Here is a 277097-nt window from a genome sequence, read left to right as displayed (position 1 = left end):
TGGAGATATTCTGTCAAAACACTGAAAGCTGTGTCAAGAGGTGGCAAAGTCACTTTTTACATTGTACCTCTTCAGGAATCATTAGACACATCTCCTCTACCTCCCGACTGCTTCATTTTCAAGGATTCCAAAGCTCCCGACTCAGAGCACTTTTCAAAGATTCCAAAGAATCTTTGGGGTGATCGTGGCTCAAAGAGTTGGGTGTTCGTCTTGTAACCGGAAGGTTGCTGGTTTGAGCCCCGGCCCCGCAGTCTCGGTTGTTGTGTCCTTGGGCAAGACACTTCACCTACTGCCTACTGGTGATGGCCAGAGCGGCCGATGGCGCGATATGGCAGACCGGCCAATCCCATGTTCCCATCCTGATGAAAAAAGACAAGAATTCAAAATAACATGCAAGTTTGACCACGAATGTAAGGAGTGTCTAGGAGATCACTCCATTTGTTACCCAGTTGTGAGTGCATGCACTTGTACTGTGACTTTTCGTATCAGGGATGTTTTGTTTGTTATGTTGGCCTTTGCTCTCTCTGAAGCTGACTGTCAGTCTGAACCCAAACTTTACGACTTGCTGAAAGTCAACCTTTTAAAACTACTCGACCACAGAGTACCGGGCTGTGGTCGACTCCTTTGTCACGTGGTGTGAGCAGAATCATCTGCAGCTCAGCGTGGCAAAGACCAAGGAACTGATCGTGGACTTCAGGAAGACCAGGAAACACTTGACCCCTGTTTCAATCCAGGGGGTCAGTGTTGACATTGTGGAGGACTATAAATACCTTGGAGTACACATTGACAATAAATTGGACTGGGCTAAAAACACCACAGCACTTTACAGGAAGGGCCAGAGTCGTCTCTATTTTTTGAGGCGACTGAGGTCCTTCAGCATCTGCCAGAAAATGCTCAGGATTTTCTATGAGTCTGTTGTGGCCAGTGCGATCCTCTATGCTGTTGCATGCTGGGGGAGCAGGCTGAGGGTAGCAGATGCCAACAGACTTAATAAACTAATCCGTAAGGCCAGTAATGTTGTGGGGATGGAGCTGGACTCCCCCAAGGTGGTGTCGGAGAGGCGGATGCTGTCCAAGATAAAGAGAATGTTGGATAACACCTCCCACCCACTCCATGACATGCTGGTCAGTCACAGGAGCTCGTTCAGTGAGAGACTGAGATTACCGAAAAGCACCACTGAACGACACAGGAAATCATTCCTGCCTGTGGCCATCTCCCTGTACAACGCATCCACTTAACACACTGGTTACTGCTACAACTACACGTTTCTTTTCCAGCTATTTATTAATTTCTTTAAAAAAAGAAAAGAAAAAAAAGAGTGACTTATATATATATATATACACACACATATATAAATGTGTATACTCTGTAAACACATTTTAATTAATTTTGGATTTCAGGTATTTTATCCTTAAAATAATTATCAGAACTGCTACGACAATCTAGCCATGCAGTCGAATAATAATATCTTAAAAAATTATATATCTTAAAATAAACTTATTAAACATACGTTTCTGGAACGCAGTAGCTAGCAAGCTGACAGCCAATCAGAATTTTTGCATCCAAGTCTGTGATTGGTTGGTTTTGTGGCACAGTGTACAGAGTTGAGCGGGAGCAGATATGTTGAGAGCGGGAGCGACACACTGACAGCAGGTCTTCAGATGTCTGTCAGAACACGGAGTAGAGGTCTGAGCAAGAGCAAATGCCAACAACTGAGCGTGAGGGGCTGTTATTGTGTGTGTCTGTGTGTGTATGGATAATAGCAAACATTGAACTTGCACACAGCAATGAATTTTGTTCGCTCAAATTAAGCTTTTCTTCGCTCAAAATAATTTTCTCCTCGAAATGCGATGTTTGTACTTGCAAAAATTATTCATGTGCGTTCAGAATAGAGGCACAAAAATAATCAGACCAGTACTGAATTCCAGATCTGTTTACTGTGTATTTACAGTGGAAAAGTCTAAACTGTGTAAAGGGACTTTCTGGGAATACAGTCTACCACAGGTCATCATCTGGAGGTTGATGATAACTCTTTCTTCTTTTTTTCCTTTTCTTTTTTTATAAACAGTTTACATGTTTGGAACAGCATCAGAGTCAATCAGATGCTGTCCTTTGGTCCTACCACGGTAATTTTAGAATGTCTTTTTAGAGACTATGCACGTAACCACATACTGTGTGCACTGTATTACATGTAGCCTACATTTAACTGAGCTCAAGAAAGCGTGGACATTGAGTGGAGGGCTCCCACTAGTGTCCAAAAATAGTTTGTGAAAAAGTAGAAATTAACCAGCAGCCTCTAAGCTTATGTGGACATAAGCATACACCAGACATCTTTTACAGCACAAAGTTTACAATTTACTCAAAAATAAATGATCACGATAAAAATCTATAGCTGCTATTTCCGCTAAAGCAACACCTTTTCCCCCCTCGACTTTTGTAAGTTAACATCTCTCAAGTTATATTGCTAAACTAATGTTAATTTAGTACTGACTGACTAAAGCTTTCATCCAGTTAGTCTTATCTTTTCTCTTCTCTTAACCATTTGTTTCAAGCTTGCACTGTCACAGCACTTAACTTCTCTAAATTCCTCACTAATTGAAGCAGACAACCATGAAAGGAACCAAAATGAGTTTGTATGCATTGTATTTTGTCATTTTTTTATTTATGCTGTATTTAACTTAAATTTCAGCTGCTGTAATGAAGGCATTTCCCAGTTCTTTTGACGCTAAATCCTTTTTCTCAAATATTGTGGCCTATTCAAGCACAATATTCATGTAATTGGGTATTTTCACTGAGTTGCACTTTATAATTGGTGGGACTCTGTATTTTGGCAGTGCTTGACATGTTTAATTACTCTACAAAAAAGAAAATGATTTGAATAATAAATCTCTACTTCAGTGTTCATACATTTGAAACAATAATATTGTGAGATAACTCGCTGAGGGTAATCACATTCATTAGTGAGATCTTTTAGGTCTAGTGTTTGGTGTTTTCCCAACTGTAAAAAATTATTTTAACTCTCTGTACCAATTTTTTACTTTTTATTCATTCATTCATTAAACCTGGATATGATAAATCTGCACCAGCCCCAGGAAATCCATACACATGGGACTCAGTCAGCAGGTCTGCCAACTCTTTTCCCCTGGTGAAGGCTTTGTGTAGACCGAAGAGTGGTGTTGAGGCCCCCCCTCATGTGAGCTAAAGTAATGAGGTAGCAGGTTATTGAAGACTCTCCATTGGGTCACTTTGAACTCCTTTCAACTACCTCAATCCTCATGTGCATCATGGGTTTAATACTGTTGGACACAGATATCTCTATGGTCCTCCATCTGAACTATCTGAATATGTGGCTGAGGGCTTCCCATCTTGTACTCAGATTTGTCATGATTGGCAGACAGAGTCCAATTCCCTGGAAAATGAGGAACTCTGCAAGACATCTAACACTGTGAGCACACACTCGTCAATCAGAATCTGCTAAAGCAACCAAAAAATACATTTAATATACTAGTTTTAAAGAGTTCAAATATATTCTCTTTGTAGAAGCAGATCAGGCCCCAGATGAAATAATCCAAAAACAAGAAGAGCTTGTTTGCGATTGGAGCATCAAGAAGAAAGATTTACTGTGCGTTTTCCTGAATGTATTGAATAAAATGAGCATACATTATTTGGACTAAGGTAGAAAAATAATTTTATTGTCCTTCTCTCTGAAGTCACAAACATTTGCTCAGATCTATTTACTGCTCATAACTGCATAAAATGAAACTATTCCTATACTGCAAGCATTATTTTACAATGACATTTCCAAAAGATGTTCAAAGTCACTACATATGTTTATTGTATAAAGCAAACATGGATTTAATTAAGCTTAATTATTACAAAATAGTCATTTAGCTGATTTAAAATACAAGTTTACTCAATAATTATCATGAGCCTGTTATTATAAATGGGAATTAATAATCAAAAACGTGACTGGCTATAACAAAAAGGATACACTTGGATACTAGGATAAGTATATATGGATATATAGGGATATATAGGGATATATATATATATATATATATATATATATATATATATATATATATATATATATATATATATATATAGGAAGGTATATGGAGATTTAGATATCAATATATAGGGTTATTGAGATACAGATAGATATATATTATATAGAGAGCGCTATATATATTCAGAACCTAGAAAGAATTTCAAAGTTGTTTTAAAATGTTCTCCATATTCTTCTCCCATCACATGGTGGCAGTATAAGCATGGTTATTTGCCTTGCTGCTTTCTCCTGCAGCGCTTTAGCTCATCAGGGCCTATAATGCATCTTGTGGGAAAGTTTTCCTTTTAAATAAGGAGGTTGAATAATAAACTATTTTACATTAAGTATGGCGCTTCAGCAGCCATGACAAAATCAGCTTTTTGTCAGCTAAATCAAAGAAAAAACTGAAGGTCAGATGCGAGGGCTATCCATGTCTTCATCTCCAGCTCCCCCCCACCCCCCCAATAACATCAGATAACTTGAGCATTTTTTTTGAGCATCTATTTAATACTTCTATCACGTTTTTATTAGTCCTAAACTGTTGCTCTGGCTTCCAGTTTAGCACATCTTAGATTTTTTTAATGGCGATGTCTGCTGATAAATCGAAACCACGGATAAAAAAAACATCAGCTTGAAGAATTTAATCTCGGCACAGATGGACACATCAAAAAAATCTGGTCTTCTCCAATAACTTAGAAAACTGTTTTCGCTACCAAACTTTTATTTGTTTTATTAATTTTGAGGCTGTTTACAACTTATTTCTGGACTGTGATTTGTCATCTGTCTGTAGCTCATTTTATTTGATCACTTTTAATCACATTTTAGTGCATCTTAATTTATTATTCTTTGTATGCACTTTTAAATGCTCTATATGGAAAGTACTCAATGTTTCAAAACAGTCTTAGAGCAACAGGGAAGAATGCAATTAAAAACATCTTAACTCCCCAATTCATACGCAATTCCAAATAAATTGTGAAATTCAATTTGATATTAATGTTGACTTAAATTCAAACTTTTATATGCATATATAAAAAACAGAGCTTAAAATTAACAATAAATAAATATATAAATAAATGCTTTTAGCAAAAAAGCATTATTTTTATTAATTTACTAATGAAACACTCCAAAAGGAGAATCACCATTTCCACTTCACGTCAAAAATAAATAAATAATCCAAATGCCAAAACGATTTAATTGATGAGCGACTGACAATGAAATTGTCAATGCTAGACTCAATCAGACAATATAAATATTCTTCAAACAATATGTTTTTAAAAACGTTTTAACCCAATGCTAAGGTCACAGTTATATCAGAATTTAAACAGGCCCAAAGATGGTGTGGGTTGGATTCAGGTTGGAAATGGTTCCCATCTGCAGTTGTGCACTTTTTAATAATACAGCTTAGTTGTATAATTTACAACAAATTATTTTCAGGGCCACTGGCTATTGGTGACTGACCCCTTGGGGTTTGCAGATCCCACTTTGGGAACCAAACGCTATTAAGAGACTTCTCACCACCCAGCAGTCTCTGGGTCTAAACATCACATTTATAATTTCTAATGTTATTAGAGTAAAATCTGATCTATTTGCACTAGAGTGGGGATAATATTTATATATTTTCTTTATTAGATCATCTGCTCTATCATTTAAAAATATTAATAACAGCAGACTGTATTTCTGACTCCAAGCAGGCACCTTCATGATTATGCATGAGAGACAAAAAAAAAAAAAAAAAGAGAAGTGGTGACATGGACTAGAAGACTTTGGGATAATATTTTCCTCATTTGAATCACCTGCTATTCCTCAGCGGGTGTCATAAAACAGCCTGTATCCAGCACAAGCCTTTGATCCTGCAACAGCAGCCTGTGTTTCCTCCCTTCAGCAACAGGTTTTTGCCCCCTCCCTCCAACTCCTCATACAGTTCAGTCAAGTTGCTGAATCAACAGCATTGCTGCCAGGTTGTCATGGTGTCTGAATGTTGAGTATCATGTCACGCGCCCCATCACAGCCGGACGTCCCCTCTGCAGCCCATACCACGGTGACTGCATGAAGCTGGCCTAAACGGGGAAGCTGGGAGAAGTTGGTGGTGTTGTGTCACCTCATCTAGTTGTCGTGTAAATGAAAACTTCTGCATGCTGAAGCTTTTAAAACACTACACGAATATATTTTCAACTAATGAGTCTTTGATTCTTTGGAAGCCTAACAATACGTCACATTTCATGTATTGTTGTTGATGACAGCACTATTGGATTCATTCAGAGCAACCAGAAAAGCGGTCATCATTTCTTTTTATTCATTAACAAAAACAAACCAGATCCAAACTTTTACTCGAGTAAAATGATTAGAAAGGCAAACTTATATGTAAAGTGTTGGTGGCTTATTTTTATTGATGCCCTGGCATGTAACAGAGGTGGAGAGATGTGTATTACTGTGGGAAAAATATGGTTTGAAACTGAATTGAACAGATATAATTTACTGGCAAAGTAAATAAGAGTTTGCTTTATTTTGTGCTGGTTACAAGTAACTGTGAAGCAGACAGAAGGCATGCCAGTAAAGAGTTAGAGACAAATTTTAGGAGTTTTATATTAAATCTTTACAGAGCATTATATTCTGACGTGATTAATGTTGTTTTGTATGTAAACTCAACAAGCAACTAGAGTGTAAGACTGCAGCAAATTAAAAACAAAGCTATTTTATTTTATTGGTGAAGTAATAATAATGTCAGCAATGATGATTACCCTTTTTCATTTCAGTAGGTTAGTGCAGGCTTTAATGCAGGATTGGAATAGCTGATAAAGTGTTACAGTTTTAAAGTCCATATCATCATTTTATGATCAGAAATATGTTTTGGAATCGAGTGTGAGCGGGCTGTGGCATTTGCATTATAGGTGACCAGTGCTGAACCGGAGCTCTGACGTCTCCAAGGCTCCTGGCCCTCAGGGGCAAGAGTCTGAAAGGGAAAGCCAGAGAGGAGATTCCGAGGCCAGGCCAGCTAACACAGCAGCAGGGGCTCTCATCACTCTCTCCACACTTCTGCTGTCAGAGCTTTTGTTTCAGCAGCATTACTCACTCAAGAGGCCCTGCCTCCCAGGTAACTACCCTGCTGAACTGGTGCTGCTGCATGGAGAGACGGTGCACAGACTCAGCACCACCCTCACAGAATGTGGGCTGACTGAATGATAGCCAGAAAAAAAAAAGAGTAAGTTTAACTGCTCAACCAAACCACAAACTCATTACTCCACATCTGGAAGCAAAGTTAATCCAACATCTACATATATCAGACTTATGCCATGTGTGGATTAAACTCTGACCTGCAAATCAGCTCCACATCCACACAACAAAAGTAAAACATTCTTTATGTCCTCACTTTCCTGTAAAAACACAGAGTCAATTTGTGAAATATTAAAGCTGTACACAATGGCAGACGTGCAATTTAAACTTTCCGTGTACACGTACTTTGTGTTTGCATTCATCATTTGAATAATTCTGAGAAAGAATATTTTGCCTTGCATCATTTTGTCTCTCTTTAGGTAGAAAAGTTCCTCTCTGGTGAAAAGACGCAGTATAATAACAGGGTGCAGATTTGATTTCAGTTGTCAGCGGCGTCGCTGCTCTCATGCATCTGAATCCTCCACAGACCGAAGATGGATTTTAACAACGTTGTGTCTTCTGCTTTCCTTCACACATTTTCATTTACTTCCACCGACTATTCAAATTTACAGCTTACCCCCTGGTGTCATGGCATATAGGGAAAAAACAAACATCAATAAACGAAAAGGTAGCATGTTGAACATTTTTGCAGGCATCACGCTGTGTTTTTTAAATGTCCTTTTTTTCCCTTCTAAATGTTTTGGCATTTACTTAGTAATTATCTGTGTTTTAATTCTCATCTACCAAATTTGAAATACTCACAGTAAATATGATTGTTTACCACATTTTGCTCTTTGAAGACTCATCAATCATTTCCAAGCGATTTTCTCTTTCCTCAAAAACACAAACTTTTGTTCTTTTCTCAGAGGAAATACAGTTTTTCTTCACAGCTTTGAGTTAGACAGCTCAGAGTATAATAACACAATTCATTTTATTATTGTGTTGTTGACACATTCAGCGTTTCCTCCCCTTGTTTGACATGCGGGATTTATTTTTATTTAACCAAGAAGTGTCAGTAGATACATTATCTTTTTTCATGACAGTGACCTGGACAAAAAGCCTGCCAAGCTACACGTCACATAAAAGTTTTACAGTATTCACATAATTTTATAGTACAATAACCAATGACCTGAGAGTCATAAAGAGGAGAGTGAGACCATTTACAGCAGTAACATTCTTTATGAAAGACTTTTAAAATGTTTTCTAATGAAATTGGTCTTGGACGTTATTTTACACAGCTTTGCCAGGATTATAAAAGACACTAGTGTTTTTTAGGATGATCTAGGTCATCCTCAGATCATCATATCTGGTTGGATATTTCTTTTATAAACAGGTCATTTACAAAGAATGGGTTTAACCACTTTCTTTGTGACTGTCTAGGCTTTGGGTTGTGTTTTCTTTTAGCCAGATCTAAAATGGAAGATGTAACTTTCCAAATGAATTGTCATAAATTAATTTGACAATGGAGTTTATCTGTTAAAAGCTTTTCCATTTAACTGTTTCAGTTAGAGATTATTTTAACCCAAGCACTATCCCAACCTGCTTTCTCTGGCATGCTCCACAAAGCACTTTAAAAAAAATTAAATAATCAAAGTTGAATTTTACTTGATAAAAAAAAAAAAAATCAAAGTTTAGTTATATCAACAAACTATAAAAATTATATTCATCAACTATTTTGCATACACTCACTGGCTACTATATTAGCTACACCTTGCCATCGCACCCTCTTTGCCTCCAGAGCTGCTTTAATTCTTCTTAGCAGAGATTCAACGAGGTCCTGGAAACATTCCCCTGAGATTTCAGTCCATTTTGAGACCACACAGATGGTGCACATTTGCAGGCTGGACATCCATGATGAGGTTCTTCCATTCCACCACATCCCAAAGGTGCTATGTTGGCTTGACATCTGGTGACTGTTGAGGCCATTTTAGTACAGTCAATCTACTGTCATGTTTAAGTAACCAGTTTGAGATGATTTGATCTTTGTGACATGGTGCATCATCTGGCTGGAAGTGGGAGATGAATAAACTGTGGTCATAAAGGGATGGACAGTGTCATCAATAAACCTCAGAAAGACTGTGGCATTTATTTGATTGAGACCCAAAGACCCCAAATATCACCTTTATTTGTTTGGTTTTCAGAATGCTATCTGCTGCACTTTTTATCTGCTTCTTCTGTCACATCAAGACAAACGGATGAGTCTGTTTACTTCTACATTACAAAAAACCCTTAATTTTCAACCAGTCTCTTTGACAGCAGTAGGGTGTCTTCATATTGAGGACAGGCGTTTAAAGACTTTGTGATAAGATAAAACATGTTTTCAAACTGCTACAGGCTCTTTTCCCAGGCTGCTGCCACACCTGTGAAATTTCTTATAATAGATATCAGGCATGAATCTTTAGCCAGTCCTTGTGCCTAGAAAAAAAATTATTCTCTTAGGCTTCTTTCTTCTTTCTTTCCTTTTTTCTGGCAGAAAGAAATCAATTTAAGATTGGCTATTTCAAGTGTGGAATAAGCATGTATTCCAAGTCAAAGGGTTGGAATAAACTCAATGGCTACAGCTACTTTAGGTCTTTGACTGTAAAGCAATCACCTGTTTTTCTGTGTGTCTATATCTGTTCATACCTTCATTATATTTATGTTTGACTTAGAGAGAGAGAGAGACGTCTGCTAACTTGAGTGCAGCTCCACCACCTCTCCCTCTTTCTTGGTGCAGCTTTGTGCGCCATCAAAGGCCCTGAGCAAAGAGACATGAGCCTTAATTGTTGTGCTTTATCAGGGGGATAAAGGCGGGATGGGCAGCAATTTAGGCGGCCTTTATGAGACTACAAAGTGTGACAGACTGACGGAGAGATAATTGGCAGTGAGGGGAAAGGAGGATGGGATGAAAGAGGAGAATGATGGAGAGATGAGGAGGAAAGGGGACGCGGATGGAAGCATGTTTGATCAACAGAGAGGAACAGTGGACGGTGAAGTGAAACTCAGCCGTCGGTAAGAAAATATCCTGCTTGTTTTGCAGGAAGGAAAATTAGTTGCCCACCCATTCATGATATCATTCATAAGTCAGACTGAGCTGAAGAAATTGTGGAAGAAATGTTGTCATAAAGCTCAGTTTTAACTACCTGAATGCATCACTACTTCAGAGTTAGTGCACTGATTTATTTAGTAAGCTTGTGAATGATGTGAACCTTTTCCCTGCATTTAAATTTCTTAAATGGTTAATTACCACATAAAGTGTTTGCCATAAAGCTCAGATGTTAAATGTGTGCCCTCGACATTTTGAAGAATTTCTTGAATTTAAATATTTGCACAGTTAAGAGTCTGATATTTGCTGGAGCTTAAGGTGGTATTTTAAGGCTTACGATACACTAGCTGTGTTGCTTTCATGCACTCCACAGATTGTTAATGTGACAGGATAATGTTGTCCTCCTTCTATTGTATCTGAACTAATGTGTTTGTCTGATTTTACTGTGGCTATATGCAGAATGTAAAACAAAAGCTTAGCATCATTTCCAATCTGTTCTCTACTCCACCCACTAATTACATTATTTAGCTTTGACGCACGCTAAGAAGTGAGTGGGAAATGGTCAAAAATCTCTAGTTTGTTCTACTAAATAAGCATTAGCTCAGTCATTCCCACAAATCACGCGCACTCTAATCATTCCTGAGTTCACACACTGCCTGTGCAGCCCCGAGTCCCCGTCCCTCTCCTCTCCACCCCTGACATGAATATATGAGTGTTTTTATGTTCGCACTGAAAAGGCGTCACTAAGTTAAGTGGCCTTGTTGTATTCTGCTTGGGCCCTAACAGCTTCCAGAAGGGGGTGTGGATGAGAGGGGGTGGCAGAGGTGGTGGTGGTGGGGGTAGATGAAGGAGAAGCCTGCAGCACCATGCCTAATCAGCCTTTCTCGCCAGGGTCAAGACTTTCTGTCTGGGTCCGCGGTGCACCCTGCCACCGAGGACTCGCCCATTCAAGCGCACAATGTCCCTGTCAGTCCTGACAACACTTCCTGCCTCTGCTGGCTCCAGCCCTCGCAGGGATACACAATATTTCACAGCTCCCAACAATGGCCTGTCTGCCTGCACCCACCATATGGTTACTATGGGCCACAATATTGACACACATCACTAATTATTCAAAGAGCTGAGAGAGAGAGAGAACCCCTAAAAAGGAATCTACCAGTTTGTTTCCTGTGTATTATAATAATACAAGAACAAAACCACGTTACCGCGTTACATTACAGACACTTTAAATTAGTTGATTTTGAGTATGCTTTAAATTATCTATATATCACATGAACTAAATCAAACATTTCTCATATATTTAATTTAAAATTAGCATAGACACATAAAAAAATTACAAACGCCTACATAGATGTAAAAATCCTTTAAAATCACTTAACTTATACATTCTTAAATACACACTGTTAACTATTGGACTAAATAACATTAAAAATCTCTGCTCCAGAGGGTAATAAGTTGTTTTATAACCTGATATTTTTCATGTAAATAAAACAGCGTGTAACCGGCTGCTTTTGGGTAATAACAAAATGTTCTTAAAGTTTCGGATGTTTTGGTCTGAAGCAGTGAGATGGAGGGGATGTGATCCATATTGCCTGTGTTTTGTATGAACAGGAGGACATCTGTGCTTCAGTCTATAGGCATCTGTGACATCTCTGCCTAACACATGTCTGCTCCCTTTCCCGCAGAAGCCTCCTCATGGGGCGGGATCATCTAATGATGGAATCTGTGGACTCAGCCACGATGCAGAATTTCTTTGGTGCTATAGACTGTATATAAAAAATGGACACGGAGACATCACCCATCATTTTATGGAACTAATGTAGTCAGAGATGACCATGTTTGAAGAGAGCATGGAGTCTAAGTTATTAACAAATTAATAGAAAGCTTAGTTATACTGTGTATGCACAACAAAGAGACACAGGTCTATAATTTATTGGAGAAAGACACTTTTTTTTATGTAGTTTTGCCTTTATACGCCATCACAGTGGTGTAAATCAATCAAGATGCGATTGAGTGTGTGTTTATTGTGATGTGACTGCTGACAGAAGCAGTGCTACACAATACAAATAGATGAGGACACAAAGCATACTGCAAAAACCAGCCCAAAAGCTCGCAAGGCAAAAAAAATAAAATAAAAAGTAATTCTGCACTAGGCAAGTCAGTTGCGTAATTTCAACCAATAGAGCATTTTTCATTATATTATGTAGTTATTATAGTCTTAATACATACATAATATTAAAATATGGGCTATAACGGTTATATTGATGTATAGCAACTTGAAATGTTCCCAAAAATGGCTCTACAGCATGTAAAAATATAACGATAACTCTGTTGGACCTGGTTCTATGGTAGGTCTTAAAGGGCTAACAGACTAATGAAATACTTGAATTTCAGTCACAAAAAATGGGCTTTTAGTAGACCTACAACTGCAACCCTATTATAACCCTATTATTTCTTAGGTAGTTAAAAATGCTCCAGATGACACCAACACCACAAACACGATTAAGAGGTTCAATTCAGCAACTCAGATTGACAGAGGTGATGTGCCAGCTACAGCTGCATGTGTCGGCATCTGCCTGCATTTGATGTTTTTGGCATTTCTACATTTTCCAGTTTTGGTTGTTTAATTCAATTTGATCCAATCTCATTTATATAGCGTCAAATCACAGCAACTTAAGGCACTTTTTATTGTAAAGACCCTACAATAATACAGAGAAAACCGACAATCACATGACCCTTTACGAGTAAGCACTTGGCAACAGTGGGAATGAAAAACTCAGGCTCAGGGAGGCGCATGAGGAAGAAAGGACGAAATGCACAAAAGGTAGTTGGTTGGTATTTACCCTCACAGGAATGATATGGTCTGCTGCTTTGATATAAACCTTATTACGATTTCCCTGCATAAAATGTATGTTTTCTGTGCATCACATAGAGAAAAACAAACAGCGTTTCTTTTTCAGACAATCTCACACAGCTTCTCCATGTCTGTTTGTTTGTGTAAACTAGAGCAAAATGCAACCGCTTGCTGCAGCCTCACCCTGAAAAGTCAACTAATTACCTGTTGTTTGCTCTACTGTGAAATTGTTCGGTGATTGTTTAATTGAGCTTCAGTGGCTGTTCCAGTGTGTTATTATGGTCTACCCAGTGTTGAATATTATCTAAGAAACTGCATTGAAATACTTTTTTTTTCCCCCATTTCACCCTGGCAGGAGGGAAAGTTGTTTTCAAAAGTCTTAACCACATATTCTTGTCTCTAAATCATAGAATTAGTCTCAGATCCAGTAGATTTTTAAACATTGCTTTTTGGCATTTTTGGTATAATTAAACAGCAATTTTCAAAGAATCACAATTATTCTGATACTAGAGAAGTTTTATGGAAGAGACAAAAAAGTTTGAGGACATAGGCTGTAAATAAAAAAATACACATAGCCCTCCATCATTTCAAACCCTTATTTATCATGTTTTATTCTGAAAGGAACTCTTTACAAAATAAAAATTGTGCTGTGTTAATAAAGAAAGATTTGAAACATTGAGACTATAGTTTTTATAGATATAATGATATATTTATTTTACAAAATGACTTTTAAACAACTGGAGTCTAAAGGAGTCAACAAGAGTCTCCACCTGCTGGCCATCAGAAAGACTGCAGTTTTAAGCCATTTTTGCAGTGGCTTCGCTTTTCAGACTCCATCTTTTACATACAGTATCAAGAAAAAATAAAAAGCCCTACTGGTGCCAACATCTGCTATCACAGAAAACATTTTTTTTTGATAAATAGACTTGAGTCTATAATGTCTGACACTGCTATCAGCATGCTTCCTTTTACCACCCTCCCTCTTCCTGTAATCACTCTGTCCCCTGGCTGGCCCTCGTTTGAATTCCTGCCTGGTTGCCCCCCGAGTGGTGGGAATGTAGTCCTGTGCAGCAGGCCATGACAGGCCCATGTTGGGACAGGCCTCAGCGCTCCACTCCACAGAGCAGTTGATTGACAGCTCTCACTGAGGGAGGTGGGATTCCTCATCTGTCAGTCAAAATGCCGCCGGAGATAAAGATGCCATGCAAAGGATCTCAGGGACTAGACATGTTACGAGCCAGTTTTTCCTCCTCTGTCCTCCCAGGTCCTTAGCAGCTAGGTAAAGTTAGCTTGCTGGCTGAGGGTGAAGGTTGCCACAGGTCCAGATGTTGCTGAGGTTTACTATCCCTCTCCCGGCTCACTGTGATGTGCTGTGTCACATCTGCCTGGGCAGAGGTGTGCCATATTGCTTCCCATCTGCCACATGGCACACTCACGTTCACACAGGAACAGAGGCACACACATGCAGCGTGCCCAGAAACTGCCCATTTTAACCAGGGCCATAAATAGTGTAATTCATGGGTGTGAAACAGCGGGTTTTTAAGAGCGCTCAGAGGAACGGAGCAGAGCTGGAACCTTTGGCAGCTGACGGACAGATTTTCAGTTACTGGTAGCCACATGAAACTCTGTGAACTGTACGCTGAACACACTGAGGCAGAAAGGCATTGAAGACCTGCTGGTGCAAGAAAATAAGAGACAAACCATCTTAGTCTTCCTTTCCTTGTGAATTTCTCTGTCGTTGTGCGGCTCACCATCTGTCTCCTCTCACAGTGCGGGTCTGTCTGAGTCTCTCTGTTTGTCTCTCTTCTGTCCTCTTTTTTAATCAGGGGGACAATACTGACGTGAATGTCACCCCTGTCCCAATGTTACTTAGGGGAAATTGACTCCTTAGCCTCGGTGCTGTCAGCAGCCATATGCTGATGTTTTCATATTCCAGAGAAATGAGGAGAGGGAGTCGTAAAGACTGCTAAAGTCAGAATTACAACCCTGACTACCACTGGCGAGGAGACGGAGAGGCCCCTTCTGTCGCACCACGAGCACCGTTAAAGCTCTGATTCCTGTGTCCTAGAAAGTGCCATGGGCTTCTGAAGCACCACATTAATGGCAGCTTTTCAGTGAAATTTACACTTTTTAGTTTTACATCCATTGGCAGGCGATTCAGTCATATTCGCGGCTTGTGAGGCAGCATGTTTAGCTTCACTTTCTTATTAAACATTCACGGCCGGGTGGAGAATGAGATGTCGTTCAGCTCCTCTGCTGATTGTGGCTTTAGGAGACATCGCTGTCTTCCTCTGCATGGACCACTGAGCTATAGGCAGCATTTCCAGCTTATCTATATTTCATGCTTTTATCTGCTCTCAGCATTTAATTAGGCAGTTAGCAGCTCGTTAAATTCTATTGGGAGCAAACTTTTACTCTGTTGCAAAGTTGTGCTGAGGTTGAGCTTTTCCAGGCGATGGAGGCTTTTGATTACCTTGCAGCCACACTGTCGTAATAAGTTATGCTGTTATTTTTTTCAGGGACAATATTCTCTTCTGACATTTCTTTGTTCATATTGAGACATATGTAGGAATAAATTGTTCATAAAGAAAATGATTTATTACAAAAGCTTTGAGAGAAGTCAGTTTTTAGCCTCATTGGTGTGACTTTGCAATTTGATGTCATTGGACACAGCTTACAACAAGCAGTACATTATAGTTATTAAACTATTAGCACAACCTAGAACTATGCAGTATTTCTTATTCCTGGAAATACGTCTTTGTAATAGCTACATGTCCTACTTCAAATATTTGGCTCAAATAGAAATGCTCTATACATTCAGCTGAATGCCCCAGTCTTTGCCTTTGTGGTGTATGAAAAGAAGTATTCTAATTATACGATGGAATTAAATATTCTACCTGGGTGGCAGTTTTAAGGTCTTGCAGCAGCATTTCAATCAGGCTTAGGTGTCAACTTGCAACACCTTGATTATTTTTTCTTTCAGCCCTTCTGTTGTAAATTTGCTGTCATGCTTGGGATCATTACTGTGTTAAAAATGTAATCAAATTAGGGATGATGCAGAAATAACAGAGGGGACTGTTAGTAGTTCCAGTCCCCTCTCTTTATCGCCGCCTCCCATGCCATGCCTCTTGTTGTTATTTGTGCTGATATGTGGCATTGTGTATTGTGGCCATTCATCTCTACTTTGGTCTTGTCTGTCGAATGGATGTTGTTCAACAAGAGTTGAAGTTTGTTCAGATGCAACTTTGCAAACCTCAACTGTCCTGCCATGTTCTTTTCACCATGTTCTTTCTCCTGGCATCGTTTTCAAACAGACATATTTCTTCGCTGTTTTCATAAATTGTACTTTTGTGAACTTTAACATACTAACTGAGGAGTCTAAAATGTGGCTTTTTGGTTTTTTTCTATTTACTTGCCGAGTCTGACCTTAATATACATTTGTTCCAACTGCCAATATATATATAGCGGTTGTCACACTTGATCATGAGTAAAGTGCATTTGATTAGCCACGCCTGGTGTCATGGTCCCCTGACACACCCTTTCTGATTCTCCTTGTGACTCAACTAACTCATCTTGCCTCCTCTCAGAAGTGGGTGTGGCTGGCTCAGATTTCACAGGCACACTTGTTTCTCATCTACAGTTATGTGAAGTATATAATCCTGTAGCTTCACGTCACTCCTTGCCGTACTGTTAAGCCAAATAGTGCAGTAGAGGTACTTGGACATCCTGGTTACCTGATGCTTTGCTTTTTGCCTGCAAATGTAACTTTCCTGCATTAAAGGATCCATTGTTTTACATGATTAGCACTAAAGAAATTGTGCTCATATTAAAAATATATATAGTTTTACTGCTATTATTAAGTATTTTCCAGACGTTTTTTAGTTCTTAGTCCATAAAGAGATGTCCTTGAAGTATTGCACACCTGTGTAATACTTCAAGGACAGACACAAGCACACAAGCTGTTATAAGTACCGCCCTCACTTGTGTGTGCCACCAATTTATAATTAAAACTATCTTCAGCCTTCAGCTCTTGCCCTGAGAATAGGTTGTCAGTCTGGGTTCAGTGTCCTTTTTTTGCTTTGGTGTTATGGACTACTGTTAGCAGACAAGCTTCCAGACAAACCTGCCAACCTGCTACTCATAACAAAATGAGAAAGTGGCATGTGGATAAAAAAAAAAAAGACAGGTTTTGCTCGCCTCCCTCTAAAGCTTGACCTGCAACAACTTTTCAACAGGAAACCTGTTAGTGGACCTGAAGGTCCCCTGAGAGCCAATCAGGGCGGTTATGTAAGTGTAAGGTGTTTGAAAATGGCGGTGGCTGGTCACTCAGATATGGCTTGTTGCTGATAATCCGTGGCGTGGCGTGGTGCGGCGCGCGGCTGACAGATGCCTGCTCCAGCTGGTACAGGGGGGGTTTATCGCCCGGTTGGATCGTGGGTCCTCACACCCCTCCACTGTGCTGGCCAACGTGGCCGTGTTTAATGAGTCACGAATTGCCTGTTTGTCTTCTGCTCCCTGCTGTTTCTGCACTCCCCCTTCCAGAACAATCCCTGAAACACATGCTGCTGCGCTCCACAGAGCAGCCAGACAGGCAGGCTGAGCCAAACTGTTGTAAAGAACAAAGTTGTCATTTTTTATTTCTTCCCTTTTTGTCATTTTTTTTCTTCCTGGGTGTTCATCTAAGAGAGGGATGGGTCATTCTGTAATAAAGCTGCCTTTTTAGATGCTGTGCCTGACCTCGCCAATATGGCTACCCCAAGAAACCAGTGCCGATTTGAAGCCCCTGACAAACACATAAATGGCTCTATAATTGGGCCGCTTTGTTGTGCGAGGCGCAGACTCGTCTGAAAGTGCTGTTCAACACTTTGTGGTAAATGGAGTTACATTACGACAACACATGGCAGTTGCTAAAGGAGCAGAAACTGGCACGCTGATAAGACATAAGCAGGTGGTGTTGACACAGAAATGGTTTGTTTTAAGTCACTAGAAAACCACAATTTGAAAAAAAAAAAGTTTTCTGAGACAACTAAGCAGATCACAAATTAGTCTTCAGGCCAGCGACAGAGTTGTGTGACTCGGCGAGAGAGGACGGATCTGCCGTGAAGTCCAAGTAAACACACGGAGACGCTTGGATGGCCATCAAATGGACCAGAGCACACTCACATACACACACACACACACACACATGCATCCACACACTCACAGAAGGGGTGTTTGTAGCCTGTGTTAGGGGATGTTCTGCAAGCTGCCCAAAGCTTTGCCTTAATCTCACCTGTTTAATCTGCAAGGTTGGGCAACAGCTTCTGTAACAGGAACAGGTGGCAGAAACAACTGCTGCTGGACAAACTTAGAGAAAAAGTTGATTAAAGCCCAATCTGATTTTTCTTTTTTTCCCCCTGGGTAATAAATAGGAATTGATGTTAAAATGACAAATAACATTTCTTAATGTTTATTTTTTAATGGCTCTGTTGAATTAACCTTTGGAGAATGTCTACGACATAATTAAACTTACCTGTATTACTGAATATATGCAAAACATCCGTGTCTAAAATATTTCCTGCTTAGACATGCACCCACAGACGCATGCAGAGCTACTCGGAGTGTCTCATGGTCGGAAAAAGTGAGAACTATCCGCGGAATCTTGGCAGCGTCCGGATTCGGCCCAGTGCCGTGAAATCCTCATTCTGCGGGACTGCTCTTTGTAGCCAGCTCTGGGTTCTCAGAGTGGCATTCTTCTCATTGTACAGGTCACCGAGACAGAGGCGACTGGCCTGAAAAGATCGTCAGTGGGGGGAAACAATGGCTTAAGGCAGCCCATAAATGTCTCCAGTTCAGCTTCGGCCCATTGACTCTTCACCTCCCTGCCAGGCAGAGCCCTGTCAGACCAGCCCCTCTCTCTAACAGCTTAATTAGCAGAAAGAACAACAATGTCCAAGGCTGTTTCAACTGAAATGAAAACAAGAAAAGACCCAAAAGCTGCTCTCTCCACCTCTCGTTGTTCCCATACGGCCCATGATAACAGAACTGTGACTTTTCTGTTCAACGTAGTACAAATAAAACAGCATTCCTACCTTGTTCCATGAGGAGCATGACGACCAGCCGTGAGGGGGGAGTTTCAAAGAGGAGGTTTGGAAAAAAGGAGGCTTCTGATTTACACTCTTATGCTAATTTTACAACTTTTTCCTTTGTCACAGGATATTTTCAGTGTTATCTGTGAATATAAAGCTCTCGATAAGCTGTGGCACACTGAGATGTAACCTCCACATTCCACTGGGGTGAATCCTTTAGTGAAAGCTGTCCAGCTGAAGGCTTTACTCCGAACTCAATATGATTTTCATTTTTCATGATAATGGTAATGGTGATGATGATAATGCAGTTTGCATTGTGATGATAATTCGAGTTCCTGGCGTCACGGGGAGACTGTGCGAGGAGACACTGCACTGGTGTCCACCACGCTGGCTTTGAACCTTCGTTTGCCCTTCGATGTCTGACTGACTGATGGATTGTGTCTGTCTGACTGAAAGACATTTTGTCTTTTACTTTGTCCTTCTGCTTACATGCATCTGTCAATCAGATGGTTTGATTTTCTTTTTTTGTCTCTTATTTATTATTATTTTTCCTAAAATCACACCATCTTCATGACTCCTTTTCCATATCCTTGCATTTGCTTGTCCCGATACCGTCGCCCTGTCTCTCTTTGGTAAACATTGCCCTCTGGCACTTCTTCATACCTCTACATTTTTTTTATCTGCCTATCCCATTAATCTCCCTGTCTGTTTGTGCCCCATCTTTCCATATCTCCCCGCTGTCATTCTTTGTTTTGTTTCTTTTATCTGTGGTTCACATCAAACACTGGAACCAGATTGATTCTCATGTGAACAAGGCTGCAGTGGGGGGCCAGGGACCTCTTCCCCAGGCTTTGAAGATCCTTCCCATCCCGTTCACTGCTTTTCGGACCCCCCAACCCAACATACACTCACACACAAAAACACACGCCCTCTCTCCATGTCCCACTCCCACCCCTGTTCTCTGTGGATAAAGCACTTTTAGTTTTTTTTTATTACTGAGTTACACAGAAATTCAGAAGCTGACACAGCTGTGTGGAGAAAATTGGGGTTGTTGAATCAATTTGTGCAAGTCCCTCTGTACAATACTAATCCTTTTCTAGAAAAAGCAGTTATACCTGTACCTTCTTTGCAGGTAAATCAGCTGGACCCTGTTGTCTATTCAGTGGTGTCAAGCACAAAGACAGCAAAGACTCCAATCTGGCCCACTGTATGGCATTAGAAAATTTATAGGATATAAAGTTTGGACTTTCAACTGTATTTTTAATACCTTTTACAACGTTTCCTACTGATAAAGACCCCCTCATGGCTATTCATACTACACCAAAGTAATTAAGTAACTACATAAACAAGTTCCTGTTTATTTAGCTATCTATAAATAACTAGAAATTTCTATTGTTCTACAATAGGTAGAAAAACGCTCCGTTATCAAATGTTTTAAACTGAGATGAGCTTTCACAGTGATCTCAACTCTGTCAGTCTAACTGCACAAAACAGTGATGGCAGACACACTGTAGATGGGAAAATAACACCGGTTGACCCATTTTATTTCTGCATCATCCCTAATTTGATTACATTTTTAACAAAAAGACATGGATTGTAGTGTTATAGTTGTAGTATTAGAGGAGAAAAGGAGGAGAAGAGTCAGTAATCATCCTCTGATGATGATGATAATGGATAAAGGCATGCAAAACTGACCTATCAGTTGACCATACAAGTAGTACAATAACTCACTTGGGCTTTAAGAGCAATGTCTCATTTAATCACTCAATGCTTGTACTATATTAAGCATTTGAACTGTTTCTTTTATTTAATGGCTACATTTTTGTTTGCTTTTCCATTTTTCTGTCACTGAGTTCAAGTTTAGAGTTCATAGCTTTAAGTGCAAAGAGCCGAGCATAACCATTATGGTCATTGTGCTGATTTTACACCTCTCGTCTAGCCGAGTCTTTGATGAGCCGTCAATAAATCCACCGGAAACAAGTGAGGTTGCGACTCTTTTTCTTCAGTGGGATGGTCAACCATGAAGTTCAGCTCTCGGACAGCCCTGTGCCTCAGTGCGCCAGTATTGTCAATTTTCTGACTGCATGAAGACGTATAGCACACATAACTTATTTTTTTAACAACCAGGCCCTTTGAGAGAGTCCATGGCTGAACCATATTTAACCTTTCTGTGTCAGACCACCCGCCAGTGGCTGGGCCTCTGGCGGCCCATTCACCACCTCAGTGGCACCCACAAGCTAGCCGAATATGATATAGAGCTGGACCAGAGGAACCGCACAATTTATTCCCCACAAAACCCAAGCAGCTTTAGAGGATGTTGTTCCCTGCATCACAAAGACTCTGTAGGCCACAATGCCACAGCAGTGGCATAAATAACCTTCAGTTTGAGGTTGTGGGTTTTATGTAGAGAACCTTCACACTCTGCACTTCCCATGATGGCAAAAAATACTTTTCCCAGGTTATGTCACACGCAGGGGTCTGGCTGAGCGAGCAGAGGAAGGCAGAATCTGTATCTGGGATTTGGCCATCAAGTTGATATTTTAACATATTTTGATAATTACAAATCTGAATATGTCATGTTACTGAGGACAGAAAGCAACATTAAAGAATAATTATCATAAATATCAGTATTTATGTGACAAAGTGACCAGTGTTGTAAATGTAATGTATTTACCCATTTACTAACATAACGACATGTTTATAACTTTAAAAAGTATAAAGTGATGGTTTACTTTAAGTATTACTGCACTCTTTCATTCCTTGCACTGATTGTTGCATTACGTTTTCAGTTCTGCAACATTACCTGAGATCACCTTGTCATGTAATAACCACAGCTCACATATGACCACAAACCTCTATCTTCTGATGCATGCTCAGCACCCTCGTACTGAGAAAACTGTGCAGAGATAAATGGATCAACCTTTTGGGATAAACCTCTGTCCTAATACAAAGGACATAAACAAGGTCTTTGTCTTGGTGTTTAAATATCACGACAAAGTGGGAAGTAACCTTAAAAATGTTGTGGCAGTACCAATCTACTATAGATATGGTGAATGTTTTCCCTAGTAGCTGCTGTATGGTGACAAATCTACTTGTTTCTAATTTTGTTACACTAATCTTGATCATGATTTTGGTACTGGAGGGCTTTTGCTACTTGTTTTTGTTTTATTAAGGTGGATAGTGGTTTCTTGTCTGCATACAATTTGCACTTCCGCATCACATGCTCTTGCATTTCGTGAAGGAAATTCCAAAAATAACGTCGATATCCTCGCCTTTAAAGAGCAGTGTACCACTCTGTCATTTTTGTTCTATGTCCTGTACAAACTGAGGTCAGGTCATTGGTGCAAAGTGTGCATGAAAAGCCACATTTGATGAATTTTCCCCCTGAATTTGCAAATCTTTGTAAAATGTATGCAGTGCAGTAATTCTTTCATCAATAACTGTAATGTGACTGAAATTAGCAACAGTAATGCAGCGCATTACAAAACAGACACATGTAATGTTCCAATAGGAACTAGCATTAATTGTGATTTAGTAAATTATAGAAGTTATTCAATTCAGTTCAGTTCAATTTTATTTATAGTTTTTAATCACAAAATTTTATATTGTAAGAAAGCCCCAACAATCATATGACTCCCTATGAGCAAGCACTTTGGTGACAGTGGGGAGGAAAAACTCCCATTTAACAGGAAGAAACCTCCAGCAGAAACAGGCACTTATATTATTATAGTATAGGAATGTAATTGATTAAAAACTGAATAATGATAAGAAGTTCAGCAAGAGTTAGCTACCTGATCTAGATAACAATAGACTTTGGTACCTATTCCAGATTCTGTGCTGTGAAGGGAAACACTTCATTAAGTTTCCTGTCATGTTTTGTTCCAGCTTGACCGCCTTGTTTTTCGCTGTCTTGATTGTTTTCACCTGTGTCTCACTCCCTACCGTTTGTACAGTCCAGTCTTCCCCGTAACCTTAATCAGGATGTCTATTATGTTTCTCTCTTTTTCTTGAGTTTGGGTCCTCTCTTCATCACTAAAATGACAGTTATATTTCCTACTCCACCATCTCTTTGACTCACTGTATTGTTTTAATGTCAGACTGTTTTGGTAAAGCTGTTATCTACCAAAATCTAAATTCTAAAAAGGAAGCAAACATCCAAACTCCAGAATGAAGACTTACTGGGATTCATAACTGTAGTATTTGAGTTACAATCCTTTAGACCAGCTAGTCCCAAACGTTTTGACTGCCACAGCCCATTTTAAATTCTGAAACTCTTCTGCAGCTCACACAATGCTTTAATCACATCTGTGAACATGAGACTAGTCTAAGATGAAGCATTTCCTTCTTTGTGTTTTCAGTGATGTTTTTGACCTTTTGATGATTTGCTTGTTGGTTGACTTTCCATTACAGTTTTTTCTGATTGCTTAAGCACATTTTTTGTAACTATTGGCTAATTTTGCAAAACTCTTCACACAAATAAGAAAACCTGTCACCCAATCATCAAAACATTGTAGTTCTCTTGCAAAAGCAAACACAGCTAGATAAACTCTTCACACCTTCGTAAAAATGGTGTTTCCGTATCAAACAGTACACACAAGCCATCATCTACTAAGCACACAATGCGCCAACTGCACACTGATGGTATGAATATAAAACACATCTGGCTTTTGCTTTCTCTGTGCACAAGGTAGGCTATGTCAGTTTGAGCTCATACTTCTGTCATAGATCCATAAGCATAGAGGGATCCAAACTTCAAGTACTGCTGTTTATTCAAACACATCAAAACAAACACAAGTGTTCATTTCCAAGTATAGGATTATTTGCAATCGCCATAATGACTATATGGGTTACTTGGTCTGCAGTGAACATGCTTCCTCTGCCCCCAGCATCTGGTCATCTAGCAATTCTGTAAAGTAACAATTTCAGTATTTTTACATCAATGGTATTGGTGTGTTTCTCATTGGCATACGGCAGTGCTACAAATCTTTGTGCAAAGTGACTGTACTAACCGATTCTCATTTCAAGATGTCCTTATGGTGCTTGCTACAGTGTAGCGGCTCGAGTTAGGCTGGACCCGTTGGCCAGCTACCCTCAGGGTCATTCCACGGTTGATTACATGGTCCACTATTGTAGCTCTGATGTCATCAGCAATTCTATTTCTTACTCTTCCTACCCTTCCTCTCCCCCCTCCTCATCTTCCTCTCCCCCCTCCTCGTCTTCCTCTTGCTCCTCCTTGTCCTTGTCATCCTCTTCATCCTACTTCTTCACCTCCACGTCCTCTTCCTCGGCCTCCTCTACTTCTCACACTTTCTGCTCCCTCCATTGTACTCCGCACACACAGCTTACCTGTATTATAGTGCTTAGGCTGATTGCAAAGTGAACTAATTATCTAAAGAAGTTTTCACATGTGAAAGTGTGCCAGACAGTTGGCAAATTAGTGTTAATGATAGCCATACATGTGTATACTTTTGCTAGGAGTGTGTTGGAAATTTGGTAATTGAGTGTTGTGCAGTGAATTGTGCCTACAGTTTTGCAAAGTGTGTGTTACAAAATTGCAAACTGAGTGCAAAGCAGTTTTTGTGCTTTTAGTTTTGCAAACTCAGTGAGTGGTTTTGCTATAAGTCTGAATATTTTTAGAGATTGTGCTACAGGAATCACAGTTAGGGTTTAAGCATTCAGAAAAAACTGTAAACCCTAACTGTGATTCCTGTAGCACAATCTCTAAAAATATTCAGACTTATAGCAAAACCACTCACTGAGTTTGCAAAACTAAAAGCACAAAAACTGCTTTGCACTCAGTTTGCAATTTTGTAACACACACTTTGCAAAACTGTAGGCACAATTCACTGCACAACACTCAATTACCAAATTTCCAACACACTCCTAGCAAAAGTATACACATGTATGGCTATCATTAACACTAATTTGCCAACTGTCTGGCACACTTTCACATGTCAAAACTTTCTTAGATAATTAGTTCACTTTGCAATCTGCCTAAGCACTATAATACAGGTAAGCTGTGTGTGCGGAGTACAATGGAGGGAGCAGAAAGAGTGAGAAGTAGAGGAGGCCGAGGAAGAGGACGTGGAGGTGAAGAAGTAGGATGAAGAGGACGACAAGGACAAGGAGGAGCAAGAGGAAGACGAGGAGGGGGGAGAGGAAGATGAGGAGGGGGGATAGGAAGGGTAGGAAGAGTAAGAAATAGAATTGCTGATGACATCAGAGCTACAATAGTGGACCATGTCATCAACCGTGGAATGACCCTGAGGGTAGCTGGCCAACGGGTCCAGCCTAACTCGAGCCGCTACACTGTAGCAAGTATCATAAGGACTTGAAATGAGAATCGGTTAGTACAGTCACTTTGCACAAAGATTTGTAGCACTGCCATATGCCAATGAGAAACACACCAATACCATTGATGTAAAAATACTGAAATTGTTACTTTACAGAATTGCTAGATGACCAGATGCTGGGGGCAGAGGAAGCATGTTCACTGCAGACCAAGTAACCCATATAGTCATTATGGCGATTGCAAATAATCCTATACTTGGAAATAAACACTTGTGTTTGTTTTGATGTGTTTGAATAAACACCAGTACTTGAAGTTTGGATCCCTCTATGCTTATGGATCTATGACAGAAGTATGAGCTCAAACTGACATAGCCTACCTTGTGCACAGAGAAAGCAAAGGCCAGATGTGTTTTGTATTCATACCATCAGTGTGCAGTTGGCGCATTGTGTGCTTAGTAGATGATGGCTTGTGTGTACTGTTTGATACGGAAACACCATTTTTACGAAGGTGTGAGGAGTTAATCTAGCTGTGTTTGCTTTTGCAAGAGAACTACAATGTTTTGATGATTGGGTGACAGGTTTTCTTATTTGTGTGAAGAGTTTTGCAAAATTAGCCAATAGTTACAAAAAATGTGCTTAAGCAATCAGGAAAAACTGTAAGCATTCAGAAAAAACTGTAATACCTAAGACATAAGATGAGTTTAAGTTTAAAAATAAGTTTAAAAATAGGTCATAAAATGAAAATAATGTGCCGTCTTATAGATTCTTTTGTTTGTTTCATAAGTTCTTTTCAAGCTAAATAAAAAAAAGTTTAAAAAACGTTTTTATTGTAAATTAATTTTCACCGCTCACTTGCAGTACCTTCACAGCCCACCAAGGGGCCGCGTCCCCCAGTAGGTTAGGCCATTCATTACTGCACTGCCATTCATGTTGCTTAGTAATGCTTTGCTGAAAACAATAGTCTTTATTCTTTTCACTGGAGTAAAATATAACCAAATATATCTTACAAATGTTTGCACAGCAAAAGGAGGTTCTTGTCATTTTCAGGTTTAATTAATTAGTCTCCCTCTGACTATGTTCTTTCTCCGTCTCCTTACTCATTACTCTGCTGCCTAGTTGTGACCTTTGCCGATTGACACTCTTCAGTCCCAGATGACCAAAGGGCTGCTGGACAATCCCAGTGGGTTAATAATTACTCTGAGTGCACAGTGAAGAAGCCCTGACCCCAAGCACAGCACAGCAAGGCATGAGCAAGCCACGGCACCGCTGATAAATGAATGACATCTTTGAAAGGAGAGTGGCCAACATGCCTTCAGTCTTGCAATTTTTTTTTTGCACAACGGGGCAAAAACTTTAGGAAAGAGCGAGAATATAAATCTGTTGTCGCAGCTCTTAAAATGATTGTGCTACAAAGGACAAATGAGGCTTCAAAAGCATATTTTTCAAAGGGAATCAAATCAGATAAAGAAAATGTGAGAAATTCTTACACTTCCTCTTTACATTTCCATATATTGCCGAGATCAAATACAGCATCAGAGCCGCACTGAGATAAAGCACAACAGTGTGAAGAAAGAAAGTCCAGCAGAGAACATGACAGAGCAGCGAGGCAGAGGCCATGGCTTTTCTCAGATATGAACATTAATAATATGACAAGCCACAATAGGAGCACTGAGATCAGAGAGATCACCTCCATTGTCCCTCCATCTCCTACTGACATCGACTGCTCTGGTGAGGGAAGAATAAGAAGAATAGAGGAGCATAACCTGGCCACTCACCATGCCCTTCTTTTTAAAATACATAATGGCCTGTGGTCCTTTTAAGTGAGTGTGAAGAAAGGATGTACAGAGATGCTGAGGTAAAGACCGTGTTTCAGCTCAAAGTCAGCACTGACATATGGTGAGATTTCATGTTATTAAGTGATCCCATCAACTTAAGGTGGCAATGCCTTCATTTTATTTACATATTTGGTTCATAATGTCATGATAACATCAGGCAGTTTCCAAGGTTAAAAGCGACAATAATCCATAAAAACTAAAGCCAGATGTGAAAAAATGTTTGAGTTAATAAAATCTGGATCTTTGAAATAATTTAAAACTGACTGAAAAACCTTTGTGAACCTGTAAAACCAACTAAAAATAAACATCCAGTAGTTTTAGTGTTTGTCGGTTGGTAAAACCTCCCAAAACATATCTTTGATAGCTGTTTTTTAAGACCTAGATGTCTACAAGACTGAGTCAACTGATATCCAAAAGTTCTGTGTTTACCAAAATCTTGTAAATAATATAATACAATAGTAATAAATAATAATAATGACTAAAACAAATAGAAATGAAACAAAAACTAAACATTAATAGAAATAAACTGAAATGAGAAAACTCACTCGAAATAAAAAAAAAAAAACTGATGAAAACTAACCATGGCAGTTTCTGCAGATTTGATACACATCGTGGATGTGGATGTGGATGGCTACACATCCACGATGAGAATTTCTTGCTCCATCACATCCCAAAGGTGCTCTGTTGAATTGAGATCTGGTCATTTATGTACAGTGAACTCACTGCCAGGTTCAGGAAACCAGTTGAGATGATTTGGACTTTGTGACATGTTGTAGTTTTCACTGGAAGTAGCCATTAGAAGATGGGCATTAAGGGATGCACGTGGTCAGTAGCAATACTCAGGCAGACTGTGATGTTTAAACAATGGTCAATTTGTACTAAGTTGCCCAAAGGAATATCCTCCTCACACTGCAGCAGCCTGAACAGCTCATACTCTGTTTCTCAGCAAACACATGCCACATTCAAAGACATTTATATCACCTTTCTTCCCTGTTCTGGTCCTCAAATGCAAGTAACTGTCACATGATTGGCTGATGAGATATTTTTGTTAATGAGCAAATTAACAGGTGGCTTTAAATTGTATAATATAAACTGTAATATCGGTGATTATTTTGACATTATTTAATTTTTTTTTACATAATGCAAATATTTATCAAATGGTATATTTCTACAGTGCAGTGATAAATGTTTGCATAAAAGTCACAACTTTCCAAAATCCATCTATTTCCTGCTGTCATAATATGCAGAATTATAGATATCAGACAGTTTAAGCTGTCCTTTACTGATCCTCTCCTATTAGGACTAGCAGGCAGGCACAGTGTAACAGTCAGGAACAGACTTGAGCTGTAGTGCACTGCAGCAAGTGTTTCACAAAGCATTATGTCATCCTTATCATTAATGTGGGAGCAGCACACATGAAGACTTAATGAAAGAGTTTCGAAAAGTTTTTAAAAAGCCATTTTTTATTTAAAAAAATGTATATATATACATAAATGTTTTCTTTATATTTGTTTTGGTTTGGTTTTTTTGCAAAAGCTGCCACTAGACTGAAAACAAAACTGAAATATCCTCACTGAACTAATGCTCCCATTTAAAAAATAAAATAAAATAGAGGAATTTTCTATTTTATTGTCAAATATATTTATCTCAGTCTGCTTGAATTTTAGATTTTAAGAAAGAAAAAAAATGCAGGTAAAAACATAACAGAAAAACTTCATGTCATTTATTCAATTTAAGCGAATAAATACGAATAATCGTATTTGCATTGTGAAGTCCTCCACTGAAGGTGTAGTGAGGCCCTGAGGGCTGCAGGATACAGTGAAAGGTGGACCACTGTCATGGAGCAGTGAGTGACTGACCAGGGGAATCCATCCAGTCATTAATCATACGAGTGGACAGCCACAGACATGCTGTTCTAAGCTGGGCAGGTCTGGGCCACTGGACTCCAACATGTCCTTGACCTTATCTCTGCTTTCATCAACTTTATTTTATTATTATTTTTTAACTCATCTTAGTATTTAACGCACCTGAAAAGTATTTTCTTCCATTTTAGTGCATTGCTGTATATGCATATTTTAATTGGTTGACTAAGTGCTCATAGGATCGTGACGAGCAGAGGGAAGTGTCCTAACTTAGCTTTCTGCTCATTATTGGCACTTAAATAAGTGTGAGCCCTACAGCAGTGTTTGTTCAAGACTGGGTCATGACCTCAAGGTGGGCGATGGGAAGATTATGGATTATTTTGAGGGAGTTTGAAACTCAGTGTGCAGCACAACAACAAGTTGTTGAGATTCCCATGTCAGAGAATAAATAAAAGAATTGAATAAGCTACGAATCCTGCTTTGACCTGTGAGTTTGAAGCATAAAACCTGCTTTACTTTCTCTGTGTGTCCTCTGTTAAATCCTTATCTTCCAGAAATGTTTATTTAAAGCCTGATGGACCCTAAGGCCCCCCCACACTTGAAGCATTAAAGCTCAAGCCTTCTGTCTAAGCATAAAGCCACTTTGGCAAATAAAGAAGATGAATGTGTGCAAATCTGAAAGCAAACAGCCGAGATTGTCAGCACCACGGGAACACGATAGGGGCCGAGTGAATGATGGTGTCGCTTAGCCCGCTGACAGTTCACTTAGTGGGATCGAGAAGGCTGTTTTCTCCTCTCCTCTCCTCTCCTCTCCTCTCCTCTCCGCTCCTCTCCTCTCCTCTCCTCTCCTCTCCTCTCCTCTCCTCTCCAGGGATAGAGCCTTCGTCCGGAGCCATTTTTCAGCCAATTTATTTCTTGATGTGCTCTAACCTGGGGCATCTCCCGCTGGGGAGGCTTTATGTGGTGATTAATGACGGGTATTTAGCCCAGGTGCCTGAGGGACCTGAAACCCATCTGCACAACACTGACAGGTACAACACTGTGCTCCAGGACCAGACAGGACAGGCCTGCAGCAGACTAGAGAGTGGCAGACAGGTGTGATGAGTGCCACCGCACTACCACAAACCCCAGTTACATACAATTACTCTTGCCAAATGGTTACTGACTTTAAAAAACAAACAAAAAAACAAGAGCAATTCAAGCATCAAGGTATCTTTTGCATTTTTCTGCTCTTTTGTCTTTCAGGAATTTCCAAAGGATGCTTTCAGATCATCAAACGAAAGAGTAAGAGGACCCGCTGGTTGAGGCCAGATGATTTAGACATCCATTATACGCTTGAACGCCTTGTCTTCTTCACTCCATCATAGGCCATCCCTCAGCACAACAGGCCCAGATGCCAGAAGGACCCTAATGAGATTAGGCTGCGGACAGGTTGGTGGCCAGTAGCTGTCACAACCACTCTGTCTGTGTGTGGAGAGATGTGTGTGTGCATGTTTGTATGTGGGCAAACTTGTGCGAGCTAGCATTACTGCATGTATGCGGTTCACGAGTGTGTGCAAGCTGCCACTTTGATGGTGATTAATGAGCGAGGTAATCCATAGTCTCGTTCTGTCAGTGATAGACACATCAGCAGACCCCCAGAGCCCGACGAACAGACCGTACCACTCCATCAGTCAGGGCAAACAAACACAAACACACTCACGCATGCAGGAAACACAAATAAAGCAACAAAACTCTTGTCTACTTCGTGACAGACTCTTGGTTGTTTTCCAGATATATTATGCCCAGATAATTAATGATTTATCTCAGCCAGATAGTTTAACTTTTCTTCTAAGTCATTAATTGTCTTTAATCAGAGCGCATAGCTTAGTGTACAAACACCTCAACACTAAGGGTTTGAATTGTGATAATACAATGCTAACGATAGGCTTGTTCATAAAGCCACAGTCTGCATGCACAATGCTTGAAACCCTGTGGCCCCAGACTCCTTTGAAGCCCACTGAGATCAAAAAGCAATGCTCCATGGAGCACAGACTAGGTGAGGAATATGGGCAGAACAAGAGACGAATGGTTGGAAGCAAGGAGGGAGGCACGCAGGACAATGCCTGCAGGACAGGGCTGCTGACTTCCGAAGATAAAATCATATTTTGAGGGCAGGCATCCAAAACTCCCCGTCTGCCTCAGTCTCCCCTCCTGCCTTCCCTCCTTTCTTCTCTGAATATGGACAATGACTGTTTGCATTTACAGAACCATAAATCAGAGGTGCCCATTGCCACAGAGCAGCTGGCACGTTTGCCAATAATTATAATTATTAATCATGCTGATTTCACGGTCTTCAGTGGGACGGCAGGAGACTGCACGGGACAGGGTGCGGCTGGCGCCTCCGGGACCGCAAAGCAGGCTGGGAAGGGAAGGATGGCCTGCAGCGGAGTGGGGGAGGAGAGTGGTTCTAGGAAGGGGTAGACTATCAAGCGAGCAGGAACAAAAAGAAAAGTTGGGAAAACTGTATTTTGTCTTTTAACAGAGTGGGAAGTCAGGTGACCACACAGGGAGGCGGCTGAGATGGATGGATGAGACTTCAAAGCATTTGACTGTAATACAGAAGACTGCTGCTTATTTCAGGAGCCTTCTTTTCACGAGTGTAATCATTTCTGAACTACACGAACCAGCCACTTTAGCCACTTTCAGAACTGCAATAATTCTTTGTGGCATAGATTGGAAAAAGCTGTTGGAGAGAATCCTCAAAGATTTTTAGTCCATATTGTCATGGTAGCACTATGATTCCACTACGTCCCAAAGGTGCTCTTTTAGATTGAGATCTGGTGACTGTGGAGGTCATTTGAGTTCAACAAACTCAGTGTCATGTTGAAGAAGCCACTTTGATTTGAGCTTTGTCACATAGTATGACATGACAGCCATTAGAAGATGGGTACACTATTGTTGGATGGACATGGTCAACAAAATACATAGGCAGGATGTGTGTTTGAATTTCAAGTTTCAATTAAGATACTAAGGGATCACAAATTGTGCTAAGAAATTATCCACCATACCATTACACCACCACCCTAAATTCTTGCCACACTGAAAGATAGTTAAATCACATTTCTTCCTCAAAAAATGGGAGTTAGGGTATCTATTAAATGTGTACTTCTTACCTTTTAAAAAAGTAATACTACTTAATTACTCTCCCTGCAGAAAGTAATTAGTTCCACCGGCAGCCTTATACATAAACACACTGAGACAAATGCCCATCCTAATGAGAACAAACATGGGATCTTAGATAAAAGACACAAAGCTGAGAGCAGAGTTGAAAACCAGCACAAAGAACACTACATAAAACAAATGTGGCCACGGTGCCACAGTGATCCTATTGTAGAATACGGTATGCATAGAAGCTAAAATCTCACAAGGTTGACTGCAAAAATACGGAGAAAATATAGAACGATAACACCCAAACAGTTATACAAAGTACTACAGTTGTGTTGTTGCTACCTTCCCCTCTTTATTTCCCTGTGCAATGTTAGGCACATGTTAAAGTCAGCTACACACCCTGTGGGTAGTTTTACCAACATATGCAATCTACCTTAAAAGAGGGAATTCACTTTTAATAATACAGTTGTACTACTGAGTTATTTTTCTCAGTAGATAGCAAATTACTTTTTGTTGTAAAGTAACAACTAACTCTAAAAAGTATTTGTTTTAAATGTCTATACATTATACAATTATAATGTATATATTTATAAAATAAAATAAATAAAATATTATTTTTTTTATTGAAATTTAGCTTAAAATTCTACTGCTGTTTAGACCATTTTATTCTAGTCTTTACTGTCATTTATGTTTTTTTACACACATTTTTATTGCTGTTGTATTAAAAATCATTATCAAGTAATTATTAATATCAAGTAATATTTTCCAGCACCGCTCCTGATAAGAGTACCTAACCATGATGTAGATCTATAAACCCAACCAAAGGATTTTTTATCTTAAGGCAGCACCGTTCACATCATCTGATACATCATATTGAGAATGAATTTCTACTTCTAGTTTAAAGTCCAGTTGCAAAGTTTTTTTGTTGTTTAATTTGGAGGAGTTGTTGTTTTCCAAAATCACCGTGCCATCATTCATCCACCCCATCTTTCATTTCCATCCTGTTTAAAGCATCGTGCAGGAATGTGTAGCTTCAGGTGATCGTTCCAAACACTGAGCCTCTGGAGGACTTGTGTTTAACTACTCGCATTCATTCCAACAGCTGTTGCCAAGTTGCCTCCTCCTACTCAGGCCCTCTGCTAACCAGCTGCCTCGCAGAGCTCTGCAAAGCATGGTGAGGAAATGACAGCTTGTGTCATCTGCCTTTCACGTCTATAGTACTGTAAATAGGAGGATAACTGTATAATTAGATGGTTAACTGGTGGAATATGGTGTTTTCCTTGTTAAAACGTATGTGCCTTGGGAAGCTGCCCATGTGTGTTTCTAAAGTTGAATGCGTTTGTGTGCGAACATGTCCCTCTGTGGGAGTGTCTATTGATGCACCATGTGCATCATCAGTGTTCTTACACGTACAGCATATATCGCTTGCTTGACAGATGGTCACAGCATAGGTGTTGTCAACAGAGACCTGAAACCAGTGGTCCTGATTGCTGCTACAAACCCAGCAAATACCTCGAGACCTGCACTGTCAAACTCTGGTCTGAGGCCAACACATGTCTGTGCTGGCACAGACGCACACTGAACAGATGTGTTGTTCAAATCGGGAGACAAATAGCAGAGATAAGCTTCATTGTCTTCTGAAAGTGAGTTCGCTGAGTTCTGTGGCTCAACAGGTTAAACGGTGGGAGAAAAGAATATGATATGAAATATAAAATTTGAATCTTCCTTGTGCTTGCGTAAAGCGCTTTAAACTCATAGCAGGGGAATATTTTTACTTTTATATATAAGATGAATGTGGCTGATGCACATTTATTGTAAATCTGTCAATTTAACCTATTAATTAATTATTTTAACTTTAATCACACTCCTCCATCCATTCATCTCCTTAACTGGTTGTGCTACAGTCACAATGGAGGAAACAGTGGCTGGAGACGGTGGAACAACTGTAGAATGAACTTGTGATCCTTTTGCCTTTAAAATGGTTGCTTTGAGGATGGAGGCCACATCCGCTTCCCCACACAGTCCATTGCTGTCTCGTTCTTATTGCTGATAAAACAGCATCATAACAGCGTCAGTCTGCTATCAGTCTGTGATTGCATGGGGTCAGGTTGGAAAATAAAAGCAATCTCTTTGTGAAACCTCAGCGATTATCTGTGATAAATCTGTAAGATGTCATAGATTTAGAACAGAATTTAAGAAATTACTTCAAAAATGAAGTGTTTTAAGGACTCAAGCACAGTAGGAGTGTTTAATAAGAAACAATCCATTTACTATTTACAAAATAATATAGCAGCCTTGCTTTTATAAATATTACCAGTCAATAAAGTCATTTAGCAATAAACTTCGGTGCAGACTCTTGATTGCAATGCGCTGGCAAGCTGTGTGCATCTGTTTTTATGTATCAATATTTAAATGAATGGGATTTAAATAGTTACAAATTTGCACAGATCTGTGCAAATTAACTGAGGTGCATTTATACAACTTTCTGCAGACTTTTTGCATTTACTACAGTAAAATGTCTGCAGTGTATTTTTTCTGTGGTCGTAACAAAATTGTTGATTCAGGATTTCAAAGAACTCTGGAATCAAAGGGTTTAAAGTTATGATTCAAACAGAGCGTTGTAAGAAAATTTAGAGGAATAAATGATAAGGGACACATTCAATTTGATTAAGATATAAAAGCTTTGGAACACAAGCTACAAGGGTGTGACTTTGCAAGATAAATTGCCTCCACCTGGACAAAACTAATCTAGGGATCACTGTGATGGGAGAAAGAAACATAAAAGTTACAGTTCATCTGTTTGGTGAATAAAATATTTAATAGGTATCTGGTTTTATACCACAGTGTTTAATTCCTTCCTTTTCTCTGTGTCTCCACAGGAGGTGGGAAAATTGACAGCAGGTTTGATGGATGACCTCCAGTCAACACTCCCTCTCCATCTCCTCCTCTATCCATCCTTCCTTCTCCTCCTCTCTCCGTCCCTCTCCTCTGGCTCCCCTTATCCCTTACATGCATAACACAGCCTCCCCTGGGCAGGCTCGGACAGGGGGCTGGTCTGGGAGGCCAGACCCAGAAACAAAGCACTCTGTACCATTCAAATGCCCTCCCCCAGGGCCCCCGTCCTCCAGAGAAAGTGCTCTCTGCTGAGCCAGGACTGTTAATAAGCTGCTAATGAGGAAACAGACCTCTATTCTCTGCTAACATCAAGACAGATGGACACACACGACATGTTTGTTTTAAACTTCCTATTGATATGATGGATTAGAGGCGAAAAGGCTCTGATTGGTCCTGGTAGCTCCATTTGGAGCCAAATGACTGCCAGTAATTTATATGCTATAGCAAAGATTTTATTACAAATTAGTCGGCTATTACAAAATTGTCAGCTTGTTGTTAGTAACTGCTGTCACATTTTCTGTTTTTGCTTTTTTCTTTTATGGCACAAACAAGAACTCTGAGTCTTTCCGGAGAAGCTGATAAAATACTTTTATTAATATCTTTTTTCCTTTTTATCTGCCAATATTTATAAAAATAAAAATCCACCAGCATGTAAGAATATAGTAAAGGGGCAATGGGTAGAAAGTGATGTAGCAGAGGAAGCCACTTGGGCTTAGTTCATGTTTTAACACTGAGGTATAACAGTGCACTCAGTCACTACTTTGGTGTAGAAATTATCCAACAATCAGTTTGCATGATAATCAGGTGGATAAGCTGAGCAGCTGATGCTATTTTTCTAACTCACTGTGCATGAGTGGCAGGACAACATCATAAACACGAACTGCAGTAAGAACGGCCTTACTTTAAATGTTTAATTTATCAACACTTACCGCTCTAATCATGCAAACAATGTAAGAAATTGACAAAAACAGTGGATTCAGTGGAGGCCTTGATGTCTTAAACATATAACATAATGCACAGCAGGAGGTTTCTTATGCGATGTCACAAGTGCATTCCTGCCATATTCTACATGATGCACCCACAAGCATAACCATAGCCGTAAGCATGGAAGATGCCAGCTTGTCTGTTACTCTTAGCCCAGTGGCAGTAAAACTACAAAAAATGTGACACAAACTGGAAATAAAGAACAATCACCTTCAAAGCAAAAAAATTAAAACATTAATTTTATTGAGCAGAAGAAATGTTATGAGCATTTAGCCCCGTGAGATTAAGGAGTGTATATGATCCATCATACACCTGCAGCATCCAGGTACTGAAAAAAGAGATAAAAACCATCACAAACAAATGACGGTGAGACTGAATAAAATGGTGAAAAGTGATACTTCCATTGTGTCTTTAATTTATGAGTTGCATTAACCACACATTAGCCTTTTGTGAGAATATTGTGAATGGTGAATTTTACAAACTCCAGCCCACACATGTCGTTGCCATCACCAACTTTCTCTTCACCTCACCTCTAGCCACCTTCCTCCCAGCTTGTTAGAGGAAGTAATCTCTGCAGGCCAGATGTGATCCAAAGAGACAACTGATACTATTAGAGACAGCAACAGGACTGGGAAGTGTGCCTTTTCAAACTGTGCATTGTCTACTTAGGTCCGTCAGTGCAACAGGAGGACTGACAGGAGGTCCGCACTCAAGTGCCATGCTTGCATTGAAACCCCATCTTCTCCGTGTCTCGACAGGAGGCCCATGCAGTGCTTGACTGTGCCAGGCAGGCAGCATGGCTGTGTCTAACGGTTGGAGGCATAACAGACAGGTATTGATATGGATTTCTCTCCAGTAGGCCCCAGCAGAGAGCCTGGGGACTGTTAATAGGCCTCTAACGGGATGGCCAGCCCCTGGACAGCCCCCACTGACCCCCCAGTACTCATGGAAAAGAGAAGATAATAACAGATGGAGGGGAAAGGCACTCTTCCTGTTTGACAGACAGACAGAGGAAGATGGGGAGTTGGGGATGAGTGACAGCTCTTGGTGGGGCATCAGAAAGCGACAGGGCCAATGGGTGGAGGGTTTTATTGAGGGAAACTTTTCCTTTCAGCAGCACATCAAACCTTTCACTTTGTAAAATGTTCATTATCATCATCTGGGCATTAATGCATGTGTGAAAAAGTTGTGAAAATTTGGAAAGCAACTAAATTAAAAGTGTTAGACAAAGGAGTCTGTATCACTCAGCAGAGTTCTGACAATGAACCAGTAATGTTTGCCAGATTTGGTAGGGTTCTGGGTTTGTGGATTTGTGCAGCTTTAGCCAGAGAATTAACTAATTTAGCTGCATCTGAACTTTGGAAACATACAGGCAGGTTTCACTTTAAGTACCTGTACACACACAGGTGCACTTGGGCCTATTCTGATATGACATTGAGTACAGGGCCAAGTTATGCGGACTGCTTCAAGTGACATACGGAAAACTACATGAAAATGTAGTCTATGACTTACATAATGGTCAAGCTGCCTTGTGGGTGAAGTAGTTACAAAGATGAAGAATTGGTGGGATATAATATTTGACTCTGCTGCACTGGTGATTCTGAACACTGCAGTGCACACTCCAACTTTCTCTTTGGCTCTGCCTTGAGTGAATCTCCTCATTAAGCCTCCTCACTCAGCAAGTATAAATTGAGGCTTATGTATCGCATTGTCCCCAAAACTGTGATGGAGTGTTGTGTACTGCTGCCCGACTGCAACAGGGTTGTGGATCGCTTGGCGTTTCTCCCCGGTGGTAGTTAGCGTCATGGTTTCCAGCTGCTAGATTCTGGTGCAGCATCCAGTGGCCATTAGCGCAGCATCTGCTGCTGCTGACATTTTCAATATAGCAAATCAGAGCACTGCTGCTGTTATGACATTATGTGTTAGAGAGAAATATTTTTGCACAAAGCTACATTAGCTACTTTTTTTTAACAGACTGTGTCTGAATAACAACTGTTTTGTAGTGAATGCTTACACACAGTGCACAACTGAATCACTAATCTCAGACCCACCCCGAAGCTGTTTCTGGTTCCATCATTAAGAGGTTTGACCCTTTTCTCACTGTAGCTTATATTACAGAATTCTTACAGGTCCAAAGGAGAAGAGAAAAGAAAGTCTATTAATCTGGATTATGAGTGTCAAGTTCATTCTTCAAGCAAGGAAGGAAGACAAAAAAGTGAAAGAGAAACACATGAAACCCATCAGACAAAAAGAAACAAAACAGAATAAAGAAAATAAAAAGAGTTGAGAAACAGAAAGAATGAAATGTAGAATCAATGAAAGGAAGGAAGAGAAGATAAAACAAAGAAAAAAGAAACAGAAACAATAAAATAAATGCCATATAAACAAAATACTTAAATGCTCTTAATCATCATCATCATCATCATCATTATAATAATCATAACAATACCGGCTTAGTTTGAGGAGAGGTACACAACTAACCTTAAATGTATCTTCCAGCAATAACGTTAACATTTATCGCGGGTCGTCCTTTGATCTCACGTTCAGAGAGGAGGTTTGAAAATGTGTTTTAATCCCGCTCTGTTTGCTTTGATCGATTTACTTGCTGAGATGTGCAACATAAATCCAGTTATTCTTTAAAACATGCAGTAGTCAAGCATGAAATGACTCTCTGGTAGCAGAAGGGTTCCTCTCCCTCTCCCTCTGTTGCACACACACACACACACACACACACACACACACACACACTTACATTTTAAACAGTTGACCTGAAACCTCTGATTAAACTGAACCACAGAAGATTCAGCCACTACAGATGTTAAACAAGGTTTAATGACATGTATGAATTTCAAGATTTGCGTCTTGACCAAGCCACTAGCTACTGCATCACTCACACACACAGTCAACACACTCCCCCCCCCCGGCATATCGCTGTGTCCTGTCTGATTGGGTGAGGTCTCGGGGGAGTCATTAAGTACAAAGCGTTAACATCTGCCAGACATTACTGAGCCAGAGCAGTTGTGATTCGGCCATATGATGACTCTGGCCCATCAGAGTTTGTGTGTGTGCGTGTGTGTGTGTTTGGCTGTCCATTGCTGCTGTCACTTCTGGTTTCACACCCATGATAATGGCTGTTTATAATTAGAGCTGTGCCTTCCTCGTGTGTTTCCCTGTCCTCGCCGGGGCTGTGTTCACACCGACCAGCACTGCCAAGCAAAGCTGATGCAGATTGACTCCCTTCAGGGGAGATCATGTTGAGATCATTTTTGCTTCATTTGTGACCTCTTAAACTTCTTTTCTTTTATTAGCACTGATGCTTTCTCTGGATCACCTGTATCGTCATACCCCCACCGATCACTCTGTCCCTTCTGCTTCCTTTTTTACTTACCAATCATACTTTTAATTTAACTTATTTTTACATTTTTTTAGGTATTTTAAGACTTTATCCATTAGATTATCCAAAGATTTCCTAAGAATCTGAACTTTTTACACCATTTTAACTTATTTCTTAATTCTATTGTGCAAACGGAATATAATATTCTATACTTATACCTGACAGCTGTACATTTATGGTAAATGGTAAATGGCCTGTATTTGTATAGCGCTTTACTAGTCCCTAAGCCCTTTACACATTCAGTCATCCACCCATTCACACACACATTCACACACACTGGTGATGGCAGCTACATTGTAGCCACAGCCGCCCTGGGGCGCACTGACAGAGGTGACATTTTCCAACTTCTATCATTTTAGCTTTATGTTTGGCTCATATATATGGCTCATTCACATTATGAAATGACATTGAATTTCTTTCTCTGGGAGACTGATTACAAATAATTGCAGTAACTTCTGGACAACCGCTTTCAGACCTAAGACGAGTGCACATGGTACCTGATAGGAAGTAACTTGTCTCCAAACAACCACAGTTTGACTCGGATTGACTGCAATCACTCTTAGAGAAATTGGGGAAGGCTTGCAGATTACAGATTGCCAACACGTTGCAATCAGTTTCCGCTGATGTCTGTGACATATCTTTTTGTAATAGGGGGCTTGTATTCTGGTTAGATTCCTATATAAAGGCAAAGTTTCTGTACAGAATTTGTGGAGAAATTTCTGATTTTCCTTTTAAAACGGATGATGTTCTCGTTGGACAGAAATGAAAATTTCTCTTTAATGTGAATTTTTGTATCTATAGCAACAGATTTTGCACAAAAAAACTGCATGCAATCATCAGCTTGGCTCCATCCAATCAAAGACTGATAGCAGACTCAATCTTATTGATTTTTGTCACTGTACTGATGCACCAAAGCCACTTTGACTGGAAGTGGTTGCAGACCAGGTCCACATTGATTTCAAAGGCAACAAGACTGCACACAGAAACAAAAATTTTAGGTCGTGCTCACTCTAACCTCCAACAACTACCTCTGGTCATATCAGTTAGCTGTTAACTGTTTTAACTCTTTAATGTACACTTAATTGAATTGCATTTTCATTTTCCAAGAATCATGTTAAATTTCTCCTGGTGTACCTCCTGGTTGAGAATCCCTGACCTGTAAAGCCCAAAGACTTTCTTACCACACTGAGTAGTATTATTTTGCTATTGGATAATATGTGGAAGAGACTCAACTCTAAGTCCTCTGAACAACAAAGTCTAGACTGAGAGAAACCAGAGAGCTGTTGGTAAAATAAGGCTCAGAAAAGCTGTCTTGAAATGAAATTAATAGCATTAATAGCTTCTATTAAAGTGAAAGAGACAACAATATCAAGTGACATTGTCTTTATGAGAAGATTATAGATGCAGGTTACACACACGTAGCAAAGCATAAGCTGATCTCTCTGTCTCCTTCTCTGCCCTCTCATACAATAATCACCTTGTCCAGAATTTCAGAACGTGTTGACGCATTATTTACATGTTTGTTTGTTCTCCAACAAGCTGTCTGGGTGTTGATATTGATCAAAATCACCAACTGTGACAGAGTCTGCCTGGCAGAGCCATCAATGAGGTCTGAACGTGCCAGCTGAATCCAGGCCAGAGGGAGGAGGCTAATGTCTACTTTAACATCGCAGCCAGCTCACACAGAGGGTTAGATGGCAGGCTAACGCCTGGGTTAACAGCATTGCCAGATCACAAAGTCTTACACAGACCTGAGGAAATGTAATGAAAATGTTTGAAGTCTTCAGAGAAAGCTTTAAGGGGACTGGGTATCTTTGATCAGGACCTTCCTAGATGTACTTAACATCTGGTCAGATTGGAGACATGTAATATATATACTTCTGCTGCCAAATGATGCGCGATAGACAAGAAGGTTAGACCTCCTGTAAATGTGGGCACATGCCAAACCACGTACCTTAAGTTTGAGAGGTGTAATGTCTGTCTTAACAATGCTGCCAACAGAGATGTTAGATCAATTCCCAAAGGCCTCTTTGAATCTCTCATCTTCACGTTTAGCTGAAAAATAAAAATAAATGGTCACTTTATCACAAACGTGACATTATTGTATGTTGGCTATTTAATATTTGTGTAATTAAATTGTGAAACTTAAGAACAAAAATAAAAAATAATCAGTATTGTTATGCTTAAATTTGAAGAGCAACAAATGCTTTGTTTTGATTGAAATGATTGATATACGGGCAGGTTTTTGTACATGTTTAACTGTGACTGTAAAACTACTACGACTATAAATGCAATGGAGGTAAATACAACTGATAATTTCACTGAACATGATGTTGACATGCAGAAGCTACAGGAGCCAGTGAGGTTACCCAGTCAAAAGGTAAAAGTCACATGATAAACAGACGTGTACAAAAACAGTCTCTTGTGAAGCAAGAAATATCAATTCAACTATTAAAACATTTGATTTTTTATACATTTGATTGACAATGTATCTGATTATTTAATGGGTGTGAACATGTAGCCATGCAATGTTCTCTTTATGAGCCTGTTTTTATTAGAGATGGCACGATACCACTTTTTTATGTCCGATACCGATATCATAAATTTGGATATCTGCCGATACCGATATGAATCCGATATAATGTTTTTTAATCAACAAAACTGTTTTTTAAATATCTTGCTGCATTTTGTATAAGTTCATACTCAAGTTTAAAACAACAACTACACTAAAGCTATTCTGTTATACCTGTATGCAAAAAAAAATATTTCATAGTTCAGCAATACTGATCAATCTAATAAACTTAAACCTACACCATCCTCCCTATTCTGGTATTTTAAAGAGTACTTAGCATAAATATTAAGCAACCTAACTAATAGGGTTCCAACTCCCAGCAACAACAAAAATAAATAAATAAAAAATAGGGAACCACCCCTCACGCTCCACCTCATGATGCTTAATCGACGTAATCAACCTTAATTTGATGCAGTGTGAAAAAAATGCACAGAAATCAATTATTTTTCAAGAAATATTAAATAGATTCAACATCTTTCTTCAACAAAATTGCAGACTGCACAGATGGTACCTTCCCAAAGTAAAAAGTACTATAGCTTACTAGGGTATATATATTAGACTTAATAGTTACTATATACAGTAATTGACTTCTATTCATTTTACATCAAATTAAAACTTTGGGTGTCAGATAATTATTTATTAAAAGCTAGACATTTTAAATGAGAATAAGAAAGAAAAGTATGTCTTTGTGCCCCCTTTTCCCTGTTAATGCCCTATTGGCCCCCCTGGCTAAACTTTGCTAGATCCGCCCCTGCAGTTACCAGCGTCAGCTACGTAGAAAAAGATCCTGGAGTAGAAAGTAATATTAAATACATTCTAACAATAGCTGATCAAGCTTAAACGTGCTGCTGTTGTTCAGCCGCTGGTTTCCTCTTTCTGGTGCAAAGTGGGCCAAAAGCAAACTAGAGACACGGACTCGCGACAGAAAAGCTGATCAGCTGATCGTTAAGCAGTTTCATCATTGAAGTAGCAGCAAGAAGACGCAGTCGCTTGTTAAGCTTAAGGCAGGAATGCTTTACAAACATTCAGAGATGGACTTACACACTTGCTTTACTTCTGTCGGAGATGAAATGCTGGGTTGCTAGCGAAGCTCCACATGCTATCCAGACCAGCACGGTCCGCATGCCACAGCCGCTCTATCACGTGATGCATACTGCTCCAACGTGCTAACGTTCTGAGGTGAGTTACGGCGTGTTGCAAGTTTTGTGAGGTGCTTTCGTGATATTTAATGGATCGGATTACATTTTTTATTTTTCTCCGATATCCGATCCAGTCATTTAGGTCAGTATCGGACCGATACCGATACGTAATATCGTATCGGTCCATCTCTAGTTTTTATTAATATAAATAACACTTTTAAGCCTTTTACAACTGTGTAGGTTTAAATTTAATTTTAAACCTTATTTCCGGCTGAACTCAACATGTCTTGAGTGCCACAACCATCACGTCCCGACCCCTTTTTGCCAGCATCATAATCCTGTGATGAGCTGAGTGTGAAGACCAGTTAGCTTGGTATGACTTTATAGTGAGCGGTCAGGGGTTTGAGTCACCTTTGTGCTGTACCAGGGAGCCTAAGCCCCAATTTAAACAGGTCTTGAGACCAGTGAGACCCGGTAACCACAGGTTGCTAGGGAAAAACCTTTCGTAGCTGGTTGGCGAGTGGTTGCTGGACTGTGAATTCACTTATGAAGCCCCAGTCACATATAATTAGAAAGTAGTCAGTGACCCGGGGTTAACACCAGTCAATGGGGAAAAATGTGTATTCTCCAATAGCCTGGCTAATATATATGTAGTTGCTTGTTGTCACAAGATGAAACTGATAACAAAGTTTGCATAGAAGATGCCAACTTGTCTGCAAACATTCAACAACTACTCAATGTGTACTGAAACTATGAAAAGTTCAACAAAACTGGAAGTGGAGCCTGCTCCCCTTCAAAGGCACAACTTTTACTTTTCCTCTTGGTGGTTAATTATCATGTGTTTGCAGACAAGCTGGCAACCTTTCACCAACTGGTCAGTGGTTGCTGAAAGGTCTCTGGGTCTTCATGAGCAATCACCGTGCATTAGCAGATTCAGGCTTCCTCATGAGACAAATGAAAGGATGATAGTGTAGATTTATTTTTGTTTGGACAATGACCTCTGAAAAAAGGTTTTTATGGCTGGATGCATTCAGCCAATCAACTTAAATATCTATGTCTTGATCAGTCATGCCTCAAAACATTCATAAGCACCTCACCATGTATTATCAGTTAAGTTAGCACTAAATTCTCTCTACTGATATGTTGCAGGCTGTTTGAATATATGACGAATGACTGATTGCACAGTGGGCAAAGATGATGAGCTGTTCAGTACTGGTTGGGACGTCACATTCCCTTCAAAGCCTTAAAACCAAAAAACTTGATCCGCGCTCAAAGTCACTTCATTTTAAAACTTTCCTGTCCCCTGATTTCATGTTGTTGTCAGTGAAGGAACATTATCAAACACATTTCTGTTTTGTTTTGGACTGGACCGTGCAAAGAGGTAGTCTGATCTCTCTATTTGTGCTGTCTGTTCTTGGCTTCAGTCGTGGCTCGCTCTCCTCATGACCATGTTTCACTTTGTCGCCCGACTCCCCCCTGCTGAGAGGGGACTGTCACCCAGGACTGTGCCAGGCTTGGAGTTGGCACACACACACATAAGCACACACACAAAATCTTCTCTCCGTCTCCTATATTTTAGACAAAAAAGAAAAGAAAAAGAAAACCTTTCCTGCACAGTTTGCCTCGTGTCATCAAGCAGAGACACCCGTTCCTCTGGGCAGATTTGAAGCATGTGGTGGCCAGAGATTTAGATAGATATATCTCACCCATTAACATCTGCTCCCCTGGCCTGCTCAGCACTTCCTTCCAGAAGGCCACTGCATACACACTCATCAGCATGTACATACATACACACTCACATCCACGCACGCACACATACACTACGGTTCATCTGCGGTTGACAATCAAGGACAGTTGGTTTTGAACAGTGTCAGGACAGTTAGACTCTCACAGGGAGTCTCCAAACTACAGGCGACTGGCACACAGACAAACACTCAGAGAGCACATTTACGGCCAAACACTGAACGCCATCTGTCAGTCACTGTAGGAGGATATTACTGCTGACGCACACACACACACACAGACACGCACACACACAGACACGCACGCACAGGCACTTTCTGTCTGGCTGAATCTGTATTTATCACACAAAATTCACACCAAAACTGGCTTGTATGCGGACAAGTGAAAGTGTGTGTGTTTGTGTATGTGTAAACACAGCATGTCCATTTTGTCAGGAATGTTGTTTATGTGTTTCAGTTTATTTTCTAAGCCCGTAATTGATAACATTGACAGCCATCCTGCATGCATGGCCGTTCATTGGAGGAAGAACTCGGATATTTTCTTAAATGAAAGCGAGCGTTTGCTACGATGAAAGATGGCTTTGTTGCAGATATGTCAAGTTGACTGAGAACTACTTTTGTAATTGATGTAGAAGCATTTAAAACCTTTATTATTATTAACATTTTAGAGAATTTTTCATTGTGTATGTCCCAAAAGCTTGACTTACTAACTCAAACTTTTGAGAAGATAACCTTTAATTGAGAAAACAGACTGAATTTCTGACTTAAAGATGCAAAAAAAGGTTTTGTTTTGTTTTTCAGATTAATATTGAATACCTGAGATGTGGTTGAGTAAAGCTACGGATGCACCGTGGTAAACCTTTGCCATATTTTTGTTCGCTAAATGTTCAAAGATGAAGTGTGATGAAGAGGTTTTAACCTTTAGAATAGTTCAGCCATTTTTCTTAATGGCTATTTCTTTGTTTCATTGACACAAAAGGGGGCTACTGAAAACAAAAACGAGCAAAAATGGGAAATATTTCTGTATCCGCATCGGCCCAGAAATTCACCATCTGTGCACAGATCAAAACGCCTCAAAGTTTCACTACCCGGGTAAATGTGTGTTACTTTTCACACTATGACAAATTCATTTGGGAGTAATGAGCTATCCTATTGCGTTGTTTTTTTTTTAAGTACAGCTAAACACTTTATTTAATTCTCACATGATAAATAAATAGCACCTTATGAAATTAACTCAGTCTATCTCCCATTGTGTTCAAACGTCCCGTGATGACAGATGATATAACCAGCCCGAAACAATAACACACATGGTTATCATTCTGCAGCCCCATCCTCTCACTTTCCGCGACCCTGCTTGGACAAAGGGAAGTGTCAACACCACTTCTCTAACTGCACAATTAACATGCAAATGAGCTGAGTCGCTAATGGCAATGGCAAAGCGCTCTTATGATGGAAATATGCTTTCTGCTTTGGCAGTATGGGTTAAACATTAGTCTAAGGAATCAGCTGAGGACATTAGGGCAGAGGCCTCAGAAGCTTCCCTCAGGGCAGAAAGGGAGAAAGATGGAGGTAAACTCAGAGAGGGAACGGACTTTGCACCTGCTTCAATATGACTATGACACACACACACACTGAGCATAACCAGGCGGTTATAATCAGCCTCGTTCAGGCTGTCAGCTCGGTCAATAACTTATCCCCTCAACTGCTTTTGTTCTAGCAGCAGCTCGGCTGATGCGGCCACTGCCCCTTATTCAACTAAAATTTATTTTCAATTGCTGCCCTCAGGCAGCAGCTCACTGACCGACCAAGTAAACAAACCAGAAGACCACTTCACATTCATACACTTCCACACAGGCAGGACTCTTCACACTCAATGCAACAGCAGTCTGTGGCTGCCAAATGACATGTTTATACAAACTCTGGAGTTATAAAAGCCTTAAATGCCCCTACTGTTTGTGCATATCTGACACCCCCCCCTCTAAAACAACCCTTATATTTGCAGCTTTGTAAAACTATATCTGTGATGGAGCTGGCAAGCAGCTGTCGGGGTGTTTTAATTAAAACAACTTTGCGGATTTTCAGATTTGGAGGTTGGAGCTTTGTCACAGGGCCAGCAAGTGAGGCTGACAGTATTTGTTGCCTTGTTAGCATCCATGTTTAAGAATGGAGAAAAAAGGCCTCTCATTGTGTGTGTGTGTGTGTGTGTGTGTGTGTGTGTGTGTGTGTGTGTGTGTGTGTGTGTGTGTGTGTGTGTGTGTGTGTGTGTGGAGAGGGTGAACAAAGCAGTGTTTCTCTAAGTGATAAACCTCGAGTGGCTCGCAGTAACAGGTGTGTGCTCTGTAAAGGGCCAGTCATTTGTCAAGCCTCATGAAAAGAAGAGCTGATGGCCACGAGTCCATCCTATGATCGCTGACCAGCCTGCAAACAAAAACACAAATAGTTTCTGTAGAAATGATAGATTTGATCTCACAGCCTCTTTCACGTGCTATATAAATATATATGCATCTCATTTTTAGAGTTTATAGCTTTCTTTGTAAGTATTTTTGGTATTTTCCATATAATTTCTGCAATAAACACCTTTTTCACTTCTAATGCATTAATGCTGCTTTAAGGATGTTATGTTATTTGTATTTCACTATTCGCACACTCTCTAAGTTTGATGTTTGCTGCAGAACTGACCAAAATCAGCTGTCCAACAACCTTCTCTGGTTTAACTGCCTCTGGTATAACAAATAGGTGCTCAAATACATAAAATGTCCAAATTTGAAAGCTGTTTTTATTTTTCCAGTTGAGTTTTTCGGTCCTTAACATTATCAGTTCTTCTTTTTAGTTTTGCGTTTGTGTTGATGTTGTTATTGTTGTTGTGTTGCATTATTATCCTCTTCTCTCCTCCTGTTTTTGCCTTAATGAAAAAGACAAATCTGAATATCAGTGGGATTTATTTAAAACAAAACTAAAAGTCTCAGTCTAATGAGGATAATTTTTGTGAGCCCTGCCAGGAAGATAAGCCCCTCTGTTAGATAAACACAGAAAACCTGTAATTCACTCGCTGCTTGCAAGTTAGTTTTTCTGTTTACCTTTCCAGCCTTCAGAAGAATAAGAGGGAAATCTTCCATTTCAGTGTGCAGGCCAAAAGCAGGAAGATGCTTCTGTTGCCATATGATCGACATATCAGAGCAGGACGTACACTTCCAAATTTAAGCTGGTTTACATTCCTCTCTTTAACACGGATGTGTCTTGTGCACGCCATTTGCATGTGCATGATTGTTTTGTGCGTTATTTTGTGGCTTACTTACAAATGCTCTCCCTCTCTGGTAGCAGCAGAAGCAGCAGTTGTCTCTGCTTTGCTCGGCTCCTAATTAGCCAGAATTAAGAAGTATTTCTCAGCCCATTGAAGGGTCTATTTCCTTTGAAACCAGAGCATAATAAACCTTAAGTAATTACCCCAACTCATGACTATTAACTCGCAAACCGCCAGCTTCCCTTGACAACATCCTCCTCAGTGTTGTGTGGTTAAAAGGCCATTGCAGCTACCCAGCTATTTACATCCCATCTGGCAGCCTGCGAGGGACAGACAGGCTATACTCATTCCTAAAGACAAAAAGAAGAAGAAGCGTAAAATGAACTCTTTCACTCTTTCTCGACTTAGCCACCAAACTTGTGTTTTCTTCCCTCCAAATAAGTTACAAAAGGGCTTCGTCTCCTTTTCTCTTTCTGTCTTTCTTTACTTTTTTAATCCACACACTCATTTGCATACGGCGAGGCCGAGGAGGGGGTCTGAATGTATAATCTTCTACATTTAGAAGCCTGTAATCCCGACGCCTCTCTGTGATGTGATTTTCTCCTCTCGGTCCCCCATGAACAATTAACTTGTAATCTCCACAAACATACGTGCATTCTGTCGCTGCAGAGATGACACGGAGAAACACCCAAGGGACCCGGCGGACAAACTGCTCTGCGCTCCCCAAGGCGAATCACTTTCTAGCTGCTACAGGGACCAATTCAGCTGAGCTCCATTAGGCTGCAGCTCAGTGCCTTATTTCCCTCTCGTTTCTCCCTTTTCCTAACATTTCTAAATAAATGATGCATTCGTGTTATTGTTCAGACGTGTATGCCCCGAGAAGAAGGTGACATGACTTCAAAACTTTGGTTAATTTTAGAACAGTTCTAAAACATGAATTTCAACAACCAGCAAAATGTTTAATGTCCTGCTGCGTAATTTCAGCAGTTATTCTAGGATCATTCAAAGGAGAAAAATATCAGATGCTAATTTTCAGCTTTCCTTAGAAATCTTTACTATAAAATAGCAAATGTTCATTTATCTATAAATCTCTGCGTTTTGTTGATTTCAATGTAGTCTGTTTTAAATAAGCAGAAAAATCCGGGGTCTTAAAAAAAGAACAAATAATGATGAGAAGTGTAAAAGAAAAAACGCGCTGAGGTGTTTTTGTCTGAGGCCTTGAAATGTTTATAATCATTGCGCAATAATTATTATTTAAAACAAGATTTGTTTTTTTTAATGTGCAATGATTACATATATGTGGGCAAAATAAAATATTTAAAGAAGCACAGCTTCGTATTTATCTTAAGATTTTGTCTGAAACTACCAAAATTAATTAAAGAAATAAAAAGTAAAACTGACTTAAACTTCCGGGGGTTTAATTCTTATATGATAGAAAAAAAAATGTCGTTTCGATGATTTGGTGAGTATTTAAAAGAAACAGAGGAATAAATTGGGTATGATTCATAATTCCAGTTTTATTGAAATTTCATCCAGTGACGCTGGGCGATAATAAATATTTCATCAGTCATCAACAATGTACAAAAATAAAGACACGGGGTCTCTGGGCATAACAAATTCATTTCAGCAAAAACAATCATGCTGTGATAATTACACCATCATGCAAAAAAAAACAACAGAAGTTAAAATCAAAATAGAAATCAATAGAAATCAGGGCACAAATCGACACACAGTGAGCCACACGATTAAAATAAATCTTAAAAAATTTTAAAACAAATTTCCGTGGTGGCAGAATCGTTTTAGCCAAACACAAACATGTTGTTATTTATTTTTTACATAGAACTCAAGTTTAAAATCCTTGGTACAAGGCACAGAGCATTCTTCGTTTTCACAAAATGACGCTTGATATATTTAAAAAATGTTTTAAAAAAAGAAAAAGAAAGAAGCAAAATTAAAATGTTCATGCTGCCTCCTTCACCTTTCACAATGTCATGTGCAACGAAGACTCAGTTAAACACAGCAGGAGCGCGGTGTGTATTTTCTTTCCTTTTTTTTTTTTTTTTTACCATCAACTGGCAAAAATCAGTAGTCTTTATATATATAGTCTAAGTCCTTGTTACAAGGAGGAAAGAGGCTTTTCTGTTATACGCCAAACAAGAAAACAGACTAAACAACAACATGCACCAGTGAGGCCAAATTCCCCCTCATGCCCTGAATTATCTATTTACAAACATCATTACATCTCTCAGTCTCTGCTGCTCATCAGACACACGGGCATCATTTCATCCCGTCTTTCCCCTCCCCTGAGAGTCTCGTGAGGCCGGTAGAGGTGATGGGGATGTGTGGAGGAGGCGGAGGCACCTGGCAGATGGTGCAGGGACACGGCAGCCCAGCCCAGTGTTGGAAACCGGAGCCCAGCTGCAGGGCCGAGGGCGCAGTTGGAGCCCCCTTCATCAGGGAATGGGGTGCTCTGATGGACGTGAGCCCCGGCAGCGCGCTGGACAGAGTGGAGGACGTGGAAGAAGACAGCGCGCTCCCGAGAAGAGGGTGCACCTGGTGAGCGGCAGCGGCTGCTGCAGCGGCGGCAGCGGCGGGACCTCCGGAGTGTCCGCCGGGGCCGCAGTGGAAGGCTGAGTGCTGCCCTCCGTATATCTCCCCTACCAGCCGCTTCATCTCGTCCAGGGAGCTGGTGAGCATCAGGATGTAGTTCCTGGCCAGAAGCAGCGTGGCGATCTTGGACAACTTCCTCACTGAGGGCCCGTGCGCGTAGGGCATCACCTCGCGTAGGCCGTCCATGGCCAGGTTGAGGTCGTGCATGCGCTTCCTCTCCCGGCCGTTAATCTTGAGACGGAGCTGGTACATTTCCTCCTCGGTGACTTGCTTCTTCAGTTTATACTTGTTGCTGCTGCTGCTGCTGCTGCTGCTACTGCTGCTGCTTCCCACCGACGCGGACTTTGCTTCTCCTGAGCGCAGGTGCTCGCCCCCGCTCATCTTCTGGCGCTGCTGCTCGCCGCTCTGCGTGGAGGAGGACACGGAGGAGCCAATGTGGTGATGATGGTGATGGTGATGCGGGTGGTGGTCACGGAGAAACATGCCGTCCATGTCCGGGGATGAGGCTCTGCTGCTTGGGCTGGAGTCTGAATTCATTTTATGAGTTTGCTTCCGAGGTTGTTGGGTAGGAGGTCGCTGCTGGCTTCCTCCCTCTCTCTCTCTCTCACTCTCACTTTCACTCTCTCCCCACACTCTCCCCTCTCAGCTTTTACTCCCTGCCTCTCCCTTTCTCTCTTTTTCCCGAAGCCTTTAGTCACTCTGGTCACCTGATGTTGCCTGTATCCCTCCTGTCCCGTGCTTCTGTCCTTATCACATCGGTTCCCACTTTGCGTCAGTGTCTGTCGACTTTCACTCTGCGTGTGTCTCTGTAACTCTGCGGTGAGGGGGACACTGATTGTGGGTATTTATACGCGCGGACAGACAAAAGCGGCTTTCCTATTCATAACGCCTAGTTAGGAAGATGACGTGCCCGTTAGAAAGGGGGCGGTGTGCTTTGACTGTCCCAGTGACCGCGGTGCGCAACCATTCACTGCCATTGTCAGAAAACTGTCGGGGGCACCGCGCTTCTCTCCTCTCCCCTCCACTTCTCTCGTGGAAGGGAAAGTTGCTCTTCCTGGAGAAACCGGTCAGTTTTCTTCCTTAGTGATTTTTACTGCACAAAGCACACGCGGTTTATTATGAGATCTTCCCATACTTTACGCACACACGCACCGCGATCACATCCCAAGAAAGAAGAAATAAATTTTGAAAAGAGAGCCGTTTAAAATTGTTGTCAAACGCAACTGCAGAGATCATGCTGCATTTTTGTAAAAGAAGAAAACCTCATCAGCCTCACACACACTCACACACACGCTGTTCACTTTGTATCGGACGGTCAAAATTTAAGCCAAAGTCTCCGAGGTTCCGCCGGTGGCCGCCTGAGGGAATGACGAGGAATGGGAAGGGAAATTGCTTTTCCCATTCAGCGGTTAGTGCTGCCGCAGGGGTGCAGGGCCTCCGCTGGGACGGAGGTAACATGCCGGCTCCGACTCGCGGCACTCTGCTGGCCATATGGCAGCATGCGGATGTCAGAGTTTACAAGGCTGTGCCTCATGGTCCAACATCTAGCTTCCATGTGCTGAAAGCACATTATTATTATTATTATTATTATTATTATTATTATTATTATTATTATTATTATTATTATTATCTTAAAATAAATACTACTGGAGAAACTGGAAAAACATTCAAACATTGAAATCATTTCAGCAATCAATTAAATTTCATTATAAGCTACTTAAAATACAATATGAGCCAAATACAAGCCATGCACAGAAACCACGTCTAAAAAATTTTATACGACAAAATGGAAAGACATGCCAAACCACAGATGTGTCAAAAACAAAAGGGAAGAAAAACTACTAAATCTTAAAACCAGTCATAAAAATTCTGTATTGTCAACACGCAGTGAAAACAGTCAAAACGTTAGTTTTTATCCACTGAAGCAAAAAGCTGATCTTTCAATGTGCATTAAAATATTGGGCGAATGGTGTAAATTGAGTCAGTATTGTCTATATTGAGCAGCTGAGAGTGCTCTCTCCACTCTGAAGAGTCTACTCCAGATCTGTTTTGTCGAGGTGGAGTGGGGGAACGGGCCACCAACAATAACATGTGGAAGTAACTGAAGCACTCTTCCTCTGACCAACCACCTCAGCATCCCTATCGCTCCATCTGTCTATCCGTGCCTCCATCCATCCATCCGTCTGCACTCTCACCCACCCAGCACTTCAAACCCCCGATAATAAAGTCTGCCTCAAACTCTGCTCCGTGCTTCATCCTTCACCAATGAGATCCCCCTGGTAGAACAGTAAAAATGTGTATTCACAGCCTCATTGTTGGCCCAGCAAAAGAGCCCCTCTCATAAAGGTGCTGCCAATGCAAAGAAAAGCGCTGGTCGGCTTTGCTCTCTCTTGGTGGCATTTGATAGTGTAAAGCTTTGAATACCAATTGCTTGAACTGGACATATGTGAATCCCCTGTAAGCCTACTAATCCTGTCCCCAAGTGTTTCTTTGTGTGTGGGGCAGCCTCGCACACCCAAGAGAAAGTGTTCCTAATCCGGCCAATGTGGAGAAATGTGTGAATGAGAGGGGCAGAGCAGGTCTGTTAGCATGTGTGTGTGTGTCAGATATCAATCTGTGCAGGAACACATGCTTTGCAAAGGGTATTTTTTTGCTTATGTATTTTAGTGTTTGTGAGTGTGTGTGTCCATCTGAGGCCTCTGATTCAACACCACCAGGACACTGGCCTAAATGAAGGCAGTTATTCACTGTTCCCCACACTACTGTCGCAGCAGGTCGCCCATAATGTGCTCTTTTCACTGCGTAAGCTCCTCGTTTTCCTTTTATTCCTCTGTTCGTATCTTTTTTTTTTTTTATCTCTCCCCCTCTCTCCTCCTCTCACACTCTTTCTCACTCTCTGTACTCCTTCTCACAAGATTCTGGTTAGGGTTGCTTCTTCTCTTGAAACCCTCTCACATTTTTTTTGTTCCTCTCTTTGAGAAGTGGCTCTCTGCCCTCTCACATCAGCTCTCTGGGCAGCAAAAGGACACAATCACAGGGACCCAAATTGAGCCAGCACTATTGCTTTTTTATCTTAGATGTCACCGTTTGAATGTTGTACATATACCATTCTGTAATGCATGTGTATTAGGCATCACAGGTTCATGCAACGTTGGGTCATGAGAAAATTGAGTGTTGCACATGTGTGCATGTAGACAGAGATGCCTTTAAATGACTGAGATATATAAAAACATTTCTGATGTGTCACCAAAGAGCAGGAAGTAGGAGGTCTGCTTAGATTACTGACCCCAAAAACACAAGATAGTAACACAGTTAAGTCCATAATAGGTCATTTACAGTTTTTTTATAATGTTTGCATGATGGTTTGGTGGTTAGCACCATCACCTTAAAGAAAGAAGGTCCCAGGTTTGAACCCATCAGCTGGCTGAGGGGCTTTCTATGTGGACTTTGCAAGTGACCTGTTGCTATTTACCTGTTCATCTTGCATCCTGCCTGGTGCACCTGGGATAGGATCCAGTAGAAGACGACAGACAACTAAAAGTTCAGAAGATCTTGTTTATTATGATCTCTAAAGGCCCATAGAGTTTGAGTCAGATCCTCCATTTAAATGTAAAAACATCTGAAAAATAGCAACCAGTCTCCTCTTCATCTACCTCCTGGGAGGCTCCGGCTACTAGACCACCTCTACTAGTCTCAGGACAGTCCACAGTGACTGGAAGCTTCTCTCTGGTAGTTTGTGGTCAGCAGTGAGTGTCTGTGACACATGACTGGCTGAGTATCTCTTACCTTAAAGAACAATGACACACATACCTGAGACAATAAAGAAAGTAAAAGTCAGAGCCAAAGATAATAGCTGATGTCACTGGTATAAAAAAGAACTAAAAATTTTATGTGTTGAGTTCTCACATACTCTGAAATGCAGAACGGGAAAGATCGTCAGGAGTTAGACATGTTTTGTCTCCTCATTTTGCCTCTTTGTGTTCTTTCTGCTTTAGTTCACATGGAGTAATCGTCTGTATATCAAACCATGCTTTACTTCAGTAAAGACTGTAAACACTTACCTGGTCTGTGGAGGTGGGCATATGAGTCTTCACTCTGTGACCTTACACATTTAATTATGTGCTGCAGGACCTCATTAGAAATCTTGTTATGGCTTTAAGAGATTAGAGCTTCACCGGGACTCTCCTGAAAGCCAAAATATATCATCATAAATAAGATGAAGCTGTTAACATTATTTTTCAAAAATCACCAAAATGTAACATTTACTGCTGAACAATTTTGTTAAAACGAACTGCTTGAGGCTACAAGACACTAACAATTAAAATTGATTTAAAATTGCTTTAAAACCTTTTTCTTTGCTGGCATATTAACAAAAGTTGGGTTGTGTGTTTTATATTGTAGAATTTATTTTTACTTGTAGAGTTTGTCTTTTGTGCCATCTCTTCTGTATCTGATGCTAACTTTCACTTTAAAGGACTATCAAAGGAGTAAAATGTGAATGTATCTGGCATTGGTTCATGCCACATACTTTAACAAATTAACAAAAAAAACAGAAATATGACAGTAACTTTAAATAAATAAAAATTCAATTATATATTAGTTACTGATGGTTCAAATATAATTGCTCACACAAACCTAAAAATGTATTGCAGTTGTTGCTGAGAGTTATTCTGACTTTATTTAATATGGACCTCCATTAACATCTATATAAAAGTGAGAACAGAAACCTAGAGCCGTTCATTTGTAGCAGTCAAGTAACTGTATGCTCACTGTCTACTTCATAAGTTACACCTTGCTAGTACTGTGTTGGACTGCCATAATTCTTTGATACCATTTGAGCACAGTGAACTCATCATCGTGTTCAAGAAACCAGTTTGAGATGATCTGATCTTTATGACATAGCGAGTTTTCCTGCTGGAAGATGCTATCAGAAGATGGGTACACTGTGGTCATAAAGGGACGGACATGACCAACAACAGTACTCGGGTAAGCTGTGGCATTTAAACAATGTTCAGTTGGTGAGGCACAATGTGCGTGTAGATATTTTCTCTTTTTCTGACCAATCTCTGTAAACCCTAGAGATGGTTGTGTGGAAAACCACAGTAGATCAGGAGTGTCTGAAATAACAACCACACCACATTCAGTCACCTCAGCAGGTGGTCTTGACCATATGTACATGCCTAAATGCATTGGGCTCCTGCCATGTGGCTTATTAACTGTGGTGAATGATTTTCAATCTATATTTCTTCCTTCTTCAGGAGGACAAATGTGTTTTTATGCTAATATAATCTAAAAAAAAAAAAAAGAAACTTGTAAATTCTTGCAAATAGTTGAGCTGACAGTGGATAGTTTGTTTTTCTTACAGAAACGTTGCCTACACATCATTTTACTGAATACAATCCATGCATGAATAACTGTGGATGTATACTCCTTTCATTTTACCCATCAAAGACACCATCAAACCACAGTTTGAAGTTTCACTAAAAGAGATTTCGCTTAGTTTGAAGTGTTTGAGTGGCAGATGGAAGACAGCAACAGGAGTATTGATATCTCACAGTGATGCCAAGCAAAAACCGTAAAAAAAAGTAGTTCTGAGATTTATTTTTCTAAATGATAGGTCAACATTTGAAAAGTAAAAGATGTACCGCACCTCTCAGATATGTTATGGCAACTTTTAAAAGCTTGATTTTGCCTTCTCAGTTTTCTTTGGGTGAATTGTGGGTAAAAGAATATCAATAAGATTTCTTCATTCCTATTTTGTGAAAAGTAAACAAACCTTCAAATTATAACAAGCCTTTAATTAAGGAGATGATCAAACGATTAAAATCTCGTTAATTACAGACCTCACAACCATCTCTGCCAACATGAATATTGAGGTCCTAATTAATATTTGTCGGGCTGTTTTGTTCTTGGAAGACACTGGCGTTAATTAGGCAAAAACAAGTCAAATTAACATTTCAGTAATGAAGAAACATACCTTCATGTTCTTATTTCTCTCTGTCTGAACACACTCTGATACAAAATTGGCATCTCAAAGCTTTCTGAGGCATGTTTTTATCAAACAGAAGCAATGAAGTTTTCAGACACATATTTTTCATCCCAATGCACGACTGATCAATGTGTGCAATTCTTGTTTTCCTTATTGAAAACAATTTTGGAAAACAATTTAGTTTAGAATCTTTGCTACATATCAGTGCAAGAAATCTTTTACATCTTTAACAGTTCTTTGTCAAACATCAAGTAAACACCTGTGACCGTTAAATGACAGCATCCTTTTGGTGCATGCTTGGACTCCTTGATGCACTGCTGCGTCTAAGTCAGATGTGTTGTAACACAACTGAGAGATCAGTGTATATATTGTACTGTATACCTGAGCATTGGCCTAAGGACAACAGACTTGAGCCGTACATAGCAAAGCTATTAACACCAGCTACATCCTGCATCTTGTGTTAGTAGCGCTACAGCTAGCTTGCTAATCAGAACCAACAACCCCACAGTGTTGGTGTCTATGCCCACCCAAAAATGTCCTCTCTGCTGATATACTCTACAACAGTAAGTCAAATTAAATCATGCCATTTGGTAATGAAGCATCTGATCTGCACGAGGTCAGTAAAGCTAAAGCTAACAGACCTTCACAGACCTAAAGCTAACCCTTCAGTTACTAGTAGCTTAGTGCATTTGAAGTGATGGCACATGAATGTCAGATGTCTATTCATATTAATGTACAGAATTCACCTGCTTGCTGCTACTACTGCACATTCACCCAGTGTATATACTATATGTATATATATATATATATATATATATATATATATATATATATATATATATATATATATATGTATATGTATATATATATATATATATATATATATATATATATATATATATATATATATATATATATATATATATATGTATATATATATATATATATATATACATATATATATATATATGTATATATATATATATATATATATATATATATATATATTGCAGACATAGAGGACAGTTACAAGTACCTGGGGATCCCGCAGGCGAATGGGAACCATGAAGAGGCCGCTAGAAAAGCTGCAACCACCAAGTACCTGCAGAGGGTCAGGCAAGTCCTGAGGAGTCAGCTGAATGGTAAGAACAAGATCCGGGCCATCAACACGTACGCCCTGCCCGTGATCAGGTACCCTGCTGGGGTAATAGGCTGGCCAAAGGAGGAGATAGAAGCCACTGACATAAAGACAAGAAAGCTCCTTACCATGCATGGAGGGTTTCACCCCAAGTCCAGCACCCTGAGGCTGTACGCTAAGCGGAAGGAAGGGGGCCGGGGACTGGTGAGTGTCAGCACCACAGTCCAGGATGAGACAAGGAACATCCAAGAATACATTGGGAAGATGGCCCCAACTGACCGAGTGCTCAGTGAATACCTCAGGCAGCAGAAACCCAAGAAAGAGGAGGGAGACGAGGAACCATCATGGAAGGACAGAGCCCTGCACGGTATGTACCACCGGCAGATAGAGGAGGTGGCTGATATCCAGAAATCCTACCAGTGGCTGGACAAAGCTGGACTGAAAGACAGCACAGAGGCACTAATCATGGCAGCACAAGAACAAGCTCTGAGTACAAGATCCATAGAGGCTGGGGTCTATCACACCAGGCAAGACCCCAGGTGCAGGCTGTGTAAAGATGCCCCAGAGACAATCCAGCACATAACAGCAGGGTGCAAGATGCTAGCAGGCAAGGCATACATGGAACGCCATAACCAAGTGGCCGGCATAGTGTACAGGAACATCTGTGCCGAGTATAACCTGGAAGTCCCGAGGTCAAAATGGGAGATGCCCCCAAGGGTGGTGGAGAATGACCGAGCTAAGATCCTGTGGGACTTCCAGATACAGACGGACAAAATGGTGGTGGCTAACCAACCGGACATAGTGGTGGTAGACAAACAGAAGAAGATGGCCGTAGTGATCGATGTAGCGGTTCCGAATGACAGCAATATCAGGAAGAAGGAACACGAGAAGCTGGAGAAATACCAAGGGCTCAGAGAAGAGCTCGAGAGGATGTGGAGGGTGAAGGTAACGGTGGTCCCCGTGGTAATCGGAGCACTAGGTGCGGTGACTCCCAAGCTAGGCGAGTGGCTCCAGCAGATCCCGGGAACAACATCGGAGATCTCTGTCCAGAAGAGCGCAGTCCTGGGAACAGCTAAGATACTGCGCAGGACCCTCAAGCTCCCAGGCCTCTGGTAGAGGACCCGAGCTTGAAGGATAAACCGCCCGCAGGGGCGTGCTGGGTGTTTTTTATATATATATATAATGTTCTTCCTCTACACCCCCCCATTTTTGCACATGTCGAGGAGCGTGTCAGGCTACATTTCACTGTGTGTTATACTTGTATAACTATGCATGTGACAAATAAAGAACCTTGAACCTTGAACCTTGAATCTATATATATGAGCTTAGCCCAATGAAAAATTATGCTCCGGGACACGACTCAGTAGATTAGAGGTTGTGATTACTTCATGAACTGCTGTTAGATTGCATTAGATTGAGGTAACTAGCATGACTACCTGGTGGGTGCATGGCGATGACTAGTGATATGGATTAAAGAACTTGAATTTGTTGGATGGCCTGTACAGGTGGTAGGAATGGGTGACCATAAGATAGTTTAAGAAAATCTGTGAAAATGATTTTTATGACTATATTAAAAAAAAGTAATGTTTTTTCTTTTTGAGCTACTGTCACTGATGACACATGACCTAACTCAAAGTGTAAATCTATCACCACCAGATGAAAGCAGCAGCAACATTATTGTAAAATAGCAGTGATACAGCATAAGTACAAAAGTAACCAAGGTAGGTAGAGTTTCCTCTGGAAATTTTAGTAATACTTTATAATACAGCCCAAGAAACGAATGGAATTTTCACCTCTTTTACTTGATATTATGGTGTAATTATATTTACCAACATATACTTGGAGGTACACTAGGGGCTTATTTGTATTAGTGGATCATTCATGATGCACACCAATGTAACACATAATAAAAATGTAAAAAGGCAAGGTTAAGGCACTACATATACTGCCCATGTGCCTCACATGTTAGGCCTTGTCTCGTTTTCTCAGGGAAAGCAAATGCTTTATATCAGTATTATCATGGTTTGACAGCATTTTTTTTTTTTTTTCTTTTTTTTTCTAAATGACATCAGAAACAGCAGTATGCGACATTACGTGATGGCAGAGCTTCAGTTCATCCTTTGTCATTTTTTTTTTTTTTTTTTTTTTTTTTAATAAATAGGACAGGGGGAATGAATGAGAGAGAGAGGGGGAGAGAAAGAAAGAAAACCAAAGGGGAGAAGAGACGGTGAGAAGGGGGGGGGAAGAGAGACAAAAAAAAACAAAAAAACTCCTGGGTCACCTGTATGGAGAAAAAAAACAAACAAACAAACAAAAAAAACAAACAGAGGAGACAGCAAACAACAAAGAGCAACATAATAATAGAGAAAACAAAGCACCATCACAATAAACTAGCTAGTCAGTATTTACTAAGTAATAAACGATATTGTGCAGCACGCAAGATAGACAGCGCACAGTGTGCTTTGAGGCAGCAGCCAAGAAAGCTTTAGTCCGCGTCTGTGAATACCCATGTGTGCATACCTGTGTGGATCAGCATGCTTGCATTCCAAAGGTTTCTCCATGTAATGATCTGCTAGGGAGTGTGGGGGGGCCACAGCCCCGTCCTCCAGGGTGTGAAGCGGGTATGGAGGAGATCAAAACTCCAGACATCCAGAGGCCCCCAGAACACAAGAGACCATGGAAGACCAACAGAGGGGCAGCCGCGCCACTGTCCCAGTAAGAGCTGAGGAGAGTCCCAGATGAGGGCTCGCCCAGCAGCCGCGGAGCAGAAGTCAGGGGGAGTTGCAGTGACGCGCCCGTGAGCTCCGCCGGCCCCCAGCTGCGCCTGAGTGACCGAGCCCTAGGCCGAGAGGCCGGGGGCACCCCACCTCCTTGACAGCATTTTCATCACATTAAAATTATACCAGCATTGTCTTAGATAGTATAATATGTTTTGTCAATAAGCAGTACTGTCTTAAATATGAATTAATTGGATTTTCTACCATGCAACATAGTTTATAACCTCTGTTTTGTTGGATGTCTTTCAGGGTGTGTGAGTGCAAACCAGGAGTGAAAGTGACACTATGCACGCTGTTAGTTATACATTTTTGGAATTAATTAGCTTTTTTATTAGCTAATTACAATATTGGATCGTGTTGAGTGTTGATATTAATATTTTTGCTCTAAAACTAACTTAACTGCAATTTTAATTTATTTCTTTAACCTTTAAACTCATCCTCTTCAGTATCATCCTCCCTTTGGTCATCAGTCATCCTCCTCCTCATTAGACTCACACTCATACAAGCACACACAGACACACACACACAGTTACACACACACGGTTACACACACCACCAGCACTTAACCAGCCTCCAGCCCAGCCCACCAGCTTTTGCAACAAGATTCTCCTTTTAACTGTCCCTTTCAGCGTGGGACAATTAGACACCTCCCACCGCCTCCTTTCAGGCCGCAGCTCCAGCCTCGCCTCCTCTCCTCCCCATTCTGCTCCCTGTTTCACTTTGTGTCCGCTTCGCCCCCTCGCAATGGGTGCACATGACCAGAAAATGAAGCAGGGGTCTCTGCAAGCGGGGAATGAAAGCGAGTATGTTTGTGCGTGTTTGAGAGAAAGACAGAGAGAAGGAGGGAGATTAACATGTAAGATTTAAGCTGATGGGGTGAGGGTGGGTGAGCGGGGTTACATGTAGAGATCAGATCAGGTCTGATCTGTGCACATGTTTGCGTGCATGTGTGGTTCAGTGATGACTGCCCATCCATCTCAACCCTGGCTGTATAACGCTCACCATCCACACTGGGTTATAATGATTCACATTCACAAATACAGTCCCTTCTTTTAAACATATGTATGTTGGACGGCAGACACACTCATACACACTCGATTAGAGGAGTACTGCAGGCTGCAGTGTCTAAGGCCTGGATACTGTTAGAGAGATTATCACATCATTAACTCCTAATGAAAAACCAATTCAGACAGCTCCCCCCCGGCGCTCTGTGTTCGCTAGGTAGCAGGGGCAGTGAAACATAAGCCATCCATGCTTCTTATTCATTGAAGCTCTGGCTCAGCATGCTAATCACACAAACAGTCTAAAAAGAAAGAGAAGATAGAAAAAAGAAATATGAGCTTAACTAATGAGTGTTACTCCCATTAAAATCATTTAGGTACCAGGATAGTCGTAATACTAGAATTTCATATGGATGCTCAGGAAAATACGCAAAAAAAATGCCATATAAATATCAGTTTATTTACACATTATTACTGTTGTTGCTTTATTTATAGCCATAGGAATTAGCTGCTAAGCTATGGGGTAACGGTGTCTTTGGCTGATCCTGCTACAGATCGATCCTCATGTTTGATTTGGCAAAATTTAATTCCAGATGTGTTTCCTGATGCGACCATCCATTATCCAGGCTTGAGACCAACACCAGCAGTAGTAATACAGTTGCTTGGGATACTTTGAGGCTGGGTTTGAGGCTATCAGCAGGGGTTAAAGTGGAATATCACCGGTGGGAACCAAAAATTGGGTGAGCACAGTGGATTTTTCATGTGCAGGCTGTGATCAGCTGACTTGTGCTGCTACTCCCATGGTTAGCTGTTTGATCTTCCACCTGCCAAAGTGTCCTCGGGCAAGTCACTGAAGTCAAATTTGCTTCTGATTGCATCCTTGCACTACTAGCAGGTGGATTAATGGCAGCATGTCAATAACGTATCTGACTTATGATCCATCACAATTAATAGGTTAGTATAATGCATGAAATACAGAAAGAAAGTTACAAGTTTTCTTGGTTGGTTTGCTGTCTTGCACAAACTAGTGAGAAATAAAATCCACAGAGACGTCAAGGAAGCTTGTTAACAGTCACATCAAGGACAAATAAATCCTGTTTCAGTGAAATCTCACCAATACTCCACGAGGAGTAGCGAGTCCCCGTAAAACAACCTGTATTACCTTAAGCACAGTGTGGTTATAGACCCTTGAGGTAGTCATTGTGTGCAAGTTTCACAAACATTTGACCTATAGTAGCAGCTAAAATTGTTCCTTAAAAGGTCATATAGGCCCCTGCAGCTGTGCTATATTTATTTCTCGTCAACACTAACTAATATTTTGAAACGATAGGTGTCTCCACTTAAGACAATATCACGTCAAACGAGCTGATAAGGAGGAGAAAAAGTAAAAAACAAAGGCCGAGACTTTGTCGAGGGGTTTTCTTTGCAAAGTTTTTAAACAGTTGCAACATCTATCTGTGTGTATTTGTATGTCTTTAAACCTTGAAGGGATACCATTAAAACTGTGGCAAAAACCAGCATAATCGTACACTTGTGTCTTCAGCCCAGCAGCTACATCTGGCCATGTTTGGTTCCTCAACTCTTCAAGGTAAATGAACACAAATTTTGTGCATTACAGTAAGAGATATCTGCCTTCTTTTTGAAACCATCGCCCCCCGCTGGCCACTGAAAAGAATGGCATTTTAAGGCACTTTCACTTTGGTTTCATTGTTCAGACCAGAAAATCTATGTCCATCCTTTATATACAGCCTATGCTTGTGTCTCAGTTAATAAATCAGCAGCAGGCAGGCCAGCCTGTTTATCATCTCTTCTTGTCAAAGCTGAAACTGGAGTTTCTTCTCTGATTTGCTGATGAGATGAAATTTTCTTCATAGCTTAATAGGTAGAGTTTGAGAAAGAGGAAGTTTATGGCACCAAAATACCAGACGGTGAGGAAACAAAATCATCCGTCCTGTGACTCTTTGCCTCGTGACATCCTGTCCTGTGTACAGCAGTTTTATAGTAATGTGTCTCCCCATGCACTCTTTTTTTTTGAGCGTTTGAAGGCACGTGCGGCGTGTGTATGTGTGTTTTCCTTGCACACAGCAATAATAAAAAGCACATCAGCACAGGCCACATTTTTCAAGTTTGTTTGACGCATTTAAAATGCTAATAACTAGTTTATTATGTGCTACATCAAATGCAAATGTTCTGTTTTACTGCCACAAAGTTCGGTCGACGTTAGCATTTGCATATCTTATGTCTGTCTCCTTAGCATGCATGGAGGAACTGGATAGCGGGCAGACTCCCAATAAATAACATTAACAGGCACATTAGATAAACAAGCTCCAATGATGCCGCTATTAGGAGATGCAGAGGCATAGTCGGCTTAAATGTAGGTGTTTGACACAGCAGCATATGGTGTGCAAATTCCCCCAAATCAACCTAACGCCAACGTTATCTGGAAATGTCAGGGGGAGCAGACGGATTGAAAAAACATTGCTTTAACGGCAGACGCTTTACGATGTTGAGAAAATGCTGTGGAGGAATTTGCCTCTTTAAGACCAACTGGCGAATGGTGCTCCTCCGTGTGTGTGTGTGTGTGTGTGTGCAGGGGGGGATGTGTCGTGTCTTTGTGTGTGTGAAAGAGAGGGACAGCCATTAAGATCGTAGTTCAAACTTTAATTGTAAATGCGAAACTTTGTCTGGTTTAATGTTTGGTTCATTTCATGTCTTAATCACCTCCCGGCTCCATTCAGACACCAACCGAGATGTAAACATTCCATAAAGACGATCATATATTCTCTGACTGTCGAGCCTGTAATTCATTATAAATATGAGATGGAACACAATGACATTTTAACGCCGTTGGTTTTGCAACTTCTTTTTTTAAACAATTGCTTTGAGATGTGGCATGCTGACAGATGGGTGCCCCCCCCCCCCCCCCCCCAACCCCCGTCCCGTATTTTACACAATGAGAAGCCAGTTTAAACGAACATGCTTCAAAATGTCACCACTGCAACATATGCGACATATTTCTAACAAAAAACAACAACAAAGGCAACTTTGGAATTTTATGGCAATCTTCTTGGTCCAGAAGGTATATTGTAACATTTTGGGATGTCCGTAAATTTTCAAGTTACACACAAGATGGGGAAAGGGTGGGGCGGATAACCATAAACGGTGGGGAAAGAAAGGAAAACCACAACAAGACACTCTTCTTTTGTCTGCTCCCTTCAGTCACCAGAGTGGATCATCTGCCTCCAGATCCTCCTCAAAAGCATCCTCTTATGTCACACCGACCCTCTGCATGTCCTTGTTCACTACATCAGTTAATCTTCCTCTTTTCCTACTGCCTGGCAGCTCCATCTTCAACACTCTTTATATTTAGTATATCTATAACCCTCCTCTGCACATGTTCAAACCACCTCAGCCTTGCCTCTCTAACGTTGTCTCCAAAGCACTCATCCTGAGCTGTCCCTCTGATATACTCATTTCTAATCTTTTCCCTCTGGTCACTCCCAATAAAAATCTACGCATCTTCAGCTCTGCCACCTCCACCTCAGCCTCCTCAGTGCCACTGTCCCCAATTCATACCTCAGCAGGTTTCACTAGCATCTTGTAAAAGATGTCTTTCACTCCTCCTGCTGTTCTTCTGACACTTTTGTGCACTGTCCGTTTCTTTGGATGGTTGACCCTAGATATTTAAACTTCTTCTGCTTTGGTGTCGTTTCAGTTTATCATGGACCTCTAGACTCGATCACATAAGCCATAAAAAAAGTTAGTAAGCCTTTAGTCAATTTGCATCCACATGACTGGTTTAGAATATTTAAATAAAGAATATTTTAATTTCTATGTGCTTGACTTTCACCTTAAGCTTCTATCTGTTAATCAAAGTGAAACTTATCACACTGCAATTGTAATTACAAGATAATTTAGTTTAAATAAGCAGGGATTGGAACAAATATTATCTTGGCTCGGATTTTTAAACCTTGTTAAAATGTCAGCATAGATTTAACCTGTCTTGTAGTTTATGTAATTATAAATGCATTAACATAGGCTCTCTTTAACCCAACAGTCTCCTCTCTCTTCCCTTCAGACCTCCTTTCCTCTCTTCTAAAGGCCACTCGTGACGAGATGCCAGTGTTCACTTGTTCCTCCATTTGTACTCACTGTACACCCGGGCACTCTGGATGAGTGTCAGCTACATACCACAAACAAATGCTGAAGTGTAGATGCTAATTCTCGCTTTTTGAGACTCCCTCCTTCCTCCTTCCAGCATGCCCAATAATCTCTTCTCCTCTCTCTCTGTCTGCCTCCCTCTCTGCTCCTAATCCGCTCCACAGCCGTGAAAACTCTCCATGAGAGAGAGATGACCCGTTCTAATGGGTGGAGGCAACCACCCACACACACAGCCGCGGAGGGTCCAGCCAAAACACACACAAAACACACACATAACACACACACACACAGAGCCGAAGATTGCCGGGCTTATCAAGACGCAGCGAGCCAAGGAGACTCTGCACGATTTAAACCGTTAACAGATGATTTTCAAGTTTGAGGAAATCCTGCCCTGCTCTGTCAAAACAGACGGTTGAAGCTGGTCTGGAGATGAAGTTATTAGATCATTAACCGATTGGTCACTTCACAGAAAATCTATCACGATGGTTTGCTTGTGTGGTAAAGTAGCAAAGCAAAACTTTTGCTCGCTCCAGCTTCTAAAGTGATAGTTTATCTGATTTACATTCATGTAACGTCTCAATTTTAAACATCCAACTAAACAAAACTATTTGAATAAGTCGACTCTGGCTTAGTTTTCTGGCAGTTTATAATTAATATTATACTTTATTATAAAATATTGCCAGATTAATCAGTGAAATAAGTGAAATGTTGAACTTGTACTGTTTATACTTCTGTATTGATCTACTGCAGAAATAAAAATAAAGGTTGCGCTGCCCGTGAGCTCACCTGTTTGTTTGTCTTTAACCATAACTGCCCATTAGTTACTGATTTATTTCAGGTGAGATTGCAGGTGAATAAGGTAAAGAGATAGCTTGACATTTTATTCACAACTGTATTCCTTCAGTTGAAAATAATGCAGCGAGCTTCTGAAAGCTTGTACTAAAAAAAAGAAGCAAAAAACACTGCGGTGATTAGAGTATTTGAAACTGCTTGAACACTTTCTGATTATCAGAGTATGAAATCAGGCTTTGAAAGCTTTGTCTTGTAAAACAATTACATAGTGGATTTAAGTTAATTATTTCTTTATTTATCTATTTTTAAGTTTTTGGAAATTGGATGTAATTTGCACATGAGGTATAATCTTATTAAACATAGAATAATTTGAGTAATTAAATGAATACTGGCATGTGTATGAGGGATTTTTCTTTCCACAATCTCAAAATTGACAGGTAGATGAAGAAGCATTTATTTATTTGTTTGTTTTCTTTAATGTCTTGCTTTAAACCTTAAATAACAACTAAACCAAGCCATAGTGGATCATCACATCATAAGCTTTTAATTGTGATGAACTCATCAGCCTTTGCTTCTGTATTTTTTCTCCACAAACTCCTGAAAGAACAACAAAGTCTTGAAATGCTCCGCTATCTCTTGTGTACTGTTGGTTTCAGTGAAAGCTAAAAATGACACAAGGATCCTGGACCATAAACTGCAAACAATGACTCAACACAAAGCTTCAAAAAGCGAGCAGTTTTGCAGATTTTACCTGAGCAACCTTGTAAAGAAAGATAAAAATGGTGACTTTTGTGCACTTTTGGATTCAAAAATAGTGGTTCACAATTTAAGCAGCTGTGTGATAAAATGGTTTGACCTGAGATGGTATTTAAACATCTCCAATGAAAGAACATTCAAACTTATCATATCAGCTGAGATCGAACAAAGACTCCTCTCCAGAACGAGGGAAAACCTCGCCGTGGATCGCACCAGCTGTTTTGGTGAGCTGAGTGTGTGCAGGTGTTGAGCTCTCAGTGGGATCGTTCAGCCATTTTCCTTCATGCTTGTTTATTAGACCCCTTAAAGGACACACGCAGCTGCTTTTGAATGTTGTTAGCCAGTTGGGTACAGATTACATATGCTCTCCATCCCCGCTGAACATTTGCCAAAGCGAACTACGAGCTTTAAGATTATCATTTAGTCAATAGCATTAAATGCACAATAGTTTTCTCTGGGTCTTTTTCTCCAAGGTTTTCTTTACAGAGAAAAGGGTTTGCGATTTGGCTGGTTTTTACTGAGTGACACATTTGTTCGCCGTATCCTCGAGTGTGACACAAGGACAGTTTAATTACTGTATGATTATGTCACGAAAAAAAGAAAGAAAAAAAGGGTTTTAAACCTCTACAAACAATTTTAAATTGTGTTCCTATTTCATTAATCAAAATAATGTGCATTAGAAAAAGATCAGATGAGTGGTGAAGACAGAATTTGTTGGTAAAAATAGAATTTGTTTTAAAAGCGTCAGATTTGTTACATTTAGACTACAAACCACAGTTAGTAGTATACTACTATAAAGTTGCACTATTTGTATTTAAAGCCTTAAATGGTCTTACACCTGCATATGTGCTACATATGCTGCATCCATTCACTTCCTGAAGATCATTAGGGTCTGCTTCCCAGTCACTCTTGACTGTCCAGTGATCGAAGTTTATTGTGCCTCTGCTGTGGTTGAACTAAAACTCTCCCAAGCGACCTCAGAAATTCATCAGCTGTGGCGATATTTAAATCTGAGCTAAAGAAATGCTTTTTTTTCTCTTTAGCTTTTTTTTCCTCTTAAGCTTTTGGAAGCTGATATCTGGAACTGTGTTCAGAGGACAAGCTGCTCTTGTGTTATTTTACATAAATGCTGTGAATGTGTGCATTACGGATTTTTAGGAACTACTTTTAGTTTTTCATTGTTTAAATTTTTCGTAGTATAGCACTTTGATTTAAACACGCTTTATTAATAACATTTAATTATTGCTTTCTCTCTCCAAGCGTCAAATATTTGAACATAAGCTGTATGTCAGCAAGATTGTTTTTTCTTCTCATAATGAGGAATCGTTCATTTATGTATTTGGTCACAGATTAAGTGACATAACCGGTTGCAGGTCACAGATGCTGTTTTCCAGATTTTCCAGAATTATTTCAGATCTTCCTGTGACATCAAACTGATTAAACCTTTTATTGAGCTGATGTTCAGGAAAGATTGGTTTGGTTCAGTGCAGCAACAAAAATCTAAATCTTCCCCTAAGCTCAACAATTCATAAGTATAGCTTTTAATTTATAACCTACTCTCTACGTCTTCAGTGTTGTCATTGTCTGTTCGGTGTATTTTATATAATGTTAATCCATCATGCTCTCCAGTGTCAGCTGGAAAGGTTGCATGCAACTTAGCCATCTAACACAGCTCCAGCTGCACAAAGTGATAGAGAGCATGAGTGAGCTGTAGCACTAATGCATGTTAAGTCACTGATCTCACATATGAAGTTCTCTGCACCTTCTTCACTGTGTTCTGCTAACGTCAGTCACATACATTCACATACAAGTGATGAGGAAATGCAGGTAGTCCAGCCTGGTAGCAGTTCCAGTGTGACTATTAAGACCTGAGGCTAACATGAGTGTCATCATGCTGTTGTAACGAGGTTCATGTAATCAATCACAATCAACACATTCAAGTTATATTAATAAAGAGAAAAAATGCTTTCTGTCTCATTAACAACATATACAGGCTTTAAAGACAACACAGACATGTTTTTTTGCTCAAACAATATGGGGCCTGTCTACCCTGGCGCACACACACACACACACACACACACACACACACACACACACACACACACATACACAAACATAGCCCTGCTAGTTAGCAACAGCAACACTGGCCTTTTTCTAGAGCATTTTCTCCAGACCGGCTCCTCTGGCCATGCTTCAACAGATGGCCCAACAGATCCCTGGACGGGCCTGTAAGGTGGAGAGAAAGGGGCTGTGTGGGAGGAGGGGGGGTTGGCACCCTCTAAGGAAGGCTGAGGGGGGTGTAGTGTGGGTGAGGGAGGAAGGAGACATATGTCCACAGTCCTGGCCCCTGCTGACGGACTGTCTCTGCTGGCTGCTTAGCGATTGGCTTGTCTTTCTCACAAACACACCACACACATGCATTAGCATGTTTTTGCCACTTAGGTGGATGCTGCATTGACTTCCATATATCCCCTGATGACTGTTATAATTCTATAGACAAATGCTCAGTCTTAACCCTTAAAAAGGCAGCTTACTTATTTACTCCTTCTCCCCCCGCATTGGGAGGTGACTCCTTGTGATGTGACTGGGTGAACAAACTGTTGTCCTCACAATGCGAGCAGCATATGCACGCACACACACACACACACACACACACACATGCACACACGTGCACAGATACATAAACTTATTCCAATAAGTCTGGCAGATCGCTGCAGTACAGCTCGTCTTCCTCTCCATCTGCAGCTAAAAGACCCACGCGCCCCGACAATGAGGTGACCATGTCACTGCCTGAGCCGAAGCAGAGGGATGGAGAGAGAGAGAGAGAGAGAGAGAGAGAGAGAGAGAGAGGGAGAAAAGCAAGAAGTAGGGGGAGAGAGGGGAGGGAGGGGACGAGGGAGGGACACATTAACAAGCTATAATCTCAACTGCCTTATCCATAATGCATTGTGTGGGCCAATTTACATGGTGCTGGTCCCTCTGGGAGAAAGGAGATCATCCATCACATTACTTTATTAGCTCCCTCACTCTCTCTCACAGATGCGTGCGCGCACACACACACACACACACACACACACACACACACACACACACACACGCACATCATTATTTGTCTCTGCCTCTCCCTCTGTTTTGTGGGCCTGTTTTGTCATGGTTGTTGTTTCAAACTGCTGCTGCCTCTATAAAACAACTCCAAACTGAGCTGTGTTTTGCAGACTGTGACAAGCAGTGAGGGATTTTTTTTATTTTTTTAAATGTGACAGCCGCTGGTTTCAGCATGCATCAGAGGATTTAGGTACCTGACAGGAATCTGAGGCTGAGCCTTGTTTTTCTGAAGGTAAACTGAACACACACAAAGTAATTAAACACTGACTGATTTCCCTTAATTTAATATGAAGCTTTAGGGGATATTTGATGAAATTTAACATGAATAATGAATTACACCGTGGCCCTTTCAAACAGGTAGCCTTATATTGTTAGCAAACAGTATTTGAAAGAAGAAAAATAATATTTCTCTTCAATTTAAGTCTGTTCAAATCTACCCTCTAATTTTAAAGGATCAAATAATTTTCTTTATCATCAAAATATTTGTTTTTCTAAAGCAAATTTTATGCAAAAGCAGTGTTGCAACATTTAAAGAGCATTATAAATCAACCAGTACAGGAGTTATGAATCAAAATCAATAAATTTGTTCATGATCAGTGAGGAAGAAAACACGTTCATTTTATTTTTTGCGCATGTATTATATTTTTAAACACACATTTTATGTTTCTTATACTGTTTAAATATCAAGCACGATGGAATCCACGCATAAACATTTTCATGCTTCCTTTATTGATAAAGTTACTGTTTGGTTTTTACTGGTTTTTCATTAGGTTAATTCAACATTTCGATTTTTAAAATGATTTCGAGTTCATTCTAAAGGTATGTTAAAACACGCCGATTTATTTTGTTATCGTGGGCTGGTTTGGCAGGATGTGCGCACGGTGTGTTTGTGTTGGCTGATAGACTCAGAATCAAGGAAATTAATTGTTGCCACTTTAGCCACACACACACACACGGATTACAGATCCATCAGATCCCGCAGTCACCCTGTGAATAAAACGAGCTGTAATTGCAATCATATATGTGTGGCTTCAGCTCCGCGCACCATTAGTATCGCAAATAAGTAATAATTTGCTAATGACAACATTATGTTGAGTCAGTTTAGGGGCAATTAAAGTGAGTGATATTTACATATGCCTAATGAATCACCGAGCGTGGCAGTTCGGGCGGACTCTAATGAATATTCATCCAGGCATTTCTCCCCTGCGCGCAGCAGTTTATAAACTGAATTATGGCTGATTTGCCCTTTTAAAAAATGAACATGGGCGCATCTCCCACAAGGAGGCGGCGAACAATAACGTCTGATTATAAAAATGTTTTACTGCTAAACTGCCGGTGAGGAGACGGCGGCAGCGTGGTAAAAGACTCTCTTTGGAGGGGTGCTGAGGAGGGAGAGCCCACCTAAAATCAATCCAATTTAGTCTGGGCCCTCTCCACCTCTTTTTAGACTGACAGAAATATTCGCAGCGTGCACACGGGGCGTGCTCTGTCATCGCACTGGACATGTTCAGCAGCTGCTTTTACTAGAGGAGTCTGCCTTCAGGTTATCCCGAGCAGAGGTTAGACTCACACCAACCTTTAAAAGCGCGGGGTTGACTCGCTCCTCCACCCGACTGTGATTTCTCCGGTAATTGCCCCCGGTTGGTGGGTGAGTCGGCTGAGCGTTGACCTCTCAGGTGCGGGGCCAACAGGCGGTATCGGTTTGCATTCAGAGGGCGCTTAACAAGATGGGCTGCACGTTTATCATGCAAATAAGCAGCTCTCTAGCAGGTGTCAGCGCACACTCGCATGAGTGCGCACGCACACGTGCATGCGCGCGAGCAGAGGCTTTAACAGCACTGCAGTCATTATCGCATTACAAATGTAACCACAGACACACAAGGCTGACATATGCAGCTGTGCCTCATAATGACCAATGACCCAAAAACAATACTCAATGATTAAAAAATACATTAAAATCACACTGAGCACAACTGTAAACCAAAACATCATTTTATTGTAAACATTTTGCACATTATAAGCATGTGGCTGTATTTTTAGATGTAGCATACATATGTGCACTCATAGCCAAGAGGCTTTGGGAAGCATTTTCATTTTTTTCATATATGTTTAGATTTTCAAATACAGATCCCGAATGTTTAAGAGTCTAAATCTTTTATTATTATATAATTAAAGATAATACTGTCTGGCTTTATTAAGTGAAACATGCAGAATCGCTGCCTACAGATATAACACTCCCCACAAGCTTTATGTTGCTGCTGATAAATTATGACAACTTTTACATTTAGGTTAACTGCATCTGTAGATCGCTTCAGTCCTTCCTCAGTCCTTCAGTTTGTCGCCACCTCTTTGATTCAAATGTATCTGCTGCCACCTTGTGGTTTATTTGTGCCACTGTCGTTTTTGGGAGTAGCACAAATGACAGTTGCACACATTTTGTTTCATACGCTGCAACTTCAGTTGTCTGGATTATATTGTTTAGATGGGAAATGAATTCTTATATAGTCTTTGTCTGCTCCACTTCAGCACTAAGACCACTTTATACAACATGTTCCATTTGCTGCTTAACACCGAGAAGACCAAGGAGCTCATCGTGGACTACAGGAGGAATGCTGACCCACATCCACCCATCCACATTAAGGGGACGGCTGTGGAGCGTGTGAGCAGCTTCAAGTTCCTGGGAGTCCACATCTCCGAGGATCTCACCTGGACGACCAACTGCTCCAAGCTGGTCAAGAAGGCTCACCAGCGCCTCTTCTTCTTGAGGACTCTGAGGAAGAACCACCTGTCCTCAGACATCCTGGTGAACTTCTATCGCTGCACCATCGAGAGCATCCTGACCAACTGTATAACAGTCTGGTACGGGAACTGCTCTGCCTCGGACCGGAAGGCGTTGCAGAGGGTCGTGAAAACTGCCCAGCGCATCGCCGGAGCACCACTTCCTGCCATAAAAGACATCTACAGGAAGCGGTGTCTGAAAAGGGCTGGGAAAATCATCAAAGACCCCAGTCACCCATCACATGGACTCTTCACCCTCCTGCCCTCTGGGAGGCGCCACAGGAGCCTCCGGACTACGACCACCAGGTACCAGAACAGCTTCTTCCCCACAGCTGTCAGACTCCTGAACTCTGCCTCCTGACATCTGACCCACGTTAAACTCATGGACTGAACATACACACACACACACAATGGACAACTGTACCCTCAAACACAATAATAACATGGACTGAACCACCACTCACAACCACTAGCACTTTATATAGCCTCTGTAGAAACTATCTACACCCTCACTTATCTTAACTGCACTACTGTATAGCTCTGTGTAAATAATCATTCTGTACATTCGATAATTTTTAATCCTACAACTGTTTACAACTTGCATAGTTCCCATTTCTGTATAGCTGTATATCCCAGATTCTGTAAAGTTATTTATTTCATATTCTGTATAGTTTTTCATATTTATATCCTGTTCATATCCTGTACATAGCTTGTACTCACTACAGCCTGTACATACTTATAGTTATAGAATATTCACAACATACTTCATACCGTGTACATTATAACATACCATAATAGACCCATTTCTGTAATATACTCACATATCTATATTATTGCTAATATATATTGTAATATATCTATATCACTAAAGCACTTCTGGATGGATGCAAACTGCATTTCGTTGCCCTGTACCTGTGCATGTGCAATGACAATAAAGTTGAATTCTATTCTATTCTATTCTATTCATTTAGCCCAAAAAATCATACAAATACCTTCTACACTCAAACAAATGAAATTGGATGGTTGTTACATGTACAAGATCCAAACTTGTAATTTGAACTAAATAATTTCACGTTTCTATGGTGAACGTAATTGAATCATGTAGCATCTACATGAAATTCAGCAACTTAATTTGTTCTTGTTGAGATGACATGATACAATCTAGTAAGAGTGGTTCATTACCTGGACTCACGACATTCACAAGATCACATTAGATGTCAAACTTGCAGAAAGTTCTGCATCAACCCTTGTAATCATAGCTTTCCTAGCTTTGTTGAGCCTGGATTGACAGCTTGGTGGCGTGATGGTTAGTACTGTTGCCTCCCAGCAAGAAGAGCCTGGCTTCAAATCCACAATCTGGCTGGTTTGTGTGTAATTAGAGTTAGGTTTTGGTGATTCTAAATTACCCATGAATGTAAGTGCAAATGGTTCTTTGTCTCTATGAAATCATCAACCCCATAGCGGTTCATTAAGCAAGACTAGCAGTAATTGCCTTGATTAACAAAGTAGTTGTTCCAACAACAAGATTTCATTGTGTTTTCCTAAAGTTTTTAACTTGTGTAGAATGAATTAAAACAAATTTCACTCTACATACTTAAATCAGTCACTTCAAGTCAATGCAAGTATACTACGGTGATCCAACGTAATCTGATTACATTAAACCACCAAATGCCAAATGTGTTGGTTTGACATGATCAAAAATGGGTTATTGTACTTTGTTAAATCACATGGAAAAAGGTGCCATGATTAAATTGTGTTCATCCAAAGACAGATTTTTTTGAGCGTATCTAACAAGAACACAGTCACATGCCAGCGAATGCATCAGGAGCAACATAAGGTTCAATATTTGTCTCATTAGTAGATGTCCTGTTCTGTAATCCACAGCCACCCCAAACAATTTAGCTCATATATTTCTGCACTCGTAGCCAAAAAAGCTTTCATTTTTATATTCAGATTTTGTGCAATCTATGGAAAAGTTTCAAAGAGTTATTTTGAAATAAGTCAAATTTATCTATAAAATAAGGTATTTACAGTGTGGCCCATGCTTTTTCATAAAAACATCCTCGAAGACCAACTTCTTCCACTATACCAGGAGCTTTTTGGTGAGCTGAGAATCCATCTTCACTATATCATAGAAATTATACTGAACTCATGAAATCATAAAAACATAGAAAAATTAGGCTGTAACTGGAACAACAACAACAAAAAGTTGTTTTTAATACTTTCACAAAAAACTCTGCTGATCGCACAAAAAATAATAAAAAGTCAGCTCGAGAAAGCAGAACTGGGAGGGATTCGTAAAAACATGTTTTGCTTACAAATGAACTTCTTTATTTTTTTTTCTAGCAATGGCAGACACGTGAGACTGTGTGTAAGTGAAGTTATTATAAGTCAACATTACACCAAATCGTTTTGAAACAGCTGAATGTTTAGTTGCAATTAGGGACCCTCCACCTTTTCACAACATTCACTGTGCTTGACATTATGACATGCAGAAAATAAAACTGCTGCAGTATATGAAACGGTGTTGCAGCCTCACATTAGATTAAGGAAGTGGACCACAGCTTTCATTGCATTCTCCATTTTTTATCACATACAGTGCTGTGAAAAAGGATTCAGCCCCCTTCCCATTTTTATTTATTTTTGCAAATTTGTCACACGTATTTCAGATCATCAATCAAAATTTAATATTAGTCAAAGGCAACCAGGATAAATACAGCATGCAGTTTTTAATGTATTTATGAGAAAAAGGTTTTCCAAACTTACCTGGCATTATGTGAAAAAGTCATTTTTCTAAGCCTAATAATTAGTTGTGCCACTGGTTACTGCAGCAAGCACCACATTCAAGCATTAGTGATAACTGACAATGAGTCTTTCACATCTCTGTGGAGGAATTTTGGCCCACAGTATTTTTTTTACTTTAGCCACACTGGAGGCTTTACAAGCACAAATCGCCTGTTTAGAGGTTTGCTTGGTAGCTGCATAACCCAAGTGTGCTTGAACTTCAGGGCACGAACTGATGGCTGGACAGTTGTCCTTCAGGATTTTGTGTTAGAGATCAAAATTCATGGTTCAATCAATTACAGCAAGTCGTCTATGTCCTGATCCTGAAGCAGCAAAAAAGCCCCAGACCATCACACTAACACCACCATGTTTGACTCTTGCTTTGATCAGTCGATAGAATATTTTTCCAAGCTTTTGTTTCCTTTCTGGTCAGCAGTGATTTTTCTCCTTGGAACTATGGATGCCATTTCTGCCCAGTCTCTTTCTTACTGTTGAACCATGAACTCTGATTTTAACTGATTGAAGTGAAGCCAACACTTAGATTATGTTATGGGCTCTTTTGTGACCTCCTGTATGAGTCATCAATTAGTAGATTCGGATAGCAGTTTTCCCTCAATAAATAAAAATTGCCATTTTAAAACTGTATTTTCTATTTATTTGTTTGATGATCTGAACCCTGTGCTGAATATGTGAAAAGAGGAAAGAAATCGGGAAGGGGCAAATATTTTTTCACAGCACTGCATAGGAAACAAAAGAGTAAATATTGGTCGGCTGGCTAACACAGGAAGGAAACAGATTGTACTTTCTAACCGTTGCCTTCAGCATAAACATAGAAACAGCAAAACTCTGTGATTGGCCTATTTTAACACACAATTAAACAACTGTGCAAACTCTTGGGCCGCCTGATGTGATTAAAGTTAGTGAACCAAAACTTTTTCCCAGGACAAGAATGCAAAAACAAATGTAAACTCTTTCAAATGCATTCAGTTTCCAAGAAACGTGGACATTTTCACCACTAATTCAAATGACTGAAATCCTGCTTTTAAAAGAGATTAAACTATTTTTTTTATCAGTATACAAAAGTGACATATATGACAGATGTCTCTGGCAATTTCGGCAGGTGGAGTTCAGGGAAAGGCAGCGCACCACTGCTGTCTATGTGTGTCTTTACTGTGTATGCTTTAACCACTGCTCCCCCCTCCAGCACTGATTTGTGGATGATTCCCAGTCTGGCTTGTTCATAATACTCTGCTCCGAGCTCCCTGCCCAGGAAGATGTCTTGGACCTGTGCTGGAGACAGACTTAAATAATCTCTCCTTAAGTCCAGATTTGTGTCTATTTCTGTGTTGTACCTATTTGTGTCTAAGTCAGCATTGTTTTCTCTGTCTGGGTCTCCAGTCTTGGCTCTGTTCAAATCTGGATAGGGATAAAATGGCTTCTGTGGCAGGTTGACCACCGTCAGCCTCTCCAGGTGGTGCACGGCAAAATATCCCTCCGGATTAAAAGGAGGCATCCCACTGGATCCGCAATAGATCAGTGTGAGGTGCCTCACCTCTGAGTTGTTGAGCAGACGTGCTGCATTTGACGGTGACGTGAACCAAACGGTTAAGCGTCTCATCTGGAAAACAGGAGACAAGTGCGACTGCAGGCGGTGCAGTGTGGAGAGCTGGATGTCCTTGCATACGCAATCTGTAAGCGATGAGATGCTGCAGGGTTGTGGGTCCTGGCTGCAGGAGTAGTACAAAAAGCTGTTGCGGGTTACATAAGCCAGGTGCAAGTCTGATCGCTGCAGAGCCACCGAAACACACAGCAGCACACAGAGGAAAGGGGCAGGGGGGCTGAAAGCAGCCATCACTGCTGAAGAAGAGTCTCGAGCATCTTCATCAGTCCTGCATTTAAACACAACATTACATTATTATCAGCAAATCGCACTTATTGTTGCAGTCTTAGTAAATTCTGACCATGATTATCAAGGTGAACAATGAATGAACAATTAGAAAGAAAGGCTACTATTCTCTGAACAGACAGTCGGTCTGTTCAGTTTTTTTTTAATTAGTTTTTTATTGTTTTTTACAGTTCAATTCAATTCAATTTATGTAAATAGCCCTCTTCACAGGATAAAAACCACAAAAGAAAATCAAACATACAGCACAAATCTAATTAAAAGACAATCTAAATAAATGAGTCTTAAGCTGCTTTTTGAAAGAATAAATACAATCAAGGCAACGTAGTGATGGAGGGAGCCACCGCTCTAAAAGATCTATCACCTCCGGGCTTAAAACGTGTTCGTGGGACTACCAGCAGCCTTTGATTAGATGATCTCAGGCTGCGAGAAGGAGCGTGGGGTTCTAAAAGATCAGAAATGTAGGCAGGGGGATCACAATTCAAAGCTTTAAAAGTCAGTACCAAGATTTTAAAATGTATTCTAAAATGCACTGGAAGCCAGTGTAATGAACGTAACACTGGTGTAATGTGCTCTCTTTTTCGTGTCTTAGTTATTATATTTCTATGCACCATAATATAGAAGTTTAAGTATAAATGCTCAGTTTCCAGAGTGGATGATAACATTATGGGAATGATCATATAATAAAATAGTACAGCACTTAAGAAGAAACATCCATTTCAGTGGTAAAAGCTTTAGGGCTGACTGTAAGGCAGACAGGAGTGGGACCAAAATGCAGACTTGAGAAATCGAGAAATAAGCTAAAAGCAGCTTTGTTGCTAAACTCATGGGAACAAAACAACAAACAAAAAACTGAGAAGGCAGGAACGAGGAACTTACAAATTAGGCACTATGGAAGAAATACAAAATGCATGGGACACAACATGAGGAAGATTGCAACAAAGAACACAAGTTTAAATAGACAAGAGAAGAGGAAGGCAGAGGCGAGATGCCTGAAGAAAAAACACACAGCTGAACTAATTCTAGCCAATGAGACAAAGGGAAGCAAAACTGTACCAAGCACACACAAGACAATCAAAACTCAACCAGAAGGAACAGAAGGAACAGAAACACAGACAGGAAGGAAACCAAACACAGAGACAAGACAGACTTCACACAGGCAAGACTGGGCACAAAATGAAACATCACCTAATGAGGAATAAAGGACTACAACAGAACCCAAGTGCGTTTCATCTTGAGATTAGACGGATGGCCGGACATTTTCCAAGTCTTGAGGCAGCAAAACAGCCCCAAGTCATCACACTGCTTTGTTAATTTTAACAAAATGGGATGCACACCATCAAAAAGTTTGTGGATCCAAAAAACTTTTGCCTTGTCAGTCCGTAGAATATTTCACTCTTCGCACAGGGCCATGTAGGTTTAGATCTAATATCCCCCTAATTAAAAAAAAAAAAAAAAAACTTTAAAACTGCTTTTTATTTTACCTGTGTTATCTTTGTCTAATATTTAAATTTGTTTGATGATCTGAAACATTTAAATGTGACAAACATACAAGAAAAATTCAGGAAGGGGGCAAACACTTTTTCACACCACTGTAACTCACAACCCTGGGTCACAACATTGGGACCATGCCAGAAAACAAACAGATAAAGTTGTATTGACTGTGTGAGCTTGAAACAGGGAGACATCAGTCTGAACATATTTTATTAATGACTTTCAATGTTCTTATTTTTTTCTCTTTTTTGTTTGCAGTTTTAGTTCGTTTTTATAGTTTGATTTATTCAGTCACTGAAAATAACAAATAGCGAACTGAGTTTGTCATTACTAGAGTAATAGATCCTGAACAAGAATTTAAAATAAATAAATAAATAAATAAAGTAAAAACAGTACACACACGCACACACACACACACACAGGAAAGGTTTGAATTCAAAGCTTTCTAGCAGACACGGTTGACAGGCACGGATGTGATTGCACACAATGCCATTCCTAAATCGAATCAAGCACAAAGTCCTGATGCCAAACGCTAACCCTTTACAGTTTTTCCTGATTGCTTAAGCACATTTTTTGTAACTATTGGCTAATTTTGCAAAACTCTTCACACAAATAAGAAAACCTGTCACCCAATAATCAAAACATTGTAGTTCTCTTGCAAAAGCAAACACAGCTAGATTAACTCTTCACACCTTCGTAAAAATGGTGTTTCCGTATCAAACAGTACACACAAGCCATCATCTCCTAAGCACACAATGCGCCAACTGCACACTGATGGTATGAATACAAAACACATCTGGCCTTTGCTTTCTCTGTGCACAAGGTAGGCTATGTCAGTTTGAGCTCATACTTCTGTCATAGATCCATAAGCATAGAGGGATCCAAACTTCAAGTACATCAAAACAAACACAAGTGTTTATTTCCAAGTATAGGATTATTTGCAATCGCCATAATGACTATATGGGTTACTTGGTCTGCAGTGAACATGCTTCCTCTGCCCCCAGCATCTGGTCATCTAGCAATTCTGTAAAGTAACAATTTCAGTATTTTTACATCAATGGTATTGGTGTGTTTCTCATTGGCATACGGCAGTGCTACAAATCTTTGTGCGAAGTGACTGTACTAACCGATTCTCATTTCAAGATGTCCTTATGGTGCTTGCTACAGTGTAGCGGCTCGAGTTAGGCTGGACCCGTTGGCCAGCTACCCTCAGGGTCATTCCACGGTTGATTACATGGTCCACTATTGTAGCTCTGATGTCATCAGCAATTCTATTTCTTACTCTTCCTACCCTTCCTCTCCCCCCTCCTCATCTTCCTCTCCCCCCTCCTCGTCTTCCTCTTGCTCCTCCTTGTCCTTGTCGTCCTCTTCATCCTACTTCTTCACCTCCACGTCCTCTTCCTCGGCCTCCTCTACTTCTCACTCTTTCTGCTCCCTCCATTGTACTCCGCACACACAGCTTACCTGTATTATAGTGCTTAGGCTGATTGCAAAGTGAACTAATTATCTAAAAAAGTTTTCACATGTGAAAGTGTGCCAGACAGTTGGCAAATTAGTGTTAATGATAGCCATACATGTGTATACTTTTGCTAGGAGTGTGTTGGAAATTTGGTAATTGAGTGTTGTGCAGTGAATTGTGCCTACAGTTTTGCAAAGTGTGTGTTACAAAATTGCAAACTGAGTGCAAAGCAGTTTTTGTGCTTTTAGTTTTGCAAACTCAGTGAGTGGTTTTGCTATAAGTCTGAATAGTTTTAGAGATTGTGCTACAGGAATCACAGTTAGGGTTTAAGCATTCAGAAAAAACTGTAAGTAAAGGATATCAGTTGGCTGCCTGTTATCATGAAATCTTATATTAATAACGTGACAGCTGGGATACACTTCATTCTATCTAGCCCACATGAACTGGATAAGTGAAAGAAAATAGATGGATGGATACACTGATGAAAGAAGGGTAGTTATTAATTTTGCATGTTATTGTTGTAATAACTTTGTTTTTGTTTTTACTTGCCTTATTCGCCTGCGTCTTGTTTCATGCTGTGTAGTTTAGGTAAAAGACACCTCAGCCCTGTTGTTTACCTTAAATATTTCAATGCCATATAATGACCAAAATGATATGCCAAAAGCTGAACATCGGAGACATATTGATACAGAGATATAGATATGTAGTCATTATCAACTCGAGAAATATCTTGTAAATTTACACAAGAAACTCATAAAAAAACGTCATAAAAATGGTAACAGAAAACCTCAAAATAATCACAAAATCCAAAAATAAACAGAAGCATAGAAATCCGAGGACTATGACACACACGATGATATTGCACTGAAAGCTTTTGTTGTAAATATACAGTTGTGGTTACAAGTTTACAAACATGCTTGCCTGTTGGTACAATGTTCTTAGGTGGGCATAAGTGTCATAGTAATTTGGGGCTTTTAAAGCTTTATTAGAATAGTTTTTTTATCGAGGGAGGAGAAATCCAATGATATTTTTGATTTTCTCCAATCCACACAGGGTCAAAAGTATACATAAAGGCTCAAATATATGCATACATTCATTTAAGTCTCTTGATTCGTGTTGCTGATCTACAATGTATTGTAACAAGACAGCATCATGGCCTGTTCTCATTAGCGATTATAATTGACTACAGCTGGTGGTTTCTTGTTGTTAGCATAAAAAGGAGAAATTATTAGAGTAACTGTTGAATTGACCAGTTCCAACTTGTGTAAATCTACAATTACTGTATATTTCCAATTTGTGTGCCTTTTGTCACAATGATAACAGATGTTTGGAGGAGTAAAGGTGAGGCTTTCAAACCTAAGAACACTGTCCCAGCAGTCAAGCATGGTGGTGGTAGCATCATGCTCAGGGGCTATTTTGCTTCCAGCAGTACTGGTACATTGCACAAAGTGGATAGAACAAGAAGGAGGAGGGGGACTACTTCTAAATTCTTCAACTTCACCTCAAATCAGCAGCTAGATGGACATAATCGGGTCTTCCACTAGAAACACATCCAAATTAAATAAAGCAGGCTAATGTTAAGCTTCTAGGATTTCCTTCTCAGCCTTGAGCTCAACCCAATTGAAAATTAGTGGACTATGCTTTAAAGCTAGGCACATGCCAAGAAACCAACCAATTTAACTTAACTCCATCGCAATCTGCTGATTATGTAGAGTAGAGGGAAAGACCCAAGATGCAAATACTGTACACAGGTATGATTGAACAAAAATGAGTCATTTAATTAGGCTGTTGAAAATATCCATAAAATATCCATAAAGCAAAAAATAAAATCCAAAAGGTGAAAAGCAGGCTATTGCCAGAGGCACAATGAACACTGAGCATGGAAACAGGGAGGGCAATCGTGAAAGTGAATACAGCTGTGGAAAACAAGACACACCTGAACTAATCACAGAGGCCAAGAAAATGAGAGAAAAGTAAAATCTAATATAGTTGTGACTTAAACATAATCTATATTTTTTAAAAAGCTCTTTCAGTTCAGGTCCGCTTTCATAAATGACTAAATAAAATGGACTGAGGTCACTCTGTACGTTTAATGCATTAAATATTTACTTACCAACACATGAAGAGAGGCGATATGGACGATATCTACAGATGGTTTGAATTAGGACCCACACACGCACACACTCACACCCACTCATACACATGTGTGATGGGTGTGCTCTTTTTGAACCCCAGTTAAGGATATATTGCTTGGCACAGAAAGCCCACATTGAATTTCACATGGACAAACACACTTAGAAAATTACAGCTGTGCTTTGAGATTCCAGAGAAAACACTGTTTTGAAATCGTGGTTTCTATGACCGTCGGTAGATTTTCTGGTTTGGCAATACAATCAGTGCAGAAACATGACTTTCAGCCTCATTTTGAAGTCCGGATGAAGCTGACCGCTACATTCTTTCTTTGGGTTACATTAAACAAAAGACAATCTAACTTCAAATAGTCTTATAGTGTTGTTGTTGTTGTACTTACACTTATTCACCAATGGATGAGATTTACATAAAATCTCAGGGTTCATTGCCGTTTTGTATTTTTCTTTCTTTGTAACATAATATTTTTGGAGACTGCAGAATTGGATACATAAGAAAACTGTGTGACTTTACACACATACACTCAAAATGTGATAAAATGTGATTACAGCTGTGCAATGTGCACTTGGCGTACGTGCATTACTGTAGGTATCTGCAGACAGCCAACTGGGAAAGTTGCTGTTACCAACTGAAATACAGCCTCCACCTAATAAATACAACTTTGAATGTCTGTTTCTTGTCTTTCTGGTAAGCTAACCTTGAAAGCTGCTCCCTGTGGTTTTATATTTACCAGACAGAAATTAGGCTTCTTTTCTCTGCAAGAAAGCAAACATTTCCACCAAGTGCAATGGTTGTCATAAGAGCTGGGATATTGCATTAAATGTCTTAAAGGAACATAAAGCGAGAGAGAAATCCTATTTAATTTTGCATTTACAGAAGAAACTTGTTGGCTCTGTGCTTGCAAATTCTAGAAGTGGAGAGTAATGATTACCAGCTTTTAATAATTATTTATTTTGACATTCAAACAGACATTGGCCTTAAGGGTGAGTGTTTTCCTTTTGTTCAGACTAATTCTGCTTCAGGATTGGAGCAAAGTGGTGCCGACAGGTGGCCACGGCCAACACGGACTAAAGTCTGCCCACCCTACACAGGGTAAAGTGTGTCAAGATATACAGCGAGATTCTGGGCTGCTCCAGATGAAATATGACCAACAATGAAAGAATTAGACATGAGGTTCAAAGTTGGCCTTTCTAACAGTGTTGTTTTCAAAGATTACCTGGGAAAAAGTGTTAGAAATTTAAAATGACCATCTCACAATGTAACCAACCACTAAAAATGTCGAGGGGGGTAATCAACTTGATATGAAAAGTCCAAAGCAAACTCAAAAGGGAATGGAAAATAAATGCTTGGGTTTGAAATAAAAAGGTTTCCCCCAGCAGCTGTTATGACTGAGTCAAAGGGTATATAGCACGACAACAAACAGAGGAGGGATAGGATCCATGCTTGACAGAGCATGTATTAGCATGTTACAGTCTGCAGCCATCAAAACCAACAACATATAAAGAACAACTATTTACACAAATAAAAATCAAATGAACACAAAATCACCGACACCCATCCTATTCCCAAGGAAAACTAACAAAAACAAAATGTTGACCATTTCCTGTTCCAAAAGGAGAAGGAAAAACAAATACTTGTTCTGCTCATGTTTGTTAAAGCTGTGTCACGCAGAGTGGCTTATAAGGCTGCAAAAATCTCAATATATCATAAATCTATGAGTCCCAAATGCAGAAACGCTTAGGGAGGCAAAGGTGAACAGAAGACAAGTTGTTTATTGCCCGATGTAGAAAGTCCAGCAAAACACAAAGTCCAAAGGAGTCAGTGTAAAAAAACCAGAACAAATGAAAACCTAAAACTAGAGAAATAAACACAAAATACAAAATGAAATAAACAGGCAGGAAACCACACAGGAAACAGAAATAGATGATTTGACAGATGGGTAACAGAAGACTCGTGGAGTAAATCACAGGCGAGGAGATGAAGGAAGCAAAACTAAAAGCAAAATGCAAGGAGCACTGACTCTCAAAATAACACAGGAAGCGTTATAACTATAAGGGGAAGACACATAGACATGAATGAACTGCATACAAAGAACTAGACATAAGACGGTGAAACGCTAAGAGAAGAAGTGATCTGTATAACAACTGAGACAAAGGAGCAGAACTAAATACACTAGAGAATATAAATATAAAGATTAAACAAACCACGGATCACAAGGAATAAAATAAGCAGTCGAATGACCCAGAACCACAACACAGCCATCGTTACATTAGGATTTATAGCTAGTAACTGCCATTTTTCTACAGGAGCTTTTCATAATTGAAATTGTAAATATCTGATGAGTTGTAGCAACAGTTAAGAAAAGTTATAATCCTAGCAGTTTTTAAAAAAATCATTTGAGACAAAGTTACATAAAGAAAATTTGTTTCTGAGTCCACATGTTGTACTTCTCCACAGTAGTCACGTCTGAATGTGATGAATGATGAAAAGCTGGTCACTGAAACGTGGACGATGTCACCATCCTGGGTCTTTTGACCCCTTGTTTTGAGTTCATATATACATTGATGTTCATGGTTTATGTTTGAGTTTAAGTTTCTTAGGTTCTCTAAGTTCATTCCTTTATGCCTAGGTTGCCGTTACTATTCATGGTTTATTAGATTCCCCTTGTGTCTTCAGCCCCTGTGTTTAAGACTGTGACAGAAAATCTGGCTGACAGCAGTTTGCTGAGCTCATTTAGTGATAATACATTTAATCACACGTGCTTGGCATATCTTACTGAGGAATAGTCGGAGCTACCAAATAAATCATCAGAAGACACTACACAGTAGTTTACAAATTGAGCATTTAGTTAGACTTGGTATAGAAAAGTTTAAAGTGCTTGCCAAGTATGGCTTGTTTGGAATCATTGCCAGGAGAAAGCTTCTTTTCTCTTTGCAAAGTTGCATCTCATTAAATTGGAGGACTTAGGAAACAGTGTCCTTTTGACAAGATAGTGATGTTTGGTCATAATGCACAGCACTATGTTCAGTGAAAAACAAACAGAGCACATCAGCGCTATCACCATCAACTCTTTTGTATAGCAAAGTATTCCGGGGTCAAAGGTGAATCCATCTGTAGCAAAGCTAAAGCTTGGCTGAAACTGGGTGATGCAACAAGTCAGTGATCCCACGCACAGCAGAATGGCTTAAAAAGAAAAGGATCACGGTGTTGTACTTGGTGTTTCCCAAGACACAGAGGTTTGTGTAAACCTTTCTTTTCACGTGACTATATTTGGGATGGAACACTGTCTTCCTTTCTCTTCCCCATATTTGAAAAACATGAATCGCTGTCCAGCAAGAGTCTGTTAATGCAGTGATTCACTGATAAAATTCAAACATCAGGCTGTATTCTTTGGGTCGGAGTTTAATTTTAATTTCTGTCCTGTTTAACAGCCTAAGTTTAATCTCTGTGAAATCCGTGTTTGTTCAGCAGTCTCAGAAGAAAGACTTTCAGGGGTTCGCAGTAAAGTGTGAAGAGACACAAAACAGTGAATTAAAGGCACTCTCGATTGATAATCCAGCATCATGAGCATATTTGTTTCACCAAAAAGATTTGTGAGAATATTTCTGTTACATAACGCACACTACCAGGAATGCATAAGCTATGTAATGTAATATGAGAATGCACATAGGGCTCGGCTTTCTGATCCTTACATAGCGTTAACAACAGGACCCAAAAATACACATTTGACAGCTGTTAGTGTACACTAAATCCTCTTCAGCGTTAGTAAGCATAGAGAAAGTTTTTCATGGTTTTCTGCTGTGTAACTTACCCCAAAATGCTGCTGAGGACCAGATATGCGAATGCGTCAGAGTGAGGCTGGAATTGGGAGGGAAAGTCAAACATCCAGCTGACGTCAAGATGTGGGAAGTATCCCACTTAGGAAGCTGTAACTCACATCTGGAAGAGACTGAGTTCAGCCTTAAGTGCAATACAATAAAGTTCTGTCTGCTCTGAATATAAGTGACCCATGAAGAATCCTATTGTTTACTTTTTTATATATACTTTTTTGTCATCACTGCATTAAAGTTTCTGGATTTAAAACATATTTCGTTAATAAGCTATATAATGTGACGGCTCCATAAATGGCTTTTTATTTATTTTTGTCTGCCAGTAAATATAACACATAATGGCTGTGAGGAGGGTTTTCTTTGGCTTGACACATGGGGGAAAACGGGTGATTTCCCGTTAAAGACATGGAAGGGATCCAAAGTTTGCTGCTTTCAAGTGCTATCGGAAATCCCAGAATTGGACTTGATCTCGATGGAACAACCTAAAATTTAATGTCTTGAAGTTCAAGAGAGAAAAGCTACACTCAAGTTATTTTCAGTGAATTTCTTCATTTTTTTAAGTTATTTTATACTTCTGATTTTTGAAAAATGTCTTTAGAAGAAAAATGCTTTTTTTTTTTTTTGTCTGCCACTAAGAATTGCATCTTGACTGATGATGGTGATGATCTGTAAACAGACAGCATTTGGAAAAGCATACTGATTTGCTAGCTTTTTCTCTACTTAATTTAAGTTTGCAGCATCTTTACATTGTGCTTTTTCAAATTTGATGAGGGAGGCAAATACGACTTAAATAGCTACTGGCAACCACCACATCGAGCTGGAAAGGATGTGCATGAGGTCAGGACAAATAGAAATGGAAATGTGCTTACAAGTGAAGAGAGTCAGCTGAAAAAGTAAAAGGATTACTTAGCTTTGAATGATGAAAACAATGCCAAGAGAGGAAGCCACTGCATGAGGAAGTCAGAAGTGGCAGAGAAGTATGTGGGGGTGGTGTTGGACATGTATGTGGACATAAGGTGTGTGGTAGAAGTGACATATGGGTTTAATGTGGGGTTGATAAAAGCCTGCTATGGTGTATGGTTTGGAGATGGTGGCACTGAACTTCAATAAACTCTGTTTATTAGATATTTTCACTGGAAGAAACTGATTTGTTGTGAGAACTGTTAGCAGTTCACCGGTAATTACAGTTTTTTCTGAATGCTTAAACCCTAACTGTGATTCCTGTAGCACAATCTCTAAAACTATTCAGACTTATAGCAAAACCACTCACTGAGTTTGCAAAACTAAAAGCACAAAAACTGCTTTGCACTCAGTTTGCAATTTTGTAACACACACTTTGCAAAACTGTAGGCACAATTCACTGCACAACACTCAATTACCAAATTTCCAACACACTCCTAGCAAAAGTATACACATGTATGGCTATCATTAACACTAATTTGCCAACTGTCTGGCACACTTTCACATGTGAAAACTTTTTTAGATAATTAGTTCACTTTGCAATCAGCCTAAGCACTATAATACAGGTAAGCTGTGTGTGCGGAGTACAATGGAGGGAGCAGAAAGAGTGAGAAGTAGAGGAGGCCGAGGAAGAGGACGTGGAGGTGAAGAAGTAGGATGAAGAGGACGACAAGGACAAGGAGGAGCAAGAGGAAGACGAGGAGGAGGGAGAGGAAGATGAGGAGGGGGGAGAGGAAGGGTAGGAAGAGTAAGAAATAGAATTGCTGATGACATCAGAGCTACAATAGTGGACCATGTAATCAACCGTGGAATGACCCTGAGGGTAGCTGGCCAACGGGTCCAGCCTAACTCGAGCCGCTACACTGTAGCAAGCACCATAAGGACATCTTGAAATGAGAATAGGTTAGTACAGTCACTTTGCACAAAGATTTGTAGCACTGCCATATGCCAATGAGAAACACACCAATACCATTGATGTAAAAATACTGAAATTGTTACTTTACAGAATTGCTAGATGACCAGATGCTGGGGGCAGAGGAAGCATGTTCACTGCAGACCAAGTAACCCATATAGTCATTATGGCGATTGCAAATAATCCTATACTTGGAAATAAACACTTGTGTTTGTTTTGATGTACTTGAAGTTTGGATCCCTCTATGCTTATGGATCTATGACAGAAGTATGAGCTCAAACTGACATAGCCTACCTTGTGCACAGAGAAAGCAAAGGCCAGATGTGTTTTGTATTCATACCATCAGTGTGCAGTTGGCGCATTGTGTGCTTAGTAGATGATGGCTTGTGTGTACTGTTTGATACGGAAACACCATTTTTACGAAGGTGTGAAGAGTTAATCTAGCTGTGTTTGCTTTTGCAAGAGAACTACAATGTTTTGATTATTGGGTGACAGGTTTTCTTATTTGTGTGAAGAGTTTTGCAAAATTAGCCAATAGTTACAAAAAATGTGCTTAAGCAATCAGGAAAAACTGTAACGTATTTTCTGTACAGCACTTTGGTCCTGTGCTGGGTATTTTAAAGTACTCTATAAATAACATTGGATTGGATATATATATATATATATATATATATATATATATATATATACATACATACACTCGACAAATGTACTACATAATCATATATACTCGTATACACTGTATACCAACAATGTGTTTATATAATGGAATCACCATGTTAAGCATTTAACCTACATATTCAAACTATAAGAGCCATATATTTGAGTCAAGTATTATCCACATTTAAATGATAAGTCTGCACCACTAGTTGTATGAGTACCTGTTGATCCACACCGCTTGTTTTGAGATTTAATAATTAGGATTAATATGTAACTTTTGATCATGTTATGGGCTACTGTGACAAGTCAAGACATAGGGTTAGTCGAAATTGGCCCATCTAAAGATGCACCTTTCTGCATATGTGTGTACCCACAAGAAGCAGTAGTGTTATTAAAAACAATCATATCTGTAAGGTCAGGTCCAAACAATATCCAGAGGACAAGTGATGGTGGGAGAGGAAAAGACTATACACCGCACTGACAAGAAAGCAGACAATAATAGAGAGTGGTGGACAGAAGAAGAAGAAGGAGACTGATTGATTTCAAACATGTAAATAAAATGAAAGTACACTGTAAACAAGAAAAACGTTGCTTTTGACCTGTACCATTTTGGGCTTTAATGCAAAGCTTAGTTTATTCTACAATTTTACTCCAAATATGAATAACTTTAAAACTTTCCCTAGTTTTTAAACACTGTGTATCTTCAAAGAAACCTTTCTGACTACCTTTGGCAACAGATTGCCCCCCCCCCCCCAGAAGATGCAGGGGTTTTGATTAACTGTCATATGTATTTTCTCCAGACCTCCAGTTTAAATATAGTAACACCTCAGAAAAGTAAAGAATGAGAAGTGATTTCTGATTTATCACATGCTTTGCTTTAGACAAGACTGAGATGTATTTAGGCAGTTTGTTAGGAGTATATTTAACATGGGATTTCCTGCAAATGTTGTCAACTGTTATCACAATATTAGCTGAAGGTGTGAATTGGTGGTTTAGAAATCCCCTCACTCGCCAAGAAGACTGCATGCCACACATATACCAATTTTTTCACTAAGAGCTATTTGTGAGTTGCCTTGTTAGTGCAAAAATGACTATTTTATGTTTTTCAAATTATATTCAACAAATTGTATCTTTTTGTGGAAGGCTGCTAGTAACAAAGTCCCAAAAGATATGATTTTAAATGGCTTTTTGCTAAATCGTTTGCTATGCATAGTCACACTCAAGTTCATCCCTTGTCTTTTTTATGCTCGAGGGATTTATATACCGGTGTTTAGTGGCTTAACACAAAAACAAAATTCCTGTAAAATTGGCCATGTACAAGGACTAGACTGAAAATGCACGAAAAAGCAGTCCAAAACATCAGCTTTTACTGCATGCAATATTACTTAATAATTACATTCAATATATTTACGTTTACTTGTTTTCAGTGAAAAGGTGTGGCCTAGACGTCATAACAACCACTGTAATTTCCACCCACTGCTGGACTGAAAGAAAAACACAATTTGGGAGTTTAAAAAAAATCCTGAAAAAAAAACCCTTCTCGAGATGAAAATACATTTAAATAAGTTCCTTAAAACAACACATAAAAAAACAAAGCAACGTGAAATGAAAGTGGAAACAGATGAGCTACTTAGCCAGTCTTAGTCACGCGTTTTTGTGGGTTTCTCGCTACGCTAAGTTGCTTCCTCTCTCACAAGAAACGACAGTCCGTGAAGGGACCATGACACCGGAGCCGCAGACAAGCGCAGTAGTCCTGGTTTTCCTCCCACTTATTCCACAGTGAAGCTGTTGTTGGTTAAAGCGTTAGACGAGCTATATGTATGACTGTAGGCTGAACTGTGAGTGCTAAGTTGGAACACTGAAGAAGTTTTAATCGGGCTAATGGAGTCATTCCACGCCGTTTTTCTGTATTTTTCCTGGATGACGGTGGTAGCTTCCAGCGGTGAGTAGCTATGATAGTTGCTAACTACAGTATGTACTAAAATGGTTCGTGTGAGACTGTAAACACGTCGATATCGGAGCGTGTGAATCAAAATGATTTGTCAGGAGATATTTTCGCCGTTTGTTTTTTTCTCTCTCTGTCTGTGTTATCAGGGAAAACACGGTACATGGCTAACGGCTAACACTGTCAGGGAAAGATTACAGGAAAAAGGAGGTTCGTTCTTGTGGCTACAGAGTTTACCTTACACGTCTAACATTCAAGTGTCCAACAAGGTCCAACGTTGCCTCCACACCAGAGGGCCAGGAAAAGACCTGAGCTGGTTAAAAATATTTGGATTTTACATTTTACAAGTTATTTCATGTAGTCGTGTATTGACGGTGTTGTGAAGCTGTTGCTGGAAACAAAAAAGTGCATTTAAAGCACGATGAGCTGTTTATTTTTGCCTATATATCTTTGAATATCTCTCTTGCTTTTCCATATGTGGCCACCAGTCTTATTAGGTATACTTAAAACTAGCTGTTAGGCCTCATTGTGGGTATTAATATGAGTCTGGGTATAAACTGCACAAACTAAAACAGACACTGACATTGAATGGATTCCCTTCAGCTTTCTGGGGTTTTTCTTTATTTCCTCTTTGTAGTTTTAGGTGTTGCCCAGTCCTTTCATTGTGCAGTGTGTTTCACCACAGTTGTCCAAAATTCTTGGCAGGAAGCGATAATGAAGCCCATTATGTATTCTGCAGTATTTGTGACCATTCAGCTGTGTTGGAGTAGATGTGCATCTAAAAGCTGCAGGACAGTGGATCTCGAGGACTGGAGTTGGAGACTCTGGTTTTAAACGATCTCACCACATTAAATTTTAGGTTACGTCAAGATCTAACTTTGTTTGCTTCAAATCATAGAGGTGAGGTAATGGCAGATTGCAAAGGCACCAACCAAATGAGTATTGATCCTGTGCAGTCTGCAAAGACGATAAAACGCGCACAGACACAGACATTAATTGTAGACATCTACACCTCATTTATATGAGTGCGTGATGTTTGTTGTATGTGTGCTGCTATAAATACTCAAGGATTTAATCTTTTGTCAAAGAGTCAGCATGACCATGTCATGGTCTTTTGTTAAATGCCTTCCTGCCTGCTTTGGGTTAGGAATAAAACCCAGCTATGTTGCTGCTGAAAGAAAATAAGACCCATTAAACAATTAATTTAATTACATTTTACTTTAAAGGGCCTCGTATAAATTTGTCCCGCTCTTATCATTCATTAAAAATAATGTATTGTTGCAGCCCTGTTATCACTGAAATTGAGGACAGAATATAAACTGTTATTTTTGTGAGTATGGATCTGTTTTGTATAAATCAAGCTCAGATCTTTTGCTACCTGTGTGACAGTTCTAACAAAGGAAGCTAATTTCCCAGAAGTAGACACATCACAGAGAAATGTGACAGATGTAACCGCATTACCCTAATTGAGCATTGTGTCTTCCTTGGTTATACACTGTTTTTTTACACATGAAGTGAAAATCGTGACAGGAATTGAAATCTTTTCAGCCTTGGCTGCAGAGGAAGAAAAATCCTAACTTAACATCCATCTTTTGACTTCTGTGAAGTTAATGAAAGTAGAAATTATGTTTGCATAGACAATGCAGGGAAGGAAGCACCAATGATAATGAAGTAAGCTTCAATAGATGGCTCATCTATAATTTAAGGTTCAGTCATTATAAATAATTAATGTTGTTTTGGGCATCAAGTGGTCTCCAGCTAAATTTATTCAGAGGTCAGAGTCAAGGGTATAAAAATGTTTGCAAAACTTTAAGTGTCCCAAATGTCCAAAAATGTATTTAAATAGGACAAGTTTGGATACACCCAGACTCTTCAGCTGGGCAACAAAATGGGGACTTGGTGATGGCAAGCTACATTGTAACCACAGCCACCCTGGGTGCACTGACAGAGGCGAGGCTGCCGGACACTGGCGCCACCAGGCCCTCTAAAACCAGAAATATTTTTTTAATGCACAGAAAATGTATTTTTTTTTTCTCATCCAATACACCATTGATTAAAAAAAAAAAAGTTCCTCTTCAGTGTAAAAAGTAACTTTTCTGGTTGTGTAGCGGCAGGAAGTCATGAATGCCTTTGACGGCAATTCAGAAACATGGTTCTGATGAAAACAACTCATGACCTGAATCATATTTTAAGACTTGCAACACAATGCTTCCTGTTGCAAAAGGCAGCAATATGTATGCCCTTTTCTTCTTTTTCTTTTTCTTTTTTTTTGGACATTTCTTAAAAAAGGGGCCTGACAACAACCTCTGGCATACTTCTTCAGTCCTCTGTGACATCATCTGTGTAGACTGATGGATTATATCAAATGGCAGTCTTTGGCATTTAAAATAAATAGTGGAAGCTGTGAAGAGTGCTGAATTAGGGGTTGGTGATATATCGAATATACTCAGTGTATCGCGAGTTTTTCCATGTATCAAACGGCTTTATCGTAACCATCGAGTAGGGCTGGACGAAATGGCCTAAAATCCATATCATGGTATAATTTGAAGCATATGCGGTAACGATATATATCGTGATATATTCTTCTGTATAATGTATTTTACACACTATAAGGCACACTTAAAATCCTTACATTTTCTCAAAAATCAACAGTGTACCTTATGTATGAATTCTGGTTGTGCTTACTGACCTTGAACCGATTTTACACAGCACGCAGAAATCTGTCAAAAATGTTTTAGTGCGACTTTGGTAAGCTATGAAGCCGTACTGCTTGATGGATTGCCGGAGCATTACAGCTGCCGTAGTCAGGAGCCATGCAGAGTAATCTGGGTCCAAAACTCCGTCTGCTTCAGGTCCCAAAGTCAAATGAACACAGCAGCATCACTGAGAGTTAAAAACTGTCAAAATTCTTTCATCTTTAATAAAATGATCAGCGTTGCTGCTTTACCAGGTATAACAATTAAGTTTTAACATCCAGGCATCCATGAAAACAATTTATTAAATTCAATGGAGTTAGAAGTTAGCAGGAAGTTAGCTCGCTGGTTTCCAACTAAACATGATATAACATGTTCTGACTGAGAGATTTCTGAAAAAAGTAAAACATACAGCTCTGCTATCACTTCCAACATAAATGAAGACAGAAAACTAAACAGCAGAGATTTTTGTAGGGTTACTAAAGTTGGACGCAATTGCATGGCAGGATGCTATCGCGGTAGAGCGGTATAGTCAAAATCTCTACTGTTGGCCAAATTTCTATCTTTTCTACCATATACCATTTATACTGCCCAACCCTGCCATCGAGCATAAATTGCCATGGCAATATTAAGCTGTGTGCATGTAATGCACTGAGTTTTTTTTTTCTCCCACATGCTGTGAATGCATAATTCATGCCTCCCTCCCGACCAGACAATTTTCTACCTGGTACGCTGTGGTGAGCCCTACCAGATAGGGAAAAAGACTCGCTGTCGTTTGGATTTCACAAGGAAGATGTTGAAAAAGATGTGGTAATTTACAAAACATGCCATAAAACTATTGCTGCAGGGTAGCAGTACCACATATTTTTTCCATCAGCTGAGAAGTCATCCACTGCAACATTAAGACGCTTTAAACTTCACAAGTCAACGTCTCCAACACACCAAAGAAAATGTTAAATAAATCAGCTGCGATACCTGTGACTGTCCGTGGTCAGTCGTTTTCATACTCACTATCTAGACTTTTGTTTCTGTAATTTGAGGTCATCACATTTTTTATTTTACAATTTGTATATGTAGGGCTGCTCAATTAATCGAATTTTAATCACGATTACGATCTGGGCTTTCAACGATCATTAAAAATGACTGAGCCGATTATTAGCCCCTCCCTCGTTTATCCGCGACACCTTAAAGGCCAGTCCGTGAAAATATTGTCCGTGGCGCAAAAACAGGTTGAGACCGCTGATTAAGAGGACCCGAGGGAAGCTCGGAAAGCTAAGCAGAAGTTATTTAGAGAGGAGAGTGACTGCCGTTGGTTGAAAAGAGAGGTTTAAAAAAAAAAACAAAAACAAAAAAAAACTTCAGTGGTGTTGCACACTATTTTATATTATTTTTTAAAGTCATTATTCAATACATTGTTATCCCTTTAAAGCCGGTCAGAGCAGCACACTGTTTTGTGTAACTATTTTTAAATCCCTGTAGAACCTGAACCGTGTAAGCTAGCGCAATAATTTGTTTTGCATATGAAACTTACATCTTATGCCATCAGCTTGTCCTCGGTCACGGTTTCCTTCCACATAAATTGCATAAAAAGCGCTTGCAGGAACAAAAACATAATATTCCAGAAACACGCTTTGCCGATCCGATCAGCTGTTCGTAACACTTCGCACATTGAAACAGACTCACCGCTAACTATCACATGTACGCCATTTCCTGCCCGAAACCGGAAGTGATGTCATTTTCGCGGAAAATGTAGTTTTTTTTTTACTTGTAGGCCTTAAAAGCCTATACTGGTCATGTTTGACTTTTCTGAATAGTTTCTGGGATGCTTAGAACTCGAATTGCACTGCTGAAATAGTTTATTTTGATGCACATGCTGTTTTCTTTGCAAATTTGCATCATAGGATTGTTTTTGTTTTTCCTGCAGTATATAAAAATTGGTGTATCTCCAAAATAAAACTATGAAGACACTCAAAATACATTTCCTGTTGTTGTAAACTATTTTTTGCAACTTTTTTGTATTTAAAGTTTTGAGGGATAAACCTCTTAAATTTCTCCAAGTAGAAATATATGTTAAAAAACAAAAACAATTTTCAATTTTTTTGTAGTTTATTGCACTTTTTTGCAATTAATGTAGTTACTATGGACTTAATGCATACATATTATTAAAATATGGGCTATAACAGTTGTATAGCAACTTGAAATGCTCCCACAAATGGCACTACAACATGTAAAAAAATAATATAAGCTCTGGCGGACTTGGTTCTATGGTAGGTCTTAAAGGGTTAAATAAATATCGTCAAATAATCGAGATCTCAATTTCAGTGAAAATAATCGTGATTATCATTTTTGCCATAATCGAGCAGCCCTATGTATATGTCATAAGCACAAAAACGGACCTTTTTATTTTCAGTTGTTTGATTTTGTCTCGTGAATTCTAGCTCAATGTACTTTTTTATTGTTATGATCTTTTATTTGTTAAAGGTCGAGTGTTAACCACAGAAAGAGACACTGTGTGACAGTATTGTCATTTGGGGAAAACCTGTGAAGGCAGATATGATAAAAAAAAAATTGTAAAATAAAACATTTTAATTAATTCAAAAAAAATTTGTATTCAAAGTAGAAAAAACTAAACAAGGAATGGTTGATTTGATTGAGTATACCAGTGAAATGTTAAGCATTATAAGGAAGAAAATAACATTTGTTTTTGGAGGTTATTTAAAAATAGTGTGTCGTGATATAACCCCCAAAAAATCACAATATTAGATTTTCCTCATAACGCCCAGCCTTATGCTGAATTATTTGTGAACCCACCGTGGATGCTAAAACACCAAAAGATACTGTGTGCAGCGTCGCTATCCTGTCGTTTACTAATGGTTCTGTATTTTGCGGTTCACCCTTTGTACACCCTGAATGTTGTCAATTTCAGAAGGGTCTTGTGGGCGAGTGTGTGAACCTCAGGTATATATTGACATGCTGTTGGGGGTTTGATTTGGCACTGTGGCTTTCACACAGTGCAGATTTCTTTAGGGAGTAAAGACTGTTATTGGCAGTTTTCTGTGAAGGACAGCCTGCTTTTGACCTCTGGAGCCACATGGTCTGCCAACCACGGAGTTATTTGAAATGCTTGGTATTGTCCTGAAACTTGGTTTAAAGTGATAAGTCACTGTGACTGTGCCTGGGACTTTCCTAAAACAAACAAAGCAGACGCACACACAAACCACACCTTTACTTTAAGCTTCTATCATTTATTTTTCTTTTCTAACAGATCTAACAGGCTCTGGGCATAATAAGCAGTGAAAGAAAAACTCACTGTAGTCTGGTGACCGCTTACAGGAATTAGACTCAATGCTGGGAATTAAACTGCAGAACTTTTGTGTGAAATGCTAAAATTTGTAGAAAACAGGAAATGAATACAAAACTATTGAGCTGAGATCAAACATTTGGTGACTGTCAGGTTAGTTTCTGTTAACTTTTGATTTTATTTCCTGCAATTTTTAAAATATACTGCTTTTCTCTTTATCTTTTTTGTTAGAAAATTATTGACTGTTTTGATACAACAAGAAGAAACTTTTGTGCTCATGGATCTTTACTCAGGTGATCTAGCTTTGTTTGATCAAGACCCAACTTGTTTCAATAGCTTTAAGCTGCAGCTGCACAACCACCTGGAAGCTCTTCCTGCTGCCTCTATTGTAGTCCTGATGGCTGATCTTAGACCAGGCCAACTCATGCTCTGAATTATACAGGCTCTGTAGAGAGCCTCTGCAGCCTACTTCCTGTGGAGGACCCTGGTATTTGGAGCTTTGCCGAGTTAGACAAGATAAAGTCATATATAGCTTGGATTAGGAATTTTAATGCTCTCTTCACCTGATCTATCAAAGTGAGGCTTCATTCAACTGTATTCTCCCATCTCATTCAAGCTTCCTGCTGCCTGCCATCCTACTGGTTCTTTCCTTAGCCATTACTGCTCTCTCCTCTTCTCAGACAAGTAGCCACCTTTCCTGCCCTGGAACTTGTTGTATTGGGGGATTGGAAAGCTCTTTGAACAGCCTTTACCTCAGCCTTTTTTCTGGCATCTCCAGCTCCCTAAAGGGTCCTTCGAGTGCTTCTCCAATAAGGGGGACTTAAATGGAAGTTGCATAATGATGTACTGCTCAGGCTGCATGGCAACCCAAGCCATCTGCTGAGATATTCACTGATTTTCTTCTCCGTTACCTCCGCCAATATTATGGGCGCATCATAAACTCGCAGATGATCTGAGGCAGGCTCACCCAGTCTTTATTGAGGGTTCCTGTTTTAAATTGAAATAGAAATTTGCTTTCTAGTTTTTTTGAAGGTTGCATGTTTAAACTGAACATTTGTTTAATTGAAAGATTGTGTTTGGGGGGGGAATCTGAAACTGGGATGTTAAAATGTTTCAAATGTGAATCTTGGATGTCGTGTCACATGTTAGTGTTACTGTACTGTTAGTGAGACACCCCCTCTGTGACTGCAGATGATGAGTCACAGAGGTCGCAAGGTTTTATGTGTACGCATTAGGAAAGTACTTTCCTCTCTTCTTATGCACAATATGGGCCCCAAACAGAGAAAAAGCACATTAGTGCGAAGACAATAAACACTCAAAGGGAGTTGATTCTCATTTCCAGCATGAGGTTTACAAGCTAGCAGGAAACTTTAAATTTGCAGTAAGTGGGTAACAAAATTGGACGGATCTCAGCAAAACACCTAAAGGCATAATAATTATTAATTAGCTTGACTCTTAACTTTTTGATCTGTCTCAGTTGTCTCCCCTCCACTCTTCACCATGCTTTCTCACACACACAACTGAAGAGGAGGTTAAGGGCATTGGTGTCTCAAATGCAATGTCATCATCCATCAGCACAACCGTAATAACTGTCTCCTGTATTAATCATGAACTTTCAATCTGTTTGTCGGCCCACACTTAATCAGTCAAACGCAGAGTAGTCATTAGTCCATTCTTCTGTTTCTGTGTTTAATGACGGTCGGCAAACAACGTGCATGCGCAATCTTGTGCATGCGCAATCTTGTGCATGCATGTTGTCTGTCCTGGCGGGAAGGTGTGCATTGCCCTGTGCCAGTTAAAGCAAGGAAAACTATTTACTGTAAGACACAAAGTAGTCAGAGAAATTTTTTTTCATAGCTTAATGAGTATTTGCAGCAATACAACCTTGTGAAGTCCCAGCTTAGTGCTAGTAAAACAGTTTTATTTGGATTACTTGACTGAATATATTTGTGTTAGAAACCCACAAAGAGAAGTCACAACCCTTATGCCGAGTCTATACTGACCATCTGTTGTTATTTACTGATTAAAAAAAAAACAATAAAGTAAATAACCAAAGTGTTGATATGCAAAAAGTAAACATGTCATGCTGGCGGAGTGATGCAGGCATGTATGTTTGCGGTGGACCAGTTGACGTGATTTTTATTTAGCGTTAAACCTGAGCAGCAGTATAGAAGTTATTTGGTAGGTTTTGTGGTTCTGTTGCATATTTCATGATTACTCACAGTGGTATCATAATTAGTCAGATCCGATTACAGATCCTTTGTCTCTGACATTTAGCAATGGTTAAGTCATGAATTTCTTCTTCATACACCAAAAACTGATTCTCCGGAAAAGTTATTCAAGCTTGACCAACATATAGATCGGATATCAGATTTAGGTAACAATACATTTATCATTCACAGAGTATATTTTGTCCAAAAGCGTGCCAGTAGGAAAACTTTGTATTAGGAGAATGTCAAATGTTGTGAAATACTGTCATAGCAGTAATTTGCTAACAGACAGTAACTATATTGAATACCTAAATAACATTACTCTGATGCAACACTGTTCCTGAAAAAAGTCATTACTGCTTCCCACATCTGTGAGGTACGCAGCCAGCTGGATTTCATCATGACAAACTGAGTTGATTTTCACTAGAATCTGATCTATTCTTCTGAAATGGCATCCCACCCAAAACCAGGGAGTTTAGATAGACCTCATTTACTTGTATTACCGACTTCCACGCAAGACTCCTAGTGGCTGTACGTAGTTATTTTTGGCTTGGCTTGTTTCTCCTGCTTGTTGACCTACACTTAACCAGTCTAACACAGAATAGTTAGTAAGTTCTTCTATTTCTCTTGTTTAATAATGGTCACCAAACATTTTGTAGTTGTATTTTTGCTGTCTTCTGGAGATGATAATGTACTTGTATCTGATGGTGATTAAAACAAGGAAAGTACATTTTAAGACAAGAGTACTTGCATAAACTGTATTTGTTCTTGACTTCACCTTGGTGTAATGAAGCCTTACAGCAGTGCTGGCAGTGTTTGTTTGGGTTTTTTTGTTGACAAAATGAACATGGCTGATACTCTGCAGACAGGAAAGCCATGTGGGCTGTGTAATTTAGATAAATGGTTTAAAATGTGTTTTATATATGTGTATGTGTTGGGGGGGGGACTTTTAAAGAAAAAAAAAAAAGCAGTTTCAGAGTATGTCTATCACCCTGTCGATCTCTTTATCTGTTTTCGTTCTTTCCTCCTGTAAAATATTTTGATGTTGTTCAGTGCCTCTGGCTGAAAAAAAATCTGCGTTTGGATGTTATGCAAGGTGCTAAGTGAGCTTTGCTTTCATTGGAATGAACGTGCATTTGCAAAGTCAGAATGCTGTTGGGTACTAAAATTAAGATGAAGAAGTCTCTGTATCTGTAAACCTGCGTGATTTGAATGACTGTTCTCTGAATAAATTTGAAAGCACACTTCAGGTTTTCAGTCACTTTGTACTTTCCATACCACAAGTAACTTCATTTTCAGTTCAAATGCCATCTGCTTTCTCTTCCTGCCTCTGCTACATTTTTTGCTTTGTAAGCACAAGTGTGTGAGCGCTGCTGGCTACTGTTTGTTCTATATGTTATCTTCACTAACTCAATCTTGTAATTTCCCCCAGTATGGTTTGAAGTCATCCGGAAAGCCGCTGTAGGGTTTTGTTTTGTTTTTTTGTCTTTTGTCTTACAGTTTTTAAATCCAAATTTTAAATGAACAAATGGAAGGTGGGGACTACAGCAGGGCTTGCAAAGCAGTTTGCATAATCAGTGTTTTTTATTCTACTTTAATTTATGTCTTTGGTTTGGGTTTTTTGTTTTGTTTTGGTTGGTTGCAGTGGGATGTGGCCTTGTTGGTGAAAACTGTTAAGTTGCTGGTGTCTTATGGTATTTATCTATAGTGCTCAATACTAAAAGCCTTCTGCATTTTCAGTGTCAGATCTGTAAACGGTGTTGAAACTGTTAGAAACACTTTCATTTCATTTTCTTAGTATGTGCATGTGTCAGATTGTGGTGACAACCCTCAGCCGCCAATTTTACTGTTGCGGTTGTCACTTCTTTACAGTGTGTATGCTCCCACCAGTGATTTTTCTTTCACTCTCAACATCACAGCTAAACGTTTAAATTTGCCTTTGTGGGCGGGTATTACTTTGTGAATGTGATTGAATGTCTGTTCACAGAGGAAGGGAAACTGATATGTACGTGTTATATTTTTTTTTTTTTTTTTTTTGGGGGGGGGGTTCTCCTCCTCCTCCTCCTCCTCTTAAATGTACAATGTGACTCATAACTCTCGTGGCATGTTCAGTAACTCCCATGAGATTTAAAATCCAATTTCAGCTTCTGAATCTGAGTCACAAACACTGACCTTTTTTTTTTTTTTTTAAACTCTTGTTTGAATGAACACATCTAGCTTTATTTGTATTGTCAGGGAAATTAACAGACTTCAAAGCATCGTCATGCCATGTGCGTCTAATTGACAACATTTATGCCTCCAACCAGAAAATGCTTCATAATTTATAAATAAATCTAACTTAATTTATTAGTAGCTGGCATGGACGTTTGGAGGGAGGTGTGGTTAACCGTGCAGTGTGATGAAGCATGTCTGTTGTAGGTGTGGTAAAGTGTCAGGCCTGTATAAGCATGCTCTGGGTAAAGAATTTCTATTGAGATTTAATTAGTCATGCTTTTAAACGAGTTTTGTGCAATGCTGCAAATTTATGCTTTTTTTTGTTGTTTTTGTTTTCTTTTTTTGGTGCTGCAGATTATATCAGTGAAGTGTTTGTTCTGTTTTTTTGATGGTCTTGTTTATAAACATTGGTACGGTCCTGCACTTTGCTCGCAATCTTTTGAGCTTCTGACAGTCTTCACAGTTATGTGGGGTACTGTGCCAGAGTGACTCATCCTTTCTCATTTCCTAGTTTATATCTTCACATCCTCTTGTTCCATCTTAGTCCCTCCCTCTCACCCGAGAAGCAGATGGAGGCACAAGGCAGCAGGAACATAAGACGTCCTTACTTTGATTTGTCACTCTGACATAAATATTTTTTTATACACTTTTGTTTTGGCAGTTTTCTTAGCTAATTATTGATTTTATAGGTGTGTGTGTGTGTGTGTGTGTGTGTGTGTGTGTGTGTGTGTGTGTGTGTGTGTGTGTGTGTGTGTGTGTGTGTGTGTGTGTGTGTGTGTGTGTGTGTGTGTGTGTGTGTGTGTGTTCTCACATCTTAGCACATGACTAGCAGAAGGCACTGAAGATCTGACCATTGTTTTCTCACGGCCTTGTCTGTCTGTATGCTTCTGACAGTCTTTACAGTTAAGGGGGGTACTGTGTCAGAGTGACCTTCAGCTCTTTCTCATATCCCAGTTTACATCTTGGCATTCTCTTGTTATTTCTTAGCACTCCCCACACAAAATATAAACAGATTTCCTTAACATTTGTTATGTGTAGTTATTCAACACCTCTAACTAAGCTAATCTTAAAATGCGGTTTAAAAATAATCTTGTTTTACAGTCATGGCAAGTGTTGGATTGGTCATTTATGCTGTGCCCTACTCTCCGCTCCTCCTCCACATTGAAAGGTTCGAGTTGAGGGGGTTTGAGTATCTGACTAGGATGCCCCCTGGCAGCCTACTGAGTGAGATGTTCTGGGCACATCGGGAGGAGGCTCTGGGGCCTCCACTCTCCTTCGTCCTCCTGATTTATTTTAAGAATTGAATCATCTCTCAGGAAGGCAGATATAGGACAAGTGGAGCTAAACAGGCACAAATTAGAACAAAGGAAACCACACAGAAATTGTTCCATCAGCAGTATCAGGTGCACTAGTTTTCACACTATGCCCTCTAGTGGTTTGTGAGTGTAAGTGAATGGCAGTGTGACGGCTGAGAGAGAAACTGTTTAGTAACTAAATGTTCATGAAGTCTTTAATGTATAGGGAAACTAAAATCATCAATTGGGGTGTAAATGTTGAATCAATAGGCTAATGCTTCCCAAAACAACACATTTCTAACAGTGATTTGCTGATTTTGCCTTTTTTTTTTTCTCCACAGTGCTGCCACCAGTGAATGTAACCCTTCAGTGTCGGAATTTCCATAACGTGCTGAAGTGGAGCTACCCTGAAGACACAACTGGGCTCCAATTCAGATTGGACATTGGCGCATTTCTATAGTATGAATTTGTCTTTTGCTTACCAGCCAGTCTGTCTTGAGATGCTTTAATACAAACTAAAATAACAACTCTGAAAATTAAGTTTAATTACACATACTATGAAAATTATTGAAGTCGGATGGAGACAAATCATCAAAGTGCTTTTGCTGGTTTTGCTGGTTATTGGATACAGAGGGAGAAAAACATGTTTTGAGGATCTTAATTGTTCAAATATAAATAATTAATATTTCAAAGATTGGTGCGGTTGTGGTGCACTATTATGTCACAACAAGAATGTTAGGTTAGAAACCTTAAGTTGTGTGTATGCTCATTACAGCTGATAAGCACTCCTGATACCTTGCGTTGTGCTATGGCCTTTCTCTGTTGAAGAGTATATTAATTATGAGCCCTGGCAACATTTTACCTTCATACTATAAAAAATGTAAATTATAGGCCCTGGAAGTACATAGGAATCGTACAGCATTTTGAACGTCTTAATTTGAAATATATGTTTGAACCTAGATGAACACTCAAAGTACAGGAGTGATCTACATGAAATTTAATGTTAAAACAATCAAATCAGTTTTAAATCCACTTGAGTTGTCTTAATCTAAAACCTTTGTGTTTTTCCTATAGCAGATTTTCAGTTTCTGTGTTATGGGATACAGTGGCCCCTCATTTACTCCACAGGAGTTACGTTCTAAAAATAACCCACGATAGGTGAAATCCGCGAAGTAGCCAACTTTATTTTTTGAAATTATTATAGATGTTGTAAGACTTAAAGCCCCTCACTACACACTTTATACGCTTTTTTTTTTCTTTCTTTTTTTCCCACAGTGTATTGTATTCTGTGTCCTGATTGGCTGTAGACCAGGTTTGAACTTTGAGAGTGTTTTTTTTGAGCCTCTAAAAAAGGTAGACTACAGTTGTCCTCATAGGATTACATACTCTGGTTCTACTTCAGAGACTATCAGTGATAATACAAAAACTTTGTATAAGAAAAAAAATGGATAAAAATGTATTTAAAACAGTTACGGTTTTTGTGAAAGCCCATAATATAAAACTAAAATTGTGCACTTCAGTCTACTGAGGAGGTGTACAGAGGCAAATATCTGTCATTATTCACTTATCAACCTAAGCGTATATATACACTGTCAATCAGAAGTGTGTTTCAAGCTGCAATAAAGATAAATTCTTTTTATCTTTTAATTGCAGTCTACTGCATTTTTAATGTCACTCAAGAGTTATTTTCTTGTTAAGGTCTCTTCAAAGTTTTTAACTACATTTTCTCATTTGTTTCTTCAGTCCCCCTGACAGTCGCACGTGGATGACTCCAGCTCTTCAAGCCAATCTGTCGTCCCTCTCACACCCAAAAGACAGCTATTATGTCGCCGTAACTGCTGTGGTTAACGGTAGTGAGTCTGAACCTGCCCCGTCAGACGATGGAATCACTTTCAGCTATTTCCACGAAAATCTAGTTGGAACAAAGTGTGAGTGTGTGTGTGTGTGTGTCTGTCTGTCTGTCTGTCTGTCTGTATGTGTCTGTCTGTGTGTGTATAAGGATAATATATATTTATGTATTTATTTTTATTTGTCTTTATCTGTCACATATATATGTGTGTTTACATAAAGAATCTCTAAATAGAGAGAAATATAGATTTATATAAAAATAAATAAACAACTATGCATTGTTTTTGGCCATAGCTTAAAGAGTTCACACACTATCACAGAATTTCACACAGACATAATATCTCAAATTCAAAAGGTCATGTTAATTGTGATATAGTAAGGTTCATTTTTAAACACCATAGCTCAAGAAGGGATGGGTAACATTTGATCAAATGCTGAAATTCTGACCGTACTTGTAATCAAAAGTGACTTCTGATTAAAACTTGTTGGTTTCCAGGTTATTTGGATCTTCCACATGTTAACGTCACGGCCCAGCGAGATAACAAGGTCCATATCAGCTTTGAGAATCCCATTTTCTTTCATTGCCAAAAGATGAAAAAAAATAGAAAGAAATGTTTTAAAGACAATGACAGCCTGGATTCTTTCTTTAAAGTCAAGATCCTCAATCAGGTCAGTTCTGTCTTCCTTTTTTCTTTTTCCTTTCTCCTTTAAAGCAAACATATTAAGGAATTGTTACAAAGTTGAACAAACAGTAAAAAAAATTTCATATGTGGTCATCAGAAACAGGACATACTGATGCTGCATCACTAGTTAATGCCAAGAAAATGTTGCTAGCTATCCAGAAACTTTGGATTTCACCAATGTCAGAAGATCGTTTTGTCTTGTTAGCTGCTAGAAATATGTTAGCAACAGTTTTGAAATGCGCCTTTGGGGAGGTAGCATGAGCATAATTCATAGTGTGTATTTTAAACTAGAGTCAATTAAATCTCACTTATAACGAATGCGTTAAAAAGCAAAGTGCTTTTTGTTGCACACCAAATTTTTTTGCAGGAAGAACACTAAGCAAGCTCCTGCATTTTGGTTTGTTTTTTTGTTAAGGCCCTTTGAAAACATAATACTGGTCATGTCTTTACTATAACACAGCTAAACTCAGAAATATAGTGGCATAAAATAGACATTTTTATGTTTGATTTATTTCTTCTTCTTCCTGCTTGTAACAAAATATTTTTCTGCTGAAAAGCTCAATTTTGGATCTCAAATTCATAAATACGTCTTTGTTTCTTAGCCTGTTGGTATGACATCCCATTAGACATCCCATTGTTTTGTTTTTTTGTTTCTTTTAGTTTTTTTGGGTGGATTTGAAAAGGAGAGTAAATACATATTATACGATACTTTGCTATCCCATGCTCTCATAGTCAGCCATACACATAACATTTCCTGGCCTCGTGTAAAAATGTTTGTGTCGGTGTTATATTTTATTCAAAATTCTTGTGTGTGCAGACCTACTCATTTAACTGTGAAGAAAGAGTGTGTGAGAAGACACTGCCAGTGGATGCAGCACAAGAGGAACACTGTGTGAACATCACCGGACTAACATCACAAGGAATATTGGTTAAATCTACACAACTGTACTGTGATGAGCCATTCCACAAACCATTACAAAGCAGTTGAGTAAAATCTTTTCTTTCTTTCTTATTTCTTAAGGTTTTCTCGTCGCTTTTCTTAAGAGCAGTAAACAATTTATGATTTACTCAAACTGCCATTGTGGGGAGCACAGTTGACATTTCTTACGCCTACCTTTTCTTTTGTGTAAAATAAGAGATGGTAAGAAGAACTGAACACAGCCTCTAACAACATGGCTTCAATTCCAATCACGCTGTTTTTCATCTGACTGCACGTTGTTTGTAGTGTGAGTGCAACAACTATGGGCTCAAAATGTGGTCATAAATATTTTGTACTTGTAAAAAAGATTTGTGTGTGGACTTAGAAAAAAAACCCCTGCAAGTTACAAGTACGGATTTTTGACCCTATTTTTCTTCCCTTCATCTGATTGGTCAATGTCATGTCAATCACAAATGTAACAATCCAATCAGAGAACAGATGGGTTTGGCTGTCGAGGGGCGCTGTTTTTGAACTGCAGGTCTTTGAAGGGAATAAATGCCCTTTTACATGCCAACCCAGCGTTTTCCTTCATCACCACGAAGGAAAACAGTCTGTGGTCGTCCGAGTTTGGTGATTTTTATGTCACAGGTCTACGTGTTTAATACAGGGACTTCCACAGCCTTTTCAACAGCGCTGCGGACCGCGGGGTGGGGGCGGGCAGTGTTTTGGAAATGACAGTCTTCATTACAAAGCTTTCTTCGTTATGAATTAGCATACATGTTTTTATTGAACATTTGAAGAACCAGCAAAAAAAACAAACTCTTGTAGAGGACATAAAGATAAAAAAGACAAGGAGCAGGTGCATCTAGTACAGGTAGAGCTGCTGCAAAAACCCACAGAGCCCAGCAGCCAGCGTAACAAATTCTGGATCCTTTGCTTTTAGTTAGCATTAGCAGCGTATCCTGCATCCGATGTGAAAGGACTTTTATGCTGCGCACTGTGACTCACAGCAATGGTCCTGGGTCAGCCCTGACTTTGTGTTAAACTAATCCTAAAGTAATAATGTTATTTCTAACCACTGATATACCACAACTTTATCCTTTCAACAGCTACTGAAAGTTAGGGGACCTAGCTGCTATCGGATATTTATATAGCGATCCTCCAGCTTCAAACGGTATCACCCTTCAAGGACCTGCAGTTCAAAACAGCGCCCCTCCGACAGCCAAACCCATCTGTTCTCTGATTGGATTGTTACATTTGTGATTGACATGACATTGACCAATCAGATGAAGGGAAGAAAAATAGGGTCAAAAATCCGTACTTGTAACTTGCAGGGGGTTTTTTTCTAAGTCCACACACAAATCTTTTTTACGCACACACAAATCTTTTTTACGCACACACAAATCTTTTTTACGCACACACAAATCTTTTTTACGCACACACAAATCTTTTTTACACATACAAATCTTTTTTTACGCACACACAAATCTTTTTTACGCACACACAAATCTTTTTTACGCACACACAAATCTTTTTTACGCACACACAAATCTTTTTTACGCACACACAAATCTTTTTTACGCACACACAAATCTTTTTTACGCACACACAAATCTTTTTTACAAGTACAAAATATATCCCCCAGGCAGTGACTACCTTTGATTAATGACATTCTTTTCTGTTATTTAACTTAAAAAAAAGTTTCAGAGGAAGCGGGAGCTTGTTAGCATCATGGGCTCATCCTGTCAGAATGAGAATGAACAGTCATCAGTCACAAGTTTCTCGTTTTATTTGAATAATCAGATGTAATCAGCACCATGATGTCAGTTGAGCAATTCAGGCATTTGAGGCCTGAGTTGTCAGCCTGTTGGAATTCTGTGGATAAAGCTTGTTTCATAGTGCGACCAGGATTTATAAATTGGACTTTTATTCAGTATGTCAACAGGAAATAAGTGAAAAGTTGGTTTCCCATTGTCTTCTGTAGGACCAGAAGTCTTTTTACAACCACAGGTATCAACCACAGATTTAAGGCACTTTGGCGCTGGCTTTACTTTATAGATGCAAAAGCTACATCCATATTTTATACGTTTTATGGAGCTACCACAGGGGTGTGTGTGTGTGTGTGTGTATTTATGTACAGCTGTTTTACTGTTTAAAAAAAATAAATAAATAAAAATTCTCTGTCTTGTCCAGATTTTACCGCCGTCTACGTCGTGAGTGTTATACTGGCTGTGGCTACATTCGGGGTGATCCTGTTCATGGCATACCAAAAAATTACCAAGCCTGAACCACCTTCTTTCATCAAATCTTTGGTAATCTCAATCTACCAGTTCTAATTACATTACACAGGAGTTATTTAAAGTTTGTAGTTGTTAAAATAATGTATCCCCACTGAAGGTGGAGGGGGATTTAAATTTCAGCACATACTGAGTAGTTGTTCTTTGTGTCTAGGTCCCTAAACCCTCTATCTGGCCCACGAGTACACCCGAATCGGTGACTGTTGACCCTGTGGAGTGTTTAGAGAGGTGTGATGAAGTGGAGCCTTCCTCGCCCACACCTTTACTCCCACAGACAGAAGAGGAGGACAGGACCGGAATTACCGATTATGACTTACGCTTGCCCATCAGGGTGTCGGACAATGGAGATATGTCTAATGTCATAGAGGAGGGTCCTGGTTACATGGTAGGCAACACCGATTTAGGTGATGAGGATCCTGGTTCTGGTGATGAGGATCCTGGTTCTGGTTATGAGAGGCGTGATACAGTGGTGGTGGCGCTGGGTCCAGATGAATTGGCTAAGGGCTACCGAGGCCCAGTCACATCTGAGTAAATGTAAGGCTACATATAAGTTAGCACCAGATGTTGTTCACAGGATCTCACATTTTGAAAATGTGAAAAGACTTGGTGACACGTGTAAAAGCCTGATCAGTATGAGTGCCCATATCTGCGATTAGACTGAGGAGCTTCTTATGCTGGAAATCTACCTGTTTACCTGTAAGGGTTATTTGTCTTAGTCAGGGTTAATAGAAAAGCTGAATGCATTATGTTATGTTTCTGCACAGGCTAAATCCCATTTAAAAGAATTGTAAAGTAAAACTATTAATTTCATCTTTTTCCTCATGACGAGGCCTCAGTAGTGGAAGCACTTGAAATGTTACAGGGAACTTTGGGCTTAAAAGACGTAAAGAGGAAATTGAAATCCTGTTTACATTCCTGCCTTACATCATAGATCATCAGGGTGACAGAAACCATCCAATAATCAGACGCATCCAAAAATGAATGGTGGCTCCTATACAATAACACACACTGTAAATATTTCTGTAATACAGTCAATATATCTGTGGGCATCTCATATACAAGCATATTTGGCAGTTACTGAGCCAGGTAGTCAGAATACTGGATTTGCTCTGGAGACTCTTGATGATTACTTGCACTTTCTTTTTCTATCTGATTCATTTCTTTCCCTTTTATGCTTGTGTTATATTAGTTAGAAATCAGTTTGTATATTATGACATTTATACATTAAATGAGGCGTGTGCTTTAGCTTTTCTTCATGGAAGATGTGGTTGAAGGGAATATATGGGAAATGTATGATTTGTTGTTTTTTTTCTTTACAAACAACAAAAATTCAAATGTAAAATGCTTTTTGTTGCACAACAAAAAATGTAATGGTGCTTAACAAATTTCTTAGACCACCTGTCATTAAAAACTAGAAGTCACACATTTTTATAAATTTGTTACACTTATGTAAAACTAAAAATCATATTGTTATTTATTAGGCAAATAACAAACTGAACTCATGTTCTTATACCCAACTTTGGGCCAGCACACTGGGCATCTTTGAAAAGTTGGAACTTAATCAGGTATAACAATCAAATACTGAAACTAATTAATCTGTACAGTAATGCAAGTCAGTTACTGTAATTCGCCGTTTTACTCATCCACACACTGGTAGACTAACAGTTATAGAAAAAGTTTTTTAGTTACTACCAGAACAGCTGTGGAACCTTACATTAGCACTTACAACACTTTTCTGCTTTGGTTTTTCAATTTTCAGGAAGAATGTGCTTTTTCTTGTTTATTCTTTTTTTGCAACATTGTATTGTCCTTAAATTTCACATGACAAAGGTTGGGTCTAATTACCAGTTTAAAGGGACTGTATGATTGCAGTTTGTTTTTATGTGATGTTTTTGTTTATTGTTTGTTTATTTTAACTTGCCAAACAATTCAACCCTTGCACTAGATTATTTTTTTAATGTGCCTTTCTTAAACAGACAATGGAGAATAGTGAAAATGGCATGCTGTGAAGGTCCAGCTACAATCATACCTAGAACTCATTACAGTGACATGCTCTATACCCAATAATGCTGTGCTTTTTATCTGATTATCCCTTGTAATAACATACTTCATATATAAAAAGTAATACAATGTGGTTATGTCATTATATCCAATTTTACTAATGCCGTTTAATGCACTTGTCTGGTCTCCGTTGTGCAATTTCAATAAATTGTGGAACTGTGTGAATTTGCATCTGTCCTGTTCTTATAAAGGCAGTTAATCTATGTGACAGATTAACTGACGTTAATGTCAAACATCATGCAACAATTTTATGCTGTTACTGTACGTGGATATTACGCATTAAGGAAGGGAAGTTGACATTTGCAGTGTCATTATGTTGATTGTTTATTGTAGTGGGGCCTACAGTAGTAGTATAAATCACTTTATCAGTTTTTGTCACCATGTAAGGGAAGAAATGCTCATGCCTGTGGTATTTTGACATTTAAGCTGCCCAAACTGTTCCTCGGCATCCAGTAACACCAGTAACAGGCGGGGGACCTCCTTTGTGTTTGTGTGTCTGTTGTGTTTCCTTCCTCTTTGCTTTGTGTGGGTAAAATGGACACCTTCTTTTTATTCTGCCCGTAACAGATTTCATTATCTGTGTCTTCACAGGTTTATCAGATGAATTCCTGCAAAACCAAATCCAAGTTAAAAAACGTGTTTTATGTGCTGAAATCAATTTCAGTTGAAATTTAGTTTTAACAAAGTTGATATAGCCAAAATGTATTTTATGTCAATTACAGCCTGTTTGTATTCATCCTTCTTCTTAAAACAAAATGCCACTATTACCAATTATAACCAGATCTTTTAATCGTAACTTTTAACTCTCTTTACCATTTATCCATTTATTTAAATGCTACTGTTGCCTTTTTATTCTCTATTAATTTCACCCATTTAACCATTTGCCTGCTGCACTTTTCACACATTACTTTTAGGCCCTTGTTGCTACCTTATAGTGTCACCATTTAACCATTACTTTTAGAAGCAAGTACTCATAGCCTTTATTCTTAAGAGCTTTAAAAAGCTATTAGACTCCATTAGACTTGTTCAAATAAATGGAGCTTTTAACACCCTAAGGTTAATTAAGGAGTTCCACAGGGTTTTGTACCAGGCCCAGTTGTATTTACATTATACATATTTTAGGCAGTGTTGTACATCTTCACTGATATGCAATGATACCCAGCTGCAGATATCTATAAAGCCCAGTGACACACCAATTCGACTGCAAGAATGTGTTAAAGACAAAAAGGCCTGAATGACTAAAACTTATAAATTCAGATACTTTAAGAGGTTTGTTTTGTTTTGTTTTGTTTTTTTAATCACGATTTCAGAGTTGGTGTGTTCGATTTGCTTTTAACTTCAAAATTCAATGGATGTAATTTACATTTGTATATTTCTTGCTCTCAGCTACTTTAACCTTTCACCCACAGCATTTAAGCTTTTACTATTTGCTACTTATTAGGCTACTTTGCTGACATCTAATATTAGCTTTTGAAGCGCGTATGTTTGTCTGTTTTACCTGCTTTAATATTTTACCAAATGCGTTTCATCTTTTCTCCATTGATCTATTACTAGTATCCAGAATTTATCCTTTACTTTATTCAACTTCTTATTTTATTTTGTTATTTTTTTTTCCTTTAGATGCTATCTCATGTGTTGCATATACTTTGTTTATTGAAACACTATTTGATTCAATAGATATAAGCTTACACATTTTACTGCTATGTTTAAATTTTGCCATTTATTTACATACTTAGTTAATTTGTTGCCTATTTATTACTTCCAGGAACATATTGTCCATGACACTTTTACCACATTCAATATTAATAGCTAACAAATTAAATGAGCTTAACATTTACACATACCATGTAGCTGCTTGATATGTATTTGTTACTTTTTTCAAACTTTCATCTGCATATCCACAAATTGTAGCTTTCAACTTTAAATTTGTTGTTAAACAGTATGTTTGATTTTTTTTTCAATTACTTTTAACTATTTCAAATGTTAATTTCGACTTACGTTTTTCACAACTACTTTAATATGTAGTAGAGTGTAACCACTTATCAGTATACCAGTTAATTAGTATAAAAAACCGGGTTTTTTTTGTTTTGTTTTAAATTAAATTAATATTTTTCAAATCCTGAAAGGCTGCTGAAGGGTTTGCCCCTGTGCTAAATTATGAAGAAAAAGAAAAGATGAAGTCTAGCTGCAATAATGTCAAATAAAATAATAAAGTAATTTGCATAGGTTCATGTTCTGCATTACCTAATAACAGCTGCTATAAATACTCACTGGTGGCAATATACCTGATAATGAACACAGAGTGGAAATATGAAGTGTGATGAAAAGGGGCAGGTCATGCATAGGAAATCATTATGTAACAGATTTCCAGTAAACTCTTACACAAGGATTAGCATTGCTTATAACTGGGTAGACCAGAAATGGGGCAGTGTGGTAATCCTCCTGAACGACAGGGAACCAACAAAGGCCTTAGCAGGAGTAACCTACATCTGGGTTACTAAAGGTGTTTCCATGTTGACACTGAGATTAATGGGAAATGCACCTTTTCACACAATGCACTGCATTATACAGAACTGTGCAAAAGTAGTGAGTTAACCCAATTCTTCTAAAGAGCCAGAGTTTCTTGTATTTAAAAAAACAAACAAACAAAGAAAGTGATCTTGAGCAATAGATTACTTAAATTCTCCAGTCTTTCTAAATGACCATGTCTGTGTTTTTGCTTCAATATTGGCTGGTTTTTCATTTATTTTTAGATGAGGTGGGAATCACCAGACACCCACATTATTATTATTATTATTATTATTATTATTATTATTATTAGCACAATATTTCACTCACAATATGAAATTAATGTGACTTTTAACATTTTCCAATATGCTGACCAAGTTTCCTGTTATACAGTAATGTAACCAGAATGCAACCAACAGCCAGCCAGTTGAGTTCCCTCACGTTGTGCTCATTGACAAAGATGGCAACATGTTAGAAAACTGTCTGCATTTAGAAAATAGACCATATTTATTTGCAAACCTTCAACAATCTCCCTGAAAGTGATTTTAGTCAATCCAAGGCAGACAGCGACTTCTTTTGGAAAGTTCACCTCTTATCAGGTAACCCGTTGAATGGCTTTGGACAACTATTTAGTCGCCACGATCTGTCACAGAATGTGAAGAAATTCAACACAGTCACCACGCAGCCACTTATTCTAGATGCAATGAAGTTGCTGTCCTATTTTTGCTGGGGTGTCTAAGCCATTAGCTTCGAATAAGTTTCCTTAGCTAATGTTATCTCGGGAGGAGTAGTATTCCCAGAGTATTTTAATTTATTTAATAAAATATCAATATTTGGTGTCCTTGTATTGACACAATTTTGCCAAACAAAATATTGTAATTTTAAGTTGTGTTGATGTTTTTCACGCAATTTTTTTTATTTTCAAATTTTAGTCCAGTCCTTGAACCTGCCCACACTTAGCAAATAGCCAGTTTTAAATCAGAGCCTTCTACACTTTGTTATTGGCAGCCTATCACAAAGGCATACAATCTGATTTCTTTAGTAAATATACAAAGATGCCAAAGATAACAGTTTGGTAGGCATAAAGTGGTATTTTCTGCCAACAAAGTGATTTGTAAAGAGCTATAAGGTGAAAACTTCTGTCCCTAAAAAAATTGAGGAAACTGGATAAGTGCTGAAAAAGAAGTTGCACTGCTAAAAAATGGAATAATGAACACAGAAAGGTGCCATCAGATTGTGGTACCAACAATACATCGCAAGCATCAGATTGGCAACAGCTTAATTTTTAAGCATGACCGAAATCCCAAACACACTGCTAATGCAGTAAAAGCAGTTTAAAAGGAGTTTCAGTAAACCCATTTTCCTAGCAGAATACAAAGAATGAGGGGGGACTCAAGTATCCTCAGGTTTACTGCTATTGTAAGAGCTTTGTGTCTTTTGTGTTTTAAAATTGACTTCGGCAGGAATGACCCAGAAAAGTCATGATATTCAATACTTTAGCACACATTAGGGTGGCACACAAGTAACGTGATCTGACACTTTTTTGTTTTGGATCCTTTTGTACGATTTGTAAAAAACACAGGAAAAAAAAAACATCTTATTACATCAAATAAGTAACACTATATCCTATATCTGTGTCCAAATGCCATATAAGGAACGCCAGGGGAAGTTGATGGCATGTTAAAGGCAAGGGTGTTTCCAACAGCACCAGTCCAGTGTGGCTCGTTGTGAACATTTGCACGTTGGTCGTCCACAAACCACATAAACACCATGACATCTCTCCTGCTTGGAGCAGCGCTGCTGGGCAACTTGGGCATCTCTGTCACAGCACAAGGTAACTTCTTAGAATTTATTTCTCTGTATTTTTATTTCCATGTAAAACATGTGGTTTAGGGCTGTTCTTGATCTAAAGTTAGGCTGATTTACATCTGCCTCACCTCACTGCTCCCATAATAAAACCAAGAAGTATAACTTTACTGGTGCCACAGAAAACCAAACCAACCAATAGCAGAACTTACAGCATCTTCTGCTAGAAATCTACTTTTTCATTACCTTTTCCCTAGTCTAAAATTCATTAGTAAATCCTGAACAACTGAAACACACTTTTTGAGTGATTGTATTGTATCTTTATTTATTTCAGACATAATAAAACAAACAACCAAAAAACAAAAAAAACCAATATATACTCGTCTACATGTACTTTCGTTTACGGATACGAATATATGTGTAGATATACACACACACACACGTATTTGTACAGACAAGCAAAAAAGAAATATAATAAAATAAAACACATTCGTCTAACATGAAATAACAATTGTTTGGTCTGAAAAGGAGTAGGAAGAAGTATACACATACTTATTAACTCCTACCCCTGCTCCTACCCTATCAAAGTCTAGACTTGTTGAAATAAAGAATGAAGTGTAATGTTATTGTTGGGAGTGAAAACAAAGTTGGTCCGACGCTGCTGTGTTTGTTCAGAAAGAACAACAGACAAAGGTGTGAGAAAAAGATGATTTTTGCCATGAGAATTATTTGTATTGTTTTGTGTGTTCGGGTTTTTTTTGTTTGTTTGTTTGTTTTTTTACTAATAATTTAACTGCAGTGTGTTAAGTTTGGACAGGAGCTGCTGTTGATCTTTTAGAAATGTTAAAAGCATCTTCTTCTTTGCAAGTTGCCCTCTATAAAATCCATGCAGCGTAATGTGAAAAGCTTAGAAAACTCTTACTAAATTCTGGGGTTCAGTGCCTTTCAGAGTGTAAAATTAACAGATTTTATATGTTGTCATTTACCTTTACAGTATTTACTATACTATTATTCTGTGTATGTGATCATTATCTTTACTATGTTTCTGAATAATACACATTAGTATGGACATTGTCTTTGCATAAACCCAGACTGTTCTTCATTATGTTTTCACACTTCCAGTGATACTGCCTCGACCCAGCCAGGTGAGGTTTGACTCAGTGGACTATAAAAACATCCTGAACTGGACTCCACCCACCACGAACTCTTCTCTGCAGTACAACGTCCAGTGGAAGATGTGAGAGGACACACACACACACACACGCACACGCACACACACACACGTACATGCAGGAGCACAGTTTTAACTACAAAAAAGGAAGCAAGACTCTTTTACAAGTAACAGTCCTGCAAAATATCAAAATAAAAGCATTCATTCAGCAGCGAAACATTGCCTCTTCTGCATTATATCTGATCATTGTATCATTATTACTGATGTATCAGCAAATGAAGTGTTTTGCAGTTAAGGTGGAACTTACTGAGTTAGACTACATGGAGTAAAGTATTGACTCGTGCCACGAAGCTCCTGACATACAGTTTTTTTTGCTGAGTTTTGGAGTAGGGCTGGGTATCAATTTTGATTTCTATAACAGATTCAATTTCGATTCACAAGGTCTCGATTCGATTTGATTCAATTCAATTTTCACTGAGACAGTCAGAAACATAATTCTGATCATTTGTCAGTACATATCCATATTTTTTAATATCTAGGTATAAAAACAAAGCTGACACTTGTCAGACTTCATCGGAGGTGTAAGCATCACAGCAGACACCTTTGTAACGGAGGATAAACCAAAGAAAAACATGAAGGAGATTTTCGAGTCCTGGCTTTTTATAGCAGATAACCGCCTTAAAATAATCTGCAGCAGATCAAAAACAGAAAAAAATCACGAATCAATATATGAACATTACCTGATGCTGCTGAAGTGAAGCAGAGCAAAGTTATAGAGGTTTTTATTAGAGACACAACTAAGCCTTTGCAGTTTGGCATAATTTGTAAAAGTTTACATTTCTTCGGTATTGAACAGCAGAAATGAGGCTTTCTTGTCAGCGGTCATTTTTGAAAAAGACTAAACAAAACAGCGGCCGACAGCGCTGAACACAACAGTAGATTGGTGCGAATAAGCCAGCGAATAATGCAGAAAACTGAGATTTGAGATCGGAAACCGGTCTCGAAGTACACCGAGAGAGAGAGCTGTGGAGGAAGTGTGATTTTATGGTGGTGGAAGCAAAACTGCAAAAGTAAGAGGGAATTCATGACGACGTTTTTCAAACTTGAAATGTAGTTTTGATCTTCTTGCTGTTGGTTCAATGAGTCAGAGTATCTGTGTTAATATTATTGCAGCACCCTCAGTAGGATGCTGGGTAGGTTGCACAGGATGAAATAACCATCCTCTGTGTTTATGTCTTCTCCCTCAGTTATGGCGAGCCCGAGTGGATCGATGTGCCAGGCTGTCAAAAGATCCGGAAGCACCACTGTGACCTCAGCGACATGACCTCTGAGCCCAGAGAGTGGTACTACGCCAGAGTTGGTGCTGTGTCTGTGGCCACCAGCAGCAAATCAGCCTGGGCCCTCTCCCCCAGATTCAGCCCGCGTTGGGACAGTGAGTGTTTACACAACTTCTCGCATCATTGTCTGCATCCTCTTTCCGTTCGTTCTCACTTCCCCAAACTGATGCAGGAACGTATGGCAGCAAGCACAGCCTGAAGCCAGGTGCACAGACACTCATGAGCTGGTTCAGCTATTTAAATAGAGCATAACAAAGATCTAAGTTAAGTTAAAAAATGCTCTCTCCAAACTATATATAACTAATGTCAGATAAAAAAAAAGCTCCAAAGTTCAGGTTGCATTGTCTTGCAATGCAATCACAGTCACATGACTTCTTTAGACTTCCCTCTTTAAGTTAAAAACAACAGCAGCATACTCTCCGCTGCTTCCTCTCTTTTCCTCTGCGTTGCTTCACGCTCTCACAACTGTGTGTTCATCGCTCTGCGGATAAGCTCAAAGAAATTTGTTTCCCATGCAGCCAAAATCAGCCCCCCTGTGCTGAGACTGAATGTAACCGAACAACCAGCCATTGTGGTCCGAGTGAAGCCCCCCCGAGACCTGGTCCGGAAGCTGCACAGCAATTTGTACTACAAGATCTACTTAACACACCCCAGTGGAGAAGAAGTACGCACACACACTCACACCAAACACCCTGCTGCGCATCCATCTCCACACTGATTAGGCCGGGTTTATTTTAGACTCATTACATCCTGAATGTAATTCCATGGGAAAACTGTGTTTGATTTGTGCACTTGTGATAAATTAATCACACTTAATTGGGAATTTAAGTCAGAACAGCTGAACATGCTGAAATCTCTACATTTCCCCAATTTTAGCACACGTTTCAACATTTAAGAATGAAATAATAATCAATAATCACTGCATTTTCTCTATGATAAGCACCGGATTGCATCTTTTTTTCTCCAGGTTTCACTGTAAACATTAGTAAATTATTCATTGTCAATTCATTCCTCGCTGTTTGTGACACTCAAATACTCACTTTAGAGAAGGTGGCGTGCAGTTTTTTTTCCACAAACACAAACAGTTGCCGTCACAGCAGTATGCAAAAATTAATTTGTTTTTTTTCCCGGAGCTTAAAACAAATAAAATTGAAAGGTTACAGTGGAATCGGTGCACAGTTCCAAAATAGAGAAGGAAGAAGAGGAAGAGCAGCAAAAGATGATTGACAAAACAAGAACAACAACAAAAAGAAGAACAAAACAATTTGCATTTTTTCCGCCTGTAGTTCTTGAAATTTTCTGTCAAACTGCACCACCTGTTGCTTCCAGCCGCCCGTTACCGCTGAGGGCTGGTGGACACTCACTGTCTCTCTCTCCTTTAGGAGGTGTTTGACATGAAGTGCTGTTCTCACAAGCTGACTCTGAAGGACCTGAATCACAGAGAAGAATACTGCCTCCAAGCTCAGATCGTCCTCCCTCTGCAGGGCAAGCACAGCGCCCGCAGCTCTCTGAAATGCGTCACTACCCTCTGACAACACAGGTATGAAAACACATTCCCTCATATCACATCATTGCATCGTATCATGTCGTGCCGGCTGCAGGGTAGAGACGTGTCTAGCTCCTGTAGATCACCACTGATGCAAATTCCTGCCACAGCGCAAAGCCGCCATATCTGTGAGAAACTGTTGCAGGTGTGTGTTTTAGTTGCCTGCACACCGACCCGTTGGAGAGTATTGTTGATGACCAACAATACTGCTGCAACAAAAGATCACCCGGATGAGATGTCTAGTATCATTTGTCACATCACAATCGCCCGAGGCTTTGAGATAGAGGGGAGGGGAAAGAAACACCCTGGAGGAGTAATCCTATCATGAGTCTGTACATGATGACAGTAATTACCCCAGCTCACCCCGCCCTTTTCACCATATTTAGATCTTTTAGAGAGACAAAACAGAACTGCTCCGTTTGCTGATTTCCTTCTCTCTGCATTTCGTTGCCTTGTACTTGTGACATGTGCAATGACAATAAAGTTGAATTCTATTCTCTTTTCTGCAGACACAGCATCGGCCATCCCTTCAGCTTTAAATATCCATCGCTACCTCGACGGCCACAGCCACACACATCCGTGCAAGTAAAAGTGATGCACTTTATTGTACAAAGCATTAAAGGCCTCATATGAAGGCAAACTTTCACGTTCACCGGAAGAGGATTGCTTTTGTTTTTTTAAACTTAAAGAGTATTTTTTTAAATTTTTTCTATTCATGGCAAAATATTCTGAACTCACAGGCAGCTTTTCCTCTCCATAAATCATAAAAATATTATTGCAATCTGGTGTGCTCGTTCACACATGGTCAAGATATATTTTCAACTTATGTTTGTTTCCTCATACCTCTCGCACGCAGTCCAGCAGTGAGGATCAGCGAATGCTGCTTTAACGTCTTTAAGAGAGCTTTTTGTAAAGAAAAAAACTCTGCTAAAAGAAAACTGTATGAGAATGTACTGTGCTAAATGTATCACACTACAAATAAAATCCACTGTTGAAATTGACCTCTGTCCTGTAAGTTGGACCCTTTTTGTACAAACAGTAAAGCTGGTGGTGTTTTCGCAGTTTTCTCATCGTCTTCTCCTCTTTGTATTTTATTGCCTACAAAGGTATAGTGTTACGCCTATTTGTGCAGCCATGAATATATAGTTTTTTTAAATTAAAGCTCAGTAATATGCAAAAACAGCAACTTTGATTCTAGTGTGTTTTTTTCTGGTGTTACTCTGTTGTTGTAGTTTAGATTTATTCCAAGACGACAGTGAATACAAACTTAAAGGACAGAGTCACCATAGTGGTGCCTTCAGATTTCAAGAGTCAGACTTTTTAACTTTTGCTAGGAGTCTACATAATACTTTGAAATATAGGAAAAAAAACCCTACGATATTTTTTATACTTATGTGTCGTATAATAATATAATCTGTGCACTTAGCTTGCTTGTTAAGGAAGATTTAAAAGTAGCGACTGAACCCTCTGAGGTCATCAAGGGTGACTGACTTGCAGTTGAGCTTCAAACCATGTGTTTTTGATGGTTGTCTAAGAATGATTACTTTTTCTTTTACCCTGAATGGCAGGACTTTGGAAAATAATAATAATACAAATCCATGTTCTGATGGTGTAGGTCTGGGCTTTGGGTCTTCACCAACAGTAGCTTCACCTCACTGCGTCAGAAATTATTTTAGTCTTGTGTTGTTGCTACTTTCCCATTCATAGCTGTGAAAAAAAGACCATCTCATGAACTTTACTGTCTTGCCTTTGAATCTGGGCCCTGTCCTTTAACCATCCAGTCTTTGTGCCACGCTTTGGTGGGTTTGCTTCTGTAGGCAGGGGCAGCTTTCAGCTTTTTGAGGGTTTCACAGCATCTTCGGGAACTTTTGAACATGATGCTGAACTACTAGTTGAATTGAATCCCCATAAATCATCTTCAGATGACACAAAAAACTGAAATTATATTTTAAACTGTGTTTGGAAAAAAAAAAAAGACAAACCAATGACATTAGTCTCGACTTAGACTTTATTGAAAAGATTGATAAACTGGATACTCTTCATCAATCAGGCATGAAATGACAAATACTGTAATGATATCAAACAGCGCTCACTGAAACAGACGTACTCTAAGCTCAATGTGACACAGTCAGCGTGACACGTGTTCAGTGATTTAAAGGAAGCACTGCATTTAACAGGAAGTTCTCATTTGATTGGGAGGGCGGTGGGTCTTTCAGCTACAGTGCTTCACACTGAGGATCTTTGTGGCGTTTTCATGTGGAGTCGCCTTCTTTGTAGGAACTCCTCACTAGCAGCTAGTTCATTTAGTAGTTTTGGTCCTGAGGACCGAGAGGCCTTAGTGCTGATAGAGCTGAATTTTGGTCCTGTAGCCACACAGCCTGAATGTGCAGTGTCTGGATTCACGAATATTATTGCTGCAGTTTGTAAAATATATTGGCATGTGTGTCTGGGAATGTTTCAGGTCTGCAGTGTTATAGCAGCAGTGCATGCTGGTGTTTAAAGATGCCCTTAATTTATTTCACTTTTAACAGCCCTATGATCAGTAAGGCCCTTTACAGTGTTTAGAGCTGCTCTGAATTCAGTGGTCATAAAACACAGCAACACAGGAAATGATAAAATGCCACAGTGAGATACACATGAGCAATCAGTTATATTTACACCATTTGGAAATTCATATCTTTTAGTAAATGAATACTTGAGTGGGCCACTTTTATATTCAATTTACTTACTAAACAATTACAGGTGGCATTGGGTCCAGCATATATCCTTCATTATCAGCTCTGCATACTGTCAAGTTCACACAAGTCTGGAGGAAACATGTTGACAAATCAACATTCAAAGCCCTTTGTGAATACTGAGGAAAACTAGCATGATCATGAAAGGCAAACGGTGTCTTGACTCGGAATATTTTCTAAATGCAAAAACCTTTTGCTTAACATTGTATAAAAAGTGTACAAAGAGAAACAGATACAACCGACAACCTGACTCAACTAAACGTTAAAACCAGTTACATGTAACAGCGCTATCACAGAATCAAACCAACCAAACTGGGGCTGATTTCTATGACTGAGTGACCGAGCTTTTAAACGACAAAGCTGAAAGGCACACATTTATCAGGTTTACAGTACAAGTATTGCAGTTTTGTGCAGTTGATGCTCTAAACAGTAAGTAAACACTCTCCTGTGTGCACATTTATGGGCTTTGTAGAAATCCTAAACATCCAAGCAGTTTATTTGGGTTTTCCCTCACATGAACATTCACGGCTGATGCGTTCCTCCCGCTCTGCTGCAGTGTGCCAAATAAAGACAATTTTAACAAAGAAAAAACATCTATAAATACTCCATATTCCATATTATCAACACATGACCACAACTCCTAAACGAGAAGATTCCAGGTCTGCTTTGAAGGACTTCCAGTTTTCTACCCGCATTCAGGGAATTCTGGGTGGAAACACACATGCATCTCTACCCGGGTCCAGTATGTAATCTACCTCGAGACAGCGTGGCCTCATGGTAACACGTGACGTAGTCCAGAAATGTGATCTGTTCCTGTGTACTCACGGACAGCAATTAAATATGTGACAGTAACCCCGACTGCAAAACTCAAGTGTTTCAAAAGGAAGTGTAACAGAGCTTTAAAACATGGCTCAGCTGTTTTATTTGAACCTAAACCACAATCTGTGTTTAAACCTAAGATTTTGGTCTGAATCTTAACCATACAAACATGAATCGTGTCTCTTAAGTGAATGCCACCATCTTCCCCTTCCTAGGGTGGACTACACTACAATTTGTAATCATGAACCTCATCATAAACTCTCCTCAGACTGTGTGGCAGATGTTTTTGTGCATACAAACAAACAAACAAACAAAAAAGAAAACATTTTTCTTCATGAAAACAAATTAACAGACACATTTCTCGACTACTCCACGGACTCTTCGAAAACACCAATCTATTGCCCAAGAACAAACTGTACTGCAGCATTGCTGCCTCAGTCATGAAACAGCATTAATGCCATATAAAAGAAAACAAAACTGCCAGCATTAGGCCGATAAAGGATTAAAAGAAATATTTACAAACAAGGCATAGTATATTTTTGTTCAATGTTTTAAGGGTACATGCATGCATGATTTTTAAGTCAAAAAAAAATATTAAAAAATCTAAAAGCGTGATCACACTTTTTTGAAACTGACATGGAATGTGTGTCCTGTTGGTTTCTAAGGTAAGGTCAAGTCTCTTCATATTAAATTACCTATAAAAATATATATATAAATAAAAAGGTGAGGGTATTGTGTTGAGAAAGCTGCAGCAGCGGTCAACGTTTAGCTGCACCGATAGAACGAGAAAGGAAAAGGGTGGGGGGTGACAAGAGCGAGGAAAGGATGGGGAAACAAAGGCAGCAGTCAAGCACCGAGATGATCACAGGAAGAGCTGCTGATCCATCTCTGGAAAGTTCTGCCTTGGTTTCAGAACCCCGTGTGTGTGTACTAGAAAGAAACACACTGGAACACCTGTGACTCAGGAATTTTCTAAAAGCCTCAGACTCTGCTGCAGTCTAGAACATAGAATATGTGCTAGAACTGCGACAAAGCCGTTTCTATCGCTCTGTATAGAACTTCATCAAATAGAAACAAAGGCAGCCTGCTTCTAAACCCTCCAGGAGTTCTGTGTGTGTAAGTTCTGAACATTCTAGGCTGTGAGCAACAAGCTACAACCACCAGCAAGCAGCTCGCTTCTCGAGACTTCTAAGAGAGGAACTCTTTGTCCAGCTCAAAGACAGAGGGCCGTGCAGGAGAGCTTTGAATGCGGCAGAGCGGCACGGTGCAGTCTCGTTTCTGGCCCTCGGTGTCCATGTCCAGCAGGGAGCAGCCCATCCCTACCTCTGAGGACAGCATCACGTTTAGGTTCTGCGCCGTCTTTTCTCCGGAATAGTGACCCAGGGAGTAGCTTTTGTTGCGTCCTCGCAGCAGAGCCCAGGTGTGGGGTTTGGCCCTGAGTGACACTGGCCGCGGTCTTGTGAAGGCCTCTCCACCAGAGGGCTTCTCTGGCCCTCCATCCTTCTCTTGTTTCTCCTGCTTCTTTTGTGTGACTGGAGGAGGCAGAGCGGGCAGGCCATTGGCTGTGAACAAACGGAGATACATTTTTGGAGTGGGAATCCTTTTTAAACCTGTATATACAAGTTTTCTCACTTTTTGTTAGTTACTCACTGTTGTGGTTGGTGGTGTATTTCTTTCTGCGTAGACGTGCTGCTGGGTTGTGGTTGGTCTGCTCTGGCGGCTGGCTTTGGGTTTGCACCGCTGTCTGCGTTTTAGCTGCAGTCTTGTTACTCTGGCCTTCTGGAACTGCTGCTGGGCTGCATCTGGATGGCTCTGTGTGATGATTGACAGCCACATGCTCAGCCTTCACAGGGTTAGACTCCGACATCTCCGCTTCAGACTGTAAGAGACACTTGGTGGAGTTGTACTCCATGATGGCTGACATGGAAATAAGATTGACAGGTTGGGGGGAGTTGTGGTTTGACGTTCCCTCGTCTTTACGGGAGCGACCACTTGGTGGTGAGGTGCTGCGGCGGAAACGGGTTGCGCGTTGAAACAGGCCCTCTTTCTTTTTCTTCTCTTTCTCCTCTTTCGGGGGCTCGCAGTCTTCGCCAGCAGCTGAGTTTTTCAGGGCTTCCCTGATGTCATAACCGAGCACAACCGAAGCCAGCAGCGAACCGCAGCCATACAGCACAGCGTCGGTCTTGCGGCGACCCGATGTCCTTTTCAGGCTGTTGGTGGGTGTAAGCTGTGGGGTAGTTGAGGTGGATGAAGTGGATGTGGTGGTATATGGGTCGTCTGGAGTCTCTGGTTGGCCGCTCTGACCTGCTAATCCCACTCCAGCATCTCCTGTCCCGCAGTTTCCACCAGGGCAAATCTGAGTCTGCTGCTCGTCCCTCCACAGAGGTAGATCGATGTACACCTGGTTGGGGAACTTGAGCTGCTTTGGTTTGGAGCTGCTGTCAGAACATTCCTGGGAGAAAGTCTCATCTTTACTGTTCCCTGCTAAAAACACAGAAGTGGAAATATCAATAAATACCTGCTCCTTATAAATCCAAGCACCATTTAAACAAATTTAATGTCACCACAGTTTTAGCTCACCTTGTTCGGCAAACAGGGCAGCAAGAGGGACAGACTTCTGGGACTTCACCAGGCTGGTGGACCACGGGTTACTGCCATCTGACAGAGGACGCACTCTATAAAAAGAATTATTAGTGAGGTACACTGCAGAATTAGTTACATATATAAAGACTGAAGATGCTCTTTCATGCACCACGCTGACCACAAGGTCGAGCAAAATTAGTGCTGCATAGGCTGTTCCATATCATTACTATGTCATCTTTTGAGGCGACAGTGTCTTCGTGTGTGCTATTTGCATCGGCTTCCTGTCATTCTACTTTTCTATTTGTGACACATATGTGTGTCACACTGTGCCCATGCGATCCAACCATTATTGGACGGATGAGTTTCAGAGTGCAGCACAGTGCATGAAACTTTCCATCCTCTTACTATAATGATCGTAGCATATGATCATTTGTCTGTATATACTTCATCGCCTCTTTAACAGGTTGGCCAATCTGAGCGAAACTTTGCACAAACATTATCACACGTACAGAGATTACTAACATCTAAATATTTTTATAAAAGGATTGATTATAAATTACAATTGTTTAGATTTTTGTATATATTATGCTCACTTCACCATAGGGCTGCTCAATTAATCGAATTTTAATCACGATTACGATCTGGGCTTTCAACGATCATTAAAAATGACCGAGCCGATTATTAGCCCCTCCCTCATTTATCCGCGACACCTTAAAGGCCGGTCCGTGAAAATATTGTCGGGCATAAACCGGTCCGTGGCGCAAAAAAGGTTGGAGACCGCTGATTAAGAGGACCCGAGGGAAGCTCGGAAAGCTAAGCAGAAGTTATTTGGAGAGGAGAGTGACTGCTGTTGGTTGAAAAGAGAGGTAAAAAAAAAAAAAAAAAAAAAAACTTCAGTGGTGTTGCACACCATTTTATATTATTTTTTAAAGTCATTGTTAACCCTTTAAAGCCGGTCAGAGCAGCACGCTCCGTTTTGCGTAACTATTTTTAAATCCCTGTAGAACCTGAACCGTGTAAGCTAGCGCAATAATTTGTTTTGCATATGAAACCGGAGGAGTTGTACTTACATCTTATGCCATCAGCTTGTCCTCGGTCACGGTTTCCTTCCACATATAGCTTTGCAAAAATTGCATAAAAAGCGCTTGCAGGAACAAAAACATAATATTCCAGAAACACGCTTTGCCGTTCCTATCAGCTGTTGGTAACACTTCCCACAGTGAAATGATGCACATGCTGTTTTCTTTGCAAATTTGCATCATAGGATTGTTTTTTGTTTTTCCTGCAGTATATAAAAATTGCTGTATCTCCAAAATAAAACTATGAAGACACTCAAAAGAAATTTCCTGTGGTGGGAAACTATTTTTTGCAACTTTATTGTAAAGTTTTGAGGGATAAACCTCTTAAATTTCTCCAAGTAGAAATATATGTAAACAAAACAAAAGCGATTTTCAATTTTTTTTGTAGTTTATTGCACTTTTTTGCAATTTATGTAATTACTATGGACTTAATGCATACATATTAAAATATGGGCTATAACAGTTGTATTGATGTATAGCAACTTGAAATGCTCCCACAAATGGCACTACAGCATGTAAAAAAAAAATAAATATAAGCTCTTGTGGACTTGGTTCTATAGTAGGTCTTAAAGGGTTAAATAAATATCGTCAAATAATCGTGATCTCAATTTCAGTGAAAATAATCGTGATTATCATTTTTGCCATAATCGAGCAGCCCTACTTCACCATCCCTGTGCGAATGCAATGTTACATTTTCTGACAGAACGTTTTTTGTTTTTTTTTAAAATCGTATGAGACTTTGAGATGTTTGACCATCTGCAGTCCTTTAGAGAAGCATACAAATGATGACTTCTTTAGTTTTTTTTGGACTCTGCAAATGTAGCATGAATCAGATACACAAAGAAGAGTCAAAAACTATTTCATCACTTTGAAAATTTGACTTAGACAAGCTTGTTTTTAAGTCTTCAACTACACAGTGCGAGTAAAACGTGACTGTCCTGCTTTTTTTCCTGTGTGTAAACACACTTCACCTCTGAGCGGCAGCAGGCCTCTCTTTGCTCTGTACTGAACTGGGTCCCCAGGTTCTTCCTTTCTTCTTGATTCCCTTTTTCACGTCATCAAACTCCTCTGGCCTGAAGGGGGAGCTGCGGCCCCACGTACGGTTGCTCTCATCTTGAGTAACTGTAAATGCAGCGATTGTTAAGTTTTACAAATAAACAAACCAATCAATCAACTCCTGCAAGCTGCTGTTGACCAAAAGACAGTCCTCACACGAAATATGGACTAGACATGTTAGTAGGATTATTAAATGTTTTCTGCCATCTGTACAATCCTGGTATTAATCAATCCATAGAAGCATTATGAAGTACAGTGGTCCCTCGTTTATCGCGGGGGTTACGTTCCAAAAATAAACTGCGATAGTTGAAATCCACGAAGTAGCCAACTTTATTTTTACAATTATTATAGATGTTTTAAGGCTGTAAAACCCCTCGCTACACACCTTATACACTTTTCTCAGACAGATATGAACATTTTCACACTTTTCTCTCTTGTTTAAATACTCTCAAAGTTCAAACCTTTGTAGAAAAATAAGTCCAGTATTATAGAATGACACCAAAGGCTCCCGCGGTTGCCTTTGATGGTGCAAAATGTTTTGTTGACATTGTTGTGTTTGTTGGGGGGGAAACTTACAGACATACAGTACAGCACTTCAGAGTCACACTGCTAGCGATCGAAGATTTATGTAAATTTGACAAGCTGAACGCATTCTGTACTGTAGAGGAGACACCGCACGAGATTGATTGACAATGGTCTACAGCCAATCAGGACGCAGAACACAAAGCGTTGTAAGAAAAAAAACAAAACCATGCAAAATTGCACCAAAAAAAAAAAAAAAAAAAAAAAAAAAATCAGGAAAAGAGCGAGGCTGCGAAAGGTGAACCGCGTTATAGCGAGGGACCGCTGTACTTACGGTAAAAAACATTGGGTAAACACCAAACCCCTGGAGTACTGTTGTTCAAAAGTTATACACTAGATGGCTTTCGAGTCTTTTAATTTAATGTCTGATTCAGGAAGATTCAGAGTGAATATCATAATCGTGACAGTGATAATCATAGAACAATTCAAAAAGAAAAACAACAGCAACCAATAGCAGTGTTGTTTTAAGATCCTCTTACTGGTATTGGTTAGTTGTCATGAACTTCAGCAAAAGCAGCATCCACCAATTATGTCACAGCATCAGACAAGAGCCAAAGAAAGCTGCCACCAAATTCATTTGTAGAATTCAAAGACAAAAAAAAAGAAAAAAGAAACAGCTCCGTGGCCCATGTCTGCAGCATGAACTGTGTAGCTAATTTATTTGATTTTAAGGTTGATGAAAACATTTTTACAAGTAGAAAACACCAAAGTCTTGTTATGATCCACACATCAGATAAATGCTGTCAATCTGCAAGAGAAAAATCACTGACTGGAAACTTTAACCACTTTCAACACTTAAAGTTAGCCACACGTAACACACAGCACTCAGTGCTACTGGCAACGCCTCACGCTGCATGAGCGAAGCCAGTCTCCTTGCCTTTCCTCCTGAACCCAGAGTAGGCTGACACCTCGCTGGTCAAATCAACATCCTGTTGGTAAACATACAAACTGTCCCTCGGCCTGTGGGATGTCACTGAGGAGGGAAATGCACATGTTACAGCCTGAGCACTGTGAAACAGAGCATTTAATGCTACAAAACAGAAGGTGGAGCACTTCAGCCAGTGCTGCCATAAATAAGTCTAAATGTTTATCTGTTCGAATAAACATTTACACTTATATGTATGAATGAAATTTATGGCTGGTGCAAATAAAACTGACTTTAAAATGTGCAAGAAATAGGTGTCCATGTCAACAGGGCTGTTATTCAATTGCTATGTATCATATGGCTATGCATAAAGATTTAATAAAATGCTGAAGTAAATCAGTGTACACAACTGCAAATACATGATTCCTCATAAAGTGTACAATCCTGTGTGCACTAAATACAGGCTTCTAAAACACACCTCCTCCTTGGATAGCACAGACCTGTCTAATCTTGTAGCTCAAAGCATCAATTAAGACTAAGTTTAAACACATGGATCTGTATACAAATGTACGTCTTTTTTCTAGTACTCTGATTTTTCAGTGCCTCCTATGTTACAGAGAAGACCCCTATCTGTATTATCACCTACCATAAATGCACAAGAGGAATTTGTCCCAGTTATTGCAGGGGCGTTGGTGTGTGACTAACATCTTTTTAAAACTGTTCAAACAACTGCCTCTGCCGCTTTTGTTCACATGGCTCTAGTCATTGTGCATGATACTGTTCCCATGTTCCCAGTTCCTGTGAAATTCTCAGAGCTGATGTGATTTCTTTGGTTCTTTTACATTTGAGCAGGCTGGACTCAAGGTAGGACAGTAAGCACGACTAAGAAAACCTGAGGGACTCTTTAATATGCAAAAACACAAACTGAACTTACGCTGAATGGCTCGTAGACGAGGGATAAGTGTGGGACTGCTGGGAGGAGAGGAGCTGGTACTGTGAAGGCTCCGCCTTTTGTCCATGGAGGGCGAAGCCTGCACGGTGATCTTATGCTGGAAGTCTGCAATATGCCGGACAAGTAAAACAGTTATTATAATCCCAGAGGAGTTACTGTTTGAGTGATTACAGTTTGATATGTATAGTTAGATTTTCCAACACAGTTCAAATGTTGCAAACACAACAACATCAGAGTGATTATTTAATCTGGACGTGTTAGTTTGCTTATTTTTTCTGAATAGTGTAGGCTAAAAGCTTGGAAAATACAATATGGTTTAACTTTTTTATTTTGCTACAGATGTATGGGAATGATGTGGCAAATACACCATTCTCATACAAGAACTATATACTGGGAAAACATGATTTGTCAAGCTCTGAGTTGTTTTTGACAGGAGATTCCAAGAAATTCAAATAGCAAATTAGCTTCAAAGCTTTGACAGGCAGTGGGCAGGGCAAATCTCACTCTGTTTGTACCACTGAGTGATGGCACAAAGGGACAGAGAGGATCCATCCAGAGCGAGAACTCCAGTTTTAAAGCACTGCAATCCAATTTTTTTTAAGTGCTATTACGGGGAAAAAAAGGAAGGCTCATTTGTATCGTGAGGTTTGGATGTGGGAATATTTTAGCTTAGTTCAGTCTGCAAGCTCACCTGAGGGTAGGCTGATGCGGTTCCCATCCTTCAGTTTAAGGCGGGAACGTTTAAATTTGCCTTTTCTCTTCTTCACGTTGGGCTTGTCTTTGTTGAGCTGGAAAATGAGGATGTTGAGCTCTCTCTCCAGCACGTTGATCTCGCGCTCTGCCAGCTGCTGCTCCCGACGCTTCAGCAACTCCTCCTGAGACTTCTGCTGCAGGGCGGCTCGCGTCAGCTCCTCTTCTCTGGAACGTAGCTCCTGGAAGAAGCAGGTATTAAGAGGTAAGTGCATTTATAGAACTGGCTGAAAGATTTCAGATGGTGACACCTCCTAAGGCGTGAACTCTTCCACGGCATGCATTTTTAATTTGTCTTTGATATTTGGGCTGATTGGGACCTGATGAATGTAAAAACAAAGAATTATTTTATTTTTTTAACCTAATTTTTGTTTCTAAGAAAAATGAGAGCCACATATGAGGATATTCGTTTAAAATTTCGATAGAACAGTAGCAGTATAATGTCCTCGTGAGTGGATATCAGGCCCTTGTAGAGCCAAATTGAGTATTTTGGTCTAAATAACCCAAAATGTGATGTCCTCACACGTGGACGCCAGGTCCTAGGAGGTTAAGGCACCTTCTATAGACCTCAATAGCTGCTCTAACAATAGTGAGCTAAGTTGGCATTGTTTGCCAACACTGTATGAGCTAAAACATGAGCAAGCACAATTTCAAGTGCAGAGCTAGTCAAGTCTACAGTAAGCAGTTTACAGTAAGTAAATTATATAAACTACTTTTTTAGTGAACAGTCAACATTTAAAGGATAACACTAGGATGAATAAAAGTGCCTTAGAGATCCAGAAAGGATGTATGTCATCCTCGCTAGATCAATATTTAGAACTACTCTTAAGTTGTGCCTCTGTGTCACATTTGTTCCGTGTGTGGTTTTAGACATGTTTTTTGAGCACTGAAATCTTTAAAATAGGCAGGAGTAGGTAGCCTTCTTTTTGAGGCAGTGTTATGCTCTCCCACCACTGCTCACTCATTCTTCACTCCCTCCATTTTCTCTTGAATCGCTCTCAGTTGAGTAATAATAATCCTTACTGGATGACTTCCATAAAGCAGCTTTACAGTCAAACCACTTCAGCCACCCACCTAGACACAGATTACGGTGAGATTTTTTACAGGAAATCTGTTTAAATGAAGGGACTAATTCCCTAATCTTGTAAAATTTATGATGGGAAAGCTCAAAGCTAAATTAGCCTTATTCTTTGAGCTTTGCATAGTGGTTGAATTTAATATAGCATGGTGAAGCAACAGAAATTACCAGCTGTGCAGATAAACGTTTAATTTGGGGATTGTAAGATTTAAAAAACGTAAACCTCATGCTCAAACGGTGGATTAGCAGAACTGGAAAAACTAGAACAAAGCAGACAGCATAAATCCACAATACAAAAATAGGCACAAATTAAAACTCAATAAAAACACCACCTGTGCACTTTTGTATTTTGTGTAAAACTCCGTTCACCATTCATTAACTCAGCTCTGTGTGCTGATCCTGCTGTTTCTCTAAACACTAATTAACTCCTCTCTCCCCACTTTAAGCCAGAAACAGCAGACTTATACAGGAAGCAGATTAAGGTTTTAACAAGGGGAAGTCCACTAAAGCACTTCGGCATTAATGACTTGATTGTTAAACGTGCGATTTAGCCTTATCCACTGAAAGTAACCAATTAAACATTTTTATCCCATGAAACCAGTCCAGGGCAATACATCGGGGTTAGACGTAATGATAGATTAGCCTGCGTGTATCATTACTAAAACTCAAAGAGTGAAGCAAGATGAAAAACTGGTCTTTTTTCATACTTGGCGTCAGGGTCCAACTTCCCACACTGTGCGACACAGACGAGAGGATGCTGGAAATTAAGTTTACTTTCATGTGTTTAACCAGCTGCTAGGATAGTTCCGTGTTCAGTGGCTTCAACATATTGATGTTAGTGTATGAAAGAATCTCCTCCTTCTGCTCTACCTTCTCTTTGGTCCTGAGCTCATCAAACATCTCCTGGATCTCCACACGCCAGTCGTCCTGCATGCTGTGGAAGGAGTCCTGAGGCATGGTGGCCATCACCGCCTCTTCGATGGCTGAAAGCTGCTCCAGGATGCAGGAGAATGAGGGACGCACATGGGGGTCCTGGTCCCAGCAATCTGGACAAATACAATGCAGTGAAAAGATGGACTCATAACCACTGTGACCAGGGCATCTACATCATACTGTATTTGTGGGCCTAGTGAACTGCTCTGACAGAAAAAAAAGGAGTCAGCTGGATCAGCAGAAATTCACAAAGTTGGGAAAAACCAGCAAACTTGCCATTAGCCATTTTAAGAGTGCATTTACTATTACCATGCACGCATTTTCCACTAGAAATATGTATGCATGTACAAATCTACACATAAAATTAAATTAAACTTAAAGTCTAATATTTGGTGCCATATGGCCTATTTGTGGAACAGGTGGCGTCGCTTCTTGTGCCTCTCTTGGAATAAGATGCCAGTCTCACATACATTTTCTGTGGATAAACAAAGCTTCAGCTCAGCTTCAGCTCCACTGATATTTGCTCATACTTACCTTCCATGAGCTTAGCGAAGGGTTCGGGGCAAGTGGAAGGGATTGGTAGGGTTAACTTATTAACTGCCACGCCGTAAGCAACAGCAAGGCCGTCTATTCCACGGTACGGCACCTCCCCTGTTAACAGCTCCCACAGCAAGACACCATAGCTGAAAAGAAAAAAAAAAAAAACCCCAAAGTAAACTAATGATAAATAAATTTAAAGAACAATGACAGACAAATGAAAAAAAGGTAAGTATTTAAATCTAATGTCAAGGCCTCATGTGTCATTATCATCCATTATACCTCCAGACGTCACTGCCTTTGGAGAAGAGAGATGACTTAATGACCTCTGGTGCCATCCAGGAGTAGGTGCCTGCTGCTGACATTTTTGTGGTTTTGTGCCATTCCCTGGCTAAGCCAAAATCTGTGATCTTCAAGGTCTTTCTCCCAATGTCATCATTCTCAATTTTTTCAAGTAATAAAACTGAAAAGGAAAAATAATTTACTTTAGGTAGATCGATGCACAAAAACCATAGGATAAAAAAAAATGCTCGAGAAAAAAAAAAAAAAAGCAGTGTAACTGAGATAAAAGGAAAAAGGAAAAGACGGGACTGGGATGAAAGTGACAGATGTAAAGGGGATGGAGAATAAAGGTGAAATGTAAGAAAGGGGGATATACAAAGAGTGAGCGACAGAGAAAAGGGCGACCGTCCAGGTGAGGAGATGATAGCAGATATTTAAAAAGGGCCAACAGCAGTATGCTGGTCATTCATTACTGTAGAAACAGAAGGCTGACAGTGCCACAAAGCACCTGTCCTCGGGTCCTAAAACTGCTCAACACATTAAAGAGAGCAAGAACCCCTCAAACCTGCTGGTAACACTACACCAGGTCTGAGAGCGCTGCCACAGTGAAGTCACAAACTAAAATGTGTGAAGTCAAAACCCTTAGTGTTCATCATGATCTGGATAAAATAAATAAATTCACAAGTTGAAGACGTACACAAACACACATACAGTTTACACACACTGAACGTGTTGTGTGTGCATCAGGAATAAAGTACTGGGCAAATGGACTAAAAACACGGCCTAAATATTCTTGAAAGCAGCAGGTTTTTCCATAGCCTGTCCGCCTCCTCTGGTTGCTTAGCTGTCAAATTGCATGCACTTCATGATATCAGTTACCTGTGGTTCACTAAGAAAGTGGGTGTAAAATGAAGGGCTGCAGTATTCATAGACTATAATTTGCTAATAGTTACCACCAAAGGGAGATTGGTTTGATTTGCATTAAATTGTTACCAAAGATAGGGCTTTGCCCATCTTACAAGAAATCACATCCAGATATAGATCTGGATTTAGGATTTTTTTTGCAATCTGGGGCACAACTGGATATTCTTAGTCACATCTTTACAAATACCTACAGAAAATACTTAAAATTGCAGCCTCATCTTCAAATGTCTTGTTTACTAAAACTTAATAGACACTCAGGGTGAAATAACATGATGAAAAGCATATGAATAAATAAACAAACCAGAATAATAAACAAACCGTAAATAACAACTAAATGAAAAAGGGAGCACAGAGCTTATGAAAACAACTTTGGGTCTCTGGTGTTTAGTCCATTTAAATCACTTTAAAACTACACAATCAGGGATGCAGGGGTGAACACTGTAATTTTGCTTGGGTGCGAACAAAAACAACTGCCCTGAGACCCTTTGGAGGAGGTGGTCTTGGTCCACTTCCAAACTCCAGAGCTGTTTGTTTATGGTGTAAACACAATACGAACCAACTACTTGGTGTATGCTGCAAATTTGAGCGAAATGCTTTTCCGTAGTCAAGTAAGTTTTGCAGTTTGGATTGTGGCAGGGTACCACAGATGTTCAGTGTACACAAATTGTCAGTACAGGCTAGCAACTAGCCCTTAAATGTAATGTAAATCCCTTGTTTCCCTTGTTCCAACATGCCAGAACACAGCACCTTTAGTTACTTTTGTTGCTCCCACCCAGACACATTTGCCTAATCGGTAGACAAAAAGTTCTCACATGGTTTCTAGTGACACATTGCAAGAATGTGTTTTTTTTCTGTGTGTAAAAGGAACAACTATAAGTTTCAGCTATCAGGCTCATCAACTGATATGGACTGAAGTAAATGACATATAGATGTGAAAATGCACTTGTACACGGTATTTTTCAAAACAAGAATATTCTGCTTTTGTTTTTTAATCCTTTCCCTCACAAGCACCGTTTTAATGAACACCATCGTCCATGTGAAAACGTAAAAACCATTGTTGCTTTGAGCATGTCAAAGCAATGTAACCCTAACCATACAAAAATGTCAGAAGCCTATAAACAATAACACGTAGTCCAGTCTGATGTTAACAATGGAGATAAAGACACACACCTCTGATGTTGCAACACATAATCTCTGTAATCCCTGTCCAAACATGAATGCACATGCAGTTTTTGAAAATGATCACATTGAGAGTACTTTTTCAAAGCTTGATTTTTTAGCATAAAGCTGTTTACATGTGGACAAAATGCAACGGTGCACGTAAAAAGCTTTGTTTTCCAAAACAAATGTGTATGTGCAGACCAAACCAGCATTTGGGCTTTCTCAACCTGTGCCACATTTCTTCTAATGTTAAATGTTTTATTTCAACAAGAATAAAACTAATATTATACCTCTGATAACATGAAGCCTCTTTTTCCATGAACTGGTGTAGCCAAAATGAAGTCTTTGATCCTTTGATTCTCTTTGTATCATGTACAAAATGTGTTTTTGCCAAGATCTCCTCACATTAAAAGCTGCTCGATTTCATTATTTACACTACAGGTCAATTTGAACATGTCCTATCAGCTGTGTTGATTCTACAGAACAAACAAAAGGCTAGCAATAACTCGAGAGTCTAAATGCCCCTTTGGTTGGTTTGACAGAGGCAATCAGTGTTGAGAGTTTATTGTTAAGAAAAACAGCCTGATATCTCCGTGGATGGATGGAACGTTGCTGCCACTTACACTCTGTGGGAATATTTTCCAAGGGAGAAACAACGTCATGATAAAGATAGATAGTGGAAGTGTTCAAGGTAATAAGGCATTTGTGTGCCTTGACGGACTGTAACTAAATGTAAACTTAAAAACGTTATTTAGTCTAAAGACTCTTTGTTAACAGCATTTTTTTTGTAAACCAAGGCTTTGTAATGTTTGTCGGCACTCAGTTGCACCATTGTGCTGTTATCACTCGATGACCTTGGACTTACTCCCACACGACTACACAACCAAGACTTGCCAATAAACACACACACACACACTCGCTTTCACACCTTAGTGAGGACATCAAATTGACATAATGCTTAACCTTATCCTAACCTTAACCACTAGGAATCAGTGCATACTCCTAACCCTAACCCTAAACCTAACCACAACCTAATTGTAACCTTAACTCTAAAACCAAATTCTTAGCCTCAAAAATGCCTTCAAATTCGTGAGGACCAGCATTTAGTCCCCACAACTGACTGCTGGTCCCTGCAAGTACAGTGGGCTTCTAATGTTTGGTCCTCATAAAGATGTTTAAACAAGTCAACACAAACACACATGCACACAAACCTATACATAAATCCTTTCTGCATGCCTATATTACACTACTAATCAAATTTTATTAAAATCTCAGGCTCAAGTAATACAAGTAGCACAGTTAACTGATAAAGTACACAGATATTCAGTTTGACACAGTAAATGTGTCAAACTTGGACCAGATTTGCTGAAAGATGTAGGAGCAGTGGAAAGGACTAGATGGAGAACAGATAATAGAAACAAGTTTAGAGACCTCGGGAAAACTCAAGTGACCATACAATTTTAGTTGGTAAAAGATACAATGTCCTTTTTTATAGCTCTACAGCTCTCTTTTTGTAAACACTTAGACTATTTCCTTTTTCTCTGAGTGATATTTTAAAATATTCATATGTAAAATAAGTGAATAAACAAACCCCCAAAAAATTCAGATTAAGCATTTTTATGCAGAGGAGTACATTACAGAACACATTTAGATAATATGTAACACATTTTCTTTGTTATATAATAATAACAAATATTTAAAGGGGAACAAATACAAGTCGTTTAAAATGAATTGCTCATTGGTTTCTATTTTAGAAAATGCAATTTTTTTGCTTTAAGCTGTAATGAAAAAGTATTCTTTACTCTGTCTTCTTGGAAGGCTTTATACGTTTTTGTACATCTGTTTCTGTGTGTTAAAATGTGCGAGTGAGTGAGTTTGTGTCTGTAAGTCTTTAAAGAAGAATGTGGTGGCTGCAATGAAGAGAAGCGAGCATATCAGAAGTATCTGAAGTTTGGCTGGCGATGCAAAATTTTTGTGATGCATTAAAACAAGCTGTTATGATGATATATAAGAGTCTCTGCAGATCGTTCCTAATTGCAGAGCTGGCAGCTGCTGATTGGTTCCATGATCAAGAATTGCTAAGCCTTGTATATAGTGTGTAGATACTTTTCACTTGTAAATAGGCACTGAGGTAGAGGGGTGAACTGCCTTATTATTTTCTGTACTTTTTTCTCATTTATTCAAAGGGTCTACCTTACAATATAAAGTGCCTTGAGGTGACTGTTGCTGTAAATAAAATAAAATTGAATTGAATTAGGGAGTTGGGGGTAGCACTTATCTTTTGTTTGATATTTGTTTCACCCAGGGTTTAGTAGGGCTGAACGATTATGGAAAATAATCTAATTGCAATTTTTTGCCCCAATATTGCGATTGCGATGCGATATGCGATTATTTTTTAAGGTATTTGTCTTCTGTATTATTAAACAAAGACAAGCAATACATCATATAGTATGGCCAATACTATATTACATTAATTTTAAACTGTTCTTTCCTGGAAGACAGACCTCTGTTATGATGACATGAGGTGATGCATGAATTGATGACTGACATTTTTATTTAACTTCTTCAATCACAACAGTATATTTGAACATACACAATAGTTTATTTTTAGCTTACAAACATCTGAGCATAAAGTGCTGACAAGGAACCCTGGTGTAAACATTAAAATGAAAGTCAGTACAATGTGCAGATTGCAGAAATATACATAAAAAAAATCAGTGGCTTTACCACACTCAGTTTTTCGACATCTGTGAACTACTAGACAGTCATTCAATTAAAAAATAATATTAAATAAATAAAACTAATAAATAAAAAATACACACATCTTACTGATCTCTGCAGTCAGTAACATTACACATAAAGTGCAAACATAATAGCAATTGTATAAACACACACACAAACACGCCTTTAAAGTTTAAAGGCGTGAAATTGGACGGTCTAGCCTTCTGATTAGCTAATCAGAAGGCTAGTTCTGATTAGCGTCACCGCTGTCTCGGTGGAGTTTAATAAACTCGGCCGTCTGCTTCTTGCTATCTAAAATATAACCAGACACTGGTGTAAATTCTCGACTGTCTCATACTTCTGTTTAATAAGTTTTCTGTTTGACGTTTAGTCAGCTGTGTGAAAACCAAGGAGGAACCCACCCGGGGGATTAATAAAGTTTTATTTTATCTAATCTAATAACTTTAATCTCAGCCAAACCGATTTACTCACGAACAAACAAAACACTGAAAAAAGCCCAACAATAACATTTTTAGGTTGTCTAAGTGACTTATATATTACGTTTAACCCGAGCAGCGAAACTCCGCGGTGATCTGAAAATGATGTGCCGGGAGTTGTGCCGTTCTCGGCCGCATCAGTAACCCTCGAGCTCCCGGCTAGCTGTCGAGCTGGTGGGTAGCAGACGCCTCTGAAAACGTCGAAGCACTTTTGCAAATATGGGATATCTTGATAAACCGAGCAGATATTTGATGTTTACACAACTACTTTCTCGCCTGAAAATATGTTAAAAGTTTATTTTGTGACCCAGAAAGATTAGTATGAGTAATTTTAAAACTTAGTAGCGGCCGCCATTGCTGGAAACTGGAGTTTGGCTGGGCCGCGCTATGAATTCTGGGATATGGTAGTAATTTGGACAGCCTTCGGCGCGTCGCTGTGACGTAATCGGTCTACAAATGCGGCCTCAGGAGGATGCAGCCCATGAATTGTATAATATAATCGCAGTATAATCGCAGCCTTTGCGGTTAGAAAATTGCACTTGATCATGTCGCGATATTATCGCAAATGCGATATATCGTTCAGCCCTAGGGTTTAGGTAGCACCTCCCTTTTTGGAATAACTTGTTTTGTTTGTTATTTCAGCCTTTGTTCACCCCGGAGTTTAAGCGTTCAGTTTGGTAACACCTTAACTTGTAAATTGGCTTCTAGGTATGGCTTTGGGGACCAGGGTCACAGGGTCACCTTCCTTTTAACCCTTTTGTTGCACTCCTGTACCCCTAGACCGGGACGTAACAGTAGATGTTAATTAATATTAACAATAATTCAATATCCAACCTCAAATCCCTTAGGTCAGAGGGTCAGAGTTTTACTGGCCCATGCACGTTGTTATTAGCTTGTGAAAAAAAATTTTTTATATATATTTTTAAATGTTAATGCAATTTCATTGACACAGTAATATATTATTTCACTTTGAATCTGAAAAATGTTATGAAAACCTTGAAATAAATATGGTCTAGTACACACTTCTCTTTAGACTCACCCCTGTTTGCTTCCATGTAAAAGAGGACAGCTGCCGTTAGCTTTCAGCAAGCAGTATAATTTAAACATGGAATCAGACTAAGTGAACAGTCAATCTGCATATTTTAATAAAACTTCTAGAGGCTTACTTCAGACTTTTCACTGTTTCACATAAAACAAATGGTGGTGATCAGAGCAGCTACAGAGTTTGTTGATCAGGTGCTTTGATAAAGACCTCCCACTTGCTTATTCCCAGTAAAGGTTTTAATGGCAATCACAGGAACAGCAATGCTGTTTTGGAAACTAGAAACATGTTTTCTTTCAATAAACCTGAGCTCAGCATCTCGAGAACAGCTCCGCCTCTTTGCTCTTCGTGGTGTGTAAACAAACAGCTTCACGTTAACTGTGCCAGCGTCATCATCCTGCTCCCGTTTCCATGGTGACAATGGCCCGTTACAAAGCCGTGCCTGTTATTACCACAGTTGTGCTTAAAAGGAAACCTAAACAAACTGGTAAATATGTTACATTCGTATTTTTTGTGGAAACAATATTTTCAATATTTATACTACTGAAAAACCTGAAAATCGCAACAAATTAGATGTCATATTAAAGAATGTTTACCAACAAATAAAAATAAAATCAAAGCATATAAAAAGAAAAAGCTGTTTCCAAGGTCACGAATGATCCCAGACATAAATAAATAAATAAATAGTATGAACAAAGTCACATATACAAATAAGGTCATTCTGGGGTTAACCAACTGTACACTTGGTTAAAAATAAATAAATAAATGAAGCATAATTTCCTTATTATGGTCTGTTCACACCAAACATGAAGCTAAGGTACACTTAACAATGCTTGCGTTTATGCATGCACGATGGCAATCGATACAATAAGACATTTTAAAAACTTAAGATGAAGGTGTGATTAATTTTTTCCAAAACTTTCCTTTTTTTCTTTTTTTAAATCTCTGTATAAAAGATAAGTTCAACCAGACAGCTCCACCTGCCCTCAAATGATGTCAATAGGCTTAACCTCCACTTCTGATTATTGCTGGCATCAGCAGCAATCCAATCTATGGGAAAATGCCAGGGTTTTTGTGATGTAGAATGAAGCGAATTTTTCATCCCAGTTTAAATATTTTAACTTACATAATCAAAAACTTGCCTCTATTCACATTACCTGGGTGAAATTTGCATCAGTCCACCTAACTGGATGCACGCTGCATGAAAATGCACTGTTAAAAAAAAAAGAAAAAAAAAAAAAAAAAGAACTTGGATTGAACTATAAATGAATTTCTTTTGTTGCCCTTCATGTAGTACAAACTGGATTGGTCAGCCATCAAAGTCTTTTGTGGAACACCTTCAACATAAACAAACAAAGAAAATAAGGTCCAGCATGTCACATGTCTGCTTCGACTATGCACTGTCATTTGAGAGTCTTTTAGGAGTGAAACCTTTGAAGAATAGCCAAATAGTATCTTTGCTTCAAATGGCCATGCATAGTTTGCAGCTCTAGTTTCAAATCTTGGTTTTAGAGTTGCTATTCCCCTAACAGTTTACACAAACACTTAAAGTAAGACTCAGGGGAAAGAAATCAATTCACTGTTTAACTTAAGGAACAAATGGGCCAATTCCTACTTGTAGAATACTTCCTATCAAAAACAAATGGTTAGGATCTATTTTCTTTAAATTCATTGAAGGAAGTTACAGAGATATGGTTAAAATATTTTTGGCATGCACAAGTATTTTCAGCCAGCATAAATGATTTTGCAGCAATTTAACTGTAACGAGACTCATTGGGTTCCCACTAATAGTGTATTGGTACCATTACTAGCCTGAGGCACAGAGGGGATCCTCTACCCAGGCTACAACAATGGGAATTCCATTACAAACGGGTTTCACAACACCAATGATACTACTACTACTTCCTGTTGTCAACTCCTCTCTGAGTGATTCCATAGATTCCTCCCAGCAGACTCTGTAGGTTTATAATGACTTATGGTGGGTTAGTTACACAGCCTGGGAAAGCAGTGGCTTTGGGATAAAACCTTCTACTCTGATTGGACTATAGAATATCATGCCAAATACTTTCTTTGTAGCTCCATGATCCTTCAGTGTCAGCCCTCTAGAAATATCTGATAAAAGACCTAACTCCTGTCTACATGACTCCATGCTGACGTTATGGTAAAACCCCCCAGCCAGTCAGCCTATTAGCAGCTCAGCTACTATCAGAAACACAAATTGTAGCTAACCTGGTGTAATTTATGCACCCATCATAGTGGGTGATTATGTATTCATTTTAGTCAGGCCTTGTGTGTATGAATTGTTCAGACTTGGAACTAATAAATGTTTACCAACTGCTTTTACTAAAAGGGAGAAAGATCTGAAAATCATAGCCTGTATGTAGATGTACAGACTATAAAAATTACTTAAACTGCTCATTACACTGAAAGAATACAAGCCATTTCATTAGCAAAATAAACATGCTAGTTATAGTTTGTTTTATTAACCTTGTGCTTATGTGACATTTTAGTACCAGTTTTACATCAGGTCTGAGGAGGCACATGTTACAGTGCACAGATGTAAAGCACTACTATAAGTGAACCATTATTCTAATGTATACTTCTAACCAAGCATAAAGTGGAATCAATAAAAATGAAGACAAATTTATAGAATTTTGGCTACACATTTGAACAAAAGGTTTGAATATAACAGCCCTGGAAAGCATGGGACCAGAATAACTGTGTTGGTGCTTTGCAGAGCTACATGTTGTAGCTGTTAAACAACAACTGCTCTGTGGGCTATCCTTAATTGTGTTGGTGCTGTTCTAGGTTCTTTAGCTTAGCCCCTTTCCTGGAAACCACAGAACCAATAATAAATAAGAAGCTACTTTGTAGTGAAGGGAAATTATGATCTACACCAGGAGGGTCCTACTCCAGGCCTCAGGGGCCGGTGTCCTGCAAGTTTTAGATGTGTCCTTGATCCAACACAACTGATTTAATTGCCTAAATTACCTCCTCAACATGTCTTGAAGTTCTCCAGAGGCCTGGTAATTACTAATCATTTGATTAAGGTGACCCAGGGTGATATCGAAACCTGCAGGACACCAGCCCTTGAGGCCTGGAGTTTGACACCCCTGATCTACACAAATGCAATACTGCGAATTCAACTTCAGGAAACCTTCTATTACAATTTTCCTATTATTTTGTTTCATTTCAACTTTTTTGAAGAACTTGAGTAAAGTTCGTGAAGAACTGGCAGTATACACAATATTTTATCTCAATTTATTAATCATTACCATGTTAAAGTAGCACACATTTGCAGGCACTCTGTTAACTCAAACTTCTTTATAGGAAATTTTTAAAGCTCTACTAATGTTCAACATACGTTATGTAAACCTTAGCTGCTTTACTTAAGGAGTGATTAAAAACTGATGCTCGCATGTCCTTATGAAGCAAAGGTATATTTTCATATAAACATATTTTGGGGCATCTCTTTATTACTGAAGCAAAATAATATGTGGGACATGCATTAGTCTGCAAACATGTATGTGAAAAGTGAAATGTGTCTTTAAACTAATTATTGAAGCAAGCTGTATATTTGTGCACTTTGTGACACCCGATTAGACTACAGCTATACTTGCCTTCTTCTGTTCTGTAATAGGATTGTGCTGAACATGTTGCTAACTTTCAGGTGTTAGACGGGTAAAGCATGTGTGACAGCTGTCAAAGTTTCATGTGGAATTCCTTCAAAAACAAACGTAAAAAAACTGCACCAGCTAGTATGACTCAAGTCTGAAACAACTACACATTGTCACTTGAGAGAGGTTCTTGTTTGGGATTCTCTTCCAAGAAAGTCGTATAGAATTTTCGCTTGAAATGCCCATCCCTGTATTGGTCTACATTCTTTCACTTCGTACTGGAAGCGAGAAATACACTACCCTGAACAGCAGTAAAACTACTGTGTTTGGGCCACACAGTGTGCCTTATGGTATGTGGATAGTACTAACTTATCCTGTGAAGTCATGAGATGACACTTTATTTGTTAGTAAAATTAGTAATGGTGAGATAAATGGGTAAGGACAAGCCTACATGACTTTGTATGACTAATGGCTCACCTGCAACACATATCACCAATCTTTGATTGAAGTCCACCTCTTATGATCTCTTCACCATATTCTAAAGTAAAAATATATAACAATATTTCAAGAAAATCTGCTCTACTTTTTGAAAACATTGAAATTATTATTGCAGATGATGTGGTATAGCACAGCCCTACTAAAAACACTGCATTGGTTTGAGACTTTGATGCTAAATTTATTTTTAAACAACGTTGAGGACATGCAATTCAAAGGAATAAAAAGCTACTCGAGTAGATTTCTTGTAAGGATCCCACTTAAAGTCAAACCCCAGGCCAAACCAGCCTTTTACTTGAAACATATTTTTGGATGCAAGTGTAATGTTAATACATGTAAAGCCCTTACATCTGCTCTAATACAAAAAAAAATTAAAAATTAAAAAAAATTGGTCAATTTAGTACCTACAGACCAACTAAGGTCTGTAGGTACTAGCAGTAATGGAAACCAAATTATTAAACTGCATTGTTCACAGTTCACAGGTCAGTTCAGTGGAAACGCTAAACTGCACATGCTCAAAGACATAGATGCCAGGAGAAATAGAAGGCTTTACAAGCATACTAGGGTGATTTCTTTAAACAAAATATCCTAACTTGTTCTGTTCACTTGTCTGTTTTATTACAGAAATATAAACAGCACTAAAAATGTATCATTTGAATTTTCTGATTTAAATCAAGCCTGTAAACATCGCTTAATGAAAATGTAGAAAGGTAGACCTATTTAACAGGGGGTGTGCACTTTTCAAATATTATTACCTCTTTCCCCAAAGGTAACAAAGTATTGGAGAAATCTGGAAATGCTGCTGTGTGTAATCTGTAATCATATCATCATTACAGTTGGGTGTAACACGCAACTGGCCACAGTGTAATAAAAACAATTGATTAGATACGGTCCTTTTTATTTCCCTGAACAACAATTGGCAGTGTATACAATTTTATAATATGAACCTGTTATCAGCATTGCAAGGGTCCTGTAATAGTTTGTAGTCTGTGCTAAAGACGTCTTTTTCAAAGGTTATATTTCAGAATGTATGTTTGCTTCGTCTGTGGCTTTTTTTCTCACTCTTTTGAAAAGAAAATGTTTTGAAACAGACAACACCTCAGCGCAACTGGAGATGAATATGCCTCCAAGGCAGACCCCACCCTCAGTCCAGCCCCCCATTTAATTTCCCTTCCCAACAGTGGATCTTGAGGCAGACCCATCTTTCATACTGGAACAGTGGGAAGATCAGAAGCAGAGCTCCTATGTTCAAAGCAGATCCCACGCTTCTTCTCATTGCTTTCTCCCCCTCAAGGTAAAAAAAACAAAACTGTACACTTTTCGGACCTCTAATGAACTGAAAAACCCCTAAAACACTTGCAATGGCAACAAATTTGTTATACATGAAAATAAACGGTTTTGGGAGATGGTGCAGCTTAGTGCTTAGTGTTTTTAATGCATTTAAGGTAATATTTCTATGGCATTTATCTGAATAATGAGACTTAGTGTCATCCATGGCTATAAAAAGTCCTATATATGAACACATAGTAAAGTAGAAAAGCACTCTTTAACTTCCAGAAAAAAAATACAATCAAAACCTAGATTTAAAAAAAAAACACTACAAAAAGCCGTAGTTGCATGATCATTCTAAAGTTAACTCATGTTATTCAGTAACATATTACTATTTAGAGGTGCTATTAAACAGAAATCATATACCGATGCGCCAGTAAAAATATTTACAGAGTTTAAAGCGTGGTCTCCTAACTTGATGTGGCAGTATTTTCGTAACCGTGCCAACTGACTAAGCATGAGCGCAAGGGAGTTTCCTGTAGTAAGCAGAAACAAGGCTGCTAAATATTCAGTGACTGGTCTGTCTATACTGGTAGAAAGGAGAGTGCCCCCAGGCATTCTGGTCGATGGGAAAAGGATCAGGGCTAATGGCTGGTTAAATCCATCTATCATGGTCACATCTCCCTGGGCCAGTTGCTCTTTGTCTATCCTCTTCCTCTCCTCCTTTGGGTCTGTAAAAGCTTGAATTAACCTTTAAATAGGCCAATTTAAACATATCAAATGTTTGAAGTATGCAGCTAGTTTTTTTTTGTCTACACTAGCATCTATCAATGTGCTAGTGAGCTACAGAGGCAAATGGAGGGGATTGGTTGATTTGGAAGGCAGCTCTTCTCAGCTGTGGGCCCTTTTCCTTTTCACCCGGCCCTGCAACAATAGGTGCAGTCAGGGAGAGGTCATAAAAAACACAGTGAAAGCATCTCAACTCCTCCTCTCTCCCCTCTGCCCATTCTCTTGTCAGAGAAAATACAGGCAGTAACTGTCTGTGTGTCACCAGGGGTAATTGTGGGAAGCCAGAGAAAAGTTGCCCTGCAACACATAGTCAAGCTTTGGTAACTTTTCGCTTATATTCTTCTTATTCAATTGTAGACTAAGATAACACAAAATACAGTGAAGAAAAAAAAAAGATTATCTCCAGGGACACTGTTTCTGAGCTACTTCAAGCCTGTTTTCGCTTTGCATTGTGACCTAGTAAAGAAAAACAGAGTTTAAAGAAGTTTTGTCTAAAAAGTTGTTCCTACAGAAGTAAGATGATTTCAAGGGATGATAGCAAAGGCTATTCAAAGTTAACAAAGCTAACAGTGCACCAAGCCGGTAAGCCATTCCTCTTAGTCTCGGTACAAAATATTTGATAGGTGAATCACTGCTTTCTACTTCAGTAATTTCTTCCAAATCTATTTTTAGCTCCAGCAAAAACACATTCATGGCAGATACATTTATTATTCACAATATGATTACAGGGCCTATTTACTGCCTTTCTTAAGCCTGGAAAACTTGCATTTTCTACTTGAATCCATGTATGTTGAGGCATTTTCCAGCCAGTTATAACCTGGCTGAGAAGCCCATAATTTATGTGTGCAACATACAGCACTGGACATAACAGGGTCACTTGTTATGCACAAGGCTAAGCACTGAGATCTGGTGGCTGTCACAATATTATCCTTCAGTGGTGTTGGCTATTCTAAATTTTTCACTGCCTGCTACATCTGTGCCACTTTCAGTGTACAGGTCTGAAAGGAAATCCCTCCAGCGCTTCTGTGGCATCTGTCAGGTCTTCACTAATCTACAGAAGATGAGTGTGTGGAGAAACAAGGAGAGGGAGGGGAACACAGAGACAGTGTGTTGAAGTCTAACAAAAGGCAGAGACTGATGGGAGGATGCAGTTGCACACGCTCCAAATGAACTCTATCAGTTTCAATGGCATTCAAGCATGCATTCCTGGCATAGTACTGCTTGCACCAAAATATGTGTGAAACTCCAATGATTATGCGTGCTGGCTCAGGGCCAGGTTTCAGTGTGACTTCCTGCTCATATTTGCTGCTTTATGGAATCCACCTGCTCAAACTTTAGGAAAATTATGCAAGTCATAGTGGACTAGAACACAAAAAGGGAGGACCTGGATGAATCTAATGAATAATACTAAACAAAGTAAGCACAATAAGGGTGAAAACGGCAAAATATTCCAACCAAAATTAGCCATAAACTTATCCTCATAAAACTTTGGCATTCTTGACCAGAATTGAATAGATATATGCTAAACCATCAGAGGCCCTGTTTTAGCCAGGAAAAGTCCCTGTCTGTTTAGTGGACATACAGTACAAATTACATTTAGAAACCCTAAACATGCAAGTTGCATGCCCAACACAGAGCTACTCTGGAAAATTTCCAGTGCACATAACAAGCCGCAGGGTTGTTTCATAGTAAACTCCATAAATGTCACCACAACAAACCCCATTTTCTTTTTTTGTGGATGAAAAGGCAACTATGGTACACACAGATGTGAGCATGGACAAAGCTAAAGAAGAACTCTCTGCTTAAATTATAACGCTAATGTTTTAAAGATTAAAAAAAACACAAAAACAAATGTTGGCTCAAATGCAGCCACAAAAAATAAGAAGTGGCAAGTGGATGGAGGAGGATGGAGCAAGGAGGAAAATAACGAAGTAACAAGGGAAACCCCCTTAGTTTGTGGCAATAAAAGAGTACCGCTGCTCTCTGGGAGATTAAATATGAACGGAACAAAACAAAACGAGGGCTTTGAGACCCTCCGAGTCCTAGCCATTCTTCTGGCCACAGTAGCCTAGCAACCGCTGCTTGACCAGTCCATTGTGTAAACGTATGTTAAGCTTTTATCCTCATTAGCAACATTCCTCCCTGCAGGCTGGGATTTTACAGATTAGGTTGAAAAACACAAAGGAGATTGGGCAAATCTTGCTGACTTCCAACATATTACTTTACAGGCTAATCATTGATCAAATAGCTGTATGTTTGCCTGTGTGGAGCATGTGTACACTCCAAGTTGATAAATGACAGACAGAGAGTTGAGTAAAGCTGGAAAAGTTTAGTGTATACTTGTACAAGTCCTGGTTTAAACTGAGAGAAGACAATGAAACAGTCTGACAGAACAAAATGTCTCAAAATCAACAACTCAAAACACAACAGAATTAAAAATGACAAAAACTGCACAACAGGTATCAAATGCCATTAATGTGGATCAGTACAAATGTTTAGATGCTTTTCTGATTGACCTAAGCACACATAATGCCAAAGCAAACAGACAACTGGGAACATTAGCAGATGCAACAACTTTCCTAAGCTGGATCTCCCCCTCTTTTTTTGTAACTGGGAAAACAACCCAACACGCCCCAGGGTGCCATTTTTCTATTTGTGTTTAGGAGAGAGTCTTTTGTGAACTTGCTACCCTAGTTCTAAACAAACACATACAGTGCCATCCATTCTCAGTTTATTTAGAGTACACTTTATATTGACTTCAGATTTTCAGACTTCTGAAAAATCGACTATTGGCATAATTTTCTGTCCTCTTTCTGTAGGCATTGCTTATTATTGTGCTTTTCATTCAGCTATATGATAGAGATCTGAGTTCAGAATTTCATTATACCTCAACTTTGCAGAAACACACTAATCAAAGTCTCCTAATTTTAGTTTAAACGGTCCTCCTTTAATAAAAGCCTATGCTATATCTAGGTCACAGTGAAGTGGCAGCACAAACATAAAGAGTTGCGTTAGCAGCACTGTGCCTGTTTGGAGGAGTCTGTTTGTGTATGTTCACCAAACATCCGATTAGCTCAAACAGTCTAAACAGCAGTTAAATCCTTTCTCTCCATCTGCCCTATAATTAACACAAAGCTTCATCCTAAATAAGACTGCTTGAAGGGTGGGGCTCTTCTACACTGTTCATAACATTTAATCAAGTGTGTCACATGCACAAAAACACATCAACATGAAACGCATTTCAAAATAATGTGATGATTATGTTTTACTGATGGCTACAAAAGCTAGTAACTTAATTCTTTTTACAGCTATAGTCCAAATTATTATTAATAAGTTAACAGTATCCATAGGCAACATTGATTATCAATAGAAACACCCAAAACAGCATGAACTGAAATTGCATATATTGAAAATATGTATTTGTAGGGAAGCGCTCTTACACATTGGTATGTTATTATTGTAGCATTTCACAGCTTATGTGCTTTTATCCATCGTCTTTCCGCTTGCTCTTATCAGAGCAGGGAGAGGGGGGGGGGGGGGGGGGGGGGGCATCGCAGCTACCATAGGCCAGGAGGCGGGGTACGGGCAATACAGAATCACAAGTTAATTTAAGTTAACATGTCTTTGGACTGGACTGTTAGAGGAAGCCAGAGCTGTGCTTTTATGACTTTTTAAAAGTTTTTTTTGTTTTTTTTTAATTGCCATAGCAAAAAAATGCCTCAGTTAGAGCACTTTAGTACAAATTTTCTTACTTTTGTCACTTCCCTTTACATTTGCCATAGTCTTAGCCTTTACGGCATGCCACCGCAACATACCACATTGCTCAAGCATTTCTGTGACTAGGAGACTCTCCATGCCTGTGACCAATGAAGTAGATCACAAGATTGTGTGGTTGTCACATCAGCGGAGAGGAGTGTGACGTTTATCACATCTTTAGTGGTATCTGCTAACTTCGAACCACAGAGAGACCCAAATCAGCACATTTTATATTAAGTAGTTTATCATAAAGCTGTTAAAAATTAATAATACCAATAACTGAAAAAATTTGGAAACAGAAGCAATAACAACATATACATGCATACATGGGACTTTGTGCATCACAGTTCTTTTTAAAATCCAATCACAAATCCTGACCTATGATTACAGAGGGCCTGGTATGTATACATTTCACAGGTTTCGCCCCTGTGTTCACACACTGCTTCCCAGAGCTGGAGATAAGGGATCAGTGCACTGGAGCGGTTCCCCACATGGCCCAGGGTTGATAAGCGTCTCCGGTCACAAAAGTGTTTGGAGTCAAATTACACACATAAACACACCTGAGTTGAAGTGAGCAGCCTGTGTCAGTGGGTATGCGAGTCAGAACCTTTTTCTCATCAAGACCTGTCCATTCATTATTCAGTCCTGGGAAAGTTCTCTGGCCTGTTGTCAATTACCAGTCCATGGTGGAACCGGCACAGTTGGCCCAATACACTGTACCAAGTGCAGCTAAATGAACTGTTATTTTTTAAAGGCTCAAAAGTGAGACCTACTCAAGAATTTTTTTCCTAAACCAAATGTTTATAGCAGTTGTAGTTCTGTTGAAAATCCATTACATAAAGGTTATATTTCTTAAAAAGCCTAAACCAAACTTCCATATGATTTCTTTTTCCACCTATGAACTTTGCTACTGCCAGGTGGTGATGAAGGACATGGCCCGATAGTGTTGACAGATTGTGTCTACCTAATATGTTTGTTAAATCTCCGAATTTATTTGAACAGCATTTCACCTGCTGGTGGAGAGGGGTCTGGAAAGCAAGTGTGTGTGTGTGTGTGTGTGTGTGTGTGTGTGTGTGTTAGTCAAAGGATAAGGAATGAGTCAAGAGGGAGCAGCCCAGCTGAGCAAACTGACTTCATTTCACATCCTCTTAATAGCATCCCCCACCACTTCATAAACCACAAACTTCTTAAACTGTAAGACGTCATGAGTACAGAGCAGTACTATGGCAGCACTATGGCAGCTGTGGGAAATAGGCAACCTCATATTGCAGTCACAATGCTGTGCTTCCAAATAACTAATAAACATACAGTGAACCTTTCCAAATGTGTCATGTGACTAAGGAAATGGTAAACTATCATTATTTGTGTGACAGGTTGGTACATGTGGAGTTGCAAAACAGCACTGACACATATTCTGGGATGATGGAAACATGAAACAAGTGATTTAAAAGAGTTAGTTAACACCTAAAGAGTGACAGAGCAGAATGAAACCAAAGCATAACTAACATAACATAAATGACTAAAAGATGAAGTGCAAAATATCCTTCTGCAAGTTATGTTACCTCAATTTATCTGTCTTAATCACAAACACACACACACATCGATCTTTGCTTACTGTTGCTAGACTTCAGGTCACGATGGATAATGGGTACCACGGCCTCCTCGTGTAGATAGTGCATCCCGCGTGCAATCTGCACAGCCCAGTTGACCAGGATGTGTGGAGGGATTCGCCTTCCGGTCAGCGCCCGGTTCAGTGTCCCGCCTCGGGCATACTCCATGACCAGGCACAGGTTAGGCTCCTCCAAACACACCCCTTCCAGTTTAATAATATTGGGGTGCTGAAGCATCGAGAAAAGTTTAGCTTCTTGTTTAACACTGGCGGCGGTTGCCGTTATGTCTTCATCTGGGTCCTGCCGAGCCGCCTTCACAGCGACCTCCTGATCTTTCCATGTGCCCCGGTAAACCTTACCAAATCCACCCACGCCTATGATCTCCTCTAATACCAGTTCACTAAAAGGGATCTGGACGGGCGAGCTCGGGACTCGCTCTGGTACCCCCGTCGACACACTTGTAGCTGGGAGACGGTATATAGCGGGCTGATAGGTGACATAATTGGAAGGGAAAATCCCTACCCTGTGGTTGATTTTCCCCGTCCACCATCCCTCGTCCCCGGAGATCGCAGCGTCCTTGGACAGGACTTCTACTACATCACCTCGCCTGAGGCTGAGTTCGTCCTCGCCGCTCGCCTCGTAGTCATAAGCAGCTGTCCACAGGGATCGAGTTGGGCACAGCGGGGCAGAGTGAGCCCAAGCCCGAACTGAGGGGGACTCTGCCCAAGCATGTTCCCCGGTCCCACCGCCGCCCGGCCGCCCTTCACCGTTTGGGAAAGCGGCCTGCGAGACATCCATTTCTCGGTGGCCGTAGCGACACCATAGGGTGCAGCGCTTTTTGGACAAAATGAAAACTTTAAAAAGGTAACTTGTAACTTTTTGAAATCCTCATGCTGTCACATATAAGACACTATCCGATGAAAACAGAGGAGGGGGTATCCTTGTGCACTCCACGCCGTGGTCAAACTGTGTCCAAAGTCCCGTGGGAGAGCGCGTCTGTATCCACGTCGCCACTCCGGTACAAGTGTGAGGGTCAATAACTAGCTAGCGAGGTTGCCGGCTAAGTTAGCCGAAATACGGGTTAGCTAACGACGCTTTTTAAAGCTCCTGGTTAATGCCAGTAAAGCGAAAAATAACAATTAACTGCCAAGCTAAATTAATTTAAAGCTATCACAAAACACTGTCTGGTTCTGCTGAATGCTAACGTGAAAAGGCTAAAGTTAGCTCTCAAGTTACCAAGTTTTCGCAGGTGCCTCAAGAGGTGCACCTGCAGCGTCCATTCCGACCAAATACGGAGAGGCTCCGCGGAGTAGCTTTCACTGTGAGAGTCTCTAGTAAATCTCATATAGTCACCGAATAGTGAAACGGACGGTTCGTGCGCTCCTTTGTGGACTTTTAACTGGAATTTCAACTGCATTCCAGACTTCTGGCTTAGCTGATTAGCTTAGCATAGGTCAGCCTGTTGGAAAAGTTGCTCCTCTCCACTTTGAGATCGGTTAATTCCAAAGTTTATTTCTCTTTCGGTGATATGCGGGGAAAAAACAGCCAACGGATAAGTACTCGGGAACCACAGTATATATCCTGTACTTCCACACAAACAATACAGGGTATAAAATATGAAATTGAAAAAGATCCGTCAACTTTAATCAAAACAAGACCCCGCTAACGTTCTCGCCAGACGGAGTCGGACCCAGCAGTGGCTGGACACAAGATCAGGGGACACGGCTGGTGCTCCCGTTGCAAGCTGCGCTGTGCTCTCATTGGTGGACACCTGACACGTGACCAAAGCAGCAGCAGCAGGGGGGAGGGGGTGGAGTCACTGTAGGAATGCATGAAGAGAGCGCGCCTTCAGGGAAATTATAACGATAGTGGACCACAAAAAGACACGTGCACATGCATAATATAATATAATATAATATAATATAATATAATATGATATGATATAATATAATATAATATAATATAATATAATATAATATAATATAATATGTTTTGCATGTTTGCACCGCTGTACATTATTTTTAAACGTAAGCTCTAAAACCTTTAAATACTGTGCGCAATTCATGGTCTGTACAGGCTACAAGGCTACAAATACATTGTATGTAATGCACAACGTGGCTTGATTGCATGTCGCAAAGTGTTTGATTGAAGGTGGAACTCGCATAATGGACATGGATGAATATGGAGAGAGGAGGAGTGAAAAAGACAGAAGGGAGGGGGTGGTCAGAGCTGCGCATCTGTACAGGCAAGCCTGAGAGGAGAGAGAGGAAGGATAGAGACGAACATGATGAGGACCGCGGCAGCAGCAGCAGCAGCAATGCACGCATCGACACTGGGATGGGAAACGGCAGACGAGAGGACAACGCTGAGGAAGACCGAGCCATGAAAGGAAAGACTCAAGAGTCAAGCTGCGTCGCGCCAACATGGAGGCGTAGCGACAGTAGCATGCATGATTAGATAGAGGAGATCATTTCATTGTAGCCTAGCAGCACCAGCATCATCATCATCATCACCATCAGCCAGTCCAACCTGAGCGGAGAGGAGGGGAGAGGAGGGGAGATGGGCTCACAGGTTGTGCAAACCCTCCGTCAGGGGGTCTGGGCATCCCTGACCGGGGGCTGGTACCACGACCCGGACCAGAATAAATTCAACAACTCATGTCACCTCTATCTGTGGATATTCCTCCTGATGTTGCCCTTGTCTCTCCATCTGGTGAGTTTTTATTGAGGAACGTGACGTTCAAGGCCGTGCGTGGGGTGTAAGGTGCCCACACTACCTAGGTAAAATTGTAATAATGCCCCTGTTTATCCTTGGGAGAAAAAAACAACAACCACAAGCTGTAGGAGAATGGAATATCACGCAATGTAGCAGCTGATGGAAACACAAGGCCAGGAAAAAGGGCACTGTCGCAGTATTTTTCTCCCGCATGCAGTAAGTGAAAGCATGGCTGCTCCTGGATGTGACAGTGGTGGAGCCAGAAAGCGTGAAATGTGGTTCACTAATATTTTCATGCCATGGGCTTTGATAAAGGTGCGACACTGGCTGCATTACTCCCAGTGACAATACACGGGCTGATGATGCTTCATGCTATATGGTGATTAATAGAGGCGGAAAGCCCAGTTATATATAGTCTCGACTTTTACTGCCCAACCTCCACTACAATACAATACAATACAACCAAATTGGACCCCTTCGTCTTTGAAGGGACATCTTCAGTGACCTCTGTGTTCCTGCCATACAGCTTACCTATAGGTCAAACACATTAACCTGTGAATAGGCAATTAATAGGAGACATTATGGCAAAACAGTACAAATACTGAAAGGGTAATGTGACTTGATTGTGCAAACAGTGCAATGGCAGCTTATTGTACACAGAGTACATTTTTGTAAGCAGTTTATCAAAGATAAGATATTGCTGATTATATCTGTTTTGATGATCCCGAAATTAGCCAGTCACATATTTTAGCTATTAAGGCAGATGGTGATGTGTGACTGACACCTCAGACGGTAAACACTTTGGCACTGATTCTATATTAAATTGTTGTTGCTGACAGTTTCTAGACTGTGTGAAAACATCCACTGCTTCCCCTGCAGAAACAACACAAGCTTTCCAAGGGAAGGTGTTTCAAATTTCAAGTTTTTTAGCGTTTTTTGTGAAGGTCGTATTCAGCGCAGGATAAATGATGGAAGGAAGTTGAGGGACAATAGCAAACATTCAAAACAGCAAGAACTCTCTCTGGGACATTATGACTCATGATTGGCATGATACTTTGCCTTTGATATTCCTGTTCTTTGCTACAGGCAATTTCTCCCCAGTGGACTAGTAAACTTTATTAATCTACCAATATATCAAAATCAGATCTTGCAGTGTGCTGAGTCTGTGTTGCAATATAAATCAAAAGAAATTGGTGGTGCTAAAGCTTGAAGAATTAAATCAAACTCTGTCCTGGTGGAGTCAGGAGATTCAGGAAATGCTGATTTCAATATGACTAAGCTCTTCCTTTCTTCTCCACAGGCTTTGCCTCCCACTACAATGGCTCTGAGCATCTACTGCTCCTCCATCACTGTTTTCTTCGTCCTTATCAAGCTCGCCAACTATCGGCTGCACTTGATGTTCGACGAGGGCGAGGCAGTGGTCCGCAGCAGCCTTTCTGACCTCAGCAAAGCTCAGGAGAAGAAAAGTAATGCCTCAGATTCTTGCCTGCCCCCCAGCATCAGGTAAAAACCAAAAATGCAGTGAGTGGGATAAATATGAAATAGCTGTAAATATATAACTACCAAGAAAATTTTTTCCTTGTGCCTTGAGCTGCTCCCCTACTCGGATAACCAACACAAGATCTAGGCCAGAGGTATAAATCCCTAATGACACAGCTTAATTATTAACATGAAATTATACATTTAGGCCTGAGACCCAATTTTAAAATAATACCACCAATACTAAACATAGCCAAGCATCACTCTCCATTTTAGTCCCGCCTTTCTTTCTCTTTATGTGTCTCTGTGCTTTTCTCCCTCTGTCTGAGATGGGATTACTTTCATGATCAAGTGTCTCAAAGTGGGATGCACTCTCTCTACTTCATTTCAAAGACTCAAAGTACAGTTTCGGTGAGTGAGCGAGCTAATGAGGAGAGGTCAGTGATCTTCAGTCAGCCCCTTCACTGAGACACTTGATCTGCACAGAGACAAAAAAAATCTTGTTCTCTGTGTGAATGTGTTACATTTAATTGAGTTGAGATGAAAAAGGAAATACAAACGAAAGTATTTCTTTCTACTTTTTCATCTGTAAGAGTCAGTGTGTTTTAGAATTTAAAATAGAATTTAAAATACACCTTTAAAAATGGTGCACTGATGTAATGAGTTCCATAGACTGTCTCTGTCTCTGCTAACTTATGTCAACTATAGACTCCAAATCAGTTGACATCTTGCAATGTTTTAGTAGGTACTTGTTCCTCGAAATTTCCCTCCCAAGGAACTTGCAGGATTTCTTCACACTGTTAATTTTTTCTCTGTCCGCTGATGTATCAATTGCTGTTTTATGGCTTTTACATGTGAAACTTTATATAAAATCGTAGCGACCAGGTTACATCTTGGCTGTTTGTTTGACAAGCAGCATGCATACACACACACACACACACACACACACACACACACACACACACACACACACACACACACACACACACACACACACACACACACACTCAATTTGGCACCTTCCTGCAGGGTTGAGTGGAGGTGTGAGCATATTTATTTGTATTTCAGAACATACCCAGTATAAAAAAAACCCATATTTTACTTCTGCTTTACTTCTGATTTTCCATTAATGCTGCTCCCTCTGTTCATTCACCTTTTATTTCACTTGACTACCACTCTCCAGCCTCTCCGTCTCTCTCTCTCTGTCTGGTTTGTTGAACTGGGAATGAGAGGGCAAAGTGTGATGTTGTGTTAAAAAATGTAATCAGCCATTTCTGCAGTACACTTTAAAGCAGTTCCCAAACAGTCTGCTGTGAGGCAGAAAAACATCCCTTCTTAGAGAAAGATCAAAACAACTCTGGACCTGAATTGGGGGCAGCAAAGGATACTTGATTGTGTGAAAGACATACGCTTGTCGAGCTTATTGCAAAGCAAAAGAAACTTAAAGGCAACACTCTTGCAAAGGGGTTTTATGCTAAGTCTAGATGCTTCAAATGGGCTTCCAGGATTTCCTTAGTCGTACAGTACAGTCCAAAAGAGACAGAAGAATTTAGATGATAGAGATACTGTTTAAGGCAGATACGATGCATGCTGAAATTTTGATTTGCCCTTTGGTAGACTTTGGGCACAAAATGTTTGAAACACCTCCTCTAAAATAATCAAGCATATTTTTTCTAGCAATTGTACGTATGACCTTTGGAACTGTTTGGCACTTTGAGCTCCACAAGCTCAAGTTTTTGAACTTTCAGAAAGCCCTGACCGCTGAGAAGGGACTTTTTGAGGGTAATATATTTCTATTAGAACTTAATTTAGACCTCTTAGGCCTCTCTGTGGCGGAAATCCTGAGACGCTCTTCAAAGGTTCCTTTTCTCTAATTTTAAGGTATTGCTTATCACAAATATAGCACTTCAAAGTGTTGCCGTTTCTTATGTCTCTGCACTTTTGAATCCTGCTCCACCTCTTGGTGACCCAGCTCATACAATCGTAGTAAATCAGCAGGTGATTATGTGTTTACCATTAGGGTTAGTCTGTAAACAGCTTTAAAAAATAAACAAAAAAATGTCTTTACATCAGTTTTTAGAGTTTTCCTTTAACTGCATTGGGACTAAAATTGAGTTTTAATTCATTTACATGTATAAAGCAGTATATTTGTGTGTTCTTTATTCATCTGTATCTCTAACCTGTACATCACTGTATTTAAAAAATGTGCTACATTATTCACATTCTTACTTAACTGTGTCTGTTTTCATCTCATGTCTTTGGCCGTTAGGAAGAGCAGCACAGTCCCTGACAGTGTTGCCATGACTACGTTGGCTCGGAAGCGTCCCAGTTCAGTGATCCAGGTGACGGTGAAACAGACTGAAACTGACCCGGGACTGATTGGGGTGGTGAGAGAAGGTTTAAATATTAACACCTGGCAGTGTGAGGATACTGTGTTATGTCTAAATTGTAATCCCAACCTTTTGAATTGTCCTCCATACAGGACTGCTCAAAGTCAGATGAGGTGAAGACCGTGGAAGGTAATGCTAATCTAAGATACAGATAGTTAACTAATAAAGGAAAAAAACATGACAAATGGACTGGTTCTTCTATAGCACTGTATTCATCCCCATGGTGACTATTTGTAAACTGCAGATTGATTTTGTGTTTTGGAATGATCGAGTCATCTCAAATTGTAGTGTTTCATTTTTTTTAACCTAGTGAAACTTTAGTCAGACTGACACTAAGTATGAAGTATGAAGCAATGCCAATAGACTACCTTGTGGTTATTTGGGATGTTAAAAATGGCACAAACAATATGACTAAGAGATAAGCATGCAAAAACTGTGAAGACAGGATGCAGCAGTTTAAAACTGCAGTTCCACATTTAACCCTCATGAAAGGTTCATTGTAACAGACCTGTTTCCTGTTTAGTGTGTTGTCAAAATCAGTCTGTGCTGAAAGAAAGCTGTTCCTCTTCCCTACTGTATTGGATGGCTTCTTACACGATCCAGGCCGACAACTTCCTCCCAAGGAAACATCACAGAGTTAGCAGCCGGCCAACAAGAGCAGCTGACTGCTTTCAGTAAAGTTATGACCTAATGGACTGGTGATTAGTAAGAGCCCAGTCAGCTGATTGAAAAAGGAAGAAAAAAAAAGAAATCCAAATCCTCGGGTGCAATGCACCAGATTATTGTGCAAAAATGGTGCCATTTGTTTTTAATAGTAGAAGGATGAATCTATAGCTTCCTCCCCAATGGGAAGATATCTACTGTAATAGTTTGAATTGTGTGTGTTATTGCTGCAGCCAACTAATATGGGTATTATACTATTTCCACTGTAGGATTTAAAGCTTTATTGTGGCTTTTATTAATATTACGCTTTAAAATCAACAAATTGAATTTGCATTTCATTCCAGAGAAAGACAGAACTGCTGCAGAGGAGAGGCCTGTGGAGGGAGGCTTGCAGCCAAGCCCAGAGCCATCTCCTGATGATCTCTCTAGCCCCAATCCCGATCAGGCTGCCCCCCTGCTGCAGGCCCAGCAGAGGCCCCCATCCCAAGCTGAAAAAGAGGAGCTCCAGTCTGAATCTGCGGGTGGGATAGAGAAAACTGATACAGAAACAATTGAAACTGAACCTGTGAAAGAAGGGATAGACATTAAGGGATCTTTGACAGGGATTAACAAAGAGCAGTCGGAGCAGGAAAGGACAGCAGAGAAAGAGTCAGAGCAAGACAGAATAGAGGAAAAAGACTCTGAGGATAAAGAGACTGCAGACAGAGAAATAGCCGATGAAGGTTTCCCTTCTTCCAAGGGAAGTGAAGATGAGAGTGAGGAGGAGAGTGAGGGGCATAAACAGGCCTCAGATGCCAACAACAACTCACTGGAGACTCCCCATGAGGACCAGGAGCATGTCATTGAAATCCCAGAACCTCCTACACAGGTAGACCTCATAAAAGAGTAAGAAGACATGTTTGATCAATTTGAATTTGAAGGGCTGGGTTTATTACGAGTATTTTTCTTTATGAGTAGGCTGTGGAGGAGACATACTGTTCTGATGAGATTGAAGTGGTTCTGGTAGACAACTCTGGCCCCGGACCTGTGCCAGCTCACTTGGACGACAGCGACACAGTCAAGATCATCATCACTATGAGCTGTGATCCTCAGACTGCTGCTCAGTTGGAAGAGAGCGTCAAGCAGAGCCTTTTGGAGAATGCACAGGTCAGAATCAATTACTCAGTTACTTTTAAACACATAATGTTTGTGTCTTGGTGTTGTCCCTATTTACATAGCTTTTAAAATGTTAAAATGATCTCATTCCACTACCCAACTGTAGTTGCATCACGGTGACTTCATCATTTTAAATGTCACAGGCACACAGGTCATTGAAAACCAGCAATATTTTTAACCTGTAGAAACCTTGGCATCTCTCCTAAGTGTTAAAATACATTTTTGGTCAGCTGAAGAGAACTGTAATAACAAATGTTGTCAGTTGACAACATTTTTAAGGGAAATATCATTGCTGAACCTGGATTTGACCAACCCTAGATCAGAACACAGCCCCCATCATCACTTCATCCACCTCTTCTTACCCTGATGCACCCAGTCAGGGTCACATTTTTATGCTCCCTAGCAAACTGAAACCTTTCTTTCTGACTAGCCTCTCTGATAAGTGGTTTCTTTAAAGCTCCACAGCTATGTAGTCCCAATCCCTAAGTTATCTTTGTGTGGAAATGCTCTTACTTTCACGATTAAACTAACCCTGAGTGCTGCTGTTGATTTTTTTCACAATGTGATTTCACTAAACTTTGAAGTGATCTCTGTTCATCATTGAAGATGTTTTTCCAACATATTTCTTTCCAGAAGATCGTGGTTCACTGCTTTGCTCCCAGGTTTTACTAATGTGTTGGACAGCTCTTAACCCAGTTTTAGTAGTCTAAGTAATTTCCTTAGTGGTTTGTTTTAAACCAATCTCCTTCAGTGCTCTCAGGTTCATGCTGTAGATGACCAAAGATAGCAGTAAACAGTATAAAAGCTCATTTTTTCCCAGCGAAATCAGACCTTTATTCAAATTTGATTCAGCATCTAAATGTCTTTTTGTGTTTTCATTGTATTTCTTTATTATTTTATCTACTTTGAAATTGTGTACCTTTACTATTTGTTTGGTTCTTAGCTGCTGTATGAAACTCAAAGTGCAAAAGAATTTGACAGTGTTTGTTAGGTAGACATATTTCTAAGTCTCCAAATATATGCAGAAGATCAGATTTTGTATTCTGTGTGTGTTATAGTGTTCAGTTTGTCGGCTGTTAAATGCCGGTTGATTTATGTCAGAGGTGTTGTTACGTTCGAGGGAAAGTACAAGTGACATGTCTCTGTGTACCCCGCAAGGCTCAGAAGGATGCAGGAGAAAGTCACATCAAAATCCCTGTCATCACCTTCGACTCCCCCGAGGAGGAGAAGCAGGACTCGGAAGAGGGAGAGGAAGTGATCTGCTCAGAGGACGACCCCACCCCGAAACAGCACATGACTACAAGCCAAAGTGAAGAGTTCCACTTATGCAGAGAAACCACCAGCTCTGAGTCCACCATGCTCGAGTGCGCAGATCCAGAGCAGAAACGTCTTAGTCTGCAAATCACCGCTGACAGCACACCTAGTCCACAGCTGACAAATGATAACAGCTCGTCGGGTATCGACGTCCACTCCCACCCAGATGACACGGACTCTCTGGAAGCAAACGTGGACTCACAAGGGTTCCTGCGCCTGCCCCAAACTCTGGGTCGCTACGGACCTGGTGGGAGGACTCACATCCGAGGGCTGAGCATGGACAGCGGGAAAGATGCAGTTCTGCTTTCAGGCCGCTCACACAACACGGTATGTTGATAGATTTGCCCCTTTGTATTTCTGTGTCCATTTGAGAAATGACCGCCCAAAAAACTCACAAATATTTCTCATTGTCTGTCAGGCTACCATGACCAGTTCCAAATCAGACCTGGAGGCAAAGGAGGGCCAGATTCCCAATGAATCAAACTTCTTGGAGTTTGTTTCCTTGTTGGGATCCCTGAGTACCAGAGGGGGAGGTGGCAGTACACAAGAAGAGGAGAAGCCAGAGCACAAAGAGGAAGTTGAAGCTACAGACGAAGGTAAAGAAAGATAAGATAAGATAAGATAACTCTTTATTGTCATTGCACAGTCATACATTGTACAGTAGTACAATGAAATTGGAAAACTGTCCTACGTCGGCACTGCATATAACACAACACGACACGAAATGACACATCACAACGCAACAAACAACACAACACAGTATATTAACTTAGTATAAAAAAGAAGAATAAGTGTATGTGTATTGCACACTGTTATTATTGCACATTAATTATTATTGCACCTTGTTATAAATATAAATATTATTATTGTTATTATTTTAAACATCGTTACCTCCCCCCTAAAAACGTCCAGGGAGGTAGGCAGTCAGGTCAGCTATTTACATTGATTAGGGCTATTGCCCTGTTGTAAAAGCTGTCCTTGAGTCTATTTGTTCGGGACCTCAGCAGCCTGAACCTCCGGCCAGACGGCAGCAGCTTAAACACCCCGTGTCCTGGGTGTGTGCAGTCCCGTAGGATGCTGCGTGCCCTCTTGAGACAGCGAGTGCTGTACAGGTCCTTCAGGGAGGGAAGAGGATGTCCAATGATTTTTTGGGCCATATTGATGACCCTCTGGAGTGCCTTTCTCTGTGCTGTGGTGCAGCTGGAGAACCACACACCGATGCAATATGTCAGCACACTTTCAATGGAGCAGCGGTAGAAGACGGTCAGCAGCTCCTTCTTCAGGTCCATTTTTCTGAGGATTCTCAGAAAGTGGAGACGCTGTTGGGCCTTCTTTAAGACCGCAGAGGTGTTAGAGCTCCATTGGAGGTCTGTGTCTATGTGCACACCCAGAAACTTGAAACTGGAGACCCTTTCCACGTACTCCCCGTTGATGCTGACAGGCTGCAGCTCGGACTTCCTCCTTCTGAAGTCAACTACCAGTTCTTTTGTCTTGGTGGTATTGAGGTCCAGGTTGTTATCTACACACCAATCTGACAGCCTCTGAACTTCAGCTCTGTACGCAGTCTCATCTCCCCCTGAGATGAGCCCCACCACGGTGGTATCATCTGCAAACTTGATGACTGTGTTGTCTGGGTGGGAACTAACACAGTCATGTGTGTACAGAGTGTACAGTAGGGGACTCAGTACACAGCCTTGTGGAGAGCCGGTGTTGAGGCTGAGGGCTGAGGAAAGATGAGGCCCCACTCTAACTCTCTGTACACGGTCTGAGAGGAAGTCTCTGATCCAGCGGCAGGTGGTAGAAGGAAGTCCAATTTCCAGCAGTTTAACTATTAGTCTGTCCGGGAGTATCATATTGAAAGCAGAGCTAAAGTCAACAAAGAGCAGCCTGGCGTAACGGCCCTGCACTTCCAGGTGAGAGATGGTGGTGTGATAGATAGATAGATAGATAGATAGATAGATAGATAGATAGATAGATAGAAGAAAAAGGTTGGAAAAGTGCATTTGATTAAAATGATTTCCTTTAATCCATGTACAGAAAATCAAAGTGCAACTTCGAAACAAGATGAAACAGTAACTGATAGCAACACTGACAACAAACCAGAGAGACCCAAACCACCCACCAGTCTGCCTACCAACACACTACAGGCTATACCACCTACACAGATCCCAATAGTCTCTCCTGACAGGTAAGCGTTCCATTAACTTCTCACATGTTTCAGCTGATTTCACACACACAGATATAAGCACATGTTTACAGCACTTATATAATCTATTAGCATCCAGGATCTCTGGCTGATTCTGTTTCTTGTCTGCAGTCCACAGACAGACAGAGAAAAGGATCCGGATTACGATTCCCTTCCTTCGCAAACGTCTCAATCTGAGAGCTCCATGCTGCAGGTCATCTGCAGACCAGAGGCTACCAACAAAGAAGAGGCCTACACCTTTCATACTGTACACCGTAAGTAGCTAGTCTTGTCCAGCGTTTAGACTACCTTATCTTTTTGTTACTTCTTAGAAATTTCATGTGTTTCATGCAGGAGACAATTGAATTGCCTGTAGTCACAATCAACAACCATGTGCTGTTAATATCCTCAGTCAGTATCTGGGGGGGTCTAATAATATTATGATTTTCTGTGCAAATACATTGTGTGTGTGGGAAGCATTGCCAGCAGCTTCCCACACACACAATGATAGCAGCTTGTAGATTATATGACAATTTCCTGGAATGGCTCCAAGATTTTCAGCCCTTCAGTCTCAGATGGCTGCAATGCTAAACAAATCCAAGCTATTATTATCAAAATAGAGCGTGTCTGACTAGTTCAATGTGTCTGTTTGTGTCACCAGGAGACAGGCCTCGTAAGCTGTATGCAGAGAGAGCTCTCAATCTGCCGCTAGGAGCAGAGCTCATTACCGGCAACATGTGGTACTGTTGTTATATCTTCATTCCACCCTCCACCCGTCCCCCTCTTCATCTGCCTGCAACAAGTTGTCTGTTATAAATAATTTTTATTTTTTTGTTGTTTTTTCCCTTCTTTCTCTACCTGCATGCTGTCTGTAACTGCTCCCATGAGCTTTTCTAAACATCATCTTATGTCAGTGCCCGTTTCCATCCTCTGCTAAACCGTAATCTCTGCCTGTATAATCAAGTATATTCCACATACTCACATCAACTTCCACTGTGTGTGTCTTCAGTGACCTGCTGTCGACTTCCTCCAACTCAGAGTGTCAGGACGGCCTTGCGGGCGGTCACAGTGACTGCCCTTTCCAGCGACGCATCATCCCTGCACACAGGCTTCGGCCACGAAGAACGCACCCCGAGATCTTCCAGGTGTCTGTCTCCTATATATATATATATATATATATATATGCTTTGCAACCCAGTAACATCAAATTTATAATAAATCTGATATGAAAATAATCTCAAGAAATGTTGTAAAGGGAGTCAACAAGAAGCCTGAGAATAAACAAGGTTACAAAAGGGGTTTGTAAATGTTTTATAAGGAACCCAAATGATGTGAGATTGACAACACATCTGCTTCCTTCTTTAAAAAAAACTCCTGAGGTACTTTAACCAGGTGATGAAATGAATCCATTGATAAATTTATCAGGTTTTTTTTGTATCCAAGTACTTAATTTACAGTAACTCTTAATATAACACACCATATCTGTCTGCCTGTTTCTCTATAAACTCCTCCTATACCATAGCAGTCGAGCAGCCACAGTTAGCGCACAGTCACAACTTAAATCCTTCATATTTATGTTAACTATTGGGATGTCATCACGTTGCTTAGCAACCACCTACCAGCAGGCTAAAATGACCCATTTGTAACATTTATGCACATATAAAAGCATAATTGTAATTACATGACAATAGCATCTAATTTAGCAGATATTGAATTGAATATGCAACCAGTTTTGATGTCTCCAAATTCAGATTTTTATTACCACATTAGACATTTTAACTTATGAAGTCAAGTGTCGTGTATTTACGGACTACATCAAAAGTTTAATGTTGGATGAGTAGCTTTTTTCCAGCATGTAATTGTATGCCTTCTTGTCACGTACGTTATTTACATGCATAGATAACCCATAATAGATGTAAATGTGCAACCATTATGAAAGTTATGAAGTCCCCTGTTACTCCACGGGTGTATATACAATTGAACAAACACACCAGTTTTTCATTACACTTCATGCGTACACTCATTTTTAGAAAATGGATGGTTGACGTGATCCCTTAATCATACATACATCTAAATTAAGTTTGTTGTACATAAACATAAACAGTCCCATATTTATATGCTATTTGTCTCTACTGTTGTTACACTTTTCTCAGTGTGGTTACTAGTAATAGCAATTCATCCATTTTCTTAACTGTTTATTCAGGTAGGATTGCTGGTGCCATCCTCAACTTAAGAGGAGCCTGTCAGCTGTAATAGAGTGAGCAGCGGTTACACCCTGGACAGGTTGCTAGGCAGCATATATTTTAAAATATATATATTCTATATGCACATTAGAATGGCCCACTTAACTTAGCTAAATCCAATTAATGTCTTGTCTCTGTCAGGCTGTTGTAGTAGCAAGAAGGTCAATCCTGAATCAGTCTTTATTGCATCTGGACCCAGACGAGCAAGAGTGACATAAGCTGTCTGGATCAGTTATTGAAGCTGAAACATCAAATTACGATTTGCGAATGAATCGGTACTGCACCTCATTTTCAGAGATCTGGTTATAAAAAGACTGCATTTTGAATTATGCGGGATCATGTAGGTTTCAAACAGCAGACTGTTTTTGTTTTCTGTATTATTGCACTGAAATTTCAGTCGGTGTAAGCTGCTTATGTCCGTGTGCATGTGTGTGTGTATGTGTCAGGAAGAGGATTCTTTGGATGACTCATCAGAGACGTCCACTCAGGAGAAGCCGGCCAGGAAAATTTATTACAAACTCAAACTGTTTCCTGGGAAGTGGATCAACATTTTATATGACCGACTCACACTGCTCGCCCTTTTGGACAGGTAACACACAAAACCTGCTGTAAGATCTTCCAGCTGTTCACACTTTGAAAATAAAATCTAGTTTACATACAAAATTTTAGAGATGAGTTTTTGTATGTCACGTTAGTATTTATATCTCCTGTATCCTTCACTGTGTGGTGAAGAACATTGTTCAGCATCAGGTCTCTCTTTGAGTCACTTCTTTTCTTTGCACTCTTCCTTCCTAATAAGGTATTAGAGGCTCTGCTGTGACCTGTCTCTGCCTTTTGCATGTGCTGCTTTTTTTTATAATAGAAACCAGGATGTTCTGGAGAATCTAGTTGCAGTCTTCATGGCCTTCCTGGTTTCCTTTCTGGGTTTTGTGCTTCTCAACCATGGGTGCTTCAAAGACTTCTGGATCTTCCAGTTCTGTCTGGTCATTGCCAGCTGCCACTATTCATTACTGAAGGTAAAAAAGTCTTCAGTCCAGGATAAAGATGCTGTATATCAAACTGAGGACAAAATCCAACATGATGTAATTGCCACATTAATAGGTACAGCTTGTGCTGCGTTTAAGGAATAAAGTGTGAGGTCAAAATATTAGCCATGGGCACTAAATATAGACAAAAAGTAAAACTGACCTCAGACTTGCCAGTTCCTGTTTACTCCCACTCACTTCCTCTCTGCTGAAATGCAGCAAAGCCTGCACACTAATTTAGTCAGTCACTGCTTTATAGACCCTCCAGCCTCCAGAGAGAATATTTAGTCAAATATAATGAAATATGATATATACAGAAACAAGGAAATGATGACCTACCTCAGACACTAAACTCCCACTATGTTATGCTGCATATTTTCTCATCCATGAATCGCCCTCTCATTATGGTGGAGAGATTTGTATGTCCTGGTGATCCCTGGAGTTATGTGCTATATAGGATCTCCAAAGGCAAACAGGCCCTGAGTGAATGGCCAGATTAACTGTGATTCATAGGATCTCTATAGAAAAAAACAACACTGGGCTATGTTAACTTTCCTGGATTGGGGATACTAGGAACCAGGTCTGCTGGAGGAGCTCAGACTAAAGTTGGTATTATTGCTGCTGTTTTCAAACTGGCTTTTATGGGTTTGTTTTGCAGAGTGTTCAACCAGATGCAGCTTCACCAACCCATGTAAGTTTGTTTCTTTGTTACTGAAAAAAATACTGAAAAGATTGTATAATAATCACTAATAATTTGGAAACACGTGCATCCTTGTTGTGTGTGCGTGTGACTGCTCTTCCTCTTCAGTGTGGCAGTTTTTGATATATGATGTTATGAATTTCAAAACAGTTCCTTTTTTCCATGTGAATAATTTTGCTGAGCTTTGACTGGTGAACATGCAGAGTGGCTACAGAGGATCTGCCTTATTTGACGCTATGGTAGTTGTGTCATATTACTGTGAAAACACAGGAAGGTGTTTAGGTGTAGGTGTTATCTTACTGTGATGGAAATCAGGGTAAACCCCTACAGGTGGCATCCCTCTATGTCTCCAGGGTCACAACCAACTGGTGGCCTACAGCCGAGCGGCCTACTTCTGCATTTTCTGTGCTCTGATCTGGGTGCTGGAGCAGCTGCTGAGGAGGAAGGATCTGCCGGTCTCCAGCCTTTATGGAGTCACCATCGTCTGCTATGATGTTCTGCGCTTCTTACGAGACCTCCTAGTGGGTAGGGATAAATGCAACAGGAGAAAACATGCAGATGCAGTTGCTTGCAGTATGCTAACAGTATTTCTTTCCTTTGATAAATACATAAAAATGTCTTTTGTTTTATGCATTAAACAGGTTTTACCTACTGCTTTCCAATCACCTTCCTGGTGGGCCTTTTCCCTCAGATCAACACCTTTACCATCTACCTGCTGGAGCAGATTGACATGCACTTTTTTGGAGGAACAGGTTTCTAATCTCTTGATTTTAGCATTGCTCGTGTTAGCTAATTCAGATCCTAGTTCCTATTTTCACTATAAACTGTAACTTTTGGTTGTTTATTCATAAACATACATACAAAGACAGAACAGATTTTCAGGGCCATCGAGTAAAAAGTATCTTCTGAGTTAGTTTGTTGCCATTTTAAACCACTGTATGTATTTTTAACCTTTCTAACTTGTGTGTCTCAGCTGCCACCAGTCTCATCTCTGCAGTGTACAGCATCTTGCGTAGTCTGGTTGCTCTGTCTCTGCTTTACGGTTTCTGCTTCGGCGCTCTCAAGGTAGGAAACAGAGGAAGAGCACTTAGAGGATGTAACATTACTTATCTTCTTCTTTCGTACTTTTTTCCTTTCCTGTTGAACTAATGCTGTGTTCACCTAAATGGTTAAAGGAGTAGAGGGAAGCATGTAGTACAGGTACAGGAATTTTTAAAATAATCTTCAGTTAAACAAAGTGTCACGGTCTGCAAGGGAGGGCAGACTGTGTGTGGAAGTGTGAGGACCCAGGTGCAAACACAGTGGAGGAGACAGCACTGAACTTGAAACGAAAAGCGAGCCTTTATTTTTGCTGGATTAAAGGTGGCAAACAAAGCAGAAAGCACAGACGCAGAAATAAACTAGACGCTGACTAGATACACAGACGACGCGACAATGAACGAGGACTTAAATACACACACGAGGTGATCATGAGAAGTGGAGACACATGAGGACACAGCTGACACACATGAACCTGATGACGGGACAGGGGAGGTGAAACTAAATACAATGAACAAAGAACACCAGACTCTTTCAAAATAAAACAGGAAAAAAGATGAGACAGACATGACAATATGAATGGTAAGTGAGACCAAAACACAGAGTGAAAACACAAGGGGAATCTACAAAACAATGAACTATAACAGCAATCTAGGCAAAATAGAAATAACTGGATAAGCTAAGCTAGAACATAAATGAATAACAAAATACAGTGAAACTCAAAACACTGGGTTGCATGACCCAAGACTGTGACACACAGGTGTTGCTAGTCAAGCACATGTCACACACACTCACAACTCACATTGCTGTGTGTGTGTGTTTGTTGGTGTTTATAGGAACCATGGGATGAGCAGCACACCCCAGCCCTGTTCTCTGGTTTTTGTGGCCTTTTAGTGGTGCTTTCCTATCACCTCAGCCGACAAAGCAGTGACCCTTCTGTACTTCTGTAAGTATCACGCGATGTGTGTGTGTGTGTGTGTGTGTGTGTGCGTGGGTGTGTGTTTGCTTGCGAGCAGCCTCTTGTTCTTTATTTAAAAAAAGCTGAAAAAGCTGAAATCATTGACACAAGGAACTGGAAGCAGATGGTTGATAACTCCGATGAAACATGCTGATACTACTTATACTATTTAAAAAACTGTCACTGACTCACTTTATTTGTATTCTTCAGAAGTTTTATTTGAAGCTGTTAAAAAGCTTCATAAATAAATTCTGTTATTATTAGCTGCCTATTATCATCGGTCATTACTAATCTAAACGTGTAAAATACTTATTCTCAGATCTCTAATCAAGTCAAAGATAATGCCTGCGCTTGTGGAGAGTGACGAAGAGGAAGAGGATGATACAAACATCAAAGATCCTCTACCTGAGAAACTGCAGAATTCCATGGTAACAATATTTATCTTCATATTAGTGGAAGATGGTGAGGTTCAGGTTATTATCAGCCCCAGGATTACAGGCCTGTCCCTGTTAGCTCAGGTTAATCTGGGATAATAATTATCAGAAAATCAATCCTCATTATCTCTGTGCATCTCTGAATTTATACAGCGTGAGCAGGCATAAACTGCATAAAGGTGAGATGATGAATCAGTGTTTGCTGGCAATCACTATGTGTGATTAAAGGGAATTATGCATCAGAGAACGCAAACCTCCCGTCGCCTTTTACAGCATTAATGGAGATTCTAAAGCTTAACTCTTCCCGTGCTCCTGTGCCTTTGATCTCCAAAAACTGGCGGCTCAGCGCAGATAGTCAGGAATAATCGCACACCTAAATGAGCTGGATATGCGTTTTCATGTGGATTATGAATGACTGCAGCTGTCCCTCACTTTTGTGCTCTGCAGAAAGAAATTCTGCTGTCGGACATCATTGTGTGCTCCGTTGCCTACATCCTAACCTTCGCCATCACCGCGAGTACCGTGTTTCTGTCTCTCAAGGTGGCTCAACTTGTTTTCTGCTTTTTACACTGCCTTCTACATTTGATCTTTACTTCTGGCACAATAATTTCATCTTATGTCTCTTTTATTATATACCCATGTGTGCAGCCCTTTGTGACCATAGTGCTGTATGCTCTGGCGGGGACTGTGGGGTTTGTAACCCACTACCTGATCCCCCAGCTCAGGAAGCATCACCCTTGGTTGTGGATCTCCCACCCAGTCCTCAAGACCAAGGAGTACTACCAGTTTGAACCCAGAGGTCAGTATCCCTACTGCATGTAGTTAATAATGAAGTATGTGCGTGCAAATAGCAAAACCATACAGTTAGCGTAACAGCAATCAGTCACTCGGTTATAAAAGTGCACAATCACTGTGTGCAGCATGGTCCCGCTACCTAATTAATGCAAGTACATGGGATAAATATACCGCTAAAATAATATCACAACCACATTAAAAAACATTAGCTAAGTGGAAATCTGATGGGCCCAAGAGTAAAGGCTTGTAATGAATTAAATAAAGGCAGGTTTTCAGTCTCTTCAAAAAGAATCATGTAATGGGAAGCCACTCTGGAGATAAGAGCACTTTAGGGAAGTATATCAGCATTGGGAGAGTGAAGAGGGCCTGCTGGTCTATACACAATTAGCTCAGATAAGTAAGGTGGTGCAAGTCCAGGCATGGCTTGAGCAGGCCAAAAGGAAAGGAAAAAAAAGAAACTTTGTTTAAAAATCAAAAGCAGATGACACTTTTTAGAATATTTTTGAGATGGGTGTAAAAAACTGCCATATCAAACATGGAGCTACTCGCTGTGATGACCTCTGCTGAATAAGAAAGAAGACAAAGGTAGCTTTTTGGTATTGTTTCGTGTTTTTTATTCTTTATTTTCAGTCAGTAGTTTGTGTTTACAAGAGAAATAACAGATCCAGTACTATGTCATATCGTTTGCTATACATGGGTTTTAAATGATGGCTCCTTGAGGCAACTGTTGTTATGATTTGGCACTATATGAATTAATTGAATTGAATTTATGGAGGGAATAAATGAAATGGTCTGCACTGCTACACCCTGCCTGCTTATACACAGTCACGCTGATTTTTCACGATGGTGGTGAAACCTAAAGTATGGCTGTGTCTGTTGGTTAGCCCACAGTGAAACATCTACATAACTGCTGTATTGCTTTGCCGTTATGTTTTTGTGAAATGAGCCGGGGTGGATGGATTTTGCTGTAGCGCCACCAGCGGGTCAGACTCTAAACTTAAAATGTGTCCCCGCTAACTGTGCTCTGGAATCTTGTGATTTCTGCTCCGTTCATGGGTTTTTCAATTTTGTCATGTGTTGCAGAGGACGCGGTGCTTATGTGGTTTGAGCGCCTGTACGTGGGACTGCTGTGCTTTGAGAAATACGTGGTGTACCCCGCCATTGTGCTGAGCGCGCTCACTAATGATGGCTTTGCTCTCAGTCACCGCAAGAAGCTGGGAATCCAGTAAGTGGACCACAGAAAACATACAGCATCACATTTAAGATTCCACATTCTGGATTTTAATTATCATTATTTTCTAGTGTAACCTATGTTTTTGTAGCTACAGTTTACAGAGGTCACACGCAGGCATTCACCAAGTTGCTGTTTAGAAAAGAGCACAGCTTTTAGGAGTCACTGAATGCATGTGTATTATTGTGACCGGTTCAAAACATGGCTTTGCAGAACAGGCAGACAGTCGGCTGCAGATTTTTCAAATATAATAATAATAATATAATAATATAATATAATAATAATTTTCCTTTTGCTTATTAAAAGTCCAGTGGAATTTGAAAAATGGCAACAAATAATATTTGTTTGACAATTCCACCTAATTAAAATTGCAGATAGGAGACCAAGTAGCAGCCATAAAACAATGAATGACTGACACTGATGTTATTGAAGCTAATCTAATAATTCTCAATTGTGACTCTACAAAATGTGATGATACTCGCAGTAGTAGTAGTTGGTTTATTCAGTGGATGTGCCGAATCTGTTTTTATTACAATTATAGACCGGATCCAGAAGTATGCACTGGGAAGGTTAAGATTTCATCTTAACCAGGTAACTTCAGGGTTAACCCTGGGTTTGCTGGACTACAAAGGTGGTGGTTCACTTCTTACTGACCATGGTATATTGCCATGGTAACTTATGCTCCGAACCTAACCTCCTACTGACCAATTAATTCTCTGAAAAATCACATCAACTTTCGTGGGAGACCCCTTGGGATAGTAGGCGGGTCTAAAGTTTTAGTGTCTGATGCCTTTATGTTTCCGTGATGAGCTGCAATTATAAATCTAGATTCTTAGATGGAACTTGATTTTTTTCCCCTGTTGGCTGCAAACAGTTTTATAGGAATTTTATTGCTGTATGAGAATTAATTTACAGTCCAAATTGAAAGGACAAGGTCAAAACAACATCTTAACGATATAGCTGTAACAGTGAAAACTCTGTTAACTTACACATTCACCATTTTGGCTTGTGAACAGAATGGAAGCTTCTAGCTTAACTTCACCTAATTCCAAGGTGCATAGAGAAAAACAAATGCCTAAAGAAGTCACGTCTCCAGCGTCACTTGTATAAAGAACAGCATTTTGGCCTGTGCCCTTCATCCGGGTCAACATGCTGAAATGCATTGATCAGGTTTCCTCCATTCTGTTTTCAAGCATCACATTTTTCTGAGACACACTCATCATGGAACAACAGCATCACACCAACACCACCCAGTCCCTGACTACAAGCACTGATGATGGAGCTTCTGCTTTCTGTGGTTTTAAGAGTTACTAAGGACCACGGCACTCTTTGAACATGATGTCCACTATGAGACCTACAGAAGTTATTTATCTTCACACTTCATCACAGCCTTAAATAGTGTTCGTAAACGATAGCCATCGCCACACAATATCTCACTGAAGGTAAAAGCAAACATTTTTAAGAAGATGCTCTTGCATCTTGACACTTGACGAAGGAGTATACAAAGGGTTAACCCTATCCTTGGAGCAAAGATGGCCAAGGTTCAGCATTTACTTTATTTATACGGTAGATCTTTGATTGATCAGATTCTGCCAACATCAATCCTTTTATGTGACGTCCTGGGTTAACTGGTAAAATTTGCAGTCAGCTTGGTGCGACTGCTTATCCACTTAGATAATGAAAAGATAGTACAGAGCCCATTAAGGAGGGGGATTTAATCGTTTTTTTGTGCCCTTGTTTGTGCTTTCTTCAGCTGTGATGTTCTCCTGACGACAGTCGCTGGACTGAAACTCCTGCGCTCATCCTTCTGCAACCCCAGCTTCCAGTTTCTCACTCTGCTCTTTACACTCATTTTCTTTCACTTCGATTGTCCACGTGCCTCTGAGAGCTTCCTGCTGGACTTCTTCATCATGTCCATTGTGTTCCACAAGGTAAAAGAGCCACCGATGATTTCTGGAGGACCACATGAGAGAATGCAGGAGGTTATCTTACACGTATACAATACTTAGTGGGTATAGAAATAAGCACACATTTGTGATAAGCAGAAACAAGGTCACAAAGAAACTGTTATACACAACAGCTGAGACTTGAATGCTAACTGCTAATTTACTCATCAATTTTGCAAAGGGTAGTTACTCATAACAGAGAGTGCTAGTCATGCTCTGGTAAAGTCTGAGAAAATACAATAATCAAAATTAAATCTGCTGACAAACCTTTTGAAAGTGATTCTCAAAAATATAATAAAAATAGTAACTTCAAGCTGATTGAGAGCAACAAAAACATGTTTTTATTTGCGATTGAAAGGTGTGTTTTTGTGTGTTTTTATGTGCAGCCATTGACAGAAACCAAAGAAAGTGTGACTGAAATATGAAACCTTCAACAGACTTCCCTTTTGTGTTCTGTTAATATGTGCCTGTCGTGAACCTTGCAGAATAATTAGAGCGTATATGAAGCTAGGCAGTTAAATAAGGCTGTCGCTACTGTGCGGCTCTCAGAGGACTGACTGTGTGCTTCCCTTTCTGTCCAGATGCGCGAGCTGCTGCTAAAACTCCATTTCATCCTGGTTTACATCGCTCCCTGGCAGATCGCCTGGGGCAGCGCTTTTCATGCCTTTGCTCAGCCATTTGCTGTGCCTCGTATCCTTTCTCTAAGACCTGCAAGTGTGTGAAAGTGTATCAGTGCCTGTTTTTTCTTTCCTTGACTGGCGTGTGTGTGCGTCTAGACTCAGCCATGCTGCTGCTCCAGACTCTGCTCACCACAGTTTTCTACACTCCACTCGCCCCCTTCCTGGGCAGTGCCATCTTCATTTCCTCTTATCCGAGGCCCATTAAGTTCTGGGAGAGAAACTACAAGTAAGGGCCTGATGAGGAAATTAAGTGAATGTGCCGTCAGTCTCTCAAATGGTCCAGATTAAGGAATTCTTGAAAATTAAAGAACAGGTCATTATTAGTGTAGCTCATGAAAATAAATAATATGTTTAGCTTTTACTAAAATAGCCTTTTTTCCCTCTGTGCTGCAGAGCTGTCGTTTCTAATTAAAACAAACTAATGAGGTAGACTTGTATTCTGTTGCATAGTCCTTTTTTTACACGTTTGAATTGCACAGTCCAGCTGCAAATGTGGCTAAAAATAGTCCTCATCAGTTAGAGTCATTTTAATTAAAAACTACAATACCCAGCTGTGTTAAAAAATGATTTGCAGTTGTGAAAAAACAATTTTTCACATGTCTATGCAATTTTTTTGAAAAGCTTATTGTACCTCAGGGTTCAGTAGCTTATAGTACCACCTTTAGCAGCAATAACTTGAGGTATTTTCTGTATGACTTTGTCAGTCTTTCACGTTGCTGTGGAGGAATTTTGGCCCACTCTGTTAAAGTGCCCCCACAGCATTTCACTTTGGAACGCTACAGCACATGGCCTCACATTTGACTCCACAATACTTTGATATATAGAGGAGCACATGATCAACTCAGTGACTACAAGGTGTCCAGGCCCTATAGCTCATGTAGAAGTTGTCTTTGATTAGGCTTTTACGTGGTTAAATGGGCTTACGTGGTAGGATAAATACTGAGTCGTGACTTCCTTCTCCAGTTTGTAATTTGCACATCTGTTTTTTTATTTACTGAAGAAGCAATCAATCTTTGTCTTTTGAACTGAGCTCCCCTTCTGTCTCACACTTAGCTGCTTACACAATAAAGTGTCTTTGTTCCCTCTTACTTATTGATGTGAGAGACTGCACGCATTCAGCACCCTGAGAGCACGCCAGAAATACTCCCAGAGCTTTCATGTGCAAGCTTACCCCACGACTATATTTAGGTGACACTGTCAGTGTTAGACCTGAAACCTTGAAATCACTGACAGCATCACCTCAGCTGGAGTCAGTTGAAATAGGAGGTGTTTGCTCAAGTTGTCACAGTGAAGCTCAGATGAGCAGCAATGCAACATGACACAGAAAGTATAGCAGAACAGTCACAGCAGAGCAGGAATAAAGTGAAATAAAAGCATACAGTAGTTTTATAGTGAGACACTTCATACGGGATTGCATGATATATTTTATCAGCTTTTAACCTGATGTATAAGCACATACAGGAAAAACATTTGGTCAGTGTTGCACAGATATGCTTCTTTGTGTGTTCCTTGCAGCACAAAACGTATTGATAACTCCAACAGCAGGCTGGTGTCCCAGGTGGACAAGGAGACAGGTGAGCTTTAACTGGACTATCAAATCAGTTTAATTTATTTCATTCCCCCAACACAAAGAGCATCTTGTATTTTAGTATCAGATAAGGCAGCAAGCACATTTGATCTGTTTTTCTGGCTCTTCTTTTGCAGGTTGCGACGATAACAACCTAAACTCCATCTTTTATGAGTACCTGACTCGATCACTGCAGCATTCGCTTTGTGGTGACCTCATGCTGGGCCGATGGGGCAACTATAGCGCTGGGGACTGTTTCATCCTGGCTTCTGACTACCTCAACGCCCTGGTCCACCTCATAGAGATTGGCAATGGTTTGGTCACCTTCCAGCTGAGGGGTTTAGAGTTCAGAGGTAAAGTACAGCCATCCCATCGCGTCCATGGCAAAGGTATCTTATTGCTTTACTTATGACTCCATGTCTCTATCCCAGGGACGTACTGTCAGCAGCGCGAGGTGGAGGCCATCACAGAGGGCGTGGAGGAAGATGACGCATGCTGCTGCTGTGAGCCGGGCCACTTGCCTCACATGCTGTCATGCAACGCTGCTTTCAACCTGCGCTGGCTGGCTTGGGAAGTGATGGCCACCAAGTACCTGCTGGAGGGTTACAGCATCAGTGAGAACAATGCTGCCACCATGCTGCAAGTGTACGATCTTCGAAAGCTGCTCATCACCTACTACCTGAAGGTACATTTACACTCCAACCTGAAGCTTCCAGATTCACAGAGTATGTGCGTTTACAGGGCATCAAAACATTTCAAACTATATTGCTAAAAAAGTGTTTGCTCGCTTGCATTCACACGCACACGAACTTGAATGACATCCTGTTCTTAATCCAAAGGGTTTAATATGGTGTTGGCCCGCTCTTTGCAGCTGAAACAGCTTCAACTCTTCTGAGAAGGCTTTCCACAAGATTTCGGAGTGTGTTTATGGGAATTTTTGAACATTCTTCAAATTCAAATTCAAATTCAAATTTTATTTGTCACGTACACAGTCATACACAGTACGATATGTAGTGAAATGCTTGGACAACTGCTCGTGACCTAAAGAAAACAAAAAAAGGAAAAGGCTATGAATAAGGTAGGAAATAAATATGAAAAATTAAAAAGGGTAAATTTAACTAGGAAGGAATAGAATATAAATTAAGGTTAAAAATGAAATAACTGTACAACACAAATTAGAATGAAGGGTAAATTTAACTGGGAAGAATAAGATAAAGATAAATATATAAATTAAAGTTGAAAATAAAATAACTGTACAACAAAATACACAATACACAATATAGAACTATATAAGAATGTATGAAGAAATCTAAATATAAATAAATATATACACAATAACAGCAGCTGTACAAGTATTAACCGGAAATGAAGAATATAGTGACCAGTGTTGTGCAAAACCAAAGTCCAGAAAGTCCAGTGTGTGTGTAAGAACCATATGTGTGGGTCAGTACTGTGTGGTGGTGTGATTGAGAGACCGTATCGCCTGCGGGAAGAAGCTCCTCCTCAGTCTCTCTGTGTTGGTCTTCAGGGAGCGGAATCGCTTTCCTGACCTCAACAGAGAGAACAGTCTGTTGTTGGGATGGCTGAGGTCCTTCACGATCTTCCTGGCCTTGGTCCAGCACCGCCTGCTGTAGATTGAGTGCAGGTCAGGGAGCTCGGAGCGGATGGTGCGCTCAGCTGACCGCACAACCCTCTGTAGAGCTCGTCTGTCCTGCATGGTGCTGTTCCCGAACCAGGTTAAGATGTTTCCCGCCAGGATGCTCTCTATGGTGCACGAGTAAAAGTTCCTGAGCACCTTGGAGGGCAGTTGGAAGTCTCTCAAGTGTCTGAGGTGGTAGAGACGCTGTTGGGCCTTTTTCACCACGGTGTTGATGTGACAGGACCATGACAGGTCCTGCGTGATGTGAACTCCGAGGTATTTGAAGCTGTCCACTCTCTCCACTGGGCACTCGTTGATGACGGGGGTCTGGTAGTTCCTCTCCTGCTTAGTGCTGAAGTCCACTATCAGCTCCTTTGTCTTACTGACGTTTAGAAGGAGGTTGTTCCTCTGGCACCAGTTCTCCAGATTCCTAATCTCCTTCAGGTAGGCCATCTCGTTGTTATCAGAGATCAGGCCCACAAATATGCTTCTTCCAGAAGCATATTTGTGGGCCTGATCTAACCTCACAAATATGCTTCTGGAAGAAGCATATTTGTGAGGTTAGACACTGATGATGGACAAAAAGGCTCTGCTCGCTGACAGCAACATGTGACTGACCCCAGAGAAACCACTGTTCTTACGTGGGAATTTGCTTTCCACTTAAGATCAGATTTTGTCATGTCAAATAAATTCAAATTAATCTCTGCTATTAAAGGGAACCCTGCACGGTTTAATAATGCATTCACCCCTGATGCATTCAGTCAGCCTCACTTCAGAGGCAGGCTGAAAATTGAACATTCAGCTCGTCTCAAAAGGCTCTTAAAGAGTTGCCTGCACAAAGGTTAAGCAGTTTAAATGACAAATTAATTAGCATCTTATGCATTAATCACCATTACAAATAGCAGCATGGCAATAAAGGACTCTAGACATCCTAAGCAATGCAGTACGTACAAGAGCACGTCTTCCTTTTGAGTGAGTATTAAGTTTTTACTTACTGACCCATTCTTTCTCAATCTCCTTTTCAGAGTATCATCTACTACTTGGTCCACTCTCCCAAACTGTCTACATGGCTCAAGGATGCCACCATTCAGGAGGCGCTGCAGTCCTACACCAAGTGGCACCACATTGAGCGCGACCCTCAGGTCTTTAGCGTGAAGATCGATGAGGACTATGTGCATTGCCTGCAGGGGGTGACGCGTGCCAGCTTCTGCAACGTTTACCTGGAGTGGATCCAGCACTGTGCTGGGAAAATGGAGACGGTACGTCCCTTTAACACTGTTCTATTAAACATCGTCTTGCGAGTTTCAGTTTACACTCTGCTGCAACTTAATGTGGTTATAGTCACGAGCCCAAATGCTTAAAATGCTGAAAGAAGAAGAAAAACTAGAATATATTTCAGATTTGAGAAGCTGGAAACAGTAATGTTTTACGTCTCCTTTAAGGAATTTTGTTTATTGTCATTCTGCTTTTACTTGTTTAGAAATCTGACATGAGTAAGAAAGAAAGCAAGAGTTGCACAGTGAAAATAAACTGCTGCAAATTGCCATATAGCACTCATAATGCTTGAATCTGTACTTACTTTTATCTCTGGCCCATATGCCATTGCCTTCATCCGTGTGTTTGTGCTTATATCCAGCCTGTGGACAGCGATGAAGACTCTCCTCTGGTCACTCTGTCTTATGCTCTCTCCGTCCTGGGGAGGAGATCCCTTGGCACTGCGTCACACAACATGTCCAACAGGTAAGCCTGTCTGACTCAAAAACAGCACACATACACTGCCTGGCCACAAAAATGGTCACCACCTGGATTTAACAAAGCGAACACATAAAAGCCCTCTGTTGCATAATTACTGCATTAATCAATATGTTTCAGCTGGCAGAGAAGACTTCATGCAGCAGTCTGACTCTCCCATCATCAATGAAAGAATTTGACTAAATAAATAAATAAATCCAACTGTGGTCAGAAATAAATGCTGTGACAGTTATAGGCTATCAAAGCTGAAGGCAGTCCAGTGAAATATTAGAGTGCGTGACTGGTTTGGCTGGCCTGCAAATCCCTCTGTGAAGTGAGCTGTGTGGAAATATTATTAAGGTCTTTATACAGCATAGGCTTATGCTCATCACTTTGAGCAAATATTTGGTAGCCCATTAGTCTTTCATAGAACTCGGTGTGAGCAAAGTGTTTATTTGTGCCTCCATTAGCTGAAGTTACACAAGAAAGGCAGAGGTGCCGTCATGTAACAGTAAGACGGTTACAACTGCTTAATGTGCTTCAGTTGTAAACATGTAGAAATGTTTGACTGTGTTTAAAATCTATTCAGGTGTGACTTTTCTATGGGAATATTATGAATTTTTAGTTGGTTTATTTGCTACTATGTGTCATTTCTTTAGCTGAAGGGTGTTTTAGGACACTGGAAAAGCACCGTCAACAGTGATGTTGTGGTAATTGTTAACAAATACTTTAACCTCCTAGGACCTGGTGTCCACATATGTGGACATCACATTTTGGGATGTCTAGACCACAATACTTAATTTTTCTCTACAAGGGCCTGATATCCACTTACGAGGACATTATACTGCCACTGTTCTATCAAAATTTGAAACAAATGTCCTCATATGTGGATCTCATTTTTCTCAAAAACAAAAATTAGGTAAAAAAACAATCTGGTAATTCTTTGCTTTCACATTCATCAGGTCCTAATCAACCCAAATAGCAAAGAAAAATATTAAATGCATGCCATGAAAGAGTTCGGGTCTTAGGAGGTGAAATCATTCATTCCCTCAGCTATTAGATTACTTGCAGGGATCATTTAGATGAGTTTTTTCCGTGACTGTTCATTTTTAGGCATTTGTTCTTCTTTGTCTATTTATTTATTTTTAATACATTTATTTATTCTTTAAGAATCTGTTTTGCTTTGACCTCATTCTTTGCTGATCTCTACCTTGACAATGTGTATATACTATAGATTGTGTGTTTGACCATATATGTAGGTTTTGTGGGTAAGTTGCAAACAAGTTGCCCTTTCGGGACTGATAAAGTTATCTGAATCTGAATCTAAATTTAAAACCCTGTGTGTTGTTAGAGTGTCGACCTCTTCAGTCTGCTTCCTCTCCTTTGTGCACTTTGGCAGTAGATAAACTTGTTCCATTGAAATAAAATGAATGGAAACCAATGAAATTAAATGCTTATGGTAAATTGATCTTAAAACACAGTAAAAATGTTTCTGTTGCATTTGAGATTACATGCACAAATTATTGGAACGTCTGTCTCATGTTGTACATATTACCCGGTGCTAAACAGAAACGCCAGAAGGGGGAGCCAGTGGATAAATCTTTAAACATCCCCGTCATTCAAACATACCTCTGACTCTGCAGTGTTATTATGTCTTGTAATCTAATCTAAAATATGTTATTATAATCCATCCTTTATTTCTCTATCTTTGTGTTTCCTTTATCCCCCCCCCCTCAAATCCCTCCCTTCCTCTTTAAAGTCTTGAATCATTTCTGTACGGTTTCAACACCCTGTTTAAAGGCGACTTCCGCATCGCCACTAAGGATGAGTGGGTTTTCACTGATCTCGACCTCCTCCAGAAGGTGGTGGCTCCTGCAGTCAGAATGAGCCTCAAATTGCATCAGGTAAAGCGAGAGCATGTAGCTTTTCAACCTTTAGTCTCAAACTGTACTGGAAATACACCTTATAGAGAAAACATTTCCTTCAACACTTCATGATGACCTTCCTGCTTTTGCAGGATCACTTTACCTGTCTGGAAGAGACCGAGGAGGCGTCTATCCTGTACGAAGCCATCACAAACTACCGCAGCAACCTCGTAATCTGCCACGAGAGCGATCCCGCTTGGCGTAAGGCTGTGCTGTCAAGCCGTGACACGCTGCTCACTCTGAGACACATGATTGATGATGGCACGGACGAGTACAAGATCATCATGCTGTACAAACGCCACCTCAGCTTCAAGGTCATCAAGGTAAAATACGTTTAATTTTCTGGCTGAATGACTAAACAGCTAAATGCTGTGTGCACAGTGTGACAGCATCCTGCCTACCTATGAGGAGAAGGTTGGTCTCAAAGGTTTGACAATAAACAAACCAACACTATCACTTTTCCAAATCTATGATAGAACATAATCGTGGCTTTTTTTGCTTTTTAATCTTAGTGTAAATAAATCACGCAAATTTGAATTTCTTCTGTTCAAACTCCTTTTGATTCTGGAGTTGCTGCTTTCCCTTCAGGATGTCAAACAGACTTTTGAAAATGCGCACATCTGGATAACATACACTCATCATCTCATGGTATTTCTGGGCTTTTAATGATTTCTTTGAGCTGTTTTTTTCCAGGGTGGAATGATTGTACAGCATACTTCTTTAATGACTTAAAAAAAAACAAGATTTGGAAGTATGAATTTATTTTGGATTTTCTCTAATCCACACAGGGTCAAAAGTATATATAAAGGCTCAAATATATGCAAACACTCAGTTAAATATTTTAATCAGTGGCGTTAAAAGTTCTTCAGCGTCGTTTAACTCGACTAGGCCAAAGCTTATTAACTTCACGTTGGTGATCATGGTTGACTACATATCTTAGTTTCTCTTTGCCAGCATAAAAAGGATTTGTTCAACAACACTCACTGGATTGACCAATACTCAGAAAAAATGGGAAGTCCAAGGAACTCAGTGAAGAAGGAGAATTGTAGATTTACACAAGTTGGGAAGGTCTCCAGATTCCAAGACTGTACAAGTACAGGTATCACTATTTTACCAAGATCTTGAAGAAGACCCAATCTGTCACCCTCAGATGAGAGAAAACGTGAATTTCAGGCAAATCCTAAGAACCACCGAGGCTCAAACTTGTCACTAAACTGCATGTAAATTGAGGGCACCGACCAACTCCTGCTCCAAAATCAGCACCTTCATGATTAACTGAAATTTACAGCTGTCCACATGGACAAGCCAAATATGTTCTGACAAAATGTTTTATGGTTAGAGAGAAATTCTGCTATTTGGCCACAACGACAAGGGATACGTTTGGAGGAGTAAAGGGGAAGCTTTCAAACCCAAGAACACTGTACCAGCTGCCAAGCATGGTGGTGGTAGCATCACGGTCTAGGGCTGTTTTGTTGCAATTTTTATATCATCTCATGTCAACAGCTGGATGACTGAAACTTGGACACAATTTGTTGTCCCAACAGGACAAATATCCCAAATGCAAATCAAAACTCATTTTGGAACTGATAAAACAAGCTAACATTAATCTTCCCACAGCCCTGCCCTCAACCGTATTAAAAAATTGTGGACTACACTTCAAAGAAGGTCCTGTGCCAAGAAACTAACCAATGTAAATGAAGTCTACAAATTCTGCCAAGAAGAGTGGTCACATATCCAGAATTATTCCAGAGGCTGGTTGACATGGAGTTAGAAATCAGTATAATAGGTCAATTTGAAAGTTTACACCACTTAAAATAAGATGATGATTACAAAGGAACAGTTCATTCCCATGACCCTAAGGCCCAAGGCTGCCCAAATGTTACAAAATCCTCACACAAGCACCTTAAAACATGCTAATTATAAGGCCACAGCATTGTCATATTCACACATTGCTTTTTGTATAAAACAAACAAGATGTTCTCTGGATCTTCTCTCGTGTTTGGACTTTGTACTCCTGTATGATTGTTTCTATTTTTTCCGTACCTCTTCAGATCAATAAGGAGTGTGTGCGAGGCCTCTGGGCAGGACAGCAGCAGGAGTTGATATTTTTAAGGAACCGAAACCCGGAGCGAGGCAGCATCCAAAACTCAAAGCAAGCACTGAGGAACATGGTCAACTCTTCTTGTGACCAGCCACTCGGCTACCCCATGTGCGTGCCAAATTATTACACAGAAAAATCTTAATTTGCTTCAATAGAAGTATTTAGCCCACTCACATAGACGTTTTCTCTGTTTAACTTTCTTTCTTTTTGTGTTTTTTAGGTACGTGTCACCTCTGACAACTTCATACGCAGGAACACACGGTACACTACGCGGCATTGGAGGAGGGGCTTTAAGCCTGGATGCCATTCGTTCCTGGCTCTGCTCTAAATGGCTGCGGTCAGTACATTTTGTCCCACTTAAGTAGAAAGTGCAGTTTGTTATTCTTTTTTCATCCTTGCCTTCCAGGCTCAGCCTTTTCCAAATCTCTTCCTGTGACTGTGCTTCAAAATTAGTTGTTTTTTTTCACATGCTAAAGATAAACAGAAAACAGACTTTATTTAGTTCTCTCTGACGGGTAAGAAGATGATGCTGTAAGTTGAAGGTCATGGGTTCAGTCTGGTTGAACATGAGCCTCTGAGGAGTCTTGAATAACACACTCTTTATTTGGAATATTTGGAGGACAAAAACTTTCATATTTCTTCTAATCATCTAGTTGATTTCATCTCTGAAACTGGGACAAAATCATTTCAGGAGAGAAGATTTGAATCTCTGGACTAGCTAATTATCTGCTGCAAAGACCGCAGAAAGTAAGTTGTAGTAGTTTTCCGGCACACGGTGCATGGTCAGTGTGGCCCATCACATGCCCAGTGGACAGTTGCAGTTTGTGACGGTGCAATTGCTTCATGTGCATCAGTTGCAGATGTTATGGATTTTCCTCTTGATATAGTATGCATTGAAATTCACTGACAAATGCCTCTAAGTGTCAGCAGCTCTTTTTACCATCATTTTGTCTTTTGCTTTAGTTTGACCATTGTTTTGATGCACTGTTTACTTACTCGTTGTTTGAAATCGTCTCCTTATTCTGTGTTTTCAAAGACTGTATTTTTATTTGCCTTGATAACCCTTTAGTTTGCCACAGAAGCTGCCTGCCTTTCAAAGAGGTGAATAAGAACAGAGATGAGTACAAAAGTATTGTGGTTACTCCTAATAAGTATATATTCTCTGTTTTTCTCCAGGCGATTTCTAAAATGCATCATCTACTTAATAGCATTTTGTAAGTCACAAAGATTACATATCAGAAATCTGATATATATCTATATATATTTCTGAGCTGTTACAGAAGGCCTTATGTCTCCGGGACAAAAGAGGAAAAAGTTGGGATAAAGCAGTTTATGCCAGCTTCCTAATGCTCTTATTCAGCTGGTTGCATTTAGTATAAATCACTCTGGATAAGATGCAAACTGCAGTGTAATGCTCTGGCTGCCTGCTTAGTGGGAGCCTTGCCTGCTCTGTGGATTTACAGATATTGACTTGGAGGTAGTCAGTGCTGCAAAGAGGCTTCTCTGCCAACTTGATGTAGTTTTAAATACATGTACAGGGACAGTGCGAGTGCATGTTTGAGAGAAATAGACAGCTGGATTACAGAGTAAGCGGGAAGCTGAAAGCTTTAACTCTCTGCTTTGCTATGCAGAAACCTCCTTCTCTTGGCTCTCTCTTCCTTCAGCCCCAGTTTCATCCTGCCTTTTGTTTCTCTCTCCATCATTTACACAATACCTTCGGTAGAGCTTATCGTACAGGCGCTGCATTAACCTCTGCAGGTCAGCTAATGGTGTGTGTCTTTGTAACTGCGCAGTTCGCCCTTAAGCTTCTTGGGGCAGAGTTTTGCTTTCAGATTAGATTAGTTTGTTAAGCCTGTTTCATCCGCCTTGACTGAAAGGTGTTGTCTTAATTCGACTAAGTAGAAAAGGAGATAAGGAGATGGATCAAGCCTCCCCAGCCAGAACACATTTAACTAATTTACGAGGAACACCACCACCACATATGTTAGCACAGTTACGTAACATCTCTGAGTGTGTGTGTGTGTGTGTGTGGTTTAAGCAGTGCTGATAGTTAAGGCTCTGTAAATTTTTGAACGTCCCCCTTGCCTGTGTGCATCCCTTGCACTGATGTGGACATGAATAAATAAATCAGAGCTGTGTGCTTGTGTTCTGCAGGGTGCGTAAGGACAACCTGACCAGCTGTAACAGCGGCATGAATATGGAGGATGTGGACTGCGGTGCCGGTGGGTCGTCATCGTTGAGCCACAACCGCCCATCCTCTGTCACATCCAACAGCCTGAGCCAGCACAGAGCCAGGACGGCACACAGCCACAGACACCGCAACGCTGGTACAAATTCTTCTACTACAATCTCGATGTAAACCTAATAATGCTTGGGTTTTGTTTGTTTTTAATCACACGAACCAAAGTCAAGCTATGTAACTTTTCAAATCTAAGCCCCACCCTAAATGATAGTCTGTCACATTGCCTACCCTCTGACCCTGCTTTATAAAATAATATGTAGTTTTATATTATATTTGAAACAAGCAAAGGGAATATAAACCTATCAGAAAAGTGTTTACTAGCATCAAAGATGAATTACGCAATAGGGTCATTTTCCTATAGTTCTATACAATCAGACTAAATTTTCACTGGGAGAGGTTTTCCCACTGCAGGAAAGACTACTCTGTGCAATCACATGAAAAACTAAGTACACTTGCACTGCTTCCAGTAGCGTTAAGGTCGTACTGAGTAGATCCAGGTGCTGTTAATCAAATGCATTTCATTAATTGATCATCAACAAGTGTGGCTGCCTCTATGAAAGCAGATGTTTTGGCAGTTTGATGGTCTGGAGCCTTCAGGTGTGTGTTAACACAACGCCACGATCTTCGAGGAGTGAATGACGAGTGAACATCTCAGACTCTACAGGCTCCACTTACCATGTTAAATGTTAAGGTTAATGACAGTATGATTAGAAAAAGACTGGCAGCACAGCTTAAGTTTGCAAAGTTGCATCTGAACAAACCACAAGACTTCCAGAACAATGTCCTGTAGAGAGACAAGGACAAAGTGGAGATGTTTGGTCATAATCGAAACCACCATGTTTTGCAAAAACTAAACACAGCATATTAGAACGTACACCTCATAACAACTGTTAACCACGGTGGCGAAGAGGTAATGATTTTGGTGTGTTTTGTAGCCACAGCGCCTGGGAACCTTGCGGTTTTTGAGTCCATTATGAATTCTTTTGTGTGTCAAAGTACTCTGGAATCAAATATGAGGCTTTTTATCCAATAGCTATGACTTGAAAGAAATTAGGTTTTTCCACAAAACAACGATCCTAAGCACAGCAGCAAAACTCCAACAGAATGCCCGAAAAAGAAAAGAATTAAGGAAAATGGGACAAAGTCCAGACTACAACCCAACTGTGTGGGACAAAAATGAATCTCTGGAAACCTCAATAACCCGAGGCAATGTTGTAAAGAAGAGTGGGACAAAACTGTTCCACAATTATGTGAGAAACCGATAAAGTCACTCATGCAGCAGAAGGTGTTTCTACAAGCATGGGATTAACTCAGTTTTTCGCATGTAACTAATGACCAGGCTGCTTACTTATGAGGTAAAAATAAGGTCAACTTTTGAACTCTAAAGCACAATTTACACACAGTATAAAAAAAAAAACTTCAGTAAGGGTTTGAGCTGTCACTTGAGAAAGTGTCATAGTGCCATATACAAAGGAAATCAGTTTCAACTTGAGAAAAATAATTTTCGATACTCACAAAGCAGGAGATGGATATACAAAGTTGTCACTTTTTTCCAAGTGTAAAGAAGAGGATTGAAAAGTATCATCAAGAAACACAAAGAGAGCCACACAGTACAGAACAAGCCTGGCAGAGATAGGAGGCAAAAGATTTTAAATTCTCTGGAAATAAAACTACTGAGAGATGTGTGTAAAGACGCCAGAACAACTGCCAAGACATTAGTAAAGGACTTAGACCGGCTGGGAATTGTAGTCTCGATGGAGACCTGCACAGGTATGAAAATCTTGATTTCTTCAGAAGAGAAGCCTTCAAGTCATACTGAAGTACACTAAGAACAACCTGGACAAAGATCAAGCATTTTAGAAGTGCGCCCTTTGGTCAGATGAGACAAAACTAGAGGTCTTTGGCCACAGAGATGCTGCTCATGTTTGGAAAACATGTTTGGAAGGAAGAGGCGTACAATCCAACAAATAACATCCCCACAGTGAAACATGGTGGGAGTATTATGCTGTAGAGATGCTTCAGTGCATCTGGAGCTGGGACTCTCACCAACCTGGAAGGAATCGTGAAAAAAGACAATTTTCTTTGGAACAAAATCTCAACCAGTGAGCAGCAAAACTGCTCTGTGTCATCGCTTTGTCTTCCAACAACCCAAAACATGTGTTTGAGTTGAAATTTTCACTGGCTATAGTTTTAGATGGTTTTAGTTCAACTCTGAAAGTTATTTACCCAATTTACTTATTTTAACATTATAACAACTTTGATCACCACATCACTGCAATGCTTTTGCTAAACTCTTTTAAAATGAAAAATGAAAGTCTTCATTTAACATCTTGTTGTTTTTTTTATGGTGGTGTCCAAATACGTAGATGTACCAGTGTTTTTATTTTTTAAGAGACCACAGAGAGCCACATAGCTAAACTAAAATCCTGAAGTCAAATATAACGTGCTTTTTAAATTGTACATTAGGTTATTAAATCTTGCGTTTCATTACAAATGTTCACGTTTTTAATTCTACAGCCAGGAGAGAGTACCGCAGTCGATCAGTGCAGCCCCAGAGTCAGCGCCCCCCTGTCAGCAGCCAGTCTGGCCCAATCCTGGACTCGGGCTCCAATAACGGGATTGTCCAGCGTCTGTCTAACAGTCAGCTGTCCTTTAACACCTCCATAGCTTCTATATTCTCCCAGGTATACGCACACATTGTAAAAAGCTTACTTTTCTCGGTTGCAGCTGCTTTTGTGCTCCCTTACTAAGAGTGTAAAGAGGATTTTTGTCTGTCTCCAGGTCCCTCGTCTCTCAGGAGCAGGTGGCATCAGCGCGCAGCTTCAGGCAGCGCAGCATCAGCAGCGCTCCAGTCAGGTAGGAACTGTACACTCCTAATGCAGCATGCCTAAACACATGGCCGACAGATGGAAGATCTGAAAACTGAGATTCTTGATGTTCCTATAAATCACCTTAGTGTTTACTGTATGACATTATAACAGAACTGCAATATCTCCGTTCCTTGTGGTGCCAGGTCTCCTCATCTTCATCCACACTCAGCTTGCTGTTTGGGAAGCGTAGCTTCTCCAGCGGCCTGGTTATCTCCGGGTTGTCCGCTGCTGAAGGGGGCAACACCACCGATACACAGTCATCCTCCAGTGTCAACATTGCCATCGGGCCCTCACATAGGTCCAGCAGCAGAGCCACACAGGTGGGTGGGGAAAAGAGCACTGTCTGAATTCTGCACCCACTTAAGACTGTTTCCACAACACAGCTTAGACTAGGTAGGCAGCAGTTAGATGTACACATATACAGAAAAACAAGTGCACACTTTTTCCTAGTTTGACTTGCTTGTCTTGCTTTTGTAGAGGTTTTAAATACTAAGGGAAAAGTTCAACATCTTGAGGAGCTTGTTTGCAGTTTTTGCCAATAGATAAGAGACTGATATTTCTCTCACATCCAGTGTCTGTCTAAAAGCACAGCTCATTTTTATTGTTTGAGAAGATTCAATTGGATTTACAATTTTAATATTAGACAAAGAAAAATCAGAGTAAATACGACATGCAGTTTTTGAATGATGATTTCATATAGTAAAGGGAAAGAAAACCCTACCTGGCCCTGTGTGAAAAAGTAATTGATTTTTTGAGCCATTCAGAGGTGAACTTGCTGCTGCATAATCCAAATATATTTGAGATTCAAGGACAACCTGAGCAAAATTCATGGTTGTATCAATCACAGTAAATAGTCCCAGTCCTGAAGCAGCCCCATACCCTCACAGAACTGTCACCATGTTTGACTGTTGGTATCATGTTAATTTTATAAAATGTTGTTGGTTTTATTCCAGACGTAATGGGACTCAAACCTTCCAAAAAACTACATTTTTTGTCGCGTCTGTCCACAGAATAGTTTCTCTTTTTAAGGATGTTTTAGGGCAAATGTGAGATGAGCCTTTTTGGTCAGCAGTGGTTTTGTCCTTGGACGTTTTCCAAGGCCAGTCTCTTGCTTTTTTGTTGAATCACAAACACTGACCTTAACTGTAGTAAGTGAGGCCTGGAGTTCTTTAGATGTTGGTCTGAGTTTTTTTGTGAACTTCTAGAATAGAATATAGAATAATTATGGTAGGCCGGCCACTCCTGGGAATGTTCACCATTGTTCCATGTTTTCACCATTTGTGGAAAATGGTTCTGTGGTTTGCTGAAGTCCCAAAGCCTTAGAAATGCTATTCTAAGCTTTTCAGATTTATAGATGTCAATGACTTTGTTTCTCATCTATAGTTGAGTTTCTTTAGATCGTGGCATGATTTGTTACTTTTTGAGACTTTTTAATCTACATCACTTTGTCAGACACGTTCTATTTAAGTGATTTGTTAAAAATTCAGCAGGTCTGGCAGTAATCAGGCCTGGGTGTTGCTAGTGAAATGGAACTCAGCTTCCACTCAAGGGGGTAATTTTTAAAAATGGTTGATTGATAATGAAATCATTATTTAAAAATTGCATTTTGTATGACTTTGTCTAATAGTAAAATTAGTTTGATGGTCTGAAACAACAGTGTGAAAATATGCACAAAACTAATGCATCAGGAAGGGGGGCGGTGTATATTTATTCACAGTCCCGTATTCTGCTTTTCCTTATTTTCTGCCATGTATTCACTGTTATTCAGGTGGATGCTCATATTAAAGATAACCAGGGTTTCAAATAAGGATGTCAGTGGATTTACAAGGAGTCTCTGTGAGCCAAATGTTCAGGCTTCAGGCTGCTCTAAACCTACCGATCAATCTGTGGAAGCCTGTTTCAGCAGCTGGAAAAACAATTGCTTTAAGATTCAGAAGTCAACATTTCAGGTTATTATCTCCAAATTTAGACTTGCCAACTGAAACTTCAGAGAAAAGAATTTTAAATTTAAGTTATTAAGTCTAAATTTTAACATAACCCCAAATTTTGTGCATGGCAAAAAATGTTTGTGTGGGGTTTTTTTTTTTCCAGTGGAGAGAGTCCCATATTTTTACTGTTTGAAGTTTTGAAAAAAGTTGAAGAAGTGAGACTCATTTCGGTTGTTTTGTACTCCTGGAGCCCAAATTGTGAAGTCAAGAATTAAAATAGAGGAAAAAAACAAAGTGAAAATCTGATTTTTACTCTCATGCATCATTTGACACTTTTGAGTGGTACGATCAGAGTTGCCGTCTGATATTCTTGTTGTGTTCGAACATGCTAGTTGCTTTATACAAACAGCGAATGCTCTCCTGTGCCTGAAACCGGCCTCCTCTCTCTTCCTTTCTTCCTCAGTGGACATCAGAGCCATATGAGAGTATAGACGCGAGCAATTCCAACGCTGCAGTCACGGTGAAAGACGACACACAGTTAAGCGAGCAGGGCTGCAGCCAGGGATTAGACAAGACCCAGGAGGATTCAACATCTGCCTCAACAGTTCCAGACCCAACTGATCAAAAGACTGTCTGAGAGAGAAAACACATCTGTGACAGTGCCCATACTCATGCCCACATACAGACAGGACTGTATGAAGAGTTATACACACATAAATAAAGAAGATTGTATGAGAGAGCACCCATGCACACAAACCTGCCTCCTCTGTCCTCAGCATGTGGTCTCACCCTGTTGTCTGAATGTAAAGTCTGAAAACACAGTCTTTGATGCAGAGGATAAAAATAAAGACATTTTTAAACGACGTGGCCTCTTTCTGTGGTTAACAGGTCTCATTTAAATCTGGGTGTCAGAAGGAAATATTTATTTTTGGAAGTATAGTTTATCAAAATGCCACAGGTTAATTATATAGTCTTACTCAGAGATGCCAAAACTCCCCCGTGTATTAGGTTGTTTAAACATTTTACTTTAAATGATCATGAATTGTTTCAAAAAAGCAACTACATTATGTCTGAGTCCAACATGTGATTACTAGCCTTTTGGCCTTTAGTCAGATGATCTCCCCGAAAACTCTGTTAAACACTATTTGACTTCATGCGTAATCCATTTAAAAAATAATGTATGCCTCGTTTTGAGCGGGGTATGGATTTGAAACCTGAAAAGGACTTTCCAGTTCTCAGCTGAATGGTTGGTTTGTAAGTTAAGAGTAGCCTGCAAAGAAACATAACACAACATAGGATTAAACAGCCCTTAAATCTGAATAAAAGACTTATTTGGCCATTTTTATTTATTAAGGTTTTAAAATGTACAGCACCATGTAAAAGTGCTGACCAGCAGGTTCTCCAAGCTTTCTGGAGGTCTTTCTTTGGTCATTGGCTGCTTTTTCACTGTTTTTCAGTTCTGTTCTTTTACCTGATCATTTTCAGATGAATGTTTTTTTTGGGTTTTTTTTTTTGCTGCACCACCTAATACTGACCTATGAGTCATTCAAGCACAAAAAAGTAATCTACTTCAAGAGCTGAATCAGTGACATCTTAGCAAAGAACTAATTTTAATTTCTGTGTAGCCACTTTGTTACCAGCAACCACTGCAAAAGCATGTAATTTGTTCCCATTTCTTTTGTTGAATACATTTTTTTTTAATTATGGTCAATTTTATGGACATAATTTGGTACTTTTGAACCAACAAGGTGATTGACTAAGAGCTATTAGCTGAAAAGCCTCTGCAGGGTGTGCAGCGTGTCCTTGAAAGAAATTGAGGAAGCTGTCCAAGTGGGGGATAAAAGAAGAAGTATCAGACCTAAAAAGAAAAAAAAAATGCAAGAAAATGACCAGTATCTGAAAGCAGTGTCCTTAAGCAAAATACAAGAAATCTAGCAAAGACTAGGCAGAGGATCTGAGAGGTGAATCTGGCCTTTTAGCTGATTCATCTGGCTTAAAATCATACCTGGACAGAAAAAACACAGTGGAACAATATCAGTCATAGATTGGTCTCCTCAGAACCCAGACCTCAACATTATTGAAGCAATTTGCAATAATTTTTACAGAGGATGTAACAAAAGGTAGCAAACATCCAAAGAAAAGCTTTGAATGTTCTTCAAGAGGCCTTAAGAACTATTCCTGAAGACCACTTGAAGAAATTACGAGACAGATGACCTGAGAGAGTTCACGCTATGTTAAACAATAAAAGTAGTCAAACCCATTATAGACTTTCAAACTCATTAGGATTGCACAAACTGTGTTTTTGCCTTATATCGTGCATTTCCATATACGTTGCATGTTTCAACAAACCGCTTCACCCATTTCCCCAGAAAAATATAAAGAAATAAGTGGTGGCCTAAAACTTTTGCACAATTTCCTATGTGGACAGATTGCAGTCTGGATTTTAAAATGGTTCCTTTTTTCCTGATTGATCCTGGAAAACTATTTGTATTGTTGTACCAGACAAGTGAAAACTGGCCAGCTTCAGGTATAAAGATGAAGGAACAGGCTTAAAAATCTACAAAAGGGAGTTCATCCATGAATCCCTACACACAATTGGCTGTACACCTGCTTGATAGTTACTTAAGATATTTAACTCTGGATTAAAATGATAAATTGATGAAATAAGAGACTGAATTTAGTCCTTGCCACCCCGTAAATGCCCCACCTCTCTCCCTCCTACAGCTGAGTCGGGAAACCACACCCTGCTGCCATAATTAATAAAAGGGAAATTACAATAAAAATGAATAGACTTGCCGCTCACTTCATCATGTACCCTGATCCTACCATCCAAATGTCACAGCAGAAATCAAGGCACAGACCAGGGAACGTTTATCCAATCTTCTATTGTCCAGTTTTGATAACTCAATCGTAGCCTCAGATCACTCGTCAGCGGTGCCCACTGCGGACTTCTGCTGCAGCCCATCTGCTTAAAGGTTCAACGAGATGCTTTTGTGCATACCTTGGTTGGAAGGAGAGTCTATTTGAGTTACAGCCGCCTTCCTATCATCACCCTGACCTCTGGCATCAAGGACTTTTGGTCCACACAAATGCTGCTCACTGGATATTTCTTTTGTTTCAGACCTTGTCTCTCACACAATCAATTTGGAGTCCCTTAAATCAGAGTCTTCATTTCCCACACCTTCAAAGAAAAACACAGTCACATTTGGCAAAAATCTATTAAGTATTTATTGTAAGTTGTTACATTTAGATTTCTTTCTCTAGCAGCACGATTTAAATTACAGATATTCAAGGGCAGTTACCATAAGTTGGAGTTTTCTTTTAATGCAAGATGTCATTGTGTAAACAAAGACAGAGACAGAACCGTAGATCAAAGTGTACCAAGACTGAGCACCGTGTAAACATGATGCTTAAAGGCTGATGAACAACATTTTTTTGTGTCTTTTCAGATTAAAAAGAAAAACAATGACAGAAAAACTTCTGACTGGAATAAATTAACAGCAACAGTAAAGATAAAATTAAAATAATAGCAAGCTTCTTTTGTGAGTGAGTTGTACAATTTTACTGGGAGCTGACCTGGTTGCTTGCAGTCCACATCAGTCACATCTCAAAAGGTTCAGTGCCCGTTATATTATGGTTTTGTTGGTTACATGTTGGGTAGCTGGATTACATGTGAATGATTCAGAAGTGACACAAACCCACAACAGCAACATGAAAAGAAAGCTCATGAAATGCGTTTCATCAGGATCTTTTTATATTCCAACAATTCTTTTCACCCCGTTCCACTAAAGTGGAAGGTAGATTATTATTTTGGCACATTTCATCCACCACAGAGACATACTCATTCTGTACTTAGTTGGACATTTGCAGTTCGAGTTTCCCTCTTTTTATTTATTTAATTGAATTCCACAAAGCTCTATATTTTTTTAGGCTGTTTATTCGTAAAGAAACCTGTATGACGTTCAGCAAATAGGCTCATTTTCTTTTCTTGATGAGAGTAAAACAGGGACTGCAAGAATGAAACTGGAGCCTGCTGCTATTACAAAAAAAAAGAAAAAAATGGTTTTATGTGAGGTTTATTTCTAGCTTATGGTTCAGTCACTCTAGAGGAAAAATTAACATGGCAAAAATAAAACTAAACCAATGGTCCCCTGGTGAATACACTGAATATTTTGCAATTGGTTGGAGACTGATTGCAAGTGGTTGCAGCACCCACTTTCAAGTATGAGGCAATTTCACAGGTTGCCTATTGGGGAGCGGCCTCTCATCCACCAGGCAACCCATTTCACCAGCAGAAAACATGGCATAAAGCAAGACGCGAGGGCATTGAAAATAAAGAAATACCAGCAGTCAACTCAGGCTGACTAGAGTCACTCTGGTTTGCAAATAAATTGGCATCTAATTTATAAATACACGCAGACGGTACCAAAACGGCACACGGTTGCAATAATCTTGGTCATGCCTCAGTCTCCAACCCCGTTTTTCCCTAGTGTGACTGCAGCATTAATAACCTCAGGTCAGGCTTGCAGTTTCTTCCCATCTTCCCAAATAAATCTCACCAAAAAAAGTACACAAGTATATATCATCCGTTTTCCTTTTGACACTCCTCCCTGCAATTTTCTTTAAACCTAGTTTGTTTGTTTTTGAACTGGATGCAAATATTTTGTCTGTCTTGTTCCATCATGCAAAAAAAATGCCAGTACAAGCATGACTGAATATCTCTCACAAAGTCTAAACTCCCTAATACTTTTTAATTTTCTCTCTTTCTTGGACTACAGATTTAAATCACTGTGTGCCACAAGACTTGAGTCCCTCCAGTGCTATTTTACAACATGAGGTTGGGTTTAAACTAGAAGATATAAAAGTCTTTACATGCTACAGTTAAGAACTGACAATCAGTTTCCTCTGATAAATTTCAAAGTCATACATACAAGCAGTCATCTTGAAGACTGGAGACAGTGAGATGCTTTCTATTGTCTTAAGACTTCACCCTTAAACTGGCTACTATTCTCATCTCTGCATTTCAATTCTGAAAAGGGAGGTCACATCTGTTTAGTGCGGCAGGATGAGGCTCCAAATTTAATATACATCTCACCCCAGACCACCTTCTGGACCATTAGTGACCACAAAGATTAAATTTCACCTGTCAAAATAAAGCAATCAGGATCTCGCTCAAGAGACGTGTCAAGCAACCAGTGAAAAACAGCGAAAAGTTGAGCCTGACTCTGGATTAAAAAGCACTGTCCTGGTAAATCTCTCTTCAAATCATGCATGTGGAAATAACTGACCATATCTGTTACTACAAAGATGTTCATTTAATCATTCGGGTAATTCATGAGACACTCAAAACAAGAATTAAGTACCCATAACCATCAATATTATAGTCAAACATACTAGAAGAAAAATATGAACCTCTCAAAAGAGTTTCTCATATTTTTAATTGTCTGCATACTGCAGTACTTGAATACATACTCATACAGTATCGTTTATAGCAAATAACTGAATTATTTCATTTATTTAGCACAAAGCATGCTGAATAGAAAAAAATGTCACTTTTCTAATCGCCTAAAGTGACGGTAAAATTCTTTTTTTCATTTTCACCTGCAGATAATTTCTCGATGACCGTGATCTATCTACAAAGGCATGACATAAAGCAAGAGGCTTAGGCATCTAAATCAATAAAGAGAGAAGTGATTGCCTAAAACTGTTGAGAACCAACTTCGAGCAGTACCCGCACGGACAAAATCTCTTTCCGAGAGTAGCACAAACACCTCCAGAAGAGGTACAAAACAGACAATATGAGGGAGGAATTAAACATCAGTGCAATTTTTTGCTGTAAAATTGGCCCGTCTCTCCACTAACGGCTAATAACAGAGTTTTATATGTGATGTCACAAAGAGAGAAAGCGTAAGCCTGACAGGGGGAGAGTGAGACAGACAAGAAAACAAGATCTTGAGGTCTGTTGTGAAGCATAAAGAGGCACCAAATCCAACTGAGGGAACACACAAAACCGACATCAATTAATAAACCTTTCTTTAGCCATGATGCACTGTGGAAAGAAGGAAAACACACACACACACACACACACACACAATCAACCATCCTACTGTCACTTCCATTTCAGTTAAGGAGCTAAATTTTCCTGACAAAAAAAAAAAAAGTTAAAAAATAATTTAGATCTGAATCAAACCTCAACTGAACATTAAAAGTGGCTCATTAGAGCTGAATAAATGGTCCCGTAAGTAACTTATAACTGACTAGTCTATCGTTTTGCCTTAGTGGAGTGTTTAACAAACACAAAGCCCACTTCTGCTCCACATCGATGCTACTGTATAAACACAGTGATAGTCTGACTGGATGTGGCTACAAAAAGAACAGTAAGTTGAAGAATAGAAAAATAAGTTGCTGTTGCCACAGTGTTGCCACTCATTTCATCATATAATTCACAACATTCGTGGAGAGTCTACTGACAAACAACAAAGATAATCACAATAAAATATGGAATACTTCATGGTGAGCGGGGTTTATTTGAATGGTTAGAGTGAATTACTGCGACTTGCGTGTGGACAGTGCACACTTCAAAGGCAGATACTGTCATTGACTCGGCTAGCTTGTTTCCATGTTTGCGCCAGCTCCAAAGCCCTTATAAAGTGAGACTATGTAACTTTTGAATGAGTCAATAACACGGTCTCACTCTTAGAGATAAAACAATTATATTCATAAGCAGTAAAACAAACTCTTTCCACTCAGTATACTCAAAGTTTGGATGTAACTAAGACTCCTGTCACACAGGCGTAGAGACCAGTTGGAGACCACTTGGCAACCATCAGTCACAGTGGAAAAAGGAGCAGTTTCAAACCAGGTGTGAGAGGATTCTGGATGTTGCTTGCCATCTCTGAAACTGATAGCAAAGTAGTATACGATGAGTAGATTGCTACAGTTGCCCTAAGTTTGCGTGACACTGACTTGTCTGCGTTTGCCGACTACTCGCCAAGAGGTTTTAAAACTGTAAAGAGTGCAACGCCTTCAAAGTAAAAGCTGCACCTTTTGAAACGTGTTGCTTCAGCCATTGATCGTATACAACACAGATGTAGCTCCTGTATGTCTTGAAAGACATACAGGCCAGCAACTGCTCACCAATTGATCAGAGTTTTTTTTTTTCTACAGCGATCAGTTTGCCAAGCGTTCACCGAGCAGTCTTTAGGCCTCTGTGACAAAGTGGCTAATGTTAGCTATTGCTAACGAACTTGCTGTGCGACTGACATTACTGAGTGTGTTTGCTAACTCTATGACTTGTGCTACTTCTAAACAACATTTTGTTTTAACCCTGAAGTTGTAGTAGGCAGAAATATGGATTTTTTTAAAAAGAAAAAGAAAAAAAAAGAAAAAAAAAGAAAGGGGGGGGGGGTTGACAAAACAATTACAGAATAAAAAAAAAGAAAAAAGAAAAATCATCCCTCCTCCTGCCACTCTCCCCTCTCTCTTTCAAGCCCCACTAACAGGTCGAGCATAGGAATATGGTTGTATGTCACTCCCCTTCTGGTTTCACATTCCCCAACGTTAAGTCTCTGGCTTAGCCCATTGTACCACCTTATCCGCTGTTCTTCATCCTCGTCTTGTACTACTCACCCAATCTGGTCAGAAGTGGGAGAAGTTTGCCTTTAAGTCTTTTTGTAGTAGCACTTTGATATTGTTTCCGGTTACTGTTTAGTTGAGTAGTCGAGTAGATTTTAATTCATTAGATTTTAGTTAAAGCACTAAAGGAAAGCTCTCCCGTGTGTGATTTGGTCTGTAAGGACCTGTAGTTGATCAAAATTCTTTATCACAGGCATCACAAGCCCAGAGGAGATGCAGGAGTGAAGTTCTTTTTCAGATCATAAAAACTACGGATATATTTTTCTTTAAACACTTACTGCTGTTTAAACACCTGCCTACCCCTACTTTGGCAACAAAAGGTTTTTCCTACCAAAAGTTACATAGTCTTAGGCTTTAAAAATGATAAGGACAAATCCTTGGTGGTCCCCTGTTTACCCCACTGTCTAATAACATGCTACTGTCAGGGTAACATGTTTGTCACAGAAAGTCATGATTTGGTTGATCTTTAAATAAATAAAATTTATTCCTTCAGTCAGGTAATACTGCACAGGGTCAGCTACAAGTCTTGTAGCCTGAGTAATGACAGTTTTATGACAGTCAAGTTGAATTCCAGTCATCTAGGTTACCAAGACTCCAGCACACAGCCACATAATGTCAGACAACACATTTGTTTTCATCAAGGTTTCTTGTTTGTTTTTTTTATCATCACAAAGGCATATACTATTTACTCTGTATATTATTTGTTTTGTATGTATGTATATGTATGTATATGTATAAACAAAAATAAGCGTACATTTTTGCTGAATAAGAAGAATATCAGCAAAGGGCAATGTAAACCATGGTCCATCTAAAACAGGTGAAAGGTGCATTAGCTCACCCTTTCCCAACTCACCCACAGTAACAGATTTGCATAGGCAAAAATGGGATTAGCCCTTAAGACAGTGGATTCCTGAATTCTTTATAGAGATGCAAAATCTAGTTCAGCTCAACACAAGTTCAAAACAAACACACATACAAACAAACAAACAGAAATATGTTGACTAGGCCAAACTCTCTTTAACCCCTCTGGTCATATACATAGTCATTTTCTGTGCACATTTTTGTTTACAGTGTTAGGCTTCAAGTAGATCTAAAAACAACTTTTACATTGACAACTAGATGTGAAATAAATTAACCAACATGAGAGGTAGTGAAAAGCCTACAGAGACGTTTGTTTTCTTTTTTATACAAAGAAAAAAAAAAAAACATGTCAGTAAGGCCAAAGCTTCGCAAACCTCCTCCATCCCGTTAGGACACTTCAGCTCTAGCTCGCAACCTTTATTTAATATTTTTCTTTATATATTTTTTACTCAATAAAACCATAGCCACATTTTAAAGACCCTCTCACTTGGAATCCATGGAAATTTAAAGACAAAAATCTAAACTTAGCGATGACAACTATATCACTTCACATCATCGTCATTGCTTGCAAAATCCACATTTAAAACGCAGGTATTAAAAACAAACAACTGTGTACTTCTCCCCGCTGTGTAAAAGTCACAATAAATTACGAGGAATGGACGCGAGCAGAAAACCTGGGTTTCTACCGTGTCTGTCCTCCTTGTAAAACGCTCCCAGTTTTAAACTCCAGCTTGCCCGTTAGCCCTGGGCAGAGACTCGCGCCAGCTTCAAACCTGCTGGCTGTTAGCTTCCCACAGTTACGAGTATTTAATAAGGTACACACATCTCACAATTTATAAATGTAAACTTGTTTTGATTGCACCATGATTTCAATATCTGGTTGTTGGTGAAACATTCTCATGTTACTTATATAGACGCTGAAAAAAACCTGCAAAAAAACAAGGAAATGTAGTTCTAGTGTGCAGAAGAGGGATGTGTCTGCATGAGAGCTTTATGAGTTAAAAAGTTCCAGAGTTGTCCAAATACAAATGTCTAAAATGCTTTCACTTTGTGAAAAGGTAAAACTGTTCCAAGGAGTGAGAGTGAAAGCTGATCTTGCGGTATCAGAATTGGTAAATTACTCTGTATTCCTCTGTTTCTGGTCAACTGGGCGCATGCATGCAGAACTCTTCATTAAAGCAGCCAAGCAATATCAGTTCAAGCCCTTATGGATATTCACATAGCCTGAATGTGAGTACTATATTGCCAAAGGTTAAACAAGAGTATATTTTTAATAAGGAACACTGAAAAACTGTGGCGTGGTTATTAGTTTCAACCTGTCTTTCTGACCATTATTCACAGCAGACAGCTTTTGTACTACTGTGACATCCTGTCTGTTTCTTTTGTTGAAATAAGTCTGGAGGAAACATCAAAATCCCAGGCTCCTGCAAAGGATTTTTTTTGTATTCATTCGTTTCCTTATTTAGTTTCTCCAACAAAACCTGAAGTTGCAGTTTAGAAACAGTGGCAACAAACAAAAACTTCATATCCTGAAAGGTGTTTATTAATTAACTTTCCGACAAGTGAGACAGAGCCTCAAATTGACATCCAATTGCATTTCAAAGGCCTGCTAGGCGTCGTGCAACATCCGCTCTTATAATTAATCTAGACCAAGCTTGGCACATGAATGTTAGGTAGTTAAAGGAGCCAGAAACATTGATGCCGACATTAATCAGTGAGGAGTGGCACCGTTTCATTGACACGCTAAGATGTGGCACTACTCACCCAAACAAGCCAGGAGGTCAGCTACCTATCGAGTGCTGAATACACTCAGAGGCTCAGTTAATTACAAAAAAAAAAAAAAAAAAAAGAAGCATATACAGCACTCATGCACTGTCTATTGTGCATCCACATGTTCATGTTCAAATGTTTACATCATTAAAAGAAAAAATCATTTCATGTATTAAAAATGTTAATGGGAGGTTTGGCACAACCGCTTAAACTCTCCTCTTTTTTTCTCTGGTAAATGTGTCACTGTACCATAAACACACGGCCGTTACCGTAGCATGCTGTCAAAGTCTGATTAGAAAAACAAACCAGAGTGTGCGCGAGGGCTGGCAGTGGAGTAGAAAATTAGCATGGCTAGCACAAGCATGCTAACTGCTTGACTACAGCATGCTGAAACCTAGACGGCTAGTTGAAAAGGCGAGTGTGTAGCATGACTATGCAAGCTTCTTTTACTAGCCCCGTGTGCAAGCGTTGTTATTACCAACCCTCTTCACTAGCTCTGGTATGAAGAAACAAGCGTCTTGAACAGGCAGTAGCTAACTGAAGGACCACCACACGGCAGAAGGACCAAGGCTCCACAGCCTAGCGACCAGTACTGACGTCATCACGGCATCTCTGACATCGTGTTTGGGACCTGGTTCGGCGTAACTGCTTATAACAGGCATCCAATCTCCGGTTTTTAGCCACAACTAAAGCTAAAGCCTTACAGACAAAAGCCAGGGTTTGATAACCTTTTACATTACACCCGCGCCTGCAATTTCTGCTACTGTTCTTAAAGCAGAAGCGGCTTTCTATAATGCTCAAAAATTCACTGTAAAACACTACAAGGTAAGCCCTCTTTTTCTGCTCAAGAATTAAAAAAATTTAGATGATTATTTATTTGGATTCAATGTATTTTTTCGTCTGTTTGTTTTTCTCCAGCTGTGTTTTTTCCCCTAGACTGGGCACCTGTGCTTGTCAGGCCTTGATGGTCTGAACTGGAGGGAGGAGGAGGAGGAGGGAGGGAAACGAGGGTTTAAAAAAAAAAAAAAAAAAAAAAGGGAGGTAGGGATTGGTGGACAAACTGTGGTTGCTTTCCAGAAAACCTGCAGCAGCACTTGTGCTGCCTTTTCCTGCATGTAAAGGCATTGTGATTTTCTCAGTGGAGAGATTTTTTTGTCTAAAGTTCATGAGTAATAATAATAGATGTAGCTGCCCAACCACAATTCTAGCCCTTCTCCCAGTTAACGAATCCTAAAGAAGGAAAGTGCTTGGATGGACGGATGGATTGGATGGACAGGTGGATAAATGGTAGGTGCTGCACGTGCTGCAGACACTTTCAAATCTCCTCAATAAAAATACTGCAGTAAGCCTAAAGATGTCAGAAGTTTACTTTTTCCCATCACTGGACACAGACAGCCAAACAGAGATACAGTCCTCCCCGCCCCCCTTAAATACCTCTTAATATTCAAAAACAGTTGCAGTCCGCGGCTTATATCATCAAGCGATCATAGTGAGAGAGAGTTGCATGCAGAGCCAGTGTGTCTACTAGTTAAAAGGGCAAGAAATGCCCTAAATCCCACCGACAGATAGATGTCATGTTTGGACAGTGAAGGAATGAAGAGCAAAATTAAATGAAAGACATCTGAGGAATGGGACAGACTTGAAAAAACTAAAAAGTTGTTAAAAATAATGAGTAAAGACAGAGAATATCACTAAGTAAGGGTAAAAAGCATGAGGTCTAAAATATTACAGTACAGGAACAGTGGGCTTGTCCTTTTTGTCTCTCTCTCTCGCACTCTGTTCCCACCTCCTAAGGAGTCTTTGTCCACAGTTAACCAACAGCGGGTCACTAGGTTGGCCATCTCAACTGATAGCTGATACGTGGGTTGGCCAGTCAACCATAACGAAAAGCACAAATTGCTAGCAAAACAATCACTGGCCAGCATTAATGGTCTAAAACTGACCAATAACCACCAGCAAAGGCTGACCCACCTCCAGCGGAGAACTGGATATAAATTGCTTAAAAAATATAAATAAAAAAAACTAACAACCAGCTATCTTGGATGTCACTCGGCCATTTCAACCAAAAAAGAGGGAGAGGTTTTTCCAAACCCGACTTCTGGCACCATAGTAGTATTTGAAGTTTAAGTAGTAGTCTTGTTGGCATTTGATGGCGATGATGGAGGCTGGAGGAGACTAGGTGTCGAGGCAGGTGCGCCTCCTGCTGGCCAGGAGGTCTCTGTAAACAGAGGAGTTGAGGAAACGGGGGAAGGAGTCCCGGTGCATCAGGGTGTAGATCTGGAGTTGGGCCTCCTCGTACATCAGGTTGCTCGGCTCCGCCAGGCTCTGGTTTATTCCTTCTCTGACCCGTGAGTCCAGACTCACCTCGGGTAAGGAGAACAAAATTAAGTAGAAGTGATGATCTGTGGTTTGTTGGGACAGGAAATGTGCTAAGGACTTCAACTTCTGCATTGAATCATGCACCACCCCAGAAAGGTAACCATAATGTTGCGACAGACTGCAACCACTACAATCAGTCTGGTTGGTAGAAATAACATAAACAACATACAGAGTTGTGTTAAATTATAGTATTTACATCAAACAAAAATGAAGTAGAGATACAAACACAACAACCAGCATGCTGCTAGCAGGTTTTTAAATGACAACGATTAAAGTTGTCACTCAAGATTAAGAAAATGCATAGACCCCTGTTAAATAAAGTGACTAGGTTCTCTGACTTTACTGTATAAAGACCAATCAGGCTTCTGAGTGTAGTCATACCACAAAGGGCCTTTCTGAGGCATTACAAACCTACCAATTTGAGTAAATGTAAAGTCAGTAAGCAAATAAGCACAAATAACCTGATTAAGCAGAACATCAAATCCAATGATAGATACGGACGTTACCAGAATGGATTCAGTACATTTTAATACCACAACTCTAAAAACTGTGATGGTACTTGCTTTGTTTTTTGGTACCATCAGTACCGTAGCCATGACATGGATTAGTTACTCATCTGCAATAGTCTCGTTTTTTTTTCTTCTCCCCCCCCCCCCCACACACACAGCACTGCTGCAGACAGGGTAGTACACAGCCCCGCCCCTCACTAGCAGCTGAACAGATGAACAGCAGCACAACAAATGTGACGAGGCATCTAAAAGACTAACACCCCAGTCTTTATGAAGAATTTTGTGTTGTCATCAGCGTAACTGGTAACATTAGTTGTCTGTTAAGCTATGAAGCAGACAGGAAATGAAGCAGACAAAAGTCTGCAACTAGAAGCTGTGGCACCCTACCTTACCAACTCTGATCAGCGAGGAAATATGGTGCCAAGTCACCAGAAGCCACAGGAAATAGACAGATGAATACATTTGCACGAACCAGTAATGATCTAATTATTATTATTATTATCATCATTTTTTTTAATAAAAAATGCTTAATTTTGTGATTTTTTTTCCTAAGTGGCATCAGAAATAGTATTTTTCAGGGTGCTGGTGCCCAGTTTAAAATTTTAGTAATGTGAAACCCCAGCTAATACATTAATTAAATGACACTGAGGAATGGCTAGAGGAACACCGATGTGCAGAATGTGCCAGCACTAGCCTATTCCACAGAGGCTTCACTCCTAAAGCACAGTAACCAACGGATCCTCTGCCAGAGTTACTGTTCCAGACACCACAGTATACCTGCAGAGCTCCCATATCCATGTGTAAAGACCATTTTTTGTTTTTCTTTTGCAAATGAGGAATCAATCCAACTTAAAACTATAGTTGTAAATCACATTAGCACATGTCTGCATAGTAAATCAGAAATAAGAAACCACTGCCATGAACTGTGTTTACAGTTTTAGTTCAGTGACTTCTCATGGCCACATTTTTAAATTAGTGATGAACCCTACACGAAGTCTAGCTATGGCTGATGGGAAATAAAGTAGTAGCTAAATGGAAAATTTATCTTGGGAATAGTAAAGTGGTCACACTTATTCCTGATAGCGACATGCATTCCTTGGAAATTGCCCTAACACAACTAGTGGAACGAGAAAAAAAGGAAAGCATCGGCAGTTTCATTAGGATTAATTACTGGAGACTACCAAAGCAATCCATACATGGGTTTCATAAATCAGGACTAAAGATGACCCTGAGGAAACAGGTTTGCCATTTAGTGCAAGGTCTTGATTTAAAGTGTTTCGGTTGCGTTCCTGTGGTGGCTCACCTCTTTGGGTGATAATATGGACACATAATCTTCATATATGATCCTGGCCGTCTCATCAACCGCTGTGGGATCCGTCTCCTTTTTCAGCTCTTCACAGGCCAACCAGAAAAGCAGGTTGTCCTCGCTGTACTCAGAAAGCAGGAACTGCCTGAAAACCTCCCGGCCCTCCAGCGAGCGCAGCATCATCTCAAAGCTCCGTGCCCACGACAACACCTCCTCTAGGCTAGGGCGTCTACAGTAAAAAAAAAAAAAAGAGAAAAAAGACACACTTGTGTTAGATTGATAGAGACACACAAATGGGAGAATAGATAGCTGAACTCACTGTTCTTCAGTAGCTTCAATACTGTCCATCTTGGTGCAGGTCTGCCGTTCACTCCTCTCCATTCTGTCTTCATTCCTGGATCAAAGGAAGAAAGTATTATACTTGCCAAAATAAAAGCCTCAATATATGTCTATTAAAATGAGCATGTTTCTTTAATATTTATGTATACACTTAGGGTCGTAACATTAAATTGACTGTGATAAACATGTCAGTGTTTTCTCTACCCCTGGATGGATTGGAGAAGGGAAAATCAATAATTCATGAATAATTTGTCATTTACATAATTTATGTGCCCTTTAATGGAGCAGAGGAGACACGTGAAGCTAATACAACATTACCTAAGTTGACTGCAAGTTATTAGATTACTGTTACTGTAATAAAAGCTTCCCAATAGGAACTAATCATCTGCTGCTGATAGCCAGGAAGCTAGTCCTACAATAGCAAAAAAAAAAAAAAAAATGATAACATTGTTTATTCAGGTCAAACTTGTCTAATATTATAATTAAAAGTGTTCATAGGGATCATTATGCTTAAAAAATGATTTCACTTTCACCAGCATGCTACAGAACAACAACAAAACTAAACTGAAACTGCAGGAAGGAAAGGCTCAGGTCGTGAGCCTTTCTCCTCCTTTTTTGGCTTTTCCCTTTAGGGGTCACCATAGCAGATCATCTGCCTCCATCTTCCTCTGTCCCACCAGCACCTCCTTCACTACATCCATGAATCTTTTCTGTAGTGCTCCTCCAACCAAGAAACGCCATCTTCAAAATCCTTTGTCCAGTCTATCTACCTAACCAAAGCACTGCTTCACTTCTTCCGCATTCTCTTCTTTACATCCAACCAACTTGATTTCTCCTCTCATAAAGGATCTTAAGAGCTAGCCAACAACATAAGCGTAGGAGACGCTGGAGTCAAATTTACTCGGTCAGCTACATAGAGCCAGATTTATTTGTAATCCTCTGTCTATTGTTCCATGGGTACACCAGCTGTCAAATAAACCAAAGCGCAGTGCTAAACCTGGGAATTGCTTCATAATGCACAGCATCAGGAGGCAAATAAATGGCAGCTAGAGGCTTATATCAATTATATCTAAACTGACAGCATGCTCCAGTAACTGTCAGCAAGCACAGCCGCTTTGGGTTAATAAACACTTGATATATTTTTGTGTCCCAGCATCTCACGCTGTCTAAACCATCCTCTCAGTACAGCCCCAACCTTCACTCTCTACACATATCGTTTAAAATAGCAAAGAGCTACAAACAGTGCTGTATGAAAAGTGTATCTGCATGAGTCTGAAACTATTAAAAAGGAAACGGTTATGTGGGCTGTGTTTACTGTATGCCTTACTGTTCAGCGGTTGGGTAGACTTTCCTGCAGGCCTACATTTAAGTAAATTTGCACTGTGCAGTAGCACTGTGCAGAGGCGTGTAGATAAGAGAGATATGTGGTATAAATTTAGGAGCAGGACTTAGTAATAGCAGATAAAAAATTAAATAAATAAAAAAAAAAAAAGATTACCCCACCGGTCAGGACTCATGGACAAAAAGGCAGTAACACATTTAAAGATATCTCGTGTGTCAACTGAAATTTCTGCTTTCCACTACGATTACTGCAAGCTGCAGTTTTATACCATGAAGTCTCAAATGCATAACAGTGGCTTGGCAGACATTTTCTACTTCCTGCTTCTCACTAAGACACCACCTTGATAAAACCTGATAAAATGAAAGCAGCTCTGCTCTCTCAGCTGTTAATTTGTACTCTGTTAAAACAATAAAGCATCAGTTAAGGTCTTTATGCAAACACTCACGGTAGCCTCTGTGTCTATCGTAGCTCAGTCACACTTGCTGAGTCCACAATGCAACACACACTGAGCTGTCTATTTTTGTCCACACCATGGAGGATCTTTCCTTCCTCTTGCAGTCTCTTGTCAAAGTCCCCATTGTGCAGAAGTAATGGGCTAAGCTAGCCTCAGCCCCCTGGCGCCCTCACAATACTGCTAAATATACAGGCTGTTCCTCACAGCTGTTTTGCATGTGATGTGTGGTTGGAAATAGAAGGCACCCCTACCAGAATAGGGCCTTGTGTGAGGGTGGATGAGGAGGGGTTAAAGGGTAAGAGGTTGGGAGAAAATAAAAAGAAGATTAATACTTTCATACACCCCGATCCTCTAAAACGGCACAAGAGATTTCACAAACTCACACACGCCTCTACTTCTCGACTTGGCACGACTGCAAAAAAAGTGACACAGAGAGCAATATGTGCTTTACAAGCAGCTCGTATACTACTCTCAGCAGTGTCACACAGGCTGGACTAACGATCCCCGCCGGCCTCGACACTAAAATAAATAAACATATAGGGTTCTGAGGACAAATTTCCAGGCTCATTCTGGAGATCTGATATGAGCGTCTGACTGAAAAACACACAGTAGAGTCACAGTCCACAGGCTGCCACCACTTCAGATGAAGTGGTGTGAAAAAAGCAGCACATTCACCATTCACTGCCTGAAAACAATGTTTCATTCACTCCCCTCTCGCAGCAAGACTGGAGCCACAGCAAAGCAGCTATAGGAGCTGCGTACCAGCACCTGGCTTTGGTGCCTTGCTCGTGGGCAACATGGTACAGGAGGTTTTATTCTCTAAGGTGAAATCTGTATGTGACTGACAGGATGCTGACTATTTTCTTTTTGGTTGTGTTGGATTCTGGTCCTTCAATCTGGGACAAATGCACATCATCACTGTTTTTTAAACTTAATGTTTAAAATAAATAAATAATAATGAAAAAAAAAAATCACCAACCTTTACCAAAGTTGACCTTTTTTTAATTTTACAATCACACAACACTAAAAATTGACATTTTGGGAGAGAGATTTTTAGCCTTTTTGCATTTTTTTTTGTTTGTCAAGCCACTGACTAATACTTCCAGCTCTAATATTAATTATAGCTGAGCCACAATTGACCTGAACTTTTGAAACTGATACTCGGCTGAACTCAGCGACTCCCTGGAAACTCTGCTGGTTCCCCGAAATATCAAAACATATTTTTAACCTGTCTGTTTGTGCTCAGATTTTGGTGTAAGACATAGACAATTTAGAAATGGTGACAGATGACAGGTCCGAGCTTTAAAAAATGCTCTCTAGCATTTATGTAAAGTCAAAATAATAGTTCTACTCTACTCTTCTACTCTCAACAAGAAAACAAACACACGCAAATCCCCAAATCTTGAGGTGTTTCTTCAGAGTTCATCGTGCACTTTGACGTAGCAGTCACAGCTTTCCTTCATTCCCCTGAAGCTAAAACAGTGAAAACTGTGTCAGTGTCCTGGCTATCCTTGTGTGTAACATCTGCACTGCTTTGTTAAAAATAATACAAATGATTTTCGTTTATGACTCATCTCCTTTTAACGGCGAGACAGAATGTCAACCAAAAACCCAGAAAACCAAACACATTTCATAAAAGCTCTGAACCGATTTGCATATCATTGAATATATGATCCTCTACAACCCACCATCGTGGGCAAGACCAAGGAGCTGTCAACGGACCTCAGGGACAAGATTACAGACCAGAACACGGCTGGAATGATCTACAAGACTATCAGAAAGAAACTTGGCGAGAAGGGGTCAACTGCTTGTGTCATTATTATTATTAAATTTCCCACTCGTGGGATTAATAAAGGTATCTTATCTTATCCTTCATGTAAGATCTTGCCTTATGGGTATGGATGATCATGAGGAAGTAGATCAGCCCAAAACTACATGGGAGTAGCTTGTTAATGATCTGAAGGCAGTAAGCAACACCACTGATAACACACTATGCCGTAATGGACTGAAATCTCGCAGTGCCTGTAAGGTCTCCCCGCTCGAGAAGGCACATATACAGGCCCATCTTAAGGTGGCCAGTGAATGAAATGATTCAGGAAATGATTCAGAACAGGCTTGGGGGAAAGTGTTGTAGTCATATAAAACCAAAATTGAGCTTTTTGGCATCAACTTGTTTGGAGGAACAAAAATTCTGAGTAAACAACATCATCTCTACAGTCGAGCACGGAGGCGGAAACATTTGGATTAGGGGCTGTTTGTGTGCCAAGGGTACAGAATGACCTCATCGCATTGAGGGGCCAATAGACAGGTGCACGTCCAGGATGCAAATCTCCCATTCCATCAAATCACTAAGAACCTCTTTTTGATTAAGATCTAGTGACTGTGGAGGCCATTTGAGAAAAGTGAACTTATTGTCGTGTTCAAGAAACCGACAATAAGGATTTGAGGTTTGTAGAACGGTGCGTTATCCTGCTGGAAACAGCCATGATGGGTTCACTGTGTTCAGTTGGTAACAAGAGGAACAAAATACATTAAGATGTCCCCACCATAGAACCACCAGCAGCAGCCTCCCTGTGAATCCCTGATACAAGATCGGATGGTTGCATGCCTTCATTTATGCCAAATTCTGACCTTGCCATCTGAACGTTACAGCAGAAATCAAGACGGAACATTTTTCTTCCAATTTTGTAGTCTCAATTTCTTTTTCTCAGTGGTAGCCCGATCTTCTGCTGCTGCAGCTCATTTGCTTCAATGTTTAACATGTTGTGCGTTAAGAAATGCTCTTCTGCATATTTTGGTTGTAAAAAGTGGCTATTGGATTTAGTTTTTTACCGCCTATCAGCTCAATGTGGTCTGCCCATTATTCTCTAACCTCTAGTATTTTCACCCAGAGAAATGAGTTCTGTGGGATCAGTAAATCAGCAGTTTATGAAATACTCAGACCAGCCTGTCTGTCAGCAACCATGACTGTTCAAAGCCCCTTAAATCACCTTTCTTCCCCATTCTGATGCTCTGTTTGAACTTCAGCAGGTCATCCAGATCATGTCTAAATGCACTGTGCTTTTGAAAGGTGATTAGCTGATTAAAATCATCATTTTTTTAGGAAAAAAGATTCATGGACAGCATTGCTTTGCGGTCTCCCAGCACAGGGAGGACTCTGTTCACTGAGTGACAGAGTAGCAAGCTGCCGCAGTCAGTCTGCAGCCGTACACGGTATAAGAGAAAAAAAACTAAAAAGCAATCTGCTTCCAGTAATCCTCGTATATCTATATGCAGCACCACTGTTATCTTTAAGTTGTGCATATGGTGATTTTGCATGACAATGTTGTGTAGTGAATCAGAAACAGCCTGTTGCAGCTGATTACAACTCTGGAGCTCAAAATAACTCAGCAAAGCCAAAGATAGTTTAGGGGTGGCTGCCTGGTGATGAATTAAGTGGACAGCCTGTCTGCAACTAAAGACACTGAAATGCATTAAATTCCAAAAGCTTGGTTTGCATGCTCGTCTAAACCTGCTAATCTTTATTCCCGAGGGCTTAGGTAACCAATGATGGACAATTTACATCATGTCAGCACTGGTGAGACACAATAATGAGACATTAAAAAAAATAAAATAAAATAACTAAAAAGAAAGAAAATTCAAGGAATAAATGTACATTTATTTTCTGTTTTTGCTGGTCAGTCCCCGGTTTTGTGTTGCCATTAAAAATCATAATTCATTCAGCTGAGGTAAAACTCTGTATCAGTGCAATATCACAGATTGGGCAACGGGATTAAGGGCAGGACAACTGTTTATTATTTCAGGTACCAGGGCTGCATTTTAATCTCTTAAGGCTCACACTATTAAAAATGTCTACACTGTTCAAAATAACAGCACAACACAAAAATGAAGAAACCATTAAGAAAAATAAATAATTTGTCAACTAGCTGCCTAATCACACAATGCTAAAATGCTGTTTGCATTATTGTATGATCAATTCAGACACTGGTTTTGTTCAGTGGTTCCTTTGGCCCTCTTTTGCAAAGGATAAAATCAGATCCTGCTAATCTAAAGCAAAACAGACTGCAGTTATTTATTCTGCTTGTCTGTGCTGCCAACTTATTGCTATGCAACTTTAACTGGCAATAACGGATTTTTTGGCCTCTTCAGGGCTGCAGAGGAACAACAATGACATAACCACCAGACAGCATGACATTGTCAGCACAAAGGTGTTTATTCTAATCATTTATTTAGAGCTACTTAGTGAATAACGTTCTTTGTTTCAGTTCTATGTTGGTCTCCACCTGCCATTTTAGCTGATAAACGCTACCAGCTAGTACCTAACTTGCTTTTTGGTGTTAGTCAGGAAGTATAGGTGCTCAATCACTGCAAGTGACACATTTTGCTTTGTTTTCACAGTTCAATTTAATAAACTGCTAAAAAAACAACAACCAACAAACAGCTGTGTGAGTAGTTATGGTTAGCATGAGATTATGACTTATTTTCCAAAAACATGTTGTGTGAGCGACCTTTACTGGGTGTTTCTGAAGTGAAACCACAACATCCTTGACCTTTGATCGCAAAAATGTAACCAGTTCATCCTCAGGTCTTTGGCCTAGTTTTGGTTGTGGCTGCACAGCCCTGGTTTTATTATACACAATGACATAGGTTCAAAGTTAGCTGTTGTGGCTAAAGATATCCTGCAACATTACAGCCACAATGAACCGCGTGCGCCGATGAGCCAATGGGAGTCCAGCGTGAGTTGCCATGCCAATTGTTTCAACAGTGGGGGAAAAAACAAAACCAAATAATGGAAGTAAAATGTGCAAAACAAACATGTTTACAAACTCTACCCTCTGGCGGTCATCACGGGCGAGCAGTAGAAACAAACAGCCGTGTGGGCTGTTTCTGCGGGCATCGTCTTTGCACCGTTTACATGCATCAAACTTGATGGCTGACTCAAGTTTACCAGGCCCATGTCACGCACTGTGGTTTGCAATTAACTGATAAGGTTGCTAAAAAGCACATGGTGCCCAGGAGACTTTTGTGCAAAAACTTGAAAAATATTCTCTCAAGGCACCCCTGAGATACTGCACTCACGTGAAGGATGGACAAACAAACAGAATACAACACTGGTGCTGCTTAAAAACTAATAAAGTATAGCATAATATTAGCATGGACTAGTTTTGTTAGTACAGCTTTGCATTTTCTTACCAGAGACACTTGCAGCAGCCACACCAGCAGAGGCAGCAGGTGTTGGGTCGGGGCTGTCCAGGGGCCTGGGGTGGGGCCTCAATATGAGCCGCCTGCCTTTTTCTCATCTCCACTCCACTCACACTCCGGGGCTTCACCGTAAAGAGGACGAGAACGTGCAGTTAAACATCTTATACATTCAGATGTTACAGTAGATGAGGAAACAAAACAGAAACTGTGCGACAGGTGAATTTATGTGCAGGGGAGAGAGGAAGAGCACTCAGGCAGGACAGTACAGGAACTTCCCTTCTTCATACGTTGCGAGAGTTTCTGGCACTGAGCCAAGTCTTTCACTCACCTTTGACAGAAACTACAAATTAATTTTAACCAACACAGAAAAACAGGATCTGCGTGTCACAAACACAGACAAGCAGGCACAAATTCATGAGAATTCATACCAACTCACTCAGGTTTTGTACATACGTTATGTGCAATGATGCATGACGTCAACCTAAAAAGTTATTGCGATCTTTTGCTTTGAAATGACAATAATGTACGATACCGTTACAGGTTTCTCTCCTGCTAATTCCTTCATGTTTGATTCCTCGCACATGCTGGACCAAAAACTTCTTGATCCACGACAGCTACAGTTTGACAGGCTCCAGCCTAAAACACTCACACTGGTGCTCAAGTATCCTGGGAGCACCAACGCCATTTAAAGACGTTATTGTATCAGGAACATAAATGTCCAGATGATTCGATGATGCCATTTGCTGTGCAACAAACCAACGATATCCTAGAACAACAACACGTGTAGTGTTTGCCTGCACTCTCCTTGTTGCTTCAAACTGATTTTCACTCACTATTAAAGATTCTGAAGACTAAAAACCAAAACCCCCTCTGTCAGGTCTTGGATAGTCAGACAAAGGTCATTCAAAGTGTAAAGCAAAACTACACCCATTGTATTATTAGCATAGTCTAACATAAATAACATTTGGTGTTATTGTATCTCACTGGGGAAAACATCTTGCAGTAATGAAATTGCTGATCAATCATTGCCTCAATCAATGTGATGAATCAGGAGTCAATGAAAAAAATCTTAGAGGTATTCTGTGTTTGTTTTATCAAACTGTCTAACACCAGAAAGAAACTGAGAAACCAAGTCCGATATTGCTCTAAAGGTGCACAGGGAGAAATCAGTTGTCATAATTTTGTAAAACATCCGTCAGCCACTTCAAAAATCACTATAATTGGATATCCAGTAAGCACAGCGCAGTGTTCACTGATTGAATTGGAAACTTTTGCAAAGGTTTTGTGGGCTATTTCTTTGCCGCTGCAGCTACAGCTACTTTAAGCGATGCCTAAAAATAGCCATGAGAAACAAAAATGTGCAGCTAGCAATTTTGTAGTCACACTCTGTTCTCCTTTAATTAAAGCCATCTTGGAGAGTGCTTTCCTCTCAGTAACAGCGGAATAAAAATATGGTGGCTACCTCTCTGTGACTGAATGAAAAAGAAATATTAATAATGAAATAAAATAAATAAATCGGTGGTTGCCCAGAGATTGCACTGAATTCTTCTGCTGTGGAAGACTGACTGCAAGTAGTTGCAGTGACCAGCGCAATACTGTCAACTTCACCTCATGCACAGGTCTCCAAAGTCCAACTTGGACTGACTGCAATCATTCTTAGAAAGATTGGCAGAAGTTTCTGTTTCAAATCTGTGAGGTTTTGAATTTAAATTTCTGTGGATGCAGAATTGGAGAAATAAAATCACTTTTACCGGTAGCAGCGACGAAAATTTATCTGGTGTGTCTCATCAGTTTTGCATAGGCAAACGAAAGCATGCGAATACTGGAAAAATGTTAGCAGTTATTCTTAGTCATGATTTCTTTACTAATGTGCCACAACATGGGGAAAAAATTAATAAATAAAAAAAAAAGTACAAATACATGGGGATTGCCATGAGTCTACAAAATTACACTATAGACTAGTCAGTGGGCTCCTCCATGTCTCTTCTGAACATATCTGATTTGCCAGTAAGATATTCCAGAGGAAAATTGCAGCTCTTTAATAGGAATTATGCAAATTTTGGGGTTAGAGGTGTTTATTTTTAGACAGTTTTTTAAGGACTCTTTTTTTTGAGAAGGCCATTCTCAAATTCCATTATCTAGAAAAGTACCTAAACTTATTCCTTCAAAATTCTTTGGGTAAATATCTTGTACTACGGCTCTATACACACAGACTTTCAGGGGTGTAGCTCATGTTAACACAGAATGATGAATCTGTAGGTGTGTAGAAACCACAGTTTTGCAGATAGAGGACTGACATTTTGTTCGCATCTTCTCATATTCATTGCACATAACTTTCTTTAAAACAGTCTAAAATGAGGAGAATGGTTTCACAGATAAAACCTGGATATGGTGGGAAAAAAATTCATCCTACCCTAGTGTGATACCCCAGGTATGACTGACGCCATGTACGAAATCCAAATCAACTTGTTTAGAAACAAGAAGTTTCCCTTATTATATCTAAAACTTCACCTACTCTTATGACCCTTATGCTATTTATAGGTTTACTTGGTGAGCTTATTATACTGGGAAAACCCTTACCTCACAGTGCCATAAGCTTTAACCGTAACGTAAAGCTCAGCTGCAAACATAAACAACTAGAAATGCTAGAAAGATCAGCCACGAGGATGTCAAAACTTTAGCTTTAAAGTTTTATGCATTTACTTAGCTGGGAGGGTCTAATCAAATGCAGTATGAGAATTAAAAGTATACTGACTGAAAAAGCACTCCTACCTGTAATGTCATGGTTCAAATTAAAATCTTTTCATAAAAAATGTGAAAATCCAAATTTAAAAAAAAAAAGAAGAAAAATATAACTAATTTTCTTCTTTTTTGTTCCCTCTACTCTACAGACGGATAATTTGCTTCAATGAAGAAACATGGAAGGTACGGCTAAAAAGACAAGCCCGATATGCAAATGCTGTCGTCCGTCCAGCGGAGCAGCCATCGGTTATTTAGCAACTGGGCGGCTACCGTGGAAAAACAGGCTGTTAGACGTAAACCACAGAGAGGGTATGGCTTTGTTCCAAAGCCAAAGAAGGAGGATGCACTGACATGTCATGCAAATGGGGTGGAAATACTAACACAATAACATCAGAGGGCAAAGAAAAAAAAAACAGATGAAAAAGATAGCTACAAGATCTGTCATACATGCAGTACATTTTTGCAAATACTAAAATAATACCAAAATAGAGGACGCCATATTAACCAAAACAATCATCATCCAAAAGTCCAACTTGACGTTGAAGCTTCCACTCTGCTTCACCATCAGGCAGTTTTTCACGAGAGCGATGCAAATGAAACTAGCGTCCTATTTCACAAATTAGTGCCACATGTAAAACGCCAGAAACATTTGCACCTTGTGCAGACTTTGACCTCGCATCAGCGCAAGCAGCGTTTGCTTTGATGAGGCACTAAGTGCAAAAAGTAAAAGAACAGAATAATGACGTCACCGTGGCACGTAAGTCGCAGCCTGCCTCCATTCTCACTTTGTTGTGGTAGGGAAAATGGTTAATAGCGTTTTCTTTACAAAAAGACAAAAACAAATAAACCGTTTGTTGAGAAACTGTGTGAGAAAAAGCATCTTACCATTAGTTATCTGAACACAAATTATTTCTAACTCTGAGTTAACAACGCCTCGTTTTCAAAGATAAAGAACGTCCTTTCAAGGTGACAGATCATTTTCCATTCATGGCTAATAACCGACTGATATCAAGCACTATATACAAATAACCGGTGGGTTGCTTTGTTTCACTTCCATGAAGAAAAGACTTTTACTAAGCAACATTTAAATTCATGTCCATTCTGAGAATTACAAATGAAAATCAAAACTTCAACTTTAAAATCGAGAAGTAAAAGCCAGTCACCCTTTGCTGCCGACTCATTATCTTACACGATCTGGCAGATGTTGCTTGGTCCGTCAACCTCCAGGACCACAACTGCAAACTTTGGTTATGAACATGAACATATGACTTTTCATTTTGACCCCTTAACCAAAGCATTTGACTTTATATTTCACACACATTTGGATCCTCACTGTGACAGTAAACTTGAAAATACAAGTTCAGTTTCTGTAAAATAAATAAATAAAAAACAATCTAAATATATTAATTAAATTACTGGGAAAGCGTGAAACTTACCATGAATTAGTGAGTTCCTAAACACAGGTCAGACAGAGCAGTCATGGCATGAGGTAATAGGTTGCTGGATGCTAGCAGGCTGGTTGACGAAGTGACTGACTGGGGGACTGTCTGAGCGTCTTTCTGACTTGCAGGAGATTTGGGGCAAGGCGAGGAGGTTCTTTTCACCACAGGGCAGAGAGGTTACTGGTATCACCATCCCTGACCAACTGGCACAGAAAGGGACACGAGAGCTGAGATGAAATGCGACCACTTCCTCCCCTCGTTTCCTTACTTCACTCGCTACTTCTGCTTCTCTCACCAACACCTCCTAAGCTTCCTCAGAACTCTGTGAAAGGGTCATTTATGGACTTGAGGGTGTAGGGAGCATTCAAAGTGCAGCATCTGTAAAACACAGAACGTGAACAAAAAGAAAACACCATGAAACACAGAAGTTGACTTTAAGTGAAAATGATCAGTCAGGAGAAATATATCCTGCAACGACAAGAAGACAGAAGCAGATACGAGCAAATGCGACACAGAGCAGAACCTCATTTTCATCCATCTAGATTAGGTGTAGATGCCCAGTTGCCCAGTTTTGGAGTTATAAGTGGTAAAGATATCTACTCTTACTTGTCTACGTGTGCTCAATTGGCAAAGATTGCAGCAGAGAAACTAAGCAGCAATGCCCTTTTCTAGAAACTACGATCTGGTTATTCATGTTTCTTGTTGTAGAACTCTTTTCTTTCTACTATCTACACGCACCGGCCAAAATAGGTATGAAACTGCCTAACATTTGAGCTCAGCTCAGCTGAGTTTATATCCTGTCACATCCTGTGTCGTTGCCAGGTGTAGTTCAAAAGAAAAACAGTTGCTGCATAAACCTGTGAACACCGGGACTTTTTCAGTCACCGGGCTTTGATTTCTAAAAAAAGATATTGTGTTTTTATTTTTTCAATGTAGTGCCCATTGAAGAACCATGAGGAAGGTGCCAATTATTTACATTAAATTCAAGACAAAGGTAGGCATTTCTTCAGCCAAAACCTCCCAAACTGAGCAGCTCACACCAAAGTAGTCTAGATAGATAAGCAGCACTACAGCCATAGGACAATGTAAAAAATTGCATTTAATTTGGGAATGGACTGTATTTTAATATACAATCAATACATGAGAGGGGTTAACGATGACAAAGATCTACTGGTTAATGAGGAAGTCGACTATGTGAAAAAGCTAGCATATTCATCTGTATTGAAAACTAGGGCTGCCACGATTTGTCGACTAGTCACGATTACGTCGACTATCAAAATCGTCGACGACTGATTTAATAGTCGACGCGTCGTTTGAAGCTTTGTAAGATCGCAAAAGACGCAGGAATAATAGCAGGATTTAAGCGTGTAATAACGGACTGAAACAGAAGATGGCAGCACAGCATGTACAAGGATGCCAGCTGCCGTTAAACCCCGAAGAAGAAGAAGCAGCTGTGTCCCAGAATTCATAGCGCGGCCCAGCTTAGTTTCCAACAATGGCGGTAGCTAGTTAGTTTTAATATTACTCTTATTATTCTTTCTGGGTCACAAAATAAACGTTTAACATATTTTCAGGCGAGAATGTAGCTGTGTAAACCTCAAATATCGGCTCAGTTTATCAGGACACCACATATTTTCAAAAGCGCTCCGACGTTTTCGGAGACGTCTGTTACCCACTAGCTCGATAGCTAGCCGGGGGCTAGGTCACTAGCACGGTGAGAACACCGGACTCCCGGCAAATTGTTTTCAAACCCACCGCCATCTTTCCCGACTCAGGTTAAATATATATGAGTCACTTAGATAAATTAAAAATGTTGTTGTTTGGCTTTTTTTTTTTTTTTTTTTGTATTTTATTTGTTCCTGAGTAAATCGGTTTGGCTGAGATTAAAGTTATAGTTTTTACACAGCTGAATAAACGTCAAGCAGACAGCTGATTATCAGAAGTGTGAGATGCTGGAGAATATACTCCGGTGTCCTGTTATATTTTAGATAGCAAGGAGTTTATTAAACTTTACCGAAACAATCTGCAAATTTCATTAAAATTGAATAAACTATCATCTTGTCTTTATTTTTAGTTAGCACCTTAAAAGCTTAAAGCTGTAAGCTAATGATAGTTATATAAGAGCAGATGCTGCTGGTGCAATAAGCTGTAGTTTTACGTCCAGTGGATGATGATCTGATTAGTCGACTAATCGCATAAATAATCGGTGACTAGTCGACTATCAAAATAATAGTTTGTGGCAGCCCTATTGAAAACAGACATCAGCTGAAGCTGTACTTTTCCTCTGACGCCTTTGTGCAACAGCTTCCTCTTCTCAGCCACCAACACAGACGCTGATACCATAATACTTTACTTGTGATAAGCTAAAGGATGTGGTTAGAATAAGACCAGTTCAACCAGGAAATGCAGTAAATGGCAAATGATGCTGCGAATGCTTATCTTAAACATTTATGGTGCAAAGCATTAAGCTCACTGGCACTGCAACCCAACACTCAATCAATGTCAAAAGCCATATGCTGGATTTTGGCCCTGAGAGAGGCTGCTGTGTCTCCTAGATAGCCCTCATGCTCCATGTTCTTCATGCAGGAATTAGTGCTCCAACACCGTGCTTACTCATAACAGCAGCTTAGAGGTGTTCGCATGGTGACCTTAACACTATTGCAAATTATCAGCAGTCTGCAACTTAGAGTGTAAAATTAGCATATACAAAAAAAAGAAGATAAAGATAATATCTAATATTGAAAAGACTTACCAAACAAACTAAACTAAACATCTTCAGTTACAGTGGGTTAGCAGCCTTATCAGCTCTGATCTACAGTCCCTCACCCACCCTTGCCTATACATGGCTCATTTCCTCCACAGTGATGTCTAGCAAGATAAAGAGCAGCACAAAGAAAAAAAAAAAAAAGAAAAAAAAATCGAGGTTCACATGTCACTACCATCCCTCCCATATGACACAACATGCTGTCTCAATACTGCTCTACTGTAAAAGCAACATGAGGGGAGCATCAACATCCGTTCATGCCAGTTTAAACTGGTTTGAAAACAATAGTTTCCCTTGTATATTAAGAATCTATGACAAATTATTTTGCACAGCAGCTTGTTAAGATCAGGCTTTTTCATTGTACTTGTGAGTTTGCTTATTCCTGTTGCGAAGATGATCACCAACTTTAGTGATGTGCTTCCTGAATGAAATGAAGAAAATGACTATGGGAAATGTTTACGACAAAGCTCGGCCCGGTTTGGAATTTGGAGACTGATGCCCCTGATAATCCACGTGAGTGAAAAAAATTCCAATATGGCTAAATCATCCCGGAATAAAACTGCACAGGAATGGCTTTCGAAACACAACAAAGAGCCCAATCTGTGCGCTTTGTTACTGATGACGTATCGAGCCTTTTTCCGGGTCCAAGCCTCTACTGCATAGAGAGCGCTGTCAGTGTTGAAATGCTGCAGTAACACCTCCCTTGATGTTTTTGAATTGGCATGAGCTGTAAAAAGTTGTTTGGTTATTATCCTTATTCTTCTGTACAGCTTTCTGTCTTTTTAAATAGCACTATTCATATACAAGACACCTTTAAGCTACGTTTTGTACAGTACCGATATATTCAGACATTGCTGAGATTTTGGTAGGGAATAATTTAGAACAATCCCACAAAATACTCATTACTAACCTTGTTTTGTGGATGATGTCACCTTATACCTTAAATTAATTTGTGTCTGCTGACTGGGCACCTACAGGTTTGATATGTCAATGAGAGCCCTACAAAGTCATAAAACCTCCCAAATACTTTGCCAGCGCTGCTCTTTTTATATCAGCTTACCGTAGTTGGTCTGAAGCCAGCCTTGGGGCGGGAGGCTAACAACTAGCCTAATTTCACCAACCCTTTGAAACTTCACCAGCACTTTGTTTTTCATCTTTTCATCTAGAATTCATGTAAACTGCTTCTGAATTTTAAATTCACTCAATCTCGCAAACATTTTTAATTGTTTAAAACTGATTGGGACATCTAGAAGAAGAAATACATTGATTGCTTTATTAGTGTTTAAAGAAAAAAAAACAAAAACCCAACAACAACAACAACAACTGGTGCCTAAATGCTAATTCGCTATTGGGAACTAAAGAAGCTTTTGGTTGCAGAAATTAATAAGTATTCTACACTTAGCAAGAGGATTGACTTGGCTATCAAACTCCCTAAACAACCTTCAAATTAAACATTCACAAAACTCAACGGAGCCCCTGAAAAAAAAAAAAAAAAATCTGCTTTCAACCCTGTCAGACAACATCACAAACAAAAAGAGCTGCTCTGCTACATGTGCTGCAGACAGTCTAAAAATGACATTAGAGCTGCTCTTTTGGACACTACATGCTAACCTTATTTGTAAATTAATCTTCAAATGCTTTAAAAAAAAAAGTATGGCTTGTTAACGATAGATATATATATATATATATATATATATATATATATATATTTATTTATTTTTTTTTTTTTTTGAGAAAGGACATATCACTGAATGCTTTTAGGGATCAATTTAAATGTCGATACTGGTGCCACCGAGTTTCACTGCTTTCAAGAATAAAAGTTGCCATCCTAGAAGCAAATAACATCAGATGCTGATAGGTCAGCTTGCATTCTGTTAGACCTCTTTGAATGAAGAGTACAGGCCTAATGAGATTAATCAGGAAGTCTCTCAGGATGCAGTTGCAACATAACCTGGGCTCCTCTGACTCAACACACCCATGGGAAACTGCAGTGATGGTGCTGCTACAGCTGTGCACTGCATGATCTCTTAACAGTGTATTACATTAGATAAATAACACACACAAAATGCACTCCCGAGTGAGAAAGTTAACAGGACAGTCGCAGAACGGAATCTTTTGAATCTCCCTGAAGGCCTGTGCATATCTTCAGATATGAAGAAGGCAATCTCATCAGACCTTGCTCTCACCCTCTGTACACTAGCTCTGCTGGCTAGCTGCTCGGCTGGTTTGTTTTGCATGGTTGTCTCCTGCAGCTGCAAGAACCATCTGAGCAGAGTCGCTGCAGGTCCGACCAGCCGGCCGGCAGAGGGGATCCCCTCGCAGCTGACACCACCGACGGCTAACGCAGTCAGAGAGGGGGCTCCACAGCGCTGTCAGCCGCACAGACATTTTACAGAAATCAAACACCACCCACTTTCTTCCCGCTAGCTTTAGCAGTCAGCCTGAGATCGGCTATCTCTCGCAGGGAGAGGAGGCGGTGGCAGCTGAGCAGCAGCTAGCGCCGTGCTAACGTCAGCTAGCCAACCCGTGTGGACCCTTAGCGCAGAATAATCACCACCTTACCCCTTTGCGGTGGGCTGTCAGTGTCCTACGATGATAGGTGTGAAAAAGCGACGTCCCGATGCTTATTTAAAGACATCGTAAATTGGAATCCCGCGGTGTAAAGTCCATCGCCGCTGTTTTTCTGCCATCCGCCCCACTTCAGCACCGAACGCCGCCGAGCCCCTGGATGCACTGCGCAGGCGCGCTGCCACCGCCGCTCTGTGCCCGCAGTTGGTGAGAAGATGCACTGCCGAGGCTGCACACAGTCCGGTCACAGAGGATCATTATCACAGCTGTGCTGCTGCACAACTGAAGACGCCCAGTTTGCTTTAAAAACAATGCTGTATTGGCTTTGGTCAGTATCCTAAACACAAGCGAGCACACTTTCGGAAAGCCAGTCAGCCGGTAATAAAGTTAGAAGGCCACCATTCATACAAGAGGAAATGTGTCCCCGGGTTATAAACTCGTAAAAATGAACCATAAACTATCTCACATACAGACTGTCCTGATGTTAAAACAGTTTCCGCAAGAAACAGTTGCTGCACTAAAACAGAAATGGGAACAACGTTTTGCATTATTTCTCTCGTCTCAGCATAAAGCCCCATGCATTGTTAAAGCTTATCAGTGAGATTACACCGACTTCATGAAGCATATGTGTTTAGCACTTTTACAGTGTTAACACAGTATGATGATCATATTATGCTTTACATACATATGCAGACAACAAGATGCTTAAAATACGCACTTTTAAGATACAGCTTGAATACTTCTTAAATAATGCTCAGGTGAGTTTAAAGAAAGACATCTTTAAAATGTAATACATAAACACATAGTGAGGTTTTCTAAACATACATCAATGAAAAAATATACTATATTTTATATAATATATAAAATATATAGAATCGATTTATTCTGTTAATCGCAAGCTTTCCCTGTATTTCTGATTTAGTGTCACAGATTATTTTAATTGTGTTTAATTGATGTTTCCCTCATCACCGTGCAGCCTGTAGAATGCAGGCGCAATCTAGTAAATCTCAGTTTTTGGCAGTAAATATATTTTCCACTTCCACCACACGGGGGCACCACAGCTCTGCTCTGCTTTCTCTCTCTAACACACTCGGTCTTTCTCTCTCTCTTTCTCTCAAACACACACATATGCACACAAACACCTGTTCTGATGCGATGTGCCTCCCTATATGTGTGAACGGAAATGGCAGGAAACATTATTGCTGCTACAGTGACGATTATAGGCTTTGAGCAGACAAATAACTCATTATATGTGCGCGAAATAACAACCCGCTGTGCATAAAGAAGAAACACTTAAGTGAGCTCTGCATGGAAATTGTTCCAGGACTGATGGATTGTGCATTTACTCTCTGGCAGGCCTCCATCTTTATACATCTGATGCACTCAGTGTTTAGTTGTGAGGAACTGTGGTTCTCCAGAGGGACAATTACGAAAAGGTCATGGCTGGGAGGCTAAGATGGAAGATGGGAATGTTCCTTGACACCATTTGCTCATTAATAGGGATTTGAAGAGGCCTGGATCAACTCCTGTTTTCTTCACATGCTGAGAGTGATTGCACTGATTTGCATGTGAAAAGGTCAAGAGCCACAAAAGCACCATTCTGCTTCATCGTGGCAAATCTCGAACATGCAGCAGTGAATTTTCTGGCATAGATAGTCGGAAGACAAGCGTGCATGTCCTTAGCTGACGAACATCCAAGCACAGACGTGTTTGTGCATTTTTATTTATATACCTCACGAGCAATGAATAATTAGGCAAAAAGTGACTCTGCAAACATCTGTTTGGTTTTTCAGAGATAAACAAGAGGGAAAGAAGATTAACCTTTGAGTAACCCGGATGGGTCATTTATGACCCCAGCTGTATATTTATATGTGCCACTGTGATATTTAAAATCATAACAATACTTCAAAGAAACAGTCAACTTTTTTTTTTTGGCCCACCAGTGTTGCAAAGACAAGGGAAAGCTATTTGGGATCTCTGTATCTGAGGTATCTGTATGTTTTATTTATTTTTTACATCATAGGCTGTAATTGTATTTTAGCTTTCTAATCACTACATTGCAATGTTTTGTGGCTTGCCATGGCTACTAGACCTAGAACAAGCTTCAGTGAGATCCAGGAGTACATGGGGTTTGAAAGCCAAGCAAACAGAGCAGACAGGCACATCATGGACAACCTTGCTGCTTTAAGGGATATCTGAACAATGTGTGCGGCCCATTTACCCAAATGATATATTCCTGGTAGGATAAAGAAGTTGTCTATTAGAGGGAGATACGGTATCAGACGATAGCCTCTTTGTTTCAGCTGAGTATGACACCACATATCTGGTGGATCTGTGATGCAAAAATGATTTTAAAGCACAAGTTATTTGGATTAGAATATTTTTAAATGTGTATCAAAGATAAAGGAAACAGTGTAGGCACAATAAACACAAATAGAGACATTAAAATATAATGAATAAATTTTTGGCACTAAAATACTGTGGTTACTTGTTAAGGAGGCTATACACTTCAACAAAAGTGTGGGATTATTGCAGAGCTCTTCCTGCTTCTTTTTTACATCATAATTATGCTTTGTGCAACATTTTCTGTGACTTTGAAAAAAGATCATTCATTCTTTGCAAAACTAGTTTTGTGACTCCATGAGTGTGAGTTGTACTTTACCCCCATTATTCTGTAGGAGTCCGGCTTTTCACCACAACTTCCGTTTTTAGTTAATCATTTGACAAATGCCAACCTGACTAAAAGAAAGTACGGTCATTAGCAAAATCATGAAGATTCAGGATGGTACAAATTAAAAATGAAGTTCAAAAATTCCACAGAGATCACTGTTTTCGTTTATCCTCCACATTTTCTCGAACTCCTCTCTCAGCGTTTGGTATTTCTTGAGCGTCTCATGTTCTTCTTGATGTTGCTGCCCCTTGCTATACCTACAAGTTTTTCCATCTGTATCTGGAGGTCCCACAGGATCTTAGCTTGGTCATTCTCAACCACCCTTGAGGCAATGTATCCCATTTTGACCTCCGGACTTCCAGGTCATACTCAGGACAGATGTTCCAGTATATTATGCCGGTCACTCAGGGTCTTGCCTGTTCTGATAGACCCCAGCCTCTATCAATCCTGTGCTCAGAGCTTTTTCCTGTGCTGCCATGTTTAGTACCTCTGTGCTGTCTTTCAGTCCAGCTTTGTCCAGCCATTGTAGGATTTTTCAATATCAGCTATTTACTTTGCCTTGTTTGGTATCATTCTTTTCAGCACAACCTCACGTGTCTGAATTTACAGTTATGTTTTCATTTTGATATACTGTATTACCACAATTGATCTAAAATCAGACAAAAAACATAAAATCAGAGTAGAAAAAGTTATATTTTTTTACTGTAACAACCACAAACATGTTTAATGAATCATATTTCATAACTTTAAATGCAAATATAAATTGTCAAAATTAAAATCCTATGCACAAGTTTTGCAAACAACAAAGTTATTTGGAGCCATTTACCTTTTACCTTGATTTTTTAAATAACCATTTCAAACTATTTACAGAACAATCAGCTGTTCTGATTCAATAAGATGCCACACAAATTATTTGTGCCACTCCAAAAAAATAATTTCTGTCCACTATATGCCTGCCTGATACCTGCAGGTCTGACAGCAGCAGGTGTATCACTCCTTTTTCTACCTGGAGACAGCAGTCGCCTCATTGTTCTGACACGCAACACTACACAAATACGCTAAACGTCACAAATCTCTCACATCTCAAAACTCGCGCTCTCTCTTTTTCTGCTCTCTCTCTCTCGTTGTCACTTTCCCTGTTTTTTTTTTGGGGGGGGGGGGGGGGGGGGGGGGGTTGGGGGGGGGGGGGTGCTCATAATCAGAGAGTGCTTGCTAGCTCTGTCCTTAGACAGTAAACATCACAAAACTATTGAGGAAAAAACACCGCGTTTACTGTTTATCATGACTCTGGTTTTACGTGGCCTATCAACACAATTTAAAAACTGGTATATATCACCTTGTTGCTTTGTCATCATTTTCTTGTTAGTAACTGTAACGGCGTTGTAACGATAGGAATACTAATTAGTTAGATTATTCATTACTGAAAAAAGTAACGCCGTTACTTGTAACGCCGTTATTCCCATCACTGGTGGCTTCATATATATATATATATATATATATATATATATATATATATATATATATATATATATATATATGGACAGCTTGCTGTCCATACCTGAGGCCTTGGAAACTGCCAAGCAAAGACTCACAGCCTTGGCCAGCCGCTTGAGGAGGTACACCAGAGAGATTGAAGGCAGGAGAATAAACCAGCTGTTCTCCACAGAACCAGCAAAGGTGTACTCTCAGTGGCAAGGGAACAATAAGAGAACAGCACCACCAAGGCTGGAGACGGAGCAATACTGGAAGAGCATATGGGAGAAGGACGCAACCCATAACGGCAATGCTCAGTGGCTGGAGGATCTGAGGGCAGACCACAGCGACCTCCCTGAACAGGGTCCAGTAACCATCACAGTGGCAGATATCCAAGAAAGGGTCTCCAGTATGAAGAGTTGGACAGCACCAGGGCCCGACATGGTTCACGCCTACTGGCTGAAGAAGCTGACTGCACTCCACGAGCGTCTGGCAGCACAAATGAACCAACTGCTAGTTAACGAGAGACACCCGGAATGGCTAACTGAAGGCCGGACGGTCCTGATCCCCAAGGACCCCAAGAAGGGACCGGTCCCCTCCAACTACCGACCAATAACCTGCCTCAGTACTACATGGAAGCTCCTGTCAGGCATCATATCGGCTAAGATGAACAGGCACATGGGTCAATACATGAGCGGGACACAGAAAGGAATTGGCAAGAATACCAGAGGCGCAAAACACCAGCTACTGGTAGACAGAACAATCAGCCGAGACTGCAAGACCAGACTGACCAACCTGTGCACTGCCTGGATTGATTACAAGAAGGCCTATGACTCAATGCCCCACAGCTGGATACTGGAATGCCTAGAATTGTACAAGATCAATGGGACCCTAAGAACCTTCATCAGGAACTCAATGGGGATGTGGCGTACAACACTAGAGGCCAACTCCAAGCCCATAGCACAAGTAACCATCAAGTGCGGGATCTACCAGGGAGATGCTCTGTCCCCACTGCTGTTCTGCATAGGCCTGAACCCCCTCAGTGAGATCATTAACAAGACTGGCTACGGATACCGACTACGGAACGGAGCAGTTGTCAGCCACCTCCTGTACATGGATGACATCAAGCTGTATGCCAAGAGTGAACGAGACATCGATTCACTGATCCACACTACCAGGCTATACAGCAATGACATTGGAATGTCGTTCGGACTGGAGAAGTGTAGTCGGATGGTATCAAAGAGAGGGAAGGTAGTCAGAACTGAGGGGACTGAACTACCAGAAGGCAACATTGCAGACATAGAGGACAGTTACAAGTACCTGGGGATCCCGCAGGCGAATGGGAACCATGAAGAGGCCGCTAGAAAAGCTGCAACCACCAAGTACCTGCAGAGGGTCAGGCAAGTCCTGAGGAGTCAGCTGAATGGTAAGAACAAGATCCGGGCCATCAACACGTACGCCCTGCCCGTGATCAGGTACCCTGCTGGGGTAATAGGCTGGCCAAAGGAGGAGATAGAAGCCACTGACATAAAGACAAGAAAGCTCCTTACCATGCATGGAGGGTTTCACCCCAAGTCCAGCACCCTGAGGCTGTACGCTAAGCGGAAGGAAGGGGGCCGGGGACTGGTGAGTGTCAGCACCACAGTCCAGGATGAGACAAGGAACATCCAAGAATACATTGGGAAGATGGCCCCAACTGACCGAGTGCTCAGTGAATACCTCAGGCAGCAGAAACCCAAGAAAGAGGAGGGAGACGAGGAACCATCATGGAAGGACAGGCCCTTGCACGGTATGTACCACCGGCAGATAGAGGAGGTGGCTGATATCCAGAAATCCTACCAGTGGCTGGACAAAGCTGGACTGAAAGACAGCACAGAGGCACTAATCATGGCAGCACAAGAACAAGCTCTGAGCACAAGATCCATAGAGGCTGGGGTCTATCACACCAGGCAAGACCCCAGGTGCAGGTTGTATAAAGATGCCCCAGAGACAATCCAGCACATAACAGCAGGGTGCAAGATGCTAGCAGGCAAGGCATACATGGAACGCCATAACCAAGTGGCCGGCATAGTGTACAGGAACATCTGTGCCGAGTATAACCTGGAAGTCCCGAGGTCAAAATGGGAGATGCCCCCAAGGGTGGTGGAGAATGACCGAGCTAAGATCCTGTGGGACTTCCAGATACAGACGGACAAAATGGTGGTGGCTAACCAACCGGACATAGTGGTGGTAGACAAACAGAAGAAGACGGCCGTAGTGATCGATGTAGCAGTTCCAAATGACAGCAATATCAGGAAGAAGGAACACGAGAAGCTGGAGAAATACCAAGGGCTCAGAGAAGAGCTCGAGAGGATGTGGAGGGTGAAGGTAACGGTGGTCCCCGTGGTAATCGGAGCACTAGGTGCGGTGACTCCCAAGCTAGGCGAGTGGCTCCAGCAGATCCCGGGAACAACATCGGAGATCTCTGTCCAGAAGAGCGCAGTCCTGGGAACAGCTAAGATACTGCGCAGGACCCTCAAGCTCCCAGGCCTCTGGTAGAGGACCCGAGCTTGAAGGATAAAACCGCCCGCATGGGCGTGCTGGGTGTTTATATATGTAGAGAGAGAGAGAGACAGACACACACACACACATATATATATATATTCATTGCACAATTTAAACTCTTAACAAAATTGCACAGTTCCGGCAGCATTTGATGCAATTCTAGCTTTTGAAAGAAAAGTATTTATTAATCTCTTATTTTTGAAACATCTGCTCAAGGTCAGCAGTTCAAGCAAAACATGTCCAGGGTGGGATGGCTCAGAAGGCTTTTTCGAGGCAGCTGAAACAGCAAAGAGCTTCCAAGGAGGGGAGAAGGCATCCGATGATTTTCTTGAGTACATTACTCTCTGCCACAGTGCAGAGGGCAAGCCACAGATAGATGCATGTCAATATGCTCTCTACTGAGCAGTCATTGAAGAACACAAGCTTTTGGGTTGGGTTGTCAAACGTAAGGCACGGGGTCCGCAATTGCCCCTGCAAAGGTTCTAATCTGACCCATTGCACTACTTTGAAGATGTAAAGAAGGCCATTACACTTCTTTTTCTTATAACTCTGGAGTTAATAAATATGTAGTTCAACTTCTGTACACTTACAGAAGGGGGAGTTTCACTGGACTGGCCCACTTAAGATTAAAGTGGGATATATTTGGTAAAATGAGTTTTTTTTTTTTACTAGTACAGTGGTTTTTGCACTCCAGTTCAGGTCCTCCTCTATGTGTGTCCTTAGTAACTGGATATCTGAAATTCTCTCCACACATTTCTTACAGATGAAAATTGGCTTTACATGTATTTTCTTATTCCTGTTGTCAAATATTCCACTCTGTGGCCTTGATGGTGTTAAGGATCAGGTTGTTATCTCTACACCATGCAATCAGTTGCTCCACCTCATCCTGATAAACAAACTCATCATCCCCTGAGATGAGCCCCACAATGGCGGTGTCAATAGCAAATTAGATGATGCTTTTGCTGGAGTGGAGAGCCAGTGCTGAGGTTGAAGGTTGAGGAGGTATAGGGTCCTGCTGTCTGAATCAAGGAGTGTTCAAACAAAGATTCTTTAATCCAGAGGCATATGGAGTGGCCATCAAAGCCACCAGCAAGGCTGAGAAAAAGTATATGGATTCCTTCAGTTAGACCCTTCCATACTATCTCAACATGCCTACAGTTATCTTTCACCCTGTGGTCATAGTGTTTGTGGGATTTGTCAAGCTGAGCCCAGACAGCCTTCTGGGCTTTTCTGGAGTTAATTTGTTTGACTGTTGTTTGTGTACCACATGTATGAGAGATACGGAGAGATACAGAAAGGGAGAGGAAGAAAGATGGACATATAGAGCCTGCAGTCACACTTTCTCTACCCAAAGAAATGATAAGACCTGAATAACTACAGCATGTGTCTGGTTTCTTCTTTGTCTGAGTCCACTGGGAAAAATAATGGTTTCACTCAACCATACACAAAATTAAAGAAAAAATGATTCCAGTCTATAGCAAAGAAATCAAAACATACACTGAATATAAGAACTTAATATATTTTTTTAATTCCTAAGAGCCACTCAAGAGTAGATGAAACACTTCATTTACTGTTCATCTGCCTTACTCCCCTTCAACAGTTTAGCATAAGGATATTAGTATGTTTTAAATTCTGACTTTTAACATGGCATAAAAAAACATCTTGAAAACTAAATTAGATGGCCATTAAAGATGAGAGCAGCCTCTCACCAAGTCCGTCACATCCGAAGGCTCCTGTTCACTTATGCATTCAGCGCTCACTTAAAGCTCTTTTCCTCACTGATGGATCTGAAGCCTGAATATGCTCATGCTTCATAACATGTGAGTGTTCCCTTGCATTTTTAAACTTGTCATCAATTCCCTCTGTTACTTTTCTATTTCTAGTCTCTTCCACATTGAAAACCTGGATTTTTACTTTAAAAAACTTAGCAAGAACATTACTGTTCATTGTATGCTCCAGCCACCCGTCAACCCTGATGAGTGGAAGAGGATGGATGGATAAATGGATTACTGTTCACTGTAACGGTTGAAATGTGTGTACATGGTTTATAATCCTTGGATCCAGTCTGTTCTATCTCAACAACCCATGTTCTGTCGATGCATTTGCCCACCTTCAATCATGTCCAGCAACTGTGCAACAACTGCCCGATCGCAGTTTTTGTGGGAGACTGGAAGAAAGCAGCAGATCGCTCTGCAGCCCTTGAGGGCTGTCGATTACTTTGCATTTAGCTAAAGGACCAACATGAGGTGGTGAGTTACTGCTGTATTCCTGTCAGCTCAAAGCAGTCTGGCCATTCTCCTTTGACCTCTGGCAACAAAAAAGTATTTTCACCAAAAGAACTGCAGTTCACTGGATATTCATTCATTTATTTATTTATTTTTAGCTCATTTTCTCAGCTTAGAGATAGCCGTGCATGAAAATCCCAGTAGATCATTAGTTTCTGAAACACTCAAACCAATCCATCTGACATCAAAGCCATTTGAACTTCTTTCTCTGCAATTCTGATGCTTTGAACTTCAGCAGGTCATCTTGACCACGTGTGCATTCCTTAATGCACTGAGTTGTGAATGGTTTATTAGACATTTGCATAAATGAGCAAGTGGAGTGCCGAGGAAAGTGGCTGTTGAGTGTATGTAAAGTTTGATGTTCTTGTGGCAGTTATAAGACACTTGAAATGAGTTGAAAGTGTAATATAATGATTGCTGTAGCATAAGGAGAAAATGTGTAAAATGCTGAATCTATATTATATACATCTTGTAGTATATGTTATAAAATGTAACATTTTTTTGAGTAACACCCCTATCGCTGTTAGGGTTAACCCACAGGATCTGTGACTATTTTCTCCTCCTGAGATAAGATTATGTATCACTCTGAGAGTCTTTCACTGCATCACTGAAGACTCTAATTAGATTATATGGTATGCAATGCATACAAAGTTTACTGTTGCAAATTGTTACCGCACTTGAAAATAAAATCTTCATGCTAACCTCTTCCAATTATCCACAGGGTCTTCTCTTGCATTCATATGCAACAAACATTTGGCAAATTACATGCAAATTGCGACTCTAGTGTACGGTGTCTGCTTGATAAACAGAGAATAAAACGCATTTGCAAAAACAGTCACAGTAGCAGTGACCATATGCCTCAGATCAGTTAATGTAGGTTGTTCCTACATTATTTACTATCCCAAAGCCGCCACAAATCAATAAGCAATGTGTTGAAAATCTCAGGTACAATTTGTTCCATTCATATCACTTACACTTTCAGTTTAGCAAGCTCGCTTTCAAAGTGAAATGGAAAAAAAAAGTCTTTTCAAAGATTGTTTTTACACTACATCTTCTCTCTTCAACACCCAAAAACAGTTTTTGAGCAAAAGCAGCAATGGTTTCAGAGGGCTGAATTCAAACTCAGACCTATTTCTGTTACCTGGTAGGGATCTTATCTTAGAGAGTCAATGTGACACCTCTGAAAATGCCCTTTTAACACGATTTCTTTGCCTCCTATCGAGACTTTCTACACTGCATTCCTGACTGTCAGGCACCTGTAGCTAAATCAGCCTATTGGTGCAGTTTTACTGAAATTTTACATTTCTTGTGTGAAATTAAATGGATGCGACATAGTATTGTTTTAGAACTTAATGAGAAATCAAAGTGCTCTTGACACAGCTCAGCTTTGAACACATCCATTTCTTGTGTTTTAAAAAGAAGGGCCTAAGGCAGCTATTATCATACTAAGTAAGATTCAAGGGTTTGCACAGCCGCACCACTGCTGTGCAAACCCCTAAAAGCAAAGAGAGGGTATGAAAGGATCAGCATAAAAAAGCACAGGCAAATCTTTATTCTGCCACTTTATCATACAGAATAATCTGTCTTATTTTGTATGATACAGTAAAGTTACAGTTAGTTTTTTTAAAATTCAAAAAATCAGGTGGAGGTAAAATTAGAGTTTTGTGCTTAAAAAAATTATAATTTTCAGCTCTGGGTTCTTTTTTCAAATCATAACAGAATACCATTCAACTAGTCTGTCACCAGTGATTTTATTCTCTCCAAAAAATACCCTTTTAGCTTATTGTAATCACAAGAGCTCAAGGTGTGAAATATAAATCATCCGCTCAGAGAAATGTCTGGTTTGAGATATGCACAAAAATCTCTTCATCGGAGGAAACACGAGCAGCACTTTGTTATGTGGGAAAAAATGTTCATTCTGACATCCAAAAATGAGAGAAGAACAGGATGATTAACTGACATAATTAGCAGAGAACCTCGGAGTGTGTGAAGTTACAAAAGAGAAAGAGCTTCTCATGCTGACACACACCACCAGGAAACGTGTGATATAGAAGATTATCATCACGTTTAAATCTCGCAGTTTCTTCAGCATGCAAAGTTAACTTCAAGTACATGAAGATGCAAACAACTAGCAGGCACACAGTCACAGTCTAGCCCAGATAAGAAAATTGGTTTTACTTTGAAAGAAAATGAATGAATGTTTTCAACTCAACTTGTTTCTAAAGAAAAAGGAACAGAAGGATGGCGTCGTTTGAATTTCAAACAAGTTTCTGTGGAAATGTACCGCAGTTGTTTTCAAGTTGCCGCTCGATTGTACCGATTTTTTGGGAAATAAACCCTCGCCTGTGCACGGCGATTCTTCTTCATTTAATTGGACACATTTCTTAAAAGGTTCGTGCTCTCAGTCTGCACAGCCATTAAGAGAGACTGCTGGTTGTGCTCAGCCAGCCTGAAATTAAGAGCTGCTTTCAGCTCACATAACCTTTTAACAACCAGGTATGTGAACCATTGATAACATATTCAGATCCACATAAAGGGCTGCAGAATGCAAAACATCCTGACTAGAAACTGATTTTTGTTCTTGAATCAGCTGGACTTTGGAATTTATTCATTTTATGGAGTTTATGTTTATGCAGAGTACTTTAATTATTACAGACCTTATGGCTCACAACAACAGTACTATGTCTCTGAATTAGTCTGACCATGGCTCTTCAAGATTGAATAGTGCAGCAGAACTCACACCTCAAAAGGGACATGTAGGGACGACAGTAGCGTATAAATCATTGTAGCTTCATGAAATATTCAGAACTATGTTTCTTCTAGACACAGAGGCAGGCTTAGCCAATACCCAACAGCAAACCAGAAGCTTTCTTCACCTCACATGGCACAGGCATCCATTGTTTTATGTGACTTTCTTTCTTTCTGTCAAAATTAGCTACAGTTTTTCTTAAAACGGTGTATTTTCCCCAGTTTAAACACTTCATATGTTTTCTATTGTGAATAAAATATGGGTCTATCTGTCAAAATTGTTTAAAACCACATTAAATAATTGATCTTCTTTACTGCAAAGCTGTACTTGAAATTCATCTACACCGAGACTGCCAAGAGGCCCTCGAAAGTATTTGCCAGCAGTTTTCCATGTCAATGAGGCTTCCCATCTGCTCATGGCTGATTACCAAATTTGGAAGATAATAATCGAGATAAAGGTCTGAGTTTCCTTGATTACACTTTCCTGATGCAAGACGGAGACTAATTTTGTCACACTGCAAATTTGGATTGGGTCATTCAGCTTGTCCTCTCCTGCAGCACTTCTCCCTGAATTAATCACACTATATATTTCACACTGAAGTGGAAATTCACTTGGAATCTGGGAACCGGATTCATTAAAGAAAGCATTGTAGAACAAGAAATACTAATGCCTGTGAGTGCTGGTGTCTTATTTAAGAAGTATTTAATATCCAACCAGCACAGACTGTGCAGTGTGTACTAGATGTCATAGATCACAGAGATGTCACACAGATCATCTGTATAAGTACTGGTAGCAGGAGAAAAAATGTTTAAATTAATGCTGCACAGAAAAACAAAAAAACAAAAACAGGAACCAGGTGAGTGGAATTTGAAATGTGAGCAGGTATGCTGGGAATCCTTTGATCCTAAGTGAATGCTCAGACCTGAGCACTTGGAACAGTGTCATGGGAAAAGTTAGTAACTATTCAGACATACTGGGAATGGGCAAGTAGCTAGGCGAGGGACAGCGGTAGGCATCCATAATGGGAAGCCAAGGCAGGAGCATCAGAGAATATACTGGGTACACTACACTCTACACTGAGCCAGTGCAAACTAATGGCTGATAGGTGAGAAGACAATCTGGCAGAAACATCAACACGTCATACCTCCTGCTGAATGAAAACACACTCCTAATACAAGACTAGCACTACTAGAGGACTAAGGATCAGTGTTGGGTAAGTTACTTTAAAATAGTAACTTAGTTACATTACTAGTTACTTCTCTCAAAAGTAACTCAGTTACTTCAAGTTACTCGTTACTTTCAAAGTAACTAGTTACTAGGGAAAGTAACTCTGGTTTTACTCAGAATTCTCTTGTTAATGTGTTTCTTCCATAACTTTGCCAGTCTTCTAGCTTGCTTACTTGCCACAAGTGCACTGTGCCACCTACCAATAGAAAGGAAAAGATAATGTGCATATTTCCACGAGAGAAATCCCACGCCTGGACCGTCATTGACTGCTGCCATGATTCTAGCCTACGTCACAGCGTCATGTGCGCCTTTTACATCCAACACAAAAACTGCAGTCGTGGTGCTTTGATTGTACTCAGAACTCGGAAATTCTGCCTTCTGAATAGGAAGATGTAGGTAACACCAGACTGCAGATGAGCTGCATACAGGGCTGGACTGGGACAGAAAATTGGCCCGGGCATTTTGACTAGGAAAAATCATAAAACCTTTGAATGAAAATAAACACTGTTGTGACAGTGATGTACACTGTTTTGATGGTATATATGCATCAATCTATCAATCGTTTGTTGTAGAGCTGGGCGATATGAGATTTTTTCATATCACGATATGTTTTTTTCATTTCAGGCGATAACGATATCTATCACGATATAAGCCAAATAACTATATTTGTAAGATTTAAATGTGCCGTTGCTCACAAGTAAAATGTGAAATAATCAGCAGCTTGTTTTTATTTAAATATTTATTTCCCATAATAAGTTCAACAGGGTAGATGTACTTAAGGAACATGAGACTTTTTCAGATAAATAAAGGCAAATATTGCAAACTACACAAAAGGCAGCCGCTAAAGCATTTAAGTTTCAAAATAGAACAAATGAAACAGACTAAATTGTCAATTCCACTTAGAAACAAAATATTAATTCTAAAAATAAATCTTAGTTTGTTTTACAGAAGAACAGACAAAACTGACTAACTTTTGTCAATATCAAATAAACTGAGAACTAAAAGGAAATTCTCAATCTCTCCTTGTTGTATAGCTGAGCTTTTCAAACAGTTTTAACAGTTACTTTAGTCTGACAAAAGGCAAAATGACGAATTAGCGCTTCCAGTCAGAGACTGAGGCTACGTCCACACGTACACGGGTATTTTTGAAAACGGAGATTTTCCGTTTTCGTTTTAAAAAATAATCCCGTCCACACGTAAAGGCAGAAATGAAGGAAACTGCTATGAACATGCCAAAGCAGCAGGTGGCGCTAGATTCCTAACCGTGCAGAAATGTTGGCCAATCAGAAGTCTAGAAGCCTCGGTGGGAAAAAGTAAACAAAGCTGGGGCATAGAAGCAGAACCGAGTCGCATGTGTGGAGGGACAGTAACTGTGTGTATATGTAAGCATTTAAACACTGCAGAGAGTAGAATTAACAGTAACAGTATTGTAGAAATTCATTTCACCGAAACAATAACGTGGCGCACAGTGTGACGCATGCTCCAGTTTATTGTATTTCCAGACTTGCTTTCGGCACAATTTACAGTGCACGCTACTCTGTTTTTTGTCAGACTTGAAATAGCCGAAATACCTTCACACTACGGAACTTCTTTGGCTCTTCCGTTTGACAATCTCTCCGGCATTGGAACCATCATCTGTTTTCTCTTCGGTCACGCTCGGTTGATTTTTCTAGTCGGCGCACTCATTTCCTCCATTACGCGCTGGCTGCTTCCCAAACAAACACACGTGCGGCTTGGCACTTGTGCGGTACGTAACAAGTCACGCGACGTGACGCTGCGGCTGTGATTGGTTCGGCTCTGCGCTACTTAATTTGGATTGGCTGACCTTTTTTTTTTTTTTTTAAGAGGACAAGAGCGGCGAGGTCTATCGCGATAGCTTAATTTCTCTATCGAGTAAAAGTTATATCGCGATACATATCGTTATCGTTCTATCGCCCAGCTCTAGTTTGTTGTAAGATTCAGATAATTATTTTTTTAAAAGCTAGACATTTTAAATGAGAATAAGAAAGAAAAGTATTTCTTTGTGCCCCCCAATTCCCCGTTAATGCCCTACATGCCCCCCTGGCAACACTTTGCTAGATCCGCCCCTGCACAGTTACCAGCTGTCAGCTACCTAAAAAAGGATCCTGGGGTTATTTGTCTCCCAGAAACAGTTCATAACTTCCCTTCAACTCATTCATGTCACCTAAAAGGTAAACCTGTTTCTCCATCACCTGTTCAAACAAACAAGAGAGCCGATCAGCTGATCATTGATCAGTTTTCATGATTGAAGCAGAAACGGGAGAGGGAGGGGGGAGAGGATGAGAGAAGAAGAGGCAGCTGTGCAGTAAAGACACAGAATAACTCCAGCTTTGTGTCTTTTTCATTGTAGCTGAATTACGGGACAAACTGTTCCTTTTCACCTCAATAAGAAACGCGTAATATTTTCTCTGAATACCAGGCGGGACGGTTGGCAACTCTAATAACTTATGAACAAAATAAAGTTCAACATCATTAACTTCATAGCACCACCCAGCTGTATAGAAACTCCGTCATGCTAGCTAGCACGCAGTACGGAAAAAGTCAGAATAACGAAAATAAACTCCACCTAAACTTGGTTCATATCTGACCCAGAGAGACTGCAGGTCATAACTTCTTACCTGAAGTTCAGTTCACACTTGGACCGGCGGCCGCCTCGGGTCTCTTTTCCTTCTGCGTCCCTTTTCCTTCATCCACCGGCTGGCCTCCACCACTTGCTAATGTTACTGAATCTGTGGAAGCTCCGCGATAGCCACCACACGAAGTAACGAGTAACGACCCTATCTAAATCCCAGTAACGACTAACGCGTTCCTGATTTTGGCATAATAACTAGTTACCGTGCTCGTTACCACAATAATAACGTAGTTACTGTAACGCGTTACTTAATAACGCGTTAGTCCCAACACTGCTAAGGATATACCACACAAAGTTTAGATGAACAGAAAAATCAAGGTTTGCGTCAAATTCAGTGATCCATTAAGTTTACAAAATGTCTATCATCATGGTTAAAGTAATATATACCTGACTAAACATCACAGTCGTAGGAAACAGAGTATGAGTCTGAACCGGGGTTAAAAACAGCCAAACAAAAACCAGCAGTCTCCTGTGACTTCTTTCCTAAATTGTAGCTCAATAAAGTCACCTCGCTGGCCTGTTTTCACCTTTCATAAATGTTACGGCCTCTTTAAGTCTGGTATGCGATCTTTCTTGTTATTTGCTCAAAGACTGACTGTCTCCACACTAATGCTGAACACCACACAAAAAAACAACACATACAAGCAATAAATTGCTTTTTTCCCCCTGGGTTGTCTGTTAAATCAGCTCTTGTTCAGGACGAGGAATGTCATCTCTGCTTGTTGAGGATATTTTCCAAATGTCTGCCTTTCAAAGATATATTTCCTTGGAAAAAGTCAACCAACCACAGGTCTTCTCAGACACTTAATAGAGATCTCTATTTATAAATGATCTGGATTCTTTCAGTTTGTTGGTGTTTGTGCTCTTTCTTCTTCCTCTCTTTGTTCTTGTCCTCTTTACTCACCTCTTCTATATACAGAGCACACCTCCCTTTGCACTGTGACTACCCATTCATCTATAAAGCAGTGAAGGTTAGCTGTGGGCCAGCTCTTCGATTTTTTCCCCCCATAAATTCAGCTGAGAAGGTAAGTGACATATCTTTGAAAGACCAGCCGAGAATGTGCATTACAAAGTGGAAGCGTGAGGGATATTTGGCAGAAAGAACAGGGCGAATATTTAGAATTTCTTGTCACCAGAAATTACTGGGAAAAAAATGTCGTCCTATAGGTGTTATGTAAGCAAATTCAGATGGGGGTAGAAATGCCGCTGTAGGTGTGCTAACAAAATGAAAAGCATGAATCACATGGAGACGTAAACTTTATGTGACACTCTATGTATATAGTGTATATATATATATATATATATATATATTTATGCTACATTTAAACAAATATTAAACTGCAGATGGTCTGTTGCTTGTGTGACATTGCTTAGATGTAGTGTGTGTTACGTCCTGTAGTAAGAACCAGACATAATGAAAAAAAGAGCTGCTTTATTGCTCAAATGCTACACCTTATATAAACTATCTTGTGTGTTTATAGATTTAATAGCAATACTTTACATCCACTGCTGTGAACTAGATGGAACATAGGCATGCAATGAGACAGAAAACCCACAGAATACGATCTACACTGTTTTATAAATTGAGATTTTATATATTTTCTACCGTACTGTCCAAACGTCTTGAGCTGTCACTCATTTCTTTGTATTTTGCTTCATGTGGAGTTAGATGTTCATCTCAGTTTTTTAACCCTCTTCAGGCAGACATTGCAGATTTGCAACAGTTAAGACCTAACTGGCTGTGGCTACAATGTAGCTTACCATCACCAGTGTGTGAATGGGTGGATGACTGGATGTGTAAAGCGCTTTGGGGTCCTTAGGGACTAGTAAAGCGCTATACAAATACAGGCCATTTACCATTTACTATCTAACAACCTGATTACCCCACATACATGTTTTATGAGTTTTTTTTACTCAGAAGTACCACTGCAGGACTTGGTTGTGCATTAGCAACACAAAACTTAATTCGGGCCTGAGAGGGTTAAAGTGCTTTTGAGAAATGCTTTTGTTTCTTAGTTTTCTTTGGACATCAGCAGCTTTTTCACTGATGTTCATTCCTTTTTTCAGAAATTTTTTGTTTGTTTGTCAAGTCACATCATTCCTATGTAAAAGGGCACTTAACCAGTGTTGTGTCCGCACATAACAGACTACTTATAAAATACCACATTTTTATATTGTATCTTTAGGCACTTGTTACTAGAAGCCTGTTGCAAAAACACTTTAAAATAAATTGTTCCCGTTTCTTTGGTGAATCTATGAAAAAAGATAACACAGTTTTGACAGACAGCATTTTTGCAAGGTGATTCCCAAAGAGTTATTAGCTGAAAGGTTTGCAAATCTTAGCTTATGTGTCCTTCAACAGTTTAAGGGGAAAAAAAAAGAAGAAGAAGAAGACGAAGAAGAAGAAGAAGAAGAAGACTTAACAAAAACTGTCCAAAGGAAATGGTCTAAGTGGAAGGATGACAGTATGTGTAGTGCAGGTCAGGAGAGAGGTAGAACAATTACTATATACAGCCAACTGTAAAACATGACGGAGGCTCTGTCATGGTTTGGGTCTGCATCCCCAGTTGTGTTGGAGATCTTGCCAAAGTTGACTAAATTATGAACACAGAAAAGCACAGCCAGATTTAGATCCATCATGAAACATCTGGAAAAATTCTCATCTGCAACATCTTCATTTTTCAGTGAAAACAACAACAACAGCAAAAAAAACATTGATAGAAAAACACTATCAGTAATAGACTGGCTTACTCAGAGCCCCGACCTCAACATTATTGTGTGGAATCACTAACAAGAACAAAAGGCAGTCAAAGCATAACTCTGAATGTCCTATTACTGAGAATAGCTTAAGGGAATTAAAAGAAAGCTTGTAAAAGCATACCTGAAATATGTAAAAGAGATCAGACAGTGTTGAAGAATTAATGTGGTCAAACCAAATATTACAATACAATACAATCTCACTTTATGTCCAATTTTCCTTGCAAAATATAAAGAAATAAAAGGTAACACAAGATTGTTGTTGAGTCTGTATATTACTATTCTTTAAAGGTAACTTATTATATTCATTAAAATACTTAAGAAAATACTTAATTCTATGCTTGCAAACAAACAAAAAATCCCTGTTTATGTTATATGCACTTTTTATATACTGCCTAAAAAAGATTATTTTAGCTTTTGAGGGAAACCTTCCTCTGATTTGCTCCCCTTTATAAACAAAAGCTGCGAACAGCAGATGGATGGGACGTCTGTGGTCACAGTCGACGCCTGTGTGCCTGGTATGACCATAAAAAGAAGATCCACTCTCGGTGACATCGAACAGAGACAAGAGTTGACATAAGAATATAAAAGATGGACACGATCCACTGGTTTCGGAAGTTCTAGTTTGAAGCCTTAAAATCAGCATTTCTGGCATGTTGGTTGTAAAAAAGCAAGACGACAGTGAGACTGAGCTTACTGTAAAACCATACGCTCATTGGCTAATGACTGCTGGTTGGCATGTTGTGAATAAATGATCATGTGGTTTCATCTCAAACATAACTCTCCATTAATAAACACGGTAAGACCAAGATTTATCAAACAGTCTTAATTTGTTGTGTTACCCCAAACGAGTGGCTAAAGTAATAAACTCAGCAGGACAGTGTTTACAGAGGTGAAACAAAGGCGCTTTTTTCCAGGGACTTTAGGACCAGTCTTTTTTCAACCAGAGCTATCACCATCTGGTGGCTTTCAGATAGAATGCAGGTTTAAAGCGCTTCACATTAGCTTCAGTTTTCAATCTGGAATTACCGTCCATCTTTTACACTGTCTATGTGTAATAAACTGTGTGAAACAGCAGACTTTGAGCAGTTTGTAGACTGAGCTTTTGCCTCATAGTCATTACTTGCACTTGCCTATCACAGTGGCGTGATACTTCTTAGACGTTTCCTAGATATTTTTCTATACTGAGTGAAAGTGGTATTATTGCAGAGTGTAAAGCTACAGACTGGAGCCACCAGGAGTGCATAGAGCATAAAAGTAATTGCTTTGGTGATTCTTTAGTTCTGAGCAGCTCATGTAGGTGTAACTGTAGGTGGCCAGTGGTTTTGTTCCTATAGTGTATATCTGCACGTGTTGTGTGACCATGCAACTTGCACATTATAAAAGTGATGTCAGAGTGACATCAGCACTGACACATGTCAAGCAGTTGCAGGTGCGTGCTTACAAATGAATTTCAGTGCATCATAAACATGACTGGCTTTTTCTAACACTAGCACTAATTGTAATAATTAAAAAAATAATTTGTTAATTTTGAAGCATATGAAATCTTTCTTTGGGGAATATAATATTTTCATTAAACCCTTTCATGCATGAATTATGACTTAAGTATTTTTATTCATCTTTATGCATGAAAAAAAGATTGTTGAACTTAATTTTTTTAAACATGTACTTTTCAAAGAGTTTTTTTTACATGTCCACTTAGGTGGACAACATACATTTTGACTTGTGAATTTGACAAATGAATACACATCAGTGTCTAATGTAGTGGTTTATGTGCAAGCATAACATCAACACTGACACAAAAACAAGAAAACCAGCCTTTGAATAGCTGTCCACTGTAGTGACCACTATGTGTGAAAGGGTTAATATTTCAGAATTATAAACATGACTTCTGCCTCCTTGAACTCTTGAACTGTTGTTTGAATGGACTTCAGAAAAACGGGAATAAAAGATTTTCCTATTGGCAGATTATCAGCATGCACTTTCAAATTCTTCAGAGTCATCTCTGTTGTACATTTATAGGTTATAAGTTCTATCTGGAAATTTGTGTTTTATCCCTAATGAGTAATTTAAATGGCTTCTTATGAGGTAAAGCCACCTATAAATACCAGCCAACTCATAAAAATTTATTTTAATGAAATATTTCTGAGTTTTCCAGGATCAATATTTACTTAAATTTGTTTTGTTTCACATTAAAGTTGAAGTCTGAAGTCCAGTGTTAATATAATCAAATTACTTTTTTGTAAACTAGAAATCATCAACTCAGCTGGGCTGAAAGTGGGAAAGAGTAGCAGCTGTGTTGTATCGGTAGGATTGAATTTACTTACATCAACTTTTGACGAAAACACATTTATGTGTCAAATAAATCGAATATATTTGATACTAGAATGAAAAAACCTGAGTATTTGGAGAATAAATTCTTTACTAGTAATTCAGATAACAACAAATTTTCTTTGGCTTCTTATTTTTTTATGTAGCCTTTGATAGCAGATTAAACCTCATTCAACCCCCTCTCCCCACCCGAATGTTGCTACCTGTGACTCATACCCTTTTTAGTTTCCATGGTTACTCCCATGTCTATCTGACCAAGGGTACATCACATCAATAAATAATAATTGCATCCTCCTCTGCATCCTCTCTTCCTGCCCATTACCGCTTCAGCTCCTCTGATACTCTGGTCTTCAGTTCCTTCTTTCATGTCTTCCAAACAACTCTTCACTCCCAACTCGTCCACAGGGTCCTGATGTTCTTGAGCCCCATACTTTGCAAAATCTTCCTCTCTCAACCTCACATGAAAACTCTGATGCTTGTGCTCAGTGATATGAATAAGGTCAAATTAAATCAGGAGTTTTTTCTTCTTCATATCAGTTTTCATTATTTGTGGCAGAGTGCACCATCCCCACCATCCCCCTCTCTTTAATTTGATACTCACCACCTGAGGGTATCACAAGAAAACAAATCTCCAAAAGAATAAAAAAAAAGAAGAAGCAAAAACACAAAAAACAGTTTTTCAAGTTGATAATTAAAAAACAAGTGTAACAAATCAAAGAGGAGCAGTCACAAGTGGCAGGATGCACACCTCCAACTCCTCGGCAAGACCAGAGTCATATTGTCGCTCTGTTCATCATAGTGATGTCTGTGTAAGCATTCATCCAGATTAGGGTAGTCTTGAAAGCTTGATGTTGTGAAGATGTTTCACCTCTCACCTTTTAGGCTTCTTCAGTTCTGAAAACAAATGGTATATAACCCTTATGCAATGTAACCGGAAACTCCTTTTAAACCTACATCGTAACCTTCCACAAAACCTGATGTGCACCTCCGGAAAAATGTCACTACAAGTCGGGTCGATGCAGCCTGCACTGAACTGAATGGTCGTGTGTAGAGTTGAGAGGGGTTTCCGATTACATCCTAAGTTGGGATATAGATTTCCTGCAGATCATATAAGTCAAGATTTTGAGGTTAAAGGTGAAAGCAGTGTGAGATTGCCCAGTTTATCATGTGACCCATTCAGGTTAACTGAGACAAAAGTGTGAGTGGGGTTGAAGCACTTAGGAAAGGAGAAAGGACACTCTTTTAAGGATACCAGTGTTCACATTTTGGATTGAGAACACAGAAATGGTTTGATTTCAAAGTGTAACGTTGAAAACTGGAGGCCATCTATGTCGGATGAACAGCGGTGTTGGCTTACAACACCAGCTGTCAATCACCTACAATGCAGTCTTGAGATTCCCTTCCCAGCACTTCAGACCCCGCACACCGGCCAAAAAAACCAAAACAACCAACAGGTGTTACCAAACCAACCAAGATTAATATCGTCTGAATTCCAGTCATACTTCAATTAAATGCATTAAGTACTCTGATCTGAGTATAAATTTGACATTTATCAACAACAATGACTGCAGTATTTTTAAGCAGGTCCTTAATAAATGCAAAACCTCAGGGGTGTGTATTTATATACACAATTCTTTTAGGCCAGTCTGCATTTGCTGATGCTATAACTTCTGCCCACTGCACTGTTGCTTACATTTCTTGCCTTTGGCTTCACTAAACCGTTTTTTTCATTTTCTCCACTTGTGTCTGTGCTGATCTTTTTTTTTTTCTTTTTTCTTTTTTCAAAATTTCCTCCCTCAGCTTCAGAATTGTTTTCATCGGAGAAGCATTTTACAGCCTCGTTTCCCTGGAACCAACAATCATTTTCATCATCGACAGTATATTATTAGGCTCTCGTCTCCTTTTCACTCCTTAGGATGAGTTCCATTTTTATCTTAAAACCCTGTCCCACCATCTTTCCATCTTTTGTACTCTATTTCATCTAACATAACACTGGGAATGTTTTTTTAGTCTAGGTTCCTCTGTTTGATGAGGTCTTATTATTTTGGGAAGGTCTTTGTGCATGTCTTACTTTAAAGCTTTTCAAGGACCTTCCAAGTTTTCAGATTGGCTCTTGAGTTCTTATTTTATCATCTCATTTTGGAGATAATAGGAAATGAAACTAAGTTCATGGCAGAGTACAAATACAAGGGGATGGAAAAAACTCTGCAGAAGGCTTAACTTTAGAACTGGATGACCAAGCCTGCTGTAAGAAATGTCAAGAACATCCATAATAAATCCATCTTCATTGACTTATTATATATGGCTATTTTTTACTTTTTTATTTTTTTGCATCTTGCAGTATTTCCATGGCAACCATCACCTAACTAATATTTTTGAAAAAGTTTCCTCTCAACCTGGGTCTTCTCTGGAATCAATCCCAAAACACTCTTTATTCTTCTGGAGGAAGTAATTCAAGTTAATTCACATGGATCAGGCTCAGTGTTACTAAAATGGGAAAATGTAATGATTTATTGTTCAACAAACAAACAAAAAACTATTATTTATGGATTTTAGAAAGTGAAAATGACACTTTTACAGTCCCTTTAATTGTGTTAACACGAATAAATAGTTTGCTAAACAAAATTAAAAATAACTACTTTTAACATTTACAGAGATAAAAGAGAAATGCAACAATAACTTACAAACAGCTGGACAGCAAGATGACCTTGTACCTAAAATAAAGCGCTTCTTCAAACCTCAAACATTGTCAGATACCCTATTCTACTATTAAATGAACTTTCATTTATACTCACTGGACACTTTATTAGGTGTGCCTAGTACTAGTGCTTTTACTGTGTTGGACCCACTTTTGCCTTAATTCTATGTGGCACTGATTCAGCGAGATGCTGGAAACATTTTTTTAGAGACTCAACCCAATTTCAGATCATTCGAAGCTTTGTAACATGGCTTGTTATGCTTCTAGAAGCAGCCTTTAGAAGATGAGTGTAGTGTGGTAATAAAGGGATGGACATGATCAGGCGCAATACTCATGTAGGCTGTGGCTTTAAAATGCTGCTAAGTTGATATGTCTGTGAAGGTTCTCAGTCATCCAGGTCATCGTAGTCAAAGGAGCTTGCAAAGAAAAGCGTCTGGACTTCTTTAAGTTGCTTGAAGACGTTTCACCTCTCATCCGAGAAGCTTCTTCAGTTCTAAGGTCAAATGGTGGAGAGTCCCAGATATAAACCTAGTGGGAGTGACCCCCCACAGAGGGACAAAAGGACCCCCTGATGATCCTCTAATCGCCTGAGCCAAGGTGGGAAACTGGGCGTGGGTCCCAATCAGCCAGAGTTTCGGGTGTGTTCATTGTGAAACCTGGCCCCACCTTATCATGCGAATTCCTGAGGTCAGCTGGCCCAGGATGTGAGTGGGCGTTAAGGCGTCTGGGAAGGGATCTCAAAACTGGATTATAGATGGCAGAGAGTTGGTGTCGTAAACCCCCGCCTCTGTTCAAAGATGGTCGCTCACAGTGGACATAGATGGCTTCTTTCACTCCTCTTTCAAACCATCTGTCCTCTCTGTCCAAAATGTGAACATTGGCATCCTCGAAAGAGTGTCCTTTATCCTTAAGATGCAGATGGACAGCTGAGTCTTGTCCTGTGGAGGTGGCTCTTCTGTGTTGTGCCATGCGCTTGTGAAGTGGCTGTTTGGTCTCTCCAATGTAGAGGTCTGAGCATTCCTCGCTGCACTGTACAGCATACACCACATTGTTAAGTTTGTGTTTTGGCGTTTTGTCTTTCGGGTGAACCAGTTTCTGTCTGAGCGTGTTGCTGGGTCTGAAATACACTGGGATGTCATGCTTGGAGAAAACTCTCCTGAGTTTCTCTGATACACCGGCTACATAGGGGATGACAATGACAGACAGAAACTGGTTCACCCGAAAGACAAAACGCCAAAACACAAACTTAACAATGTGGTGTATGCGGTACAGTGCAGCGAGGAATGCTCAGACCTCTACATTGGAGAGACCAAACAGCCACTTCACAAGCGCATGGCACAACACAGAAGAGCCACCTCCACAGGACAAGACTCAGCAGTCCATCTGCATCTTAAGGATAAAGGACACTCTTTCGAGGATGCCAATGTTCACATTTTGGACAGAGAGGACAGATGGTTTGAAAGAGGAGTGAAAGAAGCCATCTATGTCCACTGTGAGCGACCATCTTTGAACAGAGGCGGGGGTTTACGACACCAACTCTCTGCCATCTATAATCCAGTTTTGAGATCCCTTCCCAGACGCCTTAACGCCCACTCACATCCTGGGCCATCTGATCTCAGGAATTCGCATGATAAGGTGGGGCCAGGTTTCACAATGAACACACCCGAAACTCTGGCTGATTGGGACCCACGCCCAGTTTCCCACCTTGGCTCAGGCGATTAGAGGATCATCAGGGGGTCCTTTTGTCCCTCTGTGGGGGGTCACTCCCACTAGGTTTATATCTGGGACTCTCCACCATTTGACCTTAGAACTGAAGAAGCTTCTCGGATGAGAGGTGAAACGTCTTCAAGCAACTTAAAGAAGTCCAGACGCTTTTCTTTGCAAGCTCCTTTGGCTAAGTTGATACTAAAGGTTCCAAAGTGTGCAAAAAGATATCCCCTGCTCCATTACACCATCCCCAACCAGTCTGACCTATTGATACAAGGCAGGATGGAGCTATCATGCTGTTTACATCCAATTCTGACCCTGCCATCCAAATGTTCCAATAAAGATTTAGATTCATCAGACAAGGGAACACTTTTCATATCTCTTTTCTTGAATTTTGATGAGCCCGTGCAAACTATAGCCTTAGTTTCCTGCTCTTAGCTGACAGGAGCAGCACCCAGTGTGGTCTTCTGCAGGTGCCCGTCTACTTCAAGGTTTAATGTGTTGTACATTCAGAGATGCTCTTTTACATACCTTGGTTGTAATGAGTGGTTATTTGAGTTACTGCTTTCCTGTCAGCTTGTAGCTGTCAAGACCAATAACATTGCAATGTTCAGAATCCATTAAATCACATTTCTTCCTCAACAGGTCATCTTGAGCGCATCTACATGCTTTAGTGCACTGGATTGCTGCCATATGTTTGGCTTATTATATATTTGTGTTCATATGATGTACCTAATAATGTGTCTGGTGAGTGTATACAGCACTTTTCTAGTCTTACTGACCGCTACAAGCCATGTTTAAATGTTCATTCGTACAGCACTTCAAGCATTCAGCATTCAGTTAACCTAAGTTGCCACTGAACTGTGGGAGGAAGCCAGAGAATGTGGAAGAAACGGATGCAGGGAGAGCTTGCAAACTCCACCGAGAAAAAAGTGGTGACAATGACCAGCAAACTTCTTGATGTTGTCATGGTCCTGGGTCGTGTGACCCAGCGTTCTGAGTTTTTCTTGTTTTTTGATATTCATTATATTTCATTCTTTTGGTTTTAGCTTCTAGGTTTCTTTAGTTCCTTGTTTATTGGAACCCTTTATGTCAGGGGTGGGCTACTCCAGGCCTCAATGGTCGGTGTCCTGCAGGTTTTAGATATATCCTTGATCCAACACAGCTGATTCAAATGACTAAATTACCTCCTCAACATGTCCTGAAGTTCTCCAGGGGCTTGGTAATGAACTAATCATGTGATTCAGGTGACCCAGGGTGATATCTAAAACCTGCAGGACACGGCCCTCGGGGCCTGGAGTTGCCCACCTCTGCTTTATGTGGTCACACCTGTGTTAAGTATTCCCTGTTGGTTCGTGTCCCCATGTTGCCTGTTTTTTATTGAAAGGTCTTGTGTTTCTTTGTACTGCGTATTTAGTCTTACACTCCGCCTTGTTGTCATTATGTTTCATTCTAGTCAGCTGTGTACTCATGTGTCTCATGTGTCTCCACTTCCCCTGATCACCCCATGTGTCATCACCCCTGATCACCCCTCATGTCAGGTTTCAGGACTCTGTGCAGGTCATCTTCATGTTGCTTGTTCATGTATAAGTTCATAGTCCTTCATGTTCCTGCACAAAGTCATGTTCATAGTCATCACAGTCCCCTTGTCATTGTCTTCCTAGTTGTCATAGTCAAGTCTCAGCTTTCTTAGTTTTCAGTTCTCCCCAGTTTAGGTTCCAGTTTAGTTTTGCCTCTGTGCTTGCTGCCTTGTTTTGTTGACCTGATTATCAGCCGTAATGAAAAGCTTGCTTTTTGTTCAAGTTAGTTGTGGTCTGTGGCCTGTGTCTGCTCCTGGGTCCTTACATGTGTATGTCAAAGGATGACTCACACCTTATTAAACTTTATATTAACCCTCAACAGCTTAAAGTTTCTTGAGCTAATGAGGTAAAAAGGAATAGCTTTTCGAACAGGATATTTTATTATTGGTTTTATTTTATTAGTCCATGAAATTCTCAGAAAACGCTATGCATTTGGTTTGTACTCAGTGACCCCATCACAGCACGTCACACTGTGCCTGAAAGCCCATAAAGAGAGAGAGCCGAGTGTTTAGTAGAAGCGATAGGTAGGGGTTCATCACTCTGAAGCCAGGTTCACAAATAGTTGAGTTGAGAAAAACATTTCTCAGTGTTAATCCAAAGAATTTGGGGATTTTATCACCTGCAGTGCATAATAACATTGCAAGCGTTACCAGAGAAATTTCTGTAGACAATAGATAAAGATGAAAACAATCTCCAGGCCCTCAGGTGGCACTGTAGTGGAAATTACTGCATCGGCTCAAGAAGGCTTCTGAAAAATATAATCAGAAAAATTGTTTTTGTCTCCACAGTTGCAAACATGTAAAGGTTGTTGAGCGCTCGCAAGAGTGTGGTTCTTCTCTCCCTCATGAGCATATATTAAAAAGCAAAACTAATTTTCAGCATTGCTGTGCCGCTTTCCACTAATTAAACGTGGGGTTTAAAAGTTTTGCAAATCATTCCATTTACATTTTAAACGGGAACCAAGTTTTCTTTTAAAAGAACATTTATACAACAGGCGGCTTAGAAATACAACATAACACAGTTATTAAGCCGATTTTACCTTAAACTAATTTATTGATGTCCACTACAGTGGGGAAAATAATTATTTGATCCTTGTTGTAAGTTTGCTCATTTACAAAGAAATGGTCAAAGAGAATGGTAATATGCAAAGAGATCAGAGAAAGATGTTTAGCAGAATAAATATTAGGATATTATGAGTATATTTAATGGATGAGTATCTGGATTTTTCTGGGTCCAATCTTGTCCGTTTACAGAGATATCTCAAAAACATCATTGCCTCAGATAGTACCTTATTTTTGGGCTTTTATTTCAGTGAATCTCTAATTTTTCTGGACAAAACAAACAACAAAGGAAATTCAGAAAAAACCCATTGTCAGGGGTGGGTCTGTTACCAGCATTTTCAGGTTATATGTTGAGTTCTTACAGTGGGGCAAAAAAGTATTTAGTCAGTCACCGATTGTGCAAGTTCCCCCATTTAAAATGATGACAGAGGTCAGTAATTTGCACCAGAGGTACACTTCAACTGTGAGAGACAGAATGTGAAAAAAAAATCCATGAATCCACACGGTAGGATTTGTAAAGAATTTATTCGTAAATTAGGGTGGAAAATAAGTATTTGGTCACCTCAAACAAGGAAAATCTCTGGCTCTCACAGACCTTTAACGTCTTCTGTAAGAAGCTTTTCTGTCCCCCACTCGTTACCTGTATGAATGGCACCTGTTTGAACTCATCATCTGTATAAAAGACACCTGTCCACAGCCTCAAACAGTCAGACTCCAAACTCCGCCATGGCCAAGACCAAAGAGCTTTCGAAGGACACCAGGAAAAGTATTGTAGACCTGCACCAGACTGGGAAGAGTGAATCTACAATAGGCAAGCAGCTTGGTGTGCAAAAATCAACTGTGGGAGCAATCATCAGAAAATGGAAGACATACAAGACCACTGATAATCTCCCTCGATCTGGGGCTCCACGCAAGATCTCATCCCGTGGGGTCAAAATGATCATGAGAACGGTGAGCAAAGATCCCAGAACCACACGGGGGGACCTGGTGAATGACCTGCAGAGAGCTGGGACCAAAGTAACAAAGGTCACCATCAGTAACACACTACGACGGCAGGGAATCAAATCCCGCAGTGCCAGACGTGTTCCGCTGCTGAAGCCAGTGCATGTCCAGGCCCGTCTGAAGTGTGCCAGAGAGCACATGGATGATACAGCAGAGGATTGGGAGAATGTCATGTGGTCAGATGAAACCAAAGTAGAACTTTTTGGTATAAACTCAACTCGTCGTGTTTGGAGGAAGAAGAATACTGAGTTGCATCCCAAGAACACCATACCTACTGTGAAGCATGGGGGTGGAAACATCATGCTATGGGGCTGTTTTTCTGCCAAGGGGACAGGACGACTGATCCGTGTTAAGGACAGAATGAATGGGGCCATGTATCGTGAGATTTTGAGCCAAAACCTCCTTCCATCAGTGAGAACTTTGAAGATGAAACGAGGCTGGGTCTTCCAACATGACAATGATCCAAAACACACCGCCCGGGCAACAAAGGAGTGGCTCCGTAAGAAGCATTTGAAAGTCCTGGAGTGGCCTAGCCAGTCTCCAGACCTCAACCCCATAGAAAATCTGTGGCGGGAGTTGAAAGTCCGTGTTGCTCGGCGACAGCCCCAAAACATCACTGCTCTCGAGAAGATCTGCATGGAGGAATGGGCCAAAATACCAGCTACTGTGTGTGCAAACCTGCTAAAGACCTATAGTAAACGTTTGACCTCTGTTATTGCCAACAAAGGTTATGTTACAAAGTATTGAGTTGTATTTTTGTTATTGACCAAATACTTATTTTCCACCCTGATTTACGAATAAATTCTTTACAAATCCTACCATGTGGATTCATGGATTTTTTTTTCACATTCTGTCTCTCACAGTTGAAGTGTACCTCTGGTGCAAATTACTGACCTCTGTCATCATTTTAAGTGGGGGAACTTGCACAATCGGTGGCTGACTAAATACTTTTTTGCCCCACTGTATGTCATATCCTGGGATAATGCTGAGTTATAGGATTATTATTTGTTTGCCTTGAGTTTAGTCTAGTTTATGTTTTAGTGTCATGTATTTCTTGTCTGCGTGTTTTATGTTGTCAGGCCTGTGTCACGTCTATGTCTCTTAGGGTTTCCTGTTTTATTTTGAAAGTCTTGTGTTTCTTTGTTCAATGTGTTTAGTTTTACTCTTCCCCTGTGATATTGTTATGTTCATTTGTGTCAGCTGTTTCCCCACGTGTTCAGCTCAGGTCTTGCTCATGCTCATGTTTTTCCTCATCGTTTCTTGCATGCACCTGCTCTGAATCACGCTCATGTTTTATGTCACAGTGATAGTCTAGTTTTTTCCAGTTTAGGGTCTAGTGTAGTTATCTCCCCTCTTTGCTTTGCTTTGTTTGTGTACTCTTGTTATCAGCCACAATAAACAGCTTGCTTTTTGTTCAAGTCACTTTTCACTTTTTTGGGTCCAGTATTCACTCTACACACAGTCAGCTCCCGCTGCCTGTGACACACAAGTTGTGAATTTATTTGCAAGTCCATCCATCCTCATTCGCTTTGTCCGGGGCCGGGTCGCGGGGGCAGCAGCCTAAGCAAAGAGGCCCAGACCTCCCTCTCCCCAGCCACCTCCTCCAGCTTATCCGGGGGAATACCAAGGCGTTCCCAGGCCAGCCGAGAGATATAATCTCTCCAGCGTGTCCTGGGTCTGCCCCGGGGCCTCCTCCCGGTGGGACATGCCTGGAACACCTCACCCAGGAGGCGCCCAGGGGGCATCCTTGTCGGCACTGAGATGAGCGTTGTCGTCGGGAATGCTACTGTAACAGCCTCTTCATATTCTAACAAACTAATCAGCTACTTTATGTGGAAAAACATCTCCCGTGAAGGAAGTTTGAAATGAGTAAATTGTGCCCAGTAGCCAGCTGCTGCCCTGCAGCACAGCAGCCCCCAAAGGCCCAGTTAGTCCAAACCATGCTTGCAGATCTTACACTCCTTAAACTGAGTTCTGTGTTTGTCTTCTTCTCACCTCACAGTTTGGATGAAATAAACAAATCATGATCGTCCCTTATTAGTAACAATTAAAATGCCTTAAATGCTCATGGTGTGGTCTTGTTTTGTGCAAATAACATTTCATCCAGGAGTGAGAAGAATTGATTTATTGGGATGAAACCAGCAAAACAAGGACAAATACATATCAGCTGAGAGTACCAAGAAGCCATAAAAGTTCATTCTGTTCTGTGTTAAAATGTCACTGGTTTTATGAATTATGAGTAATAGTCACCAGACTCGTGAATCACAACATGTTCTGCCCTATAGCAGCTGTAATGGACTCCAGCTCCCTGATTCTGAATTTGATAAGCATTTCAGCTTCTGGAAAAGGGCAGCAGATAAAATTTTAATGTTACGTGGAAATGCTCATTATTTGTTTGATTTGAGATGTTTTACACGACTGGACGGTAAATGCATCAAAGAAAATCTTTATTTTTTAGGGAATTTGATTTACTACATAGCTTACTGGTTAGACAGTGGCATCAAAGTGCACTTTAAACTCTATCCTCAGGAGTCCGTCTTGTCAGTTTTGCTGAAGATGTTGATGATGTGTAAAATATTAATTCAGAAGCTGTCTGAACTGTGCTGCTTGATGTATTTCTCAAGATGCCCGAACCACCTCAGCTGGCTCCTTTCGATGTGGAGCAGCAGCTGCTCTACTCTGAGCCCCTCCCGGATGGCCGAACTTCTCACCCTATCTCTAAGGGAGAGGCCAGCCACCCTTCGGAGGAAGCTCATTTCTGCCGCTTGTATCCGCGATCTCGTTCTTTCGGTCACTACCCACAGCTCGTGGCCATAGGTGAGGGTAGGGACGTAGACCGACCGGTAAATTGAGAGCTTCGCTTTTACACTCAGCTCCCTCTTCACCACGACGGACCGGTGCAGCGTCCGCATTACTGCAGCTGCAGCCCCAATCCGTCTGTCGATCTCCGGCTCCCTTCTCCCATCACTCGCGAACAAGACCCCGAGATACTTGAACTCCTCCACTTGGGGCAGGAACTCATCTCCGACCCGGAGTGGGCACTCCACCCTTTTCCGGCTGAGAACCATGGCCTCAGATTTGGAGGTGCTGATCCTCATTCCCGCTGCTTCACACTCGGCTGCGAACCGTTCCAGTGCGAGCTGGAGGCCCTCACCCGATGAAGCCAACAGAACCACATCATCTGCAAAAATCAGAGATGAGATTCTGAGGCCACCAAAGCGAAAGCCCTCCGCCACTTGGCTGCGCCTAGAAATCCTGTCCATAAAAATTATGAACAGAACCGGAGACAAAGGGCAGCCCTGGCGGAGCCCATCACCCACCGGGAACGAGTCCGACTTATTGCCGGCAATGCGAACCAAGCTCTTGCAACGGTTGTATAGGGATCGAATGGCCCGTAGCAATGGGCCAGACACCCCATATTCCCGCAACACCTCCCACAGGACACCCCGAGGGACACGGTCGAATGCCTTCTCCAAGTCCACAAAACACATGTAGACTGGTTGGGCAAACTCCCATGCACCCTCAAGTATCCTGGAGAGGATAAAGAGCTGGTCCAGTGTTCCGCGACCAGGACGGAAACCGCATTGTTCCTCCTGTATCCGAGGTTCGACTAACGGACGAACTCTCCTTTCCAGCACCCTGGCATAGACTTTCCCAGGGAGGCTGAGGAGTGTGATCCCCCTGTAGTTGGAACACACCCTCCGGTCCCCTTTCTTAAAGATGGGGACCACCACCCCGGTCTGCCAGTCCACAGGTACTGCCCCTGATCTCCACGCAACATTGCAGAGGCGTGTCAACCAGGACAGCCCTACAACGTCCAGAGCCTTCAGGAACTCGGGGCGGACCTCATCAACACCAGGGGCTCTGCCACCAAGGAGTTGTTTAACTGCCTCAGTGACCTCGCCCCCGGAAATTGGTGGGTCATTCCCCTCATCCCCAGACTCTGCTTCCTCCTCGGAAGACGTGTCAGTGGGATTAAGGAGGTCCTCGAAGTATTCCTTCCACCGCCTGACAATTTTCTCAGTCGACGTCAGCAGCGCTCCGCCAGCACTATACACAGTGCAGGTAGAGCACCGCTTTCCCCTCCTGAGACGTCTGACGGTTTGCCAGAATCTCTTCGAGGCAGTCCGAAAGTCTTTTTCCATGGCCTCTCCGAACTCCTCCCACACCCGAGTTTTTGCTTCAGCCACTGCCCGAGCCGCATTCCGCTTGGCCTGTCGATACCTGTCGGCTGCCTCCGGAGTCCCACAGGCTAACCAAGCCCGATAGGACTCCTTCTTCAGCCTGGTGGCTCCCTTCACCTCTGGTGTCCACCATTTGGTTTGGGGATTACCACCACGGCAGGCAAGTCATTAATTGAAATTAGTTAGGAAAACATGACTTAGCAGTTAGATGGTCATCAGGTTTGCACACATCTCAGTGGGTATTTTGCCCACTTCTTATTAAGAAACTCTGTAAATCCTTTATGCTTTTTGGATTCTATGTGGCAACTCAATGTTTCAGCTTCTATATAGGGATTTTCTATAGGATTGAGGTTTGGAGACTGCCTAGACCACTCCATTGTTTTAACGTGTTCCTTCTTTAGTCACTCCTTTGTTTCCTATTTCTATGCTTTGGTTCACTGTCATTCTGGAAGACCCATCCATGACCCATTTTCAGTCTTGTAGCTGAAGGAAGGAGGTTCTTGTCCAAGATTTTATGTACATGTACAGCCCCAAAGCATAATGTTTCCACCTCTGTGCTTGAGTGTGACGACGGTGTTCTTTGGATCAACATATCAAACAATTCATTTCTTTGTAAGTGAGCAAATTTAGCAGGGATCAAATGATTACTTCCCCAACTTTAGATCATGTGTCTTTTGTTTTTTTAAATGTGCCTTAAGGAAAGTTGAAAATCTATTTTCACTTGCAGACTTTCGCTCAAAGCAAATAGTTAGTGGGAATTCGGTTTGGCAGATCTTGGAGGCGCTGGCCGTGACACACTCACCCTCCCTTTGCTATCACCTCTGCTCATGTGTTACGTCAGTTCAAGTCTGTGGGAAAAGCATCTCAGCTCTCTAATTAAAAAGCCTAATTAAAACCAGAGGGATGATCTTCCTCTTAGTCCCGTCTGCCCACTCAAAACAGAAAGAGGGAGGGTTGAGAGGCAGTGAATCGCAGCCATGAGAAACCTCTTGTGGTGAGGTTGTCAGGAGTGTGACAGACTGACGTTCCACTGGGAGCCTAAGCTAGGCGGCACTGAGATGAGCGTTGTCGTCGGGAATGCTACTGTAACAGCCTCTTCATATTCTAACAAACTAATCAGCTACTTTATGTGGAAAAACATCTCCCGTGAAGGAAGTTTGAAATGAGTAAATTGTGCCCAGTAGCCAGCTGCTGCCCTGCAGCACAGCAGCCCCCAAAGGCCCAGTTAGTCCAAACCATGCTTGCAGATCTTACACTCCTTAAACTGAGTTCTGTGTTTGTCTTCTTCTCACCTCACAGTTTGGATGAAATAAACAAATCATGATCGTCCCTTATTAGTAACAATTAAAATGCCTTAAATGCTCATGGTGTGGTCTTGTTTTGTGCAAATAACATTTCATCCAGGAGTGAGAAGAATTGATTTATTGGGATGAAACCAGCAAAACAAGGACAAATACATATCAGCTGAGAGTACCAAGAAGCCATAAAAGTTCATTCTGTTCTGTGTTAAAATGTCACTGGTTTTATGAATTATGAGTAATAGTCACCAGACTCGTGAATCACAACATGTTCTGCCCTATAGCAGCTGTAATGGACTCCAGCTCCCTGATTCTGAATTTGATAAGCATTTCAGCTTCTGGAAAAGGGCAGCAGAAAATTGAAATAAGAACGATAAAATTTTAATGTTACGTGGAAATGCTCATTATTTGTTTGATTTGAGATGTTTTACACGACTGGACGGTAAATGCATCAAAGAAAATCTTTATTTTTTAGGGAATTTGATTTACTACATAGCTTACTGGTTAGACAGTGACATCAAAGTGCACTTTAAACTCTATCCTCAGGAGTCCGTCTTGTCAGTTTTGCTGAAGATAAGATAAGATAAGATAGAACTTTATTAATCCCTCGGGTGGGTTCCTCTGGGAAATTCGATTTCCAAAAAAGCACAGCACCGACAGAAGTTACAGAGTTATACACACACACATATATATAAATACAGAGACAATATAAATAAAATATACGAAGGGGATAAATAGAATAAATAGGAATAAAAATAAAAATACAAGTGAATTGCACATTTCAAGTATTGAGTCTATTGCACCGTTGACTATTTACAAAAGTATTGCACAAAAGGTATTGCACAGTGAGGTGAAGAGGCACTACAGCTTAGTTGTTCCCTCCTTTGTCCTCCTGTTTCCCCTCCCTCTCCCCTCCAGAGAGGAGTTAAACAGTTAAACAGGATGTTGATGATGTGTAAAATATTAATTCAGAAGCTGTCTGAACTGTGCTGCTTGATGTATTTCTCAAGAAATTCCACAAAGCAATTTAATTGTTGGTTCATGCATAGAAACAAACAAAAGCTGTCTTTACTTTTTTTTTTTTTACTTGTTACTTTTTCACTTTATGAGTTTTAAAAATAATGTTGTTTTACTGACATTTCAGTTATGGCTATTGTGATTTGTCCTAACCAAAATATTGTTTGAATGTTCTCTTGATAGAACTGTTATGTCAGGCCATGCTATGTCACTATAAATCTCACAGTGTGTCTAAAACCTAGGAGGAAAAATATTTCAGAGCCACATATTCTTACATGCTAGTCTTGGTATCCGGGGATATATCGACCAGGGCCTCTGCTCCTGACCCTTACAGAGCCTCTTGTGGGTGGTGAGCCTGCAGGAAGATGGGGCCATGTTCCTTTTTTGGGCTGTGCTCGGCCAGGCCCCACGTTCCCCCGGACAAGCTGGAGGAGGCGGCTGGGGAGAGGGAGGTCTGGGCTTCTCTGCTTAGGCTGCCGCCCCCGCGGCCGGGCCCCGGATAAACGGAAGAAGGTGGATGAATTGATTCCTGTATGTTCCTGTATTGAATATTGTTGCATCCAGTTTTTTCACGAGTTTTACAAACATTTTTTCCTTGAATAAAAAGAGAATAAAAGGTGCATTGAGGTTATATAGGTATATAGAAAGCCAGTAACAGACTAGCCTTTCCTCTTAAGCACTTAAGAGCTCTGCTAGTTTATTCACTAAGTATGTAGAGCAGAGTTCATACTTTGTGTATCACATGTCAGTGAAAACACAAATCATACCTGTTTCCAACTTTAGTAAGATAGACCACGAGCCGCAACTGAACAAGCTGCTGTCAGTGGTTAAAAACAGTATTTTAGTGGTGAGTGGGCAACCCACCCACATGTCCCTCAGATCAGAGGTTTTTGGTTAACCTGAACTAAGAAGGGACCTAACAAGTCCTTCTATGTGTGAGCTATTAAGTGACATCTGTCATCTCACACACTGCAGCCAGTTCCTTGCTTTTTTGTGTTTGATATCCAGGGCACTGTCTGTGGTGCTGAAGTTTTGGTGCAGGACTGTCACTGTTGATCAGTGTTTCCTTAAGCAAAAGCCCCAACATTGTTTTGATGTGAAGCTGCTTTTTTTGGTCAAGATAAATAAATAGTGCCACCAGAATGTTGGTGTGATTTTTATTTATTTTTTCTTGAGTAGTAGCAATTAGCACAGTGTGGCGGAGGTGTGGTCCCTGGCTCAGCTGCAGAGGAGGCGTGGTGCAGTGAGCTCAAGCTGCAGTACCAGGGAGGTTGAAGGAACAGGTGATCCATGTAACGAGGTTTCCTGTTCTTTATACTGACGTCGGAGACCAGAAGAAAGAGACGCATGCGAGGACAGCTGAAAAGCTGACTGTGCCGGGACACTGGTGCCAAAGCTGAGCGCTTCTGTGTGTTTCACAAATAAAAAAAATCATAAACAGCCATCAGAATGCTGTGTGGCGTCCGATTTATTCACACACATCATTTGCAAAAAAATGTAATGAAGAAATAATCAAAACATGAGAATACTGTGTGCATACAAAAGACTGTGTACATAATGCAGTAAAGCCACAAAAAAATCCCTCTATAAGTGCTGGTGGGCTGGTGGTGTAAGACCCTCACAATAAACATCTTTTTATCGTCTGTACACTGCACAGAAATCTCCCATGAATAAGCAATAGAAATGATTTTTGCTTTTGCTGGTTTCATTCTGGTTCCCCAAGAATTAGATGAAGATCAATTAAATTAAGTTCTTGTCTGTGCAAACAAGTATAACAACATCCTCTTCAAACTGTATAACAACATAATGTCCATCCTGTTTTCCACTAGCAGAAAAAGATGAATAATATAACAGAATTGCAGAATTGAAAAAACCCCACTTCAGCAGCAGAAAGTGACGAGTTATTCTGTGTGACAAGCGCTGATGGATTAATGTTATTATTATTAATATATAGCTTTTAACTGTTTTCAAGTCCACATGATACGCCAACCCACTAAGTAGATCCACAGCTTTTTTCTGACTTTGTACTTGACAAAGGAAACTTTGATAACAATGCACATATTTCATCTTGGCTCAAACTAGTTTATCTAACCAACAAACCGATCTGGAACTGTTGCAGCGTCAGTAAAGCTGAAACGATAGATGTTTGGAAATGTCAGAAATTGTATTTTTAACATTCAAAAATCAGATGAAGAAACTCAAACATGTGATGTGGTCCAAAAAAGATAAAATGATTGGAGCAGCACATAATGGCAGGCTTTGAATGCAGTCTGGAGGAGATAAGGAAGAAAAGTCACATTGTCAGTTTCCATATGGAAATATAAAAGAGACCTTTCCTATCTGGAGGAGCAGATTCTCTGATTCAGCTTATTGTCACATACATATAAGCAGACTTGAATAGAAGGATGGAAATGTATAATTTCAGCTTTAAAATCTAATAAAGAATTCTAAACGTTGACATGCTGCTTGTACATACCTTTATCTCACAATCTAATTTTGTATTCATTAAAATGACTGAGGCAGCAAATTACAATTAATTATATCCATTCATCAGTTTTCTTCAGCTGGACCCGAGACCTCCCTCTCCCCAGCCACCTTCTCCAGCTTATCCAGGGGAACACCAGCCAGCCGATGTAATCTCTCCAGTTTGTCATGGGTGTGCCTTTGTGCTGCCGACGTGTGCTGGGAATGAGTCCCACATATTAGCAATCTGTAGCAACGGGCCATGCACCGCATTCTCCTGAAATGCCATAAGGGTGGGGTGCACTGTGTCATGTGGCGGTCAAAGGCGGGGGCACTGGCAGTCTGATCCCCAGCTATCGAGGCTACCCAGTAAAATATGCAACTTAATTTTAATTACCTCCTTAAAAATACGACAATCTTTCTTAGCTCAAATTAAATATACCCAACCTTTAAAATAATGAGGCGTGCAAAATATGGGCAAATAACTCCTGTGATCCAAGGGTAACCAATATTAAAAAGCTGGTTTAAAGGGAGAGGAGCATGCTTGTTTTAGTGGATAAGCAGGTAAATATGGATTCATTTGATTTAAAACTCACGCAAAGTGACTCTAATTGGAGATTATGTATCGGAATTTCAGGAGCGGGACCACGCCTCCAAACACGCTCCTTCCGGTTGTCATCTATATAAGTCCCCCCAGTTCTGCAAGCTTTTCATTCTCGTTTACGTGCCCCACCCTCTCTCCCTCCTTGTTTTCAATTCTTTAACTTCTTCACTTCTATTTAGTACATGGGGATCTGCCCGGCCCGGAAGTTGTCGCCAGTCCAATTCGAGGCCTTCCCTAAACTGCAGCTCAATTCCTGTCCAAGCCATTCACCTTTCCCTACTAAACTGTCAAACCTAAAATGAGGACGTGGGCCCAGTTAGTGAAAGTGCAATAAGTCTTCAACAGCTGAGTTGTGTATGGAGTTGTGGATTTAAGACAACTGTTACTTGTCTCTGTTCAAGTGAAGGGCAGTATTATGTTAAATAGGAAGTTTGAATAAACACAGGCTTAGTTTTATTCAGTCTTACAGATAACAGATAAGCCCCAGAACACAAAGAGGCAGATGAATAAAACAAACACCATCCAATTAGGTATAATCCCAACAAAGGTAAAGTGTTGCAAACAAACACAAACAAATCCAGAAGGTAAAAGAAAAGGGGGACAAGGATAGAGGGAGACAAACAAAGGGACAAATGTAGCATATTAACAACTGCCAGGGGAAGATACTGAAGAGCACAGTAGATAAAAAACACAGAAACAGAAAGAAAAGCACAAAAGGTAAGTGAAAGGAAAATAACTCTATCAGAAACCCCAGGCCATGTCAACCATCTGCATTTAGTAACACAAGTGTTTGGTTATTAAGTAAAAGAGTGCAGACCTCACAAGCTAAGAATTCATCTCCATGAAATGAGATGAGAAATGTGGATTAGAACTTTAAGTCGGGCTCATGAATACAAAACCTGTCATGTTTCGGCCGTGTGGCAGGCAGGATGAGGACCCAAATTGCAGACTCACACACACGGGGGATAAACTCAAAATGCAGCTTTATTGCTGATAAGTGATAAACAATAATGATGATACAAAAAGCAATACAAAACTACACTAAACTGGGAAAAACTAAAGAAACATATACTGGAAGACACGGGGAGAACCACACACGGCATGAGGGAGAACGCGACGCCGAACAGAGGAAGACGCAGACAGAAATACACAGAGGGTTAACGAGGAAAGTGGGAACACACGGGGAACACAGGTGACACAGATAACCATAACGAGACAGGGCGGAGTGAACATAACACTGACGGGTACAGGCACAGAGGTTCAGACAGGAGGAGAGAGAGCACGGGGAAAACACAGACATAACAGGCTGGGGAAACATGAAACAACCACAAAGGGAGACGAGGGCTCATAAATATATAGAGGGCACACAGGGGGGAGAGAGCACGGGGAGAACTTAGACATAAAGGGCAGGGGAAACATGGAATAAAACATAAGGAGAGACGAGGGCTCACAGATACACAGAGGGGCACACAGGGGGTAAAAGCCATGAAGGGAAAACACTTAGGGAACAACACAACAGGGCAACTCAGAAAACACGGTCTAAATAAGGAACGAAATACAAAAATACATGGAAACTAAGAATACTGGGCCCACATGGCCCAGGACCATGACATCACCCCCCCCTAAAGGGCTGGCTCCCGACAGCCCAAACCCGAGAAACAAAAACAAAAACAGAAAACAACCCACCCAGGGCGGGAGGCGGGGGACCAGGACGGAGGGACCAGAACGGGAAACAAAACAAACAACAGAAAACACAGGAGCACACGACCATAGTCAAAATAAAGTTCAGGGGGCCGACCCAGAGCCCACAGGCACAAGAGTTCACGGGTCACACGGTCGGGGGGCCGACCAGGCGGGTGGCACAGGTGGCAGAGCTGGTCCGGAGGCCGGCCGCGCGGAAGGCAGCGGCGGCGGCGAAGGAGACGACGGAGCAGTTCAGGGGGCCGGCCGCGCGGAAGGCAGCGGCGGCGGCGGAGGAGACGACGGAGCAGTTCAGGGGGCCGGCCGCGCGGAAGGCAGCGGCGGCGGCGGAGGAGACGACGGAGCAGTTCAGGGGGCCGGCCGCGCGGAAGGCAGCGGCGGCGGCGGAGGAGACGACGGAGCAGTTCAGGGGGCCGGCCGCGCGGAAAGCAGCGGCGGCGGCGGAGGAGACGACGGAGCAGTTCAGGGGGCCGGCCGCGCGGAAGGCAGCGGCGGCTCTCCAGTGTCAGGCGTGCTGGCCATGGCCCGGTGGGCACAGGACCAGACGAAGCACAGGCTGAAGGCTCGGAGGCTGCTGCAGCTGACGAAGGCTCGGAGGCTGCTGCAGCTGACGAAGGCTCGGAGGCTGCTGCAGCTGACGAAGGCTCGGAGGCTGCTGCAGCTGACGAAGGCTCGGAGGCTGCTGCAGCTGACGAAGGCTCGGAGGCTGCTGCAGCTGACGAAGGCTCGGAGGCTGCTGCAGCTGACGAAGGCTCGGAGGCTGCTGCAGCTGACGAAGGCTCTGAGGCTGCTGCAGCTGACGAAGGCTCTGAGGCTGCTGCAGCTGACGAAGGCTCTGAGGCTGCTGCAGCTGACGAAGGCTCTGAGGCTGCTGCAGCTGACGAAGGCTCTGAGGCTGCTGCAGCTGACGAAGGCTCTGAGGCGGGACCAGGCGAGGCAGCTGATGAGGAGGCGGGACCAGGCGAGGCAGCTGATGAGGAGGCGGGACCAGGCGAGGCAGCTGATGAGGATGCTGGACCAGACGAGGCAGCTGATGAGGATGCTGGACCAGACGAGGCAGCTGATGAGGATGCTGGACCAGACGAGGCAGCTGATGAGGATGCTGGACCAGACGAGGCAGCTGATGAGGATGCTGGACCAGACGAGGCAGCTGATGAGGATGCTGGACCAGACGAGGCAGCTGATGAGGATGCTGGACCAGACGAGGCAGCTGATGAGGATGCTGGACCAGACGAGGCAGCTGATGAGGATGCTGGACCAGACGAGGCAGCTGATGAGGATGCTGGACCAGACGAGGCAGCTGATGAGGATGCTGGACCAGACGAGGCAGCTGATGAGGATGCTGGACCAGACGAGGCAGCTGATGAGGATGCTGGACCAGACGAGGCAGCTGATGAGGATGCTGGACCAGACGAGGCAGCTGATGAGGATGCTGGACCAGACGAGGCAGCTGATGAGGATGCTGGACCAGACGAGGCAGCTGATGAGGATGCTGGACCAGACGAGGCAGCTGATGAGGATGCTGGACCAGACGAGGCAGCTGATGAGGATGCTGGACCAGACGAGGCAGCTGATGAGGATGCGGGACCAGACGAGGCAGCTGATGAGGATGCGGGACCAGACGAGGCAGCTGATGAGGATGCGGGACCAGACGAGGCAGCTGAAGAGGAGGCTGCGGCAGACGAAGGCTCTGAAGAGGAGGCTGCGGCAGACGAAGGCTCTGAAGAGGAGGCTGCGGCAGACGAAGGCTCTGAAGAGGAGGCTGCGGCAGACGAAGGCTCTGAAGAGGAGGCTGCGGCAGACGAAGGCTCTGAAGAGGAGGCTGCGGCAGACGAAGGCTCTGAAGAGGAGGCTGCGGCAGACGAAGGCTCTGAAGAGGAGGCTGCGGCAGACGAAGGCTCTGAAGAGGAGGCTGCGGCAGACGAAGGCTCTGAAGAGGAGGCTGCGGCAGACGAAGGCTCTGAAGAGGAGGCTGCGGCAGACGAAGGCTCTGAAGAGGAGGCTGCGGCAGACGAAGGCTCTGAAGAGGAGGCTGCGGCAGACGAAGGCTCTGAAGAGGAGGCTGCGGCAGACGAAGGCTCTGAAGAGGAGGCTGCGGCAGACGAAGGCTCTGAAGAGGAGGCTGCGGCAGACGAAGGCTCTGAAGAGGAGGCTGCGGCAGACGAAGGCTCTGAAGAGGAGGCTGCGGCAGACGAAGGCTCTGAAGAGGAGGCTGCGGCAGACGAAGGCTCTGAAGAGGAGGCTGCGGCAGACGAAGGCTCTGAAGAGGCTGCAGCAGACGAAGGCTCGGAGGCCGGGCCAGGCGAGGTTGCAGAGGCTGAGGCCGGGCCAGGCGTAGCAGAAGCACAGGCGGATATAGCCGGGCCAGGTGATGACGAGGCGGTCGCAGATGGCGGCTGGACAGGCTCCTCGGGCCCTCCAGCTGATGCGGCGCGAGGCTGAACGGGCCCCTCGGACCCTCCAGCGGAGACAGGAGGCTGAACGGGCCCCTCGGACCCTCCAGCGGAGACAGGAGGCTGAACGGGCCCCTCGGACCCTCCAGCGGAGACAGGAGGCTGAACGGGCCCCTCGGACCCTCCAGCGGAGACAGGAGGCTGAACGGGCCCCTCGGACCCTCCAGCGGAGACAGGAGGCTGAACGGGCCTCTCGGACCCTCCAGCGGAGACAGGGAGGTGCTGGCCGGGCTCACTGGAACCCCCAGCGGACGAGGTAGACGGCGGCGTGGGAGCCGCGGAGTCCTGGATGAGCTCATCCGAGCTTTCAGCAGGAGCTGAAGTAGAGCCAGAGAGACCTGAGACCCCTGGCTGAATGTTGAGCTGACCAGCGGACCGTACTGCTATCGGGGACTGGGCTACAGGAGCTACTGGAGCCTGCGCTACAGGCGGCACTGGAGCTACTGGGGCCTGAACTGAAACAGGTGGCACTGGAGCTACTGGGGCCTGAACTGAAACAGGCGGCACTGGAGCTACTGGGGCCTGAACTGAAACAGGCGGCACTGGAGCTACTGGGGCCTGAACTGAAACAGGCGGCACTGGAGCTACTGGGGCCTGAACTGAAACAGGCGGCACTGGAGCTACTGGGGCCTGAACTGAAACAGGCGGCACTGGAGCTACTGGGGCCTGAACTGAAACAGGCGGCACTGGAGCTACTGGGGCCTGAACTGAAACAGGCGGCACTGGAGCTACTGGGGCCTGAACTGAAACAGGTGGCTCTGGAAACTGAGCTGAAAGTGGTTGCGGGGTAGGTGACACTGGGAGCTGAGCTACTGGAGACCCCGGTGACACTGGTGTACTGGGGTGAAGGCAGCGAGGACGCAGTCTCTCTCTTAAGGGAGGATCGAATGATTTAGCGATAAACCTAGACGGGAAAAGATGCCGATGCTGACAATACCAGGCAGCGGGGGCTTCCAGGAGGGTAGCTAACTGAACTGAGGGTGGCTGCGAGGGAGCTAACTGAACTGAGGGTGACTGCGAGGGAGCTAACTGAACTGAGGGTGACTGCGAGGGAGCTAACTGAACTGAGGGTGGCGGCGAGGGAGCTAACTGAACTGAGGGTGGCGGCGAGGGAGCTGACTGAACTGAGGGTGGCTGCGAGGGAGCTGACTGAACTGAGGGTGGCTGCGAGGGAGCTGACTGAACTGAGGGTGGCTGCGAGGGAGCTGACTGAACTGAGGGTGGCTGCGAGGGAGCTGACTGAACTGAGGGTGGCTGCGAGGGAGCTGACTGAACTGAGGGTGGCTGCGAGGGAGCTGACTGAACTGAGGGTGGCTGCGAGGGAGCTGACTGAACTGACCTGGGAGGAGAAACACGAGCAGGAAAAGGAGCAGGCTCAGAAAAAACTGTCCGAGAAATGGCAGGCTCAGGGTGCCGGCGGCGAGAGTGCCGCTTCTTTCTATCCGTGGAAGCGGGCGGGGTGAGCGGTGGAAGTCCCTGGCAACTCCGGGGACCCCCAAGAGCCAGTCGAGTCCCCCGGAAAGAGCGCTCGTCATGATCAGGAGCGAGCCACGGCTCCCTCCCGAACTCTTCCACTAGCTGTGCGCCTGCGGCGTGCTGCTGCCCCTCGTGATCGGCGTCCAGGACCCCCACAGCGTCCGCGGGACGCTTCGTGGAGGGCGAGACAGGACGTAGCAGTGCGCGACGGCGGCGCTGACGCCGGTTCTTTCTGGAAGTGTGTACGATGGATGCTGGAGCCACCGAAGCAGAGGGTGGTGTGGCGGCGATCTCCTCGTCGTCCGCCCACATCCTTGCCAGAAAAGAGGCAGGCGAAGTAAAGTCTGAGCAGTGTGGGGAGGGCGAGCGGCTGGTCCGAGGCGGTGCAACGGGTGTGAGTTCCTCCTCTGAAATGAGCCAGGGCTTCCAACGAAGCTCGTCCTCCCGTAAGGCTAGCAATACCTGCTGTCGCTCATCACCGTCGAAATCTGTGGCCTCCACCATCTCGGTGCGCTGGGCTATGTAGCTTGACAGTGGCGGAGACGAACTGTGAGTTGATGGCGGTGCAGCGGTGAGCCTCAGAGTCCCTACTCTGACTGCCTCCGGCTCGCGAGGCAGCGGCAACGACAACCGTTTGCGGGTCGGAGTCGTAGGTGCGGAGGCGGCGTTTAACACCCTCTGGGCCAGCGTGCGAGCGCGAAGCTCCTCCTTCAGGGGGGCCAGAGAGTCGAACGCCTCAAAAAGCTGGGGAAACCGCCGGAGCTGTGGCGCTTGCTGAAGGATTGCGTCAATGGCCGCCAACCCGGTGGACACCACTCTGGGGTCCGTGCACCCACAGATGCGCGTCATGAGCCGGCAGAGCCGTTGCAGCTCCTCCCCAATCTCGTCCGAACTGTCCGCTGGGTCTGACATGGTCAGATCGTACTGGAGGTCCGCGGAGGGGTTGTGAACTGCTGGGTCCATGTTGTGGTCGCGTTCTTCTGTCATGTTTCGGCCGTGTGGCAGGCAGGATGAGGACCCAAATTGCAGACTCACACACACGGGGGATAAACTCAAAATGCAGCTTTATTGCTGATAAGTGATAAACAATAATGATGATACAAAAAGCAATACAAAACTACACTAAACTGGGAAAAACTAAAGAAACATATACTGGAAGACACGGGGAGAACCACACACGGCATGAGGGAGAACGCGACGCCGAACAGAGGAAGACGCAGACAGAAATACACAGAGGGTTAACGAGGAAAGTGGGAACACACGGGGAACACAGGTGACACAGATAACCATAACGAGACAGGGCGGAGTGAACATAACACTGACGGGTACAGGCACAGAGGTTCAGACAGGAGGAGAGAGAGCACGGGGAAAACACAGACATAACAGGCTGGGGAAACATGAAACAACCACAAAGGGAGACGAGGGCTCATAAATATATAGAGGGCACACAGGGGGGAGAGAGCACGGGGAGAACTTAGACATAAAGGGCAGGGGAAACATGGAATAAAACATAAGGAGAGACGAGGGCTCACAGATACACAGAGGGGCACACAGGGGGTAAAAGCCATGAAGGGAAAACACTTAGGGAACAACACAACAGGGCAACTCAGAAAACACGGTCTAAATAAGGAACGAAATACAAAAATACATGGAAACTAAGAATACTGGGCCCACATGGCCCAGGACCATGACAAAACCTCAACATGTCACAAGAATGTCTCAGAGCAAAAGAGGAATAAATTACAGGCAGTGGGCTTTAATTTCCTGCTGAGTGCCTTCAGCAAGTTGAAAGGCTTATTTACAAATCATCCACTTTAACTGATCAAAAGGCTCAGTGTGGTTAAAAGAGCAGTATCATAACATTCATTTAAACTAAAATGCTGAAAACATGTCATTAAAATATCAAAGAGAAATCTCTTTAAAAGGAATTGAAATGATTATGTTTTTTGTGACTGATACTCAGTAATATGTTTGTGGAAAAAGTGTGATAACTTTGGAAATATACTTAGGCCTTTCACTTAGTTTGTATAGTAAATATGGAGCAGCCAGGAACATTGCTTTTTCAAGCTAAACTAAGTGTTTACTCACTATAGCTTCACTATGATTGGTGCCGGTGTTCTGGGAATCCATCCTACCTGACAAACCATCCTACCCGTTGTTTCTACACATGCGCACAACACGAAATTCAGTGGCGAACCGTCCTACCTTTGTGAATACAAGCTACAAACATACACTGATGGGTAAAATTAAGTGCCAAACCGTCCTACCTTTGTAAATGTGACGTACAAGCATACTTTAACAGCTATAATTAAGTGGCAAATCGTCCTACCTTTGTGAATATGAGCTAGAAGCATAATTTTACAGCGAGAATTCAGTGGCAAATCATCCTACCTTTGTTAATAAGAGCTAGAAACATACTCTGACAGGTAAAATTACGTGCCAAACCATGCTACCTTTGTGAATGTTACCTACAAACATACTCTGATGGGTAAAATGAAATGGCAAACCATCCTGGCTTTATGAATGTGAGCTACAAGCATACTCTGATGGGCAAAGTTATGTGGCAAACCGTCCTACCTACTTACATTTGTGCTGGAATTACTCTGTGACAACAGAAATGTGCATAAACTACTTACAGTAGGACATTTTGCCAAAGTAGGATGTTTGTCAGAACACCGGCATGAAATTGTTATAGATCTTGTTTAACTTGTGGAAATACAAAATTTAAAAAATAGACTACATGGGTCACTTTGTTCCAGTGTCACTAGTAAAGAATATAGATCTACATAACCTATAGCTTTGTTTTATAAACTTTAAGTCCATGCATTGTCCAAGATGTCAGCATGACCCATGCAAGATAATTAATTTTTGGGTAATTTTCTGGGTTGTCGAATGCTGGAAAACATCAGCCATTCAGTGTCTATTCATCTTTTTTTGTTGTTGCAGGGTTTATATTTATTTCTGACTTTCAGATAATAAACTACAAGCAGATGATTGGATATCTTTTTGAATTTTTACAGCTTGTGACTATTTGTGTTGACTTTACTAAGAGCAAGAGTCCCGCCAACTTGAATGATCTTGTATAAATTGTAAATATTAGTAAACTCAACAATGAGCGAGGCCCCTAGGAAAGTTGTTAACAGGCAGTCACTGACAAAGAGCGGTCTCGGTTTTTGAGACTGCTTTTATTGATCATAAAATTTATGTTGTAGTAAAATAATGATTACAAACACACCAGTTCACCTGTCTTAAGTGGAAAGAAGAACAAAAGGGGAGCAGGAACCTTGCTGCCTTGATCTCAAATCAAGAAGTCAGTCTGGGCTCGTGGAAAATGAGAAAATCAAGAGATGATCAAAATCAGCAGAGAGATTGAGGCAATTTGCAAAATATTAAAAAACAAACAAATGTGCCAGTGAGAATAAGTGATGCTCTAAAGGTAAAATTGATTACACTGAACTTTGGTATAGCATTCTCTTTACTATACTTTTCAGCCTAATAGATTAATAGTTAACATCAGAATACACTCAGTATAATTTCAGTGGCTGTAAAGCTTTTTCACAGTTTTGTGCATTAGATTTATACGACTGAACTGGTTTGGATAAGTGAGCTGGAATATTCTGATTAAATATCAGCAGGAAGAAAGAGTGATGTTTGTCGTCTCTATGTGTGTCTGTATGTGTGTATACACTCATCGATAAAATGAGTCACCATCCTTTGGGGTTTATTACCCTCATCACTTCAGCTTGGCTGTGTAGGTGATTAGGAGAGATTCCCCGAAGCAGTTTTCCTGGAACACAGTACGTCTGCGTGTCTCTGTGTATGTCTGTGTTTATCTACTGAAAAGGGTTGCTGTTTGTTCATATAGGGATGACTGTGAGGTACAAGACAGGAACACTCTATTAGGCCTTGCAGAAATATGTCTTTTTTTGGTCTGTATTTTGTTTTCTGAGTGCTCGCTGACTGCTTTTTCTTTTCTTTTTTTTGTTTCTGTCCCTGAGAAAAAAACATGTAATGGCTGCTTTGTATGAAATGACTGCTCACCTAACAATTGTAGCTGATGGCTTTGGTCTGTAATCCAAGACAAAATAGTAAAAGAAAAAAGCTTTTTGGCCAGCATCACACAGAGTAAACAGCAGCACATTTTGTATCAGAGCCAGAACAGGCATGTGTGCTAAATGCACACATGTCTGTGTGCTAAAGGTCCAGTAGAAGTAAAGTTTAAGTAATTGAATGTGTGCAGTGCATTTGTGTTTATCTTTGATATCTTTATCTTTTAACGCACATTGTGAACAAAATAAGATGAACAAATGGATGACAATTACAGTGGACTGAAATAATAAAAAGTCACAGCTATTAATCTTTATAAATATATTTTAATATGCTCACAGACACAACTCCATCTAAAGTATCTTGTATGCCCTCTCCCAATGAATCACTGTAATTTGATGATCCCTTTTGGGTCACTAATGTAAAAACTTGAAACTTGAAAATGAAAAACTTGAAAAAAGACTAGCATCATTTTGTAAAGGTGGAACATCATTTCTGAAAATTTAGCTCAAACATATCAAGACAAATAGGAAAAGAAAGGTGTGTTGACCCAAGGTGAGATCTAAAACCTGCAGGACACCGGCCCTCGAGGACTGGAATTGCCCAACCCCGGTCTAGTCTGAAACCTTTGTTTTTTGACCTTTTCTTTTACATTCTTTTTACTACCAGTGCTTGGTTAGATCTAAGGACTTGAAAAAACACTTGGCTGTTTTAAGGAAAGAGGTCCTAAATCTAATACATTAACCTGGGACAGTGAAAAATGATGCTTACTCTGTGAACTTGACACCAAGGGATTGTTTACAAGTGTCCATATGGATAAGTTGAGAGTGATAGGCTCATCTCACTGTTGCTATAAACCTAAGGCATCTTAGCACTGATCCCAAAGGGCACCTTGTATTTGTGAGATGCCATTGGCTTTGCCAATACTTCAGTGTTTAATGCCCAGGGATTGAGAAAAGGACATCGAGGAGTAGAAGCTAATTTCTCTACCTATTGGAAATCTTACCAGGCTTCCTACCATGTTTCCTATCTCCCCTCAGTGACAGCTCTTATCAACGACAGGACAGACTGACATGTTGACACATCTGTCAGAAAAAGATGAGATATTGGCAGCTCTTCCATTAGGCTTTCTGGAAAACACTATCTGGGAATGTGTGTGTATGTGGAATGTGTTAAAAAAAAAAAGTCACACATGATTATCACACTGCACACACTTTGACACCCAGGCTAACACAAGGCTGGCCAAAAATCGATGTACCATGTAAGTAAAAAACAAAAAGAGCTTAAGAGACTGTGGAGTGTTGTTTCCATGGATACACAAGCATAAAATTCAAAGGGATGTTGTTGCAGCAGATGACCCATGTTGGTATGTCTCATTATCTAGAGGGTTTTCAGTTCACGAAGCAGTAAACAGTATTATCATTTGACATCACAAAGGGACACTGAGCCACAGTCAGGAAGGGCTGGGAATGCAGAATTAAATAAAGCCCTGTAAACAGGAGAGAGGAGTTATATGTTTATGGGACCCAATTCAAGCTAAATGGAGCCTAGCCAGCCAATGAAATTTGCCTCATTGGGTGTAATGACTCCACTAAAATGACAGTGATTATTTCTGAGTAAATGATAATGAAAGACGCATGCAGTGTGCAAGTCTGCAGGCAAACACGTCATTTATGTAGTCATATTTGTTAATGTGTGGCTATCCTGTTGATTTCCTCAAAGAACTGACCCAGACTCAAATCTGGACACAAATAAGTCGATGCAAACACATTGATGACGTTAGCTACAGCTAAGGCTTCAGCTTATCGTGACAGGCATTCTAATTATCATCATAAAGATGTAGGTAGGTAAGTGTAAATAACACGAATGAGCTATTTTTCCATGCTCTGATGAGGTGCGCCCGGAACATCGATCATCTCATCAGCAAAAGGGTAATGTCATGGAATATTGTGCACATGTGATAGAAGTTGACCAAAAAAGGAAAAACAAGCTTTAAAATATTATTTGACAACATGTTCACACTGGAAAATATAGTAAGAAGACCCCGACCAGCTTGAAGTCAAGTCATTATTATTAGACAGGTAATGCTGTGATCTAGATTTTGCTCTTGCTCTTGACGAAGGCGGTCACACTTTTTCTCCTCTCCTCCTCTTTCTCTCCCTTAGCTTCCCTGCTTAGCCTCTTATGTCCTTGTCTAGTCTCGTGTTTTTTTTTTGTATTACTTTTCCCTGGAACACTCTCTCACAGTCTGTTCTCTAAAACCTAAAAGAGGAATTATGGATTTGATCAACTGGTCCCTAAATGGAATTGACACCCCTTTCTCAACAAGAAGTTTGGGCTTGGGTGAGCCTGAGTGCTGAAGATATCTACCTATTCGGAACCATGGTAACAGGGCTCTTGCTGATCGGAGAAAGCAGAACCGGCTGTTCAAACCCCCACAAGGCTGCCCGCTGGGATTGAAACGATGGGAAGAGGCATGAGTTTCTCAAAATGGGCTCATTGAGTGCAGCACGGATAAGATCTTGGAGAGGCTACGGCTGCCGTGAATTCTCCGAATAAGATCTCTGAGTGCAGACTGGATTATATCTCGGAAGGGCTCGCTCGGAACAACATCTCTGAGCGCAAATTGGATTACATTTTAGGGAGGCTCACTGTGGTCGTGAGTTCTCAGAATCGGCTCTTTGAGCACAAGAATGACAACATCACAGAGCGCAAGTTTGATAACATCATGGAGAAGCTCACGGCTCTCCAACGGGAGATTGAGAGACCAGTGTTGGACTGTTAGAACAGCTTTGAAATTCATATGAGCTGTTCATACTAAAGTAAAAAGCACCATCACTTCATGCGGATACCCCTTCGGCGCCAGCTGCGGTCGCAAGGCTGGAGCCGAACAAAAACACCCTGATAACGACTGTGTTTAGACTGTTCCTTCCCATTCCATGCAAGGCCACCTGGGTTGGCTGGAAGACTGTTTACTTAGCCTGGCAGGGCGAAGGACACTGTCTCAGCTGAACTCTGGACACGCACACACATACATATACACTGATATGCACACACTCATCCCCCCTCCCTTTCCAAACGCCTTCGATGCTTGTTCCCTCCTGGTAACACGGCGGGTCTGAGCCCGCGCTGGAATGGTGGCGCTGGGAAGGATGGCTGCTGTGTTTGCTTTGGATTACTCCTCACCCCCCACCCGACCTTGTGGCTTGTCACGTGTTCCATACTGTTGTGCTGTGGACATTTATGTGCTTTTTTGTGCATTTCCGATCAAGAATGAAAAATTGTTTTTCATTTAGTAGTTTTAAAGTTTCTTTTCGGAATCTCTGCAGCAGAGGAAGGGTGAAGAGCTGCACTGAGGTGAATATTAAGTCAAGTAAGAGTTAGTTTTACTACCACGATTAAAAATATTGAGCACAGCTGGTACAGTTTAAATATAAAGTACATTTCCTCTCATTAACACTGCATAGAGGCATAATTTGTGTAAAACATAAGAGTTTTTGAACTGGTTTCTTCCATCTCTGGGTTGTATTCCCACATGCTGCTGTAGTATCGATCTGTCTAAGCTCTGTGCATGACCTTTATCCAGGAATGCTTCTTGCAGTGCAACTGATGAGATTAATTTAAAGAGATGCACATTCTGGCACAGATGAATAGCTTATTGGCGGTATGACATTGCACTAAAAAAGTTTAAAAAAAAACTTCTCTTGCTTTTCTGGCGTTAATGCAGAAAAACTGCAGGTTTGAACTGTAACTGGATCAAAAATAGGAAAATACGGTGTTTGTCAGTGAACTGTATTTCTAATGTAAGACAGCTGAGATAAATGCACAGTTCATTGCCCTTTAACTATTGTTTGCTGTAGCAGAAGAATTATGTTTTTGTCACTAGGCAGTAGAGCAAAGTCGTGCCAACCACCAACTTCACACTCTATCTTCATAGTGCAGTGGTGACAATACATCTTGTCACACGGTGCAAACCTTGCCTAACTGATTTTTTACTTTTTTCTCGCTCAGTTACGAAAGACTATGATTGTTTTCTCTTGCACTCACTAAAGTATGACTATGGGACATTATTACACTCTCCAAATTGTAAATGACAAATATATTGCAATTTAGTTCTGTTCTGAATGAACAGAACTTACATTCTGTAGGCATTTCCTGAGGTAATTTACTGATTCATTCACCCACTTGGGGTAAAATTAAATAATTTTAAACACATTTTTATTACTATTTTCTTTTATTCTTTGAAGTAATTCTAAAAACACTCACTGTCACAAGTCAAGTCAAAATTACCCACACTTGATATGACAAAAACTGCACAAGCTAGTTCACAGTGCACAGCATTGTGAGTTGATATATGACAACAGAAAATGGATGGAAACAGAGATGAAGAGGAGGAAGACAAGAAAGAGCGAGGTCAAGAACAGTAATTTTACATGTAAATTAAACTAGTGTGGTTATGCACATAGAACTACAGCTCTTTTCTAAACAAGGGAAGCAGGGCAATCTCAGCACATCCGGTTTTTTTTTCCATCATAATGCTGGATCTTTGCTGTGTATATAGAAGACACCGGACCAGTGTGTCTTAGTTGAACAGTTAAAACATCCTGTCATTTGCTTTTACATATTTAATTTTCTTACAGTGTCCATCAGAGGGGGCTGAAATCAGCTTCCGACTGTACAGGGCAGCTTAATTACAGTGCCAGTGCATGGTTTTAAAGCAGCTAGTTTAACTTAACATTACGTCAATCCAAAATAACAAAATGCCAAACTTAAAGGTCCAATAAAACCAAAAACATATTTAACATAAACTATTCTACTGAGTCTCCACAATGTGGCAACACATTCTACTTTGCATCTCCTGCTGGATACTGAGACTCATCTTTTGCTCATTTCATGACGAAAAAATAAATATAAGATGAATATATACTGTAAGAAGCATCTAATGCTGGGCACATTGAAACTAGATTTAACGACAAAAAAGCATGTTGTATGTAATTACTTATGGTTACATGCTTATATACAAGGTCACATACATACATGGTTACATAAATACATACATGGCTACTAGGGGTGCAACTATACTCGTATCGATATTGAACCGTTCGATACAGTGCTTTTGGTTCGGTAGGCATATGTATCGAACAATACAACATTTGTAATTTATTTTATCAATTTTCCTTCTGACGATGCTGTCTGTGTTGAGCGCTCAGTGAATCTGTGTTCGACTACTCCGCCTAGGCTGCACTGTCTAGCGCAGATCCACTGAGCGCTCAACACAGACAGCATCATCAGAAGGAAGAGCGCAGGGCAAGCTAGCCAGACAGAAGTTAAGCTCTCCTTGCAACATGGCAAATTGAACCTCCCCCACCCTCATTCAGATCTGGTGTTTGGAATTATTTTGGTTTTCATGTGACGTATGACCCTGAAGGTAAGCGCGTCATGGACTAAAGTAAAACAGTATGTTGGATGTGCCACGCAATGCTCAATTACATGGGTGGGAACTAGTGTGTTAGCACAGTTAGGTCGTTAACGTGTTGTCTGTGAAGGTTCTCAGTCATCCAGGTCATCGTAGTCAAAGGAGCTTGCAAAGCGTCTGGACTTCTTTAAGTTGCTTGAAGACGTTTCACCTCTCATCCGAGAAGCTTCTTCAGTTCTAAGGTCAAATGGTGGAGAGTCCCAGATATAAACCTAGTGGGAGTGACCCCCCACAGAGGGACAAAGGACCCCCTGATGATCCTCTAATCGCCTGAGCCAAGGTGTGAAACTGGGCGTGGGTCCCAATCAGCCAGAGTTTCGGGTGAGCTCATTGTGAAACCTGGCCCCACCTTATCATGCGAATTCCTGAGGTCAGCTGGCCTAGGATGTGAGTGGGCGCTAAGGCGTCTGGGAAGGGATCTCAAAACTGGATTATAGATGTTGTGCCATGCGCATGGCACAACACAGAAGAGCCACCTCCACAGGACAAGACTCAGCTGTCCATCTGCATCTTAAGGATAAAGGACACTCTTTCGAGGATGCCAATGTTCACATTTTGGACAGAGAGGACAGATGGTTTGAAAGAGGAGTGAAAGAAGCCATCTATGTCCACTGTGAGCGACCATCTTTGAACAGAGGCGGGGGTTTACGACACCAACTCTCTGCCATCTATAATCCAGTTTTGAGATCCCTCCCCAGACGCCTTAACGCCCACTCACATCCTGGGCCATCTGACCTCAGGAATTCGCATGATAAGGTGGGGCCAGGTTTCACAATGAGCTCACCCGAAACTCTGGCTGAAAATTTAGCAGTCTTTGCAAACTTCAAAAAGCAAATGGCCTCGATCTTGGTTCCACTTGTCTCTTACCCGTGACTTCAGTGGAAATTTCAAATTCAGGATCTGACACAGACTGATTCATGTTCTACACAGTTCTTACAAGTTCATAGAAATTTCTGTTCAATTAGAACCAAGTATTTGAGTTGATGATTGTAATTTTTATACAATGTTGTAATTTGTTTTTCAACAATTTTTTGATTAATGTTTTGTTTCCTTTACAATATTATACTTTAATGTATAATATTGTAAAGGAAACAAAACATCAATCAAAAAATTGCTCTCTTTTTTATTCGGGCTACTTAAATTTATTTTGGGCCACCAAAAACTGAAGAGTCCCTGCCCGAAGGGCTACCAGGGATTTTGAAATTTTGAGAGCCCTGAGATATATTTATTTTTTAAATTACTAATTACTTTTGTTTCAGCAACATTAAATTTAAAAACTGTACTTTTGAGTTAAAATATATATTTATAATTTTAATAAATGACAATATCGAAAAAATATCAAACCGTGACACCAAAGTATCGAACCGAACCGAACCGTGAATTTTGTGTATCGCTGCACCCCTAATGGCTACATATATATATATATATATATATATATACACACACACATGGTTACATACATGCATGGTTATATACATTTATGCATACATGCTGCATACATGGTTACATTCATCTATCCATGGATTATAGTAACAGCAAGCTGAGCAGGGAAATTCCTTTCCCCATTTCTCCCCCCTCTCCGTTTTGTCTAGGCATCCCAAAGTGCCACCACGCCAGATGAGATATCTATTCTGTTTGCAAATACTGGGTATCTCCATATATGTTCTCCCAGCTTGTATTTTTCCTTCCTGCATAGCTCTTTTTGCAGTGTTGTGGGTCTGTGTATTTATTTTACTGTAATTCATGATCAGTTGCTTCCATCATCGCTGCTGTTACCTGATAAAACAAACAAACAATTTGACTCTCTGACTCTCACCATGGATTTTTAAGGGTGGATGCAAGAAAACATACATACAACTACAATCTTGCTTCAATTTAGTGGGAAGTATAAAGCAAACT

General features: G+C 40.6%; 8 protein-coding genes and 1 long non-coding RNA gene across 12 annotated transcripts; 4 read left to right on the top strand and 5 right to left on the bottom strand.

Moving 5' to 3' along the window:
• The first annotated feature begins 43279 nt into the window (after window positions 1–43279).
• On the top strand, window positions 43280–75476 carry LOC309720100 (uncharacterized protein). The gene is made up of 2 exons (XM_082556686.1): window positions 43280–43307; window positions 73106–75476. The coding sequence occupies exon 2, from the start codon at window positions 73128–73130 to the stop codon at window positions 73716–73718; it is 591 nt and encodes a 196-aa protein (XP_082412812.1). The 5' UTR covers window positions 43280–43307; window positions 73106–73127; the 3' UTR covers window positions 73719–75476.
• Window positions 49852–51663, bottom strand: olig3 (oligodendrocyte transcription factor 3). The gene has a single exon (XM_082557847.1). It carries the CDS (start codon window positions 51395–51397, stop codon window positions 50528–50530), a length of 870 nt encoding a protein of 289 aa, XP_082413973.1. The 5' UTR covers window positions 51398–51663; the 3' UTR covers window positions 49852–50527.
• Window positions 54561–72308, bottom strand: LOC309720101. The gene is made up of 3 exons (XR_014280408.1): window positions 72156–72308; window positions 54922–55045; window positions 54561–54670 (listed from the first exon to the last, which is right to left on the bottom strand). It is a non-coding gene; the product is annotated as an uncharacterized lncRNA (long non-coding RNA).
• Window positions 75477–75764: 288 nt separating the features above from the next.
• LOC309720977 (uncharacterized protein) lies at window positions 75765–87009 on the bottom strand. Its single transcript, XM_082558264.1, has 2 exons — window positions 86957–87009; window positions 75765–78030 (listed from the first exon to the last, which is right to left on the bottom strand). The coding sequence occupies exon 2, from the start codon at window positions 77991–77993 to the stop codon at window positions 77211–77213; it is 783 nt and encodes a 260-aa protein (XP_082414390.1). The 5' UTR covers window positions 77994–78030; window positions 86957–87009; the 3' UTR covers window positions 75765–77210.
• Window positions 87010–91022: 4013 nt separating this feature from the next.
• ifngr1l (interferon gamma receptor 1-like) lies at window positions 91023–111135 on the top strand. Its single transcript, XM_082556685.1, has 7 exons — window positions 91023–91450; window positions 103508–103625; window positions 104910–105094; window positions 105511–105683; window positions 106515–106680; window positions 108810–108928; window positions 109068–111135. Exons 1-7 carry the CDS (start codon window positions 91390–91392, stop codon window positions 109443–109445), a joined length of 1200 nt encoding a protein of 399 aa, XP_082412811.1. The 5' UTR covers window positions 91023–91389; the 3' UTR covers window positions 109446–111135.
• A 3824-nt stretch (window positions 111136–114959) lies between these two features.
• Window positions 114960–120476, top strand: il22ra2 (interleukin 22 receptor, alpha 2). The gene is made up of 6 exons (XM_082558311.1): window positions 114960–115316; window positions 116411–116525; window positions 117707–117891; window positions 118315–118460; window positions 119179–119336; window positions 119852–120476. The coding sequence occupies exons 1-5, from the start codon at window positions 115253–115255 to the stop codon at window positions 119326–119328; spliced, it is 660 nt and encodes a 219-aa protein (XP_082414437.1). The 5' UTR covers window positions 114960–115252; the 3' UTR covers window positions 119329–119336; window positions 119852–120476.
• An 851-nt stretch (window positions 120477–121327) lies between these two features.
• Window positions 121328–153217, bottom strand: map3k21 (mitogen-activated protein kinase kinase kinase 21). 2 transcript variants are annotated; one of them, XM_082556683.1, is made up of 10 exons: window positions 151480–153217; window positions 133594–133774; window positions 133309–133457; window positions 132712–132887; window positions 130705–130945; window positions 129996–130118; window positions 127530–127680; window positions 125477–125571; window positions 124547–125380; window positions 121328–124458 (listed from the first exon to the last, which is right to left on the bottom strand). In XM_082556683.1, exons 1-10 carry the CDS (start codon window positions 152270–152272, stop codon window positions 124085–124087), a joined length of 3117 nt encoding a protein of 1038 aa, XP_082412809.1. In that variant the 5' UTR covers window positions 152273–153217; the 3' UTR covers window positions 121328–124084. The 2 variants fall into 2 exon arrangements, with proteins under 2 accessions (XP_082412809.1, XP_082412810.1); XM_082556684.1 differs by having other exon boundaries at window positions 124547–125377.
• Window positions 153218–153639: 422 nt separating this feature from the next.
• Window positions 153640–191291, top strand: pcnx2 (pecanex 2). The gene is made up of 40 exons (XM_082557907.1): window positions 153640–154186; window positions 155490–155692; window positions 157938–158055; window positions 158151–158187; window positions 159066–159589; window positions 159679–159867; window positions 161035–161517; window positions 161609–161786; window positions 163228–163378; window positions 163508–163650; window positions 164037–164115; window positions 164385–164520; window positions 166065–166207; window positions 166481–166634; window positions 167302–167334; window positions 167697–167868; window positions 167985–168095; window positions 168317–168408; window positions 169218–169327; window positions 169659–169767; window positions 170221–170313; window positions 170422–170572; window positions 171652–171793; window positions 173553–173730; window positions 174327–174435; window positions 174522–174651; window positions 175941–175999; window positions 176130–176345; window positions 176424–176677; window positions 178657–178890; window positions 179268–179371; window positions 181122–181266; window positions 181380–181610; window positions 183339–183496; window positions 183609–183725; window positions 185543–185715; window positions 188148–188314; window positions 188412–188486; window positions 188644–188820; window positions 190892–191291. Exons 1-40 carry the CDS (start codon window positions 154034–154036, stop codon window positions 191063–191065), a joined length of 6405 nt encoding a protein of 2134 aa, XP_082414033.1. The 5' UTR covers window positions 153640–154033; the 3' UTR covers window positions 191066–191291.
• A 2347-nt stretch (window positions 191292–193638) lies between these two features.
• rgs17 (regulator of G protein signaling 17) lies at window positions 193639–237815 on the bottom strand. 3 transcript variants are annotated; one of them, XM_082556537.1, is made up of 7 exons: window positions 221736–222124; window positions 216705–216787; window positions 216404–216612; window positions 212217–212347; window positions 205208–205282; window positions 204886–205117; window positions 193639–203058 (listed from the first exon to the last, which is right to left on the bottom strand). In XM_082556537.1, the coding sequence occupies exons 3-7, from the start codon at window positions 216404–216406 to the stop codon at window positions 202870–202872; spliced, it is 630 nt and encodes a 209-aa protein (XP_082412663.1). In that variant the 5' UTR covers window positions 216407–216612; window positions 216705–216787; window positions 221736–222124; the 3' UTR covers window positions 193639–202869. The 3 variants fall into 3 exon arrangements, with proteins under 3 accessions (XP_082412663.1, XP_082412662.1, XP_082412661.1); XM_082556536.1 differs by lacking the exon at window positions 221736–222124 and adding an exon at window positions 237330–237815 and having other exon boundaries at window positions 216404–216787; XM_082556535.1 differs by lacking the exon at window positions 221736–222124 and adding an exon at window positions 219162–219258 and having other exon boundaries at window positions 216404–216787.
• Between the last annotated feature and the right edge of the window lie 39282 nt (window positions 237816–277097).

The sequence above is a fragment of the Aulonocara stuartgranti genome (genome assembly GCF_965226115.1).
Source record: "Aulonocara stuartgranti genome assembly, chromosome: 13".
In the NCBI taxonomy this organism is placed as follows: domain Eukaryota; kingdom Metazoa; phylum Chordata; class Actinopteri; order Cichliformes; family Cichlidae; genus Aulonocara; species Aulonocara stuartgranti.
Note: the sequence above shows the minus strand (reverse complement) of the source record. Positions and strands in the feature narration are given on the sequence as shown.

What these genes read in the sequence shown, in the direction of transcription:
- LOC309720100 (XM_082556686.1), top strand. Translation starts at nt 73,128, where the DNA reads ATGTTCCATTTGCTGCTTAACACCGAGAAGACCAAGGAGCTCATCGTG.
- map3k21 (XM_082556683.1), bottom strand. Translation starts at nt 152,272, where the DNA reads ATGGATGTCTCGCAGGCCGCTTTCCCAAACGGTGAAGGGCGGCCGGGC. An exon ending in AAAGGCAGTGACGTCTGGAG is followed by an intron (nt 133,458 to 133,593) that starts GTATAATGGATG and finishes TTTTCTTTTCAG; the next exon opens with CTATGGTGTCTTGCTGTGGG. An exon ending in TCGTCTACGAGCCATTCAGC is followed by an intron (nt 127,681 to 129,995) that starts GTAAGTTCAGTT and finishes CTGCATTTACAG; the next exon opens with TTACTCAAGATGAGAGCAAC.
- il22ra2 (XM_082558311.1), top strand. Translation starts at nt 115,253, where the DNA reads ATGACATCTCTCCTGCTTGGAGCAGCGCTGCTGGGCAACTTGGGCATC. An exon ending in ATTCAGCCCGCGTTGGGACA is followed by an intron (nt 117,892 to 118,314) that starts GTGAGTGTTTAC and finishes TTTCCCATGCAG; the next exon opens with CCAAAATCAGCCCCCCTGTG. An exon ending in CACACCCCAGTGGAGAAGAA is followed by an intron (nt 118,461 to 119,178) that starts GTACGCACACAC and finishes TCTCTCCTTTAG; the next exon opens with GAGGTGTTTGACATGAAGTG.
- pcnx2 (XM_082557907.1), top strand. Translation starts at nt 154,034, where the DNA reads ATGGGCTCACAGGTTGTGCAAACCCTCCGTCAGGGGGTCTGGGCATCC. An exon ending in TGCCCTTGTCTCTCCATCTG is followed by an intron (nt 154,187 to 155,489) that starts GTGAGTTTTTAT and finishes TCTTCTCCACAG; the next exon opens with GCTTTGCCTCCCACTACAAT. An exon ending in ACCCGGGACTGATTGGGGTG is followed by an intron (nt 158,056 to 158,150) that starts GTGAGAGAAGGT and finishes TCCTCCATACAG; the next exon opens with GACTGCTCAAAGTCAGATGA.
- ifngr1l (XM_082556685.1), top strand. Translation starts at nt 91,390, where the DNA reads ATGGAGTCATTCCACGCCGTTTTTCTGTATTTTTCCTGGATGACGGTG. An exon ending in GACATTGGCGCATTTCTATA is followed by an intron (nt 103,626 to 104,909) that starts GTATGAATTTGT and finishes TTGTTTCTTCAG; the next exon opens with TCCCCCTGACAGTCGCACGT. An exon ending in AAGTCAAGATCCTCAATCAG is followed by an intron (nt 105,684 to 106,514) that starts GTCAGTTCTGTC and finishes TTGTGTGTGCAG; the next exon opens with ACCTACTCATTTAACTGTGA.
- LOC309720977 (XM_082558264.1), bottom strand. Translation starts at nt 77,993, where the DNA reads ATGGCTGCTTTCAGCCCCCCTGCCCCTTTCCTCTGTGTGCTGCTGTGT.
- rgs17 (XM_082556536.1), bottom strand. An exon ending in GGCTGCTGCAAGTGTCTCTG is followed by an intron (nt 205,283 to 212,216) that starts GTAAGAAAATGC and finishes CCTTTGATCCAG; the next exon opens with GAATGAAGACAGAATGGAGA. An exon ending in CCATATTATCACCCAAAGAG is followed by an intron (nt 203,059 to 204,885) that starts GTGAGCCACCAC and finishes TCCTTACCCGAG; the next exon opens with GTGAGTCTGGACTCACGGGT.
- olig3 (XM_082557847.1), bottom strand. Translation starts at nt 51,397, where the DNA reads ATGAATTCAGACTCCAGCCCAAGCAGCAGAGCCTCATCCCCGGACATG.